General features: G+C 38.0%; 7 protein-coding genes and 1 long non-coding RNA gene across 10 annotated transcripts in view; 4 read left to right on the top strand and 4 right to left on the bottom strand.

Annotated features, from left to right (window-relative positions):
- LOC139694762 (lysosomal Pro-X carboxypeptidase) overlaps positions 1–2,051 on the top strand; it is an 11,255-nt gene extending 9,204 nt beyond the window's left edge. The window contains exon 10 of the mRNA XM_071593271.1: positions 923–2,051. Coding sequence (XP_071449372.1) covers positions 923–1,151 — 229 coding nt within the window. The 3' untranslated portion in view covers positions 1,152–2,051. The remainder of the gene's footprint in view (positions 1–922) is intronic.
- A 7,616-nt stretch (positions 2,052–9,667) lies between these two features.
- Naam (Nicotinamide amidase) lies at positions 9,668–68,757 on the bottom strand. Of its 2 annotated transcripts, XM_071593244.1 has the most exons (10): positions 68,608–68,757; positions 61,652–61,781; positions 59,374–59,430; positions 17,952–18,056; positions 15,866–16,000; positions 14,930–15,058; positions 13,966–14,134; positions 12,664–12,806; positions 10,694–10,838; positions 9,668–10,203 (listed from the first exon to the last, which is right to left on the bottom strand). In XM_071593244.1, exons 1-9 carry the CDS (start codon positions 68,715–68,717, stop codon positions 10,704–10,706), a joined length of 1,113 nt encoding a protein of 370 aa, XP_071449345.1. In that variant the 5' UTR covers positions 68,718–68,757; the 3' UTR covers positions 9,668–10,203; positions 10,694–10,703. The 2 variants fall into 2 exon arrangements, with proteins under 2 accessions (XP_071449345.1, XP_071449344.1); XM_071593243.1 differs by having other exon boundaries at positions 9,668–10,838; positions 68,608–68,755.
- Positions 68,758–74,016: 5,259 nt separating this feature from the next.
- Positions 74,017–112,729, top strand: Klp64D (kinesin-like protein 64D). Of its 2 annotated transcripts, XM_071593281.1 has the most exons (14): positions 74,017–74,192; positions 74,405–74,674; positions 76,122–76,327; positions 80,054–80,244; positions 82,785–82,924; positions 85,050–85,247; positions 88,281–88,530; positions 88,866–88,937; positions 91,198–91,424; positions 92,755–92,870; positions 95,973–96,153; positions 99,112–99,348; positions 102,891–103,016; positions 105,522–112,729. In XM_071593281.1, the coding sequence occupies exons 1-14, from the start codon at positions 74,187–74,189 to the stop codon at positions 105,717–105,719; spliced, it is 2,418 nt and encodes an 805-aa protein (XP_071449382.1). In that variant the 5' UTR covers positions 74,017–74,186; the 3' UTR covers positions 105,720–112,729. The 2 variants fall into 2 exon arrangements, with proteins under 2 accessions (XP_071449382.1, XP_071449383.1); XM_071593282.1 differs by lacking the exon at positions 88,866–88,937.
- Positions 112,730–117,264: 4,535 nt separating this feature from the next.
- Positions 117,265–126,197, bottom strand: LOC139694758 (uncharacterized). Its single transcript, XM_071593265.1, has 7 exons — positions 126,091–126,197; positions 125,768–126,007; positions 124,565–125,583; positions 123,535–123,799; positions 120,452–120,684; positions 119,147–119,365; positions 117,265–118,819 (listed from the first exon to the last, which is right to left on the bottom strand). The coding sequence occupies exons 2-7, from the start codon at positions 125,787–125,789 to the stop codon at positions 118,187–118,189; spliced, it is 2,391 nt and encodes a 796-aa protein (XP_071449366.1). The 5' UTR covers positions 125,790–126,007; positions 126,091–126,197; the 3' UTR covers positions 117,265–118,186.
- Positions 126,198–135,846: 9,649 nt separating this feature from the next.
- On the bottom strand, positions 135,847–159,964 carry LOC139694756 (zinc finger protein 271-like). The gene is made up of 8 exons (XM_071593262.1): positions 159,518–159,964; positions 159,122–159,265; positions 157,663–157,944; positions 151,712–151,960; positions 148,675–148,883; positions 146,172–146,456; positions 139,740–139,823; positions 135,847–138,193 (listed from the first exon to the last, which is right to left on the bottom strand). Exons 1-8 carry the CDS (start codon positions 159,665–159,667, stop codon positions 137,035–137,037), a joined length of 2,562 nt encoding a protein of 853 aa, XP_071449363.1. The 5' UTR covers positions 159,668–159,964; the 3' UTR covers positions 135,847–137,034.
- Positions 159,965–182,372: 22,408 nt separating this feature from the next.
- Positions 182,373–252,961, top strand: LOC139694759 (relaxin receptor 2-like). The gene is made up of 22 exons (XM_071593266.1): positions 182,373–182,485; positions 182,718–182,905; positions 201,763–201,993; positions 206,406–206,480; positions 209,288–209,393; positions 215,084–215,152; positions 219,004–219,075; positions 221,095–221,238; positions 224,163–224,231; positions 224,316–224,387; positions 229,579–229,650; positions 229,736–229,807; positions 232,811–232,882; positions 235,366–235,437; positions 235,634–235,701; positions 239,483–239,731; positions 239,816–239,961; positions 240,055–240,202; positions 241,955–242,090; positions 245,102–245,313; positions 247,524–247,748; positions 252,532–252,961. Exons 2-22 carry the CDS (start codon positions 182,809–182,811, stop codon positions 252,606–252,608), a joined length of 2,484 nt encoding a protein of 827 aa, XP_071449367.1. The 5' UTR covers positions 182,373–182,485; positions 182,718–182,808; the 3' UTR covers positions 252,609–252,961.
- A 5,239-nt stretch (positions 252,962–258,200) lies between these two features.
- On the bottom strand, positions 258,201–261,480 carry LOC139694769 (uncharacterized). Its single transcript, XR_011702210.1, has 3 exons — positions 261,341–261,480; positions 258,526–258,634; positions 258,201–258,437 (listed from the first exon to the last, which is right to left on the bottom strand). It is a non-coding gene; the product is annotated as an uncharacterized lncRNA (long non-coding RNA).
- Positions 261,481–261,484: 4 nt separating this feature from the next.
- LOC139694768 (uncharacterized) lies at positions 261,485–280,478 on the top strand. The gene is made up of 6 exons (XM_071593280.1): positions 261,485–261,794; positions 265,655–266,600; positions 268,601–268,867; positions 271,162–271,266; positions 274,020–274,240; positions 279,197–280,478. The coding sequence occupies exons 1-6, from the start codon at positions 261,700–261,702 to the stop codon at positions 279,690–279,692; spliced, it is 2,130 nt and encodes a 709-aa protein (XP_071449381.1). The 5' UTR covers positions 261,485–261,699; the 3' UTR covers positions 279,693–280,478.
- Positions 280,479–288,358: the final 7,880 nt, after the last annotated feature.

Raw genomic sequence — 288,358 nt, 5'->3', positions numbered from 1 at the left:
TCTTCGTTCTTTTTGTTAATTGGAGTTGTTTCACAACGACAGGATCTGAATTCATTGAATTGGCTTACATTTGAAGTGTACGAACGACAAATAGAATAAGTGTATTTTCCCAAAGATAAGCTGATTTTGACGACACCACAAACAATCACATGTCACAAAAATCCACCTCCTATCTCAATGTATGCCAAGAGGTGACTGAACTAAAGTGCACCTGAGTGGTGGGGGACCCATATACCAAGCCAACCGGTTGGACCCCCATCCACCGCTCCGTTGAGGCTACACTTGAAAATGATGTCGTGCATCAAAACTAGTCGGAAATAAACCCTCATTGAGTGAAAAATTGTAATAGTCTTCGTCTCTGTTGTCTAGGTAAATTTGTGCAGTTCATGCCAACATCATAAATTCAAAATTTTTCAAAATCTGATAATATCAAACATAGTCTTGTTATTTTAATTATATCCAAATGCAAGAACAATAGAGAAGAAGGCAGAAGAAAGTTCTATATCCCAATCTTGGTGAGGTCAGGTTTATTTATTGCTCTGCCCTGCATATTTGAGTACAGAAGTGGATCAGGATATTGCAGTAGCTAACATGCTGGCTTCCCACCCAGGGGGCCCAGGTTCAAATCCTGGTGACAGCAGATATTTTTCAGTGGTATTTCGATCCTTACTTGAGGTGCATTGTGGAGAGCACTTAGAGTGAGCGCGCTGTCTGTCGGATGGGACGTTAAGCTGCGGACCCCAAGAGTAGGCTAATGCCTGATGATGGGTTTCTCTTCATCCTTTCCTGTCCATCCCTAAGGGCACAAAAGACCTCAGCTGTCGGTTGCTTCCCCTAAAACTACTAACTTGAGTATGGAACATAATTTTTTAATATTATAGTGTGGTGTCAAAAAGTCATTGTCATTGATTTATTTTACTAGCAATGGTTTGCTGGACCCTTGGTCATCTGGAGGAGTTCTTCGGAATGGATCAAAAGCATCAGGAGTGCTCTCTATACTTATCACAGAAGGTGCTCACCACCTTGATTTACGAGGATCAAACCCATTGGATCCAATGTCAGTCATTCAAGCTCGCAAGATCTATGTTAACGTCATCAGCAAATGGATCAAAAATGCCAAGCTGAAATCGTCATGGTCATTTGCTCATTAATTTTTTATAAGTATGCCAAAGCTAAGCAGGTGATAGTGGTCATTTCAATGTTCTTTTAGTCTTTGGGTCGATAACAGTTGTTTTTTATTATTTTGACTATTTTTACTCAAGCAGGTCATGTTACAAATGTTAATTAATTTTCATGAAACTAAATGATTTTTTTTATTTGATTGAAACTCATTAAATAGATCTGAAAATATGTTATGATTTCTCTTACCATCTGCATTTAAAATTTTTCACCATTATCTGGGGGATTTTTGTGTGAAGTAATTCCATAATTGCATAGTAATACTCAGTGCACTTAGGTTGTGTGTGTATTTCTTGTTTTAGTTTACACTGAACATTTAATATATTTTTGTACAATTTGGACTGGTCACAAGAAGGACTGACAGCAAAGTATTTAGTGTTATGAATGGTTTTGTACTAATGATAGGGAAGCAATTTGCATTTACCCAATGCATTGTGACTGAACTTGCGAACTTGAGAGGGCTTGGAATGAATAGTTGTGAGCTTATTTCAATGTTTAGGACGGGCACCATATTTATTTCCACTGTTTATTTATCATGTTGTATTTCCATTTGTAGAAATCATAATCAGTGCTTTTTTTTTCAAACTAAGAACTGCATATTTATCTATGGTTGGTATTGAATGTATATATATATATATCTTCTGACTAAATATCGGGACATGTTGAAATAATTTTTTTGTATAAGTTGTTGATGTTGTGATAAAAACTTTTAGTATCATTTATTACATCTATATATTGCTTGGCATAACTTAAAAGGATAAAAATGAGCTTACTACTCTTTGTCAGAGTTGTGATTAAATTCTCATGTTGAACACATCATATGGTTCATGTTGCTGTTTTATGTACGAATCAATAAAAATTTTCTTAGAATAAACTATATGAAGTATGTCCATCCAGAAAGGATCCAGCCATGCAATATTTCGAGAAAAATAGCCTACCCAGAACAATGAGGCCATAGATCCCTTCGAAGTACTATCCTTAGCCCCTCACCCACTTATCCCAGCATCCCTTACACTTTTCAAAACAATTGGGCGAAGTCCTTTTCAGAATGGTCATCAACTGCTTTGTTGCATTCTCTTTTATGCTGTCAATGTCAAGAATTTCGTGCTGCAGTTGGAGGGGACTTGCTCCAAGCTGCAAACGACGACCCAGGTTTTCAGAAAAAGGTCATAACCAGAGATGAGTTGTGGATGTACGGCTACGAAACAAAGCTCAGTCTTCTCAACAGTCGGTCGATGAGATTATTCATCATTTGCGGGAGGGAAAAAGGGTGTGCCCCCCTCTCTCCCCCCTGATATGATTGCCATGGGTGATGAACTCCTGCGGAACAAAATAATCTCTGGGAAAGAGATCTGGTGACTATGCCTGGCCAAAAAGTATGCAATCCTGTAACCCACATACCAGAAGATTGATCCAAACAGCAAGGTGCTGTCAGAGTTATACAACCATTGTGTGGAGATTGGGTGGGTGCCACAAATATGGAAGTGCAGCAAGGCTGTCTTGCTGCACGAGGGGAGGGCTGTGGAATTGGAGGTTGATCGCTCTCAGCCCCACCATTATCTTTAAACCATTCACTGGTATCCTGGCAGATCACGTCATGGGCTGGACCTGCCATGGCCGGGGACTGTCCTTTCCATTCCAGCAACTGAGGGCTGCACAGAACACAAAGTTGTGCTCCAGTCTGCCATTGACCACTCAAGGGAAATAGATGCCAGAACTAGCCGACTCAAGGACTCCTTCTTCCCACGGACAATACGGGATAGCAACTGCAGGGCTATAGATAGCAAAAATTCCACTTGCCACCCTCAGCGTCTAAAAAATAATTAGTTGTATTTAAATGCATGCTCTTCCACTAACCTTATGTGTTTTGTTATAATAACACATTCTTCCCGAATGACCTCATTCATGTTCTGTTCATCTGTTTTTAAGTTTCCCTTTCAATCCCTCGTCCCTCTCCGCGGGGGGAAATTCCTGCTACCTGCAACGTTGGGTCGCATTCCCTGCCTTTTAAAGACTCTTTGGGGGCAGAGTGTTTCGTGGTGCATTTTCATGTGGTGTTTCAATTTCTTGCTTGTTGTGTCCTGGCTTCCGTGTTGTAGGATGGCTTTCGTGCTGCATCATGGGGTGCAGTTTTTTAGTTGTTTTGCGGTATATGTGTTTGCATGAGTATTGGATGAAGGGATTTTTGCATGAGTGTGTGCGCTGCTGTGGGTGTAATTTTCCGTGTTGTTTTTTTGCAAGTGGTATTTTTCTTTTTTACGGTTGGTGACCTAACACCCCCCGCCACACGCCCTTGCGGCGGCTTGCGGGGTATTATGTAGATGTAGATGTAGAAGGGTGGGCAGATAGGAGACAGCTGCCTCATGGCGGGATCTGGTGGACTCATTCCCCTCCATCCCGAATCCACACGGCTTGAGGATTCTGGTGGACTTGGAAATGTCATGCAGGGGATGGTGGAGCTCAAGCATGTAAGATGTGACTAAATGATATACTTAAGATTTATTTGGGGATTTTTTCAGGCAATGAAATGTTAAAACTCTGTTGCTTACTGCTGACTCAAAACCTTGATATTACCAATATTTGTAATGAAGACAACTGTTTTCTATGCCTGATGCAGGAAAATGTACTTAATCCAGAGTATTTTTCAGCAAATAGGCTTGGTCAATATTATACCCATATACTCCTGGCCCATTAGATGCATATGTGTTTTAAGGTTTCCTGACCATGAATTATTTTCTGGATGATATCTCTGTATATGTGATACTTTTTGTGAGCATGATTACTTAAAAATTATCAACCCAGACATTTGTAATATCTTTATGTAGAATGGACAAAGGGATCAGATTTTGGCCAAAATCAACCAGCCAGAAACAATTTTTCATTGAGTGACTGACTGATTGAAAACTAATTTTTATTAAAGCTGACATGAGTTTCTGTGAAGCATACATTTTCTTTTTCTCAATTATAAAATGAAAGAATTGTGGTTAGAGAATTGGACATGATCCATTCTAATGGATCTGAAAGGTCCAGTTCCATTAAGAACCAGATGATTGATTTGATTGATTGATTAAGTGATTGATTTCTCTTATTGTTCACTACTGGTTGGGAGGGTCCATGCATTCTGGAAGGTCTAGTTTGAAGCAGGCCATCCAAATGATCGTGCTATATCCCTCAGGTAGCCCTGGCAACTATGCTGGTTGTGGTTCGGTCTCTTGAATGTGTGGCGAATGGGGAGATTGGCAGATTTGGAGTGGAAGAAAATAACCTTTCTCTGCCAAAAGGGTGTCAACCTGACAAATGTGGGGAGATAATTAAGGTGTGTGTGTGTATGTGTGTGAGCAGTATGCATTTATAAGGTGACACACTGCAGAAGGTGACTCCCTTGGTCATTAACAGAGCTTTGTCCGCTGATGTCCCAGAGGAACCCATGCCATGCGAAAAAACTGAAAGATGGCAATGCACTGCTGGTGTAATCTGATAATAATTTACCGAAAAAAAGCTCCATGACATCCCATTTCTCCGGAAGTGCATCACGCCTTGAACACCCCTCATGCAGTCATCAATCATGATTTATTATTCGTAAGTCAGCGAAATCGAGAGAGAAATAGCCAATTGAGGCGTGAAGAACTGCTGCAGACTTACCACATGGTGAAATGGTATGCTAATCAACATCAACTCTGTCATCCTGATATTCATCCTCAATGACTCCTCGACTAAGTGCTCATTGAGATCGAATCTGTTCCAGATTCGTGCTCCAATGTCTTGTTTCCAATACCAGCCACAATGCAACTGGAAGTGAGGGAAACACCTGCATCTTCAGGTGGAGTGGCAAGGGCAAGTACAAGGATTAAGTGTGTGCATCAGAGACATAATGTGATAATTGTGAGGGACTGCACCCCATGTACCACCTCAATTGCTCAAAGATGGGGGAGGAACACAGAAAGTAATGTTGATTAAGATGCTCAAAAAGATCCCTTATCTTGAAGAAAAGGAAAAGCATCAGGAACTAATAGCCCATACTTCCTCCAGGTCCTTCGCTTCTATTGCATTACCTCCCATTCCAAAGTGTAACTTCTCCATAGTAACCTCAAAGAATATGGCCGTGTAGCTAGTGAAGCAGAGCGAAGCACACCCAAATTCATTCAGAAGGAAGGCAAAAGCCAGGGTTCCTCAAAGAACCCACCCAAAACTTCTGCTACCGGGATTGCAGTCAACAGGCAGGAAAAGACTTGCTCTATCTGAGAAGGGAAAATCACTGAACTGGAGTCAATGAAACAGGATGAAAGTCTTCCTGAGGCTGAAGTCCCCTTGGCAAGGAGGTCACCTTATCAGGTGGGAGTAACTGCCAGAGTGGATGTAGGCTGCTCGTGTTTTAATAACTGTTATCTCTTCTTTTACCTTTAATTTCTTTTCTATTGTAATGAAACACCAATGGTTTTTATTGGCATGAAGAGGTGTTGGCTATTTTAATTAGTCATTTTAATTTCTCTCTTATTTTTCTAAAACCGACTTATTTAACATTGATGGACTGGAACTTGTTAACTGGTTTTTATAGCAATTTGTTGTCTCAGGCGTAACTTTATGGAATTTACCCAGCATATTTAAAATGAAATAAGTAACTTTGTAATTCCACACAGTCAAGTTTGGGTGGAATTACAAAGTTACATTTCATTTTTAATATGGTTTTAAAGTTTTTAGATTCAGTAACATGACTGGACGGCAAGCTCAGGATGGAATAGCTGTTGCCAGTTGGTAGGGCGTATACACCTTGCAAGTGTATCTCTGCCAACCAACTTAGAAGTGGTGGCAGTGACTACTTATGTGCTGGAGAAGATTTTGGAAAGCTTGCCTTCCAGAGGGTGTACCATTGATTCAATGCAATCCATTATCCATCAGCTGCAGAAGTCTTACATTTTATTGTGTTACTTCAGCACCCACTGTTATTCATCGAAGAATGTGGTAGTCACATAGTGTTGTGTGGTAGGCTACTGCAATACCATTGGTGGAAGTGTAGCAAAGAATGAATGAGTGGTATAGTTAATAAGTTTTTTATTTAGCTGTTTTCAATCCAAAGCAAGTGGGGGTTAGGCACCGGGAGGGGATGGGAAGGACAAGCGAACACTAATAATGACTCTGAGGAGATCGGGATGGCTTTAGACCCATGGCCCAGAGGTTGAGGGTGGTCAGTGATAGAAGTGGCAGAGAACTGAGGAGGGCACAAGACATTGGAAGAGGTGCGGTACAAGGTTGGTCATCTCTGAATGCGGTCGGAAGGTTTGATTGGCAGACTCAAGGGCAGCAAGGGATGTTGGGCAAGAGGTGCAGAGCAAGGTTGGGCATCTCTGAGTGCAGTCGTAGGTGAACCATTGGACTCTGGGGCGAAGTGTAGCAGGGGAGGAATGGGGAAGGGTGACTACTGCCTGCTCCAAGATCATCTCACCTTATAAGGCATCCTGGAGGGTCAAAGGTAGCTGGTGACACAGGGAAAGGATACTGTGGTCATTGCCCGTCTGGGGGAGGGTGGATGGTTAGCAGTATGCAAGGGGGGGGAATCTGGGGGTTAACATTGTCTTGTTTGCTTAGGTGTATTCTTCCTGTGAGAGATGATTCATCGTGTAGCTTTCCAAGATACCCACCCTACAATAGAGTGATGGGCTCTTGACCAGAGGGCCTGGGTTTCCCCTGGGCAGCCTAGGCTTTACCCAATCTGTGTGATTTTTGGACTTCCGGATCTCTTTGAGAGAAACCACAGATGGAGCAGGGTTAGAAACTGCCCTCCCCTCCCTTATTTGTAAAATTTTCATGCCGATGGGTTTAGTACTAGGCAAGCTCTACCCTCGTGTCAAACTCGCCTTCAGGTTGAGAGCTGTGGTTGGTTTTTGGTTATTCCTAATGAAGAAGTTCCGGGGCCCAAAGTCTCAGGAGAGGAAGAATTTTATGTAGTTTTATTTATGATTTTCTTTGTGTTTTACTTAACAACTGGGGAAAAATGCTTTCAGTGGTGACTATTCCACTATTGATCTCTCATTTTGTGTGAGCAATCTGGGTGCAATAGTTAGCCATTTTGTGCCCAACAATCTATGTTGGAGAGATCACTTCTCCATTTTCCATGTCAAAGAAGGGGACCCCAACTCTGTTTATCCATGCAGATAATTGGATTCTCTGCTAAGAAATTTTGCCAGAATTCAGATATGCATTCAACTTTAAACATGGCAACAGTTATGATGCAATACAGAGAGTATGAAGGCATTGACCAATGGTCACAATCACTGCAGCCATTTAAGGCTATTCCGTTTTTGTCCTCCAACCATCAGTTACATGGTGGAACCAAGAGTGCTAGAGGGCAATATACTTTGCAAGAGGGCAGGGTGGACAAGTGACAAATTCCCTCATGCCATGAGCTTAGTCACCTTCTGTCAGTTGAGAGCATGAGCTCAGAAAATTATCAAGTAGGTGAAGAAATCATCTGGAAGGAAGTTTTACCTGGTGTAAATCATATTGCCCTGTTCTAATGGATGTGGAAACTGGAGAATTAAAGTTTGGGTTACCATCTCCATTTGTTGTTTGTCATATTAAAAGTCCTCAGATGAAGATAGCCAGGGTTCTGGCCCTCCTCTTTTCTGTCTCCATCCCTTTACCCCCAACCAAGAATAGATATTTGTGTAAACTTTGTGTGTTTTTATCTGAATCTTTTATACTCTTGCATAACATGGGCACTTTAGAGTTGTTTAATCTCTGATAATTTTAATATTTGTATTTTGATTTTAATATTTGTATGATGATGTATTTGATTTTGTATGGTGATTCTCTCCAATTCAGTCTTGAGATTTTTTTCTGATACATCACTTTTCAGAATCCCAATAAATAAATATGGGGAAAATTATCCTGATGGTAACTTGCATGATGAACTTTATATTGAATCCAGATGAATCAGATTGATGTATGTATATTGGTCGAATGCATATGTATGTCTGATATTTTCTCTCTGATACTGCCTCATTTGTATTATGTAAAATTGGCAGAGGTTATTTATGTAAGGATTAATTCCTTCTCAACATTTATATTTCTGCCAGCCTAGAGTTATATGGATGCTTATAACAGTCTTTTGTTTCAATGCATACATACACATGGATCCTTGGAATCACCCTATCTGCAGTGATTGAGAGTAGTTTGATTTATAATATGGACACTGTCATTTATTGAGATAAGGAGTTTAGGGAATATAAATCAATAATAACCATGGAACATTTTATTTAACATAATAATTTTACATTGCATTTTCAAGCATTGAGTCCACATATTCTTTTCTAGGAAATATGCCTGTTAGGAATGCATTATGATATTTTTATCTGACAATTTTATAAGCCTATCATAAATTAAAATTTCAGGTAATGATTGCTTTATTGATGCCTTACTATATCTTCTTGTTTTTACCTGAAAATGAATTTAATTTGCTTAACTAATGTTGATTTACCTGAAAATGCTATTTGTAATTTTCAAAATTAACATACCTAGTTGCTTATTTTTCTCCAAAACTAAACTTTCATCATAGCCAAAAGGCACTGCATGTGTGTAGGTGTTATACATCTTGGGGGTTATGCAAGGCTTGTTATACTAGGTGAGTTTTTCTTTTCCAATAAAGGCGAGTAGGCAAGTTTGTAAAGCCTTTTATTCTATAAATTAGTTCCTGCACCTCTAATCTTTTACCTTTAATTTTACTCATCTTTGTAAAAATTATATGTAGGTATGTTAACTTGTATATCCTAATATGACCATAGGTTAACTTTAATGGTTAATTTGGAGTGAATTCTGTGTTTCCCAATGAATATGTCCTCATTGAATCACTAATCAGGGAATGCTACTAGCAGCCACCATTTTTTGCATGTGTATTTATTTTGAGGTGAACTTGCACTTATCATGCTCTAAGTTGGCATAATCCTGGTTTCAGCAGCATGTACTTTGGTTTTGGAATGCAATTCAGCCGCTGTTTTCACAATGTATATCCTTTGATGCACGAGTCAAAGGTGATTAATACCACCAGCACTTTCTGAATAATCTTTATATACACTCAAATTTGAAGTGAGATTTACTGCAGAATGAAATTTTAATGCATATTGGTTATCTGAATATTAAAAAATGGCATAAAATGAAAAACAAAATTAAGAGTGATTTTTCATCAAAGACAAAAAATATTTCTTAAAAAGAAGTAATGATGAATTCATGAAATATATTAATTATTTTTAATCCTATTATTGATTACTAATAATCAATGTTTTAATGGCAATTCCAGTTTGCTTATGCTAAAACATATTATATATATATATATATACATATATATATATATATATATATATATATATATATATATATATATATATATATAATGTATATATTATATATATATAATGTATATATTATATATATTATAAATATATTCTATATATATTATATATATATTATATATGTATATTATTTATATAGGGTAAGTAGTTGTCACATCGGTAGCTAAATCAACGGGAAAAGGGGTAAAATGATTAGTTTTGAATTTGCCATTGATGAAAGCTCTTTATTTTTTGTAGCATGTAGTTTTTTATAAGTTAATCATAGGATCATTTCAGAATTCCAATTAAATTTTGAGAGAATTCCTATTTAAAATATTTGGATCATATTTGATTTTGGCCTATTATTCAGTTCCATTATGTATTCTCATCAAACCAAATACTGCTAACCTAAAGCATGACAAGTACAGGGAAGGTAGTTCCAAGTAGATATTTGAAAATTTACTTTTGTAATGGAATTGATTTTTTCACAATGGAAAAATCTGGAATACATACATTGTGATGTTATGTGTGACTGACATAAATTTAATAAATCATTATTCTTTCTTTCCAACCTCATGCAGTATCAAAGCATTTTCATCTTCATTAGTGAGCATATGTTGTGCATGATCAGCTTGCATTGTCAGGGTGATGTCTTTAAATTCATCAGGAATAACTTGAGCATTTAATACTCTTTTGTTGTACCCTGTAATGTTCAACAATAATTTAAACTTAGTGTTGTGTAATTCATTTATGTATCTATCATGAGGTATTACATTCATCAACAACATGGCAATCTTCTTACACTCTTTTAAAAAAAATATCTTTGTTATAAATATAGGGAATGTCTATTCACGTGCATACTATTTCATTGTCAACACAGTAAATAGTTTCTTAAATAAATAAATACGGTTGATTTATATTAGGATGTGGCAAATGAGTGTTCAGTTGAGAGAGCATATAAAGCCTAAACCAAGCCTTTTAAACTAATCACTGAATAAGCAAGTCGTTACAGATATGTACACTATATTTGGATTGAAGGTATGACCTTGCAATATTTCATTTGTTTAAAGTGTAGCATTTACAGGGAACATTTGGTAAGTAAGTATTTCAGCCTTAGTTCTTTTAATTAGTATGTTAAAAATCAGCATTTTTAAGTCTTTCAGCTTTGTGTGTGGCCTTCTCTTTCAAATTACCAAATTTATTCTATTCTTGTTGTTCTTCCTCTGTTTCCTCCATCTGTTGACCATCCTTGTGCTTCTTTTCTTTGTTTCTCAATTCAAGGGCCAATTTGTAACCTAACTCTGGTCGTCTGTCCCTCCCTTCAACCATTGCCTTCACCTATGAAAAGGAGAAAGTCTTTATATTCCACATGACGTTACATTAGTTGCTCGCATATCAAGGATGAAAAATCAACTGAAGCACAGGCTTAACATGGCAATTATGTACTGTCAAACATCTTGAGGGCAGTGTATCTCCTCAATGCTTTTGATTACACTATTATCAATAATTAATCATTTTTTATGTCAATATACACATTTCAGTGGCAAGCAATGAATAATTAATGTCAAAATTTAAAATGGATTATCTTGTTAATTTAAGGAAAAATGTTAATTCATGTTATCAGTTCAGATTTTATGGAAGGGGCCTTTGGATTTTTTTGAGGAAATCTGTTGGTCCCTTTTTATTCCTTATATAGTATGCAACAATGACACAATGCTTAATATGTGAAATAATCAGCAGCATAAGGTTTATACAGTGATGATATTCTTATCTAAAAGATAAAAATTATTGGTGAACCTGACGCAATCTCAATTATATTATCAATATTATTGCCCCCAAGTAGAACTTCCATTAGAATCTGAAAAATGCACAACATAGTACCATTTACAGGTAAAAAATATTTCACCTCTAATGCATTATAGAACCGAAGTGGTAAATGTAAGCATACGGAAACAAGAATGATTGGATCATAATGCCATTGAATGTAAAATGGGGATAACATTCTAAATATCTGCTGAGCTGTAGTAAAGAAACACTTGGCTTTATTTAATGATAGTGAGGCAAGTTGGATGTTTTTTGCAGCTACAGGGAATGTACATTGTACGAATTGAATGGTGATACGGAGGGGATATTTTTAGCTGTACATTAAATGAGTAGGAGAGCATCTAGAGAGTGATGATCTAGATTCAAAGTCACTTGTCAAATGAAAAGTTGCTTGTCAAATGAAGTAGTCTCATAAATTTTTAGTTTCAGATAACAAATTGTGTACTTTTGGAGATGATTGTTGTAATTAGAACCCATTAATTACCGAAATAAATGCGAATTTCCACTGGCTGCAAAGGTTCTTACATCATTTTCAGGTGCAGGATGAGTAAAAGTATTGTCTAATACAGGATACACTTCTATCTGAGAGGAAAGGTATTAGACTGGGAAGGGGTGACATCTATAGGTGTTAAGAAAATTGTTATCCTACAAACAGAAATTCAAATTCCCTCATATAATTCTTTAACAGAATGTATAACTAGTAGAAAATGGCAGTTGCTGTCATTCAGGCAAATGAGAATAAAATATTGTAGTGTTGACCTCAGGGGTCACTCGAGTATTTTCGTGACAACAGCTGCACACCTTTTAACAGCACGGACAAAACCCTAGGGAGCAGGGATTGAAGGGAGGGGGGGCACCCCACCTGACTCCTAAGTGATGTTCTGTCCACCTTTTGCTCCCTCCTCCTTTCCATTGCCTTCCCTTGGGGCAGCCTGCATCTTGACGCCCCCCCTAACTAGTTATGTATCTCATTCCAAATGGACCATGCCTTCTCCCCAATGTGGATTCCTCAAAGTGCAGGAAATAATTCCTTCTCCCTCCAACAATGAGTGACCTTAATCCCTTGGCCACAGTGAATACCAACCATGCTAAGAGCCAGAGTTGTCTGTATTTTTGAACCACCATTAAATTTGGGATCTCACAATTCCTCTGCTTACCATTCCCAAAGAACCCCATCCTCTCTTCCCCTATTTCCATTCCTCTCAGGTTAAAGTGTATATTATTTGTACTTATCATGCATCTGAAGATGATTCAGTACATAGATACCTGGTTGTAATTGGTGGAAATTTGCAATTATTTTGCCATAAATGAGTCAATAGGTGTAGTTCACTAGACATACCTGCGAAGAATTGACTATAACACCATGGTTTGAAACAAGATTTCTTTTAGTTCGTTCAATGTCTTCCAAGTCAACACCACGGCAGCAGTCATCTACAAGAATTGTGCGGTATCCTATCACCAAAGCATCTGCCGCTGTAGCACCTGTTTGTGTGAGAGAGAGGCGAAATTGATTACTGAATTTCGATTAGGTTTATCTTGTGAGTAGATCATTTGGCTGCCAATTGGAAGGCATTGGTCAGTTCCCAGTGACTTCAGACACCTGTAGCCTCACCTTGGAGGTATGATGTTTAGTCATCAGATCTTTCTGAGAAACGGTAGATGACACAGAGGGAAGAACTGGCCACTATATCCTGATATGTAGATTTTACATGCCATAGGCCTTAGTGTTGGAGGCCAGGTTCTACCCTCGCCTATCAAACCAAACTTCGGGTGGACTATTGTCGTTGGTGGATAATGTTACTGGTGAATTTTACCGGTTAATACCAGAGGGGTGCTGTATCTGCCAGATTAAATATTAACTCCATAAAAATCTGTCATCCCTTTCCAATAATTATGTGACCCCAGGGATCCTTGGGTAGAGGTCATCTCTATGGCTTACGCTAAGAGAAAGTCTATTATGGTAGCAACCATTAAGAAAGTCTTTCTACTTAGATGCTGAGAAATGACTATGTGGTATTTTAAATGATTGATATTCCAGTAAGCTAAATAAGTTCCAGTTAGATGTTCTAAATTTGTACTCTGTGCAACAACTGTGTAAACAAAATATCCAAGGGCTAACCCTTAAGAATCTACTTGGTGCTTTCAAAACATACTCTGCATATATTTTGATGCTTGGCCTTAAGAAAGCACCTCACACTTTATGATCAAGCATCTGAAAAGTGATCACGTATTGGCCTTTGTAAAAGCTGCATGCCTATGTGCATTGTACTATCTGCTCAGTTTTTCTGTACAGATTTATTTACAAACACACATTCAAGGTGTGAGAATTTGCTCTTCTGAAAAAATATCTCGTACCGAATGTAAAACCTGAATATCGAAGGCAGCCAGTATCCCTGATAATGAAATAGCAAATCTATAATGTCTACATCTGTTTTATATTTTGGGAAAGAAACTGCTTTCCATTTCATGTGAGTATGCCATTTACATGAAAAAATATGAAGCCATTGGTTGAATGGGAAATGCTGCAATCTTTCAGTGAAGGATCAATATTGCTTTATATTTGTTGGTTAACCATTGAAACGTATTCAGACAGATTCTGCATGTGTAACAGATTCCATATTTTTTATAATGAATAGCTTACCAACACATATGTCATATGCAAGACCACAAATGTATATGTCAGTGGCATTCACTTGCTCCAGTTGAGAGACAAGACTTGTTTGTGTCATTTTCTTGTTGTCCCAGAAGACAGAATAAGAGTCAACTTCTGGGTTAGTTCCTTTATACACCATCACAGAATTTTCTACCACCTTAAATAAAGGAAAATGTGAAAAATATTAATATCTAAATCTTAAGTTAATTGGCAAATAGAATGAATGGATATGCTAGTGATTCTATTCATTTATAAGTTCAATGTGCCCACTTGGATATTGTTTCACAGACAAATTGCTCATTACCAAAATTTGATACTTGTTAATTATTTTTGAGTTTGTGGACCATCAATTTTCAGTTTTATATGGTTTTAAGGGTGTATTACAAGAATATTTAATTGGTATAAAATATCAATCGGTAATTTTTTTGCTTGCATGCATTTTTTGAATTAATTTTCGGTAAATTAAGCATTATGCATTGCTGGATATTTATGTAAATATAATAATATTATATAATATATCAATGAAAATTGTTTTACCCACAAATGAATCCCTTTGGCTTAAATATAACATATAACCCAAAACTGAATTTCATGATAGTGAGCTTAGTTGCATGTAAATTGTAAGAGGGAATAAGTTATTTTATTTTTAAATTGCAGTGGGCATATCAAGTTGCAATCAAGGGGTGCAATTGCGCACATTCATCTTCATAGAAGGTATATCCATGAAAAAATTTACAACCTAAAAAGATGAAGGCTATATTCATCGAAATATGCAAGTTTGAGTCAAATATTTAGCTTAGCTGAACCATTTAAAACAGATGGCTCACATATTAGGAATCCTGACTCTTATCTTACATGAAGGTCCCATTTCAGTGTATTTCAAACCCTCTCCTTCTTAAAAATATGTTATCCTCATAACTTCCACTGCCTTGGTCACCTGTTTACGTCTCACCTTTAAGTCCTTGTGTAACTCAGCTCCCCAAGACTCTTGAACACAGTGCCTTGGCCAAAGCTTCTGACGAATTTGTGGTGGGCCCTCAAACACAACAGTGTCAAACATTTTAGCCTCCTCAAATGAGACCTGCAAAAAGAGTTGGGGTGAGAAGTGTGGCAATGGTCATCTTGGCATATATACTGGCAACAGAAAGGGTACTGCAGATTGGTGAAGTGATTGTGGCATACTTGTGGCCATGAGTCAGAAATAATAAAGTGAAGTTACAGTTTTTGTTGAAGTGTGTAGCTATGGCTGTTTTACTATTTAATGAAAAAGGAACTATTCAAACATGATTTCAAATTATTACCAAGTGTTTTTTTTTGTAAATGCAAAATGGTATGACATACTGGCACCTTTTCTGATGGTCATACTGTTGCTGTTGTTCTCCTGTTTTTTAATAGATGAATTTCAGGATCACTGAAATTTTTTAAAACAATTTCCAGTTGGTTTCAAAATTATAATGGAATTTTAAGTTTTTGGGAAACTCATCCATGGACAGTGATATCCATTTTAATTTGCCATCATAGAGTAGAGGTAGGTTGGTAAGTATGAATAAAGAGTATGAAAAGAAAAATATGAAACATAATTAGACTTTTGTAACTTGGAACATATGTATAAAAATAATTATAAACCAAAGGATTGTGTGAGGGAAAATGAATGATTTGGTGGATCTTTATGGTTAGGTAGGTAGATACTTAACTAGGTTTCAAAATTAAGAAAATATATTAGTTTTTGTGGTAATTTCTTAGATTATGGTTGTTTCAGTTGTTGCCCATTAAAAATGTTCACTTATTTTTACATCTCATATTGCAACACACCTAGAGAGTCATTAATAATCATAAATAGGAATAGTCTATACATAATTTCTAATCTTGGGATTAATTTTATTCTTACTGGACTTGAAGAGTGTAGTTTTCGCTGTGCCAAATTGTCAAAGAAAGAGACATGATCACTTGGATGCCAGTCTAAAGAGTAGAATACAGCATCAAATTGCACAGTATCCAGGAGTGCATTAATAGGCTCTATTACCTGAAAGTAAACAACAATACCTTTTGATTGAAGTCCTTAAATATTAACTGTAATCAAGTTAATAGCCATAAAATTATATGAAATGTAATATCTTAAAGTGCTTCGAATTGACTAGAATGAATGTGGAAAAACTTCTCATTAATGCCAAAAATTAAGATGTATGAATTCATTATTCAATGAATGTATTATATTTAGACTAATAGGTAGAATAGTGCTTATTAAAGAATGAATTAGGTATTTAACAGGAATAAGATAGAACTGCTTTCATTTCCTTATTAGAGGTGAATTTTCAATCAAATTTACAAAACCAATCTTTTTAAATTCATTGAACCACCCTGAACACCTTGACCCCATTCATTGGATGAAATTAAGCACTTCATGACCACAAGGGACAAATATGTCATAACTGCTTACCATATTTGATGATATTTAAGACACTTTTTCCAAAATAATGCCTCAAAAATCACTCCAGAGTGTGAGGCCTACCACAAGACTAAAATTATCCCCAACTCTCACTACTATATGCTGATTTTACTCCATATGGTCAGTACTAACTAGCTCTTCTACAAAATAATATAATTAACTTAAACAATGTTCTTGTTATTATTGGATGGATAATAGCAACTGACAAAGTAGCCAATGAAGAGGCACTTTGTTGAAAAAAAGTGCCATTCAATCTCATTGGATGTAAAAACGTTGTTTCCTGGTAATTCCCTTTGGAAATCAAGATGCATCTTATATGCTGTCAAATGTGTTATTTCTAAAAAAAATGCTATCAATTGTATATCTGTGGACTTTTATTTTTCTGTAAAATATGCAATTATTTAACAAGTGGAAACCGTACTGTTCAAAATTGTCTGTACCTTCCTTTTACTCATTATTTATGTATATAGACAATAATCAATATACTCTGTGAATTAAGATCTGGTGCTTTCCCAGCATATTTGCTTGATGAAGTTTTTTCGGGTCTTCCACCGGGTCAGGAGTTCAATGTTGGCCGACGTTTCGATGCCTTTCGATTATCATCCTTGAGGACGATGGACTAGTCAGGCATCGAAATATCGGCCAACATGGAACTCCTGACCTGGTGGAAGACCTGAGAAAACTTCATCAATACTCTGTGCATATTAAACCCTTTCACTTTCTTTTAAGGGAAGCTGGATATTTTATCCATTACATTTGGAAAAAAGCCCTATTTACCGGTAGTTTCTATCATATACATGAATTAAGGCAAGAGTTTTTTTGAAATATTAATATTGTTGTTGATGATTCAATGCCTATCTTAGAGTTTAAGTAACAAACTTTTAGAAATAATTTGATTTCACACGTGGTTTATTCCAGAGCAATATCACGTACTACATTCCACTATATAAATAATGCTTATTCTCTGGGAAAAATAGATTTATTGATGGTACTTGTGCAAATGCTAAAAATTATTCAAAATACTCTCCCCTTGCATCAATGCACTTGCGGAGAAGTGTCTGCTATGCCTGGAAGGCACCCTGAAACTCCTTGCCGAGAATGTCTCTCGGGAACATTGAGTAACAAGCTTTTGGATGTTTTCCATGGCCTTTCAATGCTTTCCTTTCATCTATCTCTTCAGTTGGGGAAACAGAAAAAGTCACACGGGACCAAGACCAAGGAGGGACTATAAGGGGGCTTAGGGTGGTTCCCTGGGCCCGGAAGTTGATAACGATGAAGGACATGTGGCTGGGGGCTCCATTGCGCTGCGTTACAAATTTGAAAAACACACTTCACAGGGAGACATATCTTTCCGCTCAGACTGCTTGGAGCAAACTGGCAACTGGCTGCGTTAGAAGGGCATACCCTGAACCACATTTCCCGACCGGGTTTACCACACTGCCATGGATAGTCACGCCACAATAAAATCATGTGCATTACTTTCATAATAGACGATGTGTATGTTAAAATACTCAATTCATTTACATACCTCCTCTCCATTCTGCTGCGCTGAGTATCTACTAATGTTGAGGGAACCTGAGATGAAATCATTCTGGACATCCACCGCCAGGAACACATTCACTGGACGGACAATCTGTTCAATAGAAAGGTATAATTTTTATACTTAAAAGTACACAAATAACAACAAAGAAACCATAATATGCATGTAACCAAAACCATAAAAAATAATGTAGTTTCAGGTGCTATTTAATTATTAATCACCATTTTGTATGTAGTTTCAAGTAATATTCTTTAATCTGCCATACATTTATCCGCTAAAATTTTGCAATTGAAACTAACCAATGGTTGCTGATGATGGATGTTATAATGGAAAATATAAGTTAATTTACTGTGATCATATAGAGCATATTATCTTCAAATAAAGGTATGCTCTCTCTTTCATTTGCTGAATATAAAAAAATTCTACAAGTGAAACCTGACTGTGTGAGGTTTATAGCACACAAGTCATCCATGCTAGTGCAGGCAGTAACTGAATTACTGATTGGAGGGACTGGGTTTTCTTCTTGGTGATGCCTCTAGGTACCCTCAGCTTTACCCACACAGTGCCAGTTTTCTGATCCCAGGTCTTCGTGGGAAACTACACGCTGCACAGAGAAATGAACTAGTCCCCCTGCCTGCATTTGTGAATTTCTCACACTGCACAGGGCTATATGGCGAGTTTTATCCTCACCCATCAACCCAACTTTTGGGTTGATTACAGTGGTTATATAGCATATGCAGTTATGATAATTCATAAAACTGTCATTTATTATGCCATGTACTACTGCAATTGAAATAAATCGTTTTAGAAAATGAAAGATGTGTAGCCTTGGATGGGTTTAAGAGGAATTTCATTAATTAACATGGATAATTCTACCTCTCTTAGAATTTCTGAACTTTTGAAAAATTACCATTTTAGTTGATTGGGCTATTTATATTTTATAATGTAAAAATTGTTCCTTAAATTGAATATTTATACCTATCAATGAAATTCATTCACTATTATTACATCAAACTCAGGTAACCCCTGCAGAATTATTCTAAGGTTTAGGAAAACATGAGAAAATATTTTTATGGTCTCATTCATAGCATAAATGAGGGAGGAAATTGGCCAGAAAACTTAATTAGATCGTTATTAATTTCATCCCCAAATAAGGAGAGAGAGCAGTACTGGCTCTCGTCCCCGCTGCTGTATATTATTGATTAACTATCATTCCAGTAATCCCCACTATCCTTTCATCTGATCTCACACAACCCTAAAAACATCTATTACATCTCTCGCACTATATTTTCTAATCTCCCTTTCCTCAACATCATCCCCTAATATTCCATGTCCCTATTCTAACTGGTGTGGTTCTAGTTTGTGTCTTCTTCTCCGCTGCTGTTGTCAATTTCACTTTGCAAGAATTTTGTGAGATGATGACCATGGATGCTTTGCCTCTCCCACTTTCAGCCATGACAAATGGCCCAGTCATATGAGTGCAGTAGTTGCCAGACACCATTTTAAGGATTAGGAAATTTTGAGGGAGAGTAAAATTTAGGTTAAAGAGACGATTTTAAGTTTTAAACCCACATTATCAATTTTCATATGCTTGGCTCGGTAGTGTCTATTGCGATTCTTAATCTTTGATTACTTTAATGCTAAGCAATTGAAATAAATGCTAAGATGTAAAGTATTTCGACCCACAGGGGGGAAATAGGTCTTTATGTGCTTTCATTGTTTCCAAGTTGGACTGCATGCAATTGATTGAATCAAACCTCGTGATTAAGACTTTCGAGCTTGTCGGTTTATTTTGGGTAAAATTTGGAGGCCCCGAGTGAATCAATCGCTTTTCAAACTCTCTACGCTGTAATGAATCGTCTTCGGCTCCGTTATTGTGTTCTCATAATCTCGTACCCTCCGAAACAACGGCACAGCAATTACCCCGCTGGTTATTTTTCTCCTCTTTTCGATCGCATCACGCGAGGGAAGGAGGGTGCTGATGGCCGACAGATGAGTGGAGGGGGTGGAAGAGCCAGGAAAGGAATCGGAGGGAAAATAAAGCAACTTTTCCTCATCGGGCGCGAAATATAAAGGCGCCGTGACACGCAGGGCGCGAGGAGGAGTTTTGCTTTGAAAGGAACGGGTGTGTGTGTGTGTGTGGGAGATGGAGAAGGCGCGGGGAAGGAGGAGGAGATAGGGACGGGGGATGGTGTGAGTTTATTGATAACCGCGGTTCTGAAGTTCGACCGTGCGCGGACCGGGAAGTAATTTTTCGGCGGGAAGACTCGAGAGATTGCCGTGTAAGGCAAAAGCGAAATCCTAGGGTTTGTGGGGGGGGGGGGAGGGGGAATAAAGGGCGAGGCGTTCCCTCGCCTGGCCCTTTTTCTCCCTCCCTCCCGCCCCTTTCTTCGTCACGAATGTGGCGGGGGCGATTCCGTGGCGGCAAGAAAGCTCGCGAGTGTTGGTCGTGATCCATTGCGAGAGAGGCAGGCGACTCCTCGGAAGGCGGTCACCCTCCTACGCAACCTTCCTTATGTGAAAGGATAACGACGGCCATCGAATGCTAGCAATTGCTCTTTACAATATATCTTCCATCGTTCTATATTTATTCGTTTCCGTTGGTCTCCTTTATTTCGTTTTATGTTGGTATTTCGGGACTTCGTTCAGCCTCGCCTTCTTTTGTAGATATTTTCTTACGATAAAAGTGGGGATGATGGCCACGCTCTTTGAAGAGGGGTTGGTAGCGACTTGGTTCATTCGTCATATTGATTCTCATTCTTGAACTACTGAATGAATTCGACTCAAATATTTTTACTTTTCCTTTTACATCATTTTCTCGGGATAAGTTTAATAATCGTTTCGAGGCTTGCGAACTTTTTCAGCGGCGCGAAAATGTAAATAGTTAACTCAAATTCGTCATTTTTGATTGCTTTCGTGAAGCACCACAGTCAAATTTATTCATTCATATGAACAAAAACAAATATTACCATAATCTGCTTATTTCTGTCCTTCAATTTTGGATTAATCATAACTATCACATAACAACCAAAGAAAGAGGAAATGAAAACTATTTTTGCATCGATGACGCCGGTCAAAAAAACATGAAATGCTAAAGAAGTAATCATTGAGTAGAAAGATAGCTGGTTCTCATAATGCCAGTACTAATAACTGAAATTTATCTTGATTTTGACAGTTGTTCCTCATGCGAAGATTTTTATTACAATTCAAAATAAAGCGTGCCATTAAATGGTGCTGAAGTGTGCTTACTCTTTCTCAAATACAATTGCTTGTAGTTGTAATTTGATATTTTCCCTCAAATTAGTTTATGTTTTCTAGGTACTATGTCAATAATTATCAGGAAGGTGACAAAAAACTCAGCCACGTTATTATTTATATCAATAGAGTTATTACGGAGGAAGGAGAAATATACGACAAAGTCACCTATCACATGAGTTCTTTTCTGTCATAAAGCTCCAAAATCGCAAAATTAGCCCAGCAAAGTAAAAAATGCGTTGGAAAATTAAGAATGTCAAGAATGCTTACTAAGGGATGCTTTTACAGACTGTTGGAAAGACTGGGCTTTTTTCAGGGTCATAGCCGTAGACCCATGACTCATCTCCAATTATTAACTTTTTTAGAAAACCTGGATCATCGTTTGTGGCTTGGAGCAAGTCACTGCAGCACGAAGTTCTTGACATAGACGAGACAAGAGAGAGTGCGGGGACTAGGCAGCTGATGACCGTTCCAAAGAAGGACTTTGCCGATTGTTTTGGAAAGTGGAATAGTGGAATGCTGGGATACGTGTGTGAGGTCCCAAGGGGAATACTCCAAAGGGGGCGACTAAGGCCTCCTCATCACTCTAGACAGCCTATTTTTCTCATAATATTGCATGGCTGGATAGTTTCCGGACATACTTCATAGTTATGTAGTGCATATTTTCACTACATGTGTGTTTTGTTAATGGGAAAGGGTGGACGTTCAAATTAATACCTGGAAGTTTTAACCTAATCTTATCAAAGTGAAATAATTTTGAGGGCCAAAAAGTTGCAGTTGCCTCGCTATTTTTCTTGTTTTAGCAAATAAAATAAAATATTCAATTCACGAACTCTAAGCTTATTATTTTATTTGAGAAAAAGAGATTCACGGTGCATTCTGGTAGAATTTCGGAGGAAACGCCACAATAAAAAAGCAAAAATTCGTTTAATGGTAATTTTCACCGTCTTAAACGGGATTCGAGCATAACTGAACTGCATAAATAGACTTACTATCTTAGATGCAAAGAAAAACATCATAAGGCACTGATAACAAATTTAGGAACTCCTTTTATTTATTCATGGCAAGTTGAGAATTTTATGACTTTTTTAGAGTTTTCACTGAAAAATCTTAGAGTTTTAGTCACGTAATACAATTCTTATCTCAATTAAACACAAATTACTTGAGGCATAGTTTGTTAGTTTTTTTTCAATGGCCCTGAGCTTCGTGATCTTAATTAACTTAAAGAATATGTATGTATTTATTTTCTTTTGATGGGTTAACAGCATTCCGATTCAGACATTGTGCTTAGCAACAGTGTTCAAATATTTCAAAAGTCTCAGAAAAGAGTTCACCGTCGTGACAGGAGTCCTGAGGCGTAGGCCGTATCCCTTGGTTTCTGTTTCGATACCGACAGAGGAAATCAGCCGACACGCTAACTCGCGGCGTTGAAAATTCACGTAGATGCAGGCGCCGTGCTGATGCCTCACCTGCCGATGTATATGACGGAACGGCGATTATTTCTTTCTAATATGTCGCAAGTACAATCCGCAAGATTTAGCAGGTGCCTTTGTAATTATAAATTAAATTTAATGAGCCTCATGGCCTCTCATCCGAAATTGTGTAGTGATTGAATGCCCAGGCCCCTTCTTGGCAGCCATTGAGGAACTGAACGGATTTTCTTTGTATTTTGTCAATTTCCGAATTAACATTTTCTGGCCTGGGTGCCGAATGCTCACAGCACATTTAATGCGAGCTTTAATAAAGGAAGAAGTCTGCCTCTCCTGCATTCTCTCATTTTCTCAATCTTTGCGTTTCACGAGGGTGTGAGTGGTGCACTTGCACAACCCTGTATTGTGAAATACTGTAAGTCGGGGAAAGGGTGGAATCTAAGTTGAGATAAAGGATTGATAGCATTAGAACTCATTATATTATTAATTATTACAATAAAAATTAACAGAGTGGATCTTAACAAAAATATGCTTATGAACTGGGAAAAAACTTATCTCAGGGTATCCTGTTCCAGTTGGACCCTCCTGCAAGTAATTCTTCCAGTATATTTGTCTTTTAATTCGCGCATTAGCCGTAAATTTTAGAATTTGATTATTTAAATATCAATCCAAAAAATTTGGATTTAACTCTCTTCCAATATGCACCGTGACTCGGTCCTGATCGCCACGATTGCAAGGCAAAACACTTTACGATCCGTCGACACACGATCAGTGATTTCTGGAAGACCAAAATACATTTTAGGATGAAGAGTTATTCTCGTTTAAAAGATTAATGTCTTGAATCAAATCGTTTCTTTTTCGGTCGGGGCTGGAGGGGAAAAGTTGAAGTGCATGTGCCTTCTAGTTTGAAAACGCGGTGATGCCGGAAATGGCTGGTTGGCAACTTTATTGTTACGTATATTGATTTTTTCGATTAAATCGATGGATGATTCTCTTAATATTTCGTATTTCACATCGCTTTCATAAATCCTATCCCGCATGCATCCACAGAAAAACCCGCGAAGCACAAATGCTTTATTAGAGGCGAATTTATCGCTTCCCATTTTGAACAAATGTGACTTGATTTTTGGATTGCTTTCCCTTCTTGAGGGGTTGTCACTTTTTCGGAAGTCAGATGCCCTTTAAAAACAGAGCAGTAAGAGGCCTACGATAAACAAAGAGGTAGTATCTCGGCTGCCTTTCAACACTTCAAACATTGGATTCGAGTCGACGGCGGATCGTTCCTCTTTCGTCTGACGCCGCGCATGTTTTTATTTACGGTTACATAAGCGTGGCAGTCCAGCGGGACCTCGCGTATATCATTACCATCGTCCCGAGGAACCCTCGGGAAGGGCTTTACTGTGAGGGAATAGTGACAACCTAATATGTAACTGCTGAAGCAATTGCTGAATTACGGTCTTACATAGTGTTTCCAAATAAACATTTAAAAAATAACCCTTTAGACTGGCTTATATCAATGGTTGATTTGGTGGACTTGGATAAAAATCAAATTCACCACACAACAAAGCCATTGAAATTGCATGTTAAAAATTGATATAATTAATCGCATTCGAGACGCATTCCGCGAAGCAGAAGGTATCCCCTCCTGAAACAGATACCCTGCGCCTCTGCTTCCTCACGGCATTGATGACCCCCCCCCCTGGGTCCCTCGAGAAGATTGAATGCTTCTCCCTAATGAGAAAACCGCTATTTTGGGGAAGAAGGCACTCGTCAATCTTCCTGACTTTTCGGTGTTAACTGTCGAGAATTCTGCACGTGGCCACGTTTACTTGTTTGCCTAGCCTCTCTCTCTCTCGGGACTGTTTGCGTACGCTTGTGATCCTTCCGTCTCCCCGTCTTTCGGTAGAATTGACACCCGAACCATTCGTGTTATTCTGGGGGCGAGCGGGGAGGGCGCCCGGACAAAGCACCACTCGTTTCCATCCACACCTTGAGCCTTCCTTCGGCCCAAGTGTGCAGGCCGCGTTTTCATCGCTGGCCGGCGAGCGAAGTGTTTCCACGACACGTGAGAGCACCCTCTCTGGATATACATAATCTCTGGATGGCCCTCCGAGGCCGGACGCTTTTTGTTCTTCCTTCCAGAGTTCTTCCCCCTCCCTCCCAACCCACAAACACGCACGCCCGAACTCCTTTTCCTTCATCCCTCGATCCCTCTCCCACCGCGGTGCAAATTGAGGTCTCGTGTCACGTTCCCACCTCTGCGCATGAAAAGGGTTGGTGGATCTGGGGGTCTTGAGGCGGGGCGAACGGGGTGCGAAGCGTCATCTTTTGAGTGGAAGGAGGAAGAAGGCAGCATGAAAATAAATTTCACGAGGAAGTCCTCTCGAAAGGATTTAAAAAAAAACAAAGGAAGGCGAGACGGCGGAGTTCACTGATCACGCCTCGGGACTCTTTCTTGCAAAACCGTCAATGCTCATCGCTGCGGAATATTTTTTGCCCTTCCGCACGTACATGTGTATATCGGTGAATTCTTTGCGCGGGCTAATCATGGAAAACATTTTACGCATATAAGACTTCTGGGATTTGATTGTGAAACGCGAACACCGTTACTTCTCCGTTGACGATTAAAGACGTTTTCAGTTGCTTAACATCGCGTTACAGTCTCCCGCAGTGACATTAGTGCCCTTAAAAATTCGAATAGGTTCTTTAAGCGTTTTCAAAGTTTTTGCTCTTGCGAGAATGCAGCGGCATCGAAGACGACGATGACAACTGCGAAGTCGGTCGAAGGTGATCATCGAATTAGAGGCAGCATTGTGAACGCTCCGATAAGGGCGCACTGGATTTGGAACTTGGTGAGGCAGGTTAAAAAAGTACGCAGCACTTCCACTGGCAAACCTGATGTCCACACTGGAGAAATTGCAATGCTTTAGGCAAGTAAGCGGGCGCGAAAACCTAATGAGATAACTCTTCCAAAGCAATTGCTTCAGCTTTATTTATGATACAGATATCTCACAGCTGCCGAGGAGTTTTCCGAGTCTGACTCGCACGCCACCTCGGAAACACGCTGCTGCGGAAAAAGACTGACGTAGAAAATGAACAGGCTCACCCCAAAAATCCTCATCTTAAAATTGAAGCAATTTTTTTGCTAATGAAGGAGGCCAATTCTTAAGGCAGAAGATCGACAGCACCTCATGGCGGACAATCGGATGTGGCGTGAGTGATGAGAAAAGAAACTTGGTTAAGAATAAAAGGAATGGTTAAGGATAAATCAGGATAAGAGGAGCCGACAGGGTTGATTGGCACGCGAAAGAGAGTGGGTGATGGTTGAAAGAAGGGAGTTGGATCCCAAAGGCGCATTCTTATTTAGGAATCCGCCAAGAATATCCTCATAATTCAAAGGGTTCTTCCGACACGTCTAATTTTATAGTTTCAATGAGGACAACTTTTAATTACAATATCCCCAACTTTGCTCTCGAGTCACGTGACTTGTTTTAGAAGTCTCGCTATTTGGTATTTCTGATCGCTAAAGCAAGTCAAAATAAAAATTTATTGAAGAGACATCTTTTTTGTTTTCTGTGCCGGAGTAAGCGGAAATTACTGTGATCATGTCATCTTTTCGATTTGAAGGAAATTGACTTCTAGGGGAAAATACGAGTACTGACAAGCTCATTAATTTTGTTAGAGTAAAATTGTCAAGGGTTTCAAAAAGTTCTGGTTCATGATTATCCCCGTACTGCATAGAATAATTTATTATTTTACTGTTAATTAAATTCAATTCAATTTATTCATTCACCATAAGCATAGAATTATGCATGGCTTTGTCAATACATGTTTTACACTTCATATCAATAAAAAAACATTATGCAAAATCAAAACAATATGAAAAATACAAATACATACAATTTACAATTTTTTGGGATTTACACATTTCAATTATACATTTAAAATGGTATGCATTAGAAAATCATCTACACTATAGAATAATTTACATGAAAGTAGTTTTTTCATGGCACACTTGAATTTAACGGAACTTTTGATATTTTTAGTATAAGCAGGCAATTTATTGTGCATAAGTATTCCCTGATGATCTATCCCTTTAATCGTTTTATTTACTCTGTGCTGACTTACATGGAATGCATTTTGGCTTCTCGTATTATGACTATGAAGGTCACAATTTTTAATAAACATGTCTTGATTTTTGTTAATAAGAGACACTGTTTCAAGAATGTACATACAAGGAAGAGGTAAGATTTCTAGTTTTTCAAAAATAGGTTTACTGGGAGCTCTATTATTAGAATTAGTTATTATGCGAATAATGTTTTTTTGCATTTTGAATAATTTTGAAAGGAAGATAGAGGAGCCCCAAAAGGGAATACCATAATTGAGAAGTGACTGCACATAGCCAAAATAGTTCTCAATACCTGAATGCAAATGATTCCTTGAGTACACGGAATACATTTCAGATTTGTGCCAGTTTTTGAGTTAATTTATTAATATGTTCCTCCCATGAAAGATTAGAGTCAATCCAAATACCTAAAAACTTGGTTACCTTTAGTTCTTTTATGGGGCAACTGTTAATTGTTGGATTAAAATTTATTAACTTCTTCTTGAGATTGAAGTTAAAATAATGGGTTTTACTAACATTTAAAGATAGCTTATTGTCAGTGAGCCAGTTCATCAATTTGTGTGGTTTCTGTTACCTCGTTCATTAACTGAATGGGATTATGGTTATTAAAAATTAAGTTAGTATCATCAGCAAATAGTATATTATTGTAGAGTGGTAAATTTGCAGGTAAATCATTTATGAAGACTAAAAATAGTAGTGGTCCAAGAATGGAGCCCTGCGGAACTCCACAAATAACAGAAGTTGTACTTGATACAGATGAATTCATTTCAATATATTGTGACCTATCAGTTAAATATGATTTAAACCAGTCCTTTGCATTGCCTCTTATACCATATGTTTCTAATTTTTTCAAAAGAATTCCATGGTTAACTGTATCAAAAGCTTTTTTTAAATCAATAAAACGCCCTGCAACATGAATATTACTATCTAAGGCATTCCATATATTCCTTGTAAATGAGAAAAGGGCATCATTAATGGACTTATTCCTTCTGAAGCCAAATTGATGATTGTCAATGACAGAGGATTTATCGAAAAAGGAAATCAATCTCAGATACATGACCTTCTCCAAAATTTTGGAGAAATCTGAAAGTAAGGAAATTGGTCTATAATTCTCAATGTTTTCCTTCTCTCCTTTTTTAAACAGAGCTTTAATTTTTGCAACTTTAAATTTGGAGGGGAATTGACCAGCACTTAGGGAAATATTACAAATTTCAGTCAGTGATTCAGCAATAAAGGTGGCACAACTTTTTATAACAGCATCAGGTATACCATCAGGGCCACATGAATTTTTATTATTTAACTGATTGATTATCCTCAATATTTAATTTTTAGTAACAGGTCCTAGATATATAGAGGAGGAATTGATGACCATTTTAGAAGTACCTGTGTTAGTGGGTGACTGTTTGGGAGTTTGATTGACACCTACTTGGGCAAAGTAATCATTGAAAATATCTAAAATTTTTTGGACACTTGTTATTGTTGAGCCATTATAACATATTTTAGATATTGTATTGCTATTAATTTTATTTTTCCGTTTCCCATTTCACTACTTTCCAGATAGTCTTAGATTTATTAGATGATGTTGTTATCAATGAGCTGGTATGCAGCTTTTTTGCTAGAGTAATAGCAGTTCTCAAAATTTTACAATAACTTTTGTAGTATTTTATTAACTCTGGATCATTAGAATCAATGCATTGCTTATACAATGCTCTTTTTCTGTCACAAGAAATAATTATTCCTCTTGTTAACCAAGGACTATTTTCAGGTTTACTTTTATTATAGTAGTAGTTTTAAGGGGAGGCGACCGACAGCTAAGGTCATTTGCGCCATAGGGGATGTATTATGCTTGACAATTTTTTTAAGGGGAAATGCTAAATCATGGTAATAAGTAATGATATTGATAAAGCTGTCAACTTTAGTATCAAGATCAGTAGGGTAATTAATATCCTCCCATGTTTCTTTTGACAATAATGTATCAAAATATTGAAGACTATAAGGATCATATGTTCTTTTATAAATAATTTCTGCATTTAACTTTTTATGGTGTCCATCGTCATATGATAGGGATAAGAGAATTGCTTTGTGATCAGAAAGTCCTGTACAAATAACTTCAGAGGACTTTTCATAAAAGTCATTCCCAATAATAAATTGATCAAGACATGAGTTGATCCTTGTTGGGTCTTTAATCGTTTCTGTCATATCATGAGAGCACAGAATAGCAAGTAAATCACGTTTGATGTAGGAATTTTTCAAGAAATCTATATTAAAATCACCACATATTAAAACTGGTTTCTTTTTGTTTTTAAGTAACCCAATAAGAGTATCTAATTTATTTAAGAATACATCTTCAAGGCTGTTTGGAGATCTATAGAAACAAACTATAAAAATACTACCATTGGGAAGATAGATTTCAACTACAGAATGCTCAAAGTTTTTTTCCTCATTTAGAAATGAAGCAAAGGATTGTGTTTTGGCTTTAATATTATTTCTGACAAGAATAGCTGTACCTCCATTTTTGCAAATGTGTTCTGCAATAAAGACTAACTAGATTATAATTGGCTAGATAAAAATGCTCACTTTCTGTCTTAGTTAACCAATGTTCAGATAAGCATAGCACATCAATATTGGTTTCTAATGTGGATAACATTGCTTCCAATTCAGTTAAGAGTCCCGCAAGTCATATTCATCCATTAAGAGAGTTTCTGTTATTGTGTACATAGTAGCAGTTACGAACATTCGTTCTACATTAACGTTAAGGCAATACGTACGCGTTGAACTCTTTGAGATGAAATATTACGTTTGTCTGACCTGATATTTATTAATTCCCATCCAAAGTCATCAGAAGATTCCCTCCTCGAAGGGTATTAGAGAGGAGATGTAAAATATGTCTTTATGCATTTATTCACAATTTTCTATTGTCTTATGACCAATTTTTTAGCGTCACAAAGTGGCACTATAGACCATGCATGCTGATATTAGTTTAACCATTTGCGAACTTTCAGTCACCAAGATGGTGACTGAACAATGGCTTTAATGCACGAAATCCAATGATCCCTGCCGTTGAAGGGTGGATGTAACCTCATTTTCATTCTGACAAAGGAAAAGTGATCTCTAAATCCAGGTGTTAAGGTATATTTTTCATAGAATGTATGGGAGAAGTGTCGAGGCGTAATTACTTTGTTAATGTGCACTAACAAGGCTAGTTTCAGTATTAATTGACTTTATGCAGGTATTACCATCAAACATGCCTGTCTCATTGCATTGGTAATTTGCTGAAAGTCATAATTCCTAAGAGAATACAAATAGATATCTATTCTTTCTAAGAACCGTAACTCGAGTCCCATTCCTATTCATTCACCCGAAGGTATTTTCCCAATGCCAGCAGGATACCTTTTCAGAAATATTTTTCGCCCATAGAGGACACCGTATATTGCAATTACGAAGGTTCTTCAGGTTGGGTCTCTTTATCTAAACCCAGCTTTTGATGAATTTCCGTCCATATTGTTTTGCAATATTTCTTCCGTAGTTGATGAGTCATCCATGGTTGACGTCATCCGGATGACGATTTCTCGAGTTTCTCAGCAATTGAAAATACATTTTGGTTATATAATTTTGCTGGGCAATGTCCTTGAATACCATCAAGAGTTATAGAAATGAAAATACAGCTTTCTTAATTCCACTTATTGTTCTAATTTTACGACCTGGGTTTCAATACCCATCATCAGATAATCAACCAGAAAGCTTTCTTAAATGGCCATAAGTTAAATAACGACGAATTTAGTAAATATTGCGTCGCAACCCAAAGTTACGTATATGCAAGGTATTATGCATGGTGTTACATGCAACTTATTATGAGCAAGCTATCGAAACATGGTTTGCTTAGTACTTTCGATTGGACAACTTTTGAAAGCCCCTGAGGCCGGCGACAAGGATAGATATTAGGTGTCGTGATGGCCATGCAAGAACGTTTCCTTGGGTAACCACGAATGGAATCTTACACCGAAGGTTGCCTCACAATTTCGATCGGGAATATTTCCTTCATTTCTTACTCCCCATAAATGTCGAACACCGATTTTTAGATGAAATTGTGAAAAATGACCCGGAAATCATACCGAGAAAGAATATGACGTGTCAATGAAGTAAATATGTTTTTGAGCTCCGGAGTACGTTTACCACAATATTTAAATTTAAAAAGTTCAATATGAATTAGGTGCTTAAAAAACCTAATCGAATGACACATTGGACAAAATATTTGGTAGATTTATGAATATAACCCCTTTCGTTTTAATTAATAACTTTTTAGCAAGAGCAAATAAATTTTTTCCCGATAACTACATTTGCGTGAAAAATGGAAAATATAAAAGACAGACGAGTTATTTTAGACTTTCAAAGTTACCGCGTGACGTGGCATCAGAAGACTGCGTCATTTACCGTCGCTTGAGGGGCCGCAAATGAAAAGATGCGCCCCCCCCCCTCCCCAAGGGACGGCCGTTGCCATGATGCAATGCTGAGATGACATTGCGGGAGCATAAAATGGGGTGAATTGGAAATACCCACTCTTAGGCTTGCGAGAACTCCAACCACCAAGTTCGCAGGACACTAACCACGGGGGGATCGAGATGGTGCGGCGGCTAACGTACTGGCTTCCCACCCTGAGGGCGCGGGTTCAAATCCCGGCGGTGTTGAATATTTTTCAGAGGTATCTCGATCCCTACTTGAGGTGCTTTGTGGAGGGCACTTTGAGTGTGTACGCCGTCCGTCGGATGGGACGTTAAACTGCGGACCCCTTGGCGCCTTTCGTATAGAGTAGGCTAATGCCGACGCCGGGTTTCTCTCCACCCTTCATCCTTTCCTATCCATCCCCTATGGCGCAAATGACCTCAGCTGTCGGTCGCCTCCCCTCAAAACTACTACTACTAACCACGGTGGCAAACAATGCGTGTCCAGCGGATGGCAGCCATGTTGGAAATGAATTAATATCGTCCGCTGGAGGAGTTTTCAGTCCTCGAACCACACTCCAACCCCCAGAAGACCCAACACTCTCCCTCGCCCCCCTCCCAATCATTTTGCACTTCAGCGTCGAACGATCCTGAGGTTGGAGAGGCCGCTTAATTGTGTGATCGGGGGAGTAAATGACACATACGCAAGCATTTAGAAAGACAGCCGAGTAAGTGGAAATCATGAGAGAGAGATGGTTGTTGGGAGAAAATCTAAGAAAGGAATAAATGTGGACGCTGAGTGTTGAAGCTGTGATGGAAGGAAGCATTTGGACTAAATCAGAGCGAGGAAGTAAAAGGGTAGGTGTTTCGGATGGAATATATTGTGAATATTTCAATGGATACACGCGTCATAGCTCGAGGAATACCTTTAGAAGTTTAAAAGAAACACGCTGAGGGTCCACGCTGCGCTGCTGGGTCAATTAGATCCTATGGCAAAGACACCCCTATTGAGTATGCAAACTATCATAGGAACTTATTCAGCTGGAGATCTTACATCACATTGTCAGCTTAGACTACCGGCCAAAATTAAATTAACTGAATTCCCCGTTGAGGGGTGAAATCACTCGCTTTCTCCTCGCACGAATCTCTTCTAAACACATATTGAAGTTTCGCAAAGTGATAAGATTGATGCGCACCATTTAGTGACTAGCTGGTGCAAAAATTTAATTAAGTGAAATTATGCCTCCATATTTATACGAGCTAAAGGTTCGAGCCTCCGATTTCACTATTCGTCAAACCGGGGAAATCTTGACTCTGATATTTTGACCACACATTATTCATTTCTTTGCTAAACAAGTAATTTATTCCAAGGACATATTTTGTATCTTGGCTTAAAAATGCAACATTATGCCACCTCTCTCGTCCGGCATCTCTTTCATGTGATCGCCTTGAGTTTGTGAACTGCATCCATTGAATAAGCTTTATTAAAAAATGATCATTGGAAGTTAAGGGAATATGACAAAAAAATCAAGAGTTAACCGCACCTTATCTTCATCTGGAACACCCCCCGAATATCATGCTAACTTATCAGCATATTTGGTCTACCCTGATATACTTATTATCTTTAAAAGTATTTCAAGTAACTTGCTTACTCGTTACAAACATGTCATCCTCCGCCCTTTAATAAATAACATATTTCTTCGAGTCCTCGAAGAAGATGGCCGTAATCACTCACATTGTTTGTTAATCAATTTTTTCTCTTATTGATAAAAAGTTTGAATGTCGTGAGCACAACTCATAAAAATACTACCTTGATCAAAAATTTCCCGGAATTTATTCAGAAAATTAAAAATACAAGTTTATTCATCTAAATCTATATTGTCCCCTTCAAAGTAATCCCCATCGACTGCAACACACTTATGCCAGCGCTTGATCCAATCCTCGAAACATTTTTTATATTCGGTTTTCGGTATGTCCATCAGTGCTTCCTGCGATTTTTCCATTACTTCCTCTCGGCTGCTAAAACGCGTTCCCCGTAATGGTTTTTTAACTCGATTGAACAGAAAGAAGTCACAGGGAGCCAAATCAGGTGAATTCGGTGGCTGTTGGATGGTATTTGTTGCATTTTTCGTCAAAAAATTACGAATAATGATAGCACTGTGCGACGGTGCGTTATCATGGTGCAAAATCCACGAGTTTTCTGCCCACATTTCTGGTCTCTTTCGGCGAATTGCTTCACGCAAACGTCTCATAACGCCCAAATAATACTCTTTGTTTACTGTCTGGCCTTCTGGCAAAAATTCATGATGCACTACACCGTTGTAATCCATGAAAACCGTCAGCATTGCCTTCTTTTTTGACTGAAAACGACGTGGTTTTTTTGGTCTCGGCTCATTTGGTGAACGCCATTCACTTGCCTGATGTCTGGATTGCGTGTCGTACTCATAAACCCACGTCTCGTCTCCAGTAATGATCCTTTTGATGAATGTGGGATCGGATTCAGCCTCGCAAATCATGTCTTTTGCGACGTCAACACGGTCTCTTTTTTGCATGAAATTGAGGTCTTTTGGCACCAACTTTGCTGCTACACGACGGAAACCCAAATCATTAACCACAATGTCTTGGGCGGATCCATAGGCAATGTTCAAGTCCTCCGCTATTTCTCTGATGGTTAATTTGCGGTTATTGACCAACATTTCTTTTACTTTATCAATTTTTTCACCGACTTTCGATGTCGATGGTCTGCCACTGCGTTCATCATCTTCGATTGACTCACGACCACTTCTGAACCGCTCGTGCCACTGGTAAACGACCGTTTTTTTTAGAGAATCGTTGCCGAAACACTTTTCCAACATTTCCAACGTCCGTGCGCCACTAAATCCGTTTTTTACGCAAAATTTAATACAAGTTCGTTGTTGCAAATTTAAATCCATTTCTGCAATTGTAAAAAATCGCCAACACACACAGAGATAGATGTACTCTTGGCTACGTAACTTTTGCAAATGTCAAGTTATGACACTAAGATTTAAAGGGAATATCAACAACAGATGTACCAATTTAACAAAAAAAACAGAACTCAAATCGGAACGATGGGAGCGCCACACGGTGGTTATTCCGGGAACTTTTTGATCAAGGTAGTATTACTTGAAGCTGTACACACATCGAACGGAGACATTCCTTATAAACACTCGGCTATTGTGGGGTGATCATGGGAATGCGGGGCGAGGAGGACCGACTCCGCAATGCACGAAGGAATTTCAGCAGTGCAGCTCTTGACCTTGACCCAGAGTGGTGAAAAACTCCCAATGGTAACGAAGTCAAATTAGGTTAGTTTTTTTTAGTTTTGCTCAGCGGATTAATTAGTTAATAATTCGAATGAAACTTTGGATTAGTTCAAGGAAGAAATATATCTTATTGATCTTCATTGCTCTAACTTATAAATACAAACGGAAGGAGTCTTCAGCTTCGGTAGGGGGTTGAGGGAACGGAAATTAAGCCATGAGTTTCCGACAGAAGAGGAATGAAATGCTCGCAATCACGCGGAGCCAAAATAATGCCCACGTTAGGATTCCCTGGAATCTCGCGACGATTAAACGACCAATTAAGGGATTTGAACTAAATCATTGCGTAGAGTAGCTATTCACCAAGGGAAAATAATTGTTTTCATCCTTGTTCTCATGCAGCGTCTTTTCGCTTTCAAGACACACATATTCTGATTTGATCCGGAAGATGCACGTCAAAATGCAAAATAGATTTGAGAAAAATCTCAGATCTGTCTGTTCAACAATTATTTAAAGAAAAGAATATCGTGATGTGTTATTTCGAATATTCTGAACAAGGGAAAATGGCAAGGGTTTTGACACAATGATAGGTTTTGAACAGGTATGACTATTTCTGCCATGGCGTAACTACACCGAGGAGGTATGAGAGCCGTACAGTCGCGTCAGGAACGTTTGCTTAGTCGGCGCAGTGCTATTTCCACGACATATATTTCTCATGAGCGAGTACGCCTGGCGCTGATTAGAAGAAAAATTTGCCGAGTGTAAGCGAACAAATATGAAATACACATCTGGGAAAGAAGAACAGATTACTGATTTAATTTCTTCATTGAATCAATTTTTCATTTTTCGATTGACTCCAATCATGTAGCACCATCTCACCTAATCGCCAGCAAAAATTAAGTGAAATTTTTACTAGAGAGTTCTTAGAGCCAACTCATAATAAACGATTTACGTCACACTCACCTACTTCCGTGAGGTCTCCATTTTGAAGTTCGAGGTTGAAGAACTTCTTTCCTGACACTCTCATCTTACGCGTCTAATTTAAGAAGGCATTGATCCTAATTATATTAGTTTGTTCATGAGGGCAGCATCGTCGATAGAGTTTCTTTATTTAGTTAGCAAGGTGTTATCCGTTTAGTTTAGCATTACCAGTTATTAAAATATAAACCACTGACACTCACTCGCAAGTTATTCACTCGTCGAGATAATGCGGCAGTAAAGTCGCAAAATTTTGAAATCGTGGTTTCAAAAGGAAATATAAGGAAACTCATTTATATTACCCTTGACATCAACTTCAGAACGAAAAGGGATATTAATGTGCAGCTATCGTGAGCGGCTAGAGAAATGAGAACCTTGCCATAATTTAAGCCTTTAAACTTTGGAGGAGTTGGGAATAAAATAAAAAAATAAAACTGCTTGGAAGATGAGAATGAGAGGAGTGACAGTGGAGTTAAAAACAAAATATTTTGTTTTTTCCCAGCATCGGACTCATATTCCCAGGATGCATTCATTCAGTGAAAGAGACAGCGCAGCAGTAAAAGGGGATTATGAATATTTTATGACAAAATCTCATGACTAGGAAGCAGGGAGATTTGAATGAGAAGAGGTGGCTGTTGAGTTCTCCAGAAGGGATAACCTCTTACCTGACCGAGGTCCCGGGTTCGTCTTCCCTTCATCGATAGGAATATTATAAACACGTTTTCTTTACTTTACCCTCTGCGGATGTCTAACGATAGTATTATTTTTATGTAAAATTCAAATAATGGATTTCCCGGAAATACGTGGTTTGACGTCCCTTGAACACGTTTTGATCATTGACTCGCATAAGGTCTTGCCTGTATGTGATATGTTTTTAGCGGGCATGAGAACTCAAAAACTATTAACCCGAGGAGCTCGACAGTTAATATTTACCATTTTTATCACTAGTAGCCGAACTGAGTGGATTCAGGTTCCAAATCGACATCTGGAAGGGACCGTTTCGGTCTTTATTAACTTAAGATGGTGGCGTCGTTCCAAAATACAATTTAAAAGGAGCATAAGAACTAAGATAAGTATTTTAATGAACCGTACGAAATTCTGAGAAGCATTTTTTTTTTTACTTTTCATTTTCAAATGTGAAACAATTGAGCTTGACACATTTTAAGGATAGAAAATTGAATTTGTTATTCCGTTCACTTTTCACCGTAAACCGCCTCTCGCAGTTCCCGTGCGGCCCTGGCTCCGGAGGGGTACGACGCTGGACGACGGGGGCTGGAGTCCAAAGGTAAGGAAGTGCAGACGAGCGCCGCGGAGTCCGCGGGCCCAGAGGACGTCCCGAGATGGAATTAAATTTATGGAGGGCCGCCTACTTTCACCACTATTTGCTCAGGAAAATGAAAAAGTTTTTGTTGCACCTAATATTGGATCCTTTAATCTTAATGGGGGAAAATGGCACACTCGTCGATTTTAACAGTTTGGCGTACACTTTGAGAAACTTCATTGAATAACCAAATGTTATACTCTCTCTTTCAATGGTAATGCGCACCTCCTTATTCACTTCCAAATCATTCATTAGCATCGGTATATAACATCGCTCTTGGCCTAAATGATTCCAAAAAAACTTAAAATTTGTTTACTGACGTTATAAATCAAGATGATTATTAGTCATCATCAGTCGCAGGCGTCCGAATTCTCTCTGTGACGTTGAATTTGCTGACGATACCATGTGGCGACAGCTATTGTGCGTGGAAAAGTATTTGGATGTATTTTAACTTTTTACGAATTTTAAACATCTCTGGGCGGGAAATCAGTCTATTGGGTTGCTATTTAATGATGCTACCTTGCATTCAATTCTAGAGACGTCATACCCTGCTTCAATCAGAGTAAACGTTACATAGGGACCGAAAATCAGGAGTAATCAATGGTAAATTGATGATGAAACTAATTATTTCTCGCATAAACTCGCTGAACAAGAAATTGCTAATCTTAATAATGATTAATTTTAATTATAGATCTACAGTGCTAAAAAATTCTTGGAAAATTAAATAAATATAACGACATCCCCAGGACATTGAAAGTGATCATAAATAATAATTTTCCACAGTGGTACATTACGTACATTTCAGTGCCAATGCACATCTTCAGGTACAAAGTAATTACGCGTTGTAAGCGATACATCGATTTCTAAAATTTGCATCTATTATTGTGTTGAATTTGTAGTATTTCCACAAAATGCTAATCATTAGCCTGCGACAACGTTAATAAACACGAAGGACTTTTAGCAGCCATTGCGGCATGGGCGGTGAAAGAATATAATTGAAAATTATGATTCCAACGATTTTAAAGGTGGGACATTTGTCGTTTTTTTGTACACTACACTTAGTTGCATGAGGTATCAGCAGTGAGTGCTTGAGGGACGAACATTTTATTTTGTATAACAAATATTCATTGGAGCGTCATTTCTAAATTATTTTACTGAATTCTGTCGGCTACATAGTTTAGCACATCCAAATCACTTAGGGCAACAGCTTCACCATTGAACTAGAGTACAGCACCCCAATCATTAGATACTTTTTTATATGGAAGCGCTATCCCTTTGTCATATGACATTGCTTCAATGTCTAAACATCCACCAACGAATCAACTCCAAGATAAACCGGCAAGAATTACGTCCATATGATTCATACCTGCAATTTGAAAATTCGCAAAGTTGCAGTACAAGAACAGAACTTCCTCGACGATGGAGGGTTCAATGTCGAATATGCACTGACCATGGAGACATGGCTTAACCGCCACGGCTATTTTATAAGCAACAGAGGAAAACAAATTAATTAAAACAGATCGGCGACGCGAAGGCAAATGACACGATACATAATTCTAGGGTGACGAAAATCATCCCGCCTTTTTTAGGATGACTGCAGCAATAGTGATTTTGGGAGCGTATCGATGAATACATTCAAATCATCCATCACCGATGTGGAGTCGATTTAGGAACCTTCGAAAATGACAGTTCCATCAAAATCGTTCTATGTCTCCCCATGCATCAATAAATGTCGTGCCATGTGAATTAATACCGGGGCAGAACCATACAGGAGATGTCATCAATGAAATAACGTAAGTTTAGTGAAAAATTCAATCTTTGGATTACAGTACACATGTTTTGGAGGCCGTAGATGAAAATATAATTTTTTTGCGAATCTACTTTACGTAGATGCGTACTAATTTTAATAGTTAGGCCATTACTGGAGCAGTATTCCTCTAATAATACTATTCTAATCCACCAATGTACACCTACCATTAGTTCACTTCAGGCTTCATAAAAGAGGTTAGCTCCTATCATTGTTTCAAAATTTCAAATGGCTGAAACATATATTCCCTATATCATCTTAAAAATGGGCCTGGCGATTTCTGACGGCCTACCTATGGAATATTTCGTCTTCCTGATCGTGTCATATGCGATGCACGGAATTTTGACATCAAGTACCAATTTAAGCACAGCAGTCCATCTCTGGATATTGGCCATTTTACTTTTATAGGCAGGGGAACGGCAAAAAAATGCTAAGGGTAAATTAAAGACAAATTGCCTATTGATTTAGGATAATATTATTTTTAAGCTTCCCAAAATTGAAGAAATCAATCCAGCAGAAATGTAAGAATCGGAAATTTCTGGCCAGAATCTCCACGGAGAGGAAAAAAATGTCACAGAAGAGGATATTCCAAAGGAAATGCTCACCGTGTTGATCCTTAGACTAATATTTAGCAAAACACATACAGCTGACATCTTACGTAAGACACTCCATTGATTTCCTATCAAGACACCGTAAGCGGTAGGTATCTCTCCCCCCCCCCCCACCAACAACCACTCGGATTGCGAAATTAGCGAACTAACTCTAACGACCAAAGAAAGAATATGCCTATTGGGTTAGATTTCTCTCAATGATGACCGCATCACGTCATGAAACGTTATCCAAAATAGGTTTGAGAAGTACTGGTTCGAAATGCGGTCGCGGGATGAGAAAGTGACAGAGTGAGTGAAATGCAAAGGAGGAAGAGAGAGAGAGAGATGAAGGGGAGGGAATTTGATGAGAAACGATCTATTGATTCGCCATTGTCTGAGCTAATTTGGTCCTCCCAAGGATCGGGGGTCCACTTATGCGACCGCGATTCGACGAGAACCCAGGCATTGGCATGAAACTGGATTCAAACGAGAAAAAAGTCGGCTCTGAACAATATTTTTCCTTACTGTTGAAGCATAGCACAATCCTCGCAAATAGTAGATGTCAAAGTTTGAACCGATGGTACGGACATCCGTGTTGGCGTGTTTAACAGTCACTAGTTTATTAATCGATGATTCATTGAATTTATTTATACTGCAAGGATAACACTCTATTATTTACGCTGCTCCGCGACTTGGCGAGGGGCGTTAAGGGGCGCTGCTTCAAAGTTTCAATCGAATTCGATTAAGCCATGCAATCTGTTATGGAGGGAAAGTTGAACACAGGATAGTACCCGAATGAAAGGTAGAAACGCGATGAAAATTACAAAGGAAGAGAGAGAGAGAGGAAGGGAGGGATATGTGGGGCGGGGGGATGGGGTGGGAGGGTAGGGCGGGCGAGGGAGATTGATGGCACTCGCGAGGATCCCTGAAACGGCGGTGCAGTGTGGAGGGGCTGTGAAGTTGAGGTGACTATATGATCGACGAAAGCCCGTGGGAAATGCTCGGTGACTTGGGGGTCGAAGGGAGGGGTGGTTGGGGTTGTTATTCGGCCGTTTGAAGTCGAGAGGGCGCTGGTGCTTGCCCCCTCGCTCTCATTTCCCTCGGCGGGGCAGGCATCCCGGCTTCCTCCCTCCATCGCGCCACACGGAGCCCGGGGGAAAATAAAATCGTCAGCGGCGGCCCTTCCTCCCCCGCCCACCACACCGACCTCCTCCTGCCCCCCGGGGGCCTCCCTCTGGCGGTGCCATCCGGCGACTGACACGGACATCGATCCGCGGACCTCAGGCTTCCCACGAAACCTTCTCCTGCGAGAGTTGGTCCCATGGGGTGCAGGGGGGAAGAGGGAGCCTATCCCCCCCGCCCGTGACTCCCTCTCGCCCCCGGGCTATGGTCCCTGTTCTCCCGCTCCTCTTTTCCCATCCCCCGGGGGGCGAGGGGCAATCCCGCCCCCTCTCCGTTGGGGGCCACACCTCTTACCACCGCCCAAGGTCTAATCTCAGGACTGCCCTCCGATGAGCCGGAGTCCATAGAGAAAGCGGCAAGCGGGACACTTTTTTTTTAAAATAAGGAGGGGATTTATGTGTAAGCGTCAAGCCACGGAATTTCTGCCCCACTCAATGTGTTTAACTCTTTCTCGGATGAAGGGGAATTCCGAATGTCTTCTCGGTAATTGAACATTAAGGTCGAGAGACTAAACTTTCTCCTCTTGGAGAGAGGAGCTGGATGACCGGATTAATGGGATCGCAGTATCATATGAGTCGCGAAATCCTGAGGATATTACTCTTAGCAGGAGGCTCGCATTTATATTGATAGTGGCTTGTATTATTTTAATATTTTAGAGGAATTTAAAATTCGCGCTCACGAGCGACGTATTCACTGGTTAATAATTAAAAAAATGGAACTTCAATGCAAAATCTCATTTTGATACTTGCGAACACATCGTTCAAAATGTTTCGGAAATTTCGCCCCCACAGTTCCGCCTCGCAAATTGGTTTATCCGTTGATGACGCACAAGTTTCTAAATAAGGAATTGGAAGAGAGAGAAGAGCTGGCGACGGTGAAAGGAGGAGGAATGGGAATTTGGATCAAGTAACATTTCCGCTACCTATTGTCCATCAGGGGAAGTGTCTCTTTGAGATACCCAGGCGTAATTCTGACAGAGGTGATGATTATAAGCAAAAAATTAATTAAGCCGAACCCTTGATGAGTCCCTCTCCACGAAAAATGAGAATTCAAAAAGTATTGAAGGGAGACAAAAGAAGTGTGGAAAGGAAATAGGAAGTCGCATGCATGAAAAAAATGGAACAAATACGTGTTGGCATGATATATGAGCCGAAGTACCCACGTATGAAAGATAATATGCATATGACTTAAAGGTAGTATGATAGCAGCATTCACGCCAACTCGCGTCGTGTCTAAAAGACTACATTAAACGCGATGTCAATTACGCCCGAAAAAGAGGGAAAAGTGCTCCGGGAGATAACTGATGGGGCAACAACTCTCCCGAAGGCGTTCTCGTACATTCTGAAAATAATGAAGGGCTCCTTTGAGAAAATTGTCGTTTGGCGTTTTTCTTGGAGGGTAGGGAGTGAAGAGGGGTGACGAGGAAAGAAGTGGGGGGGAGAGATAGAACGGGGGGTGGAGCGAGGAAGGCCCCTCGTAGGGTGGGGACGGAGAGATAGCATGCTCTCTCTCGCCCTTGTATGTGTGGGAGGAGGGGTTTAGAGAGAGAAGGGAGAAAAGGGGGAGAGAGAAATATCGCCACCATCACCCTAACACCTCGTGAACACTTAAACAACAGCCCTTGAGGGCACTCCGTTCCAGACACGCACTGCCGTGGCCATAATGTCGCACTCCTCGACGAGCGCCATCTCACGAACAGCGGACGCTTGGAGCATTCCGCCACCGCCCTCTCTAGCTGAGTATTTTCTTTTGAGATCACATGGGGCGGGGGACGAGAGATTAACGTTTACCGCCTGTAGAGGTGCCAATGTAATCCCGCGAGTAATGGGAGATGTTAAAGAGTTTTGATTGTTTTGCAACTGGTGCGCGCGCTCCATATTTTTCCCCGGGGGTCGTAATGGCTTGGGAAGGTCCCCTAGTCGAGAGAAAGAGCCATTCATGGCTCGCAATGTGGAATTAGTTAGGCGGAGTGCTATCCGGTCACGGATATCTCACGTTATGGAAGATGAATACATTTACATTGCATGTAAATGTCAAATGTAACACAAGTTTCAGATGAATGTAGATATAATTGAAAAATATCAAGATGAAGCAATGACTTATTTAAGTTATGGGCATTAAAAATTATCAGATTGACTTTAAGACTGGGAAATATCTCCGTTTGAATTTAAAAATCCCTGTATTCCGCATTGAACCGTGACTTCGATGGTAGTTAAATGCTGTCGACATATTACTTCAAACACTAAATGTTTGCAGTAGTACACAGTGCATCAGAAACAGTCGTATCAAATTACAAAGGCGACTATGAAGTACTTTTCCAAGTGGATTAATTGTTGACTCTAATCCTTAACAATTACGTCACGTGTGCGGGACCGCAATGGGCAATTCGTAGGGTTGTATGCAAGATTGGTCATGCTCGGCCTTGATCAACTTATCAGATAAGGAGCGGCTGGAGACTTTTCCGACAGGAGCCGAATCGAAATTAAGTAGGTACCTATTTACTCACAGGTTGAGGAATACTTTCACACCGATCCTGCTGTTGAAAAATTATTACCCATATCCGAGAAGAGCCCGCGTGTTCTTTCACGGGTACATCTAGACAATTAAGAAGGACCAAAACATAAAAATCCCTCCCCTGGAGACTGAGAAATCCCACCTCTGCGTGATTCGACAACGCCTAGGCCAGATTATCACTCGTACCCCGTCGCAACTCAGAAACCTCCGATATCTTATACCTTATTTGGAAAAACATTTTAAGTTAACTGGATGCCGAGGGTTGGGAGAATTCATTGAGAAACTTAATTTAAAAAAACCATAAACACAGTACTCAACCCGAAGGTCGGTTTAGTAGGTGATGGTAGAGATCACCCAGTACTAAGCCCTATACGGCGGGTGAAAATTCACGCATCAGGGTAGGGGGGCCAGTTCCTTTCCCTGTGCCGGTTATGGTTTCCCAGGAAGATCTGGTACCCGAAAAATCACTTTAGCTTGGGTGGAGCTGCAGGTGCCCAGAGTGCGTTGCCCAGGAATCGAACCCGGGACCCTCCGGTCAGCAGTCCAACGCTCTACCCACTGGACTACCGCGACCCTTAATTATGACCCTTGAAACAGTTAGCAATTTTTAATTATATACGAGTACTCTAAAAGGTGAAACTAAATAAAGCCGTGGGGGTGAATAAAATTTCTGCAGAACTACTGAAATGTTTAGGAAAATGTGGGAGGAAGAGGCTATATGGGCTGTTCATAGTATCAATGAGGAAGGAATCTGACCGGAAGACTTTGTGATATCAGTTTTAGTTCCTATTCCGAAAAAGGTAAATGCTACATCAGGTGAGGATTACAGGACAATGAGTTTGATATCCCACGCAGCTAAAGTTGTTCTCAGGATAATAAAAAAAAGGATAGATTAGGGCAAATGATTACTTAGGGGATGATCAGTTAGGGTTTAGGAAGGGGAGAGGTACGAGTGATGCCATTGCAGTAATGAGATTATTAATCGAGAGGAATATGGAATACAACCAGGAGGTATTTGCCTGTTTCGTAGATTTCGAAAAAGCATTTGATAGAGTGAATTGGGAAAAACTAATGAGTATATTGAAGAAATTAGGAATAGACTGGAGGGAAAGGAGGCTAATCCGCAACCTGTACATGTCTCAGACTGCTCAGGTGCGGGTGGGGCACGGGAAGCCCGGATGGGCAGTGTTAGGAAGAGGTGTAAGGCAGGGTTGCCCATTATCACCGTTGCTGTTCAACCTGTATACAGAGGAAATGATTAAAGAGGCATGGCAAGAACTGGCGGTAGGAATGAAAGTGGGCGGGGAATTCGTAACATCAGTTAGGTTTGCTGATGACGAAGCTTTAGTTTGTCAGTCAGCCAAGGGGTTGCAAGCATTGCTGAGTGAATTGGAAATTCAGTGCGACAGGTATGGGATGAAAATCAATATTAATAAAACAAAGGTTATGCGATTTTCTAGAAAGAAAAAGGCTAAGCTAAACATTAAAATACGATGGCAAAAATTAGAGCAGGTAGAACAGTTTACGAATCTCGGAAGGGTTTTGGACCAACACGGTCAAAGTAGTAGGGACGTAAGGAGAAGAATTCCCCTAGGCTTTCACAAGGAGGAGGGAGTTGATGACTGGGACGTTGAGTAAGGATATTAAGAAAATACTCGTAAAAACTTTGATATGGAGCGTAGCTATGTACGGTGCGGAAACGTGATCATTGAAGCAGGAGGATAGAAGTAGATCAGAGGCTTTTGAAATGTGAGTGTGGAGAAAAATGGAGAAGGTGAAATGGACAGAGAAGAAAACAAATGAGGAAGTACTTGGTATGGTGGGCGAAGAGAGGGGTTTGTTGGGAGAAATCCTATGAAGGCAGGAAAGGGGGATGAAGGGGGTATTGACCGGCAGTGGGATGTTGAAGACTGTGATAGAGGGGAGAATGTTGGGCAAACGAGGAAAGGGAAGGAACAGGATAGGGATGTTGGACGAGATGAAGGGAGGACGGAAGTACTCAGAGATAAGAAGGGACCTGATGCAGAGTGGGATGCTGGATTTTGCGTTTTTTTAGGAGTCACAAAATATTTATTTAGTAGCTGTGTCCATCCAAAAACCTACCTTAACCGGTAGATTACCTTGAAAAAAATACTCTTAAAGGAACAAGATGAAAATCGAGGGATCAAAGAGAGATGGCTCACGAATGAATGGAGACACAACCACTTGCCACAGATAAAATGCTGGTGCATTTTCGCTTGTTGACCTTTTTGCCGTCGCTCCATCTTTTCCGTTGAACTAGCAGTGATTTTCCAAATGGTACGCAGGAGTTCCGGTCGGACACGCCCGAGAGGGGCGAGGGGCAAAACATTGCACGTATACGCTTGCAGTTTGTCTTCCTATTTGCAAGAATGGGGTGTATATCGATCAGCCCCCCCACAAATAGAAATAACAGATAAATACGACGCGTCCTTTGGCCAATGACTGTCGAAAAAGACGGGTCCGCTGAGTCCCCACAGAGGTCAGTTCAATGCGTTCCGTCCGACAAGATGATAAGCGCTCTCTTCCGGACACGGTCAGCTATTCGAATGCGGAGGAAACCCTAGAGTATCACGGCACACGATGGCTGATATTGGGATTCGTTCTCATTGTATGTTTACCCATTGCATATTATCCCTCCAGCCAATAGGAATCCTAGCAGGCGAATGGGAGGGAACCCTCGGAAGGGGAATGAAACGCCAGGCTCACAACGCATAGATCACTTGCAGGCTCAAAGGTTGACCAACGCCGTCCCCGATTCATGAATGTCATTGCTCGGTATCGCAATGACCTTACCTTTGCACTTGATATTATCTCGAACTGAGGCAGGAATAAATAGCGCCGCCGTTGATTAGCTGCTGGAGGCGCTTCTGGTTATGATCGAACAATTTCACGTGCCTTTAAGATGACACTGCAACAAAACCTGAGTGCACTAGCAGCATAGAGGAAGGATTAGAAATAGGAAGTGAAGAAGTGCTTACGTAACTCTAATGCTTGCATGCATGTGTTATAATCTAAAGCACTACCTGACAGTTAGGCCATGTAATTGCAGTCTTCAACCCGATCTCATGGGCCAATGTGGACGTCGCCTGGCGCTATTTTATTTGTTGAAGTTTACGCTGCGTTTACCGATGAGTTCCATCATTTTTATAGCGAATATTTTTGTTAACTCTCTGCAGAATATTATCTAGTATCTCTAAGATAATGGAATGTTGGACAAATGAAAGAAACTTAGCATAAGCGCGGACACTGTCACCGTGATTCAGTTTGAGATAATAATTGTCCTGTGGAAATTTAGTCATCGTTATTTTCTAATCCAAAATAAAAATGATCAGAATTAGAACTAACATAGTATTTCTTGATTGAATTCCCTTTACAATTTAGCAAGAAGTATTTTATGTCAAACTGCAAACTCTGCTGAGTGCATTGAAAGGCCAGCGCGATAGGTATGGGATTAGAAAAATAAACGTAAATAAAACAAAGGTTATGCGGTTTTACAGGAAAATACTACGTAAGCTAAATGTTAAAATAGGAGGGCAAAATATAGAGCAGGTGAATCGGTTGACGTATCTCGGAAGTGTTTTGAACCAAAATATTTTGCCTCTTTAATCATAATGTTTCGATTTTCCTCTATCCACATCTCAATTCGATTGCGTTGACTTCAATTTAATATGATTTTTCGATGGCGTTCAGGTGGTGCAAATGGCCTTTCTACTCGCCCAAGTTTTAAGTGCTTGACCCATTCAGTCAGTCAAAATGGTCAAAGTAGTAGGGAAGTAAGGAGAAGAATTACACTTGGTAAAGAGGCTTTTACAAGGAGAAGGGAGTTGATGACAGGGACGTTGAGTAAGATTGTTAAGAAAAGACTTGTTAAAACTTTGATATGGAGCGTGGCTATGTACAGCGCGGAAATATGGGTCACTGAAGCAGGATAATATGTAGAGGCTTTGGCTGAATTGGAGGCTTTTGAAATGTGCGTGTGGAGTAGGATAGAGAAGGTGAAGTGGAGAGAAAGGAAAACAAATGAGGAAGTGTTGGGTGTAGTGAGAGGGGAGGAGAGGGGATTGCTGGAAGAAATCATAAGGAAGCAGGGAAGATGGACGCGGAGTATTTTGATCGGCTGTGGGATGTTGAAGACCGTGATAAAGGGGAGGAGGGCGTTGGGCAAACGGGGCAGGGGAAGGAATAGGATAAGGATGTTGGACGGAATGAAGGGAAGAAAGAAGTATGCGAAATTGAAGAGGGACTTAATGTGCTGGCCGACGAGAGACGGCTTGGCGTCCTGGTAAACTCAGGTCCTCAGGAAACCTCTTGGAGAAATGTGACGTACACTGCCCCCATACTAAACGCATTTGCATGCATAATCTCGATTTTGACACCCAGGGGGACTACCTAATTCGCCTTAGAGTTAATTCGGCCCGCTATACTGGCCGTGAATTGGGAGATTATTCAAAGCTAAATACAAAAGTTTATTTTCGGCGGGCGTTCAAGTAAGTGATTGGAAGTTTCATTGATATTGCATTGCAGCTATTGTGATTTATAAAAAGCAGGAGTTTTAAATGATTTTATCAATTCCTATTCAACTTTGAAATAGTTCACCTTTATTTCCTAATAAATTTCAAAGATATCATATACATAATCAAAAACATTCAAGTTGTGCTTCCTCTAAAATAAATTCTTAACATAATATTAATATTCTTGACATTCTCGTACGTATTTACCAAATTGATTTTATTTTAAGTGTTTTGTAGTACCTCTATAAGCATCTAGCAACACACTATTCTTTATAGGCATATCAAAGCGTTTGAAATTTCAGAAAAAAATTCGAATGAGGAAAATGGATGCGACGTCCATTTTTGATCGTTTACAAACGTTCTCTTCACACACCACTAAAGGATCTTGTAAGTTTTATGTCCAGTTGATGACCACCCCCTGTCCCCGCATGAATCCTCAGAATTATTTACGCACACGTCCTCATGAAAAGTGCGAACAACCTCCAAGCACTCAGAATAAAATAAATTCTAGCAAAAATATTCTTGTATTTTTGAATATGCTATGAGATTTTCTTTTGGCGGATTATTTTTTCGCGCCTTCGTACTCCCTGTTTTGATCTTCTAGTTCTTTTATCGCTGGGATGGGGCTATTTTCAAATTCAAATGGAATTATTAATTAAGCTTTCAATCACATTCGGCAAAGTCGAAGTATTATGGAATATGAAGGGAATGAAGCTGTAAAACGGTCAAGTGAGATGCATATAATATATTAGACAACAAATGCATCATTTGAATTAGATTGAAATATGATAAATATATCTTATAATATTCTGTAAATGAATTTCCCAATTCAAATGCTTCATTTTCAGCTTACAGATATTCATGAACATTTGAGGTCACGTAAATAATTAAAACTAATGCGAATCTGTAATGTGGTATAATGAAAAAAGAACCACTTTTGTATTAGGAGGCGAAGGGAACAGGTATGAGGGAAATTCCCGTAATAAATGTCTGCGGAATTGATGCTGAGAATTAGTTTCCTGAGCGTAGTATCCCAGACGACGTAATTCAACTGTGAGTTGTATATATATTTACAGATTTCTAAATATGGAAGAGGGGCAATAAATTATGACATCACTTTATTATTATTAACCATACGATCACTGAAAACAAGATTTGAATTAGTTACAATAGGTACAAAAAACACAAAATTGGTCTTTTTCCTCAGGGTATCAGCATAAAGAATACGTATTTTCTATGGCAGGAAGGTATTAAAAATAAACTACAAAAAATATTTTTTGTCGGTTAAATTAGGCAGTTTTGTTCATGAAGCTCTATTAATGCTCTAAATCAAGAGAAAATATTCAGAAAGTTGTGGTATTTAATAGGAAGCTAATATATATTCCAACTTCACAGAAGTTATCGGAACGAAACATAAAGTCGCAGGAGAATTTCGACCGTGGAGCGGCTTGGTAAATTCCGTACAGATTCTTCCTCATTTTCTGCCATTGATGTTTATATACTTGTCTCATTTTAAAATTGTCATCTTACCCCTGGAATAAATTAAATTTCTTCTACATAAAGGATTCATAGTATTAATATAATAAACTAATCACAAGAAAGTTAATGAAATTTGTGCATCAAAAGGGTGTTATGTGAATAAAGCATCAGTTTTGTTGCGCCAAAATCTGACGATGTGTAGTCACGTTACCATGCTTCGAGAAGTTTAAAAGAAAAAAATGACTCTATAAGAATGATTTAAAAATCTATTAATTATTCTTATCTCGCATACAGCCTGTTTAGATATATATGTATATGTGTGTGTGTGTATATATGTATATATTTAACATTTGGATGGCACAATAGAAAACAAAAATATAATTAGAGAAAAAGTAAAAGAACACTCACATTTCAGAAATTATAAGCTTGTATAAAAATATATACGTATAAACATGTACATCCTAGGGTAAGGTGTAGAGTTCTCGGCCTGACAATTAAAGACTGCGATTTTCATTTAAAAAATGATTTTAGTTTTCTACATGATCTCCCTTGACACACTTGGTCCAGCGTTTCTCCAACATCAGTCCATCCATCCCAGAAGTGAAAGTCTGGAAGGCAATGAAAATACTATATCCATCTCAACGTCCCTCTTTATTGGACTCAAAGCGCTCCCAAGAAACAAATTTCTTTAAGTTTGGGAACAGATGGGAGTCTGAGGGTGCTAAATCACGAGAATATGAAGGGGGATGGCTTATCAAATCGTACCCCAAATCATGTGGTTTTCCCATCGCCAACGCACCTTTGAGAGCAGGTAACAGCACGTTGTCCTGGTGAAAGATGATTTTTCTCTTCTTCAATCCAGGCCTCTTCTCGCGAATTTCGGCATTCAGTCGAACAAGAAGGTTGAAGTAATATTTGCCTGAAATTCTCCTGCCCTTTTCAAGGCAATCAATTGATAGGATCCGTTTCGCATCCCAAAACACACTGGCCATGACCTCTCCGGCAGTTGCGATCGACTTCGCTTTCTTTGGCGGTGAACCACCCACCGTCTTCCACAATGGTGGCCGTGGGGGTGGTCGTGGGGCCCTGGGGCCCGTGGGGGTGGAAAACATTCCCGCGGAACTATTGAAATGTTTAGGAAAATGTGGGAGGAAGAGGCGATATGGGCCGATTCGTAGTATTTATGAGGAAGGAATCTGGCTGGAAGACTTAGTGAGATCAGTTTTAGTTCCTATTTCGAAAAAGGTAAATGCTACATCACGTGAGGATTACAGGACAATACGTTTGATATCCCACGAAGCTAAAGTTGTTCTCAGGATCATGAACAAAAGGATAGAGAGTAGGGCAAATGATTACTTAAGGGATGATCAGTTTGGGTTTAGGAAGGGCAGAGGTACGCGTGATGCCATTGCAGTAATGAGATTATTAATCGAGAGGAATATAGAATACAACCAGGAGGTATTTGCCTGTTTCCTGGATTTCGAAAAAGCATTTGATAGAGTGAATTGGGAAAAACTAATGAGTATATTGAAGAAATTAGGAATAGACTGGAGGGAAAGGAGGCTAATCCGCAACCTGTACATGTCTCAGACTGCACAGGTGCGAGTGGGGGACGGGGAGTCCGGTTGGGCAGTGTTGGGAAGATGTGTAAGCAGGGTTGCCCATTATCACCGTTGCTGTTCAACCTGTATGCAGAGGAAATGATCAAAGAGGCATGGGAAGAACTGGCGGTAGGAATGAAAGTAGGAGGGGAATTCGTAAAATCAGTTAGGTTCGCGGATGACCAAGCTTTAGTTTGTCAGTCAGCCAAGGGGTTGCAGGCATTGCTGAGTGAATTGGAAATTCAGTGCAACAGGTATGGGATGAGAATCAATATTAATAGAACAAAGGTTATGTGATTTTCTAGAACGAAAAAGGCTAAGCTAAATATTAAAATAGGAGGGCAAAAACTAGAGTAGGTAGAACAGTTTACGTATCTCGGAAGTGCTTTTGACCAACACGGTCAAAGTAGAAGGGACTTAAGGAGAAAAATTGCGCTAGGCAAAGAAGCTTTCACAAGGAGGAGGGAGTTGATGACGGGGACGTTGAGTAAGGATATTAAGAAAAGTCTCGTAAAAACTTTGATATGGAGCGTAGCTATGTACGGTGCGGAAACGTGATCATTGAAGCAGGAGGATAGAAGTAGATCAGAGGCTTTTGAAATGTGGGTGTGGAGAAGAATGGAGAAAGTGAAATGGACAGAGAAGAAAACAAATGAGGAAGTACTTGGTATGGTGGGCGAAGAGAGGGGTTTGTTGGGAGAAATCCTATGAAGGCAGGAAAGGTGGATGAAGGGGGTATTGACCGGCAGTGGGATGTTGAAGACTGTGATAGAGGGGAGAATGTTGGGCAAACGGAGAAAGGGAAGGAACAGGATAGGGATGTTGGACGAGATGAAGGGAGGACGGAAGTACTCAGAGATAAGAAGGGACCTGATGCAGAATAGGATGCTGGATTTTGTGTTTTTTTAGGAGTCGCAAAATATTTATTTAGGAGCTGTGTCCATCCAAAAACCTACCTTAACCTGTAGATTACCTAATAATAATAATATATATACAGGGAAAGGAACTGGCCCCCTACCCTGATGCGTGAATTTCACACGCCGTCGGGCTTAGTGGATGGATCCTTCACCATGACAATGCACCTGCGCATTCAGCATTGATTGTTCGCCAGTTTGTGGCAACAAATTCAATCGCCATCCTAGATCACCCTCCCTATTCGCCAGATCTCGCCCCCTGCGACTTTTTCCTATTTCCAAAATGCAAAAATGTAATTCAATTCAATTCAATTCAATTTATTTCTTCACCATAGGCATAGAATTATGCATGGCTTTGTCAATACATGTTTTTCACTTCATATCAATAAAAGACGTTATGCAAAATATTAAAACAATATGGAAAATACAAATACATACAATTTACAATTTTCTTGGGATTAACACATTCCAATTATACATTTAAAATGGTATGCATTAGAAAATCATCTACACTATAGAATAATTTACATGAAAGTAGTTTTTTCACGGCACACTTGAATTTAAAGGAACTTTTGATATTTTTAATATAAGCAGGCAATTTATTGTGCATAAGTATTCCCTGATGATCTATCCCTTTAATCGTTTTATTTACTCTGTGCTGACTTACATGGAATGCATTTTGGCTTCTCGTATTATGACTATGAAGGTCACAATTTTTAATAAACATGTCTTGATTTTTGTTAATAAGAGACACTGTTTCAAGAATGTACATACAAGGAAGAGGTAAGATTTCTAGTTTTTCAAAAATAGGTTTACTGGGAGCTCTATTATTAGAATTAGTTATTATGCGAATAATGTTTTTTTGCATTTTGAATAATTTTGAAAGGAAGATAGAGGAGCCCCAAAAGGGAATACCATAATTGAGAAGTGACTGCACATAGCCAAAATAGTTCTCAATACCTGAATGCAAATGATTCCTTGAGTACACGGAATACATTTCAGATTTGTGCCAGTTTTTGAGTTAATTTATTAATATGTTCCTCCCATGAAAGATTAGAGTCAATCCAAATACCTAAAAACTTGGTTACCTTTAGTTCTTTTATGGGGCAACTGTTAATTGTTGGATTAAAATTTATTAACTTCTTCTTGAGATTGAAGTTAAAATAATGGGTTTTACTAACATTTAAAGATAGCTTATTGTCAGTGAGCCAGTTCATCAATTTGTGTGTAGTTTCTGTTACCTCGTTCATTAACTGAATGGGATTATGGTTATTAAAAATTAAGTTAGTATCATCAGCAAATAGTATATTATTGTAGAGTGGTAAATTTGCAGGTAAATCATTTATGAAGACTAAAAATAGTAGTGGTCCAAGAATGGAGCCCTGCGGAACTCCACAAATAACAGAAGTTGTACTTGATACAGATGAATTCATTTCAATATATTGTGACCTATCAGTTAAATATGATTTAAACCAGTCCTTTGCATTGCCTCTTATACCATATGTTTCTAATTTTTTCAAAAGAATTCCATGGTTAACTGTATCAAAAGCTTTTTTTAAATCAATAAAACGCCCTGCAACATGAATATTACTATCTAAGGCATTCCATATATTCCTTGTAAATGAGAAAAGGGCATCATTAATGGACTTATTCCTTCTGAAGCCAAATTGATGATTGTCAATGACAGAGGATTTATCGAAAAAGGAAATCAATCTCAGATACATGACCTTCTCCAAAATTTTGGAGAAATCTGAAAGTAAGGAAATTGGTCTATAATTCTCAATGTTTTCCTTCTCTCCTTTTTTAAACAGAGCTTTAATTTTTGCAACTTTAAATTTGGAGGGGAATTGACCAGCACTTAGGGAAATATTACAAATTTCAGTCAGTGATTCAGCAATAAAGGTGGCACAACTTTTTATAACAGCATCAGGTATACCATCAGGGCCACATGAATTTTTATTATTTAACTGATTGATTATCCTCAATATTTAATTTTTAGTAACAGGTCCTAGATATATAGAGGAGGAATTGATGACCATTTTAGAAGTACCTGTGTTAGTGGGTGACTGTTTGGGAGTTTGATTGACACCTACTTGGGCAAAGTAATCATTGAAAATATCTAAAATTTTTTGGACACTTGTTATTGTTGAGCCATTATAACATATTTTAGATATTGTATTGCTATTAATTTTATTTTTCCGTTTCCCATTTCACTACTTTCCAGATAGTCTTAGATTTATTAGATGATGTTGTTATCAATGAGCTGGTATGCAGCTTTTTTGCTAGAGTAATAGCAGTTCTCAAAATTTTACAATAACTTTTGTAGTATTTTATTAACTCTGGATCATTAGAATCAATGCATTGCTTATACAATGCTCTTTTTCTATTACAAGAAATAATTATTCCTCTTGTTAACCAAGGACTATTTTCAGGTTTACTTTTATTATGCTTGACAATTTTTTTTTAAGGGGAAATGCTAAATCATGGTAATAAGTAATGATATTGATAAAGCTGTCAACTTTAGTATCAAGATCAGTAGGGTAATTAATATCCTCCCATGTTTATTTTGACAATAATGTATCAAAATATTGAAGACTATAAGGATCATATGTTCTTTTATAAATAATTTTTGCATTTAACTTTTTATGGTGTCCATCGTCATATGATAGGGATAAGAGAATTGCTTTGTGATCAGAAAGTCCTGTACAAATAACTTCAGAGGACTTTTCATAAAAGTCATTCCCAATTATGAATTGATCAAGACATGAGTTGATCCTTGTTGGGTCTTTAATCGTTTCTGTCATATCATGAGAGCACAGAATAGCAAGTAAATCGCGTTTAATGTAGGAATTTTTCAAGAAATCTATATTAAAATCACCACATATTAAAACTGGTTTCTTTTTGTTTTTAAGTAACCCAATAATAGTATCTAATTTATTTAAGAATACATCTTCAAGGCTGTTTGGAGATCTATAGAAACAAACTATAAAAATACTACCATTGGGAAGATAGATTTCAACTACAGAATGCTCAAAGTTTTTTTCCTCATTTAGAAATGAAGCAAAGGATTGTGTTTTGGCTTTAATATTATTTCTGACAAGAATAGCTGTACCTCCATTTTTGCAATGTGTTCTGCAATAAAGACTAACTAGATTGTAATTGGCTAGACAAAAATGCTCACTTTCTGTCTTAGATAACCAGTGTTCAGATAAGCATAGCACATCAATATTGGTTTCTAATGTGGATAAGATTGCTTCCAATTCAAATACCTTATTTCTAACACATTGAATATTTTGATGGAGTACATTGAGCTTCTTGTTTAGTCAAATAGACGCAGAGTTTGATTCAGGTCTAGGGCCAACACATGCAGAGTAGGAGCTTGCAATAGGTATTACTTCTGTCAAAACCTTAATTATTTCATTGGAAACAAAACGTTTTCCCTGCTTGTTTAAGTGTAAACCATGAGTTGTATGGAACCTGCGATCAAGTTTACTAATGTTAAGGATCCATACATTTTTAAAACTTTGGCAAATTTTAGAGATCAATGCATTCACCTTTTCTATTTCTATATTTACACAAGAAGTTGTCGGTAAGTCGTACCGATAGGTATGGTAAGTGGCAGACAATTACATTCGTGTGTGACAACTTTGGAAGGAATTGCTTCAAGGTTTCAATTACACAGTTGGATTTGTTATGATAGATATCAATTGTTCCCCCTAGTAAAATATGAAATCACTTCAAGTAAATTTTTCACCAATATTCTCACACCCATTAACCACATCTTTAAATTCAGCTCCTGGTTTCACCGAACCATCAAAACACAAATTTTGGTCTCCATTAATGTCATTTAGCATACCCGCCATACCTCGACCATGACTGTCGGAGTAAATAGATACCTTCCTTTTTGTCTCGGGCCTCTTCCTTGTCCCAGAAGCTCTCGGTTTGAGTTTCACATGATGTGCAGTCGGAAGAAGATATCCCTCTTCGGAGTGATCAGCAGTACTTTGAAAATCAGTTCCAAATTCGTCACTGAGAGGCTGGAATTTATTTTGAAGAGAAATACTGTTCTCATCTGACGACTGTTTGGAATTATTTTTCTTCGCCGCTTTAGTTTTCACGGTAGTCCATGCAGGCTTTGTAGTTGAATCTTTTGAGCGCGCACTGTATGCACCAGATATAGATTCACTAATAATACACTCGAGCTCATTTAGCCTTTGAGTTAAATTCACATTTTCTTTCACTAATTCATTGTTAATTGACTTTATCACAAGCAATTCATTTCTCAATGTCTCGAGATCAATTTCCGAGACGAGAGAAGTGCACTCAGGATTTTGTTCAACAACGTGGCTTTGTTTACACCTATCACTGCAATACCAAACTTTAGGAAATGTAGCATTTGGATCCAATTCTGTACATTTGTGGTGATACCAATCACCACAAAGACGGCAATTTATACCGATTGTAACATTCGTACGACATTTTCCACACTTAATATTAGTTACACTATTATTTTTACGGGAGCTACTTCGTAAACAGTACGTTACCGGCGCCATCTTGTCATTCGTTTAATGGGGGGACATCACTGGGAAGATGTGGGAGACACAATAAAGCAAGAAACGACGAGTAAACTAAAAAGCCTAACTGCCGAAGACTTCCAAGGGTGTTTAAAACGGTGGGAAAAAGATGGAATAAGTCCATAGCAACGAATAGAGAGTACTTTGGAGGGGACAAAATCGAGGTAGACTAAATTTTGCAAAATAAAGTGTTTAAGGCCTCAGTTCGCGTATTTATTGGAAGACCTTGTATGTTCCCACGTTACCAGTAGCGATAGATTATATGCAGACGATACAGAGTTGAATAGCGCAATTAGGCACCAGGAGATTGCGGGATATTCTCTAGCCAATTAGACCTTATACTTTATTGGTGTAAGGATTGGGGGTTTAGAGTTAAATATCAGTGAATGTACAGCACTAGAATTTAGGAATAAAGGGAAAGGGGAAACATACGTATATTACGAAATAGATGGGAAAGAACAAAGCAGATCGAAAGAAGTCAAATGCTTGGTTGTTGGACATGCATCAAATTCTTCCTGGGGTAAAAACATCAGAAAAATATGCGTGTCATCCTTAAAGATACTAGACTCCAATCGACGGATTGTAGGAAAATGTAATGATAATTAAAGAGAGAGGTGTTAGATCACATTTGGAAAACGCCGCAAGTATTTGGGATCCATGGGAGAAAACGTTAATTCATAAATTCGAAAAGGTTCCGAGAAAATCCGCCAGAATTGCTAAAAATTGATGCGAGAAGACAGTAGCGTGATGGGTATGTTGGAGGAGTTAGGCAGGCAGCTCCTTGATTCGCGAAGGGAAGACTTAAGACTTTTAGAAAGGTACATGACCCTTGAGTTTGCGTGCGAAACCGAGGGAAATATCGCGGTACCAAAACACATTGATGTACTCAACCACGGGGATAAAATATGAGAGAAAGACAACGTTACCAACAAATTCTGGTCCTTGTTTTTCCCTTGGCACGAGGCACCACCGCAGCATAATCTAACCAATTAATCTGTATTTATTTACTTAAAGGCCAATGTTTAATGACTTAATCGAACACACCAATTCTTGCATCATGTATGGGTGTGCGAGCAAATATTTAGGAGATATACGAGGGTCATCCGGAAAGTAGTACCCGTTCGTGAAATAAAGACACAAAAGTAAATATTAACAAACATAAAAAATTTTATTTGAAAGAGGATACTTTAAACTACTTCTCAACATAATCTCCAAGCAAATTAAGGCATTTGTCATAACGTGTGACAAGTTTCTGTATTCCTGCTGCATAGTCCTTCGCCGCCAGCTCATTGAGATACGCGAGGGACCCATCTTGCACAAATTTTTGCATAATGCAGATGGTGTTTAACAATTTCATGAACAATTGTTCGAGAAACATTGGGAAAATGCTCACAGATGTCATCAATTGTGACGCGCCGATCGTTCCTCACGAATTCGTCAACTGAGCTCACCAGTTGGTCTGTAATGACAGACGGTCTCTCCGAACGCTCATCGTCGTGTGTGTTCCCCCTCCCCATGTTGAAGTTGCGACACCACCGCCGAACAGACGACTCGTCCATTACATTGTCTCCATACACCTCCTTTAATTGGCGATGAATATCACATGGGCGAACGTTTCTTGCATTGAGGAATTTAATCACTGCCCTCACTTCACAACTGGCGGCGTTCTCAATTTTTTTAAACATTGTAAACAATCACAGAAACAACACAGGCAATGCTAGCGTCACGCAACTTGGCTCAGAGAAGGCAGACAAGCCACTGAAGCTATCTGACCTCGTCCAGCGGCTACTCGCGTCGTCAGCACTTCATGCGGCACGAACGGGTACTACTTTCCGGATGACCCTCGTATAATCTCGTAGATATTGAAATGCACTGACTGTTGCCTTTCCCACTTTCTGCCTCACGCACTCGCGGCATTCGTTTAGGACAGATAACAATTTTTTGCTGAGATTTCAAGCTTCAAATTAAAATTAAAACAGAAATTACATCTACATAACATTCTACAGGCCACCGCTATGGTGTGTGGCAGGGGTGATTAAAGACCAGGTATGCAACATTAAAAATCAAGTGTTTCTTAATTTTAGTAATAATGAATGTGTAAAATAATACTTATACTGAGAACTACAAGTTAATATAATATGATATCCAAGAGTACAGTATAGTGCGATATCCAAAAATACCTCTTTACACCTAAGAGACGAACTGCTAGTAACAAGGAGGATAAATAAAGATTGGATGAAACAATTACAATAATCTAGACTATTTACAAATGAAAAAAGAAAAATAAGTCATCGTATTAGCGCGTCACTTACAGTTATTCTGATCCCTTATCCTCCGTGAGAAAAGTTACCTCTTAAATTGTTCGGTCAGTTCTATGCTAAAGCTGCCTGATCTTACTGTCATGATCCGTAGTACAATGGGCGTGTTGTCAGCATCGTCCCTAAGGTCAGCTGCTTACGATTTATGCAAGCGATTTACTCTCATTAACCTACGCACCGTGAGTGTTTCCCAACGCAGTTCCTCTAAATATCTGGATGCGCTATACAATTATGCTAAATTAAAGTGCTGTATAACACTATTGCGCTGATCTAACAAGAACATTATAATAAAATGAAACATCCGAAATGCTTCACTGCGACTGTATAATTTCGATATTATTTTATGATGATGCATTGAAAATCTAATATAACAAAGAACAAAAAAATGTTTTACGAAAATCGAATCAAACTGGGTTTAAACACATGACATCTGATGCTTCAAGCACGGGCGTGGTCTCTCAGTGCGTCCGGCGGCTGACCGGAAAAAGAGACTTGATTCAATGGTTGGGTGGTTGGCTGGACCAGATCTTTCTCGGAAACTGCAAGCGTCCCCGCAGAAAGAGCTGACGCCCTTACGAGTATTACCCCGATTTGGTGGATTTCGCGCGCTCTTAGTAGTCACGATATGAGTTCTACCCTCACCTTCCATCCAACCAACATTCGGATTGATTAATCTCGCTGTTGGATTTAGAAAATGAAAAATTCAATCCGCTCTTTATTCAGACAACCAGGAGCTTTTTACCATTATCTTATTTGTTGAAGTGAAGTGTTGAGTTCTTCCGTCTACCTCTTTTCCTTCTCGCACGCCTTTTGAGATAAATTGTGAGTTTTCTTAAATTTCGAATGACATTAAGAAAAAGGTTTGAGAACTGTGCCACCTTGGTTGAGCTCCTAGCCCGCGATTATAAATGCCAGCTGGGTTAGTCAGTTGGGTAACGCGTTCGCTTGATAACCCAAAAGTCCTAGGACAACCTTAAAAGAATACGTCGGCGAGATTTCCACCGGATTGACGCAAAATGTTTGAATAGGCTTTAAGGAGTAGAAATGACGAAGATAAATCAGGACTTACTCTTTTTATCCAACGTGTCCAACAGTAGGCGAATTCTTCCCGATCGATGAATCCATCCTGGTGAAACACAAAAAAAAAACATTTTAATCATTTCAAATGTTTAAGCATCAGAATTCTATTGTTTACGGAATTTTTCAACATCCAAATGGTTTTAACATTCAATAAATCTGCTGGTTTCCCTATTCTGGACTACCTTTCCAACTTTCTCCAAGTCAAGACTTATATGAGGCAAGTATTTTGATTTTCCAATTCGAGGGATAGGAATCTACTTCCAACATGACTTATTTTGCCGCCGAACGTCCCTCCGTAATCGTATTGGCCGACTAACAGATGAATTCAATCCAAAAGCAATTCTTTAGGCTCCTCTATGTTCAGCTCATTAAGTACAGCCCCTTGGAATAATTTCTGTCTCCAGATTTACGAATGGAAAGAAGTTACGTTCCATGTGAACACATCTCACTCGGCTGCAGGTATTTTATACGTTTTTCATGTTTTGTGAGTTGATATTTTTTTTCGTTATCATTTATGGAAAGGCAAACATCATGGGCCTCGAAGCATAAATCCAGAACCGGCAGGAAATTCCACAATCACTTCACTAGAAATTCTCTTAAGTATGAAGCTAAATTTGCTTCTTATTTGCTAATTGATATATTTATCAGCAAAGAGTAATAAATTAGAGTAAATGGCATGGGAACCATTTTCATTGAAATAAATAACAAGAAAGGTCGCGATGCGCCATGTACAAACCAGAGGTCACAGCAACTAGTCTTGCGATGACATTTTTGCTTTTGACTGGCTGAGTTCTGTTTGATACAAATCTGCATAAAAATAAAAAAATGGACCGTATTTTGTTGTTTTCCTGTAATTTTCTAGTTCCTGATTTATGATAAACTTTAGTAAAAGTAACTGAGAAATCCGCATATGTTAATGGAGGGCGCCGGGACGCCTTCCTCACATTTGTCTCTGCAAATATCGTTTATTGCCGAGTAGGTTGGAGGCCAATAATTTGTGGCACTGAATCATTTTTCTTGTGAATATGTTTGACAACAATCTGGAAAGCTACCGGATTCCAAAAAATTTACAAATGCCGCATCACAATGATTTTATGAAATTTAATGTAAAAGGACAACCATTTGATAAATGAATCTTTTACTGAAATACATGTATATAACATCCGGGCCAGTAGCAAACCAAAAACCTGATAAGTTGTGTTCACAGCAGTTCAAGTCAATGGGAACACGGCTGGATATTAAGTGCGTGTCCTTATCACATATCTTACTGTACAATGCGCTAAATTCATCAGCAAATAGATGGGCTCACTATTTGGCATCATCGAATAGATTGATTGGAAGGGGTATCAGGATCTCTGACATCCTCTTAGACCATCATCAATTCAGGGTTATCACCATGCTTACTCATATTGTTAACAAACGACAAGGGCTTTGTTGGACTAGAATTAATTTCACTTTCAATTCTATTAAAATATTCATATTAGCCAGAGACGGATAACTTGTAATATTTTGTTATTTAATTCCTTAAGCATTAAATAATAAGCCGGATTGAGTATATACATTTGATGTATTCAATATTATAAGTTATTTGCAGAAATTAGAGCAGGATAAATATTTTAATGCCTTTTTGTATCACCAAAGATGTTTGCAATAATTTTCCTTACTTAATTATAGATTGGTGCATTAAAACACCATTGACTAAACATGATTACTCTGCACCTGCTAATCTACTGAAAATAATGGTATGGTATCAGGCGTTTGCACGCTGGGGCTGATTCACAATGGCGGTGGGGTCGTTTCAAAAAGATTACACGTGGAGCAACCACTCAAACCACGCCAACTCAAACTTGGAGATACTTTTCCTGAAAATTCTGAATTTCTCTCTTTGAAATCCCATTAAGACGTGATAATAAGTTTCGAATACATGAAATATAAGTTTTTAATGCTATTAAATAGTTCCTCACGTATACTCGTAATTTGAATTTTATTGCAACCCAAAGAAACTTATTTTATAATATTACCGTATCAATGAATTTGTTTGACGGTAAGGCACAAGCTATTTTGAATAGCTGATGAAAAACAAATTAATAATATTGGACACATCATGCATCGATCATAAGGTGTTTGCGTTTCTGTCAGCGTAGGCATTGGAATTTATTTCCTAACGTCAGCTAAGAAGTCGTGCATTCATCATTCGAGAGAGAAACGATCATTTTACAAATATATGGGCTTCTATACGTTCTGACAGAGACCAAATTTAAACTTACCTCATTCTTATCGAATACCGAGAACATATCGGCCTGCATTTCGGGCGACACAGTGTACACCTGCCCGCGGTCGTTTCTGAAAAGAGCTCGGCACAATGATCCGAATTCGTTGATGTCCAGAAGTCCATCCCTACGGACAGAAAATCGAAATATTAGGAGGAAATTGCGATGAAAGTGTCAAGGGTGAAAGGTTTGGCCATTTCTACGGCGTGTAAGTATTTGACACAATGGAAAACGAGCTCGACGTCAAAGTGCACGCTCGAATCGATTGGGAGAAGGAGACGAGACGCGCGTGGATTTGAAGCGAGCCGTCTTCCTCCGCACCTCCCTTGTCATCTGCGTCTCACGGAAATCGAGAGAATAGAATGATCGCTCCACTATGATGGGGGCGGCCCGGAACCTCTCAGGGATGTCAGTCACTGTGAGCGGGAGGAAAGTGGATAATGGGGACCATTCTTGTGGAATAGGACCGACGCGTGGAATTCTTTTTCCCGTCCGTGGTTCGTGATGGAAACAATTGAAACATCAAGTGCGATTATTCAGAATAACCGAAAATAAAATATTACCCAAAGTCAAAAATCGCCCATCGCTCTAGTGGCTGGTGACCCAGCAACCTTTAAGCCGATGTTTTGGCAGCTACCGGGGCCCGGTAAATGGACTGCGAAAAAGCTATGCCATCTTTGAACCCTACGAGAATCAGAAGCAGCAATCTCCTCCTTTTATGATATCACTACAATATTGAAATAAATGTATTTGGCACTCTTTTATTCCTTAAATCTAAGATTTCTTCAAGAAATTCCTGTGCAAGCACCAAAAATCTTTCCACGCTTCTTAAATTCTGCTACACTTAGAAATATATGTGAAGTCAAACTTCTTCCAACGCATGCGATTTTACAGGTATAATTAAGAAACCAAACCATTTCAAAAACAATTAATACCTTCTATCAATTAATACCCGCCTATTTCTTCTTAGGTTTTCAATTTCACAAATGTAGTCTAAATTTAAGTTGTAAGCGATGAGTGAATACCTGAATATAGTTATCCAAGTTTAAAGAACTCTGAGCCAGCGACTCATACTATAATCGCCTCTTCCACCCATTTCGTCTATTTTTCGTGTTATATGCCACCGACAGGCAAATCACACGGCCAAAGTTAAATATACAAAGTTTTGTCTTATTATAAACAATCTTTTATCACCATCTTTGGAAGGAATAATTCATGGAGTGGATCTTTGAAAGAATGATATTAAAATATGACGGATAAATGGATTTTATTTTCATGCACGAGTACAAAGTCGGCGTGACCGAAATATAAATGTTAGACGTTGACCTAATAATGCGCCACTAATTATTTTCCCAGAAATATTAACTGGCATTCAATTCAAGTCAATATTCAGTAGCTATTAGTGGATTTAAAATACGTACCGTGCGAGATCAGTTCAATTGAAATAAATAACGAATTAAGGAATAAGAAAAAAGACCAATCTGCTCCTGAAAGATCTGGTGCTTTCCCGGCGTATTAGTTGGGTGAATTCTTCTCGGGTCTTCCACCGGGTCAATGGCTCCATAGCTGCCGACGTTTCGAAATAAATTTGAAACTTTTTGGCGGAACGGCAATCAGCCCTGATGACGATGACCGAGTCGGGAATCGAAACGTCGGCAGCTATGGAGCCATTGACCCGGTGGAAGACCCGAGAAGAATTCACCCAATCTGCTCCTGTTTTGCGAATTATTTAAATCTGTGCCGATGGTGGACCTGACGATTAATTTTCATGCGAGACGAAAACTTGAAGGCGGAAGTGATCAACAAAGTTTTTACTCGGGATGTGGATTTCAGAACACCGTCTTCTACCGCTCGTTGTTATAATAAATTGGTTGTTGCGTAGCTCAGACGAAATATTGCACCGTAAGTTTCATTGCAAAAATAATCGTTATAATAAATTGGCAAGCCGCGGAAAGTTGGAAGGGGGAGGGAGGGAACGAACATCTCTCCCCGTCAGATTCCCTGCTCACCCCCAGTTATTTCATCTGGACGCCAATCTATGCAACCAAATTGCTTCATAACAACAACGTCCTGTGGTCCACTAGAACGATCAGCATCATTTCGTTTTGCAGTTTACACTTCTTTAGCTTGCGCAACAATGTATCGCCAGTCATTACAAAAGAGATTAAGTCAATTATTTAGGTCTATAAATGCATCAATTATCACACTCTTTGCACTCGAATCATTTCGGGCTGGTAGCTTGATGTGATATCAAGGTGGCCACGAAGAAAAATATCCTGCGACGATCATATTTTTATTCCCCCAGCCCATTTGAACGTCCGAAGCAATGTCAGATTTTATCTTCAAGTAGAAATCAATGATATGAGATAGCTCTCCTTGGACTTGTCTTCTTGAAAGGCCAACCGACGAAGAGTCGAGCCCTCACAGACGGAATCCTTCCAATTTTCCGTGGGCGATAAGGAGATGGGAGTATGCACTCACTCTTTGTAATTGTCTATCAAAATTAATCCACTTTCTAAAGCACACCTCGTTGATGTGGAATACATCCAAAACATTTTGCTTTCCCACGCCCCGATCTATTCTCAATAAATTTCGTGGCCCCTGCAAAAATACTATGCAATTTAATAGAAACGCGTGCTCATCTGTCCAATCCTCTACTGCAGGAACTCGAGCGATCCGATCGACTGCGGAGCGTGTATTTACAAAACGGCCTAAATGTTTACTGCTTGTTTTTTCACTGAAAGTGCATGAATTGTTTACTGATGTCAACCTCTGTCTCCACTCTGGAATCCGAGTAGGGCTCTAAGGCACTTGTTAATTGACTCGCTTCGAGTGACAGACGATGGATATGGAAAAAGTTGAACCGGGGGAGTGCCACGCTGTGATTTCTCAAATGCTCTCCGTAGTGTACTGTCGCCCGCCTTTACCCCTCCACTGTTCTCACTGACATTCACTTCTCTCGTGCCACTGTGAGTTAATTAAAATCGAAAGAGACGAGCATTCATTTCACCAATACGTTCACAAGCACTACGCCAATGAGGTGGGCTTAAGCATAAACGATGAAGGCATAGGATCATCTTTATTTTTCCTAAACTTTTATTGAAAATATCATCACCCTCCTTTCATTTTCAAATTCAATACCCTATTATTTGCTCTTCAAATATTCCTTATGAGAAGGATGCAAATATATCGTTGTACCTCTGTAGAGGCCGAGTCCATCCAACACCTACCATGTACCGTAATACTATTAGCAGAATACATATAGCAATAATAATAATTCCTATTTGCATTCCAAATCCATAAAAAATACTATCTCAGGTAAAACCAATCAATTTTGCGTAACACATAAAATGGTAAGTACCTGTTGCGCCCAGATAAAATTTTAAATAATCACTTTTCTTACATAAATGCAGATAAGGATTCTAAAACTAATGCGAACCACGATTTATTGAAAAAATGACGTAATTCATGTTACAAACTGGTGTAAGAAGAAGGCGCTTCGCATCGTCCTGGAACGTCAATTCGATGGCGGAATAAAGATCGCTCTTCTATTTGATAGTTGATGATGAAATCGGGACATCGCCTGGATAATACCTCACACTCCGCCACAAGGGCGTGTGCGTGATATGCATCCAGCCATCCATACAACCACAAATGTGTCAATACGCACAGACATATGAATGTGCATAAGGTCTCTTATTACATGCTACTGATCCCCCCTGGAAACCTCTTCATTATCCCGTTGAATTTCGCATTCACTTTATACATCTAATATAATTAATGGAATATAATGCAGTATTTCGCCGCTATCACTTCACATTTCCCAGGACTCTTTGTTGATATTTGTATCTTCCACTTGGTGAATCAAAAATATATTTCAAAGCTCATCAAAATTTTGGCAGCAGAGGAGTGCTTGGATCATGAAATGAAAAACAACTTATAAAATCTGAAAAAAAAACATTAGATGGAATAAACTGAATTGTAAATTTAGCCTTGAGTGTCTTTTATGAGTTGCAGAACTGACAGTGGTTACACTCATTATTAAATTGAACACGCAATGTATATGCAATGTGCATGAGTCTATTTCCAAGAAAGTCTCCCATACTTGTTTTCCGAAACGAACTAACAGTAAACCAACACTCGGGGACACTTGCCGCAAATGGCCGGCAGCTTTGGCGGTCGGTCACGCCATACGGCGGTCCGTGTAGTAGACAGTAGGGTAAAATGTTTCTCGGCTTACATTGAGGTCGCTGGTCCGGATCTGCCGTTTTATTAACGATTATTTTTACAATGAAACTTACGGTGAAACATTTCGTCCGAGCTACTCAACAACAAATTTATTATAACAACAAGCGGTAGAAAACGGTATTCTGAAATTCACATCCCAAGTAAAAACTTATTTGATCACTTCCGCCTCAGTTTTCGTCTCGCATCAAAATTAATCGAAAGGTCCACCATCGGCACAGATATAAATAATTCGCAAAACAGGAGCAGTTTGGTATTTTTTCCCATTCCCAATTTCGTTATTTCTTCTACTTTAATTAATGTAGCAGTGGATAAACCAGTAGTAATGCGTATTTTGTTACAATAAAGCAGGAATGATTAATAGAAGAGAAACACTAAAATCAATACTCTATACAATTTTGATTAATATTTAACGCTAATGACTGAAAACAATGAAGTTGGTACGACGGTAATTGGCCTCTATCAAACCATTATTTGTTCTTTTGACGCATTTGATCGGTACACTTCGGAAATTCTATATTTATCCGAAAATCGTTTTCCTTGTTTAATCCTATAGACTAATTTCATCGAGGGGCAATGAAAAATGTTACAAGCAATTTCAAAGAAAAAATACTGAGGTAATCAGTAAATAATAAAAAATGTATCTATATACTTGTACTTGTTGCTCATCTCGAGGTAAAGCCATTGAATCACTTCAATGTATTTTTTATAATAGTTGGCTATTAATGATACTTATGAATAGATTAATATTAACAAAAAATACTATTATGTTCACTGAGACGTATCTACAGAAAAATACCAAGCATTCGCCATAGAGTATATTACCATTTCATACCATTACATTGATGAGAATTGTACATTCCTGACGCAAATGCACTTATGAATAAGAAATTAATTCTATTGATAAATCCAAACCAAGATACAGGGTCTCTCCTAAAAATAAGTAGAATGATTTTTCGTCACCGATGCAGATGGCTGGAGTGGGGTGATTTGTGGTGGGAAAGGTAATCGGAGATCTTGGGAAAGCAACGCGACCCACGTCAGTTAACTGTGGGCATTTACAGTGTGTGCGGATTGCTGATAGATTAGACCCCTGTACGACGGTCACCTCACGAATTCACGATGCTATTTTCCATTGAACAGTGATATGCGATAAAGTTGTGCATTAAGCTTGGAAAATAGGGTTCGGCGACAATGACCATGATTAAGGATGCTTACGAAGATGGAGAAATGTCCCAAGTGATGGTTTTCTGCTTGCACAGGATGTTCTGGGTGGGCAACGATGAGGAATGCCCTGGACATCCGTCAACAACACAGTGTGATGAAAATGTGTAAAAAGTGAGGTAATTGCGCAATTCTGATTGACCTCCAAATGTCAGGATGTTAGCAGAAGAGTGCAATATTCAGAAAAACACAGTGCACTGCATTCTTACAGAAGATTTAGCCATAAGAAAGGTGCGTGCCAAGATGGTACCCAAGGTGCTGTCGGAAGACTGTTTGTGTGACAATCTTACCTTGGACCTCTTGGACCACTGTGAAAGTGACCCGAATTTAATAGAATAGGTGGTTACTGATGACGACACTTTGAGTACGATCCAAGTACAACCCCTTTGAGTACCAATTTGGACCTCTGGATAAGGTCAAAGAGGCCGTGACAAGGTGCCTGAACGAGATTCCCGTCGATGCCTTCCAGGAAGCAGACCAGGAACGTGGCAGAGACGCTGACCCGGCGTTTTGATGCACAAAGGTGCTGTTTTAGTCATTTGTACTTTTATCTGCAATAAAGTTTGCCACTGATTTAATCTAATTATTTTTGGGACAGACCTTGTATATGCGAATGAGAAGACGAATTAAGCCCCTGAAGTAAAATCGTGCGCCATTTGAATGCAGTAACTATTACAATATTTTGTCTGGGGACTGAAAATGCGTTTCGATGCTCTAACGTGAGCAGAAAACAACCTGTTTGAGAAAAATGTCTTGATTCAATGGTGAAAATATTTGGCCGCATTTCTTTAATAATTTTTTTAATTACGGCTTACTGATGAAATACTAATTTAAAGATCTACTATATCATATCTCGAAATTACTTTTTACGGAGATATTTATGTTTATTTCTTAAGCCAAACTCCTGAAATATGTTTAATTATGGAAATATCTGCACGAGGCTAATTTTCCTTCTCTGGTACTTCTCGCACAGTTGTACCACTAGCGATCGCGAAATCCGTATGTACCGGATGACTGACGATGTGTGCAATCTAATTTTCAAAATGGCAATAATTTTGATAATTTCGCAGAAATAATGAATCACGAGATTCAAACAAGATCGATAGCACGAAATACTATAAATTATTCACGATTTCCAATCACAATTTTTTTAATTAACTGCTAACTTCGCCGTTTCGGTTAACTCTTTTTTTAAAAGTCCCGCTAGAAACCTAGCACGCATCATGGATTCAGGAAACTAAAAAGGGTACTGATTTTATTTCCGAAAAAAAGAAAAAGAAAGTAAAGAGGGTTTAAAATATTTTCTTGAACTCATCATCTTACTTAATAAAAAGAAATGGAATTTTGTGCACAATTATTGTTCGTACGGATGTATACAATAATGTATGAATAACATGCTCGTCCCAAAACAGCTGAAATTCGAAAACATTTTGAAGAGCCAATTTTGCACCCAAACAAAGGTGATATTATGAATGAAAACTCACTCGTCTTTGTCGAATGCCGTGTAGCAAGCATCCATGTCCTGCTCGAAATCAAACGAGTGGCTCTCGTCGGGGCGGTGTGCCGTTGTCCCTGCCTCCACATCTGCCGGCATCGCGTCTGCCTTTCACGGCTCGACCTGCCGTCGTAGTTCTCAGGGAACGCCAGGTGTCAGGCCGGTCGGGAAGCTGCCCAGAGTCGCTGCGCAGTTTCCGGAAAAAAGGTACCCACTCGTAGGACGGGACATGCGCAATGCGGTGAAAAGCCGGTATTCTTTTGTGAGGAGGGATACGTAAGGTCAGAGGGGAATCGTAATCGCAGAGAGAAAGAAAATGGTTGGGCGAAGTAGGGGTGGGGTTTTTTTTTATTCCTCTTCATTCTTCCGGTGGAGACAAGTGGTGGTGGGTGGGGTTAGGAAAGTTGGCGGTGCGCAACGGAAAAAGGGAGGGAGGAGTATAATGTATCGGAAGTGAAAAAATACGGTTGGGTGGAGTGTAGAATACACTGCGGCTGTAGTGGGAAGGACAAATATTTATAGGAATCACCTATAAAGCCTCGTGTTATTTAGTGCCAGGTTCCGAAGACGTGCCACGCTGAAATACTAACGCTCGCATCGCATGCACCATCTCCCTCTACTATTCCAGTACTCACTCGAAATAACTTTTATTGAAAATGTGTTACGAATCATGGCGCTAATTTGGAATATAAGTTCTTGATTTCCCCAGTTACGCCGTACGGAAAACGTTTTTGCTATCTTTGCTCTCTGCTTGTATTCCATTTTTCGGTCATTGTCAATATTAATATGCCCGTCATAATTTGGATTATTGAATTACGCTAAAGCGATCCCCTAATTAAATTTTTCAGTTGCAGTATTTGTTAACAAATGTGACCTGACAGTAATCCAAATACCTCGGCTGTCCGTGGATTATTTATTTCTGCGAATCCACGGACTCTTGAACGAACGAGGAGAGGGGTCGGATGTTATCATCATCACTTTCGGCATCTGACGGAGTCTTCACACTCAACGGAATTGTTTCTGGAATCTTTCATTATGAATATTAAGACCTCAGACTCGACCTGCTGGAACAATCGGATAGCATTCAGCAGAATAAGACGGATACTTTTGAATGATTTGGATTTTGTCAATTATGTTCCCCTCTTGGCGCTAATCAACCCAAACCTTCACTTCCCGGCAATGACAATCCCTGCACGGCGACTGACACCATCCCTACCCCTTCCCCTCAAATTCCTTCCCAAATTCATTCCATCGATACCTAACAACCCCGATTTTGCGTTATACTTGCCCCACTACGGACGTCTGAACTTATGTGCCTGTTCATGATGAATAGGCGTTGTACGGAATAAATCGCTTTGGAAAATTACATTCGCAGTATGGCTAATTTCCACAAGGTAGAGCCTGCCAGTGCTACAAACAATATGCTGATAGGATGTAGTATTGTGGCAGTACTTAGCCAAGATATTAGCGTGGGTAAGTCAGGATAGGGAAATTCGAGAGGAGCCATGTTCACCATTACACACGCTTCTCAATGTGTTGTGGAAAAAATTAGGAAGCTCTTTCAAATGAAGACAATAGAAATGGCGAAATAAAGAAAATTATTATTCTAGATATTGTTTAAAAATACACGATAAGAAGCTTATAATGAGAATCGAAGTTAGCTTGTCAAAAATTTCTTTTAGAGGAACAAGGTTCTTCGGTTTTTCCCATCTTATCTGCCTCATGACCAATTTTCCTTGATAACAAACATATTGATTCAAGATCGTACTGAAACTCCCAAAACTGGTGATGGGATGAGAACTAGTGCTAGGAAGATGAATCCATAGTCGATTGGACCCATTGATTTTAGTACGGTAATCTCAATAAAATCTGCGCACCATTGATTGGTACTTGTATCAACGATAAAGAAGGTATTCGCTGGAATTCATAATTTCTTGGCGAGCACCAGGACGTAAAACTGGGTGAAGGCCAGATAGAGCGGCGGTCTCTGAAAACTAGTCCACGGTAGTTTTACCATTTCAACAAACAATTAATTAAGCGGAATCATTCTCACGGTTTTTTACGTATCAACAGACATTTTTTACATTTTACCGCATCGCTGCTGCTGTAAAACCAGACGAATTGACATAATTATCTCTTAATAAATCAAACGAGAGATGGTACTTTTTTCCACACTTTATTTTACAAGTCGACCGGTTTCGTCGCATAGGCGACATCATCAGGTACATAGAATCAGTGAGTTCCAGAATATATATAGATATAGATAGATAGAATCAGTGAGTTCCAGATATATATTCTGGAACTCACTGATTCTATGTACCTGATGATGTCGCCTATGCGACGAAACCGGTCGACTTGTAAAATAAAGTGTGGAAAAAAGTACCATCTCTCGTTTGATTTATTAGAATGGATTTCCACAAAGTGAAGCCTGAAACCATCGAGTTTATAATTATCTCTTGCCTTAAGGTATTCATGTCTAATTCTTATATACTTGTAAAAGGCAGGTACTAAGTTAGGTTACAAGAATTTGATCAAATAGCTAACTTGAATCAAGTTCTGAATGAGCTGTGAACTCATTAGATTAATTTTAGCGATATCGTCCAATCGTATATGTTACCATGACAACTGCATACATTCTTGCGCTATTTATGCCAGAAATTGAGATGTAAATGGTGTAATGATGATTACCTGGAATAGATGTTGCAAAATTATTGGAGTACTTCTACAATTAGATCTAAGATGGGTTAATCTTTTTCAGCTCGCCTTGGTCGAAAAGAATGATCGTCTCTTGAGAAAATTTCCTTAGAACATTCAATGTCTACATACAGTTATTTTTGACGAGAAGTTTTCTACGCTTAATGTGTGATATTATTACTCATATGTAGACAACTTATAACCCAACAACGACCCAAGATAAGGATAATTGCTAATTAATTATTATTATTTGTTCAAGTTATGACTGACGACAAGTGGACTAAATTTGTTGTGGATGTTCTCCGTATTCAATGGTTTTAATTTTTCTTCGTCTTTGAGTCATTTTTGAAACAAGTTCCCCTTTTGAATGACGCCATCAATGTGAGACCTTGACGGTTGGGGCATTCAGCTGGAGAGCAAGCGTATTTGCAATCTGCCTACCCGCGGATTGGGTTTGCGCCCCGCCCCGGATATGGGGCTGTTCTAGTAATACCTAGACTAGTTCGACTATCTGGAAAATAATCGAGGAACCATCAAAATTCCGAGGACACCGGCTGAAGCGAAAATACGTTGATGAGCCTTTGGTGTGCCAAAGATCCCAGAGAGAGAAAATATTTGTTTATTTATATGCAAATAGCATGCCATTGGAATGATTCCATTGAATAATGGTATTCAGGCCGGGTGATGAGCGGTTTTAGTTTTTTTTTGAGAGTGATAAAATATATTTTTTTAACGGGAGAACATTTTCTAAGAAGTCTATTCCGTTTCGTCCCGTTTTTTTTTAAATATTTTTTACCTCTTTCCTTTTTGAAATTCAGTGACTGAGTAGGCGTTTTTAGGGGATGCGACCGACGGCAAAGGTCATTTGCACCATTAGGGTTGGATGGAAAAGGCAGGGAGGTGAGAAACCCGGCGTCAACATTAGCCTGCTCTTAAAGAGCAGGCTTATGCCGACGCCGAACGTCCCACTCTACGGACCTCATGCTCACTCAAAGTGCTCTCCACAAAGCACCTCAAGTTGGGATCAGGATACCACTGAAAAATATTTGTTGTCTCCAGGATTTGGACTCTGACCCTCTCGGTTTGGAAACCTGTACGCTAGCCATCGCACCATCCCGATCAGTAACTGAAAAACATTTTGAAGTTGTCACCAATATTGGTTGAATATCTAAATGAAATCAATTGTGATAGTAATTTTGCGAAAAATACCCCTTCTTTAGTTAAAGCGCAGGCCACCTGTTTAAAACAGTCAACTGTGTATGGAGTCAGCTGATCGAAGAGCTCACTGAACTTGTTCGTCACACGTCGGAGATCGGAGAATCCGTAGTAATAGTATTCTGGTCATACTGAATGGCTGTTTTCACTCCAAATCCCATTCAATTTTGCACCTCAACGTCAACAATGACTGCAGTTAAGATATTTCCACAGAATTGCCATTAGTTGTCTGATAAAACTTGTTTAAAAAATATACGAATGCATCAACTTAAAAAAAATAAACTCCAATGTGAAATAGAGAGAAGTAACAAAGTGGCTTTGGGGGAAATGTTAGTCCAATAAGAAATGGTAACTCATGAGGTTCAGCCTTTCTCTTAAGAATTAAGTGGTTGGGGGCTTTCAGAACCAGATCGATGTTTTAGCGCTCACACTTTTTTTGCAGCGGACGAATGGTCATCGGGATATGGATGCGGTTTGGAGGAAGAGGAGGGTAGCGTGAGGGCCAAAAGGAATTCCGTATACTCAGTAAATGTGATTATTCAAACGTAGAAAGGGCAAAAATAATGTCTCTGAGAAGCACCTATGGTTTATTTATTCTGAGCAGTTGCGGAAGTCACTATGTACTCTTCTCATTTTAACATGCTCGTGAACCTCCAAGTGGAGAATAATATAAAATTCAAGCGTCAAAAAAAATTAGTTATTCCAGAAAGGTCCCCAAAATCGGAGGAAAATGTTAACTGTTAACAAAAAGCAGTGCAGGAGCAGGAGTAGTTGTAAATTATTATTATTACATATACTATAAGAACATTTTCATCTGAGAGCAGTTGGAATGGGATGGTTCGGTGGCTTAACTTTCCACCCAGAGGGCCCGGGTTCCCGGCAGCGGCAGATATTTTTCAGTTGTATCCCGATCCCTACTTGAGGTGCTTTGTGGAGAGCACTTTGAGTGAGTACGCCGTCCGTCCGTCGGACGGACGTTAAACTGCGGACTCCTTGGCGTCTTTCTTTAAGAGCAGGCTAATGCCGACGCCGGGTTTCTCTCCACCCGTCATTCTTTCCTATCCATCCTTAATGGCGCAAATCACCTCATCCTTCGGTCGCCTCCCGTAAAACTACTACTACTATCTGTGAACAGTTACAGCAACAGGTCTAAACTAAACTGCATAAGCTCTATAACTACGGCTTTATTATTACGTATATGAGAAATGCACACAATATTTTCTTAATAGATATTTTTCTGAATAAATATGGTTTATTTATAAATTAAATGTAGAATTAAGTCACAACATAATAAAATTGATATAATGACAGAAGAAAAGGGCTTGGATTTGAATTATTAGGGAAATTACGAGAACGTTATCGACGAGGTCATGTGATGGAGTTCTTTAAATTTCGCGGTCGGGAAATTATTTTTTTCTCCACGGTCGCCAGCGTCGTTAAATATTTTCTCGATTTTCTCTCCTCGTTTGTTTTGTTGTTGATGTCTCTATTTGCTGTCTGTCATTATCACCTGTTCTGAATTATTTTGGACCGATGGAATGCTATCGTGAAATTAACGATAGCTTTGCAACATAACTATGATCAGCTGTTTTATCAAAATGTTGTACTGAAGTGACGGCATTATAATTGTGGTCAAATATTATTGTACCAGGTTAAAGTATGTCGGTAAGTTCACTTGGCCATTTGATTTCCTCTTTATTTAACGTTATTATCTGCAAATCAATTACCTATAATCAATTATGCATACTGAACATGAAGTTTGCCTTTTTTCTTATAATTTATTTTCGGCGTTATATAAACACTATTTAGACAGACACAGACATTTAAATTAGAAATCAATTGTCACCAAATGGTATGGTTAATGCTCTTGATACTAGGAAGAAGAGGATGGGGCCTGCCCCAACAAAGATGATTCTCAAGAAAAAGAATGTGTGCCGCCAAGTGATACTGCTGAAGTGGAAAATGTTAGAGTTGTGGTTCGCGTAAGACCTATGAATGAAGACGAAGTTCAGGCAGGATACCGGAAAGTGGTACAAGTTAATACTGTGCAAGGAATGGTGACCGTTGAAAATCCGTGCCCCTCCGCGCCCGGAGAACCTGCCAGAACTTTTACTTTTGATCTAGTATTTGACCTCGATTCGAAACAGGTAGGTGCGTCCCCGGTCATGGTGAACTCTATAGTTAGAAACATCCACGCGAGGTGAAGCTTCTGGACAGCAGTTATATGCCTTATTCTTTTTATTGGGAGTGGTAGTAGATTGTTGAGCAATGTAAGATTTAACATTGAGCCACATCTACCCTCATAATTGTAGGAAAATAGTATAGATTTAGTTGCATATCTGCTTAGGACATGAGTCATTTTAACAAAAAGATACTTCTCATGTGATGTTTAATTTTTAGTAGTTACGGTATAACAGAAAGGGTGGAATATTTACTACATTATATGACACATATACGATGCTGTAATGATCTCATATGCCACCATTAGTTTTCATCTTCATCTCAATGTTTTCCAGAGACTTAAAGGGCTCTTCAGAGCAAATTAGCCCTTCATTAGTGAATCCGTCTACCCATTTTACATTATTTTTCTTTAACTCCATATTATCTTCGCTTCTAGTTTTTTCTTTGCTACTTCTTTTTATATATTTCTCGCTTTGTAATAGAAAATATTATTTCCATATCCTGTTTTCATTTCTGTTTCCCTCTAAATTCTTCAATTCATATGGTCTTGCTGTGCTTGAGGCAATTTTTGTCAAGTGTGTTCTTCCCTGTTTTAATTAGAAAATTGTATTCTTTGCTTTGACTGCAAATCCTTATCATGATCTTTCATTTGCTTATACAGCGAGTTAATAGCTTCAGTTAATAGCTCAATAGAGTGGTAATGAAGGTAGGGATGGGAGTTTAAGGTTTAGCAATTATGAATGAATGTGGAGAGAAGCAGTGGGGTTGGGCTGAGGAAGGGGTTTAACAAAAGGTAGCACTCGATTCAAACATCATCACTGCCATGGGTAAACAAGGAAGATGCCAGGAGGTAGCTTACATGTTATACTCTTCATAGTTGTGCCCCCTTGGCCAGACTGTGAAATAAAAATTAAAATCGGCATAAAAGGATTCCAAAGTAGAGAGGGAAAGGATGGTGTTGGGTATTTATTTTGGCAGCCAAAGCCATTCTGGAGAGTCGAAGAATTGCCATGCAATTAGTGTGTGGAGTTGTCAGGTAGATGCTGCCTCACCCTGGTTGAGTAAAGGCACAGTTTTATCCCTTGATCCTATCTGGAGGGTTGGATCAATGGATAAAGCAACACAATATTATGCATCAGTTCAAATCCTCAAAGATGATTGTGGCTGGAATCGTTTGCCAATGAATATTTTTATCTCTTTCCCTGGCCTAACCTGAAGTACGTAATTATGTTGTGGAATGAAATGTTGGGGAGCAATGCTGTTGATTCACATTTATGTAAACAAATTTGGATTTTTTAAGGTTATTTTAATATGATTGATATTGTTTTTGTGTTATAGGTATACACCATGATCAGAATTTGCATTCAGAGTGTATCTTATCCATTTAAATTTTTCGTTTTTCATGTAATTTAGGCAGATGTGTATAATGAAATAGCCAGGCCAATTGTCTCTAAAGTTTTGGAAGGATATAATGGCACCATTTTTGCATATGGGCAAACTGGAACTGGAAAAACATTCACAATGCAAGGAGACTGGGATGATCCACACCTTAAAGGCATTATTCCGAATTCTTTTGCTCATATATTTGGCTACATTGCCAAGTCTAAAGAGGATAAAAGGTAAGTAAAATCTGACATTTGCAACCATAACTCAGTTTTCTACTTCCATTATACACAAATAGTATTTAGTCTGAATCCTTAACATGCAACTTTTAAATGTAAGTGCTTTTCATATTTATAATTTCATATTTGTATTTCATTTCATATCATTCATATTTTTGTTAGTTTTTCCCTTTAGTGTATATCTGCAACTCAGTTTGATAGTTCCTGCTGTGTCGTCACGCTAAATGCAATTGGAAACTGGCTTTGGTTTTTGGAATTATTTCACACTATAGGTTGAAAATAGCAATTTTACATTAAATGTTTCATTTATATGTGGCCTTGGTGTTAATACTGGCCATCATCATCAACCTGATGACGCTTAGCACCAAAACTAGGGCTGTGTGAATAAGCATTAATGTGGAATTGTTTTGTTTCATTTCAGCCTCATTGGATGTGGTTTATGTGGGACTACTTTAGCTGCATGAATTCTCTTAGTATTATTTAAACAGAATGACTCTAATATCAGATGAGATTCTTTACCTTTGTGTTATGATAACCATTTTACCCTCCTCAACTGATCATCTAATACAATGGTGGTGAACCTTAAGCATACCATGCGCCAATTTTTTCACAAGTTCAGATGCGCTCTACAACTCAAGCAAGTTTTTTACCCCCTTACTTTCAAGTTTGGGGTTATAAAATAGGGATAGGATCTGCTTTGCCTTAATCGAGGGAAAGGAATTACTCAATCACGATGTTGAATTAATTAATTTATGCCATTTCAAAAGACACATTTTTATACATAGAAGGGGTCCTGGAATATGATTAATAACAGTGGTGGTCCTTTTAAATAAAAGCATGCTTATTTACGTAATCAACATTTTAAAATGAATTAAATATTTTATGGAAAACAATATCTATTTCAGCACAAAACATAACTTATCCTTATTGAAACTTGTTGGCTGCTTAGATTTCACTAGTTTCTAATGTTTGGTGTTAAATTTGTCACTGAAAGCAGCCGAGAGTTCTTTGAATTGAAGTCAGCTATTCGTGACCTTGTTTTGCTGTTAATCAGTTTCATGGATGGAAATGGTTGTTCACATCTGTATGTCATTCCAAAGCAGCATGTATAACATATTGCATATTTTCTTATGTGTGGAATATGTTCTCTTGGTAATGAATGCCATAAATTAATTATATCAATAGTATTTTGATCTTAAAAAAACTAATCTAATTTCATTTTCAATGATGAATTTGTTTTTAAATCAATCAGTTCCCTTTGTATATTACTAGGCATCTGCATTATGTTTTTTTCCACCGAGTAAAAATGGGTTTAAAAATGCGAGGATGTAGTCTTCTTTTTGAGGAAAATCATGAAAACGACTTTCAAATGACTCTTGCATTATCTTGATTTTTTCAGTATATTTAGTCAAACTACTCTTATCCGCTGCACATTTGCTCTGGTCTTTCATGTATATGCTCTTTACTAAGTTAGAAAATTTATTCTTGCCTTGTAGTTTTAAATTTAGATCATTGAGATGGCTATTAACATCAATTAAAAATGCCAAATCAAATAGTCAGTCATTGTCAAATAGTAGGTTTCTTTCATTTGGTAGTTCATTTTCATGTACCAAAAAATTAGAAACGACATTTTTCAATATCCAAAATCTAATCAGAACCTGATCTCTGGAAACCCAGCGCACTTCACAATGAAGGGTATGTTCGCCATATTCTGAATCAAAAAATTCACAGTATTTTCTGAATTCTTGCATGTTTAATTCTCTTTCTCTAATGTTATTCACAAATTTTGCAACGGGCAACGTAACATGCTGTGTATTTAAAGTTTTCCCACATTGCGCCTCTTGGTGTATAATGCGGTGATATTTCAGCATAGGACATTTTAAAAACTTTTCAAGCAAAGTTGTAGTGCCATGGACTTTACCTATCACTGATGGCACTCTGTCTCTACACACGCACTTATAAGTTTGGTATAGTCTAATTTTAAATCTTCTAGGCATGATTTCACCTTTTCAAGTATGTCTGATCCTCTTGTTTTACCATGTACTGACTCCAGAGTGGCAAGTTCTTCAAAGACCTTTAAATTATCATCAATTCCTCTTATGAAAATGTTTATCTGGGAAACATCATATTACGTCCATTGATTCATCTAAAGCTAGAGAAAAAATGTACAAGAATGGGCAAGGCCTTCCAGTTGTTGAGATAAATCCTGAGAAAGTTCCTCAACACATCTTGTAAATGTCTGCCTTGATCTAGCCTTTTTGTCCGCTTGCCTTTCAAAAACTTACTTACCAAGATGGCATGGAATTATTTGGAGACTAGGCTCTACAATTTCATCTCAATCAAAAAAAGGGTTTTTTGTTTTGCCAATGCCAAAGCAATTTCATATGATGCTTCTGTCATCACCAAGTATTCACTACTTAGTTTAACAAATATATTTTGTATTTTCCTGATTTCTTCCTTTTCCTTAGTTAAATATTTTTTTTGCAACTCTTACCCAAGAATGAGCTTCCTTTTCTCTTCAATATTAGTCTGATGCAGTGTTATATAGTGTCTCTTAAGATCATGTTTCTTTCATTTGAAAGAGTACTTTCACAAACAATGCTAAATGATTTTCCTGATGAGCTTGATAAAAAGGTAGCGACTTAATAAATAGCCACTCATTTTCCCGCTGTTTATTGAATTAACAGCGGGCCTTACAATAAATTTCCTGGCTTCTTTTGCTCTTTTTCTTTTGCGCTTTAATAGATAACAGGAATTTAAGTATAGAAAAGTATAAGACTAAAAAAAGTGTAAAAGAGCAAATAGATCACAAGTATGTATGTTGTATCACAAAATATCACTTTTTTAGAATTTGAATTCTGTGTTCATGTCAAGAAAAAGTAGCCGCAATCTTGTTTGACCAATGTAAATTATATTAAATCTTGAATCTGCCTTTTGATCACTCCCAATGCAAAAACCGCGCTAGTACGCTCAATAAAACACTACTTCAAACTCCTCGCCACAACGGCTCACTCAGCACTGACTGACCATATCGAACGATCGCCACTTATTGACGTGTGGCTTTAAACTCATGATGTGATGCGCAATGGTAGCACTTATAAAAATATTCGTATGTTTGTAAACCCACCTAAAGTAACATCTCACAAGCTTCATTTGAAGTTTCAAACACTGAGAAGTCGAGTTTTACTGAAGGCTGTGCGAATTGAACTGAGATCACTTTGGTGTTGAAAATATTAAGATAGATTCAGCTATTACCCTATTTAAAAAAAATAAGAAGGTGCAAGGATGCAATGCGCCACTTGTAATCATCCAAAGCACTAAGTTTGGTGCATGCCCCACCATTTGACCACCCCGGATCTAATAACTGCCTCAGTAGTTGTTGGGCAAATGAGATTGTGTTTCCTTGCTATGTTGTGGCCCCTCATTCAGAAGACCTGTGGAGCTGCAAGGCTCCCTTGCTTTTCCATAAGAAACACTTCTCAGTATTCGAAGGAAAAATTCACCTTGTGCAATCAATACTCATAGATTCAGTTTTCCCAGTGCCACAGACCAACACTCACCAGTTAAGAAGTAAAACTACACACTCAAGTAATTTTTAAACTGCCCAAGTTTTTTCCTTATAGATGTGCTTGAGCATACACATTTCCCCTGTACTGGGTGCTAACCATTTTTATTATTGTTGCTAACTTCATGAAGTTTTACAATATTTTTGAATAATTCCAGATTTTTGGTCCGTGTTTCTTACTTGGAAATATATCAAGAAGAAGTTCGGGATCTGCTGAGCCAAGACCAGGGTAAACGACTTGAGGTTAGAGAAAGACCAAATTTGGGAGTATTTGTTAAAGGACTCTCAGGCTATGTGGTCAACAATGCTGGAGATATGGATAAAATTGTAAAAATGGGAAATAAGAACCGTAAGTATTATCTTTAATTGAATGGTTCTTTTCCTGTGAATGGGGTCCATTTATTCTTCGAGTAAAATGTAGAGGATGATGAGTTCATTGATGATGTCATAGCACTTTACCGGAAGCCCAGAGGTTACATTGGAAATTCATGGGATTCGAACCAAAATCTGTGCATCTCAAAACCCAATTGGGAACCCTGATTCATTCATATTTAAAAGTTTTGCAAGTTTTCTTTCTTATGATGAATAGATATCACATCACTGTGTTCTTTCGAATGTATTCGTGACATCTTATCTTGAAGACTGCTCTAGTTGGGCTGTCCCATAACTCAGGTAAACTATTTCTTCTTGCCTGCTGGACCTTGCCCCCTTTAAGTTACCGCCAGAATTTCCTTATCAGCTGGGCAGCTTGGTTTTCTCAGGTGGTTCCACAAAAACTGAAGGATAATTCTCACTAGAGGTATAAAAATTTTCAGAGGGTCTTAGAAATGTTCCAATTGAATGAGCTGACTCATTTATGTCACTTATTGAGCAGGAAGCTCATGTGATTGATGGGATGGACGAAATAATGCAAATGTTTTAACACCAATCAATATATAAATATATAATAAATATATAAATCAAGATATAAATTTCTCAGGTAAATTGATGCGACCAATGGAAATGACCTGGCATGACCTACCTCATGAAGAAATGAATATGAGTGCCTTTAATATCTTTAAATTTTGATGAAATACTTTACACCAAATATAGGGGAATATTTACTTTACACCAAATGCTCACCCATTTGGTGTAAAGTAAATATTTTCATTCATATACAATCCGTAATTAATGCAATATTAGTCACCTTATAAGAATGTGAATTTTTACTTCCCAAATAGAGGATAACTAGATAAAGGTACCAAATTTCCTGCCTTGGAACATGTATTTCCTTATTTTTGTGTATCTTTAAATGAATTGTAATAGAGGGTTCATTACATTCAGGAAAGTGAGAAGATAAATTTACGTCATTTTGCCTGAGTATTTCTTCCAAGAGCACAGCACATTGGCTACACTACATTGACAAATTGAATTGAATTAAACAGTGCATATACATTTTATTTCTTGATGGGTTCAAAACTTTCCAATTCACCCAAAGTTAATGCTAGGCGACTAAAGTTAAGGAATAGCCTCTTTGGGTTTGACAACATTAAGTGCTTTTTATCAGCCACAGATGTGCCTGGTCCTTCTCCAGCAATAGGGTAGGTGGTGAGACACAACAGAGGAGGGAGATGTGCGCAAGCAGCATGGGAAGGGCGAAAGTAAGGGAAGAGAGTGAGAAAGGGAAGAGGGGCCCGTTTTGTCTTCTCCACCCAAGTAGGTTTGCTTGTCTGTGTCTGTTTATACTTCATCAATTGGTGGTGCTTCTTGATTTGAATTGCACATATTATGAGAGCGATCATTCTAGCATGATTATAATTTGGGGAGGTAGGGGGTAGGTTTGCCTGAGGTTGAGGTGGATCATGGGATAGGGGTGATGTGTTATAACACCCTCTCAATAGTTTTAGGTTAACAAAACCAGTTATGCAAAAAAGATCTTGTGATATCACTTTACATGCTGGATGAATGGATGAGAATATCTCACTCATTATTGAAGACCATTATTTTGTGTGATATCTTGCAAATGTTTCATATTTTGAGTTTGATGAAATGACAACCCTGTGATTTCTACGAATGTATAATTTTTTTTCCACTGGTCCTGGTATTGCTGTGATGCAATATAATCAGGTGACACTGCATCGGGAGTTGAATAAACCTGTTGACGTTGTGGAGGGAAGGAGAGTAGGAGAGGTGGGGAGGAGGAGCAGGGGTGTCCGGGGGAGTGGAGGAGGAAGGGAGGGGGAGAGATGGGAGAGGGAGTGTCCAGAGAGTGCAGCCATCACAGCAGGTGGTGGGAATGGAATGTATTTGGGCTGGGAATGGGAAAGCGTAAGGGGGATTGAGTGTGACATGTACAAATTGTTGTGAAAAGAACATGGGTCCTTTTTGAATTCACATGACTCAGTACTCCCAACCATCCTTTACTTTCTTTCGATTTTCTATTCACTGACTCCTTACCTCATTATAAAAGACATGTTAAAGTTTTACAAACTTCTAGATTAATGATTATCTATGATTATTATTTTAATTGTGATAAATGGGAAGTACTCAGAGACCAGAATTAGTTAATTATTTTTCAATCAATAAGGGTCAAGTTATATTTTTGGAGTGCCACTCATATAGAATTGAATCCAGGTGCGAAATAAATGTTTTGGAATTTTACAATATCATAAATAGTGTACTAAATAATTTCCCTGAGATAATAACAAAAATACAATGTAACAAATAATTTCTCTGTGATGGTATATTAGATGATAATTTCATTCACCAAGTAAACTTAATATCATATTTCCTATTGATATTATTGCAAATAATTTCAATGGAAATATTTACAATTCAATTTAGTGTGAATCTCAGTTAATTTTGCTATCTCCGTTACGTGTAAAGCTCATTGAGAAACCTTTGTTGCAGGTGTTGTTGGAGCTACAGCTATGAATGCTCAATCGTCTCGCTCCCATGCTATATTTACTGTCACAGTTGAATGCATTCAAGAAGACAGTGAAGGAGAGCATCACCTTCGTATGGGAAAGCTGCATCTGGTGGATTTGGCGGTAAAGATTTTTTCATTTTCATAAGTATGGAACTGGCATTATACCAGCTCATATTTTATTAGTCACAATCGATAGAAAAAATATAGTTTATTATTACCTCAAATATAAATGAATAGAAAACAATTGCCTTGGGGAAAGAATGAAGTATTCAGTCATCATCCTTGAGGAAAATTCATTTGATTTTCAGGTTTCTAGGTTCTGGCCCCATTAAGTTAGTAGTGAAGGCTTATCTACTTTGTGATATACTAGAATATTGATATTTGGCACAAGTTGTCTCCTAATCCTTGTACAAACCCTGTTTTGCAAAGGACACTAGCACATGTTGCTTTCAACTCAAAACTTTGGCAAATTCCAAAGAAACTGCGGGAGATGCCGCAGCAGTAACTTTTAATGGAGTCAGCCGCTAATATGCATTTTAATGCAATAATTTCAGAGTGTAAAAATAACTTGCCTTGACGAGGATTAAAAGCCCCAAAATTTCAGAGTTAAAGAGGATGCCTCGATAGCTTAACTGGCTAAAGCACTCGACCAAACATTGATGGATCCGGGTTCAAATCCCAGTCAAGGCAAATGATTTATACACTCTGAAATTATTTCATCAAAACTTAGGGTTTAACTGTGTTCACAATTCTTTGCTGATCATTTCTTTGGGATCACAACTATGATACACATCTCTCAGTCAGATGATATTTTTAGATTCTTACAGTATATGTTGGTCATACCAGCTACCACAAAACATCCTTAGTACCATCTCCAGTGGCTTTGATCATTTCAGCTTGATTGTCATCCACTGCCGGGGCTTTCTTGCTTGTTTTTTACTCTCAGTTAATTTCATCCTTCTGTATTCATTGCCTACGTTGTCTTAGTTCACCCACTCAATATCCCCCAACACATCCTCTGCCAAGTTATCTCCTCAGCATAGTTGCCCGAGTGCACTGCGTTACTTCTTTACCACTATTTTTCCACTGATAGTGTGTACCTGTGTAATCCATACATCGCATATTTTAATGCTTGTGGTTTCTCCTTTTCTTTTCTGATTAAAGGGAGTTTTTGGACAAATGAATGGTTAAGGCATAGTTGAGTAGATAAAGTGTCACACAAATATTTGAAATGTGTATAGTTCAGTACCAAGCAAAGTTATATCTTTTCATTTCTAAATTTTCATGTTTTAATGTCTTTAAATTAATTTTTTAATGAATTCTTAACTGGTGTATCCAATGCCACCTCAACAATAATCCTGTGAGGATGGAGCCCATGCTCTTAGAAGGCCAATTTGGATTTCAGGGAGTAAAGAGTGCCGCGTGAGGCTATTCTCGCCTTTAGATTGCTTCCTCAATGAATGCTCAGATATGATAAAGACACACTCACGATTGCGATCATCAATCTTTGAAATGGCATTGATGAAGTTGAGTGGGGGCAATAGCTCCATGTACTGAAATAAGCTTATGGCAAGTGCAAGGATTACTATCTCCAAATCCTGTAAATGTGTAGACAGTGTCTGGTTTGAATGTTAAAGAAAAGAAGAAACTTGTGGATTGGTTTTGTACTTAGGTGTCACAGGTTTATTAGGATCATATTGGAGGGTAAAGTGGAAGGAGAGAACTGCAGAGGCAGGCCTAGACTGAACCACATGGAGCAAACGATTAAAAACTTGCAAGTTAATTGTACTAAGGAGTGAGGAGATTAGCCCAGAACCACACAAGTTGGTAGACTGCTGCTAAACAATCATAATTGTGTAATTGAAGAATGATTCTATTCTTGCTGTGAGTGCAATGGATGGCAAAGTTGAAATTAGGTTCAAATGCCTAGACAAGATTGACTTTGACAATTCCTAACAGTGTGCATTTTTGAGGAATTTTAATGATAGCTGCATAAAAAATTAAGTGAATGTTTTTTAGCTCCATGAAAAATCTTCGCTTCATAAAAAATCATTGAATTAAGGTTTATGTTTTCCCACCTCTGGAAACTATTTTAATGGCTTATATTCTTTCAATTAAATTTTTTAGCAAATAATTTTAGGAATCATTCTTTCAGCAAAGGTTTGATTACATTATGAGACATATTAGGCATTAGGATAATTTTTAGAGAATATTTAAAATAATATTGACACTATATTCATTTTCAGGGCTCAGAAAGACAGAGTAAGACAGGAGCAAGTGGGCAGCGTTTAAAAGAAGCGTCTCAAATCAACCTGTCTTTGTCAACCCTAGGAAATGTAATCTCTGCTCTTGTTGATGGTAAAAGTACTCATGTGCCTTACCGCAACTCTAAACTGACAAGACTTTTGCAAGACTCACTTGGAGGAAATTCTAAAACAGTTATGGTAAGCAAATTCTCTTCATTTTCTGTTTGTTATTTATTGTTGTTAAAGTGATGTTTATATTTAGCTCATTCACGGTAAATTACAACTTAAATATTGTAAAATCTCATTCATTTCTGTATATATTGAAATGAAATAATTTACTTTGTAATTCCACCCACTAATTACAAAGTCAATTATTTCATTTCATTTCAATATGTAATAATAATTCCATAAAGTTATGCCTGAGACAACAAATTTTATTTCTGTATAATTCTTAATAATGTGTCTTTCAAGCTAAGGATAGTCCCTGATCAAAACCATGGGATATTGCATGCTTTTTAGTCCAGATAAATTTATGTATGCCTTCAATGAAATACACAGTCAAGATCTATTTTCATGACTTTTACACATATTACTTATTTTGAAATCTCTCTCAGAAAATAGAGTAATTATGTGAATGCATATTGCAAATTCATATGTATCAATTGTATTTTATATATGCACCATTAGGCCTCCAGTTTATGGCCCTATGTATTGCAAATGATCCCCATTTTCTCCATAACATACAACTTTGTCCTCACATCTCGAGTGGGCTACATGGACTTAATGATGAGCTAGCTGGTTGATGTTGCATTTGGGTCAAGTCCAAACAAATCCACATGACCTCGGTTGAATATTTCGTATTTGACCTTGGCGACATGAAAAATGGGCACTGGGAAATCCATGAGTCAAGTGCTTTGGTTGTGCAATTCTGCAAAGTATGAACTTGGAATTTGCATGGAGGAAATTTGATGCTGGGAAATAGTTTTTATGCCTCCATTTGAACGTCATGTACATTATGTATAATGCTGCAGGTACTCACTTTCAAATTGGCACAGCCCCTGCATCTACCATATGCCATTTGCATCTGCTCCTCATGCTTCCATTGGTACACCACCAGTCTGATGTGCCACAGTCAGGTCAATGCTGGCATTTGAGTAGATACGAGGGTAAGGTGAAAAGATTTTGGCTTGATACAGACATAACATTCCAATCAGCGGAAATTTATGATTCCTGCCTGGTTGCACGTGTCATGAGTTCGTAAGACAAGTTTCAACTCGTTCTCTCAAGTAGTTTGTTTGCAAGTTTTGTTGCAGCAGATACCTTTCATGTTTTTCGTTAAAATGGAAAAAACTTGAATTTCTTGCGGTCATAAAATTCTTCATTTTGGATGGATTAACCCCGTGAGGAAATTCATCCATAGTTAACAAAGGTGTGCAGGGACTCTGCTCCTTCAATGTCCACCTTAAAAAAGTGGGCAGCTGAATTGAAACGTGGTCCCACATCCCTCGAAGATGACCCTCGTGAAGGATGGCCAAATACCTCAACCTCTCCGGAAACAATAGAAAAGGTGAACGATATTGTGTGTGACGATATGCGATTGAAGGTGAGTGCTAAAGGCCATGGAGATATCGGAAGAAAGAGTGCGAAATATCTTGCACAAAGAATTGGATGAATCAACTCATGAGCTTTTTCACTATATAGTAGTAAAGTTATCAGATATAAATGTTAATGTCCAGAAAAACAATATTTTGGAAAAAGGTTTGAAATATTTAAAATGAAATTGGAGAACAGTTGAATATAAAGGAGCAGAGTCCCCCTGAGTGTTCTAAAAGACGGCATGAATTTCCTTTGCTTTCACACCTTTCTTTACAAAGTATTTAATCACTGCTCAAATCTTAATATTTTCCATCTCCACAAATCACTGCACAGGAACAACAACATAAAGGCATCCGCATCACAGATCTCTTCCCAGAACATTGATTCATTTTGTGTTTATTCATAAGGGATTACCTATTACCATGTGGGAAACTCATGGCACTAGACCTGACATCTGGTGGTGACTCTGAGAACCTTGCAAACTACCCTCGTATAATACCCCTATCCCCAGAATGAGTGGATATATTACCGAGCCATGTTAAGTGAGTTTATGCCTGATGATGTCACCTATGTGTCATAACTGGTAATAATGAAATATAGTTTATTGTGAAAAAATATATATGCTTCACATGAGCATATTGCTAATGAATAATAATTATCTTCACATATTGAGCAAAAGTCCTAATTTTACCAGCTTTATTTGTGTGCCCACTGAAGTGTGCATCAAAGCTCTATGTCTGTTTTGCATGCAAATTAGGTTATCTTTGTAGCCACTCAAAATATATTGTGTTCTGTCAAAGTTCTCTTCATACTGCCAGTAGCAAAATGTCACATCTGATTCTGTCTTCAAAAAAGTTAAGTATGTAGGTACTATGAGTGAAAATGTGCTTCAAGTCACACATATTTACCTTGCTTCAACCTTTTTTGATAAATTAACTGCATTAGCATTAGCAGAGGACTCGCTGTTCTTAGTATTTAATATTTGTTTATAATGTTGTGATATTAAATAATGAGGTGCTGAGTTAGTTGGCAAATATGGTTATGGTTTAATTTTAAAAATGAATTAAATACATGTGTATTCACAGTAATTAAATGGACAATTTATGTTAATGCACCGTGATTACTTGGACTTAACAGCATGATTATGGTAATTTATATGTATTCGTAGAAGGAAGTGAACTAAGAAGTGTGTGTTCTCATGGTAAAGGCAGTGTTTTAAAAGAACTGGTCCATTAAAATGCATCATTTCACTCTATCCCTCGATCTGTGTCACAATTGTATCCTTCCAAGGGGATTATTTCATGTTTGCTAGATTTTAGACCTGAAGATGGGCGTTAAATTGATTTTAGTCTTCTTTTAAGTTTAGGAACTATTTCCCACCCTTGCACTCTTGAAAAATCTTCTCCTGCTTCCTCCAAATACCTTTTTCATATTCTCAGCGTTGCCAACTGCATAATTGTTCTTCTGTTCCAAAAATATAATATTCGTATGATATTAGCGTATTATAGAAAGCATAATGTTTTTGCCTTGCGTTTTCATAAAATGTGAGGATTTATGATATCAAAAAAAATTATAACAGGTGGTTACATTCTTTGTGAACCATTGCCTCTGCATGCTCTAATTGTTTGCTGCCAGGTTGCCAATGTCGGGCCAGCTGATTATAATTACGATGAGACTGTATCCACGCTTCGTTATGCCATGCGTGCCAAAGGCATTCAAAATCGTGCATGGGTGAACGAAGATCCCAAGGATGCCCTTTTACGTCAGTTTCAAGATGAAATCATCCTTCTCAAAAAGCAGCTATCATCTCTTTCGGTGGAAGATGCTTCGGAAATTATGGGAAATATTTCTGTTGGACATGGCAATCATAGTCAGTCGGCATCTGGTAAGTACCATTGTGACCCTGTTTAATATTCTAAAAGTTGCTTTTTGCCTGATTATATGTCAAATACTTTTCACCTCTCATGAGCATATTTAAATTGGGCTTACTGAAATAGATCTTTCTGTAAACTAATGCATGAAACTATCAGTGCTGTAATTGATGTTTAGAATCCATGTGTTAGATGATCACTCTAATCTCTCTTGTAAATAATATTTTCTGAAGGTGTGAGAAAAATTCCATTTCAAAGTAGAGTTTTTTTGACTCCTCCTATCACATAAACTGTGAGAATATTTGTAGTAGAGGTAGATCTTTTTATTTATAAACAGTGCCATTCTTAGGTTGTTATGAAGATTCATCTGGACCATTGGTTCAAACAGGATTGCCTCAGAACCAACCTGATTTGATTTTTGGTCAGTGTTCCAAAATTAGTGGACCTAATTCCAGATAAGTTATTTCTTTTGATGTTTTCATTTGTTTTTTGGAATGAAATGGACTTTGTCATCTATAAAATACAAATGTGTAGATAATTTTAATTATGAGGGTAATTCAATAAGTAAGTCGCAAACATGCGCGAGTCACAAGCTGGAGCTGTTATGAAAATTTCATTGTGAATGCTTGGAACATTAGCCATGCAGTCCCTACATAGTCCCCAGTGATCTTCCTTCATCTGTTCTGGCCCCCAAGAAATCATTTGGTTTTCTGAGATACCTTTTGAAAATGACGATGCCGTTACTTTTTGGTTGTGACAGCAAACAAAAGACCTATTTGCTGCCGGCTCGTATCAAGAACTTGTAAAGAAAGAGATGGGATAAGTGTCTCTGAATATATGATAGGGTAAATATTTAGGAAATTGAAATAAATTTCAGGAGGTAACTTTTGACTGTTATTGACTCTATTATGAGTTATTTATTGACTTAACCTCATAATGTATATCCTTTGCTGAATGGTATCTGAAAGAACTTCCTTTGATAGCCATCATCCATGTAATTTTTCATTATTAGTGGTTGCTACAAATCTAGCTATTTTTTATGAAGTATTTTTAGTTCTCCTGATAAGTATTTTTGTTTTGTTAATTATGATTTGTATGAAAGTACTGCTCTGCATAGTGTACCCTTCTCATTCTATGACTGTAGATAGCATAAAATTTTATTTTTTATGGCAATGTTATTTTAGCTCGTAGTCATGTCACCACAAAGAATCTCATTGTTATTTGCATTCTTGGGCAACTCTTTCAATCCATTAGACAACTATGTGAAGTAGTACTCAGATTTGGGTTGAAAAGAGGCAAAATGATGTATCTACTGATTGTTTGTTATACCTTGTGCATTACATTGGTGTCTGGGGATGTGAGCTGAAAATAAATTGTATGAAAGGTTTAATTACTGTCTGGGACCCAAAGTATTTGTTCCAAAAAGTTTTGGGCTGCAAATCAAAGTGAAAAGATTCCCAAACAATAAGATTCAGGCTCCTGGAGACGATAAAAGGTGAAAATAAATTTACAGGAAATAGAACCAAGTATTTAGGTCCTGTTTCCAGTAGCAAAAATAAAGAATAAAACACTTCAGAGAACCAAATTTAATGAGTAAATCTAATTTAAATGTAATCTAAAGCTAATCTAATAAATTCAGTAGTAATTTCAGATTCATCTTCAAATAGTCCATGAATGGTTGCTCTAGTCTTTCTCTACACACAATACTACACTTGTGTTGCTGGCATTCAAGCAGAACAATGAATGCCACTGAGGTGCAAAATGCAAAGAGCTTGGAATATCTCCAAAGAGCCTTAGAATAATATATTTTAATATCTAAAAATAAGTGTGTGTATGTATAAGAAGTAAATTATGCACATACATGTATGTGCATACAGTGGAAGTCAGCAGTATTACTTTTTACCACATCACATGATTGAATGACTGAATTATCAAATACAGATACAATCCATTCAAGAACTACTCAAATATAGATGATCATTAAATTCAGTTTTCTCATCCTCTCCTGTTTCCCTGTATCTCCACTCTCTTTCGCCTAGCATAAGCATGGTGGATAGTATTTGATAAAGCCATTGTAAAAGTGGCTTAGAATGAACTGCTTGTAACAGGTATACTGCCTCTTGTATTCAAAATTTGAATGCCCTACTGAGAAGGATGGTACTGGTGTAGTTCTTGACATATTTTTGTTCTTAACATACGTAACAAGATGTAAATGGGCCAAAGTAATTTGGGATTACCCATAAATATCCTTCAAATATTATTTGTATGCATTTGCGAAGGGAAATGTATATGCATGCCAAAAATAATTTATTTTTCATTTTTGGCTTAAAGGATTTTTTAAGATCCATTATTGAAATAGAAAGAAAGACTCGTACTTGTGCCGTATAATAAAATCTGTGGAAAAGTACGAGTCTTTCTTTCTATTTCAATAATGGATATCAATTACTTCCACGAAGTGAAGCCTGAAACAATAGAATATATTCGCAAAGCTAGTATGGATTTTTTAAGACTTTTGTCGGCAATTGATGCTTTGAAAAATGGATGTGACTATTCATGCATCTTATGAAATGCCTTTGAAAAAGAATGAGAAGGGATTTGTATTCTATGTAGGTACTCATTGTAGACTGAATTGTAGTCTTGCAGCCCTGTGGAAGTAGTAATTTGTTAAGATGCCCTTTCAGAGAGCAGTGAATCCGGTGCTGAGAAAGAGGAGGTGAAGGATGAGTATGAAAAAGATCAGAATGAGAGGGACTCGGATGACATTGAGGATGAAGATGATGAAGATGAAGACTTTGAAGAGAATGAGGAAGAGGATAAGTCAATCTCAGAGATTAAGGAAGGAGAAGATGCTGATGGAAATAAGGACCCTCAGAATAATCCAAGCAGTGAAGAAATCAAGGAGATGAAGGTTTTAATCCATTTTATTTTCATCCTCGAAGGGCCAGTGTGAAAGCCCTTTGTTTGTGTCGCCGTTAAATTTTAACTATCTGATAAGCATGAAAAGTGTATGGTGACTCACTGTTTGCACCTTAGATACTGTTAGTTAATACAGTTTTGCATGAAGCCTCTAATAGGTAGAACACTGAAAGTTAATCAAACCATATCAAGGATATCCTAAATTTTGAGTGTAAGTAGTTGACAAAATTAATGATAATTCTAATCAATTAGCATGATGAATTGATGGGTCAAAAAATTACAGATTTTTTAGTATCAAGTAATCTGAATACTATTTAAATATCTCTGTTGTTGTCAGATTACTTTGAATTGCACACTCATGTGATTCGATAATATGTGGGAATATATTCGTGGCTTGTTACTTGTCTTTAGTGACAATGGGGCAAGTTAATCATCAGATAACCTAACACCTAAACTTGTTTGCTATTTTATATGGTATATCATGATTTCTCATATTGAAGGGCAGTCTTTCTATGTGGAACATAAATGCTTATGCTTGTAATTATCAGTAGGTGTTGATGTTTACATTTCAGGTTAATTTTATGTATTGTATCAATACAGCACTGTCCTGCTTATGTGAATAGTGTTGTCTGGAATAGTATTAATGTATAAGTTAGTTACTTTCATTATTTGTTTCGATATAATTGCAGTAGTTTATGTGGTGGTTATAGTGTTACTGAAAGTGTAAGAATTGCAAACATGTTTAGTTTTCATTTATGCAATGTTAAGTGTAAGCTCCCTGCAAACTTTACCTAATGCCACCCTAAACTTCATGCTTCCTCTTTGCAACCAATCTTCTTTAGATTACAAAGCTTCTTTTACAATTATTTTGAAAAACAATTTCTGCGGGGATTAATGGCATCCTGGGTTATGCCTGTGCTAAGATCTACAGCTCATTTAAGTGCCTTACCTTTATTATTCAGCTGTTCATTTTTTCCTTGTCATTCCACCATTTGCTATAAGATGTTCTATTGTGTTCCTAGTTCATTTTAAGGCCCTCTTGATATTGCTGATACCAACTGACCAAAATCTATTGTATCAGCTATCTCTAAATTAATTGAAGCATTTTTCTATCCTCATATGCATGACTATTTAACATCTAACACTCTTGATCCACTTGATCATGAAATCTGAAAGTAAGTTAACAGGCACTCACAGTACTCTTTCGTTACTGCCAAAAACTACCTAATTTTTTGTGCTTTTGCAAAATAATTGTTTTATAATATACGCTAGGTATGAGTTCATTTTAAATGCTCATTGATTTTTGGGTGTGTGTATTGCAGGCAAGGCTTGAAGCAGACCGGCATAACTTGCAGGTGCAGAAGGAGGAAGAGGAGCGTGAGAGGAGACGCCTTGCCTCCGATGTTAATTTGCATGATACTGAGGTCCAGAAAGCTCGGTACGTTTAATTGGGAATTTTTTTTTAAGCTTTCACTCTTCGAATTGATGTTCTAATCCGCTTGGTGGTGTATGGTGCATGAGTGTTTGCAGGACAAAATGGCAAGTTTTTACAAATGCTCCAATCAGAGTCAATTGGTTTTACAATGTTATGATGTGGTACTTTTTCTCCTGCTAAAGAAATAATCAAAATAGGCCATGATTTCAAAATAGTATGGTCATGTTATCATTTCAACTTTCATATATGGAAAACTAAATCGGAGGATTTCACATTTACCCCATCATTCCCATAGAAAAGGATGATTCGACCCTGATTTCCATGATTTCTAACCAAAAGTTTCATGAGAATTCTTGAGAATGCCATATTTAGGGGGCGAGTATCCCTTAGTAGCTCAACTGACTAAACAGGTTGCCACTCATTTTCAAAATTCCTGATTTTTCCCAATGGAAATCCCATAGTTAGCCCTATATTTCCCTTAAATAATACCTCCCTGCACACCAATTGCTTACACCTATTGTTAGCCCAGTTAATATTTCTTAATGCCTTTTGATGGAAGCAGAGTGCACTGTTCGGAAGAGAGTTTGTTTGAAACTTAAAATGATCAAAAAAGATAACTTCACCTGAAAGTATGCCTTAGGTAAGGATCATTTTACTAATGATGTTGATCGTTAAGATGATCCTGGAAGCTAAATGACTTGTTCTGGCTGACAGTTGGAATTATCAGAGGAAAGAATGTACCAACAACTCCTTCACATAATGTGAACTCATGAGGCAATATAGCTTTGATTTACAACATTTTGTACATAAGGATAAATTTATATGCAGAATAAATTTTATCCAGATATATCAGTTATTTCTTTGTAATAATTACGTCAAACTGAAATCCCAACCTACCTGTGTTACCATAGGGGCGACATTCCCCTAAGCCCAATGTTTATAAGTTTCCATAGCTGCACAAAATATGAGATGTAACTAAACTTGCTGCATGGCATACATTTAAGATTTATTTGGGAATTTTTTTAGGATATAATTTCTAGGAAATATTGAAACTGTTAGGCTTCCTAGTGGCTCAAAACAGTGTTGTTATCATAATTTTCAATAAAGTAAACCATTTTCAGTGCCCAATGTGGGGAAAGAACAGTTGATAGTATTTTTCTGGCAAATCAACTTGCATCTTATTGGTTCAAGTTATACCCATTAACACTCAACTTGCAAGAAACAGCCTGATTTTAGAGCAAAAAAAGTACGTCTCATGGGTCAGGAGGTGCGGTTCAGGTAAAAAATCCAGAAAAAGTAAAAGAATTCTTCAAAACATCAATATCAAGTTGGTCAAAAAAGCAGAGTGTGATGCCAGAATATTTTCCACATGTGCGAACTAAATTTACAAAACATTTTGGTCCTTGAAAAATGAGGTTTAAGGATCCTTAGCTGATTAAAACATCATTTGTTGCCTGTGTTATTCACTCTCTTACAATACTATAAAGCTGAAAAAATAAAACATTAATATAATTTATATTATTTAAGAGTTAGATGCATTTTCATCCAAAAGGTGATCCCATTTCTTCTGAATCAAGTCTCAAACTTATTTGAGAAATAACAATTAGAGGGAACTAAAAAAGAAAGGATGAAGGACAAATTTCCCCAAGCCAAGAAGCTAAGGAATCCTGAAAGCATTCAAGCCTAAACCTCTTGGAATGCTTTAGATTTGTAGAAAATGCACCAGCAGGTTTTGAGGTAAAAGGCACTAATGCTGACACATAATTGGGATATCCAGGGCAGTGAGTGATGGTCTTCCATCTGTAAAATGATTTATGAGGGTATCCCAGAAGTGCCCGACCTAACAAAGTAAATACAAAAATTTTGGAAAAAATTTATTTTTCAACATAATCTTCTATCAGCTCTCTACACTTTTCCTAGCAATGTTCAATAGGTTCGATATTCACGGTCGGAAAATCTTTGACCACCTAGCTAATTGTTCAAGTTTGCGAATGGAAAATAATCCAAGGGGGGTAAATCTGGCAAATAGGGTGCATGATGTAGCAATTCAAACTTTCATTAATTCATGAACTTTGGCTATTGCAATAATGGATTTATGAGCTGGTGCATTGTCTTGGTGAAACAGCACTTTCTTCTTAGCCAAATGCAGTAGCTTTTGCTTGATTTCTTTGCTCAAACAGTGCAATATGTTTGCATAATACTCGCCATTGACAGTTTTCCCTTTTTCAAGATAGCCGATGAAAATTATCCCATGCGCATCCCAAAAAACTGACACCATGACCTTGCCTGCAGATGACGGTCTTTGCCTTCTTTAGAACTGGTTCTCCCTTTTAAATCCATTATTTTGATTGTTCTTTTGTCTCGGATGTGAAGTAATGGACCTATGTTTCATCCATGGTTATGAAACGGTGCAAAAAGTTAGATATATATCTCCTTCATAAGCTGCTTGTGTCTGTTTCTCCCATGAAGTGTATTTGTTAATTTTTTGGATCATCTGTTGTTGTCTGCTATTTGTTTGTCTGTAGTTTTTGCTGTGTTTGCATCAGTATTCCCATCCAAAAATAATTCAATTCATCGTAATTTCATTCAATGGCAGGTAAAATCAATTGAAAAAGTTATTACTTGGTAGCTTATCATTGAAGGTAGGTTTAAATCCATTATCATTCCACATCCCTTCCAATAGCTTTAAAAATATGTAAATATGCAACACAAAAAATGTGAAGTATATTCAAATACCATTGGGATATGCCATAACAGTCATTTTAATGGAATCATCCACTAATTTGCAGTAGAATGAATTAATGCAAGGTGTAAAAATCATTCCCCTTGACTGTGATAGCATAATATGAAGCATATGTATGCTTATGGAAAAAATCACGAATAAGTTAGTTTTCACAATATTTGATATCACAATATTCCTTAGTTGTTATCTGTGCTCACTTTGATGAAATTTCACAAATTGAAGCCATCAATGGCTATCTATTAGTCAACTTTACGCGTGGACAATTTATTTTTTGCTTCCAAGTTCCATTCAAAGGAAATAGTCAAATTAAGCATTCTGGTTTTTGGAATTTGTTTGTGTCATGTGTGACATTATTTTTTCAGTAATGAGCGTTCCATGCTCAATGAAAAACTCCAGAGTTTAGAGAAAAAAATACTGGTTGGTGGAGAGAATTTGCTGGAGAAGGCCGAGGAGCAGGAGAGACTCCTTGCAATGTCTCAAGCTGAGCTGGAGGAGCGGAGGTTGAGTGAGAGGCACCTGCGATCACAATTGGAAGAGAAAGAGGTGAGCTTTCATAAATGCAAAAATTGAGTGGAAAATGTCAAATGTAAGCTCTCACTAATTTATCATCAATATTTTTTAAATGTTGTATCAATGCACTGCTTATGTCTCTGGTTACATTAAGTCATTTAGTGATGTGTCGGTACTACTTCTATTTTGGTCTGGTGCCAGTTCAATTCTTAGCTTTGGATCTGAGTTTTAGTTCCAGGTTTTAGTTTTTGATTATTCTGATAAATGGGCAGGCTTCAAGTCACTGACTGCTGTGCCAGTAGACAAATGCTTAATCACCATCACTGGAAAGCTTATTCAAAGTTAAACAACTGTGTCTTTTGTGATATGGTGGAACAACATTGTATTAATGGAAAATTTACTTTTTACTGCACATGCTGTGTTCTAAATTGATACCTTTGAAGTTACATGTCTACATTTGGTTTATGAGAAGATTCATATTATCACAAAGTTGTGTGTATTCTATGATTTTAAAGTTTTAAACTGAAAGATGATAGCAAAATTTATGGATATAAACAATATTTTTTTTACAGAAATGGTTGGATGACAGTTATTTCTCACATTTTTATCATGTTTTTGTAATTCGGAAAAAAGCCCCTTGATGAAATATTTGTAGATGTATAACACACTGTTTTTAGATATTATTATTTATTAGTATTAACACACTGTTTTTAGATATTACACGCCAAAAATATTCTTGGGAGATGAATCCTTTATGTCAGTGGACAAGTAAAGAAGTAAACTGCCACGCCAAAGCTTAGTGTGAAAAAATAGAAAATTTACTTCTTCAGTTATTATGAATTTGTACGTAGTAGTAGTAGATCCTGAAACCATTGAATTCCTTCATGTCATTTCTATTTCAACTTTGACAAAACAAAAGTTATGTATGTTGTGCATTCTGCCAACATATCATGTTAGAATGTAGAGACGTACGTAATTCCAACCGATGAAAAAAATTAAGATGGGCTCACCCAGGTATTGATGAGGTATCAGGACTCTATGGGCACAATAGCAGTGCCTTAGTCAGGGGAAAATCATTTTTGTTGTGCCTCATTTCCTTAAGACTGCCATGCCTTGATATTTTCACTGTCCATGCACCTCCTAGGGTGGGGAACAGGGTCGAGTAGAAGAAAGGGGGAAGGAGCAGCGGCTGGGTGGTGGGCAGGAAATGGGGGAGAGTGGTAGAGCAGAGGAATGGGGAGGATAGACGGGGGAAGGAAGGAGTGACGTGGCCCTTTAGCACCGTGAACATGGCTCTCATAGTTAACATAGTTTAAGGTCACTACCCACGCGTCATCCATTCATCTGTTATAATACTATGACTAATGGTTTTCATTTGGCATCTCTTCATATCATAATAAGCAGTTGCAATTTAAAAAGAGGTTAATAATTCCTCTTCTTTGTAAATACAGTAAACTCTCTATAATCCATGTGCAGATTGTCTATTTTGAAGATTACACGGGAACATGCTATTCTCATTCTCTTTCCGGTACCTCAAAATTTAAATAAAATTACAATCTTAAGAATAATTAAATGCTTTTAAACTTTGATATAGTTTCAACAAAATACAAATTTGAAATGCCTTGGCTTTCTTAAAAGTTTTTGAATATAAAATCAAAAGTTGTCAATTTAGTATTTCATGTTTTAATTTAAACATTTCTATACTATCCATACTTTCCAATTAATCTTTCTCTCGTATTCATCAGCCCTGAATATTTCATATTCTCCTTTGAGGCAAGAGCAAATATTTGCATAGTTAAATATGTAAACTTCGTAACAAATAATTAATTAAATACTCACACTGCATTATTTTAATCTCATGACAAATATGAATCTGTATCTGTGAATATTTTGTCAAATTACCATCTTTGCCAATCATTTCTCTTTTCCTGGTTACGTGATTGGTTTAGCTCTCTGAGGAAAATACATTTTGCTCTTCAAATTTCAATTGTTCTGTGTTCTTGTAAAACTACAATTCCACCCTTTTATAAAAACAGCTGAAAAATAGAAATTTTGTTTTCCAATGCTAACAAAAAACAATTTATCAATCACAAGGAATGAAGAAGGAAAGTCTCTGTGTGTGTGTTTTTTGTTATATATATATATATATATATATATATATATATATATATATGTGGGTAGTCCAGTGGGTAGAGTGTTGGACTGCTGACCGGAGGGTCCCGAGTTCGATTCCCGGGCAAGGCACTCTGGGCACCTGCAGCTCCACCCAAGCTGAAGTGATTTTTCTATATATATATTAACCATTAACACAGTAATCAATATATTATACACAGTAATTATTTTTATTTATTATTATTTATTTTATAGTTAAGTATTATACTCAATAACACAGTAATAATATATTATATATATATATATATATATATATATATATATATATATATATATATATATATGTGTGTGTGTGTGTGTGTGTGTATATATATATATATATAAATATATATATACAGGTGTATATACCCTGATAACCCAAAAACCTCTCCTCTCTCACAAAGCTTGGCACTGCTTTGCTTGTTTTCCTTTCCATGTATTTTACCTTTTCCATCCTTCTCTGCACCCACACTCAGAAGCCTCAAATCCATGCCCGTCATTTTGCTTCAGTTAATAAATTTCCAGGCCATCCACAAGCACACTCTGTTCCAAAGTTTCACGTATCTTTTCTTAAATTTCTTACTTACCTTCCCTCTCACTATTCTCTCCTCCTAACAAATGCTTCTTTGCCTAATTCAATTCCTCTTCTTTTTATGTCCCTTCTACAGTGATCATTTTGGTCCCAGGCACTTGTATGGGTATTCTAGACTATCCTATTCACTGTATTTTTGTAATACTTGTCCTTGGGCAAAAATGTATTCATTATTATAATATAATAATGATGTCATTCATATAAACTAATAGTCCAAGACATTTAAAGTGTTTTCTTTCTTTTTCCAGGCTGAAAGAATTGATATTGAGGAAAAATATTCATCTCTAGCAGAAGAATGTGCTGCAAAGGGACGTAAAATTCGAAAGGTTTACTCTCTAATTCTTGCTGCAAAGGCAGAATTAAGTGATGTTCAGGCAGAAAAGCAGCGAGAAATGGAAGGTTTACTTGATGGCATAAGAGGACTCAGTCGGGAATTGCGCCTTCAGTCACTTATCATTGAAAACCTTATTCCTCCTGAGTTTCAGGTAAATGGCAGGTGTATTTGTTAAGATTTGGATTTTAAGTAATGAAATAGGTATACGTGGTCAGTTCAAAAAGAATCACCAATTTTGAATTTTTGCGGGTTATGTTTGATTTTTTGGTGGCGTTATGTTGTTGCTTATGTCTCTCACTTATGTTGAACAGTTTGGCCATTGTGAATGTTCAGCTAATTTTTGCAAGTGGTTTTGCTTGAACATGTTTTGGCTTATCTTCGATTTTTGCCTGTTCTAAAAATTATGTATGTATATACTATATAATAAATTATACGTATGCACCTTGCCTTTAATGCATCCCAGTTTTGATGGCAGTTTTACCCATATTCTATGAAAAAATTCCACTGTGAGCATAAATTACATAAATATTGTGTAATGCCTGGGTGAATTCACTCAATGAACATGCAGTAGCTTTTCAAGAGTAGATGTGACAATGGAAAGAAGCATGAGGAGCTCTTACTTAAAGTTGTATGCATGCAATTTGACCATAAATATCAACATGAAAGTGAAAATATCATTAATGTGTGATTTAGGTGTCTTTACGTGAGGATTCTTTCAATTCTTAAATTTGGCCTACTTTAACTAGATTGGTATATGCTAGAGTGGAGTTTCAATTTTTTGGTTTGCGTCACGAGTGTGTTATCATGAGTCGTGGGATAAAGTAGAGCAAATTTTAATATCTCACCATAGCAATGGATGGGGTTTGCTCCTTTTCGCTCTGCAATTATTCATTGATAATATTCCATGTTTCAGAGCTTGCGTAAAATAAAATTCGGTGTGTAAAATAAACTTCCTCGGTTTTTCTGTTTTATTTTACCCACCATGAAATGAAATTTGAAATCTCTTATTTCTTTCTCTTCCCTTTATTGGTTTTCCCTTTCTCTATTCCTGAGACCTCCCCATCCCATTCCTGGTGGCCAATGGCTCCACAGATAACCAATCGAATATATCATCACAAGTCTTTGCCAGATTCAGCTCAGCACTGAGTATGTGTTCATACACAGTATATGTGTATGTATTTTCATCCATGGTTTGAATTTAAAATTTTAATTTTCTGTTTAATTCTGTGCGTACACTAAGCTGTTTCCTCAAGGAAATCTAATGAGGTCAACCAGCGAGGCTCAGTTGATTAGTAATGGAATATTTCCTTAACTAATGACTTCAAACAATTTATTCATTTATCTTCTCCATTATTCACCTCATAAATTCCTCGGTTTGATAAATTGTATATATATTTTCTTGGCTCAATGAATGATATATTTCCTTGAATGGACAGGTTTATAATTGGAACTGAAAGTAAGTGCATCTTTATTCAATATAAATTGAATTCTTTAGTTTATGGACACAAAATTTACGTAATCCTGCAATTTATATTTCTGACACCTACCATTAACTTTAAGTCTATTGCATATGGAAATGACAAACTGATTTTTATATTATACATATATACCCAGATTTCATTCATAGCTGTAAATTTTAATTTAGTTCAGGTATTCTTAATCATGAAAATGAATTTCTATGAATAAATTGTTTGAAAATGGGGTGTGTTAATCATTAAAAAAAAATGATCATCAGTCTAGTTATCTGCTGCTGCTGCTTAATGTGAACTTTTGCAAAATGTGATGCTTTGGTTTTCTGATGGATGCTGTTTTCTTAAATCATTTAAAATAATACCACAGCTGTTAACTGAGGTGCAAGTTATTTCATTTTAATATTGATTAATATTACATTTAAGAGTTCAAAAGAAAATAAAAGTAATGAAAATAAAGCAGAAGCTGGGAATTCTGCAAGAATTATATGCAAACATATGGCATCTGTCAATGTGAAAAGTCATGCCACTATATTTTTTTGTGTTAGGACTTTATTATTTACATTTACTGCATCATTGTTTAAGAAATTACTTGTGATTTATTTTCTTATAATCTTGCAAGAAATTTCTTTTATAAAACAAAATTTACTATCAAAATATTTGTCCCTTAAACCTCTATGTTACATTTTTGTCACTATTATTAGCTCTAGTATATCTGCTTAAGATAGGTTTTGGAAAGACCCAGGTACTATTATGCCCTGACTAGCAAGACTGAAAAGTATTCATCAACTCCAAAGTATACTGTACAATAAATAGTTAATTAGCCTATCCTTAACATCTTATGTCAACATGCCTCTTCTTTTCCTGCCTCTACCTTAGTTCCCTATGTTCTCCCCTCTACTGCCGCTTCCATTTTCTCTCTCCCAATCTCTTTTATTCACTTGTCCTCCTTTTCATTTCTCCCAACAGCTCTTTCTCAATTTCGCTTCCATGTCCTTGCCAAGAACTTCATTGGCTTACCTTTGCATCCAATTTATTATTTCTCTCCCAATCTCTTTTATTCACTTGTCCTCCTTTTCAATTCTCCCAACAGCTCTTTCTCAATTTTGCTTCCATGTCCTTGCCAAGAACTTCATTGGCTTACCTTTGCATCCAATTTATTCTCTCCATTTTTCTCCACGCCCGCATCTCAAAACCCTCCCGTCTATACTTATCCTGTTGCCTCAATGATCAACTGCCCCAGCTATGCAAGACTGCTCTCCCAAGTTTTTAGTAGCCTTTTTTTTACATCTTTACCCAACATTCCTGCCGTCAAAACCCACCTCTTTGTGATTGCTTCCTTACCTAATACATGCCTTCATATAATGCATCTATTAATCTGCCCAACCTCTTCCAAAACATTCCCCCAATTTGTGAACTCTTCTACTTGGTGTAGTTCATGTCCCCCCAACTTACATGCTTGTCTTAGCCTTCCTACTTCTTGTGAATCTCTTTGCCTTCATTTTTTAAAAATCTCATCTCATATTTTTATATGATCAATTCCCATCCCATATTCTCATCACATATTACCATCACACTGATTCTACAATCACATATTACCATCACACTGATTCTACAATGTGCTAAATATTGTCCCTTTGGCTGAATGGCTAACTGATGCTTGATCATTCACAAATCTGATGGGAAGAGTTCCCCTTCTACTTTCATTCCTGCCTCCGGCCCTTCCCGTGCCTCCCTTCCTCCCTCTGCATGTAGAATGAAAAGAAGAGGTGACCATGGGCATCCATCCTGACTCTCCATTAATTGTCCACACCTGTTCAATCTGAGACTTGTACCGGGTCCAGATTAGTCGTCTACCTTACTTGTATCCTCATGTCTTTTGCAAAATATTCATTATTTATGTATAGTTGACTCTGTTAAATGCCTTCTCAAAATCCTTTAAGCGTGCGAATACATCCTGGTTGTACATGCTCTCCCTTTCGACTAGTTACCTTATTCATTATTGCTCTGGTATCATACTTGCCCATCCCCTTTCTACACCCAAACTGATCTTCTCCCGAGAACTCATTTGCTCTCTTCTCCGTCCTGCGTTGATGGTCCTAAGTAATACTTTATCCGCTTGTGAAATCAGACTTCTAGTCCTCGTATACTGATTTTCACTAACACCTTCAAAAATGTAACTTCAAGGTTTTTATTTTATTTAAATTTTTTTCTCCTGAATTAGGAGCAGATAGATCGTTTTGTTCACTGGAATGAAGATATTGGAGAATGGCAGCTAAAATGTGTGGCTTACACAGGAAATAATATGAGGAAACAGTCAACTACCACCACAAAGCCTCAAGATAAAGAGGTAAGATTTTAGTATTAAGAAGGCTGTACACTTGTTGCTTGGAGATCTAAGAATCCTCTGGAATTGTAGAAGTAAAAGCTAATGTTATGTCTGTTAAAAGAATAAACGGGCATGTACATTAGCACTTTCTTTGAGAACTCCATCAATTACCTATTTAAATAATAATAACGTTAGATTTTTCTTTTGAGGATGTGTTTGAATAGAACTTTTGCCTAATTTATAATCATCAGTTTGTTAATGCAAACAAATTAGAGTTGGTTTTGACTTCATGATTTTGATGTGGTTCTCTGAAATAATGACCATGATGTAAAAATGTATTAAACTGAACTTAACGCATTTATTTCTGGCAATTCCGTCCTTGTCACCGATTTGCTCATGCATACACACAATCCCTGAGATACACAAGCCTTGACTTGCAAGGGTGGTCTGAAAATTTTTCAGGCTTGCCCATAGATGACATCATTAATTGCATGATTTTTCTCATGTTGGCAAAAATGTGTGTAGATTCTGTGTGAAAATGCTAGCCATTCCATTCAGCAGTTTGCTATAAGCAGACAGTTGAATCAGTTGTGATGCGGTTGTTGAGAGAAATGGAAAAAATCGAGTATCGTGCAGTGATAAAATTCTTCATAAAAAAAAGGTTAAATTCAGGGGTTCCAATCCTAGAGGCAGCAGGCTTTTTCAGTAGTATCCTTATTTTGACTTGAGGTGTTTTGTGGGAAGCACTTTAAGTGAGTACGTCATCAGTCGGATGGGCCGTTAAACTGTAGACCCCTTGGCACCTTTTGTTAAGAGTAGGCTAATGCTGACACCAGGTTTCACTCCACCCTTCCCATTCATTCCTAATAGCCCAAATGACCTCAGCTGTTGGTCGCTTCCCCTAAATCTACTACCACCAGAAGGTTTAATGCCGACCAAAAAATCATTCAAGAATTGTAAATGTGTATGGGGACTATTCTCCTTCAACTTCCACCATGGAGAAATGGGCAGCTGAGTTTAAATGTGGCCATGAAAGCCTCCAAGGTGAAGGGAATCCTGAAAGTGCAACCACACCATGAATCATTGAAAAAGGGCACAATATGATTGTGTAAGGTCAGCCTATGAAGGTGCATGCAATTGCTAATACTGTAGGGATATCAAAAGAATGCATGTTACATTTTGCATGAGGAATTGCCCATGACAAAGCTATGTGGAAGATAGGGGCCATGCCTGCTAACTGTGGAGCGAAAATGCATTCGAATGACACTTTCCAAACAGTGTTTGGCACGCTTTATGAAATACAAGGGTGAAATTTCTCATAGATATTGACAATGGAAGAAACATGGATTTGCCATTATGCACCAGAATCAAAACAACAGTCCATGCAGTGGATAGAGGCTGGTTCTTCAGCTCCAAAGAAGGCAAAGATGGTGCCATTGGCAGGAAAGGTCATGACATTGGTTTTTTGGGATGCAAAAGGGCTTCTATTGAATCTTGAAAAAGGTCAAATGATAGCTGGGAAGCTAATACTAGTATTCTAACCTTCTTACAAAACTGAACTCAAGAGTTCATGAAAATAGACCTGGCTTGCAGATAATAACACAATAATGGATGAAATGTATTATTTTTTAAAGGCAATTTTTTTAATAATAAAGCTTTTTTGAAGTCTCAAATTATAATTTTCAACATCAGGTCAAGAACTATTCAGGTCACCATCATGCGTACATATATCTTACCCTGCAAGTTGTTGCTACTAGTGATGCAGATACTAATTAGGCCATTAGAGAGTTAAAGAGCATAGTTATAACATAAAAACCAATTTGCCCAACTTTCTCCTTCAATGGAACTGGAAGGTCCAGATGGAATGAAATGGACAGTCATGTCAAAGAATGAAGCTGTATTTCTGTGCATCTGGTTTTGCAGTACCTCAGACTGCACCACCACCTACTTCCACCTTTCTCTAATCTTTTCTGTTTCAACTATTATTTTACCTGACTTTATCTGTCAGCACAGATCTTCCCTTCTTACTTCCCCTCAGTGTTTTCACCTTCTTATATAGCGCACTTATTTTGCCCTTCTTCTGCAAACTTTCCATATCCTCACACTACATCTTCCGTATTTCTTTTGCTCGATTTGTTGCCCATTTCAATTTATTATATAACATTTTGTTCTTCCTTCTACCTAACTCTGTGTGTACATTCTTCCATTTCCTTCTCTCTTTGTAATCATCTCATTCGTGATCCAAGGTTTCCTTTATGTCCTTTTCACCTTTTCCATCCTTCTCCATATCACATTTCAAATGCCTCCAATGTCTATCACCTTGCTTGAGTGTTTTTTTAATATCCGTTAGCATGATGCAAATTATCTTTGTCGAAAAACATTATTTATGAGAAATTATGTAATTAACATCTGGACAACATAATCATATACATATTGAAGAGTTTATGTGGTGCCCCCTGCCTGTTTTTTTCAAACATGATAGTTGAGGACATCTTTGCAAACCTTACATTTTTCTCCAATTTCTAGTTTCCTGAACCCAACTTGGAGAATGTTTACTTATCCTACACCCCTGAAGGATTACGGAATCCTTTGAGGTTCCACAAGAACAGTTCTGGCATAGGGAACGCCAGCATTGGTGGGCCATCGATGAGAAGAGCTCGTTCTCAGCTAATGCGACCAAAGACTGCGCTTGGAATACGACCTCACTCAGCTGCCAAAAAATAAGTGCTGTTTCTTGGAGTCAAGAGTTGCCAGTTTAATTTCTTGGGCCAAGATATTTATTAATTTTGATATTCCAATGTTACCATTTTGTTTAATATGCTAATTTCTCTTCAAAAGGTATTGTATACTATAATTGTTAATTCTGTCACATTAAATGCACATAAAATATTTTACCTGTGTTCAGCACTTTTGTTTAAATTCTATGTGGCTATATACTGTGTATTTTCAAGGAAAAAATATGATTTTGAATTTAAAGAGGAGTGTAAGGGAATGATTTTTCATGAGCGTAGTTCTCTTTGCAGTGTGGATTACAGCATTTAAATATGTCACTGCACATTTAAATATGGAGTGGTATTCTCTGTTGGTGTACTTTTGTTTCAAAATCTGCAAATGTAATCATCTTGCTCTGTTATAATTAAAAGTTTTGGAGATTTCAGAGTGTAGCAATACATTTTTATAAGGCTGGTACAAAAAGCAGTCCCCACAATGAAAATTGATGAAAGACTAAGATAAGATTATGAGCATTGTGTGATGAGTATAACTTTGGGAGGTTTTTGTGCAGTTTTTACACACAGGATAACGTCACAAGGAACATTCCTGGATACTGTAGAAAGGAATGACTTTGGCCATTTAAAAGATATTCTTCTTCTATATTTTCAGGTTGATTGACAGTTAATACCATATAAAACTTAATTGAAAAGAATAAAAGACATGCAGGCATCACCAATGTGGGCTGTAAAATTTTCAATTGAAAAACCTACAGTTGTGCCATAAAATTAGTCAAGTCCTCAAAAGTCTCTGCAAATTGAAGGGACTTCAGTCATTATCTTTTTTTGTGAAAAGTGTTCAATAGATGGAATTGTTATTGAATTCTTCCTTGTATGGTAATATTGTCGATTCAGTTATTTTTTTAAAATAACTAGTTATTTATATCTTAGTGTTAATGATGGAGCCCATCCCACCTGGTTGTATTGACTTCAGGCATGTTCTACTAAAAGTAATCTATACGTATATGATGATATTTTAACATTCATTTTGCATATTTATTTGTTTGATTTCACGTTATGAATTTATCATTTATTGAAATTCATTGGAGCGGTAAAAATTATACATTCATGAATTAGAATTTCATGTTTCCATTGTGAATTAGAATTTCAATGGTTTCCGTTGTGGATACAAATTATTTTGAAGTAAAATCTTCATACAAGTATCGCCAATTGGGATCCCATATTCTGCAATGTTAAAAGGCCAGCAGATATTAACCCATCCTCTATAAGAAGCATTGTATGACTGCATCATTAGTTATTACATACTCTCCACAGTTTAATTGAAGAGTACTTCTGATAGCAGGGTGTGAGTTTTTAATTTGACTCTTTTAACTCCATCCAATTCTAGTTTTGGCTGATTTTCATTACACCTCAGTAGGAACACCCACCATGCTTATATTGGCAATTCCAGTGAATGGCCTAAAACATTCCAAAATATTTCATTTTCTTAAAAAGAAAGAAATATGATTTCCATGGCACGTATGCCACCAAAGCTTTTTTGTGTTTATTACAATCAAATACAGGCACATCTCCATTGGGCATTATCCTAAATTTTATTATACATAGTTTTTAAGGAGAGCCTCAGAGATGCTCGATTATTACAAACTCTTCAAACATGAATTTGTTGTCAAAATGTTCAACAGGTAAAGGCAGCATTTTCTGCAAGCAATGTCATAGTTTCATGAATGAATAGAAACTAGGGCCCATGCTGGTAATATTTGTCAACCAACTAAAAAAGGGTGAAGTTTCCTGCTATGAAGCTTTGGGCACATGGCTGAAGTCACTCCATTGTACTACAGTATTGAAGAATGTTTTGTTGTTGGTATAATTCTGTGAGTGATGATATCTGCCATATAAATTGTATCAACTCTTTCACAGCATGATTTCTCTTTTTATTTTATTTTTATAAGTAGCTTGTAATTTATTCAATCATATTTACACTTAATTGTTTTCATTGAGTTGTAAGAATGGTAGTGGTCGGTGAAGTTACAAACTTCTCCTCTGTATATTATTTTAGTCAGCCTGTTTCTAGTCGTTCTAGTCATACCATAAATGCATTTTTTTAATAGTTTTCATTTGGAGAAAACACCTTAAAAATATAACTTGGTTTGAATAATTGCTTCATAATAAACAAATGCAATCAAGTGCTCTTCAATCAAACCATTTAAGGTTACATTTTTTCATCATATTCTGTCATACTTACAAATAATGATATTTGATATGAATAATATTGTGAATAGAATTCATTCCAATCTATTTTTTGGCACTTGGTATTTCATAGTACATTCCATGTTAGAGGGAGTATGTTTTCGATGTAGTAGGTGCAGTGTGCATGATTGCATTTCTTGCCATTAGATTCTCCTTGACCAATGGCTATGGGCTAGCTGAAAACTAGCCAACAATATTGAATCAACTCAGTTAATTAATTTCGTATATGGTGATTTTATCATGACCTGTCTGGGCTGATTTTTTGAATTTCATTGAACATTAATATAATATTTTACGGCATGCCATTTTCTCTCTGAAAAATTAAATGGGTGATAGAAATATCAAATAAAAATATATTTTTCGGATAAAACTACAAGTTGCAGAAATGTTTTGCACGTCCAAGGATATGTTGGTTAAGCCTATTTCAAGGGTGTAGTTTTAATACATGTGAATTTGATCTGAAGGGAGTGTGCACACCTTGAGTATAGCAGTAGTCAATACTTATATAAATGCTAGAAATAAACATTTAATTCATTTTTGAAAATCACAATCAGGGTTTGTCTATTTTAGGCGTGTTAAAATAGTCTGTGAATTATCCGGCACAAGTTAACATGGGCAAGTCTACACCAATTTATTTTTGTTTATTAGCGTAGAAATCTTCATGCATACATTCATGATTAAACTTACCTGCATTAAAATGATGAGTAATGCACGAGTGTTGCATGCATAGGTGTGATACTCTTGCATTGATAAGCATTTTAATTCAGACATAACATTTTGGTCCTGACAGGATGTTTAGACATGTAGACATTGTACCTATATGATGGGTACTCATGCAGAGTATCAAAACTTTCTGCCTCCTTAATAGTTACGTGGGTGAGAGTAAAGGTGTGTGCATGGATTTTTATGTTATATTTTTTAACTTCCCAACCAAGGTAGGTTTTCCTTTGTTGCTAGTAGTATTATTTTTTGCTGCTTCTTTCTACATCTTCCTTGGTCAATTATATCTCCACAGTTATTTATAATGAAATGGCCTCATTGTGTTGATTGAGGTGCATTATGACACTATAATGGGTTTGAATTCTATTCCATGGAAGTCAGGAACAAATTATTATTTCCTTCTTCAAATATTCTGACTTCTTACCTGCTTCCATACTGTCCAAAGAGCCTATTCTCTTCCATGGTTACCTGACATTCTCCCTTGTATTATGACTTCTAATATCCCCCAACCCTCCGTGGCATATTTCATCCCCTCACTTCTTCTGTCTTCTCCAGATTTCACCCTTGAAATTCTTCTCTCCTCCTGCTTGAATCTTCATCATTGCTCTTCTTTCAGCTTATTTTTTCAATTCTCTGTTAAATCTGCATCTCAAAGCCTCTGATTTATGATCATCATCTTCTGAACCTGAATCAGCTGAAATCAGGGAATTATGATAAATCAAAGTCCTTCTGTGTGAATTAGTTTATTTTGTGGTGTGACCATTAATTGCTAAGTGACCACATTTCTTTAGAGATTTATCATCTTGTACCCAATTCATTTCCCAGATGGATTCCATTCCTGGGATGTCTATAGTGGAGGAATGTGTAAATTCCTTTTACCTTGTGATGGCATCTGTTGTTTAATTTTTATCTTCATTAATATGCAGTAGGCTTTTATTAACTGGTCTTGTGTTTGCTCAGTTGGTTGCAATACTCAGCAAAAGCTCAGTCTGCAAAAATAGGTCTGAATTAAGGATGGCAGCCTCTGAAAAATGGTCTGCACTACCCAGATTTGCCAATGAGAATAGAGGTACCAATTGATGGTGAAATGGCTTCAACATGGGTGATGTTATTAAAATTTTCATTTTATCCAACATGAAGAAACATGCCGCAATGTGTGCAGTGGTAATAATCATACAGATACAGAGTTAATATTTTCATTTCATTTTCCCACCTTGGAATGGATGGAACTCATTGTGTAGACTTAGGTTCTTAGTAGATCGCGGCTAGTGTACAAGTCAGGGTTGCCACACCGAGGAAAATTCCATTTGAAGTCTTAAGCTTGAAATTGTTGGATTTTGGTTTTAATGAGTTATCCAATTATTTCGGTGACATTAGTGATTTTCCTCACGGCTAGAATCGTTGAGCTTGGCTGACTTTTTTCGTGATTCATTCATTCTTCACTGTTTTCCTGATTCTTTCATTCCTCGGAAGCTCTTGGCATGGCAGGAGTGACATCTTTGAAAACATGCAAGTGTGAAACTCAGTAACTTCAGAGCCACATATTTGAGAGGGTCTACTCTTGTTCTCAACTTTTAGAGCTATTCCCCTTATTTTCATTTTCCATAACGATTGCACTGTCATACACACTAAGCATTTTTCAGGCTAGCATTTTGTAATTAAGGACACTTGAGGCTTGTTTTTGATGGATTATTATGAGCTGCATATCTTTCAGAAACTGTCACTAGAATGAATTGGAATTAAAAAAGTTAATACAGGTCTTCAAATTTTCAAGTTGAGCATTGGAAAAACTTCAGTGTCATTTATTAAAGGACAATGTAGATTCATTGTGTATGAAAATATCATTCTTGCCCACTTAGGTATGGATGCTTTGCATTCAGCATTGACCTTGGCAGAATTTTCTCCTAATCTATAAATCATAGAAGTAAATGAGCATGACATTAACTCTACTCATAATGATGCCTTAAAATATGTCCATCACACACACCATTAAAGACTTTAAACAAAAACACCACTTATTTCCTCTTAGACTGCCTGGTTTTTGAACTTGGTGAACTATTTTACGTCCAGCTTTTATTTTTCTAATTTTTTGGGGAACCTTGTAATGGCTCCACATGTCACCTCAGATAAAATGTCTTAAGAACAAAACTTACTGTGGTAAGTCTGCAATTGTTTACCTATGTGCCAAATGCTATAACATACTGTTATCATTCAAGGTAAATGAATCATCTTTATGTGTAGAAAAAACTAACATCTTTGCAATAGGTTTTCAATAAAATCACCACATCTCATATCTATGATCATTTGACACGGTTGTATGCTATTGGGTGATCAACCAGTTATTATCACCAGTGACTAGCCTCTTCATCAGATTATTTCATTGGTTAATTTTTTGACTAGTGGTCATATTATATTTACTGATTTTTATGTCAGTAATTCTGTAGTTACTTTCCATTATATCTTTCGGGACAGAAATGTGTCCTCCTCACTTTTAGCCCAGATATAGCTTACTGTCCACCTATATGTCCCCTTAATTGATGATTTTTAAAATGGATGAGTCTAGAATGTGTAAAAACTTTCACTTAAAACTTGAGTGAAATTGCTTATACGTAATTGCCTGATCTGTTTGTTGTGCTGAAATTTAAGTTATAACTCAATGACTTTTGTGCCTGATAAATTTGTTGTATTCAATATGTATTTAATTTTTAAGTTATTTATAAATATCTCAATCTGGTTTTGCCAGTAAACTTACGACTATGTCCCTAATGTGAAGTGCAACATGATTTTAACAGTCAGCGAAATTCTAACTAAATTAGTTGTAGTTGATACCCAAGTTACCCATCATTTTTCTCCTCAGCCTTGATGATGTATGACATGTTATCTGCTCTTTTTATTTAATGATGCTAGTTTGTGACTTAGTATTTAATTTACTTCATATATTGTTATTTAATTTTGAAGTATGTGTATTGCTACTTTCTTCAAATTGTAAACTTGATTGTGAACAGAACACATGAAAATTGTACTCAGTTGAAGTAAAATTTCAACGCTAATTTTTAAGTTCCAGAATAATATGAATTGCCAATATGATTTTTTGCATGGATTACAAAACAATAGGCACTCTGTTAGATCTATTGAAGTTCCAGAAACTTCCAAGCAAAATCTTGATTCAAAACAAAATGGTTATCTGTATGTTGTCCATCCAGAATTTCATCCAAATTTTTATGGTGCAAGTTCCTCATGTGGTTTTAAGGAGGCAGCTTTCATTTGTCACCAGTTAAATTAGTGGCAGTCCCTTGGGTATGTTTCTCTACTTTTTAAGTGTTCTTTAGCAATAAGTCCATACATATTCATGTTCTATAAAACAGTTAACATTGAGGTGATATTTTATCAAGCCACTTTATAATGCTTAACGTTTAACTTACCAAATGACTGCAATTGCTACTTCTTTTGATAATGCAGTGTGAATAGGGAATAAATGACTCTTGTTTATTAACTGAGAATGAAGTGAATACTTTTGGGTTGCTACATGTCTGGAACTTAAGGATCACCTGGATGCAATAAGAAAATTCAATATTAGTCCGGGAAAGTTTGAATTGAAAGAAATTTTAGATTTTTGGATTATTCTTCTAAACCCAATTGTATTTAATGATTATCAATATGTAAGTTGGTTATGTAGTAACATAATAATAAAGCAGAATTCAGTTAAAGATGTTTCAACATACGTCCCTTTCTTTAAATTTCTTTAGTGTGGCTGTACTGCTGAGATATTGGTGCTAGTATTCTGTTAAGTAAGGTAATAATTGGCAGTTCCAATTTCCATTATAAAGATGAATTTAAATATAATTTTATCTTGGGGAAAAAAGTAAAATTTTTGCCTTGGAAGTTTGAGAAATTCATGAAGCCAGAACTGTAGCAACCCAGATCCTAGCACATACTATGTTCTATAAGTTAATACTCAGGAAATGCTTAGCTCGCTATTTGTAAACTGATGAATTTTGTGCATTCAGATGAATTGAGCCATGGTCAATAAAATTTCTTTGAAACGTTTTAAGGGTTTTCTGTTTAAATATGTTTTCATGCGGTTTTGTAAGATAAACGTCCAAGTGGCCGCATAATACGTGGCCATTTAGATTCTAACAGTGTGCCTTCCCTCTCACCATAGTATGATGCTGTCTTTTTTTATGTAAATTAGTCAGTCAGAAATGGTTCTTTACTTGCTTGTGGGACATCATCCAACGTAAAGGTGACCTCCTAAGAAATTCTATATGTTCCTAAAATAGAACAATTTCATTCTCTACAGGCAAGTAAATACAAGTAGAAATATTCATCAAAATTAGATATAACATGTAAGTAGCAGTATATTCAGTCTTTAGGCTTGATGAGAATGCTTGACTTAGACATCACATGGATAGGATGCACTCAGAACCCAAATACCTATGTCATTCAGTTATCTATTGGGATGTGGACTGAGGTGAGCCCATTTGCAGTGATTGAACCATCTAAGGTTTTCAAATAACATGCATTAGAATAACCTACATTTAGTAGTTAGGCCAAGTCCTCTGTTTGAGTCAAGAGAAAACAAATGTCCCCAAAACACAACTTTTATCATAACTTCAAACAAGAGCCCAGCAGACAGACAACTGCAAGGACTTACTTTAAGCAGTGATACCCCTGATGCAGTCGCATCTTCTGGTGGAAGGCATTCATTTCTTTGTTGTAACTTCACTCGAGGTGTGTAGGCCTCCAGGTCCAAATCCCGTGTGGAAAAATGATTTTTAAACTTTAAAATTGATGCATTTTGACCTGAAAATGGCACAACCAGTAAAGCCCTATGCTAATGGCAAGGCTTGTAAAATAAATGATAAATAATAGTTTTATTTGCTAAAGGCTCTTTGCTTCTGCTTGTACGCAATCATTTCAGTACACAGAATCATTATGTTGTCTGTCAGGTTCAAGTTCACCATACTCAGCAAAACTATCAGAACCGACAACTCTTCAAAATTTAAATTGTTAGTGAAAGATAAGTTTTTCAAATATTTAATACCAGCCTGGGATTAATAATCCTTTATCCACATGATTCATCAATATAACTCTTTCTTAAATCAAACTAGATGGCATGTTTCACAGGAGTTATACATTCATGTTCTGTGAAATTCCCACGATTTATGCATTATGTCAACTTTGTTGTAGTTTCTCTTCTCCAGAGGGTATGTCAGGAATAGTTTCTCTAACATGGACTTATTCTTCTCAAACCAATTCCGTAGCCCCATAGTCACCCATATGTACGAGGGTGGTCCCAGAAGTACCCGACCCAACAAAGAAAACAAAAATTTTGGAAAAAATGTATTTATAAATAAACATAATCTCCTTTCAGCTCTATACACTTTTCCCAGTGATGTTCAATAATTTTGATGCTCATTTAGGGTAAGAACTGTCTTGATCCTCAAAATAGCCATTAACTGCCGACATCACTTGTTCACAGTTGGAAAATCTTTGACCACCGAGCCATTTTTTCAAGTTTGCAAACAGAAAATAATCCGAGGGGGCTAAATCTGGCAAATAGGGTGCATGATGTAGCAATTTAAACTTTCATTAATTCATGGATTTTGGCTATTGCAATAATGGATTTGTGAGCTGGTGCATTGTCTTGGTGAAACAGCACTTTCTTCTTAGCCAAATTCGGCCAATTTTGCTTGATTTCTTCGCTCAAACAGTGCAATAAGTTTGCATAATAGTTTTCCCTTTTTCAAGATAGCCAATGAAAATTATCCCATGCGCATTCCAAAAAACCGACACCATGACCTTGCCTTCAGATGGCGGTCTTTGCCTTCTTTTGAACTGGTTCTCTCTTTTAAAGCCATTGTTTTGATTGTTCTTTTGTCTCGGATATGAAGTAATGGACCTATGTTTCATTCATGGTTATGAAACAGCGCAAAAATTCATTCTGCTTTGTTGCTGTGAAACTTTGTAAATCACTCAATTGAAACATCTTTACGACACTGGTTTTGCTTGATTATGAGCAAACGCAGCACCCATCTTGCATACAGCTTTCTCATGTCCAAATTTTCAGTTAATATGCGATGTACCACTCCAATCCAGTTCAGCTTTTATTATTGGTTGGGTTGAAGCCTTTCAAATAAAAGTATTGTATCACGTAATGATGACCAATTTTCTAATGTTCAACAATTCACTGAAAACATTCACTTTTGATGGCTGACAAACAAATGCTAAACAATGTAGTCCTCAAACTTGAAACATATGCTACATTGATTACATACTTTCTAATAGTGATATTTTTCAAACAACTACCGCCATCTCTAGGTCAGGCCGGGTACTTATGGGACCACCCTCGTATAGCAAAACAAGAAATCAGGTCCAACATTTTGCAAATGTAGAGCCTAAACTATGAACATTTTTTGAAGATACGTATGAAACTCTCCATGGTTTGCTTCAAGCATGTCTTCCCCACTTCCATGTCCCTCATGATGTGCAGCTTGTGAAGTGGGGATCCACCAAGGCCGGAATCTAACATACAACCCCTGGGTTGTCAGGTGAAGATTTTACCCTGCCCCCATGGAGGCTGGGTGGTATACCATTATATAAAAACAATACACGATTGAGAGTCAATTCATAATTGCTTTAACATTGTGCTGTTAACTAATGTAAATATTTTCAGTGTAATCTACTTGGTGCAATCAAAAAGTTTCTTAAAGCCACTGATACTATCATAGTATTAGTGGTTTACTATATCTAATACCATACCTACAGAACACAAAATACTATCAACTCATAAAATTTGTTGTCTCCATCATAACTTTAAGGAATTTACTTAACATGTTGAAATGAAACTATTGACTTTATAATTCCACACTATTTAAAAACACAGCCCATGTTTCGATGTTGAACGTCATCATCAGGTGGTCCTCAAAGAAGCCAACTTGGTATACATACCTTCTGAGTGGGGAAGAGGGGGTTGGTCTGTCCCCCTACCACTCTTCCAAACCAACGGTTGACATCGAAAGATGTAATTCTCTCTCTATACCATCTTCATTTTAACCTTTTTACCCCTTCACCATCCCCTTGCCCACTCAGAAGGTATATATACAAAGTTGGTGTCTACGAGGACCACCTGATAATAATGTTCAACGGTGAAACCTGGGTTTTTATTTTAAACAAAGAGTGTAGAATTTAAAATTTCATTTCAATACTATCAACTTTCTTGATAGATTGCAGTAGGTACATTGCTGAAAACAATTCTCAATCATTTTCAACTCGCTTTCTAGTTTCAGTTTGTTCTTCTGTATGCATGCTTAATAAGTTTGAGTTAATTTGAATTCTCTCTATCTATCAGCAAATTTGCCAATGGATACAAAAGAAGAGCAGCGTGTGGGAGGGAAATTTTGCTTTGAACTTGGAAAAAGTGTGACCGAAACTAATGAAATGATTTGGAATGCATTTGGGACCAGGCTTTGAGCTGTATGCAAATTGTTTGTAGTTTTCATTATTCAAGCCTGGCGAAAGATTAGCGGTCCAGATAACCTTTGAAGGCAACCATGCCAAAGTGATGTCAAAGGAGTCCTACCAACGTGCAACGAATCATTTGAGAAGATTATCATTTAGCAATTGCAAGCATTTCTGATGAACATTCTATTGGGTAAGAGTCATGTCAGTCAATTTTAATGGAAGAATTAATCATGCATCACGGTAAAATTTGATTAGCACCTGCTGATATTTGACCTAAAGCTGAAACACACTGATTGAACTGCAAGAACTTGCTTCCCAAGATGAAACCTTTTCATCCAGTGATGAAAGCTGCAGTTATGATCCGGAAAATAAACAATCATTGCAGAGGGAGAATCCTAATTCACCGAGACCAAAGAAACCCCGAAGTTAAAAACATGGTGAAGAGCATGCTCATTACTTTTCAACAAAACAAAGGGCATTGCCGATTCAGGAATTTCACCTGCATGGATAGATGGTGAATTCAGCTCTCCATTGAAATGTTTTGAGGTACCTTAGAAAGGATATTCAAAGAAAACACCCAGAGCACTTCTATCATAAAACTCATGAAAAAATATCTATCATCTCTTGCAACAATACAATACATCAGCTGAGAAGTCATTCTGTATGCAGCTGTTTTGGGCAAAGAACTTCATTCCCCACCTCATTTGGCACCCTGCGTGGCTTTGGGATATTCCTCCATATGATGCTTAAGGGTCACTACTTAAAGACAGTAAATGGGGTACAACATGAAACACAGGTGGCACTGCGAGCAATGATGACAGTGACCTTTAAAAACATTATAAAAGTGGAAAAAAAAGTTGACCCATTGCATCCAGGCACAACGTGAATACTTTGAAGGTGACAGGCATCATGAAGCCTAAAAGTAAGTACTTCACGTTTTATAGCAATAGTCTGGGAAGAATATAGCATGTCATACGTGGTTTAACAAACATATTTGCCCAACTACCCAAAAAGTAAAAAAATTGCTATTATTCTTTCTTCTTTCAAAAGAGAATCTAACAGGAAAATTTTCAAGAACATAAACATTAAGTTTAGAAATAGGTTGTCCCTTATAATTATAAGGAATCATTTATTTAATACTTCTTCATGAAATCTTACAATGAAAATATGGGTTGATTTACTAAATGCTAATTACAATGCAAAATACACATTTCTGAGGTAACTCATCCTCATTGGATGCTGTAAGCAGCATCTCCTGACCTACATGGTTAATCATACAGGAGAAATTTACAAATTGCAAATCTGAAATATTTCTGAAACAAATAGAAAATTTTGCATTTCATAACAATGCAATACATAAAAACAAGTTTTGGTCAAACTATTAAACAAAAGTAGGTCCTTTATGATAGAGGATTAAGGTAAAATATTCATTGTAATATCTGTGTTCAATTCAACTAACTCAAATAGTTTCTCTAAAAACGACAGAATAGTACAATGAATTAATAGCTGCAAAATAAGGACCTGCCTGATTTCTGCAGCAAGATATTTGTACGTATTTATCTGTCAAATAATACCACTGAGAAAATTGAACATAAAAAAAAGATTTTTGGAAGTTAGAAGAATACAAGTGTCACTACTGGTATGACTGTTTCACACAAAAGAACATTCAGCTGATTGAGAATCCAATCAAGACCTCCAACTGACGTTAGCACAGAATCACAGCCTCTACAAGTCACTTTAAGTGTTGGTTATTTCATGTTATTCCTACATTTGATTGAAGTATATTGTTCAATCAGAGATCTTTCTCAAGTTATCCTTATAGGACTGACTCTCCTACATACCATAATGCAGTAGATTTCAGGAACTCTGTTGATAGCAATGTTGCCTCATACATCACATATATACAAAGGCTAACTTCTATGGCTTACAATTTTTGACCATTGAAAGAAAAACCATGAAATATTTATGACTTTTCACCAAAATTATAACACACAACAAACAAAATACCATAGAAAAACTTTACCTAAGGCATCAATGAGCAAGAAGTTGAACTGAGCTATTATCTGCATGTGTGCTCTTCATACAGGGATGATCATCAAACATAATTTCTTCCAATAATGGTCGAGCAGTATCAGCAGATTTATTTAAATTTATGCCACGTGGCAGAAGTAGGTCGCCAATCTTCAGAGATGACAAGTTTGGTGTTTCCTTAAAATATTCTGAAGTCTTGGATACTGCTCCAACATTCACAAATGACAAAGATTGATCAACATTATTTCCATGGCATGATTCACTATACATCCCTACTGCACCTTGCCTCTTCTTGACTCTCTTGGAAGAAACTGCCTTGGGCAGGGCACGTGTTGCCAGTGAATTACTACTTCCAAAATTCTCACATCCAACTGCCTTACACAAGTAAGCATTGTTCTCTAAAGATGATGGTTCTTCATTGTAACACTGTTTTTCCACTGAGTTTAAAGAAGAAAGAAAACCTAATGCCTTAGTAGCTTCTTCTAAACCTAAAGAAGAAGCCTTCAAAAGCAACTGATTGGCTTGAAAAGTATTGGGATGCAATCCACCTAAACCATTTGCGTGAAAAACAGCCAAATTATAAGTTGCAGCAGGATGCCCTTGTTCTGATGCTTGCTTGTACCAGTGATAAGCCTAAAAAGAAATAAAAGCATTACTGAATAACTCCAGTCATCTTCCAGTTGGTAGGAAAAGGTGTTACTTTCTACAACATTAGCCATTCCATGTCATTTCGATCAAGCCATCATGTCAGAGTTGCATGAAACTCGGCAAGTTTCATCCAGCATCCATTTCAGTAATCATGCACCAGTTATTTATCTAGCTCTGATAGTTTTTTTTTATTTTAAAGCCATCTGACACAATAAATTAATGGCTCAATTAGGATTACAAGTTGAAATTTTTGAATTTAAATGATTACCAACTTAATGATTAGACCTGAAGAGAGAGAAGAAAGCACCCTACCTGAGTAAGGTTTTTATCCACGCCCCCCACGCCCTTCTCATAGCAGATTCCAAGATTGAAAGCAGCCACTGAGCTCCCAAGGGAGGCCGCTGACTGGAATAGATCAGCAGGAAGCTCATTTTGGGCATCACTACAATCTTCATTTAGCTTTTTCAAAGCGAGTGTTAGAAGAACCTCTGCTTGCGCTTCCTCAAGTTCTTTCCCTGCCTCCTTTACAGCCTGAAATAATTATATTTTAAGATAATACATTATATTTAAATTATATAGCACATATTATAAAAACACATTAAAATTATATAATTAATCATTGGTTTTTTCAATGGTTCATTGTGAAGACATCCGTGGAGTATGAGGAAATAATTGAAAAAAATCAAAGCAGCTGCATCCTAGCCACGAGTCAAAATAGTGAAACTTTTATTACTAATTTAACTTTGAGATAAACAATGCAGATCCTGCCATCCTTTTTTTTCCCTGCATTAAATTGCACAAGAATTTGTAAGGAGATGAGAAAGCATGAGTATATAAACAATGGAAGAATGAAACAAGCCAATGTACAAAATTAAGTTTAATGTTGGCAACATTTTTACAAATGGATTGTTCTTTAATAAGTTAGCTGGACATGCAGACATGAAAGAAATGTGTACAATTATCCTTTGCTGCAGAATTACAGATATGTGATAAAAACCATAAACACATTAATTAACCGGAAGGTCAGTTTGGTAGGTAATGGTAAAGTTCACCCAGTACTAAGCACTATACGCTGTGTGAAATGCAGACATTAGGGTAGGGGGCCACTGAATACTACATTCAAAGGCAATATGTTGGGTGCGAGCTGAGACGATAGTGATCTACAGTAAACCCCTGAGGGGTGCCCTGCTTTTACAGCGCCATTGACCTTATCACAAAAAACAGATATTAATGCCGTCTTACCTAGATGAAAACCTCCTTATTGGTTCACACCCCTTCTTGAAATATACTGGCATCAATATATTTCCTTCATTTTCAGTCCGGAAATTCTTTCATTCAGAATATTTTTACTTTTCTGAGGTTTTTAAGAAGTTTATTTAAATAATATAAGATCTTGTTTATGTATATATTTCCTGACATATACATGTGATCACGCTGAAATTTTTGCCAATAATGAATGAATAACTCTTCGGACAGATAAAGTAAGGACTAACTTGCACATTTACATATTTTGCGTACCTTCACCATATTTAAAATGATAAATATTTAACTGTGGCAAATATTAAAATGTGAAAAAAGGCCCACAAGACATGGGAATCTAAAAAAATATTAGCTTACTTCTTCAAAGGTGATGGGTCCATATGCTACGTTCTCAGCTGAGTTGACATGCCATTGCATCGGAATAACATCATTTTTATGAGTTTCACTGGGCTGTTGCTTTGAATGGCTTTCGTGACAGTTGATACTCTCAGCCTTTTCCAGGACCAAATCATTGCTCAATGAATGTCTATTATACAGATTATTTTCTTCACTTTGCAATAATAGCAAAGGATGAGGAAAGAATTCACTACCTAAAAATAAAATGATTTATTTTACATCAAAAATCGATAGGATATACGACCAGTTAAAGGACATAATTGCGTGTGTTACTTGGTGTGTTACAGGGAAACATTTGATAGTGATGGGGGATAGGAATTCATTGATAGGCAAAAGAAGAGATGGTGATGAGGATGGGGACCAAGGTTTTGGCACGAGGAATGACCGCAAGGAGAAAGCAATTGAGTTCTGTAGGAGAGAGGGGTTAGTCATCACCAATACTCAGTTTAGACACCACAAAAGGCATAGGTATACAAGGAAAATGCCAGATGACTCAGAAAGGTATGAAATAGATTATATTCTGGTTAGGCACAGGTTTAGGAACAGTGTGATAAATTTGCACAGCTTCCCGGGAGCGGATGCGGACTCTGACCACAATTTATTTGTTATGAAATGTAGCATCCATTTCAAAAAGATAAGGCAGGGGCGGGTTAGGAAATGGAATGTAGAAGCATTAAATGGATTGACAAGGAAAGAGTATCAGCAGGTGGTAGAGAAAATTATTAATGAGGGAAAAGAGTGGAGTACTATCAAGGAAAAATGGAATTATATCAAAAAAGGGTTATTGAAAGCCATGAGAAAGGCTAGGAACTGTTAATGGGAAAAGGACAAGGAGGCATGGATCATGGATGAGATAATAGTAAGATAGATGGGGGATGGAAATGGAGAATGCAGACACAGTAGGAGTAAGCAGAAGGAAGTACAAAGAGTTAAATATAAAGTGTGGCAGGCAACAAAGAAAGAAAAAGAAGTATTGTGGAAGATGCACTGCATGGATATGGAAATTTTCCAAGTAAGGGTGAAATTGGTGCGCTGAACAGCAAGATTAAATCACTATCAGGAAGTATGAATAGAAGATCTGTGCTGACAGTTAGAGTAAGTCAGGTAAGATAATAGTTGACATAGAAAAGGTCCAAGAGAGATGGAAGGAATATACATAACAACTGTATGGCAAAGAACTTATGCCAATAAGCTTAGACATAGACCGGTAACACGAAGACACTAAAAGGTTTAGGAAAATGCAGGAGGAAGACTCAATATGGACTGATTCGTAGTATGTATGAGGATGGAATCTGGCCGGAAGACTGTGAGACCAGAGTTGGTTCCTATTCTGAAAAGGTTAAGGCTGCATCATGTGAGGATTACAGAAGAATAAGCTAGATTTCCCACACAGCTTAAGTTGTTCTCAGGATCATTAACAAAAGGGAGGTTAGCAAATGATAACTTAGGGGATGATCAGTTTGGTTTTAGGAAGGAGAGGTATGTGTGATGCCATTGCAGTAATGAGATCACTAATAGAGAGGAATATAGAATACAATCAGGAAGTATTTGCCTGTTTCGTAGATTTTGAAAAAGCATTTGATAGCGTGAATTGGGAAAAACTTTTGAGTATATTCCAGAAAATTGGAATAGATTGGAGGGACAGGAGGCTAATCCGCAACCTGTACATGTCTCAGACTGCTCAGCTGTGAGTGGGGAACAGGGAGTCGGAATGGGCAATGTTAGGGAGAGAAGTAAGGCAGGGTTGCCCATTGTCACCGTTGCTGATCAACCTGTATGCAGAGGAAATGATTAATGAGGCATGGGAAGAACTGGAGGTAGGAATGAAAGTTGGCGGGGAATTCGTAAAATAGTTACGTTTGCCACACATCCGCAACCTGTACATGTCTCAGACTGCTCAGGTACGAGTGGGGAATGGGGAGTCCGGATGAGCAGTGCTAGGAAGAGGTGTAAGAGAGGGTTGCCCATTATCACAGTTGCTATTCAATGTATGTGTGGAGAAAATGATTAAAGAAGCATGGGAAGAACTAGAGGTAGGAATGAAAGTGGGCGGGGAATTCGTAACATCAGTTAGGTTTGCTGATGACGAAGCTTTAGTTTGTCAGTCAGCCAAGGGGTTGCAAGCATTGCTGATTGAATCGGAAATTCAGTGCGACAGGTATGGGATGAGAATCAATATTAATAAAACAAAGGTTATACCATTTTCCAGAAAGAAAAAGGCTAAGCTAAACATTAAAATAAGAGGGCGAAAAAAGCAGCAGGTAGCACAGTTTATGTATCTCGGAAGTGTTTTGGACCAACACGGTCAAAGTAGTAGGGATGTAAGGAGAAGAATTGCACTAGACAAAGAGGCGTGCACAAAAAGAAGGGAGTTGATGACAGGGACTTTGAGTAAGGATATTAAGAAAAGACTCGTAAAAACTTTGATATGGAGCGTAGCTATAAACGGTGCGGAAACGTGGTCATTGAGGCAGGAGGATAGAGGCGTAGATCAGAGGCTTTTGAAATGTGGGTGTGGAGAAGAATGGAGAAAGTGAAATGGACCGAAAGGAAAATGAATGAGGAAGTACTTGTTATGATGGGCGAAGAGAGGGGTTGTTTGGGAGAAATCATAAGGAGGTAGGAAAAATGGATTAAGAGCGTATTAATCGGCAGTGGGATGTTGAAGACGGTAATAGAAGGGAGAGTGTTAGGCTAACGAGGAAAGGGTAGGAATAAGATACGGATGAAGGTTGGACGGGAAGAAGGAAGAATACACAGAGATGAAGAGGGACTTACTGTAGAGTGGGATGTTGGGGAAAACAAAATATTTATTTAATAGCTGCGCCCATCCAAAACTTACCTTAACTGGTCGATTACTTAATAATAATAAATTAAAAATCTATTCCAACATTCATAAATTTTATAACATACAATTTTCTCTGCGCTTAGAACTTATATTAATAAAATAAGAATATTCAAAAGCAATTAATACACTCCATGTGCATTATAGTATTTTTTTTACATAGATGAATTCTAATATAACATGATTATTTGACACTTACATGCTTCGTCTATTAAAGGCATTTCACCTCCCTGCACTTCACTAACTTCCTTCTCCTTGTGGCTCTTGGGAAGTCCATTGCTCTTACTTGGCAGTACTTTCAGTGGCAACGTTGTGTCACTTTGCCATGTCACAAGCAACTTAGCCAAAGAATCAGGTATACAACATTTACTTCGGTTTTGCAAAGCTCTATCTCTTTGCTCTCCTCCATGTGTGTGCCAAAATCTAACTTGCCCCAAAAACCAGCCGAGCAATACTGCTGATGACTGCAGGAAACATTTCAAACATTGAGTTCGTTATATCAGTTTCATGAAAAATGTCACTTTAATGCTTGCATTTTAAAATATTTATTGGCAAACAGTTTTCAAAGTGTTAAAAAAGAATGAAGACTAGTGACATGATGATCAATGTGTGCTTTCCAAGTGCATCAATTCTGCAATGAATTGCCATGAAAGGTGGTATTTATAAAGTTCAGAAATTAAGATAACTAATTATTGCAATTGATTATGGCAATTCCAGTTGCTTCGTTAGGCAGGCACGGCTTCTGGTACTCTGCTCATACCAAGTCATACATTTTCTTTTGTTTGAAGTTTTCTTTTGTTAACAGTTAAATAAATTTGATTTCATGAGGCAATATGGAGGAAGACTAGAATTCAAGCCAAACAAATTAAGGAGTTGATTTTTTAACCAACAACATTGCTATTTCAATATTTTTCAACTTCAGAAATTACTTCTTGATAGCAATAAATGATGTACAAGGCATAATCAACATGAAAATGAGTGAGAAGAAGCAACAATATCTGGAATGATTCGGCCATTTAATCACTCAAGAGCAGACAGAATTCGCTATTGTCAACCTCAATATTTCATAAGCTATGGAGAATGAGTCAAATAAAGAACTAAATTTTCTTCTTTTCTGATTAAAAAAATAAATTTATTGTATAATTGCAACTTCGATTGCAATCGATGGATAACAGGTAACATACGAAAGATGATATGAAATTCAGGAGGAAGAAAGAAAGGAAACTTACCCATCTTATTGCCTCCAAAAGGGACTGATGCATCTGACATTCCCTCCAAGCATCTTCCTTTGTTTCTTCACTTTCACCACTTTTCTCCCTATCAGTTCCTCCGCTATCACCCCCTCCAAACTCACAATTTGGTTTTATCAACCAATATGTAGAAACATTTTTCAGCCCAGTAAATCCTCCAAACCAATTACAATGGAAAGGAAGCTTCAGCATACAATTCGACTTTCCATGAGGAGTTAAATGAATTAAATCATATGGCTGATTATTTTTCTGTGGCAAGGCTACACTTTTTTCCTTCACACTTTGGTCGTCACGCAATGATATAATTCTCTTTACTGACGAGCAAAATTTACTCTTGGTCAAACTGGGTTCATTTTGTTTTGAAAATGATAAATAAAATCCCCTCCTTTCTTCTGGGAAACCCACAGTTTCCCTACTTTTGCTTTGTGACTGCAATTGTAGTTTCCATTTGATATTTGATTCCCTGGATTTACCGAAAGACCAAACCCTACCTTCGTCTGGTACTTGTGATTCTGATATATAATCCGAATCTGGGAAGGATCTGGCATCACATGAACATTCAATCTCACATTTCCCATTAATGGTACGACCTGTACAAGAGTAAATAATGCCAGGGGGTGGGTGGCAATCCTTAAGGTGGTTTGCATTAACGTCATCATTGATCGAATATGCCGGTGTTTTATCAAAAATCTGCGTTGTTTCGAGGGGTCTTGCATGACGAAGATCGCGTGAGAAAACTTTTGAGGCGCTTGAGTGGTCACATTGTATTTTCACAGTTCCGTTTACAGGTCTTCGTTTCTTGCGTTCACAAGGTACGCTACGCTCCTCCGAAATATGGGATTTTGCAGATTTATCTTCAAAGCATTCTTTTGGCTTACTTCTTGTTGACTCGTCATTTAGGCCGTCTAGATCCTTGGCCAGCGAAGATATCAGGCATGTTCCATTTGAGGTATCAGCTTTAAACAAGTTAACACTACGATCGATGGTTTCCCAAACACCTATCAAAAAATTTTGGATTTGAATCAGAAAAACGCAGCTATTCACATTTCTCCTGAGATACACATCTTAGAGAAGAAAAAGTTTCATCGACAAACCCAAAGGCATAAAATATAACTTAGTTAAACGGAACGGTGCCGATTCAAAGAGTAAACAATTCAGAATTTTAAGTCAAACACCACTCACCTCTGTTAAAGCATTTCCACATGGCTGTAGAATTTATATGGTTTTACGTAACAGTTAACAGCTGTTAAACGTACATTATAAGCATTCCAAATATAATGAAGGTCAGCTTCAACATCTTTCAAAGCGAGTTTGAGTTTTTTTTCTGTTTAGCCACACGAGAGTTTCTTACACTTTTGTTCTATTATTGACCTTCACTCAAGTTAAACATTTTTTTTGTTTTTTTCTCCTCTACCAAAGCATCTGGAAACAATTTAAACAAAAACAAATAAGTACCACCAACACTAACAAATGAAAACGAAAATTGCACCGTTCAGCTAACTAACCTAAATATTTACATCCCTTTGATAAGGCAAGGCATGAATATTTTCCACTTGTTCCATAATCTTTATTTTCATGCTGACCATAAACCAAAACAATGAATTCACGACTTTCTTCTTTTTAGTTGAGCGCTCCTAGATAGTGCGGACAAATTTCAAAGCTGTCCATGTTTGTACGATAAGAGCCCCAGTTTGCGCATGAAAATAGCGGTGAATTTAAAGTATTGAACAAAATATTGGGTGGTGAATTGGCAGAAGTATGTGCTACGGTAGAAGAAAATATGAATAATCGTGACAGATTCCTGCAACTTAATTATCGCTGTTACACTATTTTCTTCATTTTTCTCGAATGCGTCAATGGGCACTCCGCGAAAAAAGATTAATTGTTATTGAACTATCCTTGTAGTTTTTCTTCCTAATCAAGTGATTGGGCGCTATTATAACGCACATCAAAGTCAATGTTGTTATCAATAGTTACTAAAATTTGCCGGCTCTTCAATATATGGCCGGAGTAAGTGCTAATTAATTGGTACTTTCCTTGCAAAAATTACATCCTGTTGATACGATGTTTACTGGTGTAAGACATAATTGGTAGAGTAATGTCTTGTACAAGAGAGTGTCTCTCTTGTAAAAGAGAGTGATCTTTGCGTGATAATGAAGTTACGAAAAAAAATATTGCTGAAAAATTGGAATTATATCTTCCAAAGATACCTTCTGGCCGCGTTTTATAAAATTTGTTTGTATTTTAGTATTAATATTTTTATTTTATATCAATTCTGACATTTTCTTAAGAGCCATCATGCCACATGGTTCTTACCCTTACTAACTAACCTTTCTTTACGCACGGGGGGGGGGTCAGGATGGTGCGATAGCTTCCGTGCTGGCCTTCAACTCAACAAGGGCACGGGTTTGAAACCTGGCGATGACAGACCTTTTTCATTGGTATCCCAACCCCTACTTGAGGTGGCTTGAGTGGGTATGTCGTCATAATGTGATGCAGAGGTAGAAATCCCTTTGTCCTAACTGGACTATCTGATTGAATGTAGCTTTCCGTTAAATATTGCGTTTTTATTTGTGAAGCTTTCTCAAAGGGAATTTAAGATTTGGGAACAGAGTGAAAACTAAATCCCCAGTTTCTTTTATCTTGTATTGTGGTCATCAGAAATACATTTTACATGTTCATCATTGCTTCACTTCATGAAGACTGTTGCATATCTCTGTTATTAGAGCTATTGTTTTGACATCTTATGTGATGTGTTTACGGACCACTCCTATGTTAAAAGAATCTCCATTTATTACCTAAAAGGTGTGACTTGCAAGACTACAACATAAGGCATAATTAATTGTCTCTCTACTAATTTAGATTTAAAAATCCATTTCTATCACAATATCAAATTAGTTAATCACCTTCCGGTATCAGTAAGACTTGTGAGTTTTGCCAAATTCAAAATGGTTGTACACTCATGGGTAGCAGTTAGTAAGTACATTGTACTCAATTGATATTCTTTTTATACTGCTGCTGATCTTATCTTTTGATGCCTAATATATTCCTTTGTCCTGCTCCTTGGTGAGGTCCATAATTTGAGTACCTAATGGTTATTAATTGTTATGATTATTCTACACAAAAAGTTAAAGTAGAAAAAGTTTCAATGGGAGCTAAAACATTTAACAATTTAAACTGCTTTACAAATTCCCAATGGAGGATTCAGATGATATATTATCCATTGTCCCCCCCTATTACAATATGCACACTCTTTCAATTTCCATCTATGGTCCTTCCTAAAAACTAAGGTTCACATACCTTCATGGGCGGAAAAGTCCAAAACAAAAGGGTAATTTTAATAGTGTGAACAAGTAGGTACAGTGCGTATATTGCGTGGTGTACTTACTGGTTTTGAGTTAGGGACCTATCCCTATCCCCCGCGCCTATCCCTTCTGGCACAAATCACCTATACTGCAGGTCGCTTTCCCTAATAACTACTACGACCAATTGAGTGGACCAACAGAAATTTCCAGGCAATCAAGCTTACTTCTAAGTAGAGTAGATCAATGCTATTAAAAGCATTTAATGGCCAAACAAAATATCCATGGCATTGAGCTTGTGGTTTAAACCCTGAATATGTGATCAATTTATGTACTGGGAAATATCTGTAGTTGTTGACCTGCCAGTTTTAAAGTTAAGTTGGCAGTCATTTAGTATATTGAAGGATAGAAGTTAATCTAATGGATTGGAGGGATAGGAGGCTAATCCCCAACCAGTACATGTCTCAGACGGCTCAGGTGCGATTGGGGAATGGGGAGTCAGGATGAGCAGTGCTAGGAAGAGGTGTAAGAGAGTGTTGCCCATTATCACAGTTGCTATTCAATGTATATGTGGAGAAAATGATTAAAGAGGAATGGGAAGAACTGGAGGTAGGAATGAAAGTCGGTGGGGAATTCGTAAAATCAGTTATGTTCGCTGATGACCAAGCTTTAGTTTGTCAGTCAGCGTAGGGGTTGCAAGCATTGCTGAGTGAATTGGAAATTCAGTGCCATATATATGGGATGAGAATCAATATTAATAAAACAAAGGTTATGCCATTTTCAAGAAAGAAAAAGCTAAGCTAAACGTTAAAATAGGAGGGCAAAAACTGGAGCATGTGGAACAGTTAACGTATCTCAGAGGTGTTTTGGACCAAAATGGTCAAAGTAGTGTGGACATAAGGAGAAGAATTGTTCTAGGCAAAGAAGCCTTCACGAGAAGAAGGGAGTTTATGACAAGGACATTGAGTAATGTTGTTAAGAAAAGACTCATAAAAACTTTGATATGGAGCGTAGCTATGCAAGGCGTGGAAACATGGTCATTGAAGTAGGAGGATAGATGTAGATCAGAGGCTTTTAAAATGTGGGTCTGAAGAAGAATTGAGAAGGTGCAATGGACCTAAAAGAAAAAAATGAGGAAGTACTTAGTATGGTGGGCTAAGAGAGGGGTTTTTGGGAGAAATCCTATGGAGGCAGGAAAAGTGGATGAAGAGCATATTGGTCAGTAGTGGGATGTTGATGACTGTATTAGAGGGGAGAATGTTAGGCAAAGGAAGAAAGGGAAGGAATTGGATGGAATGAAGGGAGGAAGGAAGTAAACAAAGATGAAGGACTAGTTGTAGAGTATGATGTCGGCTGTGTTTTGTCAGGAGAAACAAATAAAATTTACCCTGCTTGTATGTGAAATATGTTTTATTCTGGAAATAATTGCCTTCTTAAGGTGGGATTGTAGGAAGGTTTAACTACACATGCATTTTGCTCTGCTTATGTACTTATACATTGCACAATTTGTGCGTAAAATCATTTCTTCATTGGATATGACCAAGTCCTTTTTACCATATATCTGGAGAATAAAATTTATGACCTAACTCCCATTATTCACATGCCGTACTTCCTTTCTCACCTCTGTACAGGCACTTCCTTCAATGCCACCATTATATCCAAACAGATCTCCCCGGTTAACAAACTCAAAGATCCCTTAGGGTAGAGAAATGTTAAGTTTACAGAGGTGAATGTCACTAATTAGTCCTTTTATTTCTATTTTGTTCATATTCTATTGATTTCAGCCATGTTAAGCTTTCCAAAACATTGTGTACCACTAAGGTAATGTCAATTATACATATTTTGTGAGCAGTTTTTATCAGTTCTCTGCTAAATGAATCACCAGCTAATCCCAAGCCTGATATGCAAATATTTTACCTCAACACCCTGGTGAATTTTTCCATTATAAGGTGCATCAAAATATTAAACCAGAGGTATATGGATAAAGGAAACATTTATTTCAATATTATAAATGGCAATAACATCTTAATAATGACAATTAAAATTCTGGCACAAAAATATGATACACTGTGCTGGCCCGATCATGACACCATATTGTTTGAAATGAATACTTTGTTGGTGCCTAAATTTCTCTAGAATTCATTTTCTCACTACTTTGGTAATGTTGGAAACATATACACTTGAAATATCGGAATAATCAAGTTAACACAGCAATGGTGACACCTGAACTAAAACATATAACTTTTAATCTCATGTTTTCAGATGGCACACACAAGAGTAAGCATGACTATTTTACAAATTTCTTGAAACTTCCCTTTTATAAGCACCATTTTATACTAATTTTCTCCATTCCTTCAGCAAGCAAAGTTGAAAAGAAAACAATTTTCTGTATGGTATCTAACCACATTATGCTAGAAACACTAGTAATAACATCACAATTCAGTCAACTATTCCTGCCAACTCTAGATAAAAAATAATATGAAATGAGACTGCCTTTTTTTTTCTCGGACAGAAGTTGAACCTTTGGATGACTGAACATTTCACACATTCTCAGTTTCAAATCCAAAATCACCTGTCAAGAAAGTTCACAGAATCCTCACATATTCAGCAAACAGTAACCCTTAATTTCTATTATATACAAGTTATTTCTGATTTTGGCCATAGAAATAGTAGAAGAACTATACATGTAAAGCTTCAGCATATTTACATACATAATTGGCACATAAAAGAACTACACATTTTATTAATACATTATGATGTATGCTGGAAGTACTTCTTTTACAATCAACAAACTAAGTACATAATACTCCCTGAAGTCATTGAGGGGTTTGAAAAATAGGAAGCAATGAGATTTAATAAAACTCATTGGTATACCCAGTGCTGTAGCACCTTGCAAGCACCCGCTATGCCAATTATTCTTTTTATACTGGAATGTTTTCACTCATCCAATAATCACCATTAGTTCTTGATAGTACCAACTGGTTTTGATAAATTATAACTAGCCAAAATGTTATCTTTGATTTAAGGTGAAAATATATCTTTTTAAGATTACTGCAGTATTGCATTAGCATATCAGTTCAAGGCACGATAACACATTTTTATATTGCTAAAACAAAATTGGGTGCTAGAGAAATTCTGCCTGAGGTTTCACATTTTTAATTTGGTCAATTACAGGAATATGTGTTTAATGTAAACAGCAGGTAATACAATAGGATACTGGTTATTGTCATAACACACAAAAGATCAAATCAGTTTGTGAAATTTGTTGTTACTATCTAAGTCTGTCAGTTAATTTCTTAGCATTTAATATGCATGAGTTGTAAATGAGTTTAGAATATAAATGACATTTGAAATCAAATTCAGTGACTCCTATGACAAGGAAACTAAGATCAAAGCCTGGTGATACTGGAGCAACGATTTTACCTTATGAGAAATTAGTCATTTTTATCTGGCAAGATTAGAGAAAATACTTTACCTTTTTTAATTGGGATGGGGTGCTTTACAAAGCAATCGCTGCAAATAATCACAAATATGTATTTTAAGTTTGATCTACTGATGCCAAGTCTGCCATTTCAACCAGAATTTATAATTTATTTTCAGAATAACTAGTGATTAGCATTGCAGCATGATGACTGGTGCCAGGGGTGCCCAACCTACATCCCATAATCCTGATCTAACCTGACAAACCATTTAATATGGCACCAAAGAAGGATTTTCAAGAAATGAGGAGGCAGGATTTTATTGATATGAGCTTATATTTAAAGCTAAATAAATTTAGGTACAAATCCCACAAAGAAGACATTGATAAATAATAATTTGTTCAAAAAAATATGTAATTCCTTGGTGAAAAGCTTGATTCAGCCCAGTGATATTTTTGAATGTATTCATGTTGTCACAAGGTGATAACATTGGTCCATGATCTATGCAATAGGCTGGCTTATGAGTGCAATTTGCTGACCTATCCAGCCATAACTGATTATTCCTTGCACTAGGAAGAGCTTTTGTGACTACCCTACACGCGTTAACAAGCAATTGTACAGCTTAAACATATAGGCATCTATGCATGGCAGCACCTAACTCTAGGGCACCATCACTGAACCCTCTGCATCCATTTGGTCGCATTCACACAAAACATAAGTGAGGAGAAAACTTCTTGCATGCTAAGTTTTGAGAATTTTCAAAAACATGGTTAATCTCACCTTGCAATAAAAATCTCCCATTCATGCTAAACAGATGATTGAGCTAATTAATTGATCACTACTGTTCTAATTAATTATGGATTTTCACAAGGCATTAAAAATTGTGTGGGCATAATTTATTTTGGCAGCTAGCTAATATTAAATTGAATAGTATTTGGAGTGCCTATGTGTTCTCCTATTAATGTGAAATGACTTTACAAACTAAAAGTACCATAGATCATACTTAACCAAAGACTCAGGTTCACCAATCCCTGCTCCAGTATAAATACTCAAATAATGAAAATCTGATTAAATACATTTCTCCAAAGATGCTGCCAGCATGTTACCTGCCCAAATAAACCTGTTTTTCCTATTATGAACCTCTGCTAGGAAGTCAAATGCCATTCTAACACTTATGGCAACCAAGCCAGGTCCTTAGAATGAGAAACCACTTTAACAATCAAATGCTTATAATCTCCTCACCAAATGAAAACAATCTCTTCAAAAGGCTATCAGTCATAATGTGAAATATTATGTAAATCACAACAAAATGTGCATAAAACCTGGTATAGATTCACGGACATTAATGCATTATGTGAACCCAGATAGTTGTATTCATAATGGAATGATTCATTTATTCGAGACAAGAATAAAAGATTCACATTGCAACCAAAGGTGCCAATGAACTAATGATTTCAGTCTAGGTGAAAGAAATTGGAGATGAAAAAGTTTAAAATAAGTGAGGACCAATGAAAGTTAAGAAAATAGTAAATAAAATTTATTTTATCTGAAGCCCGTGGTGCCAACAATTTCATAGAATTTAACCTATGAAGGCATGCATCTACTAAAATCTAATGATTTGCTGTCATTTAAAAAAAATTCTCTCATTTGTCAGCTCAATGCCAATCAGTTAATACATTTCATGAGTAGATCAGACCCAGCAACCCCACCAACATTTACAGCCATGTAAATAGATCTTGAAATTAATAATATGAGGACTGTCCGGAAAAAGGATCCAGCCATGCTAGTTTTGAGAAAAATAGCCTCCCGAGAAAAATGAGGAGGCCTCAGTCGCCCTCTTTGAAGTATTCCCCTTGGGTCCTCACACACTTATCCTAGCATCTATTTCACTTTCCAAAACAATTGGCATGGTCCTTTGGATCGGAATGGTCATCAGCTGCCTCGTCACATTCTCCTTTATCTCGTCAAACAACTGTTGGGAAGACTGGGCTTTTGTTTCAGGGTCATAGCCATGGCTCATCCCTAGTCATTACCCTCTTTAGAAAACCTGGATCATCATTTAAGGCTTGGAGCAAGTCCCTTGCAACTGCAGCACGATATTCTTGACATTGACGAGATAGGAGAGAGTGCGGGGACGAGGCAGCTGGTGACCATTCTGAAAAAGGACTTTGCTGATTGTTTTGAAAAGTGGAATAGATGCTGGGATAAGTGTGTGAGGTCCCAAGGGGAGTGCTTTGAAGGGGAGAATTAAGGCCTCATTGTTGTAGGTACAGTATTTTTCTCAAAATATTGCATGGCTGGATCGTTTCTGGACGGACCTCATATATTTTCCTCTCGGCGGTTGAATTATGTAAACAGAGTGCTATGCATGTAAATATGATTCCATGCCAACTAGCTGATAATGAATCTTTAAAATGAGTTGTCCTGAAAAGCAGTTTCATCATTACAGCCTCATACAGTTGGCAGCCTTCTCAGCAGCCATGAGACTTTTCTGCTCATATTTTTGGCCTTGGGACAATTAGGTCCTGACAGCCTAATATTAGCTTTATTGACGATGGACTTGCTTGCAATGCCAAAGGTCAGCCACCTAGTTGGATTGTACCCAAAGGATGGATGTTGCATCAACTATAGTTTTGGATTAAGGGAATACAATATGAACGTACTATTAATACACTACTTCCCCTTTTCTCGCTTATTGCTTCTTCACAGTCCTTGCTGGTACCTTCCAAGCTTTCTCACCCTAATTTCAGATCTGCCTCTACACTTCATACCCAAAAATATATATTATTCATTCCAGGAAATATGGCACGGTGTTAATGAAAAATATGCGTGTGTTAATTATTATGCACAGCAACTTTACACACTTTGATTAAAGATTAATATATATTTATTAAATCAATACTGTTCTCAAAATCAAAAGGGTATGACTGTGCATAGCAAAATAAAATGTATGCAATGCAACAATTGAAAATTTCATTTTTTCATTAATTGAAATCTATAACAATTATCCTGGGATGAGCTGTTTAAAGCTGGAAAGAGGAATTGATCATCTTGAAAATGTTAGAGGAAACGTCACACTGTAAAAGAGCAGAGAGCTATGTTTAGGACAGAAATTGTGGTGATGAAGCGTTGTCATGGAACTATGAGCCTATGGAACCTTGTATTTATTAGGCAATGAAACTTGATTTAGGTACCTTCACCTCATTTTATTTATCAGGGATTTCACGAGCTAGCAAAAACTGAAATAACATAATTAACAGACTATATTTTCTCATGAAGGAAATATCCCAAGTGAATACACCTTAGTTACTGAAATATGTATGCACTGTAACTCATGCCTAGAAAACTAAATGAATATCCCTTAATGAAATGGCTGTGAAGAAAATGGCAGCCATACATGAATATAGCATAACAGGCATGGTTATGCTACCGTCTTAGTGTATCTGTGTACCTAACAGCCACCATATACCTTAACGAAGGAAACAGTTTACTAAGAGAACCTTATGGTGTAATCACAAAAACTGGAATTTTGTAATTTTTAAAGGCTCCATTGTTCTTGAAAATTTTGACAGTGCAATTCAAAGCAGCATAGCAGTGACAAAGCTTTCTATCATAACTCCTTATTTCCTTTACTATGTCAGTAAACAAACCAGAAACCCGGTGGTGGCGGGGTAACGTCCTTGTCTGTCAACCCAGAGGTCATGGGTTCGATTCCCACCTGGTGGTTTTTCCTCCACCAAGGGCTTGGGTGTATGTAATTGTCAATTTGTTATATCAATGTTCAAAGTCTGATTTTAAGGCCAAAGAGCTGTTTTTGGACTAATGCAAAATAAATAAATGAATAAACCTACAAACAGTATACATTAAAGCCTGTGAAAATTTGAAATGACAAATCAATAGTCATTTTTAACTGTGATTATAGTAATGCTTTTGGCTTAGAAATCAAAATAATTATAATTTGGCATGAATTTTTAAGAAATCATGCATAAATCAAAGAAGAAATAAAAAAATATTTCATTGATTGTGAACTCACATTCTCTTTAGTTTGATGGCCATAACATTTGTACTTGACATAAATGGAAAAAACACCACGGTTAATAGAGGGTATGAACTGATGACATATTTGAAGACTGGCAGGGTTGTAGCTGACTGATTGTAAGTGCCCACATACAACTGTAGGTTGGCTTTAAAAACATATAGCTGACTAATTAATATATAAAGAGTTCTCATCTTACCTGCCATATTTTTGAAAAAAGAATTCATAATTAATTATTCTGAATTTTTGGGTTGAATTCCCTTAGTTCCACATTATAGTAAATCCTTGTTAACTGCAAGTTTCCAATGCCCACATAGTTCCAGCTATTAGGAGGCAAATTGATCCTCAAGTCAGGTCACAAATGTTGCTCATTCCATGGTATACACTCATAGCTTTTCCTATATGTTATTTTTAGAAAACTAATTTATGTATTTTTTATACTTAGAATTACTTAAAATCGCTAAAGTATAAAACTCATCCTCGAATTTGGCATGTTCCTAAAGTATCACATTTACTGTAAGCACTCCCTTGCCATCTAGGGGTTTCCATAACCACTGTTTTGAATGCCCTAATTCCACATCAATAATGAAAGACTATGTGCTGTATTTGTTAATTTTTGGGGAGCTTAGATGATCAAATTAATTAACTAGATTCCAACACAAAATCAAAATATCTGCGTGACTTCATAATAATCCTCCACTCTCAGGGCACATAATTTACAAAAATATATGATCATACCAACTTGAGTGGGAACTGCAGTGACCAACATTCTCGCAAGTTTGTCTGGCATTTGAAATTTGAAACAATTGAGAGGGTATAAGCTGTATAAGACTGATTTACTTCAGCTTTTTTAAGCACCTATCATTTCATAGATTTCCAGCATTGGCAACTCCCAAATACAACCAGGTTTGACAAACTCCCAGATTTTTGGCAGACACCTTTTATTCTGATCATCCAATAGAAAATTAAAATGAGCACACTTTGCACTCAATTAAACCCCAAAGGATGAAATAGCACCTTTTACATTATGCTTTGTTTGCCCTCAAGTGAACGCTAGGTTTTGGCAGAAGTGAATCTTGGTAATTATACCCTATTCATTTGTACTCATAAAGGTTCGATTTATCATGTAATGGCACAGTTAAAAAGTAACGGAGGACAACCTATGGGCAACATGTTTGAATAACAGAGAGAGAGAGAGAGGGATCTCCCCTTAATATAAACACGGAGAGAAAATACTAATCAGTGGTGTTTATGTTCTTTAAAATAATGATAAAAGTCACCAAATTAAAATCTCATGAAATTTTTCAGCGGTGCAAATATGATAAGAAACGCTTTGTTACCACACACCCGTGAGTGAAATACGCAAACCACTTTAGTCTCAAATGGAAATGCTTGGATAAAAAGACTCACTATTACTGCCCTAAGAGTCTCCACTTCTTTTTACTTACAATTTTTGGCGACAGTTGCTGGTTGGTCCAAGTTGATATCTAGAATAACACAACTGGTAGCTGGTCAATTACATATACCATTTCCAAAATAAATATTATCTTCAGTAAATTTCCACCCCAACCTAGACTACACACTGTGGCCAAAATAAGTTTAATGAAATCACAGAAATTTGCATATTAATATTCCATTAAGCAACATGTTTGGGATTTGACAAACTTGCGCCTATTTCAACTGAAAAGAGATCTAAGGATGGACGGAAGGGTGAACTGAAGGGAGGATAGTAGCATGAACTGCAGGGAGAACCACAGCATGGATTGGGGCATGCACCGAGGGATGCATTGATTGGTGAACAGTCGCATGGTGTATGTGGGTAGTTGCAAATTTCTGGCATATTCCAGATTTCACATGAACCATTAAAGATGCACTGTCAGTGAATGTGGTCAAACATGATTGGCAGGTCAATGCAATTTTGTGACACATGCCAGACTTCATATGGGCCACTAGACTAGAATTGTCCAGGAAACTGGTAGAGCAAGTGTGGCAGGTTACAGGAAGCTGCACAATGGAAATAGTCTGCTGGGCCGTTGACTGCGGCTGCTGCACTTGCAAAGGTGCAGTGGTAGGAGGGGTGGGCTGTTGATGCAGCTGCTCATGTTGCTGCAGTTGGTCAAGTTGCTGATGGTGGTCGATTTCCTCATGATGCCGTTCAATTTGCTCGTGATGCTGTTCAATTTGTTCATGATGCTGTTCAATTGGCTCATGATGTTGCTCAACCTGCTGCTCCATTTGCTGGTGCTGTTCGATTTGCTGGTGCTGTTCGATTTGCTGATCCATTTGCTGCTCAAGCTCCTGCAGCTGGGGAGAGACCTGAGGAAGTTTCTGGCAAGAACCTGACTTGACATGGGCAATAAGACTTGGATTGTCAGTAAATGTCCTTGAACAATTCTGGCATGAAATTATGTGCACGTTGGGGTTATATTTGGGGCACAAGCCGGACTTCTGGTGATTGATGAGACTGGGATTGTCTGGAAAACTTCTGGAACACTGGGGACAAGACGTTAGTTGAACTGGTGGCACTTTCAGGCAAGCCATAGATTTAGCATGCATGATGAGACTTGGGTTGTCCTGAAATGTCCGACCGCATGCCTGACAAGTTAGAGGTAACTTGGGGAGCTTATGACACACGCCTGCTTTCTGATGAGCTTGAAGGCTGGCATTGTCACAGAAATATCTCGAGCATCCATGGCATGTTAACGTTGTGGTGGGCTGACGATTTTCCATGTGCGTTCTTCTATGAGCTTTCAAATTCCAGAGGCGGTTAAATGTTTTTGAACATATGTCACAAGAGAATGGGCGCTCATTTGAATGAGTTCTTCGATGCTCATCTAGATGCTTTTTCTCCCTGGAAAATAAAAATGAGCTTACTAAAAATTTCATATGTGATCACATTACTAAATTATGCACAGTTTGTCCCGTAAACTGAAAAGGTTCTTTGGGCATTGTACTTGTGTGGAAGACATCTGGCCAAAAGATTTCATCAGTTAAGTTAAAAAAAATTAAAATTGACAGTATGTGATGACTATTTTAAGTTATTTTCAATTTCTGAGAGTCATCAAGAAAGAAAGAAAGGCAGTGCCCAAGGGCAGAAGGAGCTTTATCATGGGCAATAGATGTGCATAGGCAGGTGACATGTATTGTGGCCATTATGACATTGCTTTAGGGATTTGGAGACTGAGGAGTTTCTCTAAAATGTTTGTCATGGATAAAAGCCAAGCAATGGTACTTGGGAGTTGTTTGGAGGTTCCTTGGTCAAAGGTCCCCAGTTCATACCCCGGTCAGAGGTAAGTTTTTTCACTTGTGATTCTCGGAACCATTTTTAACACTTAAGTGACACAAGTAAATAATAAACATAAGGCACACAGAATAAAAGGAAACTATTATTTTCAGTGTCACTACCACCAGGCAGGAGAAAACAGTTTTTTCCTTCTTTTCAGTTAATTTTCCTTTTATTTTGCGTGCTTGTGTGGGCAAAGAGAGAAAATTGCCAGGGCAAGAATAGGTAGAAAAATGGGGTGGACAATAAATTGAGTAGTAGTAGTTTTTAAGGGAGGCGACCGACAGCTAAGGTCATTTGCGCCATAGGGGATGGACAGAAAAGGATGAAGGGTGGAGAGAAACCCGGCGTCGGCATTAGCCTACTCTTTACAAAAGGTGCCAAGGGGTCCGCAGTTTAACGTCCCATCCGACGGATGGCGTACTCACTCAAAGTGCCCTCCACAAAGCACCTCAAGTAGGGATCGAGATACCTCTGAAAAATATTCAACACCGCCGGGATTTGAACCCTCGCCCTCAGGGTGGGAAGCCAGTACGTTAGCCCCCACACCATCTCAATCCCCGGCAATAGATTAAAAGGCAGTAGGATGTTAAAGACTCTGATATAAGGGAGAATGTTTGGAATGGGTAGTAGAGGAAGGAAGAGAGAGATGATGCAGGGAAAAACGTACTCATTGAGGACTTTCCAAAACCTACCTTCAGAAGGCAGAATACCGTAATATAGCGGAATTGTAGGTATGGACCAATTTGCTACATTATGAAAGCTGGGAATTGTAACTTTTACATAAGCCAAATGAAATGACACAAGAGTTAACCCAAGTAAATAGATGTGCCTTTACTCTTCCAAATATAGCATCGATAAAGTCAATTGGATTACTTCATGGTAAGCATGTATTTAAGGTCAAATGAAAATTATTTGCCAGAATGGTTTTCTCCATGATGCAAATGACTGCATAAGTCAAGTCACCTATAAATTAAATTAAATTGATAGTTTTCCCCAAAAAGTGTTACTCATAAACTAAACTTAATTAGGTTAGAAAAATCATACATATGAAGTTTCATGAACACCTGGAGAAGTTTCTAATTACATGTGTTTACAGTATAAATATAATTACCTGAATGCTTGAGAACAAAGACCACATGGATATGGGAGCTCTCCAGAGTGTACCCGACGATGACGAATAAGATGAGATTTTTCCCTGAAAAAAAGTAATCAAAGTTTTGCAAATGGCATAACATACAGTTAGTTACCTAATACCTACCAGTTACAGACTAAAACCCAAATAGCATAGCGTACCATGGAGTAGTGAATACTCTGGTGAACTTCAAAAACTGTCGTATCTCATCTAAGAAATTAGATGACCTTTCCAAATCACATTTCTGAGCTAAGCGCAAGCATTCAGTGCCACAAAATAACTACATTTATAATTTATATATAGTATTCAAATACATTATTCCAAAATCCCAGCATCCAAAATATTCAATAACAAAAAATAGATGAACATTGGTAAAGGTTTGGTTAGTTACTACTAATTACTAATTAGATAAAATAATAAATGGAGCCCACAGCATTTATTTCTTTATTTATATACCCTGGAAGTGACTGCTAGGGTGTGTGGCAGGGGGGGAATACACACCTGAATAATTTTACCAGAACATGACCTAACCACGGTCGAACAATGTTATTGTAAACCCCTTTTCTTTTGTGGAAAAAATTACATCTTAAATCTATTCGTTCTATGTACACTTAATCTCTCTAATTTTACTAACATGATTTTTGTTTTTACACAATAGATCGATGAAGGTAATAATACATTTTCAATATCACTGCTTAAGAGACCTTCCAATTCATGCAAGAGCTTCAATCTATAATTTAACCTTCACTTCCCGAGTGATTCCCCAGTATAAACACTTGGTACGAAGGTGATTCAAAAGGTCGAAAAGTAAGGTCTCCTATTTTTTTTTCATGAAAAATCAAATTTATTCTCAACTTTGCGAGAGTGGGAAACAAGTGGTAGCTGCTTGGGGCAACGCCCGGGCTGTAAGGAGGGTGGTCGATGATATCCCAGCTGAATTCATTGAGTAGGGTGGTCGTTTGATGTGACACGTGCATGTTGGTGTGGACGTGCATTGTCATGATGCAAACACACTCCTTTGGTGAGACACCTTGTGGTAACCGAGGACCTTCGACACAATATTCTGCACGGAGAAGTAGCCACTCTCTTCACTAAGGACTTCCTTTATCTCATGAAGGGTAATTCACAGTTTATTGTGCACCATCTCGTCAATCAGAGCCACCGTTGATTCCGGCAAACTCTGCCGCCCCAACCGCTGCTCATCGTGGACGTTTTCCCGGTCATCAAAAAACTCCCTGCACCACTTACGCACATTTTTGATGTCCATACACTTCTCACTGTACACTTCCACTTAATGGCGATGAATTAATATCGGAGAAGTAGCTGTCAGTTGGCTTCGCGACGCAGCGGGAGAAAGGTACGACACTGGTATTAATAAGCTGGTTACAAGGATGCAAAAAGTGATTGATTGTCAAAGCGACTATGTAGAAAAATAGCTAAATGCTCAGCCTTTTCTACGATGTACACAAAGTTGAGAATAAATTTTATTTTTCATGAAAAAAAATAAGGGGACCTTACTTTTTGAATCGCCCCCATATAATGATTGGTTCCCCACCTATAAAGATGGATGCAGTTTGTTTTATACCAAATTGTTTCATTTTATGTACACTAGGAAAGTTCTACATGGCATTCTATGAGGACTTGAACTTTGCCCACATTCCATATATGGCCAATCTGAACTCCTTACAGTCACAAAATGACTACATATTTTGTTCCGAAAATTTACATTGTAGAGTTGAAATTCAAATTAAAACTTATTATTTATCCATTCATATAATGGTGGTCATTGAATTTTGATTAGATTGATTTTTGTTTGATTCTATTTCCTTTCTATGTACTAAGTTATCATCTACATCATCAAAGCTAGTAAGTATGTACAGTGAAACCTTGCTTAACGAGCACATCATATAATGAGAGAAAAATGAGATTGTAGAAAAATGACCTGCTTATAGAGCAACATTTCCCTTAACAAGGAGAGGGGAATTCCCAGATTGATTGTGCATCTGCCGCATCAGTTTGTGTTTAGCATTCATTCCACTATCATCTTAGTGTCACTTGAGACCACAAATTTTCCAAACTTTGTGTTCTGACATATTATTTGTGATTTTTTTGGGCAAAGTGTAATTACACTTGAAAAAATGTCACCGAAAAAGGTCGCAAGAAGACAGCCACGACACAAGGGAATAAAAATGACAGTAGACATGGAAATTGAAGTCATTGAAAAGCCAGAACAAAGTGTGGGCATGACTGATCTAGAATGCGCATACAATTGGTTAAGATCAATGTTTTGAGCTATCTTCAAGAACAAGGACAAGATTAAGGAGATATATTTCAAAGGAAGTGACAAAAATATCTATTCAATGGTTGTGTATTCTCAATTACATGTCAGTTGACAGGATAAAATTTTGTTGCTAATCATTTGCATAAATGAAAAGCAATTACAACACGACACTATTAACAAGAATATCATTTGTGGGAAAGCAAAAGTGAGCCACAAGCTCTGACACAAAGGCATCTTGTGAGAGAGAACTTCATTGGTAGCTTCAAGAAGCTCATAGATTCCGAGGGTTACCCACCATAACAGGTTTTTAATAGTGATTTCTTCTGGAAAAAGATAATGAAGCAAACTTGTAAAACAGAAGAGGAGAATGCTTTGTTCAGCCACAAGCCAGTGAAAGACTGTCTAATGCTGCTATTTTGTGCCAATGCAATCAGTGATTTGAAATTTGTATCACTGCTAAGTAATTATCCAGAAACTCAACAAGCCTTTAAGGAGTGTGAAATCCAGGATAGCAGGCTAAATGTGATGTGGAGGCCCAATAAAAATGCTTGAATGATATGTGACCTTTTTACTGACTGGATTGACGAAGTCCTGGGTCCTCAGTGAAAACATATTTGCTTGAGATAAATCTGCCACTCTATGTCTTGCTTGTCATGGACAATGCTCCTGCCCATCCTTCAGTCCTACGAGATGACCTCCTTGAGGAATTTAAATTCATCAAGATCCAGTTTCTGCCTCCCAACTCTACCATGTTATTCCGGCCTATGGACCAGCAGGCTATTCCTAGCTTTAAGAAGCTCTCCACTAAAGCATTCTTTGAACTTTGTTTTGCGATGACTGAAGGGACCAATCTGACCCCCAGAGAGTTTTGGAAACCACTTCCACAAGGCTGCCTGCCTCAAGATGATTGAAAAGGCACGGGAAGGGGTTGACCACTCCTGCTTAAAAGGAGCTTTGGCCGGAGAGTGTTGTCGAGGTTTGAGATAGTACCTGTGAAGCCTGTTGTCCACGAGATTGGTTCTTTGGACAAGATTATGGGGCTGGAGGTGGATAGCAGTGATTTAAATGAGCTTGTGGATGAGCACAGCCAAGAGCTAACTCGCAAAGAGCTTATGAATTGTTTCACAGCAAGAAGTTGCGGAGGAGAGTTTGTCAGAGGAGGAGAGGAGGCACTAGCGAAGTAACAACCTTCTGGTGCAATTAGAGAAATGCTGAAAGCATTGGAAACTTGCATCATACAATGAGAAGCATCACTCTAATAAGGCAGTGGCTATGTGCACTACAAATTTATTTCATGATAATCTTTTGCTGTATTTTCACAAAATTTTTAAGTGTCGGCAAAAACAAATTCCGCTAGACGGCTCTCTAGCAAAAAAATATTACATATATATCATAGATAATTAACTATTTCAATTTTTTGTTTTCTGCCAATTGAATTTGCATTCCTGGTTGGTTCATTCTGCGACTGAAGAAGACATGAATCATAATCCTTGAAAATGTATAAATAATTTTCTTTGACTTATTTCTTAAACCTAGTACACATACATTTTGGAATATTTTTTTCAGCATGGATTGCATTATCATATTTTAATTAAGTTTTGAGAGTGGTGCAATATATCCTTAGAAAAAAGGAGAGAACAATTTTTTTGGGAAATTATTTTATTTTTCAACATAATCTTCTTTCAGCTCTGTACATTTGTCTAAGTGTTTTTCCAATTTTTTTAAGCATCTAAAACGTAGGATTTTGGGAGTGCCTCAAAATAGGCATTTGTTTGATCGATTACTTCCTCGTAATACGTAAACCTTCGTCCGCCAAGCTATTTCTTCAAGTCCAGAAATAAGAAATAGTCACCGGGGGCCAAATCTGGTGAATATGGTGGATATTGTAATAATTGGAACTTTAATTCCATAGTTTTGGCCATTGCAACTGCACAGGTGTGCACCCGTGCATTGTCTTGATGAAAGAGAATCTTTTTCTTTTTCAGATGAGGATGCTTTTCCTTGATTTCTTTGCTCAGCCATTCCAATAATTATGCATAATACTTTCCTGTTATCATTGCTTCCTTTTTCAAGTAATCAATGCAGATGATTCCGTGAGAATCCCTAAAGACCGTGGCCATAACCTTACAGGCCAACTTGACCGTCTTCGCCTTCTTCGGAGCCTGGTTGCCCTCAAAAATCCACTGTTTTGACTGTTGCTTTGTCTCTGGAGTGTAGGGGTGTATCCATATTTCATAGACAGTTATATATCGATGCAGAAACTCATCAGAATTGCGACAGAGAAACGCCAAAACAACCTCAACAGTCGACCACACGATTGCCTTTATTCTCTGCAGTGAGTAAACGCAGCACCCATCTTGCCCACATTTTTTTCACGCCCAATTTTTCGTGCAAAATTGATGCTGCTGTACCTTGTGATAGCCTATGGCTTCTACTATTTCGTGCACTTTAAGCCGTCAATCACTTAAAATCATATTGTGGATTTTGTCAATCATTTCGGGGGTAGACACTTCCACAGGGCGTCCGGATCTGCATTCATCTTTTGTGGATGTGCAACCACGTTTAAACTTATTCACCCAATTGTAAATCGTTGCAAACACAGGAGCAGATGTGCCATGAACTTCATCCAACTCAGCTTTGATTTCTTTCGGCGTCAACCCTTTCAAATACAAGTGTTTAAATACTGCTCGAAACTCATTTTTATAGACAAATTAAAGTTGTTTACTTCAATCGATGACAACCATGAAACTAAAGAATGGATACAGCTGAAACTTTAACAGCTGACTAGTTAGGAGTGTTATTTAATGGAAAAAATTTATTTCTGATGCTACGAGGGCCATCTCTTGGATTTTCTAAGGACTTATTGTACCACCCTCGTATATGGTAAATATTGTTTAGTTAAAGGAGTGTTTTGCATTAAGTGTCAGATTCTGGAATGCATTATGCTTGTTAAGCAAGATTCCTCTATGCATCTCGTGCATTGTAAGTAGAAATGATGAACAGACTTTTAACTGACCATAATATGTATTTTCTTTGAGAAAATTTTATATCTTGTGAATGGGATGGGGCCATAATGTTGACTTGAAGTGACTTGATCATGAAACCAGTACTCCTCTACAGAATCAGAGGAAAGACTACTCTCTCAAGTATTATTTGAAAGAAAGGAAGATGGTCCTTTGGAAGGTTAGGCATGAGTTTGGATGCACACAAATATAGAGCTGAAAACTGCTATTTGAGAACTAGGGAGAGCAATTCTATTTTCATTGTCACTTGTCTGTTTTACTCTCACACATTGTCAAGTGCTCTATCTCTGAAACTTAATTTCCATGAAGATACATAATAACTATTCATCACTTTTAGAATAAGGGGATGATGAGATACCTCCCAGCATATAAATCTAAAAAAGAGTATGAGATTCAAACATTTTTATCAAAACAAAGGCAATAAATATTTGTGCATGTGATATCATCTCCCATTTCTCACATTTTTACACTTCAGGCAGAGAGCAGGTAGCATTCACATGCAGCAAACCAGAGCGGGGCGATTATGACTCCTTGTTAAACTTTAGTGGAGGGAGAGAGAGGGTAACTTGAGAGAGGAGACAGAAGGCAAGGGAGCAGACTCGTGGACCCACCCACAATTCATTTGGGTTCAAACAGTTCAGGGCTCAGGTGTAACTTTTATTTTCCTTTAACTATTGAAGTAAAATCAGCATTTCATAATACTCTAAACATCCAAAGTTAATGAGATACATAATATAGGAACATTTAACTTAAACTCTTATGCCCTGGAATGCCACTGCGTCAGATTTACAAATAATTTCAATGCAACAATTTCAGAGTGTAAAAATCATTTGCCTTGACTGGAATTCAATTAGCGGAAGACTATGTGAAAAGTTATTGCGGGGGAATCTCCGGCAGTTTCTTTAGAATTTTTCTAAGAAATAAATCCCTCCCCTACAGCCTGCTTAAATAATAATCGACATTTTACTTTTCTTCTTAAAAGAAAATTATTTGACAGATAAGGCAAGGATCAAAATTCAGAATGAAACTAACTTAAAATCTAGGAGAAATCAATGCGAAAGACCATAGATGACTAAGCACTTCCATGATGATGCTAACGGAACAAACCTAAATGCTTGTGAGCACACCTCACACCGGAATGGCAGTTCACCGGTATGGATGCGCTTGTGGCCCACCAGGTTCGACTGCTTGGAGAAGGACTTGTGGCACACTCCGCACACATACGGCCTCTCCCCCGTGTGAGTGCGCTTGTGAGCAATGAGGGTCGCACTTTGACGAAATGACTTGCCACAGTCATCACACTTGAAGGGCCGTTCATCCGTGTGTGAACGCAAATGCCGAGTTAGACTTTCTTTTATTGTGAAGCCCTTCTTACAGAAACCACAGATGTAGCTGCATGAAAAAGAAAATAGGAAATTGGTTTAGTTTTGCGCAACCCAAGGGAATGAGGCTCCTTAGCCTTATTTATGCATGCAATAAATCTTATGAGAGGGCCCAGGAGGAGTTGCCCTTATGTTCCCATCAGGATTCAATTGAAACAACCAGGGCACGGGAAATACTCGACAATGAGAGCATTAACCTGGGATGCCCTTCACTTATTTCCTTAAAAATAACTGCATTGAGACTCAGCCAACCAGTTAATTGAGATTCATCATTCCCATAATACCATGCAAGGGTGTCCTGTGATTGTAAACGGTGAACTGAAAAACAGTTCTCATTCGTACATACTACTGAGTCCATCAGATTTAAGCTCATTAATTACATAAGTGTTCCAAATTAAACTTCATTTTTTCCAGCCGAAATTCATTTTTCAATCAGCCATGTCAATTGCCTAGGGACCTCCAAAGGAACCCAAGTTTCTTTAGCCTGTTACATAGAATCCTTAAGTTCTGGTTTTGAAGGTTTCTTTTGCCAAGAAAGACTTTGCACAAAAATTCTACTTTGTTTCTTGACAATCAACAATAATACTGATTGTATGACTAAGCCAAAGCTTTGAAAGCAATTTTAGTCACTAAAATACAGATAGTATTTCATATAGACTAACTTCTTAACCTTCCACAGAGTTCCTTTCAATTATCCATGATAAAATCCAAGAATCAGAGAGGTTTGTTTATCTGTGTGAAACTAGGAGTTACCAAAAACAGCCCAAATTATATTGCGAACTGTGAACAATAGAATAGTTCTCTCTACACAAGGTAGAGCATCATGTGAAAGGTTAAACTTCTATGCTCTTGTAGTAGGCATAAAAAGAAGGGAAAACAAAAGATTGAAGAACCAATTATAAACAACAATTTAAAAAAATAACACATGATGTAGCAAATTAAGCTATATTGAAAATCAGCCACTATATTTCCTCAATTATTATTTTATATCCACATTTCCATCATCGTCATCCCGTAAAGAGGAAAATGTACCTGATTTCAATGAAAAAGTTAAATTAAAACCTGATCAAAAAAAACAATTGAATTCCTCAAATTATACAATGGCAATCTCAAGTGATGTAAACAGTGTATTTTTCATACAACATTGTACATCAATATAACCTCTCCAAACAAACAACGAAATTCTTACAATTCCATATTGCCACCCAATTGTTTTATCTGCGCATGAAAATGCTAAAAAAAATTGAATAGGCAATTTTGTAACGTGTTTGTTCCCTAATCTTTGGGGGGGCGCCCTTTCTGTTATAAGAATTTAGTAAAAAAAGAAAATCAATGCATATCTATGGCTATGAATGCATTGACCGTGGACTTATGCCCACAGGCCTGGGCCCATTAAATCAATAGAACTACAGTTTTCCAAATATATATGTGCATTGAAACATCTTTTTTTTCTCATAACCTTCCTTTCCTCTACACCCCTATCACATAATCTTACTAATCTATATTATCTACATTCTCTTATTAAAATCATTGCGGTGAGATACTTTGATCATTCTGTTTATTCAATGGTTGTGAGATCCAATATCTTTATTACTAACGAAAGGGAACATTGAGTCGGAATTATAATAGTGCTTTCACATTTCCTTTTAGCATTCTCCACGATGGCACATGCAACTTACATTAAGAGCAAATCAATATTATTGATTATTTTCCCCTTGATAACCTCCACCCATGGTTTTTCTATCAATTAATGCTGTGGCAATTTGTATCATGACTGCCTTGATTTAGTAAAGGAAACATGTTTTCATAAAATAAATAACTACACATAATATCATCAATAAAAGTGAAAACGCACTCATATTACATTCTTCACCAGCCATCTGTGTAGTCTGTCATAGTCTTTAGATAGTTTGATAATATATTAAATGAAGAGACTTTATGATTAAAGTATTCACTACTTGACTGTTAAAGTCACTTTTTTAACACCAATGTTCTGAAAAACCCCTAATCCGTTGTCACTAAGGTCCCGATGCCAAATTAAAGATATTCCAGTACAATTGTATTTGACCAAAGTTGGCAGGTAAACAAAATTACTCTGATGGATGGAAGGTCTTGTTTTTTAATAATATGATGACATTAGGAAAGGAGAAATATAGTTGTTTCATGGGTTGCAAACTTGGTTGAAACAAACTTGCTCACAATTTATAAACATTACAGGTTCAACTTACGGCTTTTCTCCGGTATGGGTCCGTATGTGTCGTGCCAAATCATACTTCGTAACATACGGTTTTGAGCAAATATCACAGCTAATGGTAGTTCCAGCAGCAAGCGCCGCTGAAAGACTCTTGGAAACTAATTTTCTTTTTCTTGGTCTTCCTCCACGTTTTCCCCTGGGTAACGGTGCTTCACCCGAGCGGACTACTCGACTCAGGCCAACCTAATGGCAAAGAAGCAGAAGAAAAAATCCTCATACAAGGGAGACTGATACTTAGTTCAGCATAACATGACTTCACTAATGACATGTATCAGAGCCATGCCCCTTTTGTTTTAGCATGGTATTAGTTTGACAATATGACTCATATGACCTTTGGAAGTATATGAGACATGTTCAGAAAGTAAGTGTACTGTGACCTTCACGGGCTGTGGTATTTTGTCTTTGAGGGTTGCCAACACAGTGGTAGAGGGGGATCTTTTGACTAGAGTGAGCATCGCAGAAACACGGTAGTACATTAATTCTTGTTGTAGTGTCCACCTGCGTGAAATATGTCTTTTAGAAATCCTGCCAAGTGTGAGCCACATGTTGTGATCCACTTCCTACTCACGGAAGGAATAACACATGCCGAAATTTTTTTGCAAATCGAAATGGTTTACGGCGATGGTGTTATGAACAGAACGAGTGTATTTCTGAGAAGTAGGGAGTTTAGTGGAGGCAGAACAAAGGTTCATGCCGAAAAGAGGAGTGGAGGACCTTCCATTTTGAATGATGAATTGGTGCAAAAAATCAAGTTAACTTTTCATGAAGATTGCCGACTGACAGTGAATGAAATTTCTGTGATGTTTCCACAACTCTCCGGAACTCTCTCACGCAAGAAACTTACAGAAACACTGGGATACTGGAAACTGTGCACAAGATGGGTCTTAAAACAGCTGACAGAGCAGCACAAGGTCATCGTTTTGGGTCAAGAGTGCCCGTGAGTTTCTTGAGCAACTCAAATTGGAAGGTGAGCATTTTCTGAGCTCTATTGTGATTGGCGATGAAATATGGGTGGCTCATTATATGCCTGAGATAAAAAGACAGTCATCAAAGTGGTGTCACACCAACAGCCATCTGCCAAAAAATTCAAAACCACAATTTTGGGAGAGAAAATTATGGCCTCAGTGTTTTGGGACCGAAAAGGCATAATTTTGGTTAAATTTCTGCCTCATCAGGAGATGACCAATGCACAACGATATTGAAAGACCCTAAAACAAACTCCAAAGGAGCATTTAATACAAAAGGAGGGGAAAGCTGACAAGAGGTGTGTGTTTGTTGTTTGGCACGGTACACCCGTCCTCACGCAGCCTCAGCCACCAAGGCAATCTTGGACTCATTTGGTTGGGATGTTCTGAACCACCCCTTGTATTCCCTGACTTGGCACCTTCAGAATATGATGTTTCCCCCTCCCTGAAGGCACACATGGGTGGAATTAAATTGTCAACCGACAAGCAGATACAGAAAGTGGTTCTGAAGTGGGGGAAGAAGCTGGCAGGAGAGTTCTTCGAGGAGGGCATAAAGAAGCTTGTGCCAGGGCTTACCATATTTATTGAATGGGATGGCGATTACGTGGAAAAAAGTCAACAAGTGTATCAACCCTGTAATTTTTTTTTAAATACACTCTAAAAAAATACAAAAATCTAGTAAACTTCCTTTCTCAACATACCTTGTACAACACCCATCTCCACTAATGCTTTGAAAGCATACAGAGGGTGTTGCCATGGATATTCTAAGATTTCTTGAAATAAATGAGATTTGGAGTGGTAAAAACTGGTTATGTACTCTTCAGGTTCACTTAGTAATCTATACATAAAAAAACTGTTCTTACAAAAATTCTTTGGACGAAATGTCATTCTGACAAAGCTACATCCATGGTCCCAGCCGAAAAGGTGAGCTAAAAGCACTGTAAATATACTAAAATCATGAACCTTACCCTCAGTTCAAATGAATAAAATACAATAATTTTTGTGATCCAGGTAAAAAATATTGGCCTACATTTGTAATTTGAACCACAATGTAAGATTTCTGGATTTCACCATTACTTCATTTCATAACTCCTGAAATCTCAATCATTTACTCATTAAAACTATGGTATTGCATTTGTACCACAGATAGCAAAAAGTATGGCAGGGGGAAGAGTTTCTTCAACTTTGCCATCAAAGCCACTGCTTCTGGGCATGGCTCAAAAAATGTCCAAGGGAATTGGCAAATACATAAGAATATGACCTACACAATCACCAAAGTGAGATTGTATTCCGTCAGAATCAAATATGAAATATTGATGTATAAGGCCCATCAGTTCTTCACAAAGTGTGCTGGAAAATCTTTCCCGAACACTATTTGGATTAGTGGCTTCCATTACAAATTCTTGGGGTTGAAAGGTACTCCTTTCAGCAAAGACATCTCTGTCCCAAAAACCATTTACCAAGAGTGCTTGAGAACTTAGCAGCATTCCCATAAAAGTAAAGGAACTCATGAGGGCATCAGCTTCTCCCACTAAAGTCAAGGGTCGTAGGGTATTATAGCCAGAGGCATACATTTTCAATATAGACACAAATACCACTTTTGAAATGGTGATAAGAGGGAAAATTCGTTTTTTATAAGATAAATACGAGTAAAGTTTCTCTTAAATCCTTTCCAATTAGTAGAAATGTATTGAGTTCTGAGTAGCAATAGCTTAATTGCCAATCAATGGGGTCGGAAATTATGCATTTTTTTAAAATGCAAAGTGAAGACCACTAACACTTAAGTTCAGAGTCCTCCTCAAGAGTAAGCCACAGGGAGAAGCACATCAAAAAGTTTCAGAAATCTACAACCGCCCAGTTTATTTCAAACCACAACTCAATGAGACAAATGATGGCCTAAGATGCCTGCAGTTCAGACATTGAAACAACCACACCGCAGTCTTGCCCCAATTGCATGAACAAGCAGGGAATCACCACCACACCAAAGAGGATACAACATATCTGCACGCTACCAACAGGAGGAAACATAGAATTTATGTATCTCACCTGTATTGCAATAGATCTGGTTCCTTCAGGACGGGCACTTATGTCTACAAACACAGTGCCAACTTCCTCATTCTCCAAGGACACTCTTGAGGTAGTAAAGGAGGTTTGGTGCTCAAATCGCTGCATTATAGGCACCACTTTTCTTAATCCTTTCCCACGCGTGCGTCTCCGTTTGCCGGGAGTATTCTCATCCGACTGCCCACCATCAGCTGCCTCCAGATTCGGCGCTTCTGCTTCATCTCCACATTCCTTGAACATAGACACACCTCATAGCAGTCAAAGTTTGAGCAACCATACATGACAGTATGCTTGAGAAGCTAGAAAATTAAAATTTTATAAAACATACTTTCTATAAAAATCAGTTATCTCTTTGAAGAGCTCTGAAATATCAAGGCATTAATCATTTGAATAATTATCAGAATATAAAACCTTAATCTCCAAGTGCAGAGAGTAAATCAGCAAGGGATTTATTTGCAAGCTGAATGCTTTATGATCCTTGAATATCAAGAGACTCGCAAGGAAAATCATTCTTAAAAATTAATAGAAGGTAAAGTGCACAATTGTTTAGTACAAATACTCACCTTCTACCAGGGCAGCAGCAAAGGAAAAGAAAGTTTTAGGTGTCGCTTTCAGAGTCATACAAATCAAAAGCCTAAATGAAGGCATGCCTGCAACTACTACTAAATACCTTTACAGTCAGAAAATGCCGATTAATACTTTGTTGGTGACACTTATTATAATGCTCATGGTCAACACATATTAGTGGAGATATAGACTTCACTGGCACTAAAAGTGATGATTAATGCATTTCAATGTAAAGATGTTCCTCACCTCACCCTGAGGTGCAGCCTTACGCTGATGACAATTTCCCTTATCACCCTTTTCTCCACCTTTCACCAATTCCACTTCCACCTATAATTATAAATGAAAGGTGGAGGTCTACAGAGCCAAGGTAGCCAAACACAAAGTTATTCTTGACGTTTGGCTTTGCGATATGATTTCATTTCTCAAGTTCTTCAGATTTACATTGCAACAAATTAAAAAATGTCCACATTTATTGAGGATTAAACTAGTAAGGGAATCCGTATCCATTTTATAGATTAGTGATGTAAAAAAATGTAAGCACATTTCATTATGATAAAAATACACCACTTTTTTGCACCATATGCTACATTCTTTGTACGCATTTCGGACTAATGCTAAATATATATATATATATATATATAATATATATATAATATATATATTATAATATATATATATATATATATATATATAATATATATATATATATATAAAACTTTTTGAAAGTCTCACGGACGTGAATAATAATGTATAACACTTAGCACTAGTGGACACAGACAAAAACACAGAAACACAAAAAAAGAGACTCACTATTTTTCAAATTTTCGGTGGTCGTTGCCACCTTTATCAAGGAAGAGAGGGACAGAACTGAAGGGAATACGAGGGCTGGAGCGATGGATGGAAGGGGAAGGTGGGGAGGGAATTCCGAAGGGACGGGTTTGGAGGGGCAGCGTTAGAAGGGTGGGGAAAATGTAGAAGGTGATGGGGGTGGAAGGGGGATGAAAATATAATTAGAGCAGGGTAATTAGTGCCTAATATTGATTCCTGGCCAGTTCCAGGACTCCAAAAGCCAGATGAAGGATTGCTCTAGTGTTTTCAGTTTCAGAGGAGGATCAGAGGGTGGGAGGGATGCTATGATGGATACACTATAGCATTTATCAAAGGGAGTGTTGTGTTTGGAGGCGTGTTTGGGGATAGGGAGCATATCAATTAAGGAAGAGTTTTTGCATGAGGCTCGGTGGTTGTTGATTCTGATATTGAGGGGTGTGGTGGTTTGCCCAATGTAATAGGCAGGGCAAAGTTGGCACTTCAGAAGGTACACTACATTGCTAGAAGTGCAAGTGGAGGAGGGAATTGGTGGGAGAGAGTTAAAAAGCGGGTGGGAGAGGGATGGGATTTTGGTTTTGAAAATAGGGCGTGCTTTACATCTGGGTTTATTGCATGGCGTTGGAGTGGTTTTAGGACGGGTTGGGGATTTAAGGAGTGGATTTGTTGATTTGAGGAGATCGGATAGGTTGGCGGGGCGTTTGAAAGTAACTGAGGGGCATTTGGGAAAAAGGTTGGTGGTGGCATTATGATTTTTTAGGATAGGGTAGAGGTCTTTCAGGATTGATCGTATAGATTCTAAGCGATCTATACGATCTATAAGTGTTAAGCTAAGTGTTATACATTATATATATATATATATATATGTGTTCGTCCTTTATACGTGTTCCTATCCCTTTTCCTTATATATGTTTCTGTGTATATATGAGTATATACTACCTTGATCAAAAATTTCCCGGAATTTATTCAGAAAATTAAAAATACAAGTTTATTCATCTAAATCTATATTGTCCCCTTCAAAGTAATCCCCATCGACTGCAACACACTTATGCCAGCGCTTGATCCAATCCTCGAAACATTTTTTATATTCGGTTTTCGGTATGTCCATCAGTGCTTCCTGCGATTTTTCCATTACTTCCTCTCGGCTGCTAAAACGCGTTCCCCGTAATGGTTTTTTAACTCGATTGAACAGAAAGAAGTCACAGGGAGCCAAATCAGGTGAATTCGGTGGCTGTTGGATGGTATTTGTTGCATTTTTCGTCAAAAAATTACGAATAATGATAGCACTGTGCGATGGTGCGTTATCATGGTGCAAAATCCACGCGTTTTCTACCCACATTTCTGGTCTCTTTCGGCGAATTGCTTCACGCAAACGTCTCATAACGCCCAAATAATACTCTTTGTTTACTGTCTGGCCTTCTGGCAAAAATTCATGATGCACTACACCGTTGTAATCCATGAAAACCGTCAGCATTGCCTTCTTTTTTGACTGAAAACGACGTGGTTTTTTTGGTCTCGGCTCATTTGGTGAACGCCATTCACTTGCCTGATGTCTGGATTGCGTGTCGTACTCATAAACCCACGTCTCGTCTCCAGTAATGATCCTTTTGATGAATGTGGGATCGGATTCAGCCTCGCAAATCATGTCTTTTGCGACGTCAACACGGTCTCTTTTTTGCATGAAATTGAGGTCTTTTGGCACCAACTTTGCTGCTACACGACGGAAACCCAAATCATTAACCACAATGTCTTGGGCGGATCCATAGGCAATGTTCAAGTCCTCCGCTATTTCTCTGATGGTTAATTTGCGGTTATTGACCAACATTTCTTTTACTTTATCAATTTTTTCACCGACTTTCGATGTCGATGGTCTGCCACTGCGTTCATCATCTTCGATTGACTCACGACCACTTCTGAACCGCTCGTGCCACTGGTAAACGACCGTTTTTTTTTAGAGAATCGTTGCCGAAACACTTTTCCAACATTTCCAACGTCCGTGCGCCACTAAATCCGTTTTTTACGCAAAATTTAATACAAGTTCGTTGTTGCAAATTTAAATCCATTTCTGCAATTGTAAAAAATCGCCAACACACACACAGATAGATGTACTCTTGGCTACGTAACTTTTGCAAATGTCAAGTTATGACACTAAGATTTAAAGGGAATATCAACAACAGATGTACCAATTTAACAAAAAAAACAGAACTCAAATCGGAACGATGGGAGCGCCACACGGTGGTTATTCCGGGAACTTTTTGATCAAGGTAGTATATATATAATATATATAATATATATTATATATATATATATATATATATATATATATATATAATATATAATATATTATATATATATATATTATATATATATTATATATATATATATATATATATATATGTATATGTGTATAACCTGTGACCCTTGAAATGGCAGATGAGGACGTTACTCTGCCACCACCTGGCCGCCTCCGGGGTGTAGATTATATTTAATAAATATATAATAAATATAATATATATCATAATATAATATATATATATATATATATATATATATATATATATATATATATATATATACATATATATATATATATATATACATATATATATATATATATATATATATATATATATATATATATATACATATATATATATATATATATATATATATATATATATATATATACATATATATATATATATATATATATATACATATATATATATATATATATATATATATATATATATATATACATATATATATATATATATATATATATATATATATATATATATATATATATATAAACCATAAACACAGTTATCAACCCGAAGGTCGGTTTGGTAGGTGATGGTAGAGTTCACCCAGTACTAAGCCCGACGGTGTGTGAAATTCACACATCAGGGTATGGGGGCCAGTTCCTTTCCCTGTGCCAATCATAGTTTCCCAGGAAGATCTGGTACCCAAAAAATCACATAGCTTGGGTGGAGCTGCAGGTGCCCAGAGTGCCTTGCCTGGGAATCGAACCCGGGACCCTCCGGTCAGCAGTCCAGCGCTCTATCCCCTGGATTACAGTGACCCACATATATATATATATGCACAAGGCAATGTCATTATTTTGAATTAACAAAACAATGCCCTTTTAGGAATTATGGTGGATACTTAGGCCATAGCTTTCAAAGACCTTCATGCATGGAAAATCCCTTAGCCACAATATTAGTTTTCCGAAAAGATTAAACCATACGAATCAGCTCCCGGCTTCTTAATACAGAAAAAAACATCACCACTTGCTGCAATGAATCTGGACAGCATCAATGGACACTGGTAAAAAAATCTACCAAACCAAGGGATTTACAACATATTTTTGATAACATTATTGACAGCAACAAATGGTCAAATGAATTCTTGGATGAACAAAATAACAATGCATCTATTGTTATAGACATGCAGAGGCTAAAAAAATGAATGTTGACAAGGCACAACAGGGTTTTCTCAAATAATTAAATAATGTATCTCAGCAAAATAGTATCATTTATCTAGAATGATGATTACCAGACCAGGTTTTGATGCACAATTTTTCAAACATAGAATGTGTCTAATTGGTGGTCTTACATCAACTACGTATAAAATGACTTGGTTAGGTTTTGAATGAACGCAGATCAACCATAGCTATAGATTTAAGCCTCACCTAACCCAAAAACAACATGGCACTGTCCTTTCTTCAATCCTGCATACTGCCTACCTTCCTTCATCCCATTAAACGCGCCTATTCTTGTCCTCCTCCTACCTTCGAGCCAACTCCCAATGTCCGAGTCTTCTTCACATTCCACCACCAGTCAAAATGCGCAACGTCCACCTTTCCTGCCTCCTCTTGATTTTGCCCATTTGGACTCTCTCATCCCCTTCCATGCCCAGTACTGCCTTGTTTCCTTCTCTTCTGTCCATTTTACTTTTTCCATTCTTCTCCACACTCACATCTCTCAAGAGTCTCCATCTGCGTCTCTCATCTGGTCTCAACAACCATCTTTCAGCACTGAACAAATTATACTCCATATCTAAATTTTCACTAGTCTTTTCTTAACATCCATACTCAAGGTCTCCATGATCAACTCTGAACGTCTGCTGAAGCTTCTTTGCCTGACACCATGTCTTTATGTCACTACAACGTTTACTACCTTCATTCAAAACACTTCCAAGATAGGTTAACCTGCTCACCTGCTCTAGAATGTTAAAATTCTACCCCTTCCAAATTACCCAACTAATTACTTGATAGGGGTAGAATGTTCAGGGAATGGAGGAAGGGTGGAAAGAAACCGGGCATCAGGTTTAACCTACTAATTAATTAAAGAATTCTGAAATTAAAGAAAACCTAAGAATTCTGACTGATACAGTATCTGTAAGGTCTGCTAAGTGCTAAAAGCCATTTAAATAAGTAAATATAGTTTCTTCCACCAATCCTTAATTTGGCATTTTATGTAAAATCAAATAATCCTAGTTTGTATTATGAAGATGATGAAAAAAGTAGTGAAACCAACCTTCACAAGTGCCTCTTGTAATAGTCTTTCATCTTCTTCCAATACGACAGGTTCTGTTCGGGTTTCTGTGGTGCTAGTTGGCCTAGATATTGCCTCTGTGGCAGCAATATTCTTAGGCTCTGAAGTGGTACATTCTGTTGGTGCCTCTGTAGTGGATATGGCATTTTCACTTATACTGCTTGTTGGTGGTTCTTCAGCAGGGACAGCAATTATCTCATTCTGGACCTCAGATGAACCTTGAGTTTTGACGACAACTTTTTCCTCATATGGTTCCGAAATATCCTAAGGTAGTGAAAATTACATTTTTAATTTAAGATATCTTCCAAACCTTAAGTGAGTTCTTTGTAGCAAAAAATAGCTTTTGCAAATGAAATGCTTAAAGAAATGTACCATATTCAAATATATCTATCAGGTAATAATTTACTAAGTTTTTTGGAAAAATTGATTTAATACATTACCATATTTTCGAGCCTTTAATGAGATTAGGCTATAGCGCACATCAATATCCAACATGACCGTTGATAAAATGTAAATTAATCTCTTTATAACACTTTCAATTGTATCTTTATGCCCAGTTTTTAAAGGAATTCTGGCTTGGTGCAAAACCTAATCAAGCAAGTCCCTCAGGGTTCTAGAAGTGAAAGGTTTTGTTGAGTTGGTCACAAGTTTTACAACCATTTAAGCCATTAAGTCATCACCATGAGTTTTTCATGAATATTTAAGAAGCCAATTACTCCTTTGTGGGTTTTATGTTACCAGATATGGGTTTCCAAAAGGATGTAACTGACAATGGACTTTCCTCCCATGCTGAGTAGTGACAACCCCTAATTTTGTAATATTTTAACTTTCCGATACGTGGGAAACATTGATAACTTTTCATTAGTTCCAATGAGACACCATTCAATGATTCCAGAGGAGATTGTCTATTGCCACAATCCTAATTGACACCATCAATAATCTTAAATACAATGAAGAATGCTTTTCCAATCACTACCAGTTGAAGTGGGAGAGAGACCAACTAACAAATTATCAATGTTTCAATATTTATTTTTCAAATACAGCGAACATCCTACATTTAGATGTAATACTGCATTAAATACGGTTAAATTTAGTGTATACTATGCTGAAGGCTTCGAGGTACCAGTTGATTGGACAGGGCTTTCAATCGACTGGGTAAAATTCAGTTAACTCTATCAAATCATAACTTGGAACGATAAAAATGAGTAAACGCCGGGTGGTTCAATAACCACCGCTTCATTGCATACCACCTGATTTCTGTATTATAAACGTCGACTGTTGTTAACATTCTATCCCAATTATAAAAGTTTATCCACATGTTAATCTTTCTCTACAGGATTGTCGACATACATTTATTACCATAAGATTCTCCATAAACATATTTGGTTTACCTTATTAAAACTACAACAATTATACAAATGCTGTTTCCTGTGAGTCTTACCTTATATGGATCTTCCACTATATTAATGCTATTACGTAGCCTGAGTTGCGACTCATGACACATTTTTTTAAAATTGAAGTAGTAATTTATTTTTTCCACACAGTAGGAACAAATTCGATCAGGAAATCCATCAGCTTGAGAGACCTTGGGAATTATAGATAAAATTAACATTATTTTTTCAGGATTTGACGTACATTCCGTTCGCAAGCTCTCTTTCATTGAACAAATGATTTAGGTATATACTGACAACATTAAAATAGAGATGTTTTACGCATATTCTTTACACTAATGATGTACAAGCGATACGTATCTCAGATGAAACAAATCAAAACATCCGCCACGACCGCGTATACAATAACATCATGCGAATGAATGTCACGAGAAGATGAAACTTACCATGACACCAACGCAATCTTTTACAAGTTCAGCTAAATCCAAGGAATCGATTAAGTAATCCTTGTCGAAAAGACATCTGTAATTGTAATCTTCCCCCAAACACAGCCGGCAAATACTTCGATCAGGGTCAGACACCCAAGCGGACGCCATTGTGACAATATACAATTTTTCGTGTATTATGACACAGAATATACGAATACTAAGACACTATCGTTCCTCTACACAATCAGCAGATGCCACAACCAAGTATCTGTGAGCACAGTCATTTCTCACGTTCTCCTCAAATCGGAATTTAAATACTCTTCCCGGGGTTGATTGCAAAAAAGGGGGAAATATTGGGGAAAGGTTAGCTAGCTTGGTGGATTTGTTCGATTCCTTCAGTAGCCAGTTTCATCGCAGAAAGGAAGTTACAAAAACGTGTGCTTAGGTCAGGATTGTAATTCTCGTAATATATTCATCTGAATTCATTCACAATAAAATATTCACTAGCAACAATGCTAATGTAAAGTTCACAAGGCTTCGATCGCGCAAGCACAAAATTCCTAATAGATCGCACATCTATTCCTTTGAGAGGTAGCGCCTTCCGCGGCTTACATGCGAATTAAGAGCTCATCGGAGAAGTTGGAAGCATTCCGAGAATTCCGACGAGAGAGGGTTCAAGACGCACTGCCATGTATCACTTAAGATTTGTTGTGTCCTGTTAAGATATGAAGTTTTTGTTATTTTTCTTAGCTCGTTGAAGGAAAGGATCAATTTAACAAATTATATTTGTTGTCGTTTCCGAATATTTGATCATAAATAGACCCATTAACTTAGTCTTTTACCTGCACCCCTTATTATTGCGATTTCCGAGGGTTCGTCACTTTTTCGTGACTATGGATCAATAGTTAACCGTTGCATACATGATCGTGGTTCATCGGGAAAATTCGATTTGAATCAGGGGAAAATTGTAGTGGCGAAAAAGTAAATTATTAGTTGTGGGCCGCGGCTCTTCGGAAAGCTTTTAATCTAGGTTAATCGTGCGCACATCGCTTATTTTTAGATAACCATGTTAATAGCTGCTCAGTTTCATCCATCCCAAATGAAGGGATCTCATTCACGTGATGCATTATTGCGCATGGGACATTTAAATATCGTATTAAGTGTCTAATTAATTCGGATGACAATGATTACCAGAGGATAGATGAAATTGTATTTGAGGGAGAAAGGAAACCCGATGCAGAGCTTAACTGTACCCTATAAAATATTTGAACACATTAAACTTAACATAGTAATCAACCCGAAGGTCGGTTTGGTGGGTGATGATAGAGTTCACCCAGTACTAAGCTCGACGGCATGTGAAATTCACACATCAGGGTAGGAGGGGAAATTCCTCTCTGTGATGGAAAGGAACTGGCTCCTGTGCCGGTTATGGTTTCCCAGGAAGACCTGGTACCCGAAAAATCACATAGGGCGGGTGGAGAGCTGGGGGTGCCAAGAGAGGGGAACCCGGGCCCTCTGGTCAGTAGTCCAACGGTCTACCCCTGGAGTACCGCGACGAAGGACTTGTAGGGTAGATTGCTGGATTGTGTTTTGTTGGGAGTCACAAAATATTTGGTACATACAGGTATATATATATATATATATATATATATATATATATATATATATATATATATATATATATATATATATATATATATATATATATATATATATATATATATATATATATATATAATTAAGAGCCTTATCCCTCCCAGAAGAGCACAATCCAACATCTTACTCTACAACAAGCCCCCTTCATCAACATATACTTCCTTCCTACCTTCAATCCGTCCAACGTCCCTGTCCTATTCCTGCCCTTCCTCGTTTTCCTAACATTCTCCCCTCTATTACAGTCTTCAATATTCCATTGCCAATCAATATGCTTTGCTTCCATCTCTTTCCTTTTGATTTATAATGCCTAGTACTTCTTCGTTTATTTCCTTTCTGTCCACTTGACCTTCTCCATTCTACTTTGCATCCGAATTTCGAAACTTCAAATGTACGGTCATGATCTTGACTGAAATGCCAACATTTCCGCGTCGTACAACACAAAACCAGAAATTTAACGGAAATACATAGTAACTAAATATTAATAAAGGCTTATTTTTTATGTCACATGCTTTGTGTGTGCTCGCCCGTGTCATGCACCTTAGCCTTAGCCGGCTGTAATCCTGTGGATAGAATGTGAGGGTGACCAGCGGCGTCACCCGGAATTAAACCCTGGCCTTCCAGTCGGTAGCTCAGACGCCTATCTACGAGACCTCAGTACCCCGAAATTGCGAAATTATTTCGAAAGTAATCACACATCAATGTTGGCAGCGCTGAAAATGTATCCAGCAACTTTCTCAGCAGGACATAGAATCATAGCCACCAACATTAAACATTTGAACTGAATGGATTGACGATGTAAATCAATTATTAGAAATGTAAAAGAAAACTCGAACATAAGGACAAAATCTTGATTGCCTGGAAATCTAAAAAGAGAAAGAAAACCTTTTCCAAGAGGCGTTTTAAACCAATGGTATATTTGTATATTAAAGTTTTGGAAATTCTTGGGACCATTCAGACATTCATATTATTAACTCTTTCTGTATGCATCTCCTTTTAATTTGCTTTTATCTGGCCCAAAGTTAAACTTAAAATGTTCTTCTTTGCTGAAAGATATCTCAAGGTCGTTAATAATAAAACATTTAATTATGAAGAAAAGGTGACAGAAATATAAATTACCAAGTTACAGGAGTGTACTACAGTAATCCCATTCTTCGACGAACTTGGCACCGCAACAGCTTAGTCCTTAGACCATCAAATACTTACCGGTAGAATCACCATAGTAAAAATGATAATAGTAATTGGTCACAGGCTATTTTTTGCATGGTGTCAAATCGAAGGACTGTAATTATAGTCCTCAATTTTCAATAAAATTTTCATACTAAAGAAAAGTTTAACATATTGTGGGAGCGCGTCCTATAGGATTGGCCTGAAGGTCAAAAAGGTTAAAATCTTCTCCCTTGTTGATTTCTCTTACAGCTTGATAAGAATGAAAGCCGGTGGGGAATTAATAAAATTAGTTAAATTCACGGGTGGTCAATTCTTAAAAGACCAGTCAGCCAAAAGATTATAATCCTCGCCGAGCGTATTAAAAAATCATCGTGATTGGTTTGGGATAGTAATTATGTATACAAGATAATGCGATTCTTGAAAAATAGAATGGCTACGGAAAATTGAAACGGATCCATGTTATGTGGATCTTCCACATAATTGCAAAAGAGACATCGTTCCAATGTATGCAAGAGCTTCAATCTATAATTTAACCTTCGCTTCGTGAGTGATTCCCAGCCTAGCTGCTCTAATAACTTTGATAAGCCACTCAGTTTATCATAACAGCGATTTACATAATTATCTCCTCTACGCTGCACGCGATCCAATTCGGAAATCAATCGAACTTCGTCAGGATCCCATGATACACTAGCAGCATATTCTAAATTAGTCCTAACTAATGCCAGATAACATTGCTCTTCAAACCTTCTCGACACATCTCCCAAATACTCTTCCCACCAATCCTAATTTTTTGTTAGCTTGCCTCCCCGCATATGTTTCACCCAGGAGAGGTCATGAGTGAGGGTAACGCCTTAGAAGTGTTTAATTGAGCCTGCACAATCCATTTCGGTGCTCCCGATGTAGTAGGCGCTCAAAAGGGAATTGCTCTTTTTCCAAAAATTCATCAATACGCACTTTTTTAAAGCTTAAGTCCATTTACCAAGTATCGCAACAACGTTGTATAGCATTCAGGTCATCGGCTAAAGCTACTTTACCCTCAGTACTACGGATATCTCTGTAAACCATGGTATCGCCGGCAAATTAAAGTTTCTTACTATTAACCACGAAATTAATGTCGTTGACGTAAACAAGGAACAAAAGAGGTCCTATAACCCTTCCCTAGAGAAGGACTGAAGTGACTTCTACTGCATTTCAGATAACACCATATACACTTTGTACGCAACCATTGTCTTTTATCTAGCCCGGGATATTTTTACCTTTCATAGGTTTCTAGCTTTGTGAGTAGTTGACTGTGAGGTTGACACTTCGACCTGAAGACGCCTCCAGGACTGGAGGCGAAACAGTTGTCCATTAACTCACCTACGCGACGGAAATTCCCGAAAGAAGAATGAATTCATGTGAGGTACCTTGTCGAACGCTTATCTGAAAATTGGAGGGCTTAAACTTGAGGAAGTACTTTGGACGAAGATGGTCAAAGTAGCAGGGGCATAAGAAGAAGAACTGCATTATCCAAAGAATTTTGTACTAGGAGAGAGTTGAGATTAAGGGCCTTGAGTAATGCTGTTAAGAAAATGCTAGCGCAAATTTGGATTTGAAGCGTAGTTTTGAAGGCGGGGGCGGAGATTTGGTCGTTGAGGAAAGAGGGTAGCCATAGATTATGGAGGCTTTTGAGAGATGCGGGTGAGGAGAAGGATGGAGAGAGTAAAATGGATAGAAAGGAAAACAAACGGAGAAGTACTCGGTATGGAAGGGAGTAGAGTTGATAGTCAGGTAAAATTCGAATTGGGCAGAAAATGTGGATGCAGAGCATTTTGTATGGCGATGAAACATTGAAAACTGTCTAAGTAGCGAATCGACATGTTGAACGGGATGGAGGGAAGCTGAAATTATGAAGAGTAGAAGAAGGGTTTGTTCTAGCGCAGGGTGCCCGTTGTTTAGATAAGACTTAGAGATATAGGTGTGATTAATCGTTGCGTGTATTCAAAACCCACCTCAACCAAGAGATTTTGTGCAGGTGGACTAGCTTAATAATAGAATATACTTTTATTTCGCTCAAAAAATACCACCGTGAGAGAGAAAATCATTCTTTGGGAAACACAGCATCGTCGATTAGCCATTTTATAAATTTATCTTCAATGCATTGAGTGTTATAGATCCTTGTTACTTGTTGAAACTCTTGATTAACTTCTTAAATAAGACTTGTTAGAAATTTTATCAAATGATGCCGAGAATGAATAGTACCCCGTTGAAATTAAAGAGTCTCTTAATATGTTTAATGGCAACATCCATCCGGAATGTTATGATCATCCGTTTCAAGGTTTCCAATAGTGAAGTGCGCGGCACAAGCGATTGATGCGAAAAGCCTCGGCTTATGGACGCACTCGAAAAATAACGTTGGCGGTCACGGATCGTTGACACGTGTTGTAAAAACCGGAGGCGTAAAAATAATTAAGCAAGCACGTGTGCAGCTCATACGTGCTCCAGAGCATGACGCAAATATTAACCAATGAAGGACTGAAAAATGTAATTTTCCAGAGTGGTGTTTTACATTCCCTGTGTTTGTTATTTATCTTTATTGTGGCTATTTCACTGTGCCGAACGCTGTGTTATCCTTGTGACAAGCCCTAAGGTATTGATCGCAGATGAATTTTAATTTTAAAATGAAAGTTTTAGAAGCGTTCTGGCTATATCGCTAAAGAAAGTTTGAAAGGATTCAGGAAATAAGAAGGGGGATGGAAATAATGAATTCGTAACCAAACGGCAAACTATTGAAAATGCAATCAAAAGTATACCCAAAAATGGCAAATGCGCATCTTTTGTTGAAAGTTTTAATTGAAACTCCGCGCGTGTTTTATTGCTGATATCCCTCAGGCACGACGAGCCTTCTCTGGGCTCAGTGTTGGTGGTGAGCAGTAACATTGACAAACCCCTTTTACGAGAATGCACCGTCGTTTTTATGTGGCATCATCACGTGAAAACGTGCGATAGACTGCAAATCGAGATGAAATGTCTATTCAGGAAAGAGGACAATGAATATAAAAAAAACGGGTCGCATGTCTACTCTGGACTAAATTTGGATTGAGTTTTCGTTCACTACTGCAATACGCCAAACCTTGTTTTTACTGTTAAAATTGTTTCTTTTGGTTCACCGCTTTCCAAGAGTGTTAAAAATTCATATTTCAAGCACTTATTTAACGTAGTTATACATATAGTAATGCGATTTTAATTGGAGTTATAATCCCGGAAATCATTAGTTAGGAGGTGTTTTTAGAGGCCTGTAGTTGCACCTTCTTATATCTCCTTAGACTTTTTTAAGTTTTATAAATTTCACCGTGCCGATATTTTGAAAGTGATTTGATCAGCGTGATCCCGTGCAACTATTCATCGTGGTCAACCGATAAAGAACGTGGATTCATACGCCTTCCGGGATTGGCACTGGGTACGTTGTCCTCGGTGGCAACAGTTTTGCTTCCTCTTAAGGAGGCGTCTTCAGCTCAAAGTCTTGGCTTAGTCCAAGAAGATACTTCCAGGGGAAGGGAAAGAGGAAGATGGAAACTGTTTTTGACGGAATAAACAGCGCACGAGACGAAAATCCCCGAGGAATTATGAATCCAGTACACGGGCGTCTCGATATTTATACCTGTATATTCGTTTTTATCGCAGCAGTGCCAACGTTTATAAATATCTGACTGTGTATATGATTTTTGCTACAAATCCGGAACGCTGCCAGAAGATTTCAAGAGGAGCTCAATGGTGACCATACCGAAGAGAGCAAGGGCTGAGAAATGCGAGGAGCACCGAACACTGAGTCTAGTGTCACATGCCTCCAAAGTCCTGACTCGGATAGTAGGCAGAAGAATCGAAGGAAAAATCGAAGAAAACCTGTCAGAAAACCAGTTTGGATTTAGGAAGAATAGGGGTACAAGAGAGGCAATACTATGCCTGAGACTACTAATAGAGAAAATGATCCACGTGAGAAAACCACTGTACATAGCCTTCGTAGACTTGGAGAAGGCATTCGATAACGTAGAGTGGAATAAGATGTTCAGTACTATGGAAAAGCTGGGAATGGACTACAATGACAGAAGAACCATACATGCGGCTCTACAAGGATCAGGTGGCCACAATACGCATGCAAGAAGGAAGAAATATAGAAGCAAAAATTAACAAAGGGGTTCGACAAGGATGTAACCTGTCGCCAGCACTCTTCAATATGTACATGGAAGAAGCGATAAAATAAATAGAAGAACAAGGAATAAAAGGTATCAAAGTGAATGGAGAGGAAATCAACATGTTACGAATTGCTGATGACATCGCTATCGTAGCAGGATGTGAGGCAGACCTGCAGAACTCACTGAACAAAATTGAAAAAGTGTTCCTGGAATACAACATGAAAATCAATAAGAAGAAAACTAAGGTGCTAGTGTGCGGAAGAGAGAAAACAGTGGCCGACGTCCGCCTGAAAGGAGAGAGATTGGAACAAGTGGAATCATTCACCTACCTGGGAAGTACCATTACTTGGGATGGGAGAAGCACGTCAGACATCAAGCGTCGAATAGCACAAGCTAAGACGGCATTCATGGCTAAAAGGCCTCTACTCTGCTCGAAGAGCATAAGACTGGAGACAAGGAAACAGTACGTGAAAACATTCGTATGGGCAATGGCCCTCTACGGACCAGAAGCATGGACCATTGGAAAAACGGATCAGAAAAGAATAGAAGCCTTCGCGACCTGGTGCTGGAGGAGGATGTTGAACAATGGTCGGAAAAGGTGAGAAACGAAGAGGTATACAGAAGAATCGGAGAAGAGAGGACTCTGTGGAACACCATACGCCAAAGAAGAACAAGGTGGGTCGGCCACGTAATGAGGCACAACAGTTACGTGGGAAGTATAATGGAAGGAAAAATTGAAGGAAAAGCCCCCCGAGGAAGACCAAGAGACAAGTATCTGGGGCAAGTGAAGAAGGATACGGGGAAGAAGAGCCATAGGGAAGTGAAGGAGCTAGCATGGGATAGGAAGGAATGGAGGGCTGCAGTACACCAATTCTAGGATTATAATACTAAAAAAAATATGATTTTTGAATAAAATTTAAATGCTCTATGCAAAGATAATTTTATCTTCCCTCCACGTAAGTTTATTTACACTTTTAGAATTTATCAAACGTCGTACTTTGTCCAAAGATAACAAGTACCCCAGGAAACCTTAAAACTTAAATGCAACGCATTTTACCACTTTAATTGCGCCATTGTTCTCCTTTTATTTATTTATTTATCGACTTAATTGGGCGAGGTTGAGACTTCTAGTCCCTTCTACCACCTAACCCTTACATTAAAAACATTACATTGAAGACAATACAACCAGAACGTTAACCCACCGCCACCGTGGACGGCGAGGGTAGGGGCATGTTGAGGGTAGTGTTGGCCTAAACGTACTTGACATGCATATTTGACCTGGTTTTACATTTTGGCGAATGAGTTTGAGTTGAGCTCATGGTGAATCTGATTTTCCAAATCTTTGAGTAAAACAATCTGGAAGCTGATATCATGAACCATGGAATTTCAGTGATCAGTTGTAAAATGAGAGAATTTAAATTGCACATACTGCCGGTATGCGTATGAAATACGAGGTCTGTCCCAAAGATAATTGGACCAATTTTTTCCCGGATGGACGGACGGACGGGCGGCGGTTACTCTGGCTGGGTTCGAGGGAGGGGAGTCTCAGGAAAGGCTGAAGGCCGGTGGTAGTTGGCTCTGAAGTGTTTGGTGTATCTCGGTAGTATTTTGGACCAACAGGGTCAAAGTAGTAGAGACATAAGGAGAAGAATTGCGCTAGGCAAAGAGGCTTTCACAAGGAAGAGGGAGTTGATGACAGGGACGTTGAGTAAGGATATTAAGAAAAGACTCGTAAAAACTTTGATATGGAGCGTAGCTATGTACGGTGCGGAAACGTGGTCATTGAAGCAGGAGGATAGACGTAGACTGGAGGCTTTTGAAATGTGGGTGTGGAGAAAAATGGAGAAGATGAAATGGACAGAGAAGAAAACAAACGAGGAAGTTCTTGGTCTGGTGGGCGAAGAGAGGGGTTTGTTGGGAGAAATCCTATGGAGGCAGGAAAAGTGGATGAAGGGGGGATTGGCCGGCAGTGGGATGTTGAAGACTGTGATGGAGGGGAGAATGTTAGGCAAACGGGGAAAGGGAAGGAACAGGATAGGGATGTTGGACGGGATGAAGGGAGGAAGAAGGTACTCAGAGATGAAGAGGGACCTGATGTAGAGTAGGATGTTGTGTTTTGCTAGGAGTCACAAAATATTTATTTAGGAGCTTCGAAAGTTAATTTTGGCGTAATTGATAGTTTCTGGTAGTACCTTTTGCACTCACCTTCTTTCTCTGCTTCCACCGTCATGCCTCACTACATCCTTGCCTCGCAATTCATTTCTGCCATCGCCAAGGTTCAAGACTTCGATTACCTCGTTCTTCAATCTTATCTTTTGCTCATCTATTTCGACCTAAATGTTTTTTGTGTGATTGATTGAGTTTTTCGTGAAGTTATCAGGTCATAATAATTTTTGACTGGCTCTGATCTCGTTACTTTACTTTCAATTCACGTGTCCTTTGCAATCTACAAGAAGTAATTTTGACAAGCAATGAAATCAGCAAGCAAAAATCAATAAGAAAAGTGTTGCATCGAATATTTTCGGGGAAATCAGGGGCGAAGATATGCTATTGGGGGGGGAGTGGGGGTGTCCGAAGAGCTTCCTTGGATTAATATTACATGGGATGTATACAATGAATCGGGAAAAGTTTCGGGAAAATGGATTTATTTCAGCAGATATTGCTACAATTCCTCCAAATTTTCAAAGTACATCCATCCCTTGAGCGTCGACACACTTTTGCCCTTGCGTCTATTCCACGACGCGAAAGCTCCCTGGTAGGCGGATTCCGGAAGGTCCTTAAGGGTACGCGTGCAAGCTTCTTTGACAGCGCTTAGGATCCCATGGTGTTGTTCTTCGAGGGAGAAGTTCACTTTTGGGTGTAATAAATAGTCTGCTGGTGCCAGGTCGCGACCGTAAAATGGTTGGGGAGTCGTCGCGATGTCGTTGCAGGTCTTCGCAAGCAGACGCTCAACTCTCTGCTCTTGGTCGTCCGTCAAGACCTTCACGATGTCTGGTCTGAGGGAAGATTTTCAATATAAATCAACATCATCATCTCTTCTACAAAGTTTTCGGCAGCATCCAAATCCGCACTCCGTTTTTTGCCAGACGCCTAACTTTAGATATTCCATGAAGAAGCCCGAAGCGATGAAACCGACCACAGGAATGCAGGATTCATTTTCAAACCACCGCGGTTTCTTTTCTTGCTCTATCAGTATTAAACCGAATTCCGGCAAGCCTTCACTTTTTCTTTTCTAAACCGTTCAAACAACTCTATCGATGTCGTTAGTTCTTTAAGAGAACGTTTTCCTGCTATTCATTGGATTTATGGTGTCAATGACTGCATGGCTTTCAGCGAATTAGTTTGTTTGTTTAGGCGTACACAGTGGGACGTACTATGCCACGCCATAATTCTATCGGAAGATATTTCAGCTTTCCTTGAAGACGTGTGTCTTCCGTGAATTGAAATACATATTCTCTACGAGCATGAACACGAATGCAGTCTGAGTGGCGAGTTTCTTCCTTCAAGTGTTGTACGCAGGCTGTCAGCGAGACCTTCTCATCTGCAAAGCAACAAAATGTGTTCGCGTGTATGCCATCGTCGTACAAAGCATCATTCCCGTAGCAACTACTCCCTCCCTCTGTTGCCTCTTCACTTCCTCTGCTCTTCTGATGGTTCTGTGAGAATCGTAAACTGGAAAGAAAGCACGAAGGGGATTCATTACACTTCATAAATCTTCACTTTCATGCTTGTTATTTTGAAAGGGGAAGCCTTTCATGTGACCTTAATTTCCGTGGAGACCAGTGAATTGCAGAGTTAAATAGTGCTATTGGCTGAGGGGTGCGTACCATACAATGTGGTTCGCAATTACTGCATTTAAGTCACTCGTCTCGATGTGAAGTTTTATTTAATTTTGCTGCTTCATTTCAGGAACAATAATAAGTCCAACATCAGCTAAAAATCCAGTGTAAACTTCAGTTCAATCATTTTTTTAACATCAAGGTATCAAGACTGAAATCTAATGACGGAGAAATTAAAGGAAAAAAGAATTCGAAGTGCACACCCAGCTTTGTCGCAGCTTAAACCGTTAGCGAGTGTCCGATTTAGAAAATTCGGAAGAAAATCATAACTCACCTTTTATTTCTTCATATATGTATGCCTCTTCCAGTAAAGAAAGATATATGTTATTGCGGCAATATCAACATAAATGACGTCGATAGGCTGGAAAAAATTAATAATTTGTAGGTGTCAGATGAATCATTCATTTCCAGAAACGAAACGCTGTCATGAAAAAGAGCTGAGATTTCAACGTAAGTGACTGCTCAGATGAAAGTGATTTAACTTATTCTGTTGTTGGCGATGGCGCCTACTGTTAGTATTTTGTATATTTTATCGAAGTTAGGAGCTGGAATTAGCTCTCAGAGTCTTGCCTCTTCATGTACAAAAATTTGATACTGGAAGAAAGCTGATGTGCGCCTACTGTGGCCAAAGCCCGCTCCGCAGAGCGAAGGAAATTCAAATCTCCCGGCAGCGGAGAAGCTTCCCCTCCACCCGCGCTCCGATGCGAAAGGGGAGAGTCTGCCACGTGGCGAGCGATGCGTCACACAGTCACGTGGGAGTGCCGTCACTTCTCCCCTCCCCCGGAGTCCCCTCAGCGCTCGCCCATTGGCTACCGCCCGGGCCAGGGCAGGTATATAAGGGGTTGGAACCGGCTGTGCGATCATCCAGCTTCCTGCATCCTGATCATCGAGTCATCCAGATACGTCGAAGAGTCGCTGTACCACCTTCTCCATCGAGACGACTTTGCACTGCTCTGCAGTGGAAAGCGCCGTCAACTCCACCTCTCGCCGGCTCCTCGCCATGGCGGCCATCTCGTCGCCTGGCGTCTCCCGCCCTGGATCCCCCGTCGATGAAGACGGGTTCGTTCGGCCGCGGCGTTACGCCAAAGTCATCGCGCCTGTCTTCAGAGACGAGTCAGAGAAGCAGCAGAAACTGAACTCGCACAGACAGAACGGGGTGGGAGTCCCAAGGGAGAAAGATCGCAGTGAGCAGATCCTCGCTCTCCCAAGCTACCTGTCTGCGCAGAGAGGAGATCCTCGCCCTCAGGTTCACTCTTCCTCTCCCCCCCTCGCTACCTGGTGGCGCAGCGAGGAGATCCTCGCCCCCAGGTTTTTCGCTCGCCAGGACCAAGCTCCACCGGACGAATGCCGCGTCAGCCGCGCCGAATACGGAACGCCATCCGGGCTCGGCGCCGCTCGGAGGACCGACCCGCCGCGACGCCGCCCCGCCGCTCCGACACTCCGCCACCAGCACCTCCGCCACCAGCACCTCCGGCGACCACCCCGGGATCATCGCCGACCCTCAAGGACTACCGGACCTGGTTGGCCGAGGCCGCCCAAAGCTCAACCGGACGAATGCCGCGTCCACCGCGCCGCCTCCCAGCGCCAACCGAGCTCGAGGCCGCACGGAGGACCGACCCGCCGCCCTGCCGCTTCCGCGACCAGCCAGAAGCCGGCAAGGACCCCGGCCGCCATCCGGCAGCTGTAGCTGCACCGGACTCCACGCGCCCTTCAGGCAAATGACACTCGACCTTCTCCCTGGGAGAAGGTCCCCTACTGAAACCATGTACTGGACAGAATAAACGCCCTTCGGGGTAATCAACCAAAACGGCAGGGAGGTTTTATTTCTCCAGGGACCCCAGCCCTTGCCGGGGCAAATGCTCACTCGCTCTCGCGTTTCGGGGCGGGTCGCACAGCCAACCCCGGACGCAAGCGACACGACAAAGCAGTGACATACTATAATGTATAATGACAAGCACTCAGCTCTTGATTATCATCGAAGTTGTGTTTATGGCATATATTGCTTTTTTGATGAAAAGGAGCCTTGCAAACTCTGTTGAAAGTCATTTGGACTGTATAAAACTAAAAAAACCAGTTGAGAACAGAAATAAATTGTTTCTTGCAATTGAGACTATTATTTTGTCCAGAAGTCGAGAACTTGCATTTAGAGGGAGTAGGGATTATGGCAAGACGGTTTGTGAGAAACGGCCACATCATATTGGGGAGAACATTCGTGTTATATTTAAATATCGTGATAATAAATACATTGAGATATAAACAGCTTTAAAAGTTTCTGGAAAAAGAGATAGGTTCACTGGTATAACAACAAAATGAAATGATCGAGTTATATCATAAAATAGTTCTCAACAGTCGTTCTTCAAAAGTGAATAAATCCAAATATTTTTTGTTGTACGAGACTGTAAATGTGAGTGGGGCGGATCAGGCGTCTCTTTGTGTTCGATGATGTTGACGTGGACATGGAGAGGACTTACAGCAATTTATTCCCGTTAGTGATTCAACTGGAAGGCGGCTAGCTTCCTTAAAGTTAGAACATTTCTTTCGTTTGGGATAGAAATGCAACGCTGAAGGGAGCAAGGATTCTCAACTATTCAAAGGGCCACTCACAAGCTACTGTCGTGGTGTGCAGTCTTACCTGTATGCTGCATTTTGACCCACCCGATGGCGGTCTCTGTCTTCACTGATTGGTGGCCCACTCACTCGGGGTCCAAATCATGTTACATGCATGCGGTCAGGAACTGCTTGTGGACTGCTCACAATTTTTTGCACCCGAAAAGAAAAACAATTTTCTCAGAATACATTGGAAGATGTGAGTATCACTTACTGCAAAAAATCTGAAATGACTTGGTGCAACTCGATGAATTGAGAGATTTGATGCAATAACTTACGTTTTAGGACTTCTTGAGCCATGGATAGATGCACCGACAACATGGCCAAAAGGTTCATCATTAATATCCAAAGAGGTAAACACATTGGACTCATGTTCTATTATACGATGTGAATTTGTCAGACCTCTTTGATAATTGTTAAGGTCTTCGAAGTAGGCCGACTACTAAGCAAAATCCTTTAAAGGAACATGCCTGTGTTTGAGGGAGGCTATGAAGTTTGATGGTGATACTAAACATGTAGTGGAAGTTATGAAAGCTGGTGCCACGAAAACCTTTAGAACTCCATTTGAATAAGCAACAGACGTATCCCTAAAACTGTCTCGTTTCCAAGAATGATGGGAATCCGGCAAAATGAAAATAAACTATGGTCCCAAAGGGTGCTTCAAAGTGGAATTTTTGGATCATCTCACGAAAGAGTTGAAATCTAAGTTTACTGAGCACGAGAGTGTGCTATCGAGATTAGACTCACTTCTCGTGAAATCGGCATCGGATGTGATATTAAAAGAGAAACTGGACGTGTTTTTGACTTAAGTTAAATTTTATTTGAGAGATGTGGTGAAAGCTGTTGAGGTCTCAGCGGAACCACGGATATGGAGTAGGAAATGCAGCAGACAAGGCCCTTGTGGGGCGTGATTGGACTTCGTGCACGCAGCAAAGATGTGTCCTGGAACTCTTCTGCCGATTTTGATGACACCTCCAGTGGCAATCGTCGTGCCATTGGGGTTTCATTTTCCACTTGAAAAGGATAAAGATCTACTCGCGAAATACAACAGGGCAGGTAAGTAAAAGTGTCATTTATATAAATATAATATCAGTTATTTATTAGTTATCAATTAGCAGTGCCAGGCAAGAAAGGCAGTGGATCTTGTACACATTGAAGTAATACTCTGCGAATTCAATAATTTATTGCTAATTACAAAACTAGAAAAAACGCAACGACAGTAATATTTCAGCTTCTTTGATAGTCGCATTTTCTTCTTTCCAAAAAATACCCAATGGTTCAGTATCACTCTCAATTCACCGTTCACAGCTAGCTAGCGACGCCCATTTTGGCTTTAGATGATCTCGGTCCAAAAAAGAGGAAACTGGGCTGGTCATTAGAGGATAAAATTCAAATTCTGTTGCATATGTTGCCAATTTCATCTTTTGTTTTTTTTTTGTTCTTACACTCTTGTTTTCACTAACTCAATCCAAATTGTATTTCAAACCTAAAATTATTATCAAAATTAGTTCAGTGTCGCGTTAACATTATTGCAAGATCAAGGATGGCTAAATGGGCTTAAGTTCACATAATCTTCTATCTAGATAAGCATCGACGTGGATTCTTGGTGGCGTGGCAATCGCTTTTTTTACCCCGTCCAACTGGATAGCATGGATACCAAAATGAACGTGATGATCCCGTCGAGGGAAGTACAGGTGTTCGCAAAAAAATGTATCCCTGCTATAAATTATGAGACGGTCAGTTTTAATCTCCACTGGACCACAATGCTTACCCCGAAAATAGCGAGTGGTTCATTTGTTGACTTAATTTGTGCAATACTTCCGATTATTTGCTCTAAAAGACGACTCATTTACCATTGTATCGCAGAAGGCTATCTTAATTTAGCCGACTTTATATGATTTCTCTAGTTTGGTTTGTGCTCACTGTAATGTAAATAAGCGTTCCTCTGCAGACTTATTCTAGGTTATTCAGCCTATCTATGAGTTTTACTGTGCCTACGGTGTTTACTGGAAAATTAAACGTAGAGAACATTCGCATTCGTTGATTTTTATTTCAGATAGTAAAATGATTTATTGTTCAATCCCAGCGCACTTTGCACGGCGTTATTGCAATGGAATGATAGGACTCACAAAATAGTGTTTGAAGTCGTGTCCCCGGCGGAATGATTTTACTCGCAGAGAGCATAGGAGTCGTCGCTATGTTGACGACCGTTTCCAGAGGGGATCGGAAGTTGAGTCACTAAAAGTTCATGCGTGTCGTCAAACTTTTTATAGCCAATCGGCAAATAAGAAATAATCTATTGGATTTGATACCATTTCGATTCATGCAGAGTAAACAAAGTTTTCGAAGTCGGTTCTGTTCAAATCGGGGTGTGGAATCAGGGCAAAAAAGCAATGCATTACAAGGTACCTTCATGTACGCATGTACCCGTACTGATCCCTGCTTAGGACCCTGGTTGTGCTATACTTAATCAAGAGAAAACGTAGCCGCGTATTTGTCTCGCTTGCCGCGGACGCAGGTGTGCTCCCACACATTCGTAATTTGTACATTGTATCCTTGCCATGCGTGTGAGATTCATGCTCTTCCGCCAGGGTACGAGGGGCCAGATTCCTCGTGCCCTCCCTCCCGTTAAACCTTGTCCCTCCCACACCCCCTCCCTCCGCCGGGGGACCTGCGAATTCCACCCGCGCGTGTCGGGGGTTTGGGGTGGGCAGCTGAATCGAAATTGTCGATGCAGATGTATGGGTTTATTCGAAGGACTGCCCAAATGATAAGACAGATCTGATGCTTTTCCGGCGTGAGTTATGCTGAGGTCTGCTCTGGTTCTTCACCGAGTCAAACTCTTGCATTCCTGCTGTCCTTCTGCCGACACGAGTCGTCGTCCATCATTCATCCCTGAGCGCGACGGAGGACTCGTGCATCGAAACGTCGACAGAAATTGACCAGGTGGCGAAACCGTTCGGAGTTCGCCCGTCGGCGCAATAATTTGATGTGTTGTCGCCGCAGTCGTATCCTCCCGTCAGAAACTGTTCTTTTCACTTCTTCATTTGTGTGGAAACCAAATCCTTCGAGGCATAGGATCTTTTTAGTTGTCCGTTTGGCCATTTACCCCACAGTTTCATCTCGAAGATGTTTGTCATAAATCCATTTCTTCGCATATCGCCACGCTCCAAACAAACGTTTTCATGAATAATGACTGATGGGACAGTTGATCAGCGGTTATTTCGTGTTGGGAAAGTGTCGCTTTCATTCGCGATATTGATTCAGTATTACCAATGAAATGCTGTATGGAATAAAGCACCCGTTTGAAATACGCTGAAATTCATTCTCGCCAATGTCTCACCCTCTCCCGCTTAAACTATACATTTCTTCACCAGCCGTCCCCATCGATACATTGTAATAATACCACAATGTAGAGGAACGCTTCGTGCCACCCGAAAAACCTTCGGAAGGGTACCAATGTTTTACATCTAAATTGATGCTTTATTTCATATCCCGCAAATCTAACCGGAATAGCTTTAGCCCTGACAAAGCATTCATTCTTCATGAGTTTTAATATTCATTAAAAGGTTTAAAGACGTATAATATCAAATATCGAAACAAAATTATCGATAATCGGAAAACATTCGATCCGATAATTATCAAGTGACTTTCGAGAAAAATTCATCTCTATGGATAAATATCGCTGTATCCATAGTTTCAGCAGGCTCCTTGGGAGAAGTGGTGGTGGGGGGGGATGTTGAAGGGGAGCCCTTCGGGAAGTTAAAGAGGGGAGAGAGATTTAGGGGTTGCGCACGCGCGCGAATAGGGGAGTGGGACGGCGGTCGGTTGCTTTCACCCATTCGTTCCGAGTCGAGCGCACGACGGCTCAGAGATCGCCGCTGACCGAAGGCGAAAGAGAAGACGACCCCGTCGAAGAGCGGCTCAAGACACGGGAGATCCCCTCGGACTCGCACGGCGGTGGGTGGCCTCATCCGTTCCTTATCCTGCCCTTCTCCTGGCGTACACTTACTTCCCCCAAGAACCGACCGCTACCCCTCACGGGCTCTTTTGACCGCTGAGAGACGAACCCCTCTCTCACTTCCCTCTTCTTCTCGCCATTTTCCTGGTTGACTGTGATTCCTAGTGACTAATCCGCTAACGTGAATATCGAACCACCGATTCCGCATTAATTCGCGATGCTTGGAGATGAATGATGGGGTCTTTGTCTAATTATTTCTGAAAGTGTATGCATAAAGTATTTGATGGTGCAAATGCGTAGTAACATTTAGAATTCAATTCTCAATTCAGTAATACCACTTATGCGCGTTTTAATTTTTCTGATTGTAAATTTCCGCGAAAACAAAACCAATTCAGCTTGCTGCATTCGGCTATTGCGTGGCATTTATCTGCATTCCTAACTCCCTCTGTGTCGTGTTTTGAGCTATTGGCTATAAAGATGCCACTTGTTTATTGTTAATTTCCCTTTACCTAACCTCATCTATAGAATTAAATTCTAAATAAAATGGGTCTCATAGCATGCCACGAGTGTGGAGAATCGTAATAGGGAATTTAAAATAATTAAATATGGAGGTACAAGGGGGACTTTTAAAAACGCCATAGAGGGCACGGATGACTTCGAAATACCTACTCTTAAAACCTGCGGAGACTCCCACGTTTAGGAGGGAGGTTTGGGAGTGCACCCCATTTCGTTAGCTTGTAAAACTTGAATACTCAGCGACTCGTCATAAGCATGCCTAATTGAAATGTTGCACTTAAAAATCTTATGGACGATTAAGAATTATATTTTAGAAGCCATTTTCTTATCTTTCGTTTTGCTTCGCCGCATGGAACTGTTAAACTTCTGCTTCACTATCGTAATTTCTTTATTGGGAAAAGTCAAAGTAATTAGTTTAAAACTGAATATTATCCTCCAAGCTGAAGAGCCAAAATATTTTTGTCGTGCTCATTTTTAGATGTGAATCTATGCATTTCATTCAGGAGAAATTATCATAAATGTAGAACTCCGTGAAAAGTACTTTTTGTTCATAATTGGAGAGCTCATTCAGTTTCTTTCACGCTCTCTTCATACTCATCCAAGTTTCTTCTGTAAACATAGAAAAATAATGTCATTTTTCCTCTCAGAGGTTATGATCCAGCCGGTAAATACGAATGTGTACGAGAAAACGACGTCATCGTACAACCAACGAATCACAAGACGTTTCACGTCCCGCTGGAAGTTCAGCGTTTTTGTTTGATCCATTGCGTTGCAGCTCTATATTAGTTAGAATAGGAACGTGGAATGTTAGGACAATGATGAGGACAGGGAAATTGGAGAATGTTAAGCGAGAGATGGAAAGGGGAAATATACATATTTTAGGTCTATGCGAGGTGAGATGGAAAGATAGCGGGGATTACTGGAGTGATAAGTATAGAATAATATACAGCGGTGGGGACGAGAGCCAACGAGGGGTTGCCATAGTATTAAATGAAGAGGTAAGTAGAAGCGTAGTCAACATAGAGCAGGTAACGGATAGAATACTACTAGTGGAGATAAGAGCAGAACCGACGAACTTGGTTATTATTCAGGTATACATGCCACCGAGCAACCATAAAGAAGAAGAGGTCGATAGGATATACGATCAGTTAGAGGACATGATCGCGTGTGTTCCTGCAGGGAAACATTTGATAGTGATGGGGGATTGGAATGCGACGGTAGGCGAAGGAAGAGATGGTGATGAGGTGGGGGACTACGGTTTAGGCACGAGGAATGACCGCGGGGAGAAAGCAGTTGAGTTCTGCAGGAGACAGGGGTTAGTCATCACCAACACCTGGTTTATGCACCACAAAAGACGCAGGTATACATGGAAAATGCCAGGTGACTAAGGAAGATATCAGCTAGATTATATCCTGGTTAGACACAGGTTTAGGAACAGTGTGATAAATTCCCACAGCTTCCCGGGAGCGGATGCGGACTCAGACCACAATTTAGTTGTTATGAAATGTAGCGTACGTTTCAAAAAGATAAGGCAGGGGCGGCGAGTTAGAAAATGGAATGTAGAAGCGTTAAATGGGTTGAAAAGGAAGGAATACAAACAGGCGGTAGAGAAAATCATGGAGGATGGTAAAGGGCTTAGTACTATCGAAGAAAAATGGGAAATGATCAAGAAGGGGTTGTCTAAAGCCGCAAAACACACTATTGGAACCGTTAACGCTAAAAGGACTAGGAAACCATGGATCACGGATGAGATGATTACAAAAATGGATGAGCGGCGAAAATGGAAGAATATAAATACAGAATTAGGCAAAATGAAGTACAAAGAATTGAACAATAAATTGAGGCGGGCAACAAATAAAGCAAAAGAAGCATGGTGGAAGACGCAGTGCGAGGATATGGAAAGTCTGCAGAGGAAGGGTGAAATCGGTGCGCTGTACAGCAAAGTTAAATCGTTATCGGGAAGTAAGAAAGGAAGAGCTATGCTAACAGTTAGAGATAAGGCGGGTAAGGTAATAGTTGACGCAGGAAAGATCCAAGAGAGGTGGAAGGAGTATATAGAAGAACTGTATAGTAAGGAACTCAGACCAACAAAGTTAGACATTGAAAAAGAAAATGACGTAGAGGAAGACAGCTTAGGTCCAGGCATACTAGACAATGAGATAGAAAGGGCATTAAGGGAGATGAAACTAAATAAGGCCGTAGGGGTAGATAACATTCCCGTGGAACTTTTGAAATGCTTGGGAAAATGTGGGAGGAAGAGGCTATATGGGCTGATCCGTAGTATTTATGAGGAGGGAATCTGGCCGGAAGACTTTGTGAGATCAGTTTTAGTTCCTATTCCGAAAAAGGTAAAGGCCACGTCATGTGAGGACTACAGGACAATTAGTTTGATATCCCACGCAGCTAAGGTTGTTCTCAGGATCATAAACAAAAGGATAGAGAGTAGGGCAAATGATTACTTAGGGGATGATCAGTTTGGGTTTAGGAAGGGGAGAGGTACGCGTGATGCCATTGCAGTAATGAGATTATTAATTGAGAGGAATATAGAACACAACCAGGAGGTATTTGCCTGTTTCGTAGATTTCGAAAAAGCGTTTGATAGAGTAAATTGGGAAAAACTAATGAGTATATTGCAGAAAATAGGAATAGATTGGAGGGAAAGGAGGCTAATCCGCAACCTGTACATGTCTCAGACTGCTCAGGTGAGGGTGGGAAACGGGGAGTCAGGATGGGCAGTGTTAGGAAGGGGTGTAAGGCAGGGTTGCCCATTATCACCGTTGCTGTTCAACCTGTACGCAGAAGAAATGATCAAAGAGGCATGGGAAGAACTGGAGGTAGGAATGAAAGTGGGCGGAGAATTCGTAAAATCAGTTAGGTTTGCTGATGACCAAGCTTTAGTTTGTAAGTCAGCCAAGGGGCTGCAAGCATTGCTTAGTGAATTGGAAATTCAGTGCGACAGGTATGGGATGAGAATCAATATTAATAAAACAAAGGTTATGCGATTTTCTAGAAAGAAAAAGGCCAAGCTTAACATTAAAATAGGAGGGCAAAAGCTAGAGCAGGTAGAACAGTTTACGTATCTCGGTAGTGTTTTGGACCAACACGGTCAAAGTAGTAGGGACGTAAGGAGAAGAATTGCGCTAGGCAAAGAGGCTTTCACAAGGAGGAGGGAGTTGATGACAGGGACTTTGAGTAAGGATGTTAAGAAAAGACTCGTAAAAACTTTGATATGGAGCGTAGCTATGTACGGAGCGGAAACTTGGTCATTGAAGCAGGAGGATAGACGTAGATTGGAGGCTTTTGAAATGTGGGTGTGGAGAAGAATGGAGAAGGTGAAATGGACAGAGAAGAAAACAAATGAGGAAGTACTTGGTATGGTGGGCGAAGAGAGGGGTTTGTTGGGAGCAATCCTATGGAGGCAGGAAAAGTGGATGAAGGGGGTGTTGACCGGCAGTGGGATGTTGAAGACTGTGATAGAGGGTAGAATGTTGGGCAAAAGAGGAAAGGGAAGGAACAGGATAGGGTTGTTGGACGGGATGAAGGGAGGAAGGAAGTACTCAGAGATGAAGAGGGACCTGATATAGAGTAGGATGATTGATTTTGTGTTTTGTTAGGAGTAATAAAATATTTGTTTGGTAGTTGTGTCCGTCCAAAAACCTACCTTAACCGGTAGATTACTTAAAAAAAAAAAAAAAAATATATATATATATATATATATATATATCGGTCGCGGTAGCCCAGGGGTAGACTACTGACCGGAGGGCCCGGGTTCGGATTTTTCGGGTACCAGATCTTCCTGAGAAACCATAATCGGCACATGGAAAGGAACTGGCCCCCCTACCCTGATGTGTGAATTTCACGCACCGTCGGGCTTAGAAATGGACTTAACACCGGGCTTAGTACTGGGTGAACTCTACCATCATCTACCAAACCGACGCTCCGGTTGATTACTGTGTTTATGGTTTTATATATATATATATATATATATATATATATATATATATATATATATATAACCATAAACACAGTAATCAACCGGAGCGATATATATATATATATATATATTTGTACATTATATATTTAAACTGATGGAGAGTTAATTGAAATGTCCATCTTTTTTAATTTTTGACTGGCGTTGTAATAATTTTGTGGGATCTTGTTTTAGTTTTGATTTTTGTTTCCAAACGTCACTTTCAATGCTTAGCGCCCAGGGATTTACCCCGTATCAGTTTGCATTCCTTTAATGATACAGGATAATAATAATATTATTATTATCATAAATTAGCATCTTCACGAATACCTATTAGAGGTAATTAAAATAAAATCCCAGTTAATTAAATTCATGAACTTACCATGGAATATAAATGGCGAACAACCCTGGTCCTGTCCTCATAGAGAATCTTCAAAAACGGAACGCATTCGCAACTTATTTATGTAGTTTTATTGTATTCCGCCACTCCCCCCTCTTCTCCCTCTGCACGTGAGATGCCTAGCAATAGAAAGGAAACCTTGTTGATCCTCCTCACCCCTCCTCCCTCTGGAGACAAAACTCCTCCTCCTGCTTAAGGGAGAGGGCTACCATCACCCCCCCACCCTTTCAATATTCTTCCCCGCCTCCACTCGTGTGTGTTTCCATGCAATGAATTAAAATGCAGACGTTTACCTGATGACGACTCTAAGGCATCGGGACGCGCGTTTTATGTCACATTGAGTAAATACGTGGGCAGTAGAAGCTGCGTTCTTCATTTATACAATGCGGTTCCACCACGTTACGTCTGATACGATTGATTTGATGGTTTCTGGTAGGTAATCCTTTTAAAAATTTCAGTTAGAGGTTGTTACAAGACACACCAAAAACTAATGTGGTTACTCTTATAAAGCATCTGGGCTCACACGTCTATGCAAAGGCAAAGGTTTCCTGCTTCCTGGGCGACATGCTTCAATGTCGCTGTGAGCGCAAGCGGGGTGTGCGTGGACGCTTCTGTTTGGTTTCTACCTCTCTCCCTTGAGCACCATCCCAGTCATCAACGTGGCCCTGGTTTTGATGGGCGAGACCCCTCGAAATAAGGTGTGAGTCTGTGGAATTCGAGCCCTGTAAAGCTAGGGAGGTGGGTCTTTGCCTCCATTACCATTCCGTAACCCCCGACGTGTAGACAATGGTGGAAAGGATAAGGTGAACTTCTTACGGCCTTTTTAAGACTAACTATATCAAATAATATTTCCTTAAGCCATTAGGGGAAATATAGTTGGTGTTTTGTGTTTCGGCGAGCCATCACTTGGGAGTTCGGATCTTCTTCCAGGGTGGAACTGCGACGGGGAGCGCCGGCGCGTTGAATCTACGAGTTCAGTGCGGCGTGCGAAGGGTTGGCCGGGCGGGGGGAAGCCCTCGGGATGATGTCGCGGGGGATGTGCTGCGGTGTCGTCCTGGTGATCGCCGCCACCCTCGTCGCCATCGCCACGCTCCTCATCAACACCTTCTACGGCGCGGGTGAGTAGACGCCCTTTCTGTTTCGTTCACCACCTCGGGATTCGGAAAACCTTGACGTGACCGCATTTTAATGATGCAGAAATGAATCTTGGAGGTTGAAGCAAGCAGCGTGGAAGCTTAATAGTAATTATAAATCGCTTACTCTAGGTTGAGACTGAAATAATCCCTACTGTAACCTCTTCTGTCTCTTCCAATTTATGGTTAGAACATTCGACATGTCAAAGATGGCTACAATAATGTACAACAAAAGGGAAAATACAACTATGCAAAATCTTAGAATGCATATTTTACATATGCATTCTAAGATTCATATTTACGAGAGCATAATCGAGAAAAAATAAATTCATATCCATCTCCTAGATGCATTTTAATCAATCGTAAGACAAAGGCTAAATGGGAAAGGGCGCTGTGAAAAACTTGCGAATCATATCGCGACACGATAATACATTGCCGCTGCATATCAATAAACCGTGCTATACTTCATGGAATAAAAATAAATACATGAGTTCACAAAGAATAATGGGAAGTATCAGGAAATAGGATATGCTTAGAATAAGACTCTGGAGAATAGTCAATGAAATTAACCGAATATTCGCCTTGAGCCAAAGACTCGCCTATAGTTTTAAGAAGTATCGGAAATGTCTTCATTTTTTACTCCTTTTCATAGCAGTAAGAATTTTTCTTTGCACCTGAAGTGCATTGACTAGTTTCTTTTCAACAAGGGATGCTACTTTTGACTAAGTAATTCAAGCTGAACGTACTTTTCATTACACTTTGAAAGTCATACACGAAAATCCGCCGTAGGGATTGCATAAATACCACAATAAAGTGTGCTTTGATCAATGAAAAAAGGGGGTAGTGAGTGGTTTTATGATGATATTTCAGTAGCCTAATGTATTGCACGAACCTAAGAACGGATTACTTGGATGTTGAAACTCTGGGATGTCATTAAAATGGACACAGTATAGCAGCAGACAGGGCTTTTAATATATAGGAGACAGGGAATAATCATGGCGAGTTCTTGGTTTATGTACCAGGTATACATGGGAAATTTTCGGGAATGCAGAAAGATTACAGTTATTCTGCATTATAGTTAGACGTAGAATTTGGAATAGCGGGATAAATTGGCACAGTTTCCCGGGAGCGGAGGCGGACACGGACCATAAGTAGGTAATAATGAAGAGTAGCCTCCGATTCGAAAAGATGAAACCGGGGAGAGGGTTTAGGAAATGGAATTTGGAAGCACTAACAAGAATGTTAAGAATAGATTATTTGCTGGCTATATAGAAAATAATGAGGGATGATGGAGAGAAGGGTACTATACGGGAACACACATAAGGGCTATTGAAAACCGCAAATGAAACAATTAGAAGAGGACAAAATATACGGATTATACGAAATGATTACAAAGATAAACGAGAGAAGTAAATGGGAGAACTTAAACAGAGTCAGATAGAAGCAAGTATGCATAATTGAATAAAAAACTGAGGCGGGAAAGTAATTGGGCGATAGAAGCATGGTGTATGATGCAGCTCCCTGTACAGGAAAGCGAAAGCACAGTCAGCAAGGAAGACCGAATAATTCGGGCAAGCAATCGGAAATAAGTCAGGAAAATTATTGATTGAACCGGGTAAGATTCAAGGGAGATGGGAGGAATAGAGAGACGAACTGTATGGTAAAGACATTAGGCCAGAAAACTTAGACAAATTCTAAGAACTGTGGGAGACACCGCTACAGTAACATTTAACAGAGTCCTTTTAGTTTTAGTTCCTATTCCAAATAAGCTAAAAGCAGTCAAATGTGAGGATAACAGAACAATACATTTTATTTTGCACACAGCCAAAGTGGCACTTAGGATCATCATTAGGAGGATGGAGGGCAGTGAAAACGATTACTTAAAGGGATGATGAGTTTGGGTTCAGGAAGGGGAGCGGCACGCGTGATGCCATAGCAGTAATGAGGTCACTAATAGAGAGGAACATAGAATAAAATCAGAACGTATTTGCTTAAATCGTAGATTTCAAGAACGCGTTTGATAGAGCAAATTGGGTGGAATTAATTAATATAATGCAAAAATAGGAGTAGACTGGATTGATGAGAGGGACATTGACTAAGAATGTTAAAAAAAAGGCTCGTTAAAGTTATGATATGTAGCGTGGTTTTGTACGGTGTTGGAAACATGTTTGTTGTAGTTAGACGATAGATATAGAGTGAATGCTTTTGGGTATGATGAGATATTTGCAATGGGGGAACGAGCGAGAAATCGCATGGCATGATAGGAATGCTGGGAGAAATCCAAAGGAGGCAGGAAGAATGGATACTGAGCGTTTTGATTGGCAATTGGATGCTCAAGATTGCGATAGAGGGGGAAAGAATAGGATGGGCAAGTTGGACGGAATGAAGGGAAGAAAGAAGTGTGCGGAATCGAAAAGAGGTTTATTGCAGTGTCGGATTTCAGGTTGTGCTTTTTTTTCAGGAGAGGCAAGGAAATATTATACGATACTCGTATAGCCTCTGCCAATCCTAAACCCACCCTAACCGGTGGAGTACCAATAACTATAATAATTCTGAATTGATTACAGTTATTACACATTCTCTCTATTAGTTTTAAAATCAATTGTCAATATTCATAACTAATAATTACTTTTTTCCAGCAAAATACAAGTTTTAATGCATTTTCTTTTACAATTTGAATGGAGGGCTAATGCGATGTGACCCTGATTGGCTGTCGGAGCGCCTTAGATTAATTTTACCACCGCGTATACTTTTTTATCTGCGAATGCTAACTTGCTATATAGTTTCCCATGACGTGAAAAAAGTACATCGAACAAAACCTTTTTGAAGGGAAGTGTTACCAAAACCATTCCTTTCCGCATGACCTCATTAGAAAGCCATTCAATAATGTAGTGTTCTTTACAATATTGTTTGTTCTGCCTTTTATCTTTTTAAGGTTCCCCTTCCATCCCTCGTTTCTCTCTGTTGGGGGGACCATTCCGCTACCTGCAGCGTTGGGTCACATTCCCCGCCCGTGTCCTTGGGGAAGAGACCGTTTTATGTTGCATGTTCCTGTGGTAGTGGGATTTCGCCCTCCTACTTTACAAATTGCACGTTATTAGATAAATTTCACACTGCATCCTAAGGTGCCATTATTTGTTAGACGATAGTATATGTATTTGCATGCGTGTAGAATGAAAGGATTTTTGTATGAATATACACGCCACTGTGGGCATAATTTTGCATGTATGTGTTGGTTTTGTTCCTTTATACGGGTGGTAACCTAACACCCCCCGCTACACGGCCTTGCGGCGGCTTGCGGGGAAATATGTTGATGTCGATGTACCACTCAGTTCCAAAATAATGTAATATTTAGCACTTACACTGGAGTACTTACTTGAAAAAAGGGTTCCTTATTACTGGAAGTGGGAATCCATGTCAGTCCGTGGACTGCATTTGTCAAGGAAGATATATGTCTTTCCGCGTCGCAGACACTGGCTGTCTTGGTCCTTGCGTTCATTTTCTTATTGGTTGTCGAAGACAGCAGTGCTTTGTCTACTAGTTCTAGTTATCCTTTGCATTTCGTTATGTTGAGCATTTACAATTGAGGAAGAATGAGACTAAGACACCAAATTACGTTTCTTTTATTGCTTGATTCTCCACTGCGTTTCTTCCTCCACAAGTATGATAAATTTGGTCTATTTAACTTAATATTATCCATATTTATAAGTGGAGGCACGGTGAAAGCGGGGAAATCACTTGCAGTTCGTAATTGCAACTTCCGACTGAAGTGCTGATTGCTGGACGAAGCGTGTACCGTGGGGGTGCGACGTGGGTGGGTACAACATCACCATCTAAGCACGTGCAAGTGCGTTCCCAAGTATTTGCGGCTGGAAGGAGCTCGAATCGAGTCCTTCGACTATCTTTCATCCTCCGTCCCCGGATCGCATGGGATCATCGCAGGGTGGTTTTGATTTCAGAATTAGATAGGGTGAGCTAGATTTGAAAAACAAATGTTATCCTATCCTCCGAAAACTCCCTCAACAACCTACTAATACTTACTAAGTGTGAGCGAAGATTATTAGAGAGCTAAGGCGTCGTCAATCAAATTTGAAGCAGATATTTTCTCTGAAGATATTAAAAACGTTTCCGTGGCAATCCTGCTTTACGGTCACAATTATATGGTGCATGTTTTTCATCATATTACATCCATTGCAAGAATTTTGTCTTTTATAAATGTAGTATCGGTTGAAACTTGTATACTTTGGTGAATGTTATTCATTAGTTACATCCAAATACATTGTTCAACTTTTTTCTAATCTTAAAATTTAAGTAATATATTTGATAAGGAAAGGGCATGATGCTTAAACTCGTTCGGTTTGCAGAGTACAGCCTGTTTTTCCTTTAAATATATATAATGTGTAAAGAAACTCCTTTGTATGGCAACTTCCAAAAAATACTGGAAGAGATCGGACTATTCCTGATGCAACAGACGTAGATTCCGAACTTCCCCTCTACTGAATCAGTTCTTGACGTAATTAATAGTTGCTGTTTCTGTAAAACGGAGTAAACTATTGCACTTTTATTCCCAATCGTATTTGCAAGGATTAGACGCATGATTTATTCTCAAAACAGCCAATTTCTTCTTGCATTACTTGAAAACTGAATAATAAGAAGGATGAATTAGTATGCATGTCTCTTTGCTTGCTTTGGACTGTTTATTATTGGACGGCTTATTATTGAGAGGTAACAAAAAAATTAAATGATGAGAAGGAGAAGGGAGTGGATGAGAGGTTTTATGGTTGTGAAAAGATTTCGGATGATAAACCAAATACATGCATTTTTATTCTTTTAGCATTTATTCTCTCGACCCAAAGAACTCCCTTCTTCTTCGTGAGTTGTTTGATGGAAAATCAGTTGCTATCATTCATATTGCTATCTCTAAACTAATTATTTTAATCAATCATATCGTTCCCTGCGCTCAAATCTTTCTCTCTGCGTTTGGGCGACTCTTTCGAGGGTCTTGATTGATTAACTACACGAAAAATGTCTGCGAACGCCATTGGCAATTCCAAATAATTTTGTCATGTTGTACGATGAGTTGAATGACCCATTGGAATTATTATGATCATATTATATGATAGCACCATTACAGTATCCTCTAATGGTTCGCCATTTAATCCTCTTTTAGAAAAGTGAATTTGCATATGGTAATGTGATCCTCAAAATTCATCATATGGGAGTGATTTACTATTAATAAATCAGATGTACTGCTCTCATTTGTGTTTCTTGAAATGTGAAATGCTCCTTTCCTCGCCTGTTGTGATGCGAACAGTTGCTCCTGCGTTAAAGGATTATTGATTGCTTGCGGCGAGTTACACAATCTCCAAACGACGTGAAAACAAGTGGAAAGTTAAGGATTGTGGTGAGACCAGTCAACTTGTTGCTTCGTGGAGTGGCTATCGTTGCGTTTATTTCAAAGGGAATACATCTTGACTTCAAGCTTGATCGTGGTATTTCCTGCGAAGGGGTTTTAAGGAAGTGTAATGGGAAGGAATCAGTGCGCACGCACTTCAACTAACACCGCCGCTATTTTTTTACATTTTTATTTCGAGGATGTTCCCCTATGAATAATCACCGTCTATGAATCCTCCCTTAACACTCACGTAGAAATTTCGGAAATCATGTAATGTAACAGCGGGAAATGTACCAAAGATCAAATTGTCAGGTTTTTACGCCTTGGAACTATCCGGCCGTTAACAATACCGCTCCATAGAGAGTATTTACTGATGTAATTAACTGTGTGATATCAGAGTTTTAGGACATGTCTCGTCATCCGAAATTGGTATGATGACTCCATCACACTAATTTCAAAGGCGTTTCAATGCTATACAACAAAGACGTATGTAATTCAATGCTTTCACGGTTACATACATACAAAGGTTCATAAACTTACCTTGCATTCTACAAGCATTGTATTCTACATTCTATAAGCATTCTGCGGGCAAGCAATTGTATATTTGGCATATCCACAGTGAAATGATATCTTTTGTCTTTTATATGGTGCCACTGCATACCAATCTAATATCACTTGCGAGAATTACTACTTGTTATCAACAGGGTTCGTCCGGAAAATAAGTGTACTGATTTTTTCCCGCCGCTCCAGGCGCGCCCAGCACCGCTCTGACGGGCTGCGATTGGAGGGGGGTATGTTGGCAAGCGACGCTGAAAAAGGCAGTCGGCTCTGAGCTGTGGTGTAGTGAGGAGCTCTGTTAACGCGAACCTCCACGCTCGACCCACGTCACGGAACGCGATGCCCAAGTTTTTGGAGCAGCGTTATTCCATCAAATTTGCGGTAAAGCTTGGGAAATCGTCTACCGAAACTGTCGGTATGATTAACCAGGCTTACGGGGAGTCAGCCATGTCCAGAAACATGATCTTTCGGTGGCACAAGATGTTCGTGGAGGGCAGAGAAGAGGTCGACGACGAACCACGGCCTGGACGCCCATCAACGACACTCACCGACGAAAATGTGCGAAAAGTTCGCGATGTACTGAACTCTGATCGTCGTCTTAGTGTTCGGATGATAGCAGAGCAGTGTAATGTGCCAAAAACAATAGTGCACGAGATTATTAGGGAGCAATTACAGATGCGAAAAATTTGTGCAAAGTTGGTGCCGAAAGTGCTCAGTGATGATCAAAGACTCAATCGTTTGGAAATCGCGACACAACTTGCGGATCACTGCAAAAATGATCCACATTTTTTAGAGAACGTTGTTTCGGGTGACGAGACGTGGATCTTTGAGTACGACCCGGAGTCGAAGAGACAAAGTGCGGAGTGGCACACCCCATCATCACCCCGTCAAAAGAAAGCTCGCATGAGCAAATCTCGGATCAAGGCGATGCTCATTGTCTTTTTTGACAAAAAGGGAGTCGTCCACTACGAATTTGTACCTGAACGACAAACTGTAAATGCTGCATTTTACGTCCAAGTGCTCGACAGGCTTCGAAAACGAGTCGCCCGCGTCCGGCCAGCGATCAAAAACATCTGGCGGCTGCATCACGACAATGCGCCGTCTCACACCGCGCTTGTCGTGTCGGACTTCTTGGGCAAGCACGGCGTGGCAACGCTGCCGCACCCGCCCTACAGCCCGGACTTGGCACCACCGGACTTCTTTCTGTTCCCGAAGATAAAGAGGAGTTTGAAAGGAACGCGATACGGGACTTTGGACGCCGTCAAAGAGGCCGTGACGACGTGTCTTCGAGAGGTTCCCGATGATGCCTTCGCGGGAGCGTTCCAGGAATGGGAACGCCGCTGGAACAAGTGTATCGACTCACAAGGGTCCTATTTTGAGGAATATTAGCTTAAGATATGTAAGAGTGTAATAATTTTTTTTCCTGAGCGCAGTACACTTATTTTCCGGACGAACCCTGTACTATGCTATTTCTATTTTGCTAATGCGGACTCTTTTATAAGTTGTAATTTTATTGCTATTGTTTATTTGTAGTATATTCATTTATCGTTTCCCTATTTAGATTTTCTTTGAAATATCATCATATTGCATTTGTTCAAATTTAGCTATGATTGCCAACCTTTCGTTCTTCCTATATACGTACCTCTTAAAAGATGCTTCTCGGGTAATTCAAGACTCAAAGTATAAATGGGCACGTTCACGAAAATGTTCTATGCTGACACTCAACGGTAATCCGCCTTTTCCAAAATCGGGTAATACGAGTATCGTATCAATTGTAGTTGCAGTAAGGTGCATAGGTTTGTCATTTCAGCATTTGTGTGAATAGAGAATATAAACTGTTACCCACGGTGAGACCTCGGGATTGGGAAAGTACTAGTCATTCCATTACTTGTAAATCAGAAATACAACCGTTAAAATTTGATCCTGAAACTTGTAAAAATATGACTTCGTCTTTGGCATACTTATTATTGTCATAGTTAAAATGCATGTATGCATTTTTGCTATGTTGTATTAAATGCATTTTAACTATGCACATGTATGCATTTCTCGTCTATGCTACTCATCGTAAGCTATTCTTTTTCTCATTAACACCAGATTTGCATTCATGGGTACGTATAAAAAAGTATTTAAAAAAATTAGCATCCAATAAATCAATGATAAAAAGACAATAATGTAGTTTTGATGCGTAATTTACGCTGAAGCTTTTGAAATAATTATTTGTAAGAGATGTTCTCGTCAGGTTCTTACAAAAGGAGGTAAACTCTAAGTTTATTTCTGTATTAGATACCTCTCGGCCCAACGCCACTAAATCTGTTTAAATCAGAACCCCAATTTTGATAATCTTAAAGTTGATGACTGGTTACAACCTCATTTACACAATGCGGTGTTTCGAAATGAATAGCGGACAACCAATTCGATAGGGATGTAACAGTCTCATTCTGTTGGAACTCAATGATTAAAAATATGCTGTTATTACTATTTGACAATAATGGAGGAAAGAGTTTCCTGGTGTCGCATACAATCTATTCCAAAAAACAGAGTACTCACATTGCTGTCGTGGGTTGGTAGAGTAATTCAAAAGGGCACCATAAATGTATATTCTTGGCAATAAAATAATAAAGGTTCTCGAGGAAAAAAATAAGTATAGGTGTTTTAATTATGGTGTGTTCAACTTCATATAGTTGATAAACGTGATTTTTACGCATGAACGTCTATATCAGAGAAGTCTTTTTTGGCCAGTAAAAACAGAGCAAGGATAGTCATAATTTACATCGAAAGCGATTGTAAATATAACTGGCATTGACGATCGAGGCATACGTAGTAAGGTTGTCGGGAATCCTCTGCTAAGATTTGGAGACATTTTAGTTGATGTGGCAAATTCAATAGATGAGTAATTTTCTTCTGAAAGGATAAACTTGAAAATTCCAGTCAGCTAAGTTAATCAGCATTCATAGAGAAAATAAATAGTTGGAATTCATTAATGTATTAAGTTTATATTCCTCCGCATAGCCTACAACATTGGCTTGGTGAAACGGCTGGCATGTTCTGATGGCCCCTAGGGCTGAGCTGACGTAATCAATGGCAATTACCCCTGGTAGGGTTACCCAGGTCGAAGATTAGGAATCAAACGAAAGGTTTACCGAGCTGCCATTTGAGCGATGGTATCACCTAAAAACGCTATTGAGAAAGGCAGAAGTAAACCATCTCGATTATAAATCCCAAGTAAGAATGATGGGGAAAATGATGAGAATGAGCCCTGGCAGCTATGATGGGACTCGGCCTACTAAACCGGACTGGACTGCCATGCTAGGCAGTAGGAGAAGCAAGGCTTCCGCGGTCACCATCACGCGAAATCCATAGATAGAGAGAGTAAATAAACATACTTTAAAGAATGCACAGGGTGAGACGGAAGAATAGCGGGGAGCGATAATAATGAAATAATTCCCAGCGGAGGGGAAGAGAACAAGCAAAGGGTGGCTGTAGCATTGGTCAGAGAAATAAGCATAAGCGTAGTAAGCATGGAGCAGGAGAAGGATAGAATATTGCTAGTAGATGTAAAAGTTGAACGAATGAACTTAACAGTCATTATTCAAGCTTACGTGATGACAAGTCAAGACTTGGTGAGGAAGAAATAGATAGTGTATACCATCAATTGCAGCAACGGACGAATCTTAAGTTTCTCCTTTATATCTATTATTTTCTTGACTTTCTTGAATCTAAGATGATTTTTCAGCATCTCATAGTTATGTTCTCTCTCGATATCTGCGCCAGGGTATCTTTAATAGCTTTTGACTTGGTTTTTAAATCTCTTCCTCGCTGAAATGTGAATCTAATCCTAAATCTCCTTATAGCTCCAAACATTTTCAATTTATATATACCTTCTTTGGCGGAGATTGATAAATAGGGTATTTCCGCTCTACATTCACATTTACCAACCTCATACCTCGACTAACGGCATTTCAATCTCTTGCGATGATAAAATAGATATACGTCTCATCACTCATTTTTTTATTATTCCCGTCAAACTTTCCTAGGTATTTTCTACTCCCTCCTTCTTAGTCCTCAGTTGGCGTAGGCATGTGCATACGATATACATACTTTTGCACCGCTGTGGAAACTGTTGGCTTTGTAGCTATATTATCATAAATATCCGTTTGTTATAGAGTGACTTTTACACGCATACACACTACACGACAGGACTGTTGTATTGGACTGTGAATATTGATAAAATAATTACGGTCAATTTATCGTTATAATTTGAGAGTGTTAAAGTTCTTGTGCATTTTAAGTAAAATCTGTTAGTGACTATATTTTTAATGACTTGAACGAGTGAAATATTTTGAAGCCCACTCCATTCCAGTGCATATTTATCTACATAACGTACCAAATACATGCATTCAGTTAAGCTGCAAAAACATTAGAAAGTTGTGGAGTAGTGTTCAATAAACCGAAGCATTTTGGCATTACGTGAATGTGAGAAGAGTTATGTCGAGTTACCCCGCGGGATTATCAATTTTATATTTGAGTGATGTTGTAAACTGAAAACTCGAGATTAATTCTTTTATTTGGGCATTATGCATTGACATTTTCCATTTTCTCGGCCGCATTTGTAAAATGATGGAACTCCCTTTCCAAGAATCATTGAATTTTCCCCTTCCTTAATGCCGCGGGAAGTCGAGTGGATGAAGCAAACGCACTTAAATTAGAAATCTGGTAAGAAGACATGTGAGACATTGGTTGTGAATGTAAAGCTAGTTCAATTCCCATAGTCGATAGTAGGAAACTTAAGAAGACTCCAATGACGTTATTTCGGCCAGCCGGGGACCATCAACGGGGAGGGTAAGGGCTTGATAAGACAAGTCAGTACCGAGGCACCTTTCGATGTCAAATGAGATGAGCCTTCCAAGTTTCTTATTATTGGCTCTATGAATTCACCTGACTTCACGAAAAATCTGGTGTCAAGAAAAGTTTTCGCGTTACTTTTAGTTTTGGAAAAGCCTCCTCCATTCCACGTTAACCTCTAACCTGAAATAGAGGCATTTCGCCGTGGTCATTATCATTCTGATGGAATGTGTTATCCGGAGGAAGTGAATAATGTATTCATGGTGAAGATTGAGGGGGTCGAGGAATGGAAGAGGTTGGAGTGCGGAGTGGTGCGAGCCATCGAAATCGGATTCCCCGCACGAAGTGATTTGCAATCGGAAGTGGATCATCACAGTTGGCTGCGTTCGGGCGAGATTTACTCGCGAGTGCCTGGAAAATTGGAAAAGGGATTTGACCGTGGGGTGTGATCACCCGTCGTGGGTGGTGGAGGGGGGTGCGAGGTAAAAGGGTCGGGGGACGCCGTCTGTTCCCGAGGATTCGTCACGCGTTGCCGTGGAAACGCTGGACGAACCTCGCCTGCTCTTTTTCGCACGTTTCGAGTAATTTGATCGCCAATTCGTCGATTCGGTCATTCCTGGAGGGAATCGCATTGAGGTGAGGATGATTAATGCCTCCTCCCTACGCCGGCAAGTCCATCAGTTTGAGGGGTGAAATCTCAATTCCCGACCGCATGGTATGTAGCAAAACACTGCATAAATTAGGAGTGACGAAATTAATGCCTCCAAAAATAGCCATCGAACCTCTACGCCTAGCGTGGGTGCTTGTTAGCATGAAATTGGCAAAGAAAGTGCTGGTTCATTATATGAAGAACATAATGTATCTTTCCACTGTTCTTTATTTACGTACAACTAGTTCCAACGCTTAAGCGTCATCATCAAGTACAAATTAATCATGTCGCAGTCCATTTATGTATTCCATTCATGAGGGAGCGGAGGGGTGGGTGAGAGAGGGGGGGGGTTGAGGGGAAAAAAGTGGGGTTGCGATCGGCGTTGATTGGGAGGGGGGAGAGGGGTGTTAAGCGTTAGGAAAGGTGATTGATGGGTTCACAGTGGGGGGGGGGGTTTGTTGAGTCTTTCTGTGCAGTGGAAAGATACATTGTGGTCTTCATTTAATGAACATGAACTTCCAGAAAGTTGAGCCGGGAACAATTGAAAGCGCTGATTCGTCGGTCTAATTCAAAAGTTAACTCCACTTAAGGTGCTGACTTTGGTTGTCGTGGTGAGTAAATTTTTTCCAGTATCATTTGTATTATATTATAACTAAATTTAACTTGAGCTTTTCTCGTTAATTTTATTGTCATATGTGAGGCATGTTCAAAGGGTAAGGATCGTTTGGCCATGAATTATATGTATATTCCTTATAAAAAGTTGTTGCTGACTATTTTAGTTTCCTACAAAACACTTCCCTTCGTAATCTCCTAAGCACACTATTCGCAACACTGCATCAGCTTCTTGAATCCCTCAGCATAAAGGCAGACGTTCGCCGCCTCTGGAAATAGAACCAGTTGACAACGGCGGTCTTGAGTTCCACGTCGACTTCAGATCGGCGCTGTAGAGTGGGAATATTCATAAAATTTATGGTAAAAGTTTGTTTTACTAATGATACTGTCAAAGACATCATTTCAGTTTGTAGTTGATGAGGACAAGACTTTTTAGGAAAGACCGTATCGCTTGGCGCTTGCCCCCCCCAATCCCTCTACTCTTCCGAAAGTAGGAAATGAACTGTTTTACTAACATTTCAAGTTTGCCGGCGATATTTTCAATGTAATTTACACAAATTTGCTCAAATTAATAAGAAAAAGGTGAAATCTTAAACCACTTGTCTGCGAATACTGTTATTGTGAGTAGTCTGAAAAAGTTTCCAACCTAACAAATGAACGAGACATTTTTCCTTCAAAATTATTTTTATTTTTCAACACAGTATCCTACCAAGTCGACACACTTTTTCCAGCGATGCTCTAATTTTTTTTAATCCTTTCAAATAATAGTCGACGTCTTTCTTCACAAAATAGGCGTTTATGTATGCGATAACCTCCTCGTCCGATGAAAATATAGTATGTCCTCCAAGCGAAATTTTAAGGATCGGAAACGGAAAAATCGCTGGATGGGTTAGATCTGGTGAATGCGGTGAGTGATGGTCAACCTATCCGAAGTGCAATTCATGACTTTTAACCATGGTGAACGCCGAAATGTGAGCAGGTCTTAATGGAAAAGCACTTTCTTCTGCTTTAAATGCGGTCGGTTATTTGCCATTTATGCCTTCAGCTGGTCAATAATAATGCGTATAACTCTCTCGTTATTGGTTTACCATGTTGAAGGTAACATAAAAACACATTGCCGTGCGTATCCCAAGAAATAGTCGCAATCATCCTCCCGGCCAATCAAACCGTCTTCGCCAAATTCGGAGCAGATTCATCCATTTCAGTCCACTGTTTTGACCGTTCTTTCGTCTCGAGAGTCTAGTAGTGGGTCCAACGGTCATCTCCAGTTATGAATCAATTCAAAATATCCGACTCTCTTCACATTAACCGCACCTTTGGAAATGCTCATGGGAATGCCTTTTTGGTCCAGAGTGAGCAAACACGGCACCAAAAACACGGATGGCTTACGCTGGTCCAATTCTTAAAACAAACGCATTCTTTCGATATTACCATAGACTCAGCTATTTCTCTAGCCTTAATTAGTCGGTCGTCCAGTGCCATCTGGTGAACGTCTTTGATGTTATCGGCGGTGGTCGGAGTTTTTGGCAGTCCCGAACGCTCATCATCAGCCAAGCCTGCACGACCACGTTTAAATTCAGCCGCCCGAATTTCCAAAGGGTCGTACGTTATCTACCGCGCTCTTTTCCCCGCGATAATTTTCACCTCGCGATACGTTTCTCCCGTGAGAGGGGACCGCGTAGGTACGTACGTACCAAAAGTCACTTTCACAACGGCAGCATTAATGCAATAACAAATAACACAAAAAAGCTGATAAATGTAACTTTTAGCTGATGAATAAAAAAAAAAGGAAAACAAACTAACAACTTGGAGGCACCCCGTTGCGCTTAAATAATGCGGCAAAAACATATTAAATAAGGTTGAATGGTTTAATCATTGGCTTGGCAAGTAGAAGATTCGTGGTTCAAGTACCGGTCAGGGAAGCTTTTTACGCTAGTGATCTGCTCGATTCCGCCTTCCCTAACATTCCTATGTTCGTCTTTTATATGTGTTCCTTATCACATTTCCTTATACCTATATCTATGCGGATGAATATTTGTTTGCCATTTAATGGGTTTTCGTCTTTGACTTCGTTCTCCGTACACACACACACACACACACATACACACACACACACACACACATATATACTATATATATTTTTTTAAGGTAATATACCGGTTAAGGTAGGTTTTCGGATGGACACAACTACCAAACAAATATTTTATTACTCCTAACAAAAAACAAAATCCATCATCCTACTCTATATCAGGTCCCTCTTCATCTCTGAGTACTTTCTTCCTCCCTTCATCCCGTCCAACATCCCTATCCTGTTCCTTCCCTTTCCTCTTTTGCCCAACATTCTACCCTCTATCACAGTCTTCAACATCCCACTGCCGGTCAACACCCCCTTCATCCACTTTTCCTGCCTCCATAGTATTTCTCCCAACAAACCACTTTCTTCGCCCATCAGACCAAGAACTTCCTCATTTGTTTTCTTCTCCGTCGATTTCACCTTCTCCATTTTTCTCCACCCCACATTTCAAAAGCCTCCAGTCTACGTCTATCCTCCTGCTTCAATGACCACGTTTCCACGCCGTACATTGCTACGCTCCATATCAGAGTTTTTACGAGTCCTTTCTTAATATCCTTACTCAACGTCCCTGTCATAAACTCCCTCCTCCTTGTGACAGCCTCTTTTCCTAGTGCAATTCTTCTCCTAATGCCCCTACTAATTTGACCATGTTGGTCCAAAACACTTCTGAGATACATAAACTGTTTTATCTGCCCTAGCTTTTGCCCTCCCTTTTTAATGTTTAGCTTAGCCTTTTTCTTTCTAGAAAATCGCATAACCTTTGTTTTATTAGTATTGATTCTCATCCCATACCTCTCGCACTGAATTTACAATTCACTCAGTAATGCTTGCAACCCCTTGGCTGACTGACAAACTAAAGCTTGGTCATCAGCAAACCTAACTGATTTTACGAATTCCCCGCCCACTTTCATTCCTACCTCGAGTTCTTCCCATGCCTCTTTGATCATTTCCTCTACATACAGGTTGAACAGCAACGGTGATAATGGGCAACCCTGCCTTACACCCCTTCCTAACACTGCCCATCCTGACTCCCCGTTTCCCACCCGCACCTGAGCAGTCTGAGACATGTACAGGTTGCGGATAAGCCTCCTTTCTCACCAATCTATTCCTATTTTCTGCAATATACTCATTAGTTTTTCCCAGTTCACTCTATCAAAAGATTTTTCGAAATCTACGAAACAGGCAAATACCTCCTGGTTGTGTTCTATATTCCTCTCAATTAATAATCTCATTACTGCAATGGCATCACGCGTACCTCTCCCTTTCCTAAACCCAAACTGATCATCCCCGAATTAATCATTTGCCCTACTCTCTATCCTTTTGTTTATGATCCTGAGAACAACTTTAGCGGCGTGGGATATAAAACGTATTGTCCTGTAATCCTCACGTGATGTAGCATTTACCTTTTTCGGAATAGGAACTAAAACTGATCTCACAAAGTCTTCCGGCCAGATTCCCTCCTCATAAATACTACGGATCAGCCCATAGAGTCTCTTCCTCCCACATTTTCCTAACCATTTTAAAAGTTCCACGGGAATGTTATCTACCCCCACGGCCTTATTTAGTTTCATCTCCCTTAATGCCCTTTCTATCTCATTGTCTAGTATGCCTGGACCTAAGCTGTCTTCCTCTACGTCATTTTCTTTTTCAATGTCTAACTTTGTTGGTCTGAGTTCCTTACTATACAGTTCTTCTATATACTCCTTCCACCTCTCTTGGATCTTTCCTGCGTCAACTATTACCTTACCCGCCTTATCTCTAACTGTTAGCATAGCTCTTCCTTTCTTACTTCCCGATAACGATTTAACTTTGCTGTACAGCGCACCGATTTCACCCTTCCTCTGCAGACTTTCCATATCCTCGCACTGCGTCTTCCACCATGCTTCTTTTGCTTTATTTGTTGCCCGCCTCAATTTATTGTTCAATTCTTTGTACTTCATTTTGCCTAATTCTGTATTTATATTCTTCCATTTTCGCCGCTCATCCATTTTTGTAATCATCTCATCCGTGATCCATGGTTTCCTAGTCCTTTTAGCGTTAACGGTTCCAATAGTGTGTTTTGCGGCTTTAGACAACCCCTTCTTGATCATTTCCCATTTTTCTTCGATAGTACTAAGCCCTTTACCATCCTCCATGATTTTCTCTACCGCCTGTTTGTATTCCTTCCTTTTCAACCCATTTAACGCTTCTACATTCCATTTTCTAACTCGCCGCCCCTGCCTTATCTTTTTGAAACGTACGCTACATTTCATAACAACTAAATTGTGGTCTGAGTCCGCATCCGCTCCCGGGAAGCTGTGGGAATTTATCACACTGTTCCTAAACCTGTGTCTAACCAGGATATAATCTAGCTGATATCTTCCTTAGTCACCTGGCATTTTCCATGTATACCTGCGTCTTTTGTGGTGCATAAACCAGGTGTTGGTGATGACTAACCCCTGTCTCCTGCAGAACTCAACTGCTTTCTCCCCGCGGTCATTCCTCGTGCCTAAACCGTAGTCCCCCACCTCATCACCATCTCTTCCTTCGCCTACCGTCGCATTCCAATCCCCCATCACTATCAAATGTTTCCCTGCAGGAACACACGCGATCATGTCCTCTAACTGATCGTATATCCTATCGACCTCTTCTTCCTTATGGTTGCTCGGTGGCATGTATACCTGAATAATAACCAAGTTCGTCGGTTCTGCTCTTATCTCCACTAGTAGTATTCTATCCGTTACCTGCTCTATGTTGACTACGCTTCTACTTACCTCTTCATTTAATACTATGGCAACCCCTCGTTGGCTCTCGTCCCCACCGCTGTATATTATTCTATACTTATCACTCCAGTAATCCCCGCTATCTTTCCATCTCACCTCGCATAGACCTAAAATATGTATATTTCCCCTTTCCATCTCTCGCTTAACATTCTCCAATTTCCCTGTCCTCATCATTGTCCTAACATTCCACGTTCCTATTCTAACTTATGTGGTCTTCTTCTCCTGCGTCTTCTGTACTGCTGCTGCTGGTTTTCCCATGCAAGGGTTTCGTGGGATGACGACCGCGGAAGCCTTGCCTCCCCCGCTGCCGGGCACGACACACGGCCGATTAGGCCGAGCCCCGTGGTTGCCAGGACTCAAAATATCTCTATTGTCCATCATATTTTTCTTGGGAATGATAATTGAGGTGGTTTCCCGTTTCCTTCCTCAATAGTGTTTTTAACGTGACACCATCAGTTATTGTCCGCCCCACTGGGGTCAGACGCCATTGCAGCCGCCTCACTGAGGAACAGACGCTGCGTGGACTAGCTTTCGTCTGGCTCCTAACCTTCGACCTATCTGGCATGGGTGACCCTACCAGGAGCAATTATTATTACTCCCGCCAGCACAGCTCTAGGGGTCATCGGAACGCACAAGCCCTTCCACCACGTCAAGGTTGTAGTCCGGGGTGGGGACATATATATATATATATATATATATATATATATATAATGGGCTGACACAATATAACACAAATAGAATAGAATAGCAACATTTAAAAAGACACTCACACGGTAAATTGTTCGAGCTTTCGGCCCTCTCAGAGGCCTTCTTCAAGAGAGACTGAAAATATGCTGTTGCTGTGGAGAGGGGAAAGGGGTATGGGCGGGGAGGGGAGGTGTGGAGGGAATGCTGGGAGGGAAATTAAATATGGCGGTTAAGGGTGGGAATTTTGAAAGAACGGAAAGCTAATATGTAGGCGGATTCACGAGTTCTCACCTCTATATTGTTGGCTGAATAAGGTAGGGATTCTAGGATGCTGAGAGAAAAACACTCGTCGAATGAAAGGTTCTGGGAATTGGCGTGTGAAGGGATAGGAAGAGAAGAGAGTGAGGCCGAATTGCAGGAGTACCGGTGATTATTCATTCGGATGGATAAGGGGGTAATGCATTCGCCTATGTAAAAGGAAGTGCAATGTTTGCATGATAATATATAAATAATATTTTTTGAGAGGCAATTAGCGTGGGAACGAGGTGAGGGGGCAATGAGGGGATGTAGGGAGAGGGGAGTATTTAGCCAGTACTCCTGCAATTCTGCCTCACTCTCTTCTCTTCCTATCACTTCACACGCCAATTCCCAGAACCTTTCATTCGATGAGTGTTTTGCTCTCAGCATCCTAGAATCCCTACCTGATTCAGCCACCAATATAGAGGTGAACTCGTGAATCCGCCTACATATTAGCTTTCTGTTCTTTCGAAATTCCCACCCTTAACCGCCATATTTAATTTCCCTCCCAGCATTCCCTCCACACCTCCCCTCCCCGCACATACCTCTTTCCCCTCTCCACAGCAACAGCATATTTTCAGCCTCTCTTGAAGAAGGCCTCTGAGAGGGCCGAAAGCTCGAACAATTTGCCGTGTGAGTGTCCTTTTAAATGTTGCTATTCTATTCTATTTGTGTTATATTGTGTCAGCCCATTATTGTACCGCTCGTGTGAGTTTTTCCGTACAATCGGTATATATATATAATATATATACCGATTATATTTATTATATATATATTATTATTATATAGTATATATATATATTATATATTATATATTATATATTATGTATTATATATTATGTATTATATATATATATATATATATATATATATATATATATATATATATATATATATATATATATATATATACATATGTGTGTGTGTGTGTGTGTAATTTTCCACAATTTGAATTCTTTTCCAAAGGTTTCGCTTGTGAAGAGGCGAGCTTTCCTTGTGAGCTCTATTCCACTCCAATAGATGTTATCATCAACTCGACTAACAGCGATGGCAGAAGGCATCGCCCAAATGAATCCAGTGAATATCCGACAAGAATTAGGTCCTCCACTGCTGCTACTGTCTGCCTCGCCCAGCGGTTCTTCTGCGATGGCACTCCACACTGCCCAAATGGAGAAGATGAGAGCCTCCTGGCTTGTGGTAATTAAATGATGTTCAATTCTTGCTAACTCTGAATGTAGATGAATGATTAACTGGAGGAGTATCTGCACGACTACAGGGAGCGTTCCTAAAGTAATTGATTTATTTTTAGTAATCTATGGCACATATTTGCACAAATACTGATAATTCTTCGAAGTACTGTCCTTGAGCCGGTACGCACCCTAGAATGCGTCTTCGGGGACTTCTCGCAAGGTCTTCGTCACGGCTGATTGGATCTCTTCTATGGACGAAAAACGGCTACATTTCAGGGCTGCCTCAATCTAAGGGGACAAAAAGAAGTCTGCTGGGGCGACGTCAGGACTATAGGGGGTATGGGGCAGCGTTGGCACTTGGTGTTTGGCCAGGTACTCGCGGACTCGTAGCACGCAGTGGAAAACACCTTGGCGCACAATTTCCTCATCGCTAAATCTTCAATAACTAACACTTCAGAAAAACAACAGAAGACGACAAGTTCAGTTCATTGGCAACCATCTTGATACTCAGTCGACGTTCAGATCCAACAATAGTCGGAAACGAGGCACATTGTTATCGGTTTTGTTGGTTGACGGCCGCCCGGGAAGGCCGTCAACCCGCGGCCGCCGGTTTTCGTCGTGAACCTCTTCCCGGCCCTCCTTGAAGGCTCTTGATCACTTCGAAACTTGTGAGTAGGAAAGAGCAAAGTCCCCGTAAGCCTCAAGAATCATTTTATAAGTCTCCTCAGAGATTTTTTCAGTTTAGCCCTAAACTTAGTATTCGTGTAACGTTGCTTCATCATCGATTCCATTTTTTTCGTGACGCAGTCAGCGCGCAAGGTCACACAATACCTGACGTCCTGCCGCTTGCACAGGTGAGCACTGAGACCGGTTTCGAGGCAAAGCTTAGCGTCCCCCCCCCCCCACTTACTCCAAGTGATTCCATCCCACTCCGACCAAAATGAGCGGCGCGAGATAATTATTTACATTACTTTATGAAGGCACCCTGTAAGCAGGTCGAAGGGACTAGCAAGGCGATTTCTCCTGTTTTTTCTGCACTACATGTGCACTAATTTGACATGCAATTTATGAATGAATATATTTTCAATTAGTATATAACTCTACCAAACGGCCGTCTGTCGTGCCCAGCAGCGGTGGAGGAAAGGCTTCCGCGGTCATCATCCCACGAAACCCTTGCAAGGTAAAACCGGAAGCAGCAGGACAGAAGACGCAGGAGAAGAAGACCAAATTAGTTAGAATAGGAAAGTGGAATGTTAGGACAATGATGAGGACAGGGAAACTGGAGAATGTTAAGCGAGAGATGGAAAGAGGAAAAATAGATATTTTAGATCTATGCGAGGTAAGATGGAAGGATAGCAGGGATTACTGGAGTGATCAGTATAGAATAATATAAAGCCGCGGGGATGAGAGCCGACGAGGGGTTGCCAAAGTCGGTAGCGTAGTCAACATAGAACAGGTAACGGATAGAATATTAGCAGTAGAGACAAAAGCAGAACCGACGAACTTGGTTATTATTCCGGTATAAATGCCACCTTAAAACCATACGGAGGAAGAGGTCGATAGGATATACGATCAATTAGAGGTCATAATCACGGGTGTTCTTGCAAAGAAACATTTGATAGTGATGGGGGATTGGAATGCGACGGTAGGCAAAGGAAGAGATGGTTATGAGGTTGGGGATTACGGTTTAGGCACGAGGAATGAATGCAGGGAGAAAGCAGTTGTGTTCTGCAGGGGACAGGGGTTAGTCATCACCAACACCTGGTTTAGACACCACAAAAGTCGCAGGTATACATGGAAAATGCCAGTGGACTCAGAAAGGCATAAGATAGATTTTATCCTGGTTAGACACAGGTTTAGGAACAGGGTGATAAATTCGCACAGCTTCCGGGGAGCGGATGCGGACTCTGACCACAATTTAGTTATTATGAAATGTAGCGTCCGTTTCAAAAAGATAAGGCAGGGGCGGCGAGTTAGAAAATGGAATGTAGAAGCATTAAATGGCTTGAAAAGGAAGGAATACAAACAGGTGGTAGAGGAAATCATAGAGGATGGTAAAGAACTAAGAACTATCGATGAAAAATGGGTAAGTATCAAGAAAGGGTTGTCTAAAGCCGCAAAAGACAATATTAGAACCGTTAACGCTAAAAGGACTAGGAAACCATGGATCACGGATGAGATGATTACAAAGATGGATGAGCGGAGAAAATGGAAGAATGTAAATAAAGAGTTAGGCAAAATGAAGTACAAAGAGTTAAACAATAAATTGAGGGGGCCAAAAAATAAAGCAAAAGAAGCATGGTGGAAGACGCAGTGCGAGGATATGGAAAGTCTGCAGAGGAAGGGTGAAATCAGTGTGCTGTACAGTAAAGTTAAATCTTTATCGGGAAGTAAGAAATGGAGATCTATGCTCACAGTTAGACACAAGGCAGGTAAGGTAATAGTTGACACAGGAAATATCCAAGAGAGATGTATAGTTAAGACCTTCGACCAACAAAGCTAGACATTGAGAAAGAATATGACGTAGAGAGAGATAGCTTAGGTCCAGGCATACTAGACGATGAGATAGAAAGGGCATTAAGGGAGATGGAACTTAATAAGGCTGTGGGGGTGGAAAACATTTCCGCGGAACTATTGAAATGTTTAGGAAAATGTGGGAGGAAGAGGCTATATGGGCTGATTCGTAGTATATATGAGGAAGGAATGTGGCCGGAAGAATTTGTGAGATCAGTTTTGGTTCCTATTCTGAAAAAGGTTAAGGCTACATCATGTGAAGACTACAGGACAATAAGTTTGATATCCCATGCAGCTAGAGTTGTTCTCAGGATCATAAACAAAAGTATAGAGAGTAGGGCAAATGATTACTTAGGGGATGATCAGTTTGGGTTTAGGGAGGGGAGAGGTACGGGTGATGCCGTTGCAGTAATGAGATCATTAATCGAGAGGAATATAGAACACAACCAGGAGGTATTTGCCTGTTTCGTAGATTTTGAAAAAGCATTTGATAGAGTAAATTAGGAAAAACAAATGAGTATATTGCAGAAAATAGGAATAGACTGGATGGAAGGAGGCTAATCCGCAACCTGTACATGTCTCATACTACTCAGGTGCAAGTGGGGAATGGGGAGTCCGGATGGGCAGTGTAAGGCAGGGTTGCCCATTATCACCGTTGCTGTTCAACCTGTATGTAGAGGAAATGATTAAAGAGGCATGGGAAGAACTGGAAGTAGGAATGAAAGTGGGCATGGAATTCGTAAAATCAGTTAGGTTTGCTGATGACCAAGCTTTTGTTTGTCAGTCAGCCAAGGGGTTGCAAGCATTGCTGAGTGAATTGGAAATTCAGTGCGACAGGTATGGGATGAAAATCAATATTAATAAAACAAAGGTTATGCGATTTTCTAGAAAGAAAAAGGCTAAGCTTAACATTAAAGTAGGAGGGCAAAAACTAGAGCAGGTAGAACAGTTTACGTATCTCGGTAGTGTTTTGGACCAACACGGTCAAATTAGTAGGGGCATTAGGAGAAGAATTGCACTAGGAAAAGAGGCTTTCACAAGGAGGAGGGAGTTTATGACAGGGACGTTGAGTAAGGATATTAATAAAGGACTCGTAAAAACTCTGATATGGAGCGTAGCAATGTACGGCGTGGAAACGTGGTCATTGAAGCAGGAGGATAGACGTAGACTGGAGGCTTTTGAAATGTGGGGTGGAGAAAAATGGAGAAGGTGAAATCGACGGAGAAGAAAACAAATGAGGAAGTTCTTGGTCTGATGGGCGAAGAAAGTGGTTTGTTGGGAGGAATACTATGGAGGCAGGAAAAGTGGGTGAGGGGGGTATGGACTGGCACTGGAATGTTGAAGACTGTAGTATAGGGGAGAATGTTAGGCAAACGAGGAAAGGGCAGGAACAGGATAGGGATGTGGGACCGGATGAAGGGAGGAAGAAAGTACTCAGAGATGAAGAGGGACCTGATATAGATTAGGATTCTGGATTTTGTTTTTTGTTAGGAGTCACAAAATGTTTTATTTATTAGCTGTGTCCTTCCAAAAACCTACCTTTACAGGTAGATTACCTAATATATATATATATATATATATATATATATATATATATATATATATATATATATATACATACACACACTCTTCCCATTTACTACTACCTTTACATATCACATTCCTGAAATGGAAATAGTACAACCTTTTTGGGGAAAAATTGTATTGTACTATTAGTGATCATATTAATGATAATATATTCTAGTACCCATTTTATATTCCATGATTGTGCATTTGTTTACACTTGTGTTTCTTCTACTTACCTTGTTCCTTATGGAAAATGTTGACATAGGGTTAATACTAATATTATAGTTTTATATTTTATTAATGTTCCTTCGGTTTAAATTTTCCCCGTTTTCTTATCAGCTGACTTGCACGGGAGTATGTTGCTGAACACCATCATGTCTTCCCAAAGAACCCCCCCAGTGAAAGCAGCCTGCCGTAAGTGTTTTGTTTTACCAAATAGGATGAATCTATATCAAGTAAGATGAACTTAATTAGTTAGCTCTTCGTGAAGCTCTTTTATTGGGGAAATAGATTTTTTATTTTCAATTAAAATGAAAGGTGCTACTATTTGTTCATTATTACGTTCAACTTTCCCCAAATCACACCTGAAGCAATGCAACTTGTTTCGATGTTTTTGAAAGATGTGCTAAAGCATATTTATGTGCCCTTTGATAATTCATGTTCTCTTGATTTTGACTCTTTATTTCCTCATACAATTTGAATCAGGTGTAATGTACAACTTCAAAAAATACCTTGCGAATTCATTTACTCTGTCTGCATTTTCCATTTTTACTGCTCCATTCTTTAGCTTTATTGTTTGGACCACTTCTCTTCTGGTGTTTCTTTTTCTAAGATTATGGTAAGCGTTATTAGAGGTAATATAAGGCATTTTATACACTCAACCCCAGACATTCCTTTCTTTATAGTCAATTTTTTCAAAGTTTCCATATGAATTGTATCAAAATTTGTACTTGATTTTTTCTTTGTATAATATTATGCTCTTAATTTTCTTATTCATATCCAAATCTCTTTTTTGTAAAATTCAGGATTAATGTTCATTTTTGACTTCTTGCTTGGAATGAGCATGTTACTCCTTTTATGAATATTTCTCTAAAATTTTGCCAAATGTCATTATCTATTGATCCTTCATTTGCCCATTTGATTATTCCTTTTTTTTAGATATAATGGGAATCCATCTACTTTTGCCTTTTTTGAACTGATAGAGTATTTGGCGTAAAGGCTTCTCATATCAGTAGGTCAAATGCAAGTTCAACATTAGAGCTGAATGATCATTGATACTATTTGATGTCTCATAGCTTTCATAGAAATGATAAGACTTTATCAAGCAAACATTTTCAATATTTATCCCTTTTGTTGTACTATCAACAATTTGGTAAAATTCACATTCCCATATTCAAGTATTAACTAATTTTTGAGCTTTCTCACCTATTTCTTTATTACTGCACAGTCCAATATGTATTAATCAAGTTTAAGTCCCCAGCAATGATTACTTTTTATTTAAATCCTGCTCGCAGCATGTATCATATATACCTGTATGTATTAACTTACCTAGTACCTTTATCCCCTCCTCCCAGTGGCTCATTGTATCCTGTTTTATATGTATTATTGAGTGGATCAAGTACTAGTACTCTTAATATCTTATGATTTGCATCTTCATCTTTCAGGTAGCTATAGAGCTCTTTCAAATCAAAAATAGAAACCCACTCACCCCTTGAATCTCTTGTCTCTTCTATTCACTGTATAATTATCTGGAAATATTTCCAGAGTTCCCACCTCTTCTTTTAACCAAGAGTCAGTTCCTATGATCACTGCTGGGATAAAAATTTCAACCAAGGTTACCAATTCATGAATCTTATTTACAGCACTTTAACGATTCACCTTGTGAAGACTTAAAACCTCTTTTGTTTATGTTGTCGTAGCTCCATCTTTTAATTTTGATATTTCTCTCAATTAGACTTTGTACTACATGAGCCATGCTTGAAGAAAGAAGTTTGCATACTCTTCTACAGTTTTGGAGGGTTCCACTGTTCACCTGAAGAATTTTGAAGTCTTTACCTTCAATTATACCCTCTATACTGTGATCATCCTTGAGAATTTCTGTACAGCCACTGTATCCACACAGAATAAACCTAATCTGTGACACACCCAATCTATCTGCTCATTGATATAATCAATCCTACTGTTCCAAATATCTTTCCTGTGTATTTTTCCACTGATTACTATGTTGGCATCATGAAATTTCTTGTTTGCTAAAATTGCTGAAATTGCTACCACATACATATCCCATACTAACCCAACAATGCCCCTCAACCTTCCATCTCCTCAACTTTGGTTCAGCATTGTTCAGTCATCATAACTGGGATGTAGTTTACTCTTCCTCCACTTCCCTTACTAATTTTCTTGCTGAATCTTATTACAGAATTTCCCACGAGCTTTATTTTTGTTTTATCGACCTTTAAATTTACACATTTCTTGAGGCAGAGGTGGACCTTTCCTTATAGATTTTCCTCCACCTGCTCTGCCTCCTCCCCCCGAGCACGTACACTGTCTTAGCTAATCCTGTCTCAGACTGTGTTTGCTATTCCTTGCCTTAATTCTTTACCCATTATCCCTATCATCAATTATTTTTTCTTGCAAATGGTTCTTCGGTCAAAGAATTCCTCCTCCTAATGTCTCTAATAGTATCTCCATTTCCATACTCCAGTAGGCTTGCTCATTTTTTGGGATTTGGCATCTAATATATGGACAGACTTTGCACATGCCAGTTTGGCATTGACAGCCCAACTAAGATTTAAGGGGTAAAATGTTCTCATTCATTCTTTCTTACTCAAATATCGGCATTCAAAACCCTCCAAGCAGTCTAAGCCTAACTAAAAACCTTGGACTGAAGGCATCGCATCTTTATAATCATTACCATTAAAGCTATATACAGCAATATTTATGTCAACTGATTGAGCATATCAGTCAATGGTTGTGATCACAGTGATTCAGATATTTTCCAATATATGGCAAATATATTAATGTCAAATTTTACATATTAATGTTTCATTTGGATTTATTAAAGTATTTCTTATTTTAGATACATAACTCCTTCATACATTTAAGTTTCAGGCAAAATGAAACCACAGGACAAAGCTTCATTTTAGGGATGGCTTCACAAAACAGAGGCGAGTGATCAACTTAAGATAATCCAAACTAATATATTGTTCATACTCTTACAGAGATAGCTGCATACCCAGAGGAATGTTTCTGTAAGTACGCCACCCATCTCATTTGTGAGGGGATGGATAGAGTTCCAGATCAAGTCACGCCAACTGTTACAAGAATGTGAGTTTGAGTATTTCTGAGTCAATTGATTTCTCATAATTCCTTGGATTTCAATGATACCCATAATCAATGTGTACTCTTATGTTTATTAGTATTAGAAATACTCGTGGGTCATTTCAACTTATTTGCCAAGAAGGGTGTCTCTCTCACACACATTTTTAACAAACACACGCACGCAGTTTTAACATACACGTGGTCATTGAAACACACGCACACATTGGAACACACACGGCTGTCGTCTTCTGAAGACGACAGCCGTGCTGTCGAAACGTCAAATAACAAATTGTGAGTGTCCTTTCTTTGTGTTTCTATATTCTAATAATCTAAATCTGTTTTTTAACTTTATATATATATATATATATATATATATATATATATATATATATATATATATATATATATATGCTTTCATAGACGTAACACGGAAGTGCCGAATAGTACAATACACAGTCACCACTCCCTCCTCCAACGAGGATACCCTGATTCTCTCCTCCATAAAAAAATACTTAAACATTCCTACACCCCCAAGCCTGCGTCAACCACAGACTCCCAGCCTCTCTCAATCTGTACTACCTACTTCCCAGGCATTCAGTCTCTCAAAGTTATCCTCAAAGACCTATTCCCCATCCTCAAAAATCACAACACTTCCTCCAACCTTCTCCCCAATTGCCCCTCTGTCACCTTCAAACGTCCCGCCAACCTAGCAGATATCCTCAAATCCACCAGGCCACTCTCAAAATCCCCTCACACACCCAGAGCCATACCCACTCCATGTCATCGAGCAAGATGCAAAACCTGCCCTATTTTCACCACTCCACCCCACTCCATCCCACCATTCAACTCTCTCCCGCCCTTCCCCTATTCCTCTTGCACTTCCAAGAATGTTGTTTATCTTCTTACCTGTAAACTCTGCCCGTCCTTTTACATAGGCCAATGTTCCACACCACTTAACATTAGAATCAATAACCACCGAGCCTCGTGCAATCCCTCCTCCCCGTCCGCGGGTCTCCCCATCCCTAAACATGCTTCCCATCATAATACCCCCTTCAACCAGTGTTACAATGTTTCCGTCCTAGCGTCCCTTCCCACATCCGATAACCCTATAGAATTAAAAACCCTTGAATTGGCATTCATTTACATCTGTATGGCCTATCAGCATCCGGGCCTCAATGTCGTTCACTGATGGGAGTGGCCTAAAATTGTTACTTCCACCCCTTCCCTCTCCCTTTCCTCTCCCCAACCATTCCTTTCACCCCTCCTTCGCCTCCCGTTCTCCCCTTCCCCTGGCCCCCTTCCCTTTCTCTCGCATCCCTCACCTCAACAATTCCAGCAGTCATTACTTCTACATCTTCAGAGGAAGACGGATTGTTTCCGTCGAAATATCAAGAAAATACGTGTGAGTGTTCTCTTTTTTGTTTGTGTTTCTATATTATGTGTTACTGTGTATTGTACTATATATATATATATATATATATATTCGCGGAAATAAAACCACTGATAACATTGCTGCAATTGTTAGCACGTAAAAAAGCAGCAAAGGAGCGGGCGCTAGACCTGCACATCAACTGCGCTTCACACCCTCGACTAAAAGTCAGAGGAGGACCATGCCTCCGACAAATTTTATTCCTCTACAAAACATTTCCGTGAACTCTAGCTCAACGTCGGCCCACTAAAATTTAGGATATATATAGCCCATGCCGATTTAAAAAAATAGGGAACGCTAGATATGCTCCCTTGGTTTAGTTTGAATTACAATAAACCCTTGATATGGATAGCAACATTTTAGAATTCTTGTCGCTTGAAGCAAAGTCACTCAGGAGTGTAAGAAAAAGGTTTCAGTTATCTGTCTTCTTGGGGAGGTGGAACCCTCACATCCTCCTCCAACAGGAAACGAATCTGGACCTGGAGACCACGGACCAGCTCGCCAGCAGCTACACATATTTTCATAACCCTCGCACCGCACCATACATGGGCACCATCATTGATGTGTCTTTCACAAAAGTTTCGATGAACTTGACCCACAGGGTGGTGTGTCGGGGTTATTTGCAAGAACTGAGTTTCGAATTCGACCACGACGGATTCAACGTCTTCAATATACATATGCCCGTGAGTGAGGCCATTGTGACCGAGGTCATCGACGCACTTCACGGCGCTCTTTCCTCTGCACGACCTGACACACCTGAGGGAGTACCATCATAATAGGAGACGATTTCAATGTCACTGGAGATCCTATGGTGGATCGAACCACCAAATGCGAAAGACACCCGAGGACGGCCGAAGACCTCCGGAGCACGATCAGGGCCCATAATCTCATGGATGCCTGGTCTGGGGTGGCAGGGAGGACTGGCATTCGTCCGCAATAATCCCCGACACAGATCAGTGAGACAGGACCGTTTCTATCTTAACGCCAAAGGGAATGCACGGTTCGATGATATGGCTCTCAGGCCTTCTTTTTGGAACCATTCTGCCCTCTCCTTGATGCTGAAACCCGCACGTGCACCGAAAATGACGGGCTCTCCCTACGGGAGACACCTCACTCGCATTTTGAGCGACCTCTGTTTTTTGATTTCTGTTTGAGTGCGACCTCTGGATTTTACCAGAAACACCCTTCAAGCACTCATCGAAAACAAGTCCGCCTCCTCCGGCCCTAGGCACTTCTGGGAGGACTTGAAGGGGGAGATGCGGATAAACACCCGCAGATGTACACTCATCCCTGTCCGGCAGGCCACGCCAAAAAAGCTAACGTCCCTGACCGCAGATGACCGGTCAATTGAGGGCGCTAGTGAGATGGCAGTCCATTCCGGCCAACTATGTTCCAGGTTTCCCTCTAGACGCCAGCGACCCCCTATCACCCAAAATAGCAATCTCCACCTACGCGGACGATGTGACCGTCTTCCTCAGGCACAAGGGTGGAAGGCGATGGGGGACTTCCAATGGTCTAACGACGGGATGCTCTTCCTAAGTAAGTGGCTTGGTAACGACTCTCTCGGTGCAAAACGGAGAGCGGCGGCCACGGTATGAGAACGACTTGCAACAGGAGTAGTGGCGTGGAAACGAAAGATTCGCCACACTATCGATCAGGGGAAGAGTTCGTGTAACCAGTTTCTGAGCCCGAGAATGTGGTACACCCTCCACATCATACACTTCCCACAACCCACCATCAAGAGACTCCAGGCGATCCTGACGGATTTCCTATGGGGTACCCGAAAACACTGGGTGCGACGTAACATACAGATAAATGCAATGGCAATGAGTGCATCGTGAACCGGAGGGTTGGCGCCATGTGATGGGTGATGGGTTGTGATTGCAGCCCCTTCGGCGGCCCTCCCGACGCTAGTCGCCTGACGGTTAAAGATAGGCACGTTAAATATGATGCAAAATAAAATGAGGTGGTGATGAGATAAAAACCTTGCCACCATTCCCTAAATAATAATAATAATACAAGTAATAATAAAACACACACACATTGAAACAAAAACACACCGTATAGCGATCAAGTATTCATTCACATGATTATAAATATTAGGAAACAGGATAGGAACACATCTGGCAAATCAAAAGATCTACTGTTCAAGCCCCAGTCAAGGAATTATTTTTGGACTTGTGATCTGCTCCATTTCACCTTCCCCACCTATCCTGTGTGCTTGTCTTTTATATGTATGTGTTCCTTTCCCGTTTCCTCATATCTATATGTAAATATAGAATGGGAAATGTAAATGAGGAAACACAAAAATCCACCATATGACGAATAAATATTCATTCACATGGAATTAGATGTAAGGCAAAGGGATAGGAACACACAAAAACGACAAACACAAGAAAGGTGGAGAAGGTGGAATGGAGCGGATCATAAGTGCAAAAATATTTCCTTGACCAGGACTTGGACACTGAATCTTTCGACTTGCCAGGTCAATGCTCTAACCAATAGAGCAAAGGTGTAATATATATGTAGTGGGTAAATACATAAATTTATATATTAGAAACATTTTCTCCCAATATGTGTGATTTTGGTGTATCAGATCTTCCTGGGAAACCTTTGGCAGCACAGGGAAAGGAGTTGGCCCCCTTAACTATTACTGTGTGAATTTCACATGCCTTTGGGCTCAGTACTAGGTGAGGTCTACCCTTACTTATCAAAGCAAACTTTGTTTTGGAAACCGTGGCTTATGGTTTAATTATTATTATATGGTATTTTATATATACACACATATATAATATATAATATATATACTACCTTGATCAAAAAGTTCCCGGAATAACCACCGTGTGGCGCTCCCATCGTTCCGATTTGAGTTCTGTTTTTTTTTTAAATTGGTACATCTGTTGTTGATATTCCCTTTAAATCTTAGTGTCATAACTTGACATTTGCAAAAGTTACGTAGCCAAGAGTACATCTATCTCTGTGTGTGTTGGCGATTTTTTACAATTTCAGAAATGGATTTAAATTTGCAACAACGAGCTTGTATTAAATTTTGCGTAAAAAACGGATTTAGTGGCGCACGGACGTTGGAAATGTTGGAAAAGTGTTTCGGCAACGATTCTCTAAAAAAAACGGTCGTTTACCAGTGGCACGAGCGGTTCAGAAGTGGTCGTGAGTCAATCGAAGATGATGAACGCAGTGGCAGACCATCGACATCGAAAGTCGGTGAAAAAATTGATAAAGTAAAAGAAATGTTGGTCAATAACCGCAAATTAACCATCAGAGAAATAGCGGAGGACTTGAACATCGCCTATGGATCCGCCCAAGACATTGTGGTTAATGATTTGGGTTTCCGTCGTGTAGCAGCAAAGTTGGTGCCAAAAGACCTCAATTTCATGCAAAAAAGAGACCGTGTTGACGTCGCAAAAGACATGATTTGCGAGGCTGAATCCGATCCCACATTCATCAAAAGGATCATTACTGGAGACGAGACGTGGGTTTATGAGTACGACACGCAATCCAGACATCAGGCAAGTGAATGGCGTTCACCAAATGAGCCGAGACCAGAAAACCACGTCGTTTTCAGTCAAAAAAGAAGGCAATGCTGACGGTTTTCATGGATTACAACGGTGTAGTGCATCATGAATTTTTGCCAGAAGGCCAGACAGTAAACAAAGAGTATTATTTGGGCGTTATGAGACGTTTGCGTGAAGCAATTCGCCGAAAGAGACCAGAAATGTGGGCAGAAAACTCGTGGATTTTGCACCATGATAACGCACCGTCGCACAGTGCTATCATTATTCGTAATTTTTTGACGAAAAATGCAACAAATACCATCCAACAGCCACCGAATTCACCTGATTTGGCTCCCTGTGACTTCTTTCTGTTCAATCGAGTTAAAAAACCATTACGGGGAACGCGTTTTAGCAGCCGAGAGGAAGTAATGGAAAAATCGCAGGAAGCACTGATGGACATACCGAAAACCGAATATAAAAAATGTTTCGAGGATTGGATCAAGCGCTGGCATAAGTGTGTTGCAGTCGATGGGGATTACTTTGAAGGGGACAATATAGATTTAGATGAATAAACTTGTATTTTTAATTTTCTGAATAAATTCTGGGAACTTTTTGATCAAGGTAGTATATATATATATATATATATATATATATATATATATATATATATATATATATATATATATATATATATATATATATATATACATATATGCATGCATGAAATCTGATGATCTGACATTGATACCTTCCAGGGTCCTGTCAAACAACTCCATCCAGCAAATAAAGGCTGGAGCATTTTCAAGATACAATCTAGAACTCATGTAAGTTTGTTTGTAATTGTTCTTTTGCTGGTATCAATTTCCTATTTTACTATCTAGAGCTCATGTTATACCCACTATGCATCATAATATGGGACTTCCTTCCCACTTGGGTGGCCACATTTCTTTTATTCATAATATGAAGTTCCTAATAAGTGGATGGAACCCCCCTCCGTTTTTCTTTTGCATACTCTTTCCTGCACGTACATATTTTGCATTCAGAAGTTTGGGTCCCTTCACTGTCGATGAAACATGCTTTATATTATTCATTGTATCAATTTTTTGCTGACCAGCCTACATAATATGTTATGGCCATGCTTTAAGGAGAGATGCTGATTCTAGCAAATTTTCTTTCTAATCCCCTGCTCCAGCCCTCGTCTAATAAAGGCACATGTTTCCACATAAATATCTTGGTGAAATTTCACATGATTATCATAAAACTGTGGAGCATCATAGCACAAAGAAAAATTTGCATTTAAGAATGAATAAATGAGGTTACATTTGCAAGATTTTCCCCTTAATCCTTAACTGTTCCTGTGTTTCATATGGCTTACACTAATAGTTTCAAGGGTTACAGGAGTAATGAGTGTTATTTGGCAGTAAAATATGAGGCACAATGTTGATGGTATTGAAATTATTATTTACCATTAGCCCTTATTTTCTAGCATGCTGGTTTATATATAGTTTTATTTGGCCTTGGATTACCATAGCTTCTTTTCTTCTCGGTCAATTTCACCTTCTCCATTCTTCTCCACACCAACATTTAAAAAGCCTCCAGTCAATGTCTATCCTCCTGCTTCAATGGCCACGTTTACTATATACGTACATAGCTATGCTCCATATCGAAGTTTTTATCAGTCTTTTCTTAATATCTTTCCTTACTCAACATCCCTGTCATCAACTCCCTTCTCCTGGTGAAAGCCTCTTTGCCTAGTGCAATTCTTCTCCTTACGACCCCACTACTTTGACCATGTTGGTCCAAAGCACTTCCGAGATACATAAACTGTTCTATCTGCTTTAGCTTTTGCCTTCCCTTTTTAATGTTTAGCTTAGCCTTTTTCCTTCTAGAAAATCGCATAACCTTTGTTTTATTAATATTGATTCTCATCCCATACCTCTTGCACTGAATTTCCAATTCACTCAGCAATGCTTGCAACCCCTTGGCTGACTGACAAACAAAAGCTTGGTCATCAGCAAACCTAACTGATTTTACGAATTCCATGCCCACTTTCATTCCTACTTCCAGTTCTTCCCATGCCTCTTTAATCATTTCCTCTACATACAGGTTGAACAGCAACGGTGATAATGGGCAACCCTGCCTTACACCTCTTCCTTACACTGCCCATCCGGACTCCCCATTCCCCACTTGCACCTGAGTAGTATGAGACATGTACAGGTTGCGGATTAGCCTCCTTCCATCCAGTCTATTCCTATTTTCTGCAATATACTCATTTGTTTTTCCTAATTTACTCTATCAAATGCTTTTTCAAAATCTACGAAACAGGCAAATACCTCCTGGTTGTGTTCTATATTCCTCTCGATTAATGATCTCATTACTGCAACGGCATCACCCGTACCTCTCCCCTCCCTAAACCCAAACTGATCATCCCCAAAGTTATCATTTGCCCTACTCTCTATACTTTTGTTTATGATCCTGAGAACAACTCTAGCTGCGTGGGATATCAAACTTATTGTCCTGTAGTCTTCACATGATGTAGCCTTAACCTTTTTCAGAATAGGAACCAAAACTGATCTCACAAATTCTTCCGGCCACATTCCTTCCTCATATATACTACCAATCAGCCCATATAGCCTCTTCCTCCCATATTTGCCTAAACATTTCAGTAGTTCCGCAGGAATATTATCTACCCCCATAGCATTATTTAGAGGGTATATTGGCGACATGAGAAAGAACCCAATGGGTTGAGTGGCTGCCTCAAGGGTAAACGGGGGCTTTTGTTTGGTGGGTTATGGGGTGGAGAGGAGTTCGTTGATGGAAATGGGAGAAAAGAAACAACTAAAGAGCGTACAACGGCGGCCCCGATTTAACCCAAATTTAATGTAGTCTAGGCAGAAAAAGAGTTTACAACAATGTATACTATATCCCCTTGACACAGCTTGGTGCTTCCAACCAGAAGGAGGGGCCCAGCCCAACCTTCCTCTGTGATCTCAAGTCCCAGACTGGCTTCTTCGGGATCACATCAGTCACCCGTCGTCGTTATCAACATCCCTCTCCAGGCAGAAAAGGGATGGGGGGGGTTCGGCACAAACCACTGGTCCGTAGTCCACGGCGAGTCACCAGTTATCACTGTGGGCTTATGTCCACATCGAGTCACCAGTGGTGACTTGGATGCTCGGACCCACGCCATTACTTTGCTGGTAAATCATACATCAGAACACGCGGATGCGACAATATACATCACATTTTCCTGTTGGGTCCCCTATTGAGGGAAATAAAATCCATTAAATTATGGGGTCATGAGAAAAAGGTAGGGCTTGGGGGTTGATAAAGGGGCCAAAGGGGCCTTGCCGTCTTTAAGATGATCATCGCTAGGATACCTGGATCGCTCCCTTTCATCATTGCTGATATCTATGGTATTAATAAGACAAGTCATTTGAACACTGTTTGCCTTAGGTTTTTGTAGTTCATGTGATAAATATTGGAAAATGTTATTGTAAACAGTATTTGTTGGTAATAATAACCTCACAAATTCCCCTGAAGGCCACCTCATCTACTCCACATTCCCTGTGTCTTACAGAAACTGAGACTTCTATTTTTAAAATGGTAATTGTGACTCAACTGCCTGCCACTTTAACTCTTATGTTTCAGGAAATATGCTTGTACTTATACACAGGCAGCTATGAGAGAAAAATCCTTACATGTTTGACCTGTACTCTTTCTTACTAAGGGTGGTAGGGCCAATGCCCTCCTGCCCCAAACTTATTCCCCCATTTCTCATTAGGGCTTGCATTCCTCCGTTATCAGATGTGATCACTCTTTCCACCTATCCCCCACTTTTGCAAGTAATCATTATGTGGGTGAAATCAATGGTCTAGTATGAAATCCATAAGATTGTCACTTGGAAAATTGATATATCATGCATTTTATGCAAGTTGGAACTACTTATGGGTATTATTTCTTAGTGGGATTGCAATGGGAAGTTATATTATCAATTACGCCTATTTTGTATCTTTATTTGCCTTTTCACAAGACTTCTAATATGCGTAATACTAATTTTGAGAGTCTCTTTGACCGCATAAAACATAACACCATACTGTCTTAGACTCTGCCTTCCTCTAACTTTTACTCTTCTCCATACATCTTTTTTGCGATTTGAATTTGTTCCATTATCTCCTTTTTGGATCACATAGGAGTAGGTAATTCTTTTAATATTTTTTCTGTACCAGAGTGTCCCATGAACTCTCTTTCTTTGCCATCTACTCGATAGTTATGTAAAACCAATTCTAACTGCTATTCTAATGTGGGGAAGACTTTTATGCACAAATTTATTTTGCTACCTCAAACAAACATTTGTTTTGATATACTTTGTGCATGATTGAAAATCTTTCTTTCAAACTATGTATGCCTTATGACCATTTATTTGAAAATATATTTCTTTCATTTTTCAGAGGTATTTTTCAACTAGCCAAAATTTCTCCTCAGTTGATTTGCCAATCAAGTGTAATGAATCATGATATTATCCTCAATTTAAACACAGGCAGTACAAATTAACTTTGCTTGCAAGCTTTTCAATGAAATGTTAACACTATAATAAATTGATTGTATATGTACACTTATCATCTGCATTGATGCATGCATGAAAATGTGTAGAAGAATGTGAATTCTCTTTCAGCCACTTGGATGGCAATGGAATCACTCATCTTGAGCCAGGGGCGTTCAGCAACCAAACAAACCTAGAAAAACTGTAAGTAGCTGAGAATTATGAAGTTCCTGCCAGACCATTGGATTTTTCAAAATTGCTCACTGATAAATAATCACATGTGAAATTTGGGACCCTCAAATCTAACAAGCATGTTGAATTCAGCACTAGAGGGGAAGATGAATCTTATAAATTCCTTTCTAATAGTATTTCATTATCAGAATCCAAATCTGTATGCATATTTCTTTATATAGTATGCATCAGACAAAACTGAGGCATTATTAGCTCATGGGTGCTAGTAATTTTTCCATAATTGGTTCTACATATAGGTGCTGGTCACATTTCAGCATATATTGATACCAAGGCCTAAGAGCCCTTGAAGAGAGCCCATTAGAAATATCCAATAATAATAATAATAATCTTTATTCGTTCCTATAAGACATGTTTTTAACACCTCACATTGTCTGCTCATGTTCTTCGCAGACAACACAGTGTCAGTTGCAGAGAAAGAACCAAAGTCAACATTAAAGTCACCACAGATAATGGTATTTCCTGAATTCTTAGTAATGGCATGTAGAGTCTTGTAAAAAGGTCCTTAAGGACAGAAAAGCCACCATGAGGTGACCAGTATACACAGAATTGACACACTTATATAACCAATTGATAATTGCAAGCCACAAAACTCAAAATCAATCTCCCTGCTGGGGCTTTCACCATAAATATTATGCACTTAAAGGTGATTTCTAACAAAAATCAATACACCACCATTTTTGTGAATCGATCTACAAAAGTGTGAAACTGAGTAGAAAGCATCAATGCTGGTGATTTCAATTTCGTTTGGGTTCAGCCAATGCTCTGAGATGCAACCAATATCAGGCTGGCGATCAATTAAAAACAGTTCAAGACCATTCATTTTAGAATGTATACATTGTATGTTTAAATGTAAAATCTTAAAGGTACTTTTCCTGTCCACGGAATGTAGTCACATAGTCTCTTAATAATTTCTGGTCTTGATAAATTTATTTACAATGACACCACTTAGCCACAGGAGAGGATTACCAAGTTTGTTGTAATCGGCATCATTGGTGCCAATCTTGAAGGCACCATGGACAATTTTTCCTGCAATTTTTTTGCAGCTTATTAATCACTACATTGTAGTGAACATTCACAGATATAAACTCCCATTCAGGCAAATAGGTGGAAACCTATAAATGCAAATTTGTATATTTTTTAAAACTTGGATTTCTTAAAATATTAGTTTTAGTGTTTTAAATTTGTTAAGCATTACTTCTTAATCATATTATTGCACATTGAGTTGCATACACTCTCATGAGTTTCACATTAAAATTTTTGACTAACTAAAATGGATCATCATTAATGCCACCTTTCATTGGCATATTTTGAAGTAAATACACACAGTCAAGAAAAAGATAATGGTTGCCATTGGTGCTGGTTGAAGTATATGCACCTCCATTGCTTTCTAGGTTCTAGTTATTCAGTAGAACTGAGGGTAAATGGGCTTGAAAAACAAAATACAACTACCAGGACATGGCTAAGCTCATGTATCCCATCTTTACAATATCTACAACGCTTTCATGCTCGAATTAATTGCTTTCAATACCAATAAACATAAAACATATGAATAGAGACTCTTAGCCTTTATATACTGAAGAAAAACCTCAAGAATGTGACTGTTTCTCTTTTCTAGCAGATTCACATCATTTGGAGAGCAGTTTTTGTCAGATTTTTCTACAATATAATAAGGAGTATCCAATATTTATCTACATGCTAATTTTAAATTGGCTTCTCCATGTTTATTCCTTTACTGTAAACTTAAATCAAATTGTAGTTAGCACACATCTTTTCTTTATTTTTGAGGGCTGATAATTGTAAATGGTAAATTGTATCGAGAAATTGGTGACACTTTTCTAATACCCTTTGGAAATATTTTGGAAAGGGGAAACCTAAAGTTGCCTTTAGTAACCTAAATTAAAAATGTAGTCTTTGCAAGTAAATTAAACTACCTACTTTCCTTAGTGGTCAAAATAGAGTATATCTCATTAGTTTTTTGAGGAGGAACCAGTTGACCTTGCTGCAGCCAGGAGTTTTCACAGGTTTGATTAAGCTGAAGTGGTTACTTCTAAGCAACAATCATCTGCAGAAATTGTCCCTTGGTGATTGGGGAGATCTTCAGTCTCTTCAATGGCTGTAAGTATCTAACTTTTCTGTACTCAGCTGTCTAAATATAATACCCTAGATGATTTTATTATCAAGAATTTATGGTAATGGCTTAACGCAATTTCCCTGAAATTTTTTAACTAATGGTTTGAATGAAAAACTAGGGGAAAAATCTAATGCAATAATTCCATTTCAAAGCAATTTTATACACTCACTAGTCTATTTCATTAAAGTTACATTCATTTGAGTCTTGGCATTTTTGAGACAGTTATTATTGCAATAGAAACACAAAGGCTGGAAAAAGATGATGAAGATAATTTGGAAGGTCAAAGAAGGGTATTTTTCATTTTATAATGACAAAATGACAGTGACTTTTATAGAAAGTTCTTGGGTGAAATTACAAGTCTCCTTTCAGAAAAATGTCTAGTACATCATTGAGTTTACTGCTTCCATGGATTTTGCTAAAGCCCACATTAGGCTTTGAGCTAGCGGAAACTGTGTTGTCTGATTGGCTACTTTTACATTTTCTAGGTACAAATATAATGTTACCTTGATTATTGCATCTAACAGAATTTAAAAGATGAGAAACAAATCATTTTGGTGGCATCTCATGGTGGCAAGGGGGTGATTCCCACTGAAGACTTTAGAAGTTTAATTTTTCAGAATTTAGCAGTGCGATTACATGCACCCTCCTCAACATTCTGGAAGGACTTGTGTGTTCTATTGGCCACTGAAGCTGTGCTTTCCAGGAAAATTACTTTATTTACTTGCACAGCCAAGTTGTAGACTCGGGAGGGGACTACAATGGTTAAATGGGAATATGGAATATATAACGTAAAGGACAGGGGCTTTAGAAAATATCATGAGAGTAATGGAGGAAGGAATTAAAGATAGATAAGGATGATGTGAGGTGAAGCGGAGAACTAGAGGGGCAATATTCAAGGAAGTGGAGAGTCAACATGAAGTAGCTATTTAAATTGGATACGAAACTGGGGAGTGAGGTAGTTAATATAGAGCAGGTTTATCTTTGTTGAAATGAAAGAAGATCCAATCATTGCAGTGGTAACCCAGGGCTAAAAGCCAAAAGAAGTGGCTGGAAAGAAGAATTTCATAGTTTGTAAAACTAATGGATGAAATAAATGCTGTGGAGGAGGGACCTAATAGTAAATGGGAATTGGGATGTGAAGGGAGGGAGGTTAGAGAGTGTGGTTTGGAATTTAGAAATTATTGCCGAGAGAAAGTAATGGAGTTCTGCAGATGAATGAGTTTGATAATAATTAGCACCTGTTTCAAATGCCACCACAGGCATAGGAGCATATGGAAAATGTCAGAAGAAACATTCAGCTACCAGTTAGAATATGGTTGGATATAAATTTAGGAACATCATTATCCAATTTTCATGCAGCTTCCCTGGGGTTGATACAGATTCAAATGACAATTTTGCTGTCTTAAAAAAAGCAAACCTAAAATACAAAAGTATGAGATGGGCCAAGTAAAAATAAAGATGTTGACAGATCCACAGTCTTGTCCAAATACAGCAGATGCAGGCTACATTCAGTTTTTTCAATTTCTCTTTCTTAGCGTTTCAATTTTTTATTTGTTGTTCTTTCATTATAATTTTAATTGAATTACAAAACATTCTTCACCATTTTTATAATTTCACTGAAGCCCCTTTTCAGTGTAAAAAGTTAATTTTGCATTTTATAAATTTATAAAAATAATGGCAAATCCCTCTATCTAATGGCAAATCTCTAGCTCATCACTTAATCCCATTCATTTGCAACGTGTAGCTCCAATGAATTCTACTTTAAAATGCATTCTGGTGGAATTTCAAATTTTAGAATGCCAATTTCAAAACCAAATCCTGAGTGCATATCCCTCTGTTTAATTAAACTTATGCATCATTAATTAGTCATAGCATGAAGTGATAAGTTTCTCTTAAACAAAAATGAAAATGATGTAATGCCAAGGTGGTATTAATGTATAATTTATATATAGTGGAATATAATCATGTGGGAATAACTAGCAAAACCTGCTGTAAATATGCATGAGAAACTGAAAGAGGGGAGAGATTACTTTTATTCTACCCACAATATGGCTGTCCATATATACAATTCAAAATCCCTTGAAAAAAATACTATGTTGCTAAAAATTAACAGATGTGTCATTGCTCATTATGTGATATCTTGTGATCAAGTGTCAAGTTGAATTTAATTGGTTAACTGAAACAAATATCACAAAAGTAGTACCTATGCACCTATTGGCTAATGGAAAACTTAGAAGAGACAAACCCATAGCTGGGCTCCAGTCAACATTACATATGACATTTCAGAGTTTGAAAGGTATGAAGGAATAGGAATGAACCATAAAATATGAGTTAGTTAATCTAAATACTAGAAAAGAGAGTGTAAAAAGGAAATCCAATAGAAAAAATGAATTTTAAATGAAGGAATGGATCAAATAGAATGCAATAAAACTCAAGGACTGAATAATGGTCACAGCAATTTGAAATAATAAGGAATTTAATGACTGAATGGTTCAAAATCCAAAAAAAAATAGGAAGGCAAGCACTGTAAGATAACCTGGAGGGAGTGAAATAGCTTAAAAAGCTATGACAATTAATAACAGGTACCTATTAGAGTCATGGGTTTGAAGTACATTTCCATGTAAAAGGTGAAATTTTCATTTTAAATTTAATATGAATACTATATGCTGTAGGAAAATATAATAGGATGAATAGATTGTGATCTGATTATTGTATTTGTAGTTTCTACATTTGATAAATCCCTTTGTTAATTTGATGTCAGACAATGAGAATCATATGGTATACATTGGTTTTGAAGATATTTCCATTTAGTCACTATATTTTTTAGTATTATAATTTGAAGAAATATATCATCATTTATCATGTACTAGTTGTCATATATATAATTCTGTTAACTGTTTCATTTCAGATTTTTGTCCTCCAATGAGCTAACTTTAGAGGGAGAATCATTTCCTGCTATACATACACACTTAGAACTGTAAGTTTTAAATATTCATTTCAAACAGCTAATGACAAATTTTGTCGATAAATTACTAAAGACAGCTTTTTTTGTTTATTCTAGGTTTCTTCATGACAATAAAATTATCTGCATTGAGGAAAATACCTTTAAGAAGCTGACTGGGCTGATTTTATTGTGAGTGTATTTCTTTAAAATGTTAATACTACCAGTAGATAAAGTGTAATAAGTTGGGGATTTGATATTTTATTTTTATTTTATTGTTTTTAGACTATTTTTAGCTTGTTGACTTTTAGCCTAAGGTAGGGCATTTTGTAAAGTAATACTTGTATTGGTGATATTAATTTAGATATTATGAGCTGGAGTTCTCTCAAGATATGCATACCCTGATGTTTACAAGTAAAATCGCACATGGCTCAGCTCATGACAACTAGTGAAACAAAATCCACTGTTGACCCCATACAAATCCATGATGGGCAAATTTCTTTGTCCATTGGATGTGAAATGCAGTGAAAATCCTTTTAAAGTAATATTACATTCACCTTGGGTAATGGCAGGAAAGGGGGAAGAGAAGGGAGGAGGTGCATGCTTCCCATTCATGAAAAACAAATTTAATTATTTCATACTGCTGAGCACAGGCCAATATAAAAAATGCACCTTGCATGAGGGATCAGTGGGAATTGTATTGCTAATCACTTATATCAATTAACTTAGGCAAAATTAGGCGACAAGGATTTGTATACTGTAAGCCCCTTTACTGGTTCACACAAACAAGTTGGCAAGATGAAATTAGTAAATAGAACTACATTAAAATGTCTCAGCAATGTATTTAAAGGAACCAAATTTTGATGTGTTTAATGTATGGAGATAACTTCAAGTTGTATACCATCAGGGGCTTCCCTAATTGTTTTTACACACAAAATACAGCTATCTGAATGATAATTTCATAGGATAAATATGATTAAGAATTTTATCAAGTTTTCCCTTAATTAACTGTACTACGAGGGTCATCCGGAAAGTAGTACCCGTTCGTGAAATAAAAAGACAAAAGTAAATATTAACAAACATAAAAAATTTTATTTGAAAGAGGATACTTTAAACTACTTCTCAACATAATCTCCAAGCAAATTAAGGCATTTGTCATAACGTGTGACAAGTTTCTGTATTCCTGCTGCATAGTCCTTCGCCGCCAGCTCATTGAGATACGCGAGGGACCCATCTTGCACAAATTTTTGCATAATGCAGATGGTGTTTAACAATTTCATGAACAATTGTTCGAGAAACATTGGGAAAATGCTCACAGATGTCATCAATTGTGACGCGCCGATCGTTCCTCACGAATTCGTCAACTGAGCTCACCAGTTGGTCTGTAATGACAGACGGTCTCCCCGAACGCTCATCGTCGTGTGTGTTCCCCCTCCCCATGTTGAAGTTGCGACACCACCGCCGAACAGACGACTCGTCCATTACATTGTCTCCATACACCTCCTTTAATTGGCGATGAATATCACATGGGCGAACGTTTCTTGCATTGAGGAATTTAATCACTGCCCTCACTTCACAACTGGCGGCGTTCTCAATTTTTTTAAACATTGTAAACAATCACAGAAACAACACAGGCAATGCTAGCGTCACGCAACTTGGCTCAGAGAAGGCAGACAAGCCACTGAAGCTATCTGACCTCGTCCAGCGGCTACTCGCGTCGTCAGCACTTCATGCGGCACGAACGGGTACTACTTTCCGGATGACCCTCGTAGTTATGGGGGCTTGCATGGTGCAAACATTTTATTGCAAATAAATGAAAATACAACATAAAAACCTCCATAGGTGACCACATGAAATGGTATTGAGCAAATATCTCCTACATCTACAAAACTCAATCACTCCAATAATATTTTAAAACTTAAACTGTGAAGTGAATCTATTGAACCTTTTCTATTTGTTTTATAATTTCCTACTTTTGACATGAGTAAATATAAATAAACCATGGATGGCTAAAAATTCTCCCCTCCTCTGCATTTCATTATGCTGCCTAGTTTTCCTAGCCCTCACGAAATAGGGCTCCATTCCAATTAACAGGCCACACTGGACACCAGGGATGCTGCAAAAGATGTATTGGATATGTCCCTTTCCCTGTATCTTCAATTTAATTTCCATAAGTTTAGTCACCATGTTTGAAGAAGAAATAACATGAAATTCCTACCTAAAATGGGCACTTTCGTAACAAATTGCAAAATCACAATGAACAGTAATTTACAGGGTATTTGATGCACAATACACTGCCACTTAGCTTCATTGAAAATGACACCTATCATCAGTTACCTGTGAAGAAATGAAAGGATCCAAGAATTAGTAAAAGTGCTCACTTTTTGTTGCAATTAAAATAGAGCCTTCATACATTCAACTGTTATTTGACTCTAAAACAGGTGTCAATACATGAATGAACAATGGAGTGAAGCAATTTTAAAAATGAGAAGACCTGTGAAAGGCAATCTCAAACAGACCATATGCCACCGTCTATCCAACTGGAGGACCTGCTCTCCATCATCATTTTCCTCTCTGATGAACTGCTTTTCAGAGGAAAGAAGCAGATGCTGGATGATCATTCGTAGTAATTGTGTGTAAATTTATGATAAATAATTAATTGGAAACAATAAATGAGACTTAATTGACATGGAATTTGTGACTGATGACAGTGAGTATCAGCCCTGGGAGATAAATAAATACTGGTTAGTGATTCGTCTGGACAATTGTGAGCTGTGGGAACTGCAAGTAATCCAATGAGAATTAAGCTATAACTTTTATTAGAGTGCACATTACTTGCCATTGCTATTGTGTAAGCCATCCATACGATACCTACATTGATAATAATGGTAACTATTGATTTAACAATCATGAATTAATAGCACAATCAAGAGTCTCTATTTTTGTAGTAAGTAACAAGTTCTTTAGCAAAACCGCTGTACAAACAATTCGTTGACCATGGACTGACCATGACATGCTGTGAGAGGGGCTAACAATTGATAAAAGGTCCAGGGCATTTGTGCCCAGTTTCCTTGAAAAAGTTCTGGTAGTCTGTTGATTTTTGATCCTAAAAGGTAGAATTTTAAGCCTTAGAGGTTTTTCTTTTTAGCAGCCTTACAAGTGTTCAGAACCAAGAAGTAGAGAATCTACCATGGTGTTCAGGGCACTGGAATTATTTTCCAGCAAATGCCACCAATTTTAAAGGATTTAATGTATCAATACAGTAGTTGAAACATGTTTCTTTGAAAATACATGACCTGCTAAAAACTTTCTTAGTTAGCAGGTCATCATAAATGAGCAAAGCAGTTCCTTGACTTCGGTGCTCAAAAGATTTCTTAGCACAGAAATTTGTATTAAAGAAGTCAAAATGCAAATGTGCTTTTCAATACAATTTTGGTTGGACCACCATGGGTCATTCATTTACCAGAGGTGTTTTAGTAAACGGGTTCATTTACTGAAGATTTGACCATAGTTAAGCAATCAAACAATGTAGTTTTTAAGAACTTGTTTGTCTTGTGCCTGGTTTTCTGATTTTCAGGGTTATTGAAGACTAAAATCACTAAAAGCTGCACGATTGGCACTGATGTCATTTAACAAAAAAGATGACACATCACATGATGCAGCCAATTGAGGACAGTGGAGTGGCAGTAATCAAATATTAGGCTAAGTTGGAGACACAATAGATACCAAAACTCTAGATATCAAAATAGGTCAAACATTATGCATTGCATTTGAGGAGCTAGCTACTCAAGTGCTTGGGAAGAAAAACATGTAGTTGAGCTATTGTGTGAGGAAAGGTGGTTTTAAGGCCGAGTGATCTTACAATAATTTACAGTACCATACCTTATATGGTTATTCCTATTGTATTTCTCTGATTGAGACTAGACGAGGGCCAAGCCACCCTGCAATTTTCAGTGTTTTTCATTAAAAGCCATCGTATCCCACTTGTGAGTATTAGATTTTAACTTCTTTATGACCTGGTTATGAACAAACTAACTCAAATATCATTTTCTCTTGCCTCACCTGAGCAGACATGAATGTCAACCGAAGTTTTGTACATTAGTCTCTAGAATATATGAGTTGCAACTGTGCTATATATACAATGGTACAGTAACCATTACAGAGGAGAAAGCTGATCTGCCAGAAATATAACCTGACAATATAAGAAAGCACTAAATCAAAAAGCTGATTCATAGCATTTAAGGAAATATTTTCCCTACACAGTTTCAATTTGTAGAGCTGTGCATGTGAAGCCAAAGTCTCCCCATCACATATAAACCTATTAAAACCCTTTCTTCCATGTTTTTTCAGACTAAATAGTTCTGTGGGATATTATTGATCCTAATGGCTTAATTTGTATGTCCCTTTCTCACTTGCAATCTAGTGTGCTTGGAACCAAGCTTTCTCATTTATATGCCATATTGTCTCTCTGTCTAAACTTAGTGGCTTAATATCACTATGTTATAGATCCATTATGCATTACTGCCATCTCTCTAGAATATTTCCTGGGTGTAATCATTTGCTGTCTCTCCTCCACTCAGCTTTATTACTCTATATGCATAAGTATTGCTCCAGGAATCCCCATTATTGTCTCACCTCACACAACCACTAAATTTCTGATTTCCTTTTTTCTATTTCCTGGTTAATATTTTCTAATTTCCTTGTCCCAAACATCGTTCTAACATTCCAATTCTGACTGGTTTGGTCTTACACTGCGTCTTCTGTTCTGATGCTGTCAATTTGGCTTTGTGGTCAAACCAATAATTTACATTATTATTCAGTACCAAGAGAAGAGTATTATAATTTTTCCTGTCTTCTTTAAGAGACTCACTCTCTGGGTGCAATTTACTTGTGCATTGTCTGAACCTCCAGCTGTTCTGCATTTCTAGTTGTAATATGATTAAGGATAAAAAAGGATTTTAACAAGAGAAGTTAAGGTAATATACATAAAATACATGACTCCTCCAATCATCTTTCTCCTGGCTCCTACCTGTTGACCTACCCCCATCTAGGTGATCCAGCACAGCCGTGTGGGGCATCAGAACAAGCCCATTCACCACATCAAGTTTGTGGTCTGTCGGAGAGGGAAGAGAGAATCAAAAAGTGAATAAATTTAGATGGATGTAACATTTTGGGACCATGATTGAAGAATAATTGATATTTGGGGAAATCATTGTTATTTATTGTAGCCTACTCAGCCTGTTGCAATTCTGCTGGTTTTTTGTTAGAAGTTGGTACCTACTTAGTATTCACACTCATTGAAAAGACCTACTATGCAAACCTCTTTTATTTCCACTACACCTTTTTCTTAATTATTTTTCTAAATATTTGCTCTCTGTTTCAGGGACCTTAAATTTAACAAGATTCAATTTATTCATGAGAATGCATTTAGTGGTAATGCATTGCTCACTGAGCTGTAAGTATTTCCATTGAAGTGAAAAAATAATGAATACTTCATCAACTTGGCTCCTAAATTTGTCTCATTCTCTGTACATTTTTAGAGACCTGAGTCACAATCATCTTACTACTATGCCTATGGGTGTCTTCTCTGGACTGCACAATCTCTCAAAACTGTAAGATCCAAGCAGAACTTTCCTCAAAATGATAATTTTGAGTTAATCCTCAATTACTACAGAATTATTCACCTTCTATATAAATGTACCCAATTGTCCATAGAGTCTGTAAGCAATTATTTTACACCATTATGTATAAATCTACCAAATATTTGCATGGGAAAATCTATATATTCCTCTGAAAAATCAGTTTATGTACTCTCAATAACATAGTACTGATAATGTTCATGTGTCAATGACTATAAGACTAAGATTCATTATAATTTATGTGAAGACTAATTACTATTTGCCTTAGAGCAAAATTAAATGTTTCTTAAATTGGGATTACATTCATAATTTGTTGGGCGTTTAAATATAACTTGCTAAAAGGCATGCATGACTGAATCTACGAAGACAGGAATTCCAATATTGGCCCCTTTTCTTACCATATTTCTACAAATATAATGACCAAAACTATAAATATTCTGGCACATCAAAGTAAAGTAATTTTGTTGTCTCATTTTAAATTTCTCATAACATGATGCAACTTATTAGGCTGATACTTTGGAGGCTAGAGTGATCAGGCTATACTAACCATTCCAATAATTCTTGGTATCAGCTTTATTTGATATTGTTGTAACTATTGGCTAATTAATTGGCCATTTAGATTTTAAGAAAATATGCAAAAACTGATTAAATTTTACCAGTGGGTTCATCACATATTATTTTAGCCACTTTAGAGGAAAGGAATCTGTAGGGAATCAGGTGATTGAGAGGATTTCCATGCAATGAAGATCAGTGACAGGGAGGTGTCAGAAGAAGAAGATTTCTAGAAGGGCCCCAAGGGTTGGGCCAGCTGGCAATCCAATGAACCCACTAGGCCTCCTCTATTTTAATCTCTCCCCATCACCACTCCCTCCCTCTTGTCGCATTACCCAAAACTATTCATTCCCCTTCTGTTATTATCCATTGTTTTCTTACTTAGAATAAAGCAATATCAATGCATAGTCCACGATTGCAATTGAACATAAGCAAAAGGGTTAATTTGTGATGATGAGTATCTTAAAGCTGTAAGATACTCCTTTAAATAACCTATGGTTACATAAGGCTTAAAGTTAACCTGTCAAAGTCATAAAATTTTTTTGTTAAGGAATTTAAAAGCACATACACAGATTATAACAGTTTTCAAGAGATTTATGTGGAAAAGTGTCATTCACGTGCCTAGATTTTATAGCAGCTGTAAGTTCATCTATTAATGTGTAGTTGGTTATAGGGGAGCCTCTCGGTGGAGCAAGTAATTGTTTGGGTAATTTTGGATGCCTGAAGAAATTGGATCATGAATATGATCACACAATATGCCTGTTTTTTAAACAAATGGAAGATTTACTTATTTTTAAGTAAATTCAAATAACTGTTTGCAGAGCTGTCTTATATGAGGCTGGGTTAATTGTTTTCTCACTAAAAATGAAGCAGTGATAGGCATGAAGATCCAAACTTTGAGTGTAGTTACATGACTCATATATTCAGATATTGTCTAATAAATTAATTTAAAAAATTAGGAAAATTTCTAAACAAAATTAATGATAACCTTTACAGACTTAAATGGCATATGTTATTACATGTCCATGTGGACATTATTAAGATGTCTGAGAATTAACTCTCCCAAAGAGCCATTTATCCCAAGTGCAAGCAGATAAATAACTTTAGTAGTTTACCCTATACTTTTGCTTTGCCAGGTGCTATAATGTACAATCCTCCTGTGAACATAGCCAATTGGTAGAATCATACCATCCATACCTTATAAATCAAGTACATATGAGCCATAGAAAACTTTCTCATTGTTTTGGAGCATAAAATTCTAAACTGAGAATCATGACTTGTGAATAGTAATCTGGTATTCATCAGTGGCAAATTATCTCTCATTAAAATTTGAATAAAAACAATTATTTTGAAAGTAGCCCAAATGCTGTTGGTGCAATACATGTTATGCCACTATTGAGGCACAATATTAAATGTGTTTTCACTGAATCATATGGCAACAGAAATAGGTATAAATGGCTAATTAGGAAGGTGTTAATAAGAAGAAATTACTTGTTTAAAAAAAGTCATTCAATAATGTATTTGAATTCATTGAACTGTTATTTGACTCTAAAACAGGTGTCAATACATGAATGAACAATGGAGTGAAGCAATTTAAAAAATGAGAATTGCTATATCCTAAAGTGCAAATGTGTTAGGAAAGCAAGTTAATGAATTTCTGCTAGACTCCATTGTTATAATAGTTTATCAATTGAATCTAAAGATTAAAAAAGCAAAAATGAGTCATGTTGGGTTAAATATTTAGTGAAAAGTTGGTGCACAATATAAATTGGAGTCAGAGAGTATTTATTATTTTATTAGGCTACATTTAGATTCAGTCTATTGGTACTTAAAACACTACCAATGAATACAAGATAAAATAAAGATTGTAACATTTAACATCAACTCAGTTCAAAAGTTAATAAAGAAAGAAGAATGAAGATAGCAATAAACTGAAAAAAATTAGTTTGGATTTTCAGCTCCTTGAAATTGGTGAATCTGTTATGGAATTCAATTTTCATTGGTGGAAAGTGTGGTTTTGATCTATGCATATTCTTTAGCTTTGAAGTTTGCTCGTGCATTAGGATATGGTTACAATAGCCTCTCTTATCCCTCAAATCCAAGGATAAGTCTTTCATTTTGCAAATATTGGACAAAAGTGGTTTTGTTTTTGAAGAAATTCAACCCACATTTTCCCCAATGTAGGCAGGCATTCTGAAGTAATATTGAAGTACAGGTCAATTCCAAATAATAAAAAAATAGGTACATATGAATTAAATGCAAATTCCAGTTGGGATACCTAAAACTAGTATGGGGTCAGTAGTGCTGAAATGCTAACATGCTTAGTATCGACATTAGATTACACTAGAAAAAATGCTGTGAGAAAGTTTACAATGCTTTAGACTACATATTTGTCTGATACCTAATTATATTCTTGCTTTACAGTTCTATGGGAAATAATGAAAATCTTGAAATCAGTACCGATATTTTGGGTGGATTATGGAGTTTATCATCATTGTAAGTATCTTTTGTGAACATTTAAAATTAATGTACCTGTGGTCATGAATCAATGGAAAACAAACTAGCTGAGACCGTAAACTTGATTGACACCAGGTTTATTGAAAGTGGGGTGGTTGAACAAAGTTATGCGTAAGAGGAAGATGCGTAGGGAACACACACTAGGTCACCAATCAGGTTTGGCTTCACAGAAACATTTTATATCCTTAATAAAATTCACTTTTTCTCACTATTTTCACAAAAAAACAGGGGAGCATATTTTGACACAAGGATGTGAATTAATTCATGAGTTAATGTGACTGCTACAGCATGAAAAATTGCATTATGCTGTTTTTTCATTTATCTGTGCTCTATAAAATATAGGAATAGTTTACCTATGGATAGTTCCCTCACCCTTAGCCAAAAAATCAGGACTTTCTGGGGTTCATTGCTCAAAGCTAAATACTAATGAGCCTTCTCGCGACATGAAATCTCTGCCACCACTCCTCAATCTCACATTTTCCTGATTATTTCATCTAATATATTCCCTTTTACATTTAAGTATATTGTTTTAGGACTGTGACTTGAATTATAGTCTTAAGAAGCTATCCTCTGGTGCTTGGTAGTAATTCTTGGTTGTTTTGACCTGGTTAATTTTTTTGTTAATTGGTTTGTATCCAGAGTGACTTCATGCAAGTAAAAATGCAATATGAAAGAAGTTGGGGAAGCACCCCATCATGGGATACTAAAACTAATAGATAGTCAAAAATCATATTAAAAAGCAGTGGTCAGTTTCAAGTAGATTTAAATTGATCATTATGTCATAATAATGATTTTAAAATGTTGCAATTTTGTGAATTTTTGTGTTTTAGTTCTACATCCATGGGTTTAAAATATTTGTCCTTGGTAAATCAGCTTCCAAAATATTAGCAATGATACTTTAAATGGGCAATTTGTCATTTATTTTAATTGTGATATTCTTTTACTTTAGCTTTTCAATTGAAATTTTATTGAGTCACTTTGTACTTATTTAACTGAATTAAATTTGCATGTTTCTTAGCCGTTTTTCCCAATCATAATGCATGAATTTCATGTGGCAATGTGCTTACATATTTAATCAATTGAAAGTGACATAGCTAAAGAAAAATTCTTAATAGAGAAAAGAAAATGAACCTGGAAATACAGAGAAGAAAATTCAACAGAACTTTGAAAAATCTGAAGGACAACAAGGTTGATTGAATTGATAACATAGATGAAGAAATAATCATGTACTTTGTTATCTTTCTAAAGTACTTGGTACTTTAGAAAGATAACATCAGAGCTAACAAGATGAAAGCTAAAATCCTTGTACATGGAAAAGACATGCTGCAGACAGATATCTCAATTCAAGGAGTGAAGCCATAGCAAGTGGAATTCCTCATCTGTTTGGGCAGTGACACAACTTGGAATGGAAGATATTCCTCTGACATCAAGGGTAGAATAGTTCAATCTAAAATGGTTATAATGAAGAAGAGGCAAGTACTAAATTCAAAGAACCTGGGGTTGCAAAAGAGAATATAACTGATCATAATGTCCATATTGAGCATGGCACTCTACAGATGTGGAGCATTGCAAAAGGGGACCAGCAAGAAATGGATGCCTTTGAAACTCAGAGTTTTGATGATGAAATGGACAGACAAAGTGAGAAATGAGTGAGTACATATGTAGTGGAGTAGAAGAAAGGTCTAAATGGAGAGCTTAACAGCATAGAGAAACAGATGGATTGGATACACTTTGAGGTGCAATGGATTAGTCAGAAGCATAATAGGAGAGATCCCACAGGCAAGACAAGGACACAATACAGTTTACAAAGTCAAGAAGGACATAAAAAAGAGACGCTATTTGGCGGTGAGAGATTCACACTAGATAGAGAAGAATGGAGGGCTGCAGTAAACCAATCTCATAATTGAAATACTGATGATGTTGACTTTAAAAAAAAATTAAATTATTTATTTTAAATACCTATTTAATCTCCTTAAATGTTTATTGCATTTATTAAATATGTTGGAATGTGCATTTGTGATAATTAGCTTCTTTTGGTTTAGCTACAAAAGGTTGCTTCATCCTCAATTAAGGTTTTTTTTTATATTTGGTTACTGAAAATAAGAATGAGATGCTTGCCTGCTGATGTAACTGAATTGATGGAGGATAAAGATTTGCTTTTTACAAGCACATATTTATTTTCATTTACTTAGTATGCCAAGTATTTTATTCCTGTTTATCACATCCCTGGAATTGAAAAATTACATTTATACTCTATATGTTTTCATATTAGTGACTGTCTATGTTGCTTGATGGTTAAACATCTCTGCCCTGGTATTTGATGACAAATGAAATATGACAGGTTTCTGTAATAGCCCTTTTCAGATAGTGAATGTAAATTAACTAATTTTAATAAATACCAATATGGTTTTTAGTTTGTTTGTGGATAAATGTTATTGCATTCTAAACTTTCTTTTCTCTAGGGATTTAGAGTCAGCTGAATTAAAAAATCTAGATTCAGCCATTTTTTCCCACCTCAGGAAGTTGGAGTTTGTGTGAGTACATACCAAATTATTGCTCTTTAGGTGTATCTCACTTTCAATACTCACTTGAAATTTTTTGCATCCCAAAATCAATTTTTGTTTTTAGGATTATCAAAAGTTAACCTACTTGGGAATAAGCAAATGTGGCTATAATTAATAAAATTAATATTACTTGGTATTTATGTATAAATTTTATCTGTTTTCAAAGGTACTTCAAAAGCTTCTACTACTGCACTTTTACACCTCATGTTCCAAAGTGCAAGCCAAATACAGATGGTAAGTTGCGCTGCAAAATGTTTTTATTAATACTTAGGCAATAATGATGATATGACTAGTTGTGTTTTATATTTGCTTTAAGCAATATTATAAATTTATAATAGGTGATCAAAAATAGTGGGTGATATCTGTATGGTGCTAATCCATTCCATAGGAACTTGTGGAGAAAATACCATACAGTGGACTCAAGAGTATGTTGATTAACTTTAATTTATTTTGGACAACCCATTAAGTTCTAAAAATAAATATTCAATAAATTGGACTGATTGTAGACCACACTTAATCTAAAATTGTGGGGGGAAATATCCCCATAGTAATTTATATTATGCTTACTGTGTTCTTGATGGCAAACCAGCTATCCCACTAAGCAAAGCAAAATTTACCTTAGACTCCCATAGAGTCATTGTCTTCACCTATTGGTCCCTGGGGACTGACATGTTGGTTTTTCATAGCAGTCATCCTCCCCTCCAACCACCCACAAATTTCCTGACTCAAGGCAACATTTATCTTGAAACACACTAAAAATGAAATATTAGGTATCAACATGAATAGTGACCAGCTTTATGAGTCTTAATCCCTCAGTGCAGTTCTCAGTATGTGATAAATTTCAGTCGGCAGGTCTTATCGACATAGACATTACACTGTATGCCCCACTCCACTCTTTTTCTGCAGTAGCATTGAATTTTTTTAATATCTATGGTTGTCCTTGGCCTCTTAGATAATAAGTCTTCTTAATCTTTCTGATTTGACTACATGAAAAGGCACTATTATAGGAAAATAAATCTAACAAGCCTGTCCTTATTAGATAAGCGAGTTCTTTACATTTATACTTTGTCTTCAGGTTCTATTTGTCTTTATTTGCTTGATATGATCTCCGTATCTAATTTCTCTGGAACCATTTGTGTATCATTCTTTTTTTTTGTTCCATCATAACAGTTGTGAGGGCAAAAGGCCTCACCACCATCTATGGTGTCAGTTGTTAGATTTCTTTCTTGGGAAAGAGAAGTAAAAAAGCCTCCTATATTACCCCATTAATGGATTCCAAGAAGGATAAGCTTTTTTTTTTTAGTGAAGATAATAGAGAGAATTTAGTTGAACACCTGGATGGAGAAAAATAAGTGAGTATTGGATGTGATAGTGCTAGCTCAAGTGAGGAGTTTTGGTTGAGAGGCACTTCGATGAAAAGATATGGCTGACTGGGAAGAGGCCTAGGCCTCAAAGAAGATGTAAGTTGTGATCCGCACAAGGTAAAACAAGGTATACAGTGTGCTGGTGCCCTGATTGCAATGCAGGCCTATATTTAGAGGATTGTTTCAAATTATATGGCACACAACTGAACTTTTAGAATGGAGGTTTGAAACTTAAAGGCAAATTAAGGAGTGAATATTTATAATATAATGTAAGTAAAATCTTTACTAAATAGAATAAGCAATTTAACATAAGTTATTTTTTTTTAAATTTTAGAATAAATATTTATAAAGATATAAATTATTTTCAACAATGCTACAACAGGGAGAGATTTTAGAAAAATGAAATACCTCGAGTAGGGCTCAAGCATTTAAATGCCTATACCGACTGAAGGAGTTAATAAATTCCAACTTATAGCAATTATACAGTTGTGTAAGTGCTTGGTGAAGTCATCTTACCTAGATATCTTCTAAGGTCTAATCTCACCCAGTTTCCACTAGGTGAAAGAAAGAAATCCATTGCTATTACTCTCCTCTCTCTAATATCTTTTCCCCCAAACCCTTATTAGCATGAATTAATGCACCAGACATTTTCCCATCACCAGCCTACACTTCCTGCCACGGCCCACACCTCCCAAGCCCTTCCCTCACCCTATATTCACCTTCCTCAACCCTTCATAATTATGTCAGTCTTATTCCACTCATGTCTACAAGCTAGAACAAAATTGTAAAAATCTTCCAGAAGATAAAATGCTCTATTGAGACTGTTTGTGAATAGCAGTAATTTTGTGGAGGAGCAAAATTTTCTTCCTTTTGCATGAAAGACTTTTAATAGGTAATTTTTCACACCACTGCATGTGAGTTTTCAGTTGTGAAATGAACCACAACCTTATTCACATGTGGAATATAGAGTGAATCCATTGTACTTTGAGCTCATTGTAATGCAAGAAACTTCTGTATTTTACCTGATTTAACCAGCCAGTCTTCTGCTGCACTCATTGTCTCTGATGAGATTCACTGAATTTATATAATGTTTCAACATAATTTCTCTGCTTCATACTTAGACTTTTATTAATTCAGTAATTTATGCAAACTGTTACTCCATATGGAGCAAAATAGTGTGTGTACATTAGTGTAAACCATTCCTTAATTTTTCTTTCAACAATTGTTTTTTATCATTGTCGTTTTTGTGATAAACAAAAGTAAATATTTTATTTGCATGCATAACATTTGAAAAGCCTACTTATTTACTTTTCAGAGATTTATAGATTCTTTGCAAACTTTATATTTTCTTCTTCCAGAAATTAATTAATGGCTCAACTGTAGAAGTAATTTTAAATAGACATTTAACAAAAATAACCCTTGTGAAATAATAACTTTGAATTAACTATTTTATTTATAATAATAATATTTATTAATCTACTTGTTTGATAAGAATAAAATGTTGAACTGGCCATATGCAAGCATGGCATAATGGAGGAAGAAAATGGAGTATAATATGTATCAAATTGCTAAGTCAAAAAGACTTCCAGAAAGTTCTATATTCTTCTGAAAGCCCTGCCGTAACAGTATATGCTGAACAAAAAAAATAATTTCCTAGTTGAAGGATTTTTTATGCCAGATGGCAAATGTTTGTAGACTTTAATTGCTACATGGAAGGGACCCTTAATGTATATTGCTGTTGAGTGACAAAATATATGCACACAACCAATCATGTGAGCATCCTCTTGTGTGGACATGATTTTTAGAGTGTTATGCTTATGCATTTGAGCATGAGTAATGAGTTTATTCCTGTTATCCATACTATACAGGCACAAGTGGAAAATGCACAAAGATGAAGGGTTAAGATTTTCAACTCTTTATAGTATAGTTTACAGGATTGCAGGCATTTTTGCTATGTATCTAATACCTATCTTTTGTGTATCAAATACTTTTTTTAACCTAGAAAATGATCCCTAGAAAATTATGCCATACGTTAAATATGACTGAAAGATATCAAAATATACCATTTTCTACAATTCTAAGTCAACATTGTTGACCAAATTTCTCAAAATAAAATCACATTTTGCAAGTTTGAGATATAATTAATATGTATCTGTCAATTTCAGAATGCAAATATCAATAGTCCAGAAAACTGTACTCTTTTTATAAAACTCTTTCAATAATTTTCCCATTTAGGTGAAAGTCTAAATGAGGCACTTCTGTTTTTATGGAATTGTATGAGATTGGTTTATTGTGTATTAAGACATGGTTTTTCCATTCTGCCCCAGTTTTCCAGATACTTCAATAAGAAGTGAAGCTTCATTTGTAACTTCTGAGGATATTTATGGCATATTGCTAAGGTTATCTGCATACAATACAATGTTTTGATTCAAAGTACTGTTTTTGGTAAATCATTTATGTAGAAACAGCAGAGGCCCAAGGATAACCCTCCATATCATTATTGTAGCATTAATTATTTTCTTAAAGTATTACGATGGTTTCTTGATTAATTTACATTGGTATAGATGTGGGACATGATTTTTGTACTGGAAATGTTATCTCAATACTGACTGCTGCTGTTAAAACACCTCAGCTACCAATTCCATTAATAGGTGTGTCCTCAGGAGAGCATCTTCTGGTCCAACCAGTACTTCAAGTTTCTCTTTGGCTGGTGGCATCCTTCACTTGCATCGGAAACATAATTGTTTTGTTTGGGCGCCAATACCTTCTCTTCATCTCTGCCAGCAAACCCCAACACCTGTTATCCGATTCTTTTCCAACTTTTCGCATGATAGCAAGGCATTCACAACCTGATGAAAATCAAAATAATACACCCAGCCTCTTCATTCGAAATCTGGCAGGTGAGCAAGTATGCTGGCAATTTTGTTGATATTGTAAGTTCTTAATATGGGAAATAAAATTGTGTGAACTTCATCTTTCAACAGCTTCAGACCTGCTCATGGGTTTTTACCTAATTGTTATCGGCATTAAGGATATCTCATTTAGAGGAGTATTTCATGAAAAGGCAAGAGCTTGGATGGCATCCAAGACATGCTATTTCATTGGAATATTAGCCATGACATCATCAGAGGTACAAACAAATTTGCACCAGTTACTGAAAGTTTTAACTTCAGAATTAAATATGACTGAAATTTTTTAATATTTTAACTTCATTTTTCCCTAGGTTTCTGTCCTGATACTAACATGTATGTCTTTGGAAAGATTTTTTGTGATTGCTTCTGTCACTAGTCCTTTAAGGATTGCAAGACGAACTGCTAATATCACATTGGCAGCCATTTGGTTCATGGGATTTACTTTGGCCATTATTCCAGGCAAGTGTTTGTTCTACGTGTATTTTATGCATATTACCTGAAATTCTCTTGTGAAAAAGTGTTTTTTTTTATCCTTAATCATGTTACAACTGGGAATGCAGAACAGCTATAAATGTAAGGCTCCATTCTTGGACCACTACTATTTTTACTCTTCATAAATGATTTACCTGCAAATTTACCACTCTCCAATACAATACTATTTGCTGATGATACTAACTTAATTTTTAATAACCATAATCCCATTCAGTTAATGAACGAGGTAACAGAAACTACACACAATTTGATGAACTGGCTCACTGACAATAAGCTATCTTTAAATGTTAGTAAAACACATTATTTAAATTTCAATCTCAAGAAGAAGTTAATAAATTTTAATCCAATAATTAACGGTTGCCCCATAAAAGAACTAAAGGCAGCAAAGTTTTTAGGTATTTGGATTGACTCTAATCTTTCATGGGAGGAACATATTAATAAATTAACTCAAAAACTGGCACAAATCTGTTATGCATTCCGTGTACTCAAGGAAATCATTTGCATTAAGGCATTGAGAACTATATATTTTGGCTATGTGCAGTCACTTCTCAATTATGGTATTCCCTTTTGGGGCTCCTCTATCTTCCTTCCAAAATTATTTAAAATGCAAAAAAAGATTATTCGCACAATAACTAATTCTAATAATAGAGCTCCCAGTAAACCTATTTTTGAAAAACTAGAAATCTTACCTCTTCCTTGTATGTACATTCTTGAAACAGTGTCTCTTATTAACAAAAATCAAGACATGTTTATTAAAAATTGTGACCTTCATAGTCATAATACGAGAAGCCAAAATGCATTCCATGTAAGTCAGCACAGAGTAAATAAAACGATTAAAGGGATAGATCATCAGGGAATACTTATGTACAATAAATTGCCTGCTTATATTAAAAATATCAAAAGTTCCTTTAAATTCAAGTGTGCCGTGAAAAAACTACTTTCATGTAAATTATTCTATAGTGTAGATGATTTTCTAATGTATACCATTTAAAATGTATAATTGGAATGTGTTAATCCCAAGAAAATTGTAAATTGTATGTATCTGTATTTTTCATATTGTTTTGATATTTTGCATAACGTCTTTTATTGATATGAAGTGTAAAACATGTATTGACAAAGCCATGCATAATTCTATGCTTATGGTGAAGGAATAAATTGAATTGAATTGAATTAGATGACACTGTGCATCCCTTCTTTGAAATATTTTAGGCCAAGTTCAAAAGTAATACGCAATGAAAATTTCAACTGTGAAAAGTTTTCCTTTTGACTATGCCCTTCCACCATATGCATATTTAGAGATGAAAATGAGATAAAGATTTGCCTAAATTTATCTGATTATCTTGGAGAAATTCCCAAATAAGAGAATGTGTTTCCTTAGGTTTTATAAGAAAACATAAACCTGCTGTGACCAAGAAGATGCTGGCCAAGTTCACCTCTCAACAATCCTGTATTGGGAAGTATCTACTCAAAATTGAGTGGCTAGATTCTATCCATAATGCCAAAAGGTTTCCTATTTAAATGGGTCCTCAAGAAATGTGTCAACAGGTAGAGTTTTTAGTTTGTCTAGATTTATCCCCGGGATAGACAGTTATTCTCTCTACTCAGCAGCTGGGCGCTCAGCTTAACTTATTATACTCCCATGCCAAGTAAAGAATATCCCAATTCTTTATAGCATTTTAGTTTATTTTTCCCCTAATACACTGTTTTTAATAATCTTAGCTTTAAGCTGGAACCAAGGAGCATCCCACTTTTACGGGACTAACGGCCTCTGCCTGCCTCTCCATCTTCACGACAACTTTTTCCGTCCGGGATGGCAATACTCCACATTCATCTTTGTGGGCATTAATGTGACTGCGTGAGTAAATGTTTTTTAATGCATTATGAGTATATTTTAAGTTATACTAATGTACTCAACAATTGCACAGTCAGGTTTGGCTGCTGACAAATAGCTTAGACTCTTGAATTTTTTGGGAAATTAATTGTTAGCATTTAATATACAAGCCAAACCAAAACTGTTTTCCCTCTCCATTTATTATGAAATAAATGTTTACATATATTATATAAATGAAAAATCCCAAAGAGATATAGTCATAATTTACTATTACTTTGTTCTAAGATGATATAAATGTGTCAACCAAAGGAATCGAAAAGATGTTACATATTATTGAAAAATTTGTGAGTCTGCATTTCAAACTGGAAAGACTTTCTTCATCATGTATGAAACCTGTTGTAACGTATGAAATTTCTTTTTTGATTTGATTTGAACTGGGACGCAATGAAGCTGACTGATGACTGGAGATTTGGTGATAGCAAATAGAACATGATCTAATCTCAAGGAAGAAGATCCTAAGGCCAATAAAAATAATTACGAAGAACTCCTTTACCGGTATTTCGGTCACCAGGTGACCATCAACGGGGAGAAAATCAAATAGGGCACTTGAACTAGGAAGAGGAATGTGCACTTGCCAATAAACATACTACACTTCTACCACAACGGAAAGACAACAATAATAAATTTATCGCATTACCTTTCTTCCCCACATTAACCCGAGGCCTTGATAAGGTCTTTAAACAAATTGGCACCAAGGTCACTTACTCGAACCGTGACACTCTTCTTACGTGTTTAGGGAACCCGAAAGACATAACACCACAGTTAGACAAATCAGGTATTTACGAAATTACTTGCTCACACTGCCAACTCTCCTACATTGGACAGACCAAACGTAATCCCAAAATCAGATTCAAGGAACACATAGCACACTTTAAGAACGGACGTTTCGATAGATCAGCGGTCGCCAAACACATTTTTGAAACAGAACACTCTATCACTCCCAACGACTTAACATTATTAAAACCGATACAACACTATAAACTCGATGCCTGTGAGAGCTTACACATACACTTAAACAAGAATAAACTTATGAACAATGAACCAGGCATCATCAACAGTTCACTTTTTAACTTTGTTAGTCATTTCAGAAACAGACAGCCCCCTCCTAATAGCCACCACTCTTCCCCCACTCCTTCCCCACCTACGGACCATCACTTAACCCCTCCCCCCTTGCCCCTCCAGGTATATATACCTCACCCCCCGACCTGAACACCCACTTGACTTTGGACAGTGCCTGGTGCACATTCCTCTTCCTAGTTCAAGTGCCCTATTTGATTTTCTCCCCATTGATGGTCACCTGGTGACCGAAATACCGGTATAGGAGTTCTTCGTAATTATTTTTATTGGCCTTAGGATCTTCTTCCTTGAGATTATTTCTTTAACAGCCAATAGCTCCACACCTTCCATTTTTAGAACATGATCTATTTGCTGTTACCCAATCTCATATCATAACTCGGGCCCTCCAGGTGGAAAATAGAACATATCCTATTTTCCAGTTATAAGAGATATTGTTTGATAGATTGTGAGATTGAAATTGGGCTGGAAACTGTTTTTTGTCAATTGAGCAAAAATCCAACATCCATAGAACTGGTCAATCAATTGGACCATGCTATACAGGATTAGAGTATCCTTACCAGCAGTTGTGCTACACCTCTTCCTGGCTAAAAAATGCAAATAATTAGTTATATAATGAGGTGGGATAGATTTCTTGACGTAAATGTATGCAAATAATATTTTGAATGTGGGAGTGCATATTACCTAATGTACAATTATAGTAATTCGAATTTCAATGGGGAAATTATCTTGATAAACAAAAAATGCTTTCCCCAATAGATAAGATTGGGCACAGCAATTTGTCTTCCAGAAGATATACCGTATTTTCCCATCGATAACACATGCGTTATCTATACAAAAATGTTTAGATGTTCGAAAAAATGATGATGCACATTATGTAATGAAAATTGAAAAAATTCATACATTTACAGACCTATGTGAACAATAATTTATAGAAGAGTTTTGCAAAAATAAATTAGTCTGGAAGCATTATTTTCAGAAATTCTTGAATATAAGAAATATCTTCATGCAAACCTTAGCAAGAAGTCATGTCTGGTGTAGTTAATGAATGATAAAGAAATTGGCCATGATCCACAATGAGTAGGTCACAAATTATGACTGTTAATCTTCTCAACCTAACACTGGATGGTGCAGTTGAAAACATGATAGTCACTGACTACCCAAATATCTTCTTCCAGTGGCTTAAAAGAATCTGTTTTAAAGATTGCTGTACAATTAGAATCTCAAAAATGACCACTTTCCGCTTCATGACCATTCATCAGTCCTTACAATTTTAAAATATGAACTATGTTAACCTATTCCTGGGAATGTAGTGGTTCAGTGGGTACCCTTTGGATTACTAGCTGGAGGGTCAGGGTTTGATTCCTGAGGATGCCTTTGGGCACCCTCAGCTTCATCTGAGTCGTGTGAGTTACTGGTTACTAGATATTCCTATGAAACCAAAGGTGGCACGGAAAAAGTCACCCTCTACCCTGATGTGTGCATTTCACATGTCATTGTGCCTAGTACTAAGTCAGCTCTAATCTCGCCTATCAAACCAATCTTCAAGTTGATAACTATGGCTTTAGCTCACTCCAATTGCCAAAGTCTATTCCATACTAAAAAAGAATTATGAAAGCTAAATGAGAGGAGTTATATTCAAGCATATACTGCGAACAAAACTTACTCCTGGAGAAACACTGCAAGTGGAAATTTTGACTCTTTGCCTGGAAGGTTGCCTTAATTTTAAAGCTGTCAGACAAATTTTTTCCCTTCTGCTTGAATTTAATAAGATTGTATCTACCATTTCTCTGCAACCCTATTGATAAATGAAATAAGGAGCATGTGTTAATATTACATCAATTCATTCTTTAGAATTTATTTTATAATATTTTGATTCTTTAAATTTCTGCAACTTTTAGAATGGTCATGATTGCAATATCTTATGGAGGCATGCTGATCAGCATCATACGCACACGCCACCTTGTTTCCATCTCTGAGCCATTTAATCATAAAACTCATGCTGACCTGCATTTGGCCTTGCGCTTCCTGCTCATAGTGCTCACAGATTCATTGTGCTGGGCGCCAGTGGCTGCGCTCAAAGTCTTTTCCCTCCTTGGGGGACAAATATCTGGTGAGTCATAATGAGATCCATTCCTAATGGACATTATTCAAATATTTTGCTTACCATTCATTTATATATTTTCCTTCTTTCATGAATACTTCTAAACATCTTCAACAGTTGAATTAATTCTCACCCCTTAGGAATTAGATGAGAGGAGATATTTTTATGTCATCTTACTCATAATGAAGGATGCCCTTAGGTTAACATTATTGGTATTGCTCTACCTTTTACCCTACATAAAATAGTATAATTCAGCCAAAACACTCAGTCAATACCAAGGATTAAACTGCAGTACGAGGCTTCATGTGCTCTCGTTTGATCCCAGCCAACTGAATTTTCTTGACAACTGATCACACAAGTATTTTCCAATAGATCATCAGCTTCCTTAAATCTGGTATAGCCAAGTTTCCTTTTGCCTCTCCAGTCTTTCTTACTTTACTTCCTTCCCTTGAATTCTATTTTATAGTGGTATTTTGTCTGCCATGCAAGTCAGACACCACAACAAATTAATAATGTTCTGACCAACATTTCGATTATCTCTTTGCTCAGAATCCTGAATTTACAATTATCTCTCTTTCCTTCTTATAAGTCTTTATTCCAGAACTCTCGCAATGAAAACTTTTCAAATTTCCTGCATACATTAAATATACTGCTCAAATATGAAAATTATTCTCTCTTAAATATAATATAGCACACATATAGTGGAAAACATATTCATGAAAATGTATGTATTAGTTTCATTCAAATAAAGTTATATAATATTTATATTATAATATTTAAATATAATTAAATAATATGTATATATTGCTGCTAGCATATGTATGCCACATTCCCACCTCCCAAGTTTTGCTTGCCAATGATTTTGTTTAATTTTTAAGGTTATTTTTATTCTTATGCTGTCCTCTTGCAGCTTTTTCATTGGGGACATTTTTTAAACTATGCACAAAATATTATTAAACTTAACCGAAAGAAATTACAAATAATATGTTTGAACACAAGTTTGGAAAAATGTGTGATCAGTAGTGACACTAAGATGCTAACGTGAAGATTGTTCAGCAGAGATTGAAGCAGCAGGCGTGCAATCAATCCTGGACTTCCCCTCTCATGGTACCTTGTCATAAGAAACATTGCTCATGTAAAGAAAGTCTTTTTTAAAAGTAGTTTTTCGTCATGTGAATAACTTGTTATTCTTGGTGCTCATTAAGCAAGGTTCCACTGTATTTTTTAAAGTAAAATTTATAGAAGTTCTTAAAATTTATTTGCATGAGGGTAGATTGAAAGTGTGACATATGGACTACACTACCAACAATACGGGCACTGAATACAAATGCAAGGAAAATCAAATTGTTTCCTTTCTGATGAACCTCTTTCCATTTGTGGTATGGCCTGTGAATAATATTGTGTTTAGAGTTTCCATTGTTGTCACATTCTTTGGTGCCATGCCGTGAAAATATTTTTAGTCACAAGATATTAGAAATTTTTGGAAACATCTAAAATGAATATTGCTATATTTTTATTGATTCATCTATTAAAACTTTTTTCATTCTTTGCAACCTCGTGGATGGAAGTTCCTATCTTACTGCAACTATTAGCGACTTCAGTAATCTTTTTTCTTTTAGTTCAAGTGAAAAAATATTCTTGCTCATTGGCATGGGTACATCACTGCTTCTCTTAGGCTTAGAATGCTGCTATCATTATCATTGTTTTTTGTAGTAATTTAAAGAAAACAAATGGTATTTTTGACAAGAGCACCTGAATAACATGGGACATAATAATAGGAGTAAGAATATTAGAGGCTTACTGGATGCACCCTTAGTGGCTCCTAAGAACAAAATGAAAAGAGTCATGATACAGGGACATTTAATATTTCCAAGCTGAGTGAACCATGGAAAACTAAACCAAGTCTGCAGATATGGGGGTTATGCTGTAATATATTTTAAATTATGCAATACTAATACCATAGAATGAAGAATTTTTAGATTTTGTTCCCTCTTTACTAATTAAAAATAAATCCAGGAACTAAACTACTTTTAACATGTAATCTTTTAAAAATATATAGTTATATGCTGGATATAAAATTCTTCATGTAACAGATAACTGGCTCCATGTGAGATAGCATTAAAATGAATCTCAATAATTAAGAAAAATAGTTTCTATATATGTTCATTTTAGTTTGACTTTAACTTAGTTTAAATTGTATTTCTTTATTAAAATTTCAGCTGATGTATATGGATGGTTGGTTGTATTTGTGTTGCCAATCAACTCTGCATTCAACCCTTTGATTTATACATTTACAACACCCTCATTCCAATTGAGGTCATTCAAGAGACTTGCACTTTATTCAATAAGGAGAATAATCATGGCAAGTCAATTACAGTCAAGAAAAGAAAAATCAAACTTATTTAAGTTTCAGATGAAGCCATTTGCAGTGGATATTATTCCAGGTAATTTTGTGAGACATCCTGACATTAACATTTGTATATCCTTCAACTATCACATTTGATTACTATTTATATAAAAATGTTATAGTTGGAAGTTAGAAATGTGGTATTGCTATTTTACTTGGCCTATTTCATGTGAGTTAGCATTTGGATATTCCTGTAAGATTTTCCAAAGGGTTACTTATGGGCTCTAAGGTTATAATGCTAAGAGTTTGCATTTGAGGTACTAAATACAAGGCAAGCTCATAGATTAAGTGCCGTTTGGTTGCAGGAAAAAATATACTCTTACGAAACACATTTTATTTGAAATTTTAGTTAGCTACAAACCTACTTCACTTCTCTACATAATAGCCATTCACTTCTAAGCAATTTTCGTACTGCTGCACCAGGTTCTTTAACCCCTCTGCATAGAAGCTCGCCACCTGAGATTTGAACCAATTGCCAACACCGTTCTTGAGTTCCTCTTCGGTTTCGAAGTGTTGTCCACTGAGCCACTGTTTCTAGTGCAAGAAAAGGGTGTAGTCGCTAGGCGCAAGGTCAGGACTGTACGGTGGGTGGTCAAAGAGTTCACAACAAAAATCTAGAATTTTCTTATTGGTTTTAGCAGCAGTGTTTTGGTACCCACCTTATTAATTCATTTATTTTAAAACATTCACATGCAGCAGTAGCACCAATTTACAATGAAAAATATAACAAGCATGAAAGAGGACAAAAGACAATAACAGCATAACAATAACAATGAGAACCAAGCATGGACCGGGGAAAAATTTAATTTAATGAAAGGTGGGATAAAGCTTGGGTAATGAAATTGTTGTATGATAAATTAAAAGGATCGACAGTGAGAGGGAGTGAGTTTAGAAGGAAGGAGAGGCAAAATAAAGGTGAGTGCTTGGTGAGAGATATTCTAGGAATAGGCAGATGGAGTAGGGAGTGGGTGTGGGTGGATCGAGTTGGTATCCTGAGGTTGAAGAGAGAGCGCAGTTCAGGGCAATCAATAGTCAAGTTTAGGGTGTTGTAGAAGAGTTTTAAATCAGCTTTAAGTCTCCACCTTTGGGGACTAGAAATGGATAAAGAACACAGGACAGCAATTAATCCTTAGGCTTCCGCGCCGTCTATCTGATGAATCCATGCTGGTTTCCGGGAATTACCGTCGCGTAGGTTAGTCGGATGACAACTGTTTCGCCCCCAGTCCTGGAGGCGTCTTCAGGTCGAAGTGATGTGCGTTGCGTTTTGGCCGCTATATATAGGAGACGCTGGCTGGCCAGGAGCTCTCTGATTGGCTCTTTCTTGACGGCGAGTGGGAATCACCCTTTTCCAAGTGGAGGTCAGGGTGTAGCCGTCCTCACGGTTGAAATTATATGGATTTTTTATTATTTCCACCGCTTCTCTGATGAGTCGCGGAAAATATCGCCTTTCTCTTGCCAGCACTCTAGTCTGGTCGAACTTTATAGAGTGTCCCGGTTCCGACCACGCATGTTCGGCGATTGCCAGTTGTCATCCGACTAACCTACGCGACGGTAATTCCCGGAAACCAGCATGGATTCAACACAGGACAGCATTTGAGGACATATTGCAGAAATGTGGGACTCGGTGTTTGACCATTTTGGCAAAGGAGTGAGAGATGCAATTGAGGGATTTAAGATAGTTGGGAATGAGGTGGACCAAATTGGGAAGCAATATGATACTATGGGGAGGACAATTGTTGAGAAGTACGAATGGAGTGCAACTGGATCTTTAATTTCTGTGAAGCTGTAAAGAAGGCCTAATAGGGACATTGCTTTATTTTTTACAGTCTGTATGTGGTCGGAGTAATTTAGTTTATGGTCAGTTAAAACCCCAAGGTCTTTCATGGCTGTTACGCTATTTAAGGGAGTTGAGTTAATTGAGTAGTTGAACATCAGGGGGTTGTTTTCCGGAGCAAGAGTCATGATGTAGCATTTTCCAGGGTTTAAGTTTAGCCTCCAGGTATCACACTGTAAGGAAATTTTATGCAAGGCAAGTTGAAGGTGAATACAGTCAGAAGTATTATTAATTTGCTTTAAATCTTGCAATCATCAGCATAGAGAAGGGTATGGACCTGGGAGAAAAGGAGTCGGGAAAGAAGATCATTAACAAATAAATTGAAAAGATATGGCCCAAGGACACTGCCCTGGGGAACCCCAGACGTGACAAGAGACCAAGAGGAAGAAGCATCAGAGAGTATCACATGCTGGGTTCTGTGGGTGAGAAAGCTAGAGACAAGGCTAAGAAACATACCATGAATGCCAAACTCTTGGCTGAGTTGATGATGCAGGGCATCAAAGGCCTTGGAGAAGTCAAGGTAGATGGAATCAAGTTGACTTGATTTGTCTATTGCCATGATGGCATGGTGCTGAAAGACAGCAAGATTTGTCAGGCATGATCTGTCTGGGAGGAAACCATGCTGCTGGGAAGATAAAAAGGGAGAGGTGAAATAATAAATCCTGTTGAGAATGATACGTTCACAAACGGAAGACAGGATTGGAAGCAATGAGATAGGGCAATAGTTTGTAACATCATTCTTGGGACCTGTTTTATGTATTGGAATGATATTAGTGCATTTCCATTGAAGAAGGAAGGTTCCTAGGGAAAAACAGCGATTAAACAAGATGGCTAATGTTGTGAGAGGGCTGAAGTGTAATTGCAAATTAATTTAGGGCCGAGAACATCTGGGCCAGGTTAGCGGTAAGGGCGTATTTTGCATAGGTATTGAAAAACTTCCCGGGAGTCTGTCCATCATCTTTTCCATTTGCAAGTTCATTGAATCTTCATGAATCATATATTCTAAGGATATTGAATACATCAGTGGTGTAAAAATCATTTTTATTAGAATTTGCATCACTAATTGAAAATGGTTATGTTAAAAGAGGTTACAGATTTCGTGCAATGTGCAAGAAAGTATTGGAAGGCAAATGAAACTATGAATCTTGCCATCAACAGTATGCTGTGCAATGTGGGATATTTGATGTGTGTCGATTAGAATAGAGGGAGGGCCGGAGGAGTGAGTAGAGTAGTGGATCAGATGGCAACTGAGAAGAGGGCAGGAGCCAATAACTGTGGAAAGGAACCCGGGAGAGGTTGGAGTGGGGTATAGTGATTGGAAAATCACTTCAAGGTTCTTTTCAAGTAAGATACCAGGATAAATTATAGTAATATTAAATTAATGCCATGATAGGTCTAAACTTTATTTACATATGAAGTCACAATGTATAGGCAATGCTAAATGTAAGGGTTCAATGTTACATTTAAGCCTTATGGTAACACTGAGTAATCCGCATGTGACAATGGGTAAAATTATTCAAAACCATTCGTAAAAAAACAAAGATAAGAGCATTCTCCTGGAAGGAATATATCACTGGAATAAATCGAGAGACTCTATTCTCACAGGTGTGGGATGCAGGGAAAGGAATTTAAGGTTCAGGTCACTAGCAAAGCGTTTCATGTTTTACTTCTGCTGGGATAGGAGTTGTCTCTCATCACAATTAGTGAGATCTTTACCCAGATTTGTATCTGCCAAATAATTGCATTTTTGATGATTGTGAATGAATATAAGCAATCAATGATGATAGATTGACGAAGTAATTTTTTAAATTTATTGTTATGGAATCTCTTATGATAAAATCTTTATAGATTCACCAATTAGAGGCTTTTCATCAACAATGAATTTTCAACAGTAATTTAAGAGATCTATAATCATAGATTGACCCAAATCCTTAATTATTAGTAACTATGAATACCAGCCTGAGTATTTAGTTTCCTGGCAAGAGGGACTCAGAAGTGTAGCCTTTCTTAGTCACTGTGTTAACCAAAAACTTACCTAAACCATTAGACTGTGACTAATAATAAATAAAAATATTGACAATAAAAGCATTTCTTCTTCCCTTTTCTGATTATGGAAAGCAAATCCTGCAAATCTTTAACCAGTGAAAATTAAGAAAAATTATTGCCATTAAAGAGCATGAATTGACGTACAATTTTCTGATGCATTCAATTCACCATTAACAAATTAAATTGCAAATTTAAAATTGCAGTCACTATTTTGTAGACCAAAGCAAGGTAGTTTTAGAATTTTACCTTATCTTTAAATTTAAGTTCTGAAAACACTCCATATGCCACTGTTTATAACCTGCACTAATCTAAAACAGAACATATAATTGAATTAAAAATTTTCCCTTGATATGGCATGCTTAATTGGCTTGTGCAACGATCCTAATATGAAAGCTGATTGCCTTCGTCTTTTTTTCTATATTCTACATTCCTAGGAGAGTTCTAATATTTTATTTAGTGCCTATGTCTCTGCCAGATCATTTAAATCTTGGCTGTAGAACAGGAAAATGAAGTGATTCATGAATAGGTGATGATAAACAGTAAGGCTTGCATAGATTCAATGCATTTGTGTGTCACATCGCATCTATAAAATAACACTTAATCCGAACAAGGATGTTTTGGTTAAACAAAAAAGTTTTGTCTTTTTAGCCCCAGAATTTCAGGACTCACTAAGAATATCACAAGTCCATTCATTGACTAGCGGATAAATTCTGTCACCATATAAAATTATATATAATCCAACCATTTATCAGAGATAAGAAATATTTATGCTATTCATATGAAATTCCTACTTTGAATGAACTTTCCAGTAAAATACTTGTAGGCTACTACTTCTAGCTGCTACTTGTAGCTTTTTCATCAAATTGTTGAAATGTTATGCAAAAACGTTTTGTTTCTTGCATTAAAAATATTATTAATCATTTTAATTGTTTATTTTCAGCCACAGATTGTTCAGGAATCTCAACACCTTCAGTAAAAAGGTCATTGGAAGTTAATGAACCAATAGCCTTGACTTAGTTCTGCATGAAGAAAATTAGTCTGGGAAGACACTGGTCATGGCCAAAGAGCAAATGAATTTTTCTCAAAAAGCAATTGGTAGATTCATCGTAAAGCAGCCATACTATGTATACCTATTGGTTGGAAAAATAACAATGGATTTCAGGAATCTGAATGATAGTGGTGTTAAAATTTCCATGTGGGCTACACTTGGAAATGCTATTCCAAAGATGCCAGCCTACCTTGCCGTAATTTGAACATGTGTGTGTAGGCAATTGCATTATTCAAAGTAGAATGTAGAACAGCATCATCTCCATAAAATATAATACAGCATTTATCATATTTACAATTTTTTCTGTATTATTTTAGTTTGTAATCATGTAAGCTTTATTTATGTTTGATTATGTATAATGATAATCGATTCTGTAATGTCATAAGTCATTTTTTGAAAATTGTTGGCCAGTTTTGGACTTGTTGTTGTGATTATGAAATAAATTATACAAATTTTCAACAGCCAGAGAGCATGCACTATTTTAAGAAAATGTAACGCAGTTGTAGCAATTAAGAGGGTAGAACTGGAGTCAAACTCAAAGCATGTGCACCTATATAAATATTGTAATATGCTCATCACTCTTTTACAATTGAATATCCTTTCATTTTTCTTTTCCTTTGCCTATTGTTAATAAGTAGTCAGGAGAAAGTGGGGAGGAAATAAGGTGATATGATATTAAGTCTTTTTACAAAGAGAAAGACAAAAACACGTGCTCTTCAACGACTATAAAGAACATTATTGTTATCAGCCAATGTTCACATAAACACAGAAAGGCAGGCTGATAGTCATCTAGCAGTATTTCCAATTCAGGAATTTTGTTTCCAACACATTGAATATTTAACTGCAAGATCTTGATAGAGAAAATCCTCTCAGATTTCCTGTTGACTGGTCAGAACCAATTTTTCACGATTTTGTGAGGTTCCTCTTTCAATGTGGAAGCCATGCCGTAGTTTCGGGTGATCATACACTTTACTTGGGCAGACAAGCAGTGAATTGATAGAGAATTGACAGAAGGCTCAACGCTTACGTCTGTAAGGTCAGCAGCAGCATCAGCAACTTGTCAGATATTGTCCCTCGCTTGAGACTACCCTGGAGGAAGTGTGGTTTCGAGAGAAATAGAATGGCCTAGCGGCAAAATTTTCTGGCCAGTTGTACAATGTTCCATTAACACAACAAAAAATAAAAGAAATACCATATATTAATATAAGCTAATCTACCGGTTTTGGATTTCAACAAATAAACATCTTGTCTCTCCTAACAAAACACAACCTAACATTCTACTCTACACCCCTCTTCATCTCTGTATACTTCTTTCATCCCCATCCTATTCCTGCCACTTCCTCATTTGCCTAGGATCCCTTTTATCACAGTCTTTAACATCCCACTGCCAATCAATATGAATATAATCTATTTTTCCTGCCTCTTTATGATTTCTCCCATCAATTCCCTCTCCTTCCATATCATACCTAGCACTTTCTCATTTGTTTTCCTTTCAGTCCACTTCACCTTCTCCACATCCGCATTTCAAAAGCCTCCAATCTACATCTATCATCCTGCTTCCATACCGTACACAACTAAGTTCGATATCGTTGAGCATTTTATTAACATCCACACTCCATGTCCCTGTCATCAATTCTCTCCTTGTGAAAACCTCTTTGCCTTGTGCTATTCTTCTCCTTACGTCCTTACTACTTTAGCTATTTTGGTCCAAAATACTTCAGAGATATGGAAACTGTTCCAACTGCTCTAGTTCTGGCCCTCCTATTTTTATGTTAAGCTTAACCTTACTCTTGCTGAAAATTAACATAACCTTTTTGCCATTCCATATTTATCACATGTCATTTTCTCTTTCTAAGCTTGTTGGCCTAAGTTCTAAACCATACAGTAGTTCCGTGTACTCCTTCCATTTCTCTTGGATCTTTTCTATTTCACCTTTTATCTTACCCGACTTATCCCTAACTGTTAACTCAGATCTTCCCTTTCTACTTCCCGATAATGTTTTGCTTTGATAACTTCATTACCAACTTCTCATGTAACCTAGTACTTCCCAGGCCCTTATAAGCTGGTTTTAGGCAATTTTTGCCCAGCAATTGGACTTGATATGATTGAATAGCTAGCCAATGAATGCTTCAAGTCAATATGCTATTGTTATCATTTTCAGTCTATCACAAAAATTTAAACAAAATATAGAACATTGTGTGCAAAATATAGAACATGTGTTACTTAAAGAATTGTCACTAAACACACAGTATATCCAGGATAATAAAAAATAATCAATGTTAATGATGATAGTGAAGTAATATTTCAGACAATGAGCTATATAAATATATATAGCTGATATGTCTGAAATAAATAAATAAATATATATATATATATATATATATATATATATATATATATATATATATATATATATATATATATATATATATATATAAGAAAACTTGGAATACGGTTTTAGATTAAGGAATTGATTGATTTCTTGGTTTAATTCCATCATACATTTTGAACTATATGAGAAATGATAGTCATTCTGAGTGATAAATGTTAGGCCCAAATTATATTTAAGATCCTGATTTTGGATTTACATTAATTCAAATTAATAAGCAACGGAAATTTTGAAGCTGACTTCAATTCATCATTATACACAGTCTACCAATGAGGAGGATTTTGGATGGTTCATGGAAATAATTATGCACCATTATGATGTCCTTAAGTTATTTGTTTCGGTATTGCTTTCTTTAGTTAACTGAATTTGGTCACGAAGAGCTTACCCACGACCTTGTTCCGGCCTTTGGAGCTCTGGATTTTTCAGTCATGCCGAAGTAAATATTTTTGCACGAGTAAATCCCTTAAACCATTGCAGTAATCTCACTACAACGGACATATTATACTCAGTGATTCTCCCTGTAATCACTTGCAATTGTAGGACCGGGAAGAGTTACGTAGTATATGATATACGGCCCTAAAAAGACCACTACACTGAAGTTAGCCCAAGCAGGAGGTCGTCCTTTACAGCGAAAACTAAGAGGTTGTAACGGAAACGTTTTCGGCAATATCTGCTCACCTAAAAAAGTACAATTCTTGAAAATCACCAAAAACACTCGGCACTCCCTACTCTATCACGACGTAGGCATAAAACCCACAACCATAGCCTAATTTAGCTTCCAGGGCACAGTGTAGTCACCAGAGTCGCCCTTTCACACAAAAAATAAGAAAGTACTTAACAATATCTCCTAAACTAGAACATTTTTTTCTAAAATATCGCAAAAAACACTAAACGCTCTTTCCTCTATCAGCAACCTTTCGCTTACCCCACGTGTTGCTTAGTGTTTATGGTAAAATTTGGTGAAAAAAATGTTCTACTTAAGCAGATATTTTTTAATTCTTGGAAAATCAGCTGAGATAATTCTTCACCGCCGGCCAAGTTCAGTGTCGTGTCGTAGTCACTTTTAGTGGGCCCTGGCTACTAAACTAGGCCATGAGCATGGGGTAAGCGAAAGACTGTCGAAATTATATGTGATGCTTAGTGTGTATTGTAAAATGTAGAGAAAAAAATGTTCTGGTTTAGGAGATATTGGGAAGTACTTTGTGTTTTTGTGTGAGATAACGACCCCCGGTGAAGTTATTGGGCCCTGGTTACTAAATTAGGGCTTGAGCATGGGGTAAGCAATAGACTGCCGAAAGTGCATGTGGTGCCTAGTGTGTATTGTAAAATTTAGAGGGAAATATGTTCCGGTTTAGAGTAGAGGAGAAATGGGCATTCTGGCGCAATTCAAGGTCAAATGGATGGAGACAGTCCCCCCCTCAGCAATCCGCGGAGAATATCCAAGATGGCGTGTTTCAGGAACGGCTTTTCCTATCGGAGAAATGAGCATTTTGGCGCAATTTAAGGTCAAATGAAAGGTGACAGTTTCCCCCTCCGAAATCCGCTACCTCACGTGTTCTTAAACAACTTCGAGGCGACGGACAAGTCAAGACTTGTCACTTCCCCTACCCCACTCCCCTTCTTTAATATATATGCTCTTGCAGATGTCAGTGAACTCAATTTCTCGTTTATGCAACGGTTAACTGCACCGCAGAAACGCGTCACGGCAAAACGTGTGGAGCAACAAGATGACGGAGCAACGTGTCTGATAGATCAAAAACTTCTAAACAAAAATTGTGATATCAGTTTTTTGATACCACTTTAAATAAGCCCGTAAAAATTAATTAAAGTTCTCAAGACCTAATTTTGAACACCCCGCTTATTCTTCTAAACTTCCGCTTTATTATTCTATCTCATTCTATTCCGATGATTCACAACATCCTTCTATTCAGAAATTGACATTTAAAGCGGGGGTCATGCAGAGATATACAGAAGTAGAATAGAGTTAACCATGAAACACCCATCCCCACACCACACTTCATCCCCTCCATCGGCCCTCCACTTCGGTTTAAAAGCCCGACTGAAATCACAGCTCCTCACCACAGTCCGAGGCTAGCTCAGACTACCGGTCCGAATTTTCAACGTGTAGGGTTCATGATAAGATCTTTCTCCGTGGGGTTAACACCAAAAGCTGTGGGGTAAGTATGACCCGTTAGCCGTATTGGCTTTTCGGAATTTTTTTCATTTTTTCTATATGCTCTAGAAGCGAGCAAATGCGAAGATGGGTCACTCTCGATGCCCGCCTTCGAATCCCGGCCAGAAAACCAGAGACCCTTTTTAGGCTATCCAAGGGTTTTCAGGGTATGGGAATATCATTTTCGTCAGGACCCCTATGTAGCATTTAGGGGGTTGAGCAGCGTGGGGGGTACTCAGTACTATGGTACTGAGTGTTTTCCAGAACTTTCAGACCGATTGGACCAGCGGTTTTGGCCCAATGGCCGAAAAAGCCGAAATTTTCGGGAATTATTGTCAATAACTCCGTTGTGTGATGAGATAAAAATATGCTTTCAATTTGAAAGTTTATCAGGGAACAATTAGTTATCAATTCCGCATGGAATTACCCGTAAAAATATAAGGGTTTACCCTAGGGTAATAAGGGTATAGTAAAATCCCTAATTGAAGTACCCTTTTAAAAATGCTATATGATACCGAGCATAACTTATACTATTCCCAATTTCTAAAAATTTGATATACCAAATAGGTGGGCCAATATTTAATTTAATGTTAAGTTTTCCTAATAGGAAAGGATAAGCATTAGGTGGTGGCGTTATACAAAAAACCCTTATAACTCCGTTGTTTGAAGAGATAAAAATATGGTTTAAATTTGAAAGTTTATCAGGGAAAATTTAGTAATCTATTCTGCATGGAATTACCCGTAAAATTATAAGGGTTTACCCTAGGAAAATAAGGGCATGGAAAAATCTCGTATTGAGGTACCCTTTTAAAAATTCTATACGATACCAGACAGGGGTATACCATTCCCAATTTCTAAAATTTTGATATACCAAATGGGTGGGCAAAATATATGTTTTCTAAAAGGAATACGGATACAAAATTGTTGAAATTCATATATATTAAAACGAACATTTTGTTTCAAACAATTTTTATTTGATTATCCTTTTTAAATATAAAAAACTTATCTGTACTATAATTATACATCATCAACCCCCCCCACCGCCATTGTAAACATTTGGGGGAGAAAGTTCTTCTCCCTCGCCCGAAACAAAATTGTTGCCACTACCCCAACCCCGAATCGGGTGGTCATCTTCTCAACCTTCTCCACTCGGTAGCGCGTTTCTTCCTCCAAGTCCTCCTTCTTCAGAAATGACCCCTCCTCCTGCAGCCGAAAGAATCTTTCCCGGATGCTAGCCTGCCAGAATAAAAATAGGTACCGTCAGTAGATATTAATTACACATCGAGCATTATTAAAATTTGATATAACCAGTTAAGAAAGCTACCACAGAAGTTGAAGGCGAGGTCAACGCTTCGGGTGACGTTAGGGTAGAGGTCGTGACGCTGACAGTGGGGGTACTGATCAGCATCGTGGCTGAGGTGGTGGACTCCATCCTACAAAGGTAAAAACGACAACTTTGTATTTAAAAAATCATATATATACGATCATGCTTACTTGTGCTTACAAAAGAAGTACGTCAAAGAAGTGACTGAATAGTGGTTGATGGCTAGTAGTGTCAATGGCTGCGACGGTCTGAGCAGACGATGGCTGCTAGTTCTCGTATCGATCGTAAGTGAGAAGCTAAGCAATCATACCGTCTATATGTAGTAGATGGAAGAAGCTTATGATATTTTTTGCGGTAAAGGGAGTTCGCAGTTTGCATTGCAGCATTTAGCATTGCATTTTTTCAGTACGAGCTGCCAACTCCACAGACCTTGGCACATGCTCAGGTAGTGTCGGAGGATAATTGAGGGGAAATACCTCATATAGTTAATTCCATCCACGCCCAGACAAGCACATGCGTAGATGATGAAATTACTTGATTCCAACTAGGTGACCTTCTTACACCGATGTCCAGCATTGAGCATTGCATTTTTTCAGTTTTACGAATTTGAATGGTAAATTAATTTTAAAAATTAATAAAGTTATTGCTAAAATAATTGTTTCGCAGTGGGCGCTTGGCGACATAAGGAGCGTCGTGAGGTGGGATAATTAGGAATAATTAGGCCGAAATACCCAGGAACATTATATATATATATATATATATTTTCCCCAAAACAAGGCACATTGTACAAAAAAATAAGATAGCACTTGCGTTCTACGATGAGAGAGAGGGAGAGAGAGCCGAGCTCCGGGATGGGATCACTATTAGAAGATGGCACGACTGGGCGACAGCGGAACGGTGGTAGACGCGGACACGGTGAACGTTACCCTAATCGTCAGCCACGGTGCGGAGCAGGACCGGAGGTGGAGATGAGGAAGTGAGAAACGCGGGAACGGTGAACGTGTCCCCAGGCGGAGCCTTCGTTTCTCGAGGGCGGATAGGGAATGGTCTGTTCGTTTAGCCGAAGTCACGGCGAGCGTAACAAGCCTCGTGCTAGACACGGTCACGACATGCGTGGCTCTGATGCCTTGCCGACAGCCGAATTTATTCCCGCTCCTGGGCATGACCCTTGTCCTCTGACGCGCGCAGCCAGGAGTCATACTCAGGGAAGCAAGGCTTTCCCGGCCCACGTCACCGGCCCTCGGTACTGATAACGAAACTAGTCATGCCCCTGCGGAGTCATACCCGGTATCTAGTTTCCACGAATTAGATGATGCGTGAGGTACCTATCACGAGGGTATCGCGAATGCATACCATCGACAATTGTTTTTTTTTAAAGCATAGACATCTTCGAAACTATACGTCCTATCAAAAAAGTGATGAGAACCTTTTTTACGTAAAATCACGTTGTCTTTTGATTACTGCCATTAATTTGTTGTTATCGTTATTGTTTAACGAGATAATTGATGAAATCTATATATTGCTCCATTTAAAGGGGACACTTGCTTATTACTTATCTGAAGGAAAATTGCCTCCTCTTTCACGTGGTATCGTTTGTTTTTCTCTACAACCGATAGTTCTCGAGATATAAGAGGCGATGGCCTTGGGTCATGATTTTTCCTTCATGGGTTGGTTTGACGTGATGCAATTAGATTGCACATGAAGGAAAAATGCCCCCCTCTTTCACGTGACGTCATTTGTTTTTCTCTGCGACCGATAGTTCTTGATGTATCCGGGTTTGAGTTTTAAGGTCAAACTTGCGTCAGGATGATTTTTCCTGCGTGGGTTGGGTTGACGTGATGCAATTAGATTGCACATGAAGGACAAATGCCCCCTCTTTCACGTTACGTCATTTGTTTTTCTCTGCGATCGATACTTCATGATGTATCCGGGTTTGAGTTTCAAGGTCAAACCTGCGCCAGGACAAACATTTCCCCCCTACTTAGCTCTCCGTGGTCCAAGTTCAGTTAACTGCTTTCTTTGGCTGCTCTGTAGATTTAACCTCTCTCCATTCCATTAAATGTATATTCTTTTCAGCCCTCCTGCATTTACCAAACATTCTCCTAGGTCAGCAAAATCTGATGTATCCGATGTTTTCTTCCTCATTGAATTATCCAAAACTTCTTCCTTCCAACAAATTTATTAAACAAACATCACTCATTGTTTGATGTTTACGCAAATTACGCCTGATCACAGATAGATGAATGAAACAAAGATTTCTAACCCTCGGCACAAGATTTTTCTTCGCAGATTTTCCTTTAGTAACCGTGTACTTAAAAGAATTGCCCTCTTTCATCGACTCAAATCTTTTACACAGTTCACGAAGTCCATCTAAGTCCTGTAATGTTGTAATTCGAGTTAGCGCGATGTCGAATTGTACTGAAATTGATCGAACAGTAAAAAAGGCACGTACCTTTGTGTCGTCCGATACGCATTTGTAAGCCTCCTGCAATGGTGGTTCAGAGATCAACTTATAAAATTCCTGCATATCGGCTTTTGGCCATTACAGTTCTAAATTATAATTTCATAACGAAGCAGTAAGAAAAAAAATAGGCAAAGCACCAAACTTTCACAAGTTTCACGGATATATCTGTGGAATTATGTCTATTATGCAGCTATGCGAAATCACAAAATTGTAACACCTACAAAATAAATATTACAAATAAATACTACATCCAGAGAAATAGTATATGACCGTATTTTTCACGAATTCTTCTTTGACCCATTAATTATCCCATGACGTGTTAAGGCTACAAAAGTACAAAACTATGACTACCTTTCCTGGTGGGACGGTTCTTCATGAATATGAAACTCCTATAACACCTGTTTCTTGACATTTGAAATGTGTTCAGCTCTTCCTATTGGCCGAAAATCTAACTTGTAATTATGCGATACGTTTAGGGTTACCCAGCATGGAGGACACCCCTCGCAGTAGTACTGTCATCTATGTATCCAACAAAGAAGGAAGAACGAAATAATAAAAAATATCGTAAACACCAATCATACATATGCCAATATGACTCGGGTTATCGTATGAATTAAAAAAATAAACTCTTCATCTGAAATTTAATCGTCTGCACGCGTGCGTAAGTAGGTGGTTAAGTGTGTAACCAAGATAAACTTTCCTCCTCGGAAATGGCTGCTAGTTTATATGGAGGAAAACGGTGCATGGTGAAAGACTGTAGTTTTCAGGAAAAGAAATGTTTTTATTTCCCATTGAAGCCCGAACGGCAAGTAGTATTTCAAATTTCTATGTATATTTCTATATGAAGGCGTATTATCATGTGACATTGAAGGATTTACCTTTTGTTGGACATTTTTTCTGTTCAGAAGCTCCCATGCACATATTCATCTTAGCTTAATTTGCTTCCGACTTGTAACTGTGTTTGTTAATTCCATAGTCACCCTTTTATTTCATTTAATTTAAAAATATCTTTCCCTAAGTTAAAATTAACACCTTTGAAACAACTTAAGAGAGAAGGAATGCGCGATTATGGTATTTGTGCTTCTTTCTGCGACGGATCTCTAGGGTGGTATGATAATCTCACTACTACGGGATCAATTTTCTTGAAGAACAAGGAAGGAAATCGAATCCGCGATGTTTTCAAGTAGTCATTTCAATCAATAAGGCCGCTTCATGTGCCTTAATGGCCATCGAAGGAGATGTCAAGATCTTTGTCTTGAGCACGAAGTAATACCAGCTGCGTATTTTACTACTAATTCCTAAGTTGATCAGCAAATTCTTTTGCATCCTCCAAAATGTGTCACTATCGTAAGTCGGTATAAATTCGTCAGTATTACGACGAGAAACTATCCCCAAATTATTAGTTACAGATATGTATTTGTCAGCAGTGGTGACTATTGCAACGTCTTTTGTATGAAATCTTGCGTGCCCTTACCGAATATCCTACGCCATAAACCAGATTTGATTTCATACTCAGCATCAGATATATTGCTGGCAACTTTTATGCGTGGAATGTGGTGTCTAGGAGTCATTTCAGAATGTTTGAATTATTGAGATTATATTTAAAATTCAATAGAATTTTGAGGAATTGGAGAGTGCCAAAGTGGAATGTAAAAACGTTAACAGGAATTAAAAGGAAGTAGTTTCAAGAAAAACTTAATATCTAGATGAATTGAGTGAAAATGGTTGGGGAGAGATGGATGGATCTCAAAAATGGGGTAAAAGAACAATGAAGGAATCAATAGGGATAGAAAGCACAAAGAGAATTTAGAAGCCATTGATAACAGGAGAGATGGTTAAGAGAAGGAATGAAAAAGTTATGGAAGGATGCTAACTCCTAAATAAGGATGAGCATGTAGAGAGCAGTAAATAATAAACTAAGGAGAGACTAAGAGAGCCATGTAAATTTGGTGAAAAAGGGTGCATGGGGAAGTTTCAGAGACAAGAAAAAGTGAAAGGGCTAAATAAGAAAGTAAGAGAACATTGAGGATGTAGCAAAGGAAAAAGAATACTGGCCTAATAGTAATAGACAATATCTCTTCAGAATTATAAAAGAATTTGGGAAAAAGTGGAAGAAAGAATTTTGGGACTTAGCCTTAGTATAAAATGGATGCTTTCCCTTTGTTGATGTAAATCGGTGAGAGCAAACTCCACGTCTTTCCTCCTTTCCAATTGCTCAATTGTTTTTTTTTTGACTTGCCAGTGCTGACTGAAAGTGACTTGGCAAAAGAGGTGTGCTTGTGAAAAAACACAAGTAGTCATTATGTGATGCAAACATCTCAAGGAGGAATTCTATATGGAATACACCACAATTCTTTGGCACTTTTGCTAAAGAATCTAAAGACTTGGAATTGCTCAAGCGACTACTGTATTCATCTAAGAGTGCAGTGGAAATTTAAGTGACCTGAATCATAGCCAAGAAACTATTTCAATGAAAAATAATAGAAAAAGAGAAAAATGTTGGTACATGCAAATTACTTTCCCTCTTCGAAATATGAAAAATTGAGCTTCGAGTATGGAAAATGGCCTTAATTCTAGCTGAAAGATTTACCCTTATTATATAAATCTTTCATTTGCATCTAAATTTTACAAAACTGAGAAAAGAGAATAATAATTTTGAATCATTATGTCAACATATTTTTAACCATGGGGATCAAATGGCTGCAGCTGTCAAAGTCACCCATAATTTGATGAAAAAGGTGACCTTTGAACGCATTACCTATTAATGATCTATGCTGTCCAAAGCTGTGACTGAATGGCTGAATTTAAATTATTATTGGATATCCTGGCTCAGTCCTGAAGATCATAGGTGCTTGGTATTTTTTGATGTGCAATGTAGTGGGATGCCTTTGGCCATGTGGTGAGACTTGAGCTGCACACACTCTTCTTCGTAATTTGAAACCACGCTGATTAATAGATTGTGTTTTGAGTGGTACTTCGAGTTGGTTGACCCATCACCCTATTCACTATATCTGATGCCCAGCAACTTTCTTCTGATTCCTGATTGTAAAGTTTCGCTTGGAGGACCGAAATTCTCATCGGATGAGGAGATTATTGCATACATAAATGCATATTTTTGAGGAAAATTTCAACTACTATTTGGAAAGATTAAAAAAGTCAGAGCTTTGCTGGAAAACGTATATCGATTTAAAAGAAAACTGTTGAAGATTAAAAATACATTTTAAGAAAAAATTTCCTGTTTATTAGTTAGGCCTGAAACTTTTCAGACTACCCTCATTTTGGGAATAATTTATTAAGCCACTTATTGAGGTATAAAAATTGTACATCGTGTGCAGCATCAGATATTTACTTTAATCCCCTAATCCTAAATATCTGTGTCTGGCGTCAGATTTGGCATTTCTCAAATCCCTTGATGTTGTTGATGTCACCAATGGAAAATATGACAATTAGAAGTTCTGTCTATGAATGAGCTCCCACAAATGCTAACAGCAACCCTGAAAGCAATCAAGCTATCAACTGAGAATAATGTTTGTGCATGGTTTCAAGCTGCTGGTTAAGGTACCATTCATGCCAAACATGGTGAATGAAAAAGTTCCTCAGTATGAAAATTTTGGCAAGGGTTACGGAATAGATAATTCTTGACTGGACTCATTTGTACTGACTCATTCTACAAGAGGTGAGAGAGAGTTATTATGGATTATTATGGATAAAGAATTCCTATCTTGCTGGCCAAAAATGTCTGCATGGTCAGCTCGAACAAGAATGAGAAGAAAGAATTAGATGCCTTCAACATCCACCGCTGAAAAAATTCCTAAGAGTGGGGAGGGAACTCGGTGCATGGACAATTTAAAAAAAACTATTTCAGACAAGTTAAAGAGAAAAGTTCTGTGTAAGAAAAGTGATCTGTAGGCAAAAATATAATTAAAGTTTGCTTTTTTAAGAAAACTTGAAAACTCAAGGCATTTATTTTGTGTTCCTGGAAATTTAAGACATTTTTTTGTTCCAATCACTCAAGTAGCAAGCAAGCAAGCATAGAGACATTTGATAAGGGTGGTTTGTATTTTCCAACATGCAACCTGAGCTCATCGAGTAAATATTTTTAACTTTTAAAATATTCTTTATTTCATGAAAGACAATCCTTGAGCATGATGTATATTTAAAGTCATATTCATTGTTTACTTTTAGCAAAAGAGTGTAAATTGTTAAAATGAATATTCCACTCAAATAAATGTGAATCTATGTATAATGCAATTGATAATTTGTATTATTTCTATTTGAGGTTGAGTGTATAATGCAATGATAAGTTAAGAATAAATGATTCGCAATGCATAAAAAATACATTTTGATAACCCTCTTTTGTGGAAAGTTGAACTAATTTCTATTTATTTTTTATTAGAATATAGATAATGGATGAAATTGCACCAATGCATGGAGTGACTTTGGCCATTAAACTTCAATATTTTCTACAAATGTGGATAAAGGTGTCAAATATTAAATTAAAATCATATTGATGAATATTTATTGAGTTTATGTAAAATACTGACCCAAATCTCCCTATCATATGGTACATTTTGTCTGCTTTACTTATTCACATGTATCAATCAGTGTTCGTTCACATTTAATGATTTATTTCTTCCATTTCATGTGTTGCTGTTCACTTAAAAGGGCGCAAAAATGGAGGGAAGCTTGTGGAAATCCCACGCTCAAAAGCCTCCCGATTGAGAAACTCTGCAGTCGAGTTGTTGTGTGCAAGAGGCACTTTGCTTCGGACCAGTTTGTACACCCCCTCGTTGACAAACTTAACCGTAGTGCTGTGCCTACACTCTTCCTTCCCCGGGAAGATAAAGATAGATTGCCTGACAATGAAATCATGACACCTCTTGACCCTTCAATGCTGCAGCATGTGATTATCCCACCTATAGACATTCCAGGTGCCCTGGACTTGGCTTTAACTGATGATCCAGCGACTCATTCAAATCATTTGGCAGATGAGAAAGATGGTGTTAGGAAAACAATCAGAAATCAGTTCTTAAAAACCAGTGTGCCTCCTCATGATAAAATACGGTCAGAAAATGAAAGAAATGAGAAGACTGCATTTAAGTCTGAATCTCCGAAGGTAATCATTCATGCATGTTCCAATATTGCCATTGAAAACGCTGCTGAAATAATGGCATCGAAAAGTTCTGTTACTTCTATGATGAACTGCAATGGTCGCTCAGAAGATGATGAGGTCTCTATGTTGGAATCTATATCTGCTGAAATAACTGTGTCCGAAAATTCTCCTGCTTCAATTGAAAACTACTTACGCTGCACAGAAGCTAGTGATAGCCCTGTTTTAGAAGCTGCAGATGTTGAAATGATAGTACCTAAAAGTCGTAATGCTTCCAATTACTGCCAGAGTACTGATGACATTGAGACCTCTATATTAGAATCTACAGGTATCGAAATGTCCACTCCTGAAAGTTCAATTGCTCCCATTAACGTTTATTATAGATACACTTTATGTCGGCTGTGCTTCTCCCACCATGAATACATGATCGGCATGTTTGCAGATAAGAAGAGATACGGGTTTGTGATCACTGATGCAATCGAGGATTTGCTTCAGTTTAAGGTGAGTGTTTTCTGGGTTGGCCTGCATGCATACTGCTGTCAACTGCTTCCAAGCTGGATGTAATATACCCATTGGAATTTCTGGGTACATGAAAAATGTGTGATGGTGGGCATTTGTTGGTCTCTTGTATGCACACACATCACAGATTAACAATTTGAGGATATCATTAAACCTTCCCAGTCTCTGAAATTTTTGTCATTCCTTCATATTTGTTATGTTTTTCTTCCATCATTTGTTTCTTGTTGATCATTATTGGTCTTAAATTCCGGAACTTCCATGCCACTGTCCTCCTATAATGCTTACACCAACCCGTAATACCTCAGAATATGTATTCATTTACAAGCTGAAGTTGGTGCACTGTAATGCATATTAGCGGATGGCTCCATCAAAAGTTACTATCAAGGCATCCACTGCAGTTTCTTGGAATTTGTATTCATTTAGTTTTCTTCTTTGTACGAGGGTCATCCGGAAAGTAGTACCCGTTCGTGAAATAAAGAGACAAAAGTAAATATTAACAAACATAAAAAATTTTATTTGAAAGAGGATACTTTAAACTACTTCTCAACATAATCTCCAAGCAAATTAAGGCATTTGTCATAACGTGTGACAAGTTTCTGTATTCCTGCTGCATAGTCCTTCGCCGCCAGCTCATTGAGATACGCGAGGGACCCATCTTGCACAAATTTTTGCATAATGCAGATGGTGTTTAACAATTTCATGAACAATTGTTCGAGAAACATTGGGAAAATGCTCACAGATGTCATCAATTGTGACGCGCCGATCGTTCCTCACGAATTCGTCAACTGAGCTCACCAGTTGGTCTGTAATGACAGACGGTCTCTCCGAACGCTCATCGTCGTGTGTGTTCCCCCTCCCCATGTTGAAGTTGCGACACCACCGCCGAACAGACGACTCGTCCATTACATTGTCTCCATACACCTCCTTTAATTGGCGATGAATATCACATGGGCGAACGTTTCTTGCATTGAGGAATTTAATCACTGCCCTCACTTCACAACTGGCGGCGTTCTCAATTTTTTTAAACATTGTAAACAATCACAGAAACAACACAGGCAATGCTAGCGTCACGCAACTTGGCTCAGAGAAGGCAGACAAGCCACTGAAGCTATCTGACCTCGTCCAGCGGCTACTCGCGTCGTCAGCACTTCATGCGGCACGAACGGGTACTACTTTCCGGATGACCCTCGTAGTAGCTTCCAAGGCCAGACCCAATTTGAAGGACTTCATCATTAGTAAACCTTGGCATTAAATCTTTGTTCTTCTGTAGCATAATACTGCTTCTAATTCCAACAACTTAGACAACTTCATTATCCATTCCTTGGAGATCATCCATCATACTTCATGTGTCTTTCCGATGGCAAATGTAAGATAGCCGCTGAGTTGCATTTTTTCATTCTAATTTCTGAGTTCTAGATTATTTTAGTTTCTTACTTTTCTGTATGTTGGCTCACATGAGGATGTGATAGTCCAGTTGCAACTGGCATTGGACTAGTTACTGGAAAGCCTGCATTTGATTCCTGGGTAATCCTCTGGGCACCCTCAGCTTCACCCGAGCCATGTGATTTTTCGGGTGCCAGAAGTTTGGGGAACAACACTTGGTGGCACAGGGGAAGAGCTGGCCCCCTTACCCTGTTGTGTGAATTTCACACACACACCCTCTACCCTCACCTATCAAACATCAGGTTGATAAAGGGTTTATTGGCTCACCAAAACAATAGCTTATTTGTACACTTACCTTTATATTGTGATTGCCTTTAGATATCGCTATCAATGTATCTTTGGTCTTTAGATATCACTGTTGCAGTCTTGTTATGTCTAGCTACCATGAAATGCATTATTGATCTATTTTCATAGAAGTTTATCTGTTGTAGATGTTCCCACATAGGTGTGCTCGTTAGTACAAATAAATAAATGAAACAATTGTGAAAGTTATTTTGGATTGCCTGTAATACTCGTATGTTCTTCCCTTCCATCCTCAGGTATCGAAGACAGATCATTATCCCCAGTTTATATGTGCCACCTGCCTCACAAGTTTGGCTGAGTTAAAGGACTTTAAAGACAAATGTCTCAAAAAAAAGGAAGAATTTAATGAGAAGCTGAGAAAACAGAGGCATAGCATTTTTGTGGGTAGTGGTGACTTGGATTCATGGAGAGAAAAGGATTCGTTCCGAGTGGAGGAAGGTGCTGAGGAGCTCCAGGAGGTTGAGAGTATGAAATACCTGGGTGATAGTGAAGAGATTGCTGAGGTAATGGTGTTTTCAAGATGTTACAGATTGTAAGGAATCTTTCGTTCACCTTTATTTGGAAAACTCATTAAACCAGCTGAGGTATCTAGCAAAGCCATTTCATTTTTGGTTCCCAAAGCTATAAAATTTTAACAAAGTATAGTCAAAATTTGATATGTTGAAGTGCTTCAGAAGGAAAAAAACTTAAGTTAAAGAAATTTAAACTTATGGTAAAGAAAATGTCTTGAAGAGTGCTGTCGTGGAGAAATTCTAAGGCATATATGCCTTCTCCCAGTGTTTTTCCCAAGAGTATATGCCTGCTCCCAGCCTTCAGCCCAGTGTTTTTTCAGGGTCAGACAAAAACAGAATTAAATGAAAACTCACCATCAGTCAGGAAAAATCGAGTCTATATTCAGTTTTTCCTAGAATTATGTTCTAACGCCATGATTGTTTATCAAAAAGATAATATTTTGGCAGTTGTGTCCCTGTTTGGGAGAGTTGGCACTTAACACCTCATATGCAGGTTGGCTTTTAGTGAAGCATTAAGTATGAAACTCACATTAATGTATTAAAAATATTATTAATGGTTGCATAAAATATTTCCTTGAGCTTGGAAAAACCTGTGGTAACAGTGACATCTACGAGTGGAATTATTTAAGTGTGGAGTACAAATTGTAAATCCCTTAAATAAATAAAGTTATATGATAATAGGATGTGTTCAAATTGGACTTACCAAGTTTGTGATTTAAATTAGTTTTAATTGCTTCCTTTCCGACTGATGTATCCATAAAAGTTTCTTACATTCCTGATGTACTGAGAATGTTTTTGTCCATGAACAGAGTGTTACCAGAACCTCTAATGCCATATTTGCAGATGGTGGTGTAATGGAATCAAAATCTAAATCTCCTTCATCTTTTGATTCAGAATCAATGTCTTGAGGGCTGCTCCAATTATCCATGAGGTCCAATCATCCATGCTGACCAAAGTCTTAATATTCTTTATCACAAAAAACCACATTCTTTATGTAAACTGGATCATTCTTCAGGCATGATGATAATGGTGTCTCCTTCTTCAGGTTCTGAAGTGCTATTCTGAAAAATAGCGATGCACAAGCAATTAGCAGTACAATCTGAACAAATCACTCAAGTGTGGGTCTAAAATTTTTCAATCCTCTGTAGAATGGCATAGTTTTGTCAGAGAATATTTCTGGAAAGAGAAGAAATTAATGTTTTCTTAGAAGTTCTAGCAGCAGCATTAAGTATTCACGAAACCTCCTCTGATGCTCTTTGCACATTGTTAATAAGAGGGTTCAACAGGGGTTTACCAGCATCCTGCTGTGGGGGGACAGTCACCAGTGAGAGAAGCAAGAGTTCAGCTTCATTCATGAAGGCCCCTCTCTCAAACCTCGACTGTTTATGTACCTGTATGTAGTAATTTCTTCCAAATTTCATTCAGTTTTATAGTTATGTACTTTCTTATTTCTTTATTATTATTTTATTGTCTCTGTAAATCTGCAATTTTATTTCTTCATTTTATTATGTATATTCAGTATGATGAATATCAAAATTTGTACACGCTTTCTTAATAATAATAATTGTTTACGTTTTTATGCATGTAAATGGCAAGGGATTAGGAGGAAGAAGAGACTATTAGTCTCAATCTCACCCCTATAAAGATGTCATCAATATTAACATTATTTATGATTATTATTACAGTTTTGGCATGGCAAATGTACAGGCAATTGGCGTAGCTAATTTTTTTTGAAGTTTCAAAAATTCATGTTATCAAAGTTTGAGTTATGGAAGTTCAAATGTCCTTTTTTTGATGTTAGCTTTTATATTTTATGAGATGTGGACTATCATTCATCTCCACAGCAGTATTTGATTCCAATTTTCTTAATCCCCTTTTTGTCTTGCAATTGGGCATGCCTGGACCTATGCTAGCTGTATCTTTATTAGTTTGGATGGATTTTTCTTTCCTACTTCCTGAAAATGATTTCACTTTCCTGTAGAGCACATGTATTATTTAAACATTGCCTCAATGGATCTTAGGTTTCCATGGAGTTTATCAGTCGAGTCTCTCTCTAATTTTTCAGGTGTTCGCTATATATGTTGGCATTGTTGGCAGCATTTTTGCTGACAGCAATGAAACTGCTGCCAAAATATCAATGTACATGGTAAAGACCCAAAATATGGAGATTGCCTCAATGAATTCTTAAATTATGCCCATTATTTTTGCAAATATATCCAGCATTGCCAGTTTGCCAGTTATTGCCAGCCAATAAATTAATCTCTCTTTATGCCTTTAATTTGCAGGCATATGAAAGTGAAAGGGAAGTTGAAGAAAAGTATTCAACTGATAAAGAAGATGAGAAAAATTCCATTAGGGAAGACTCAGAAGAGATGAATTCTTCTGATGAGGTCAGTGGCATTACCGGATGAAGTTCTCTGGACGAAATTGTATATTCCTTATTACACACAGCAGGTTAAGATCACAGCAAGTGCAAAGGTTAATGAATTCAAAGGTAACCAGTTTGTGAATGTTATAGCCATCTAGTTTTAAAGTATTCTTCGGTCAATTGGCAGACTTAAGGACTCAATCACTCAATGGAGAATCCATTGACAATGGCTGCTGTCAGGTCCTGTGAGTACTTCACTTATATTTGTGTAGCATGAGTTGATTTGTAGACTCCAGGGTGGAGATGTGGTGTAAAGGAATTTAAAGATGGAGGGAGGGGGGTTATGAAGGACATAAGATGTGAAATGTTAAGGATTTAAGGAGAGAAAGAGGAAGTATTCTTGTTGTGCCACTGGTATAGCCATCATCATTTGGCTAAGTATGATGACAAAATTACTGTTTAACTGGTTGTGGGGAATTGAATCAATGAACTACACTGCAATAGAGAAGAAGCAGAGTTAATAATGAAACTTCTACATTTAAGAACTTGAATGTTGTCATACGTTGGCAATGAGAATCTTTTGTTTGAAAATGTGCCATGAAGTCCTCAAAATATCACAGTGGCAAAATTATTAAAATGAATGGCTACATTTAGACTTTTATGATGAGGTGTCTCACACCTTGAAGTGATGTTCATCAGGTTTCTGTTGCTTGTCTCTCCCTTGAGCAATCTGTTGTCTACATGGCGATAATTTAAGTTAACTCTTGAGATTGTGTGAATATTTGTACACCTGATAGTTTTGTTAAGCATTTTTTTTACCACTCTTAGTATGCAGTATTTTATTTAAAGAATTATGAAAGAATGGAGAGAAGGACAACTTTAATGGGTATCATGCATGGAGAAAATGTTTAGCTTGAAGAATCAATTACGTTAATCTTAATCCCTTTCCAACAAAGAGGAGCAATATTGAAAATTTTATGACCATATGTTTTTGCCTTTTTGTTGTTCAAATTTTTGCTTGCAAGAAAAGTAGTGGTAAACATCTTAAGATCTAGAGTAGGGCAATGGGCTCTATGTTAAGATCACCTTGGGTTTAGAAAGGCCAAGAAGGACTTAAACACATGTGATGTGGGACGGCATCCCACATTACAGGTTTATTTGATTCCAGGCAATTTTGATTTTGCTCTATGAACCACCACCCAAACTCTATTATTGTGAATATATTCTATTGTTTCAGGCTTCACTTCGTGGAAGTAATTGATATCCATTATTGAAATAGAAAGAAAGACTCGTACTTTTCCACAGATTCAGAAATCTGTGGAAAAGTACGAGTCTTTCTTTCTATTTCAATAATGGATATCTATTATTGTGGTTAATGGAAGGCATACCTTAGGCCATAGACAATAAACAACTGTATAGTGAACAACAATACAGTGCTGGTACTGTTCAATTTTTCCAAAGCATTTGACTCATTCAACCATGAGCTCTTACTGCATAAGCTAAATGGGTCCATGTAAGTTTTCTGAAATTGTCATTTTATGGTGATTGACGAGTGGTAATTGGGAAAAAAACAGAACATCTCAAGCTGGCTGAACGTCTCAACTGAAATGACTCAAGTTTCAATGTTAAGTCTGCTGTTGTTCCCTCTGTTCTGAATACCTCTATACAATCAAAACATCAATTGTATGCTGTTGACTTTTTAATGTATCAGCAGTTTTCACTTGCGAACGTAACCTGATGTATAAAGATACTCTGAATATTTAAGCATATTGCCAGAGAGTAATGGTATAAAATTTAGTGAAAAAAAAGCTGATAGAAAACCATAACCGGTAGCAACAAAAACCTGTTATATCAAGTCAATTTGCATCAAATCCCTTCCATTCTGGTCGATAATAAAGTTGTTCCCTATGAATAAACTCTTTTTAACATCATAAAAATCCTTCATGCCCACCATCACCTATTGATGACCCATCTAGCATATTTGTGAGGAAGGAAGTTTTAGAATAGTTCTGTATCATCTTCTCATCCAAATTAATATTCAAATTATTTAATTAAATAACCTCTTGAGATTAGGGTTAGGCTTTATCAACCGAACCACACTTTTTTCTAAATGTCTATTCCAGGTGCTCACTCTCATCACTGCTGAGAAAGTAAATTGAAAAGAGCAGATTCTGTGACATCCAGAATTATTATTTTATTTCATTTAATAGTAGGTAATGATGGCTGACATGATGAACGAACTAAAAATTTGATATTTGCCTGGAAATTATGAATGGGCAACCTGAGAAAGTTGAAAATTTGTGTGCTTGGCCTTAAAATAAACATACAATTTTTTAGTTTCCATGTTTATGCAAATGTTCACTCACTCATGACATTGAACAAACACTGTGGGAACTCTGCATATGTCTCACTATTCCCAATTTATTTTACTTTGGATAATAAACTCTGTTTTGAGTATTACTTGTTATACAAAGATTCTCATTTTACGCGGTACTCATTATATCAGGTTTCCAATGTACTTCTAGTTTGGTATTTTTCCATTGACTTTTTTGATGCCTCAATCAAAATTTTGAGCATACTTTTGGTTAGGAGTCTATAAAGGATGAAAATTTACACATTCTAAAATTTATTGAAATTCTTAATTTAAAAAATTAAGGTAATTTTGACGTAACATCCTTAATTATGCATATAATGTTTATTGCCATTCATTCTCTGCTAATCTAAATTGTTTTTTTTGTTAGATTTTCATTGAACTGCTTTCTGATTTAATTGCAGGACAAATCTGAGGCTGATGAGGAATTTAATTATGAGGAAGACAATGCAGTGGATGATGTGGCTGAACGTAAAACCAAAACAAAAATGAAAGAGAATAGTTCCCAAGGGCAGCACAAGTGTGGGGAATGTGGGGAGACATTTGATTACATCAATCTGTGGAGGAAGCACATGAAAGAACACCAAAAGACACGACCAATACCATGCCAGTATTGCGACAAGAGGTAAGCCATTCATTGAAACTTTGTCATGTGGCAGAAAGTGGAGTACAGATTGGCGAACACCTGGGAAAAGGCTTCACTCATTTTAGCATTTATTTATTTTGCTGACCAGGGATATGATTCAAATTTCTTTTTTGAAAAACATTACCAGGTCCTTTAACGGTGATACATTCATGGGGGTCAGAAAACTTTTTATCATTGTTATTATGATCAGGGGTGTGGTAGTCCTAGGCCAATGGCTTGGCAGCCCAGGTTTGGTTTTTGGTGATGTTGTGTACTATTGTACTCATTAGTGTTATTCAGTCATTGTCATAATTTAATTTAATGGATACCAGTTTAATTTTATCAATAAATACTATTGTTATTAAGGATGATATTGAATTTTATTTAACGTACCTATAGTTTTGAATGAAAGAAGAATACTAGGTATTTTCCAAAACCTTGTTGTTGGGTACAACCAGTAGTACCAAATAAAAAGTTTTTGGGAAAATACCTAGTATACTTCTTTTATTTGAAAATAAATTTCCACTTAATCAAGCCGGATACCATTGAGTACAGCAATAGTTTAACTAAGACTTAAAACTTTTAGTGAAGTTTATTAAGTTAGTTTTAGGGAGTGTTGTGGAGTGAAGGAAGATGTGGTGTTAAGGATTGAGAGATGGTTTGGACATGTAGAGAGGAGGAACGCAAGGAGATAGACAAAACAAGTATGCATACAAGATGAATGTGGAGGGCGGGGTTGGAAAGGGTCGACCTAATCAGATGTACCTCAATCAGATTGAGGACATTTTTAGTAAAGGCTAACTTAGGAGTACCCTAATGAAGTTAATAACAATTTACTTACCTATATAGTTAGTATTTAAAAAAATTGGCTCTCAAAAGAAATTTCACCCACTGTAGTGTTGATATTTGGCTCCTTAGACTAATGAGTTTGCCTACCACTGCCCTAACCCATTAGTCTATTACCAATAAATAATATTAGTAGATAGAATATCATACTTATTTAGATATTCTTCCTACTGCTTGAAAATTGTAGACTCTTGTATTGCTTTCAAGATGTTGCAAATTAAAATTCATCAGTAACGTTATGTGTGCTTTTAGCAAGATATCCAGGGTATAAGTGTAGAAGACATACCAAGAGTCATCTCGTCAAGTTGGATGGATTATTTATTGGGCTTGAACTCTGTACTGCAGTTTTTTGTACACTTGTAGCCATTTCTCTAATGTATCATTGCCCAATATTAACATTCGTTAGTCATAATTTTAAAATGACCAGTCTTTTTTCATAATAGTTTTAATTACTTCCTTAAATGTGTAGATAATTACGCTCTTTGTATATATAGTTTCATTTTTTGCTCTATTCAGAGAAATATTTTATGAGGTTGTTTTTCCTCATTCATTTCAGCTTCATAATGTGCCTTTCTAGAATGATTAAATGTTTGGTTCATGTGTGTATTTCTCTTTTAGTCCTGTAAAAAAGTCACATCTCTATCCTTCTTATCAGGATCAAGTTTTTGAAGGTGATCTTTCATATCTGCTGGTTTCATTTTATAATTACTAAAAGTATTTTTCTCAGAGAAAAAAATCAGACCTTGTTCATGAAAGAATCAATCCAAGTTCAGAGTATTTCAGTTAATATTATCTACACTTCCTTTTCAAATCTTAAATTACCATAGTGCGTACTAAAATTTTAGGGGAATTGTGATGGTGCAGTGGCTAACGTACTGGCTTCCTACCAAGAGGGCCCGGGTTCGAATCCTGGGTGAAGTAGATATTTTTCAGTGGTATCCCAATCCCTACTTGGGTCACTAGAGACACTTTGATTGTTGTGAGCAGTTAGAGTGACTATGTAGGGTGGGTTTCTCGAAAACCCCCACTATCGGTTAACTCTCCCAAGGAATACCCCCTATCATACCAGACAATGTATGGTGATGTAGTGCAGGTTTCTTGGAAACCAAGACAAGACAATGTCCGCTGCACACATCCAACAGACAGACAAGTATGCTGTCTGTCTGTTGTTGGCACCTTTCGTTAAGAGTACTCCAATGCCGATGCCGGGTTTCTCTCCTCTCTTCGTCCTTTCCCATTCATCCCTAATGATGGGAATGACCTTAGCTATCGGTTGCCTCCCCTAATAACTACAACTACGGAATTCAGGACTTATGAAAAATTGGGATGTGGTAACCCAGCATTGGACTACTGATAGGTGGGCCTGGGTTCAATTCCGGGGCAAGGCACTCTGGGCACCTGCAGCTCCACCCAAGCTATGTGATTTTTCGGGTTCCAGGTCTTCCTGGGAAACCATAACTGGCACAGGGAAAGGAACTGGCCTCCCTACCGACGTGTGAATTTCACTCCCTGTCAAGCTTAGTACTGGGTGAACTCTACCATTACCTACCAAACCGACCTTCGGGTTGATTGTAATATAGAATATTACACAGATCAATAGCAATACCATCAAGAAGTCTTACACAAGAAAATTTAAAGATAAAATCTCTAGCAAAATATTTAAATGAAAGAACGGGACACGGATAACCAACAGTTAAGCACTTTCAGCCCTTGAGAATTAATTAATAGAGAACGGCAGATTATGTGAATTTTTCTTATTTTAGTCTACAGCATCACATTGTTGTTTATTTTTTCCATTTCCAATGCACTCTCCCTAACATGTTCCCGTCATTAAGGAAATACACACGGATGCCAAGGTGAGCTGCAATTGCACGTTGGCCTCCCCTCTCACCCTGCTCGGATTAAACCTCAGCATGCTGTTCATTGCTTGCAATCCTCTAAACAAAAGCAAAGTGAATATAGTAGTTGTTTTTCCTGCGAGAAGAGATTTAACTGAATTTAAAAAAATATTTATGTAGCTTCTAGACTCTGCTGATTTCCAATATGTCTACCTCTTAAAGTTATTGCTATGTATGTGTTGTCTTTACTGGTTGTGCAGCTCAGTTGGTCCAGTATCCTAGATTCTGAGTGGTATGATTGTCTTCTTCAACACTCTCATATGATGGGTCAAGTCTGTGGCAACTAGATTGAAAATGGGAAATATTTTGCATTACCTAGAACACATTGTCAACCCATTCAATTTGAATTAGAATTCTGGGAAAATGAAAACAAACATCTGATTTGAACTAGGCTCCTCTTATTAATAAGCCGACTGCTCTAGCCACTGGGCTGCCGCACCTAATACCAGAGCTTCACAAAGTAGAAATTGTCTCATCGCTACTCATTCATTGAAATAATATGAGGAATATTTGTTTAAAAATTTGTAATTTGATGGCAAAATTATTGAGTGCTTATTTAAAATATTTCATAATAGTTCTAAAGAGTCAGAAGTTGCAAATTTTAAAACTACATCAAACAATAATGATTTCCTCTGGTCTGGGGGGAATTGGATTGTAGCAGAGTGAATTAAATGAATGTGATGAAGCAATTTGTTACATGGAAGGGGTCCTATTTTGGCAAAGTATATCTCATTCCTCAATGTATTTGTATTGTCATTTCTTCCCCTTTTAATCACGTTTTGCTTCCTAGAATTGATTGACCCCTTCCATGGGTGGGTGGACACTTTAAATGTTGTTTCGAATATGCATGTTTCAGTTCAACATTGACTTTCTGAAGTCTAGCTAATGAATGAGGGAAGCTTTTTGAGGGATAACAGAGGCTTTGAATTAAGCCAAAGAACCTGAAATCATCAAGGTGTACGAAAGGGAGAATGCAAACCAAACTGAAATTAGCTGATGTGATTGTTTTACATTATCATCTCCATTCTCCTTTCAGGGAGCAAATAAAAAAATTAGGTTTGATTTCTTACTGATTTTCCATTTTGACATGTGCAAATACCTCTCTGATTTTAAATTTCATGGAGTATTCAGAGAGGAACAGGAAAATGATACTTGTCATATTCACATTTTCTGGTCTTCATCACTTAATAGCCAATTATATAGAGAACGAATGACTCACTAATGTTGTTTGATCTTCCTATTTGGCCAATTTTGGCAAATTTTAAATCATTCTGCTCACATTGTATGGCATTCAATCTGGCAAAATAAAAAAATTGTGAGAAATGTGAGAATTTCTTTCCTTTCTTTTTTGTTTGCTCTGTTCGAGCATTTTTTGTAAATGCGAGCCCCTGTGAGTATGGCAAGTCAACGTACATAATGGCAATTCTGTCTTAATGCCAAGCTTCAAGGCTGACCAGGGATCACATGCTCTGTCCCACCCTGGCTCAAGAGCAAAACCAGCCTGCAGCTCTCCACATATCCTTTCGTGTCTTAGGGAGGGACGGAACACCTCAAGCTTCAGGGAGCTGTAATATTATAAATTCACCAGCAGGCAATTTGGGAATATTCCACATTCATTTTAAACTAATTAGTTTCAATGCAAAGAATGGGATATTATGGATCTGTGGACTAAACACTTCAGTAGCCTTTAGAATCAGAAGTAAAATGAGAGCAATGTGCGTGGAAGAGGTGAAGATATCAAACTCCCAGGAGAAAAAGAAGTCTATGATGCGTTCATTAAACTTAAGTATAATATATCCACTGGCATCAATGGTCATCAAGTGGAACTCATTAAGGAAGGAGGGAGTGCATTTCTTAAGCAGTTAAATAGAATTTTAAAGAAAATATAGACCAATGGAGCTATTCGTAGTGAATTGTGTGAGGTAGTGATCTCTCCTACACACAAAAATGAAACAAACCATCCAAGTGCACAGTTTTTAATGGCTGTAGAAGTCTATGGCAAGTCTTAACCACTTTAGAAGTGTTGACTTTAGTATTTGGTCTCTCGTTCCTCTATGATAATACTATTCCAACAGAATGTTTCATAATTGCATCTTCTTTCCTTTCCTTTTCCAGTTCTTAACCAACAATCAACATTTTGTTAGTAACACTGTAAGAATGAAAGAAACTTAATAAGTGTTATTGTTGACTTGATTCAATTTTCTCCTTTCAGATACAATACATTGGTGGAACTCAACAATCATATTATCAAGCACTCTGACTATAAACCGTATGAATGTGAGCATTGCAGCTTACGCTGTCGCCAGAAGTCAACTTTAGCTCGCCACAAACTGACTCATTCGGATGACAAACCTTTCCTGTGTTCCATCTGTGGGATAAGATTTCGGAGCTGGTTGAATTTAAGTGTCCACTCAAAGATGCACTTGAATGTTAGATTCTATAAGTGTGAGGAATGTGACAAGGAGTTCCTGACATCCTCCAGATTGACACGCCACAAGATGTCCCACACAGGGATGCCTCATGGCATCTATGTGTGTGAAAAGTGTGGGAAGACTTTTCAACAGAAGCGGTCCCTCGATCACCATGTTTTGGGTGTTCATTCTGGTGAAAAACAATTCCCATGTGTACTCTGTGAAAAGAGGTTTCGTTTGAAGGGTTATCTGAATAATCATATAAAAACTCATCTCAGATATTTAAATAAAAAATAACAGAAATTATTTAAATTTTATTTTGACAGATAGAAAGTAGGTTCGAACTTCATATTAAACCCCATGTCAATTGATATTTAATCATAAAATGATGAAGTATTATGAATATATCAATGGAATTTAAATGGCAGTAACTCATTTTTAATGTTGAGGAGTGACCAAATCAGCTCCATTTGAAGTGACTGGGGCTTCCTTGCACTCACTGCTTGGTATATGAGGCAAAGGGAGAATGGAGAAGATTGAGCAAGGAAAGGTAGGTGATGCGGTTCATGTACGAGGCCTGTCAGAAAAGAATCTGACTTTGAATTTTCCCGTGCACAGCAGTGATACTTGGATGGTATCACTTTCCACTGGGGAATGAGATGGTTAAATTTGCATGCTTGAATTTTTTTCTCCAGCTTGGAGTGAACCAGTCATCGTCGAGTAAGGTATTGTCTCACGTGTTCATTGCTTTTCCATTTCTCACAAGATGACTGAATCTGTTGAAGAAGGATACTGCATCAAATTTTGTGAAAAGCTTGGTGTTTCTCAATGTGAAAGAATTTGTATGATTCAGCAGGTGTTCAGACGATGACCAGGTGGTAGCACAAATTAAGGTCTTGTTGGACTGATTTAAAAATGACCACATATCTGTGGAGAGAGGCTAGCATTCTGGGAAGCCATTATTCACTCAGATTGTAGGTTTTGTTGAGAGGGTAGAACATCTGATGATGAGAAAATGTCATTTGACTGTATAACAGATTGCTGAAGAGGTTGGGGTGAGTAGAGATTCCACCCATGCAATTTTCCTTGTGCAAAATTTGTGCCTAAGCTACTGTCAGCAGAACGGAAAGAACTCTGTATTGAGATTGCACAGCACCTGCTGGACCTTACTAATGCTCATCCTGAGTTTCTATACACCATGGTATCTGGAGATGAGTCTGGGGTGTTTGGGTACAACCTGGAAATAAAACACATTCGTCATAATGGAAGCATCTCAAGTCCCCAAGGTCAAAAAAAGCACGACAGGTGCAAAGTAAAATCAAGGTGATGCTGGTATTCTTTGATACCCATGGAATTGTGTATCATGAATATACATTGGCAGGACAAAGAGTGCAAAAGAGCATCATCGAAAATTTTCTGCTGACTCCATTAAGCAGTTTGGCACCCAAGCAAGTGTGTGGGTCAAGGTGCAAGGGGTGGGTGTACTTTGAGGAGGATTAGGATTGCAATCCCATCATATAAGTAATGTACTTTACCCAGCCAAAGGTTGGATATTTTTCAGACTACCTGTGTATGCTTTCATACTTGGTGTAACCACCCACACCCATGCACTGTAAAGGTGTACCAATTGATGGGTTAAGAAATTTGTATTTTTAATACGTATTTCTGATAAAGTATTGGTTCTCAATAATCAAGGCATCATAACTATACAAGTCTATTGGTAATAAATAAATATCATTAGTTTACAGTTTTTTATTATAATCCATTTTAATTGTTGTGCTGCAAATGTAGCTTATACTATGTGCATAAAAAATTAGCATTTCTGGATAAGCACCTCTTGTGAACTCTAGTAAATGCTGACTGAATTGACCAATTCATGCTCTCTCATATGCTCTGTTACAACCGCAAGTATGTCAACCAAGCATATCTTGGGACGTACGAGCCCAGCCAAACATAGGTCTTGTTTGATTTGCTGGGTTGAGTTCAGCAGGAATGCACCACCCAGACACTGTGGTGATGCTCCCCATCCATCCAGTAAGTGGACACCCAAAGTGGCCGATTACTCTGCCACTGGCATTGTCTAATTATTAGTGATAAAGGTATGGCCTCAGGATCACTCATTGTCCCTTAGGGTGAGTAGATACATGTGATCCTAATGACATCATTACCTGTAAAATGCAAGGTAAAAGCAATAATAAAAGAAGAAATAGTCGCTACACAAACAAACAACCTCTGGATTAGGACAGTCATTTGTCCAAATCATGGCCAGTGAAAACACAGCAGCCGAAATTAAAGTGCCAGGAAATAAGATGGTCCATTTCACCAACCACCAACATTTCACTCTGTACTTATCTATCCTGGCAACAAGTCCAAGATTGAGCCCAATGATGGGACAAAAGAAGAGTTGATAAAATAAGTCCAGCCAAGGAAAATTTGCCTTAGGGTAACCAAGCTGGTGAGAATCGATAACAAGGGAGTGTGTATTGAGTCAGATGAACCAGGAATCTAAGAAAAATTAAGCAAATGTGAAATCTTCCTGAAGAAAAGGCTTGTAATGAAAACTCCAAAGTGTAGAAACCCTCGCATGGCATTATATGTAGTTATGACCTCGGTGGCCGAGGAAACGCTCTTGGAAGCTATACAAAATCAGAATGAATTGAGAAAGAGGTAAATGTAAAAATTCTTTTCAAATTTGGAAAAAGGGATGTCCTTGTTAAATGGGTGGTAGAAGTGGACCCAAACACTAGAAAAAAAATTAAAACACATGGTAGAATTGATTGAATATGACAGCTACAAAATGAGTGACCTTATAAAAGTTTTTTGGGGGTTAAGTGTCAAGGGTTGGGACAGTTTGCCAAAGACTGAAAGAATGAAGAGCACTGCTTCAATGAGCTCAAACTTAATGACTGCCCTGAGAAGGACGAAGATGCGCAGTGCATAAATTGTAGAAGAAAGAGAATGGAAAATTACTCCAACAAAGCCATGGATACTGATTGCCCAATCCACAAAAGATGCCTAGAACTTCTTATAAAAGGAATTAACTAGGGATGAGAGCCTTATGCTTAAAATAGGGCAAGTTAACATACAAAGAGCAAAGGTACCCTTAGCTGAAGTGAGATTCCTGAAAGATGAACATAATTTGGACCTAGTCCTAGTTCAAGAACAATATATGGTGAAATAATCTCAAGGAAGAAGATCCTAAGGCCAATAAAAATAATTACGAAGAACTCCTATACCGGTATTTCGGTCACACAGGTGACCATCAACGGGGAGAAAATCAAATAGGGCACTTGAACTAAGAAGAGGAATGTGCACAGGCACCGTCCAAAGTCAAGTGGGTGTTCAGGTCGGGGGGGGGGGGGTGATGTATATATACCTGGAGGGGCAAGGGGGGAGGGGTTAAGTGATGGTCCGTAGGTGGGGGGGAGTTTGTTGAGGTCACGTGGGAAGGAGTGGGGGAAGAGTGGTGGCTATTAGGAGGGGGCTGTCTGTTTCTGAAATGACTAACAAAATTAAAAAGTGAACTGTTGATGATGCCTGGTTCATTGTTCATAAGTTTATTCTTGTTTAAGTGTATGTGTAAGCTCTCACAGGCATCGAGTTTATAGTGTTGTATCGGTTTTAATAATGTTAAGTCGTTGGGAGTGATAGAGTGTTCCGTTTCAAAAATGTGTTTGGCGACCGCTGATCTATCGAAACGTCCGTTCTTAAAGTGTCCTATGTGTTCCTTGAATCTGATTTTGGGATTACGTTTGGTCTGTCCAATGTAGGAGAGTTGGCAGTGTGAGCAAGTAATTTCGTAAATACCTGATTTGTCTAACTGTGGTGTTATGTCTTTCGGGTTCCCTAAACACGTAAGAAGAGTGTTACGGTTCGCGTAAGTGACATTGGTACCAATTTGTTTAAAGACCTTATCAAGGCCTCGGGTTAATGTGGGGAAGAAAGGTAATGCGATAAATTTATTATTGTTGTCTTTCCGTTGTGGTAGAAGTGTAGTATGTTTATTGGCAAGTTTTCTTTTTTTGTTTCTAACTAATTTGTCTATAATTTGGGGTGTGTATCCGTTGTTAATGGCTATTTGTTTGATGTTTTCCAACTCTTTGAAATAGCGTTGTTTGTTGAGTGGTGTCGTCAGTAGTCTGTGTATGAGAAAATTAAAAGCTGCCATTTTTTGTTGAAAGGGGTGGTGTGAATCTGCTTTGATGTAGTTGTCGGTGTGGGTCTGTTTTCTAAAAATGTCAAACTCTAAGCCCTCATGGTTTTTAATTACTAGTATGTCCAAGAAAGGCAGTGAGTTATGTTGTTCGACTTCAAAGGTGAATTTTATGGAATTGTGTTTTTTGTTCAGCCGGTCCAAAAAGTCATTTATGTCACACTTGCTGGTGTCAAAAATGGCAAAAATGTCGTCTACATATCTAAGCCAAGTGTTGGGGAAATAGTCAAACGTGTGTTTACAGTCTATTTCAAAGTAATGTAGGAAGATGTTAGCGACAAAGCAGGAAAGAGGATTTCCCATAGCTGTGCCTTGCGTTTGTTTGTAAAATTTTTGGTTGAATTGAAAGTATGTTATGTCCATGCAAGTTTTAGTAAGAGTAACGTATTCTTTAATTTCAATGGGTGTTATGTCTTTTGTGTGTAGCCAATCTGCGATGTTTTCAAGGGCAATATCAATGGGTACGCTCGGGAAGAGTTGTTCCACGTCAAAAGAGACAAGAATCTCATGGGGCTGGATGCGTAGGTGTTTTATGGTGTCGATGAAATTTTTGCTATTCTTGACTCCGAAGGTTTCTTCGGACCCTAATTGTTTGTACTGTTTGGTGAGACATTTAGCCAAATTGAAGGTGGGGGAATTCAAAGCTGAAATGATAGGTCTCATTTTCTTACCGGCTTTGTGTATTTTGGGTAAAGTGTCGAGTTTAGGCACCATAGGGTTTCCGTTTTTAAGGTGAAACGTAATTTTTTGTCAATGATTGTAGTACAGTGATTGAGTGCGGTTTTTGTGTCTGTAATCATTTTATTGAGTGGGTTCTTATGTATTTTAATGTATGGGCCTTCTGCGATTGTGTTTTCGGTGCGTTCAATGTAATCAGCTTTGTCGAGTATAACTGTGGTGTTACCTTTGTCGGCCTTAATGTAATAACAGTCTTTATTTCTAAGTTCCTTTATGAGTGCGCGTTCTAACGGGTCGCTATGCAGTCTAGTGTTAAGTTTGGTGCTGTTGCGTTCCAACTGTAATTGGCAGGCATGTCTTACGAATTGTTTCTCGGATTCTTTAAGGTGTTTAATGTGCGATTCAGCCCCCCAGACAGCCCCCTCCTAATAGCCACCACTCTTCCCCCACTCCTTCCCACGTGACCTCAACAAACTCCCCCCCACCTACGGACCATCACTTAACCCCTCCCCCCTTGCCCCTCCATGTATATATACCTCACCCCCCCCGACCTGCAGTTTTACAAGATAGGGCAAACGCCCAGACAAAATGGGGTTCTGGTCTGGTCTGAACACCCACTTGACTTTGGACGGTGCCTGTGCACATTCCTCTTCTTAGTTCAAGTGCCCTATTTGATTTTCTCCCCGTTGATGGTCACCTGTGTGACCGAAATACCGGTATAGGAGTTCTTCGTAATTATTTTTATTGGCCTTAGGATCTTCTTCCTTGAGATTATTTCTTTAACAGCCAATAGCTCCACATCTTCCATTTTGAATATATGGTGGGATCAGGAATACAAGGCAACTTGAAAATCCACGGAATGGGCTTTTCTACCAATATAACCCCCACAAATACTAAGCACAGATTTTTGACCGTAGTTATCATCTTCAATGAATCCACCAATGTTCTACAGTTGACAACATTCAACAGACAATATATCGCTGTAGCAGAGACGTCTGAAATGGTAAGTGCATACTTTCCACCAAGTATTGAAGTCAAAGGCTTGGTGAATCATCATAAATATTGTAAAAACCTTTAGAAACGAAAAATTGATTATTAGTATGGGCTCAAATGGAAAAAAGGAACTTTGGTTCAATAAATATATGGAATGATGGGGGGAAATTGAAAAAATTTTGAACAAAGAAGACATGTTTATATTATATGGACCTGGAGAACAGCTAACTTTCTCAAGGCCTTGTGGCAAGTCAAATATTGATCTAACCTTTGCAAACGTCAAAGCAGTTAAAGAAATAACAAATTGGCATGTTGAAATTTATAAAATTGACAGATCATAACTTGATAAAGTTTCAAATTTCATAAACGAAGGAATTAAAACTTCAATAAAATTTTCTCTAAAAAGAGCAAACTGGGAAGTATGTCAGAACATGTTGTCACTGAACTTGTGGCAACTAGATAGTAAAATTATATGGATGGCAAGCATCAATTACATCGATATTCAAGAGGAAAATTTAATGAAAGCTTTGCAAGCGTGATGAGGAAAAGCATACCAGTAGTTCAGTCAAGAGATAGAAAAATACCCTGGTGGTCAGAGAGCCTCAGTAAAATGAAGGAAAACCTAAAAGTCCTAAGGAGAAAATTGCAGAGGAGTGGACTCCAGGAACACACATTCTACCAAAGAAAATATTCAGAGAAACTGCAGAAATATAAATTTAAAATCACTTTACAAAAAGGAAAAAGTTATCACCTCATTTGTTAGGACAAACTTTGGTGGAAACACCTGGGGCTTTGTGTATACACTCTTCTATGAAAAATTGAAAAACCTGTTATTCATGGAACAATTCCAAAAAGATCAGGGGAGGTACCCCTAATTAAGGACCACATTTTGATTATCTTGGAAGCCCTGCTGTCTGGCGACAATGAAGAAAGGGATATACACAAAGGACCTAGGGAACAATACTACAGAGATAAGTAACAGAGGACATCAAACCCTTTTCTCAGGGAGGCATAGAGAGAGCTAAAACTGAAATTAAAGAAAATATACCACCAGGACATGATGAAATACCAGGGACAGTGCTTAAAATAATGATTCATCCACTTGAGCTTGGACAACCTGTACCATCTAAGGCGATATGGCTTTCACAAGAGAGTCAGCACTGTTGATGTAATCTCAAAGCTCATTGAATTCATCACAAATAGTAAAGAAAAATATACAATCATCATCTTTCCAAACATTGAGGGAGCTTTTGACTCTGTGTGGTGGCCATCAGTAATAGCTGAGATGAAATGGTAATGTTTCCTAAAAACATAGTAAAATTAGCGAGGAACTACTTTGCGTAAAAGAAAATAAGTGGGGATTAGGATGGTGCAGCGGCTAAGGTACCAACTTCCTTCCCAGAAGGCCAGGGTTTGAATCCCCGGTATAGCAGATATTTGTCAGTGGTATCCCGATCCCTACTTGAGGTGCTTTTTGGAGAGCACTTTGAGTGAGTATGTCATCCATTGGATGGGGCATTTAGCTGTGGACCCCTTGGAACCTTTCGTTAAGAGTAGGCTAATGCCGACACCGGGTTCCTCTCTACCCTTCATCCTTTCCTGTTCATCCCTAATAGTGCAAATTACCTCAGCTGTCGGGCTCCTCCCCTAAAAACAACAAGGAAATTAAGCTTCCAATCACTTTATGACAGGACTGAAAAAAATTCTTTCAAAGGATGGCCACAGGGGTCTGTTTTGGGGCTGCTCATGTGGAATTTCATCATGAACCAACTTCTGAGAAGAGATTCCCCAGGAAAGTGTGGTGCCATCTCATAAGCTGACTACACAACAGTAGTGATCCGAGGGAATTCAAGGAAAGAAATTGAAGAGAAGGCGGTTGAATGCATGAGAATCGTTGAGGACTGGGGGGTACGAAACAAACTCCAGCTAGCGGCAATCTAAAGTGAATTAATGGTCTTTGGTAACACACTAAAGAGGAGTCCAACCATTAAAATTTATGGGCAGTAAATTGCTAGGGTGAAAAAGTATAAATATCTAGGAATATATATAGATAATAAACTCACATTCCAGATGCATGTTAACTAAGCAGTTGTTAAGGTTAAAAAGATATTTCATACTCTATGAGCAATGTTTGTGCAAAAATCAGTATTCGATATTTATAATGGCATTATGAAACCTATTGCTACATATGGGTGTACAATCTGGAGAAATACGGCTCAGCAGAGCAGGATTCAAAGAAAACTGCAGGTGACGCAGTATGCCGTCCTGATCCCTATTACGCATTGCTACCATACAGTGAGCATGATAGCCCTCGATATCATCGCTATGTAACCTCCACCCAAATACGTTGTGTTGGAGTGTGTGGTGAGAGAAGAGTACAAAAGGGACAATATCATCACATATCTGGGTACAGAAATGTATTACCTGGAGGGGGGAAAATAAGTACTATTCAAAAGAAGCTCTGGAGAATAACAGAAGAAGAGTAGGGGAAGAAATGGTCAGAATCTGAAAAAGTTAGATACATGTATGAGATATTTCTAGATTTAAAAATAAGTAATGGTGTAAGGTTGAATTTGACATTTCCACTGCAAGCAAGTGGGTACCGACATATAACAATTGAAGAACTCACACTGTCTCATAGCATTCAACAAAAAGACTCTTGAATTTCATTGCTTTCCCTGAAGGAAGAGAAAAAAGATAATATTGCGGACTGCCCCCTTTTAATTCCTGACCAGTTAGAGGAAAATTTCATATGCCTGAGCAGCAACTGAACTCATAAATGTTTTTTGTGTGTGTGCTATTGCCACTTGATTGATTGAGTGACAGGAGTTGCAGCAGACATGTCCCATTGATTAGCCTATCTTTAATACACCTGGTTGCTAACTGAGGAATTGTCATTTCCCTAGAAGGGACATTGAGTGTTTCATGAAAATAACTAAAATACATAATAAAATGTAATATTTTATCCAGCAGGAATTTTCTAGAGCCTGAAATACAGTGCATAATTGAAAGGAAATGAAATAATTGTTTTGAGGAATCTTCAAAGTTTTCCTTTTTTTACTGTATGTTTCAGGAGAAA

The sequence above is a fragment of the Hetaerina americana genome, unplaced genomic scaffold, assembly GCF_022747635.1.
Source record: "Hetaerina americana unplaced genomic scaffold, ioHetAmer1.1.p SCAF_54, whole genome shotgun sequence".
NCBI lineage: Eukaryota > Metazoa > Arthropoda > Insecta > Odonata > Calopterygidae > Hetaerina > Hetaerina americana.
This window is presented reverse-complemented; position numbering and strand designations above follow the sequence as displayed.

Coding starts and splice junctions, on each gene's coding strand:
- Naam (XM_071593244.1), bottom strand. CDS start 68,717: ATGCCGGCAGATGTGGAGGCAGGGACAACGGCACACCGCCCCGACGAG. Junction 16,001..17,951: donor CGCAGCAGAATGGAGAGGAG/GTATGTAAATGA, acceptor GTTTACTTTCAG/GTAATAGAGCCTATTAATGC. Junction 10,839..12,663: donor TTATAGTCAATTCTTCGCAG/GTATGTCTAGTG, acceptor TCCTTTTCATAG/GTGAAGGCAATGGTTGAAGG.
- LOC139694758 (XM_071593265.1), bottom strand. CDS start 125,789: ATGTGGAAATGCTTTAACAGAG. Junction 123,800..124,564: donor TTTTGGAGGCAATAAGATGG/GTAAGTTTCCTT, acceptor TGTTTCCTGCAG/TCATCAGCAGTATTGCTCGG. Junction 118,820..119,146: donor TGGATAAAAACCTTACTCAG/GTAGGGTGCTTT, acceptor ATTTCTTTTTAG/GCTTATCACTGGTACAAGCA.
- LOC139694768 (XM_071593280.1), top strand. CDS start 261,700: ATGGCTGCTAGTTTATATGGAGGAAAACGGTGCATGGTGAAAGACTGT. Junction 261,795..265,654: donor TTCCCATTGAAGCCCGAACG/GCAAGTAGTATT, acceptor TTCACTTAAAAG/GGCGCAAAAATGGAGGGAAG. Junction 271,267..274,019: donor AGATGAATTCTTCTGATGAG/GTCAGTGGCATT, acceptor ATTTAATTGCAG/GACAAATCTGAGGCTGATGA.
- LOC139694756 (XM_071593262.1), bottom strand. CDS start 159,667: ATGGCGTCCGCTTGGGTGTCTGACCCTGATCGAAGTATTTGCCGGCTG. Junction 157,945..159,121: donor TAGTGGAAGATCCATATAAG/GTAAGACTCACA, acceptor TCACTACCTTAG/GATATTTCGGAACCATATGA. Junction 138,194..139,739: donor CTTTGTTCTCAAGCATTCAG/GTAATTATATTT, acceptor TTTATTTTCCAG/GGAGAAAAAGCATCTAGATG.
- Klp64D (XM_071593281.1), top strand. Junction 91,425..92,754: donor AAGAAATCAAGGAGATGAAG/GTTTTAATCCAT, acceptor TGTGTATTGCAG/GCAAGGCTTGAAGCAGACCG. Junction 96,154..99,111: donor CACAATTGGAAGAGAAAGAG/GTGAGCTTTCAT, acceptor TTCTTTTTCCAG/GCTGAAAGAATTGATATTGA.
- LOC139694759 (XM_071593266.1), top strand. CDS start 182,809: ATGATGTCGCGGGGGATGTGCTGCGGTGTCGTCCTGGTGATCGCCGCC. Junction 224,232..224,315: donor ATACATACACACTTAGAACT/GTAAGTTTTAAA, acceptor TGTTTATTCTAG/GTTTCTTCATGACAATAAAA. Junction 247,749..252,531: donor TGCAGTGGATATTATTCCAG/GTAATTTTGTGA, acceptor GTTTATTTTCAG/CCACAGATTGTTCAGGAATC.